This window comes from Lissotriton vulgaris, chromosome 9 (assembly GCF_964263255.1).
Source record: "Lissotriton vulgaris chromosome 9, aLisVul1.2, whole genome shotgun sequence".
Taxonomy (NCBI): Eukaryota; Metazoa; Chordata; class Amphibia; order Caudata; family Salamandridae; genus Lissotriton; species Lissotriton vulgaris.
The window spans coordinates 1,239,918,325-1,240,170,934 of record NC_141697.1 but is presented as its reverse complement, the minus strand read 5'-3'; the positions used below and the strand labels follow the sequence as shown (position 1 = coordinate 1,240,170,934).

General features: G+C 49.0%; 1 protein-coding gene and 1 pseudogene across 1 annotated transcript; both read right to left on the bottom strand.

The window, feature by feature from the left end:
* Nucleotides 1–42,255: 42,255 nt before the first annotated feature.
* On the bottom strand, nt 42,256–191,359 carry SHQ1 (SHQ1, H/ACA ribonucleoprotein assembly factor). The gene is made up of 10 exons (XM_086939579.1): nt 191,157–191,359; nt 173,830–173,894; nt 151,446–151,568; nt 150,848–151,002; nt 143,933–144,045; nt 140,858–140,988; nt 123,500–123,654; nt 107,958–108,011; nt 91,658–91,781; nt 42,256–42,266 (listed from the first exon to the last, which is right to left on the bottom strand). Exons 1-10 carry the CDS (start codon nt 191,297–191,299, stop codon nt 42,256–42,258), a joined length of 1,074 nt encoding a protein of 357 aa, XP_086795705.1. The 5' UTR covers nt 191,300–191,359.
* Nucleotides 191,360–193,566: 2,207 nt separating this feature from the next.
* Nucleotides 193,567–193,772, bottom strand: LOC147693159 (small nucleolar RNA U3; annotated as a pseudogene).
* Nucleotides 193,773–252,610: the final 58,838 nt, after the last annotated feature.

Genomic DNA, 252,610 nt, shown 5'->3' with positions numbered 1-252,610 from the left:
CTCTCCTCTCTCCCTCTCCCTCTCTCCTCTCCCTTTCTCTCTCCTTTCTTTCTCTTTCTCTCTCCCTCTCTCTCTCTCTCGACGCACAGGATCAGGCTGGGAATGTCAGCAGTCACCAGGCCCCTCCTCCTCCCTCCGATGAGCTCTGTGGTGGCATGTCACGGTGACAACTGTAGAGAGGGCAGGGAGCCCTCCCGGGGAGGGATGCTCGCTCCACTGAGATCTCGAGTGCTCAGCAGTGACTGATCGCGGCTGTCACTCAGCAGCCCCTGCATCCATCAGTGCGGCGTCCATCACATCAGCCCCAGTTTATCCAACCTTCACTCCACATTACCCGTCTGTATCACCCTGGAGCCCCCACTGCTCCCACGGATGTCACTCCCGCGGCCCGCCTTGTACACATCACTTGGAGGCAGCAGGCAGGGCGGCCACGGAGGCAGCAGGCAGGACCCTGGAGGAAGCAGGCAGGACCCTGGAGGAAGCAGGCAGGGCCCTGGATGAAGCAGAGAGGGCCGTGGAGGCAGCAGAGAGGGCCGTGGAGGCAGCAGAGAGGGCCGCGGAGGCAGCAGACAGGGCCACGGAGACAGCAGACAGGGCCTTGGAGGAAGCAGGCAGGACCCTGGAGGAAGCAGAGAGGGACGTGGAGGCAGCAGGCAGGGCTGTGGAGGCAGCAGACAGGGTGGCCACGGAGGCAGCAGACAGGGTGGCCACGGAGGCAGCAGACAGGGTGGCCACGGAGGCAGCAGACAGGGCCGTGGAGGCAGCAGACAGGGCCGCGGAGGCAGCAGACAGGGTGGCCACGGAGGCAGCAGACAGGGTGGCCACGGAGGCAGCAGACAGGGTGGCCACGGAGGCAGCAGACAGGGCCGTGGAGGCAGCAGAGAGGGAGGCAGCAGAGAGGGCCAGGGAGGCAGCAGAGAGGGCCGCGGAGGCAGCAGACAGGGCCGCCACGGAGGCAGAAGACAGGGTGGCCACGGAGGCAGCAGAGAGGGCCGCGGAGGCAGCAGACAGGGCCGCGGAGGCAGCAGACAGGGCCGCGGAGGCAGCAGACAGGGTGGCCACGGAGAGAGCAGACAGGGTGGCCACGGAGGCAGCAGACAGGGTGGCCACGGAGGCAGCAGACAGGGTGGCCACGGAGGCAGCAGACAGGGTGGCCACGGAGGCAGCAGACAGGGCCGTGGAGGCAGCAGACAGGGTGGCCACGGAGGCAGCAGACAGGGTAGCCATGGAGGCAGCAGACAGGGTGGCCACGGAGGCAGCAGACAGGGTGGCCACGGAGGCAGCAGACAGGGTGGCCACGGAGGCAGCAGAGAGGGCCGCGGAGGCAGCAGACAGGGTGGCCACGGAGGCAGCAGACAGGGTGGCCACGGAGACAGCAGACAGGGTGGCCACGGAAGCAGAAGACAGGGTGGCTACGGAGGCAGGAGACACAGAGGCAGCAGACAGGGTGGCCACGGAGACAGCAGACAGGGTAACCACGGAGACAGCAGACAGGGTGGCCACGGAGACAGCAGACAGGGTGGCCACAGAGGCAGCAGACAGGGTGGCCACGGAGGCAGCAGACAGGGCCGCGGAGGCAGCAGACAGGGCCACAGAGGCAGCAGACAGGGCCACAGAGGCAGCAGACAGGGCCACAGAGGCAGCAGACAGGGTGGCCACGGAGAGAGCAGACAGGGTGGCCACGGAGAGAGCAGACAGGGTGGCCACGGAGAGAGCAGACAGGGTGGCCACGGAGAGAGCAGACAGGGTGGCCACGGAGGCAGAAGACAGGGTGGCCACGGAGGCAGCAGAGAGGGCCGCGGAGACAGCAGACAGGGCCGCGGAGGCAGCAGACAGGGTGGCCACGGAGGCAGCAGACAGGGTGGCCACGGAGACAGCAGACAGGGTGGCCACGGAGACAGCAGACAGGGTGGCCACGGAGGCAGCAGACAGGGTGGCCACGGAGGCATTAGACAGGGTGGCCACGGAGGCAGCAGACAGGGTGGCCACGGAGGCAGCAGACAGGGTGGCCACGGAGGCAGCAGAGAGGGCCGCGGAGGCAGCAGAGAGGGCCGCGGAGGCAGCAGACAGGGTAGCCATGGAGGCAGCAGACAGGGTGGCCACGGAGGCAGCAGACAGGGTGGCCACGGAGGCAGCAGACAGGGTGGCCACGGAGGCAGCAGACAGGGTGGCCACGGAGGCAGCAGAGAGGGCCGCGGAGGCAGCAGACAGTGTGGCCACGGAGGCAGCAGACAGGGTGGCCACGGAGACAGCAGACAGGGTGGCCACGGAAGCAGAAGACAGGGTGGCTACGGAGGCAGCAGACACGGAGGCAGCAGACAGGGTGGCCACGGAGACAGCAGACAGGGTAACCACGGAGACAGCAGACAGGGTGGCCACGGAGACAGCAGACAGGGTGGCCACAGAGACAGCAGACCGGGTGGCCACGGAGACAGCAGACAGGGTGGCCACGGAGGCAGCAGACAGGGTGGCCACGGAGGCAGCAGACAGGGCCGCGGAGGCAGCAGACAGGGCCGCGGAGGCAGCAGACAGGGCCGCGGAGGCAGCAGACAGGGCCGCGGAGGCAGCAGACAGGGCCGCGGAGGCAGCAGACAGGGCCGCGGAGGCAGCAGACAGGGCGGCGGAGGCAGCAGACAGGGCGGCGGAGGCAGCAGACAGGGCCGCGGAGGCAGCAGACAGGGCCACGGAGGCAGCAGACAGGGCCACGGAGGCAGCAGACAGGGTGGCCACGGAGAGACCAGACAGGGTGGCCACGGAGAGAGCAGACAGGGTGGCCACGGAGGCAGCAGAGAGGGGCCACAGAGGCAGCAGACAGGGCGGCCACGGAGAGAGCAGACAGGGTGGCCACGGAGGCAGCAGACAGGGTGGCCACGGAGGCAGCAGACAGGGTGGCCACGGAGGCAGCAGAGAGGGCCGCGGAGGCAGCAGACAGGGTGGCCACGGAGGCAGCAGACAGGGAGGCCACGGAGACAGCAGACAGGGTGGCCACGGAAGCAGAAGACAGGGTGGCTACGGAGGCAGCAGACAGGGTGGCCACGGAGACAGCAGACAGGGTAACCACGGAGACAGCAGACAGGGTAACCACGGAGACAGCAGACAGGGTGGCCACGGAAGCAGCAGACAGGGTGGCCACGGAGGCAGCAGACAGGGCCGCAGAGGCAGAAGACAGGGCCGTGGAGGCAGCAGACAGGGTGGCCATGGAGAGAGCAGACAGGGTGGCCATGGAGAGAGCAGACAGGGTGGCCACGGAGAGAGCAGACAGGGTGGCCACGGAGGCAGCAGACAGGGCGGCGGAGGCAGCAGAGAGGGGCCACAGAGGCAGCAGACAGGGCGGCCATGGAGGTAGCAGACAGGGTTGCCACGGAGGCAGCAGACAGTTTGGCCACGGAGGCTGCAGACAGTTTGGCCACGGAGGCAGCAGACAGGGTGGCCACGGAGGCAGCAGACAGGGTGGCCACGGAGGCAGCAGACAGGGTGGCCACGGAGGCAGCAGACAGGGTGGCCATGGAGGCAGCAGACTGGACCACAGAGGCAGCAGAGAGGGGCCGCAGAGGCAGCAGACAGGGCGGCCACGGAGGTAGCAGACAGGGTTGCCACGGAGGCAGCAGACAGTTTGGCCACGGAGGCAGCAGACAGGGTGGCCACGGAGGCAGCAGACAGGGTGGCCACGGAGGCAGCAGACAGGGCCACAGAGGCAGCAGACAGGGGCCGCAGAGGCAGCAGACAGGGCGGCCACGGAGGTAGCAGACAGGGTTGCCACGGAGGCAGCAGACAGGGTGGCCACGGAGGCAGCAGACAGGGTGGCCACGGAGGCAGCAGACAGGGTGGCCACGGAGGCAGCAGACAGGGTGGCCACGGAAGCAGCAGACCGGGCCGCGGAGGCAGCAGAGAGGGGCCGCAGAGGCAGCAGACAGGGCAGCCACGGAGGTAGCAGACAGGGCAGCCATGGAGGTAGCAGACAGGGCGGCCATGGAGGTAGCAGACAGGGCGGCCATGGAGGTAGCAGACAGGGCGGCCACGGAGGTAGCAGACAGGGCGGCATTGTAGGCAGCAGACAGGGTGGCCACGGATGTAGCAGACAGTGTGGCCACGGATGTAGCAGACAGGGTTGCCACGGAGGCAGCAGACAGGGCAGCCACGGAGGTAGCAGACACGGTTGCCGCGGAGGCAGCAGACAGGGCCACGGAGGCAGCAGACAGGGCCGCGGAGGCAGCAGACAGGGCCGCGGAGGCAGCAAACAGGGCCGCGGAGGCAGCAGACAGGGCCGCGGAGGCAGCAGAGCGGGCCGCGGAGGCAGCAGAGAGGGCCGCGGAGGCAGCAGAGAGGGCCGCGGAGGAAGCAGAGAGGGCCGTGGAGGCAGCAGACAGGGCAGCGGAGGCAGCAGAGAGGGCCGTGGAGGCAGCAGAGAGGGCCGTGGAGGCAGCAGAGAGGGCCGTGGAGGCAGCAGACAGAGCCGGGGAGGCAGGAGACAGGGCCGCGGAGGCAGCAGACAGGGCCGCGGAGGCAGCAGACAGGGCCGCGGAGGCAGCAGACAGGGCCGCGGAGGCAGCAGACAGGGCCGCGGAGGCAGCAGACAGGGCCGCGGAGGCAGCAGACAGGGCCGCGGAGGCAGCAGACAGGGCCGCGGAGGCAGCAGACAGGACTGCGGAGGCAGCAGACAGGACTGCGGAGGCAGCAGACAGGGCCACGGAGGCAGCAGACAGGGCCATGGAGGCAGCAGACAGGGCCACGGAGGCAGCAGACAGGGCCAAGGAGGCAGCAGACGGCCGCGAAGGCAGCAGAGAGGGCCGCGGACGCAGCAGAGAGGGCCACGAAGGAAGCAGACGGGCAGCCACGGTGGCAGCAGGCAGGGCGGCCACGGAGGCAGCAGGCAGGGCGGCTGCAGGGCAGCAGACAGGGCGGTCGCGGAGGCAGCAGGCAGTGCCACGGAGGCAGCAGACAGGGTGGCCACGGAGAGAGCAGACAGGGTGGCCACGGAGAGAGCAGACAGGGTGGCCACGGAGGCAGCAGAGAGGGGCCACAGAGGCAGCAGAGAGGGGCCACAGAGGCAGCAGACAGGGCGGCCACGGAGAGAGCAGACAGGGTGGCCACGGAGGCAGCAGACAGGGTGGCCACGGAGGCAGCAGACAGGGTGGCCACGGAGGCAGCAGAGAGGGCCGCGGAGGCAGCAGACAGGGTGGCCACGGAGGCAGCAGACAGGGAGGCCACAGAGACAGCAGACAGGGTGGCCACGGAGACAGCAGACAGGGTGGCCACAGAAGCAGAAGACAGGGTGGCTACGGAGGCAGCAGACAGGGTGGCCACGGAGACAGCAGACAAGGTAACCACGGAGACAGCAGACAGGGTGGCCACGGAAGCAGCAGACAGGGTGGCCACGGAGGCAGCAGACAGGGCCGCAGAGGCAGCAGACAGGGCCGTGGAGGCAGCAGACAGGGTGGCCATGGAGAGAGCAGACAGGGTGGCCACGGAGAGAGCAGACAGGGTGGCCACGGAGAGAGCAGACAGGGTGGCCACGGAGGCAGCAGACAGGGCGGCGGAGGCAGCAGAGAGGGGCCACAGAGGCAGCAGGCAGGGCGGCCATGGAGGTAGCAGACAGGGTTGCCACGGAGGCAGCAGACAGTTTGGCCATGGAGGCTGCAGACAGTTTGGCCACGGAGGCAGCAGACAGGGTGGCCACGGAGGCAGCAGACAGGGTGGCCAAGGAGGCAGCAGACAGGGTGGCCATGGAGGCAGCAGACTGGACCACAGAGGCAGCAGAGAGGGGCCGCAGAGGCAGCAGACAGGGCGGCCACGGAGGTAGCAGACAGGGTTGCCACGGAGACAGCAGACAGTTTGGCCACGGAGGCAGCAGACAGGGTGGCCACGGAGGCAGCAGACAGGGTGGCCACGGAGGCAGCAGACAGGGCCACAGAGGCAGCAGACAGGGCCACAGAGGCAGCAGACAGGGGCCGCAGAGGCAGCAGACAGGGCGGCCACGGAGGTAGCAGACAGGGTTGCCACGGAGGCAGCAGACAGGGTTGCCACGGAGGCAGCAGACAGGGTGGCCACGGAGGCAGCAGACAGGGTGGCCACGGAAGCAGCAGACCGGGTGGCCGCGGAGCCAGCAGAGAGGGGCCGCAGAGGCAGCAGACAGGGCAGCCATGGAGGTAGCAGACAGGGCAGCCATGGAGGTAGCAGACAGGGCGGCCATGGAGGTAGCAGACAGGGTGGCCATGGAGGTAGCAGACAGGGCGGCCACAGAGGCAGCAGACACGGCGGCCACGGAGGCAGCAGACAGGGCGGCCACGGAGGCAGCAGACAGGGCGGCCATGGAGGTAGCAGACAGGGCGGCCACAGAGGCAGCAGACAGGGCGGCATTGTAGGCAGCAGACAGGGTGGCCACGGATGTAGCAGACAGGGTGGCCACGGATGTAGCAGACAGGGTTGCCACGGAGGCAGCAGACAGGGCAGCCACGGAGGTAGCAGACACGGTTGCCGCGGAGGCAGCAGACAGGGCCACGGAGGCAGCAGACAGGGCCGCGGAGGCAGCAAACAGGGCCGCGGAGGCAGCAAACAGGGCCGCGGAGGCAGCAGACAGGGCCGCGGAGGCAGCAGAGAGGGTCGCGGAGGCAGCAGAGAGGGCCGCGGAGGCAGCAGAGAGGGCCGCGGAGGCAGCAGAGAGGGCCGCGGAGGAAGCAGAGAGGGCTGTGGAGGCAGCAGACAGGGCAGCGGAGGCAGCAGACAGGGCAGCGGAGCCAGCAGACAGGGCCGCGGAGGCAGCAGAGAGGGCCGTGGAGGCAGCAGAGAGGGCCGCGGAGGAAGCAGAGCGCCGCGGAGTGGGCCGTGGAGGCAGCAGACAGGGCCGGGGAGGCAGGAGACAGGGCCGCGGAGGCAGCAGACAGGGCCGCGGAGGCAGCAGACAGGGCCGCGGAGGCAGCAGACAGGGCCGCGGAGGCAGCAGACAGGGCCGCGGAGGCAGCAGACAGGGCCGCGGAGGCAGCAGACAGGGCCGCGGAGGCAGCAGACAGGGCCGCGGAGGCAGCAGACAGGGCCGCGGAGGCAGCAGACAGGACTGCGGAGGCAGCAGACAGGACTGCGGAGGCAGCAGACAGGGCCACGGAGGCAGCAGACAGGGCCACGGAGGCAGCAGGCAGGGCGGCTGCAGGGCAGCAGACAGGGCGGTCGCGGAGGCAGCAGGCAGCAGGCAGTGCCATGGAGGCAGCAGGCAGGCGGCGGAGGCAGTAGACAGGGCAGCCGAGGAGGCAGCAGGCAGGGCCATGGAGGCAGCAGAAGGCAGGAAGCACGGCAGCTGCGGAGGCAGTAGACAGGGCGGTCGCGGAGGTAGCAGACAGGGCTGTCACAGAGACAGCAGACAGGGCGGCATTGTAGGCAGCAGACAGGGTGGCCGTAGAGGCAGCAGACAGGGTAGTCCCGGCGGCATCAGTCAGGGCGGTCATGGAGGCAACAGGCAGGCGGCGGAGGCGTTAACCTATGCCTTCAATGGCCTGTAATAAGAAAAGACGCCAACACTGGCAGTGGTCATCTTAATACAAGCATGTACAGTCGAGTCCGCAGGCGTTAACTATCCACAAAACAGTGAACGTTACTTCAGTCTATGGACTAAAAAGAATATCAATAGAGAAAGACTCAACCGTCTGTGAACATGAGATCCTTCTTTTGATAAATTTAATATCTGTTTTACACGGGGATAAGACACAAATCAGGAACCAGCCAAGATGAAGAACTGGCTGCAGCCTCGGGTGGAGGTCACACACTGAGGTGATGTGCACACCTTAACAAGAACTACAGCACAGAGTAAAAGCGGTTGATGATAGTTTTAATGGGAAGTACATCCCTGGAGACCTCATCCTCAAGGTCCAAACTCCAACGGCCGCCGCCTTCAAACAACAACATTCCCAACATGAACTACATTCTAGAATACCCGGTAAAACCTTAGCAACACAGGTGGAACAAAGTAAGCATTAGAACACCGCATCACCTCCCACTATGCAACACCAAAAGAATTAAAATACAAAACGAAACATAATGCTACAAAACGTAAGAGAAATACCTATGTGGTATAAACATTACATAAATGCGTTTACAAACACAATCCTGTAAACGAAGGAGAACCCTCTTCACTGTAAAGGACTTTCTCCCAACATCTTGTGTAGCAGGGACCACTTCCTGGGGAGAGAATGTGGCCAAACGGCTAGGCCAGTCGACCGTGGAGCTGGGTAACCGGGTTCGAGTCTCGGTAGGGATGCTCAACCTTCTGTGATTCTGGGAAAATCACATAATCTCCCTGTGCTTAACAAAAATGAATATGTGTCCGTATGTAACGTAACTGGTGCTCATGTAAAGCGCTCTGATACCTCTGGGTCTAGTTAGCGCTATATAAAACTCCCCAAACAAAACAAACTTCCTCACACACTCTGTGCGATTGACATTTAACAATTCTGTTAAGGTTCCAAACCCTATGATGATGGGTGTCGACAGCATTACCAAACGGCTTGATGACCTTCATAGGTTGTCCAAACTTCAACTTGCTCATTAAACTTTTTGGTAATTTTACCCTGACTCAGTCCCCAACCACATCAACCGTTTTCTTCACAGCCTTCCTCACATCGAAGCACTCTGTCCTCTCTTCCATCTTCTTCAAGTCTCTCTTTTGCCACCCCTCCGTTCAGTCCACACCACAACACACCAAGCTTCCTTTCTTCTAGAAGTAACCCACAACGGAGTCCCCTCAGTGTTGGCCGGTCTGCCTTTGAACAACACTGAAGGGAGCAACACCAGCCGAAGAGTGTGGGGTGAACTTGTACTCACGCACTTTTTTCTTCACAGCGTCCTCCCAGTCATTACCTGAGACTACAGCTAACTGCATTGCCTCTTTAAGCACCTTCACAAACCTTTCCACAAAGCCATTGCATTCAGGATGATACAACGCAGCCTGCTTATGTTTAATACCGCTCTCTCTCTCTCTCTCTCTCTCTCTCTCTCTCTCTCTCTCTAAGAACTCTTCATCCACAAGAGAGGTGAATTGAACACCATTGTCTAACAGGATGGAGGCTGGCAACCCTTCCCTCTCAAAAAGGTCCTCCACAAAGTTAATAACTGCACCAGATTCAACTGAGTTGACAATCTTGACCTCAGGCCACCTGGAGAACATGTCAAGACAGACAAGGACATAGTGGTCCTGTGACTTCAATTTCACTTGATCCAAAATATTCACAGCAATGTCGACCCACGCACCACTCACTTGTTTTTCCGACAACCATGGGCTGTGTCCTACACTTGAGTATTTTGTCACGACACGCACACTGAAAGCAATCTCGCACAACTCTCTCAAGGTACATGTCCATGGCAGCCACCAGTAGGCCTCCCCAATCCTTTCCTTTGTCTTGGCGATGATCATCTGGCTCGCATGAGCATTTGCCACAAGCTTGTCTCTGAAACACCCAGGTACCACCAACCTGCTACCTCTCATGAGCAGTCCATTCAACACAGCCAGTTCATCCTTTACAAACCAAAAACCTTCCAGCTGCTCTCCACAATATCGTTTCTACACCCATCCTTCACGTACTTTGACCGTCACCTGTCAAAGTGGAGTCAGCACTGAGACTTTCCCTTCACCCAGCTTCAGTTATAAGAACTTAATTAACAAGACAAACATTCATCTCCTCCTCAACCTCCTCACCAGCAAAATAATCATGACTATCCAGGCAATCCAGGGTGTCGGGACAACCACAGAGCCTGGAAAGGCAATCTGCCAAAATATTTCGACCCCGGTAAATAGGAGACATTAAACTTAAATTCTTGCAAGGCAACCACCCATTTCCTTATTCTATGCGAGACAAAATCTACACCTTTCTTCCCGAAAATTTCTTTTAAAGGTTTGTGACCTGAAATGACATCAAAATGCCTGCCCCACAAAAACGTCTTTCACTTGCAAATTGGCTAGTAAACACCCAGCGCCTCTTTTTCCACCAAAGACAAGTTACATTCTGCTCCTCTCAAAGATCTTGAAATAAATAAAACGGTGTACTACAAATCTTCTTCATTTTGTAGCAACACCGCACCCAACACCTTAAAACTTGTATCAGTCATGTTATACGAGTTCTTGGAGGGCTTAAAACTTGATAAACTAGGAGCCTCATTCAAGTATTGTTGACCAAATCAAACTCATCACAACATGTTTGTCCCCACACAAATTCATGTCCATTCTTCAATAACTCTCTCATACACTCAGTCTTCTGTGCAAACTGGAGAGGAGTTGGCCTAATGGCTGGGGCGGTCAACCTCAAATTTGAGGAACCAGGTTCAAGGCTTGGCAAGAACGCGCAACATCCTGTGATTCTGCGCAAATCACTCCCCGTGCCCAACAAAAATGAAAATGTCCTCATGTAACGCAACTAATGCTCTTGTAAAGCGCTCGGATACCCGAGACCTTTGGGTCAAGTTCACGCTATTTAAAACTCCGGAAAAAGACGGAAAAAAAAAAGAATGTTAGGAACAAATTTATTATAAAACTCTGCCATACCTAAGAACTTCACCAGTTCATCTTTGTTTTTTGGACAGATGAAATTAGAAATGGTGTTCACTAGAGAAGGTTTAGGTTTAATGCCTGACCCAGATACCAAATATGCCAATTACTATATTTCTCCCACATCAAACTTGCATTTGTCTAATCTCTGCGTCAGACCAGAATCTTACAACTTGAATAACACTTCTGCCCATCTTTTATCACGTTCCTCCAAATCCACCCCATGAACAAGCATGTCATCCTGATAGATCTTGATGCCATCAATATCCCTCAGAACATTCTTATCACTCTCAAACACTGAGGCTGCAGAAATGAAACCAAACGGCATCCTGAGAAACTTGAAGATTCCAAATGGTGTAATAAAAGTCGTGAGCTCTTGACAAGATGAATGAAGTTTGACTTGGTCAGCTGAGGAGCGATCCAATGTTGAGAAATGTGTGGCACCACCCAGAGAGGACAAAATCTCAGAAAGGTTATTAAGCGGGTAATGATCCACAACAACAGCATTGTTCAGTTCCCTCAAGTCAATGCACAACCTAACCTCCCCTTTGGCCTTGAGGGCCATTACCACTGGGGATATCCATTCAGTGGCTTCAACTTCTTGTATGACCCTATCCTTTAATAACTTGTCCAGCTCTGCTCTCATGCTGTTTTTAAATAATATTGGTACATTCCTAACCGTAGCAACTTTGGGAGTGGTATCAGTCCTTAACTTTATAAAATGTACATCGTTCTTGAGACAACCTAACCCATTCACAAAATCCTTTGGAAATGTTATGACCTAAGTCTCACCACCACCACTCACAGTTTTAACAACAGGAAAATCTCTTAGACACACAGAGGGAGATTCATTGGGGTCCAAGTATACATATAAGTCACACTGGTGACCTCAACTAATAAGGGAATCGCCTTTCATTGAGACATTAATCTTCCCAGGAACAACCCTACTTTTGAATTCAATGGTGTCTAAAAACTAACTTAACAGGTCAATGACTTCACAAGCCATAACCCCTTGGTATGATATCAGGTTTGATTAGCTCCACCTTTCCAGTCAGCTGCTTCTTATATAACTACTTTGGAATAAGTGTCATTTTAGCACCAGACTCAAACAGTTTATATTTACCGACTTGTCATTAATTAGCACATATTCAAAGGGTGCCTCAACAAACCGATCTCTGATTTGAGAAAGGAACACCCCCTGATCAGATTGATCATAAATGTCAACCTCTCTAACTTTTTTCTGACCTTTGTTAGATATGCAACATTTTGATAAATGCCCCTTCTTCTAGCAAAAAGAGCAGACGACTTTCCACCCCAGTGACCCGAATTCCCACACCTGAAACATTTACCCTGAAAGGTTTTAAAATTTGAGTAAGAGGGGGAGGTTTTCGTTACCCCAGAGGTACTGTCAGAAGCAGCTTTGTGTGACTTATCAGAGAATCCAATCCTCACTTCCTTGACTACCTCACTCTCGCTCCTAGAAACATGGGTGTCCATGCATTGTAGCATCAACAGAAACTTTAGAGTTCTCATGCATTTTCAAGACGGTTATAACTTCTTGCAGTGGGGGATTGCCTTTTTGCCAGAGACTCTCCTTGGCTTTATCAATGGTGCAACCTAGCATCAATTGATCCCTCAACCGTTTCTCTAAATTTGCTCCAGAAGAACAAGTGGATGCTAGTTTACACAACACAGTGATGTACCGTTCAACAGACTACTCATGCCTTTGCATGCTCTTTCCAAAGTGATAACGCTCCAAAACCACGCTCACCTTGGGAAGATAATGCACGTCCATTTTCTTAATCCACATCTCGTACTCATTCAATGTGGAAGAATCTTTGTCAGGAAGATCTGGGAGACATCCATAAACTTCTTGCCCCTCAGAGCCTAAACAATGCAAAAATAAGGAAGACTTCCTCTCGCACTCAAAAAAGGGCCACAAACTCTGGCAAAGTTAGAAAAGACATTCTTCCACTTTGGGCAGGGTATGGTGGGATCCCTGGAGAGGATAAGAAAAACGGAAGAGCAGGACGTTTTGCATCGCAGAATACACAAGGTTCCACACACTTGTGAAGGCAATGATTTCACCAGGAGATACAGAGCACACTGTAAAGAAAATTAAACCAACAGCAAAAGAGAAGAGTAATGAGCAACTATGCTGGTGTCCTAAAGATAGTGTAAAACAAAATGATAACACAAACCAAGCTGTGTGAAACAGCAAGAGAATGAAAAAGAGTGAAAAAATACACCCCAGCCATGGGATCAGCCACACCCAGGGTGATCAGATTCCCATCTCCCGACTCAGCCATGCTCAATTATCAGCTACATGTTGGGGGATCAGGTACATTTGGGGGGACTAGCCACAGACCTCAGGTTAGCCACACCCAGAGGTATTACCTACTTTCGAGGTGACCGTCCGAAATAGAAAATGGCCTAAAGATGGTCACCCCAAGCAAGTGAAACTTACTTGACTTTCTGGATCCAGATACAGTAGTCGGTGATGTAGAGATCGTTGAGGATGTAGGCTGGGTCATTCTCTTGAAAAATACGGTGTATTTGTAAGTAACATTTCAAAACCGCTGCTTTACCTACGGGAAGTTGGGAGAAGATGAGACTATGCTTAAAAGACGTCTTAAAAAAGAAAGTCTATAAACCATATTCTATTAATGACCATTTTTTCAGTTTCTATTTCTGGTAAAATCTGGTGGGGGTTTTTCAGTGTTTTCAAACGATTTCAATACTTTAAAAAAACAGTGGGTATCAGTGGTTACACATTTTCATGCCATTAAAAACAACAGAAACAGTGTTTTTCTGATGTTTATGGAACGTTTTGCTGTTGTCATTGCTTGCTTTCTGCACTGATAGTGTATGGTATATAGACAGTGTACGTACAGTGTATATGAGGTCCAAATACATTTTTACAAATCAAACTTATCGTAGAACACCATACAATACTCCTTCAGTGAATCTTTGGTCATTTGTGCTCGCTCTTTCTTTTCCATGTTAACTTCTGTGAAAAGGCCCTCTCAACATTGCCACTTGAGACGGGCAACGCCAAATACTCATTCCACAATTTGCTAACTCTGCAACTGACATAGCTTTCCCTGCCAATACTGGTGCACCTGAAGATTGCAATTCTCTGCAACAGGTTCTGCAACATATGAATTACAGTCGGTGCATATGCCCTCAGAGTTACTGAAGCGGTCAAATATGAAGCAGTAGCTTTGAAACTCCAGAGAAAATGTCCCTTTACGGAAGGGATCTATAACTTGCGCAGAGTACCACAGTGAGGCTTCATTGACTTCAAATGCCCTGGTTGGTGAAGGGCTATTTCTCATACATTGTACAATTAAAGTTCCTGAATTGCTCCTCAACATCTCTTTGCTCACCAAGTGGCAAGCACTCTAACATGGAACATGTTGCAGTTCCAAAGTCACTAAAAATGTCGCCCAGCCGACTCTCAAGGAGATGCTTCACATCTACACCAATTAGGCTGAATACTTAGTAGACAATGGTATTTTCAAACTCTAGTAGTTTTATTATGTCCACAACAGCAGTTATGTTTTCTTGTAAAAATCTAAGAATGCAGTAGAGTTTACTTTTTTTTCAAATCACTATAAATATGTGACCAATTCAATCCAATTCAATTAAGCTTTATTCGATTTAAAATATAAATCATAAAAGCATACAGATTATTAAGAACAGTCATAATAATTACATCTCACTAAAAATAGTTATTTACACGTTTAAAAGGAAATAACATTTTACAGAGTTTAATATTTAGAGCATGTTAAGTTAACATTAAATCAGTTAGGGGCTTCCCCTGTCTAAATTAATGTAATGTAATCCACGCCAGATTCGGGGCAAGGTCTAAAATTGATTTGAAGTCGGCATTTTATAACCATTTTGTACATATACGTTTCTGGCCAACTGATGGTTGCTCTCTACTATTGGTCTTAACGGGGTGAGGTAAGACGCCCTGGGATAAAAGTCATGTAATTGCCATGTAGATATAGGACCATCTCCCAATTGGGGCTGCCAGGATTGTAGATAGGGGACGACACGTTCATTTCTAAATCTTACCAGGACAAGGTCCCCTTTAGTGTCCTTAGGGAGCGGTCCCAGCCAACCCACCCTTCTGACGCTTACTATCGAGCCGTCAATATTAGGTGGCAGGGGTCTATTTTTCGTTAGCCAAAAAACTACTTTAATTCTTAAGTCGTGCTGTCTTTCAGGTATTCCTTTCTTAAGTGCTGGGACACCCGAAAGAACACATACAAAAGGGGCGGCTATTGGGGGTAAATTTATATGGTCACTTCTGCCAGAGATGATACCTTGGTTATCAGCTATCACATTATGAGGTGTTGGGCCTAGGGTCAACCTTACTTTGGGGCTGGGTCTCTGGGTTGTAGTGGAGTGGCTAACTACGTTTGGATTTTTTCGTGATGTCCTATGTGCAACTATTGGTTTATTCCCACTGTTATTGCTTTGAGTAGCTGATTCGTGCACCACAGTGGCAGCTAGAACAGGTTGCTGGCTGGGTTCTGCCATGTTCTTTATTAGTGACGCGCTGGCGTTAATTGTCATCTCAATTTCACTGAGCTTTTCTCCTAAACTATTTATTCTTGCTGTCAGTGGGGATATAATAGAAGTAACCAGCCGTTCTATAAGGTCCAGTAAAATTGCCTGGGAGGTAGGAGCAGGAAATTCCAGAGTTTTATGTATCTTAGCTGCTGTCGGGGTAGGTGTAGTCGTTGCTAGGGAACTTGGACACAATTTTCGTTGTTTGGCTTCACTCCAGATGCGTGTAGTCCCGTGTCGCTTCCTTTTGGCAGGTAGGATGTTAAGGGGCCCTGTATGATTACTGTTAACTTTTACTAGTGGAGATGGGGAGAGGGCATATGGTGTGTTATCGTCTGTCAGTAATGGCGTAGTGGGCTGGTCATTAGGAGTTGCTAGGGGACTGACCAGAGCATGGAGTTGCTCGGTTACATAATCTACTGCGACATACTGGGTCTTACAAAGGTCATTCAGTTCTTCCAGCAAGGCTGATCCATATGCTACATCGGCTGTCTGTGTGACAGGGTGATTGCAAAGCACGCTATCTCTGGGCAAGCGTTGTTCTAATCTATCTAGTTCATGAGTGATAGGTAAGGTTACCCTTTCTAGATAGCAATCCATGGGCCCCGTGACCTTGCTCCTCTGCGCGCCACAGCTCTTAGAAGCCATCTTACTTGACATGAAGTACTAGATCAACAGTAAAGTCTCGAGATAGGATCCGTAGTGAGGGTCTTAGAGTGAGCAAGTGATAATAAGCATAATGTCGATGTCACCTTTTACCTTACAGACAAAACCAAGAGAACTGGCCCGGTCCGGTCTCCTCTGGCCTCTAAGGACTACAGAGGGACCGCCCTTTGCCCGGGCTTCTCCCGGGGCTCGCGCGCGTCTCGCGGGACTAGGGACCGCGGGAGCCTTTATACGCCTCCTGGCGCTTGCCTCGGACGCCCACTGCTGTTCACGGGGGTGGGAGGGGCCCGTCAGAGCAAAGCCCGGCCCTTAGCTGCTGGTGCAGCGGAGATCAGTGGAGCCTAGCCCGGCCCTCTGCAGCACAGGAAACAACTGCAGCCCAACAGGTGAGACCCCCCTCGGACTCAGCACCGAGGGAGCCTTTATGCGCCTCCTGGCGCTTGCCTCTGACGCCCACTACTGTTCACGGGGGTGGGAGGGGCCCGTCAGAGCAAAGCCCGGCCCTTAGCTGCTGGTGCAGCGGAGATCGTTGGAGCCTAGCCCGGCCCTCTGCAGCACAGGAAACAACTGCAGCCCAACAGGTGAGACCCCCCTCGGACTCAGCACCGAGGGAGCCTTTATGCGCCTCCTGGCGCTTGCCTCTGACGCCCACTACTGTTCACGGGGGTGGGAGGGGCCCGTCAGAGCAAAGCCCGGCCCTTAGCTGCTGGTGCAGCGGAGATCGTTGGAGCCTAGCCCGGCCCTCTGCAGCACAGGAAACAACTGCAGCCCAACAGGTGAGACCCCCAAATAACAAATATGTGACCAAAGATCCTCACATTTCTTGCCTTCGGCATCATCACTCAGAAAATATTCTGTAAACGGTTGCCACATGGGTAATATAGCATTCATGGCCTCTAGGACTGGGAACCACCGGCTAAGGGACTCAGTTGGCATGACTCTTTCTTTGATGCCACACAAAGTACAAAATGAGAAACATTTGGATTTTAGTTCCAGCACATAACAAAACAGTGCATCAGAATGGACTAAAAAGTCAATGGCATTTCTCATTAACGCTGAAGATTGTAAAGATGCTTTAAGCATTCCATCTAACAAGTGGCAAGGATCTCTTACAGCAAGAACTTAGGCTCAGGTATCGATTTTGACAGGTCATCGCACAACTTTTTCATATACGTCGCTGAATCACTGCAAATACAAACAATATCACTCCAGTCTGTTGAACTTGGAAAGAACCTTTTTGCAGCAGCATTCCAAGTGACACTGCATGTCACCAAAAGTCTGTTGTCCTGTTTTCACCCTTATCCAGATGGTTGGTGACAGCACTCTTTTCACACATACCTGTCACTATACCTTGCATTGCATATTTAAAGCCTGGGCTGTTTGGCAATTCACCTATTATCAATACTGACTCACTAGAAAAGGGGGGGGGGTGATGTCTCGAGGGCTTTTACCCTTCTCTGTGGGTAAATGTGATGGCACATATTGGGTAAAATTCTGATGAAACCAGCAATTTTACATATCAGTGAAAGACTCAAACATAGTCAAAAAATAAAATATGATTTTGATTTTTTCTGATTCTCTACAATTTATAAAATAAATAAACAACACCTAAAACATGCTTCTAACCCCTGTGTCTTTAGACCAAAGACCACAAAACTGAAAAAAGCAAACGGAAGAAGAAACAATATTTTATTTATATCCCTAAACAACAAAAATCAAGCAGAATAATGTTAGCCCAGTCTTTTTTACTGCTACCTTATATAACAACGTTACATTGTATTGGCCAATTCAGGAAGAAATAAAAATGTTTCTTTCACTCTTTTCTTTGAATAGTGTTTAGTTTGTGGTTGTTTTGGGTTTATTTCAGTGTTTATAGGTTTACACTGGTGAGGGCTATTTCCCTTCCGGTGGGTTTTATCAGTTATTACAGGTTTACACCTAAAACCGGACAGCCTAATTATATGTTAAATCAAGTTATATGTAATTAGGACAGCCTAATTATATATTAAATCGAGTTAATACAAAAATAAATCGAAAGTTCAGTTACAGGAAGGCAAGGGGGGCTCTTTTCAAATGTTAATATCAGCCTCTAGAGGGGGTGGGGGCTGAAGACTGAGGACAGGGGATGGGGGGCTGGAGATTGAGGACAGGGAATGGGGGGTGGAGATTGAGGACGGGGGTGGGGGCTGGAGATTGAGGACAGGGGGTGGGGGGGTGGAGATTGAGGACAGGGGGTGGGGGCTGGAGATAGAGGACAGGGGGTGAGAGCTGGAGATTGACAGGGGGTGGGGGCTGGAGATTGAGGACAGGGGGTGGAGGGGCTGGGGATTGAGGACAGGGGGTGGGGGCTGGAGATTGACAGGGGGTGGGGACTGGTCGCAGTAGACTGGGCTGGAGTAGGTAAAGCGGCCCGGGCGCGTCTGCCAATCTTGCCACTCCGCTGTGAGTGAAGACACGAAGGAGTGACCATCACACCTTTGATGGTCACTCTCCGCTGGCTGCCCACTAAAGCCAGGAATATATGCACGCCTGCTTACGTCACCCTTAAAGCCCTGCACACGTCACTCCTTGTTACCTGCGGACAAACTCAAGCTTTCAGGAGGTTCAAGACCGTAGCGACACCCCGACACATGACTCGCCTTATATTTTTCTTCCCGCTTCACTTCCCCTCCCACTGTTTTTCGCCCATTGCGGTCTTTTACTCTCGCCCCTTCACTCACTTTATCTCTTTTATTTCTCTTTCTCTCTTTGTACACTTTTCTTTGCCCTCGTGTTTCTCTACCCCGGTCTTTCTTCTCCTTTTATAGCGCACGGATGGCCTTTTTCCCATGGTGCCCTCTGCTAACTATAATTCGTTTTTACTTCAGTTAAATGATCCACAGAATTTTTTTTTTAAATGAACCAATAGAATCCTGCAGATTACTAATAGCTGTACGTCAAAGCTGACACAACTATATTGTTCAGGTAAAAACAGGAATTTTCATTATAATCGAACTGCCCAGCACATGAAGTCAGCCTGAGAGTTTCTATGTTCGTTATTTGCATTTTAATTATCACATTTAAGAGCGGGAGGCTGACACTTTGTACAGAGCTGTTGCATGTCATCAATCATCCATCCATACTCGGAAAATCCCTTCCTCTCCCGGGATCATCCCATGTGACGTCAGGTTCTCGCCCAACAAATCTGATAATTATTTAAAAAAAATACCTAGAAAAGGCCGTTCATGTTTCGCAGGAAGAGCGCGGGCGCAGAACTGGGATTGGCTTTATTTCCAAGTGCGCAAACACTGGAAGGGGGCTTCAAAGGCCGCTGGGCTGGGCCCCCACCAGGGCCCCCGGTCCGGGCACTGTCCGTAGCTCCAGGGTGAACGGCGTGACGCCCCGTCTGTCGCCCTCATGACCGTTGGGGCGGCATCTGCCCTCACATAGTGGACACAGCCCTCCCACACACTGACATCACCCCGGCATGCTGCCACCTAGTGGACACAGCCCTTCCCAGCACCCTGGCAGAGGAGACCCTCCCTAGCTCCGCCTTTTATCACACACTGACATCATCCTGGCATGCTGCCACCTAGTGGACACAGCCCTTCCCAGCACCCTGGCAGAGGAGACCCTCCCTAACTCCGCCTTTTATCACACACTGACATCACCCCGGCATGCTGCCACCTAGTGGACACAGCCCTTCCCAGCACCCTGGCAGAGGAGACACTGACCAGCTCCGCCTTTTATCACACACTGACATCATCCTGGCATGCTGCCACCTAGTGGACACAGCCCTTCCCAGCACCCTGGCAGAGGAGACCCTCCCCAGCTCCGCCTTTTATCACACACTGACATCACCCCGGCATGCTGCCACCTAGTGGACACAGCCCTTCCCAGCACCCTGGCAGAGGGGACACTGACCAGCTCCGCCTTTTATCACACACTGACATCATCCTGGCATGCTGCCACCTAGTGAACACAGCCCTTCCCAGCACCCTGGCAGAGGAGACACTGACCAGCTCCGCCTTTTATCACACACTGACATCACCCCGGCATGCTGCCACCTAGTGGACACAGCCCTTCCCAGCACCCTGGCAGAGGAGACCCTCCCTAGCTCCGCCTTTTATCACACACTGACATCACCCCGGCATGCTGCCACCTAGTGGACACAGCCCTTCCCAGCACCCTGGCAGAGGAGACCCTCCTTAGCTCCGCCTTTTATCACACACTGACATCACCCCGACATGCTGCCACCTAGTGGACACAGCCCTTCCCAGCACCCTGGCAGAGGAGACCCTCCCTAGCTCCGCCTTTTATCACACACTGACATCACCCCGGCATGCTGCCACCTAGTGGACACAGCCCTTCCCAGCACCCTGGCAGAGGAGACCCTCCCTAGCTCCGCCTTTTATCACACACTGACATTCCCTTGGCATGCTGCCACCTAGTGGACACAGCCCTTCCCAGCACCCTGGCAGAGGAGACACTGACCAGCTCCGCCTTTTATCACACACTGACATCATCCTGGCATGCTGCCACCTAGTGGACACAGCCCTTCCCAGCACCCTGGCAGAGGAGACCCTCCCCAGCTCCGCCTTTTATCACACACTGACATCACCCCGGCATGCTGCCACCTAGTGGACACAGCCCTTCCCAGCACCCTGGCAGAGGGGACACTGACCAGCTCCGCCTTTTATCACACACTGACATCATCCTGGCATGCTGCCACCTAGTGAACACAGCCCTTCCCAGCACCCTGGCAGAGGAGACCCTCCCTAGCTCCGCCTTTTATCACACACTGACATCACCCCGGCATGCTGCCACCTAGTGGACACAGCCCTTCCCAGCACCCTGGCAGAGGAGACCCTCCCCAGCTCCGCCTTTTATCACACACTGACATCATCCCGGCATGCTGCCACCTAGTGGACACAGCCCTTCCCAGCACCCTGGCAGAGGAGACACTGACCAGCTCCGCCTTTTATCACACACTGACATCATCCTGGCATGCTGCCACCTAGTGGACACACCCCTTCCCCAGCACCCTGGCAGAGGAGACCCTCCCTAGCTCCGCCTTTTATCACACACTGACATCACCCCGGCATGCTGCCACCTAGTGGACACAGCCCTTCCCAGCACCCTGGCAGAGGGGACCCTCCCCAGCTCCGCCTTTTACCACACACTGACATCACCCGGCATGCGGCCAACCTTGTGGACACAACCCTTCCCAGCACCCTGGCAGAGGAGACACTGAACAGCTCCGCCTTTTATCACACACTGCCATCATCCCGGCATGCTGCCACCTAGTGGATACCGCCCTTCCCAGCACCCTGGCAGAGGGGACCCTCCCCAGCTCCGCCTTTTATCACACACTGCCATCATCCCCGCAAGCTGCCACCTAGTGGACACAGCCCTTCCCAGCACCCTGGCAGAGGAGACACTGACCAGCTCCGCATTTTACCACACACTGACATCATCCTGGCATGCTGCCACCTAGTGGACACAGCCCTTCCCAGCACCCTGGCAGAGGGGACACTGACCAGCTCCGCCTTTTATCACACACTGACATCATCCTGGCATGCTGCCACCTAGTGGACACAGCCCTTCCCCAGCACCCTGGCAGAGGAGACCCTCCCTAGCTCCGCCTTTTATCACACACTGACATCACCCCGGCATGCTGCCACCTAGTGGACACAGCCCTTCCCAGCACCCTGGCAGAGGGGACCCTCCCCAGCTCCGCCTTTTACCACACACTGACATCACCCGGCATGCGGCCAACCTTGTGGACACAACCCTTCCCAGCACCCTGGCAGAGGAGACACTGAACAGCTCCGCCTTTTATCACACACTGCCATCATCCCGGCATGCTGCCACCTAGTGGATACCGCCCTTCCCAGCACCCTGGCAGAGGGGACCCTCCCCAGCTCCGCCTTAGTTTTATCACACACTGCCATCATCCCCGCAAGCTGCCACCTAGTGGACACAGCCCTTCCCAGCACCCTGGCAGAGGAGACACTGACCAGCTCCGCATTTTACCACACACTGCCATCACCCCGGCATGCTGCCACCTAGTAGACACAGCCCTTCCCAGCACCCTGGCAGAGGAGAACCTTCCCAGCTCCGCATTTTACCACACACTGACATCATCCTCCCACAATACGCTTTCAGGCTAAAATGAATTTTCAGTTCATCATTCGAAGCCCGGGGACCGTTCCGCGGTGCCGGTCTGCCCCTGCAGGTCCTTCCACCCACACTGGCACGAGGGTGGGAGAGAGGGCGGGGGTCCATTACCTGCGTGGTGGCATCCACGCCTTATCCCGAGCTTACTGCAGTGCTCACATCCGGTCCATGGCGAAGCCTAGTGGGTGCCAAGGGCTGTCACATAGCGCTGCACCACAGCCTCGTGGTGCTGCGGTGGAGGGCTGTGTGCACCAACCCTGGTGCAATGCACTGCCCTCTCCGTGCCCTTGTTCTCATCACTTGCAGCCCCTCCCCAGCTCTCACCAGGAGGCACATACCAAACATACAATATTTACACGATTAACCGAGAGCAGCGCGCGCTTTCGTCACTAATTATCCAAGTTTTTCTCCGGGGTTGGGGGGTTGTTCCCTATTGCAGCAGGGGCTCGGGGGGCTCTGGGACAGGAAGGGAAACTAGAGTAGACTCGCACCCCGGCTGATGACCCGTCTGACATAGTACTGTGGGTTACACGCCAGCGGCAGAGATCTGCCTGCAGCCTGCAGTCACAGGCTCCTCCAGCCCTGGCAGGGATGCTTCAGCCCTTAATCCTCTGGTGCAGATGGCGGTAGTGGTGGACCAAGCTGTGTGAAATAGTTCTGTAGGGGACTGCCAGGAAGATGTCAGGAATCGCTACAGGAAAGCTCAATTCAAGGCACATTAGTTTGACTACAGTGGCCACACTGGAGACTTCCACCCGTGGCCTTTATGACTGCTCCATCTTTGGCTCTGATGACCACACTTCAGACTCATCAGTCCAGTCCTTCACGATGGCTCTGCCTCTGGCACTGAAGACAACACTGACCTTTGGTCTTAGAAACAGAGCAGTGGGCCCATCTGCCCATTGGTGCCAGGTCCCTGTATGGAGCTGCAGGTTCGAAGAGGACAGACCACTTGTTTGATCACAGTCCTGAGAAGTGAATGCCTGCCTGTCCCACCTGGGGAGAGGGGTATTCAGTACGAGGCCAACCCTTGAGCAGCACACCTCATAACTGTGGGAAATGCTCAATCACGCTTCTCATCGCTCCCGGACCCCAGTCCTTAGTGAGTGGGGAGGGGGTCTGGATAATGTTTCACTGATGAGAGAACACAAAACCCTTCGACTCCCAGAAAGAAGCAGCACTCGTTGTCTATCGTCAGGATGTGAAGCGCCAAGAAGGCTTTGTGCTTGGTATGGTAAGAGCTCAGGCCTATAGACTTGGGGAAGGAGAGCTTGGGGGTTCACTTACCAGAAAGTACTGCACGAGTGGCCAGAGCCAGTGTGGCATTGGTGGATCAGGTCATTCATCCTACCCCTCTAGGGGAGCGTAGATCCTTAGTCACTTGGCAGAACTTTGACCCCACCTCCGAAGATGCTCTCCTCAAATGCATCCTCGAAACAAAGCCCTCCAACCATTCTCTTGACCCCATCCAGAGTGGTACTGTGCATGGGGTTTTTTAGAAAAGTAGGACTACAAGGGCGCACTGCCTTGGTTAAACGTTACAAAGTGTGTAAGGACAAATGTATCTTTGTGTAGTGCGTAAAGAGCAGACGGAAAAACACCCTTAACCGTCTCAACAGGTCAAAAGACAAGACAATGGTACAACATATATGCTCTCGCAACTACAATTATGTATTACAAAACAGGGTTCAATGACCAAAAGTAAAAGGAAACGCAGACGCAGGTTCTTTGGTGTGAAATTTCTTATTACAGCAAGACGTTGGTTTTCCTCCAGACTTTAAGAATGATATCAAACGCCGACACGTGTTTCGTCGTGTACGGGTGAGTCAAACACGACTCTTCAGGGCTGATAATACAAAACATTGTAGGCAAATTTTAGTCTAGGTATACATAAGTTAGGTACTGCATATGGTGACAAAAGTGTAGCCAACATGCAGATAGACGTGCGTTTGTGTCGCACATGATGGGTGAAAACAAGTGACAGTACTTGCATATTCAGTCAAGTGCTCGGTCTATAGTGCTAAAGTGTACGAGTAAGTGAGAGATAAAACATAAGACCTTGGTGTGGTCATGAGTCACTCGTACACAGTGGTCCTAAAATTATGAGGGTGTCCGTTGTGATGGTGGGTAAAAACGTGAGATGCACTGCTTCTATTAGTATTGAGACATTAGTGAGGAGGTGTTGTGTGACCTCATAGCGTGGCAGTGGCAAGGTGCATAAACTGACTAAAAGATCCAGAAAGCACAAGTTCATGCAAATTCTGATGTTCTAAGGATAATATTTATTACCTTATACTCCCAATCCACAGTGTGGTTGGAGTAAGTCTGGGTCTTTCAAAGCTCAGTTATAGGCTATATTGTGAGAAAAAAAGGGCAAAAAGCAAAAAGAAGAATCATGAGGAGGCTTCTAAAGGAAATAAAGGGGTATCCGGTTGAATATTGTTGGGGCCAGCATAAAATACTATTCCTTACCAATAGGATTTTATTGTGTTCATATATCGATGAAACTGGTTGAGTAGATGGTTATTTGCGGTAAGAGACTGGAGTAGTCCACTCCCATTGGTGGTCTTTAACAGATTGTAACAGCGCTATATGCAGAAAAAAGGAAAAATATGGACATCATGTGTCACTATTATATAGCGCTAAAGCATTTATTTAAAAGCAGCTATTTCCGTCTGTGGATATATTGTGCAGAGCCAGCCCAGCCGATCTTGTACAAAACGCAATGTTGCGGATAAAACTGGAAAGGGGAGGGATTTGTTAGGGATCGGTTGTCTTACCTGACATATGTTTTGTCGTCAGGCGGTAAGCCGGGAGGGGATTCTTGAACAATGCCGGTATGAGGAAACGAGTCTGTCTCCTCTGTGGCGGTGCGCTGTCAAATGAAGACAAGGCATCGTAAGGGTAATCGTCCATAAGGACCATGTGTTGGGAGCAAGTATGCTCATCAAGTACTGCGCAAAGACGGGTTTAACGCTAGTGTAGCAGAAAAGTCGCTCTTACCCGCTCCGTGTAATCCCTCCTCTGTTTGTTCCCGGCGGTCGTCTCTCGTGTACGAACACGTGACCCCGGGAGAGGAGGGATTAAATGGTAGAAAAACGACATAGAAAAGGTCTCAGCGGCGAGGCAGAAACCAGCGCCATTGCTGAGTGGTAAAAAGGTAAAAAATGCATGGTGAGAGAAGAGCATCTATGTTTTTGTCCAAAGTTCGATTTAAGGCGATTGGTGTGTAAACACTCGCGTGTGTCAATTAGACCAAGGTCCCGATATTATCAAAAAAGGGGCAGTTAATTGACAAGACACTTAGTATTAACAGCAATTATATATAACCTCTTTTCTTGTATCAGAATAAGTTATTGCAATGATACATGGCGTAGAGCATGCAGAATCACCCCAAATGTGGCCGGATCATTCATACATATGGTGCACGTTTAGGAGAAAGTGTGTATAGGCTCGTGTTCAAGGTGACAAATTGAAGAGGATATATCCTGCCCTTGTACATTTGAATATATACAATTGTGTCTAAACATTGTTTCAACATGTGAAATCTTAAAACATGTATGCCTGATGGTCAGCAAGTCTAAAAACGATGGTCTGCAAGTCAAGGATTTTGTGACAAAAAGACATATAGCCCTATGTATTATTAAACAAAACAAATATAAAACAAGATTGTCTAATGCATTTAAAATACAGTGGTGGGAAACATGTCACTCCTAGAGAGATAGGTCATTTCATTGTTATTCTCAAATGTTATGCTCTCGGAATTCAGAATTATGGAGTGTGAAGAAGATGTTTTCACCAAAACTGTAAGCAGTGTGCACCAAGGATCCCCCCGGTGAGAATCTAGTCTCCCAGGAAATATTGCAGCTCAGAGTCGTAGTTAAGCCCATGTTCTACGCTACGTAAGCGCATGATCCATGTCGCCTCCCTGCGCCTGAGCAGCAGTTCCCGGTTGCCCCCTCTAATATTGAGGGGAATTAGATCAATTCCAAAAACACGTACTATGATGTCGTCCTCATTGGGTTGACACTCTGCGATATGAAGGGCTACTGGGTATCTAGCGTCCCTCCTTTGTATAGCTCTCATATGTTCAGCTATCCTCTCTTTTAGGGCCCTAATAGTGCTCCCTACATACATCTTGCCACATTTACATTCAATGATATACACTACGAACTTACTGAGGCAAGTGATGTTGTGTTTTATCTGGTAGACCATTCCATCATGATTAGTAAAGTTTATTGTGCCGTGTTTACCCCATCTGCACATACTACAGAATCCACATCTGTAGAAGCCAAGGCCACGTGTAGATAGCCAATTCTGTGCCGTGGTGTTGCGGGGAACGGTGGGACTCAGTTTATTCCTCAAGGTGAAACCTTTCCTGTAGGTGATGGAGGGTCTGTCAGATAAAAATTCCTTAAGTGTGGCATCCTCTAATAGAAGTTTCCAGTGTCTGTTGAGACTCTTCCTAGTAAGTTGGTTCAGTTCATTGAATTCAGTTATAAATCTAACTTTTGGGTCAGAGGTTTTCACCTCAGTACGTGTTTTGAGACAATCAGGTCTCGTGATGGCCTTTGTTTTTGTCTCAGCTTTTTTGAGGGTAGTTTTGGAGTAACCCCTGTTAAGAAATCTGTTATTCATGCTAGTGATACAGTTGTCCAGTTCGCAGGCTTCACTACAGTTTCGTTTGGCCCTGAGAAATTCCCCATAGGGGATTGATCGTATTTGGTGCTCGGGATGAAAGCTGGAAGCATGTAGTGTAGAATTACAAGATGTGGGTTTTCTAAAAAGTTTCGAGTGCAGATGATTGTCCTTGACATAAAACTCCAGATCTAAAAACTCGATATTGGTTGAGCTATGATGCATTGTGAAACTTATTTCCCAAGTGTTGGTGTTGAGGTGTTCAAGAAAGGATTGAAGAAGTTCCTCAGTCCCGGACCAAAGGAGAAAACAGTCATCTATGTATCGACCCCAGAAGACTATGGAGTCAGTGTATTGTGTCCCTTTGGCGCCCCAAATAAGATCAGCCTCTAATGCTCCCATAAAGAGATTTGCAAAAGAGGGTGAAAATTTGGAGCCCATAGCAACTCCTTTCTTTTGCCTGTACCATTTTCGATCAAACATGAAGAAGTTGTTCTCCAAGATGATCTTCATCATTTGAATCAACATATTGGTGTGTGCCCATAGTGAAGCCGGTCTGTTAGAAAGAACCTTGGTAATGGCTGCAATTCCTAAGTCTAAGTTGATGCTGGTGTATAACGATACTACGTCCATTGTGACTAGTATAGTGTCCTTCTGCCAATCAATATCTGTCATGATGTTCAATATGTGCTTTGAGTCCTGAATGTATGAAGGAAGGTTTCTCACTAGCGGTCCCAGAAAGAGATCTACGTACTCAGCGATCCTCTCAGTGGGACCCCCCATCCCTGAAACAATTGGTCTGCCAGGTGGGAATGGTTTGTCCTTGTGTATTTTGGGCAAGGTGTAGAGCCATGGATGTGTGGGTTTGAGAACCTTAAGATACAGATATTCATTGTCATCTAAAAGGCCTGATTGTTTCCATTGTAGTAGTTGCTCATTTATCAACTTGGTAAGAGGACCTGTAGGGTTGTAGTTGAGTGACTCATAGCAAAGAGAATCACTCAACTGGCCAAGGATCTCGTTATTGTAATCCACAAGATCCATGACCACCACATTACCCCCCTTGTCAGCCTCCCTAATGATAATACTAGGGTTCTTACTGAGAGTTGAAAGTGCTGATCGTTCACCTCTGGTTAAGTTGTCCTTATACTTGAATTTTGTGTTTAAGTTTCTGGTATTTACTCTGTCTAGGTCGTCCAAGACACGTTTATGAAAGTTATCAATGTTGTTGCCCCCTGATAAAGTGGGTATCCACCTGGATTTACTCTTGAGACCACTCGTTATGCTATAGTCTGTCTCTACATCGAGTTCTTCCAATAGCTGTTCCATTTCCAATGGACTGTCTTCCCTGTCAGTTAGAGAAAGAAGCAGGTGTGTTGCTTGTACATCTTTAATAGTAAGCGGTACATCATCAAATACATTTTGAACAAGGGTAGGTTGTCTTTGTATCTGTTGTGCTCCCACAAAGTGTTTCTTTAATTTCAGATTTCGTGTGAACTTAAAGAGATCAATTTTAGTTTGACATAAGTCACCTGTAGCATATGGATTGAAATTAAGACCTTTGCTTAGTAAGGAAATCATGTCTGGTGTCAGTGAGATTGAGGAGAGATTAATAACTTGGACACCATCAGCAGTTGTAGCTAGTTCCTCTGTGTCCCCGATCTTAGCTTCCTGCGATATTCTTCGCTTGTGGCCGCGTTTGCCCCTATGAGGTTTGGGTCTAACGCGGCCTTTGGAGGTTGGGTTCTGTTGCCCTTCCTCACTCGCTCTACTTCTAAAAAAAAGGTTGAGTTACTCGGTTGTGCATTGGCAAGAATCTCGTTTTCAATGTCACTAAGTCCGGTAGAACTCAGAGAAGTGGTACTGGAGTGGGCGGAATTGGAGGTGTCAGGTCTGACAGGTTGAGAACTATTTTTGGGTCTGGGAATCAGTGAATCGTATTTACGATCAAAGGTATATACCCTCCCATTTTTGTAGTCCGCCTCGTCCCTCTTGATTTGGCGTGCCTTTCTATTTTTTATTTCTGTCTGGTGTTTGAGCAGAATTTCATCCAATAGGGTGTAATTCTTTACAGTGGCCTCGGGTTTATTAAGATCTTTAATCTCTTGTTCTATGTTAGAGATTTCTGTCTGTAGCTTGACGGTTTTTCGGTCAGCACTTTCAATAAGGATGTCCATAAGTGTGGTAGAGTTCTGGTTAAGAGAATCTTCCCACTTGACCATGAGATCCCGATCGAGATCATCATAGGTGGGGAAAATGTGGGACCGTAACCCCCTCGGAACTATCTTTAGTCTCAAATAGTGTTTAAGGGTGGCCCCATCCCACCATCGGGAATTTTCTAGTTTTTTGAGTTTCTCTAGTTTTACGAATTTGTCTCTAAGACCCTCAACTCGTGCAGGACCTGCTGTGGCCGATGCCTGGTGTGTGGGCATGCCTTTGGCTAGGTTTTCAAAGAGGTCTGCTGCTGCCTTCTCTCTGTCCATTCTGTAGTGGACAAACAACAACTATGTGTGAATAGCTAGAAGATTTCCTAGAATGGTAACGTGGAGGCACCCAGTCCTAAAGCCAATCAGAGATACTGTGCATGGGGTTTTTTAGAAAAGTAGGACTACAAGGGCGCACTGCCTTGGTTAAACGTTACAAAGTGTGTAAGGACAAATGTATCTTTGTGTAGTGCGTAAAGAGCAGACGGAAAAACACCCTTAACCGTCTCAACAGGTCAAAAGACAAGACAATGGTACAACATATATGCTCTCGCAACTACAATTATGTATTACAAAACAGGGTTCAATGACCAAAAGTAAAAGGAAACGCAGACGCAGGTTCTTTGGTGTGAAATTTCTTATTACAGCAAGACGTTGGTTTTCCTCCAGACTTTAAGAATGATATCAAACGCCGACACGTGTTTCGTCGTGTACGGGTGAGTCAAACACGACTCTTCAGGGCTGATAATACAAAACATTGTAGGCAAATTTTAGTCTAGGTATACATAAGTTAGGTACTGCATATGGTGACAAAAGTGTAGCCAACATGCAGATAGACGTGCGTTTGTGTCGCACATGATGGGTGAAAACAAGTGACAGTACTTGCATATTCAGTCAAGTGCTCGGTCTATAGTGCTAAAGTGTACGAGTAAGTGAGAGATAAAACATAAGACCTTGGTGTGGTCATGAGTCACTCGTACACAGTGGTCCTAAAATTATGAGGGTGTCCGTTGTGATGGTGGGTAAAAACGTGAGATGCACTGCTTCTATTAGTATTGAGACATTAGTGAGGAGGTGTTGTGTGACCTCATAGCGTGGCAGTGGCAAGGTGCATAAACTGACTAAAAGATCCAGAAAGCACAAGTTCATGCAAATTCTGATGTTCTAAGGATAATATTTATTACCTTATACTCCCAATCCACAGTGTGGTTGGAGTAAGTCTGGGTCTTTCAAAGCTCAGTTATAGGCTATATTGTGAGAAAAAAAGGGCAAAAAGCAAAAAGAAGAATCATGAGGAGGCTTCTAAAGGAAATAAAGGGGTATCCGGTTGAATATTGTTGGGGCCAGCATAAAATACTATTCCTTACCAATAGGATTTTATTGTGTTCATATATCGATGAAACTGGTTGAGTAGATGGTTATTTGCGGTAAGAGAATGGAGTAGTCCACTCCCATTGGTGGTCTTTAACAGATTGTAACAGCGCTATATGCAGAAAAAAGGAAAAATATGGACATCATGTGTCACTATTATATAGCGCTAAAGCATTTATTTAAAAGCAGCTATTTCCGTCTGTGGATATATTGTGCAGAGCCAGCCCAGCCGATCTTGTACAAAACGCAATGTTGCGGATAAAACTGGAAAGGGGAGGGATTTGTTAGGGATCGGTTGTCTTACCTGACATATGTTTTGTCGTCAGGCGGTAAGCCGGGAGGGGATTCTTGAACAATGCCGGTATGAGGAAACGAGTCTGTCTCCTCTGTGGCGGTGCGCTGTCAAATGAAGACAAGGCATCGTAAGGGTAATCGTCCATAAGGACCATGTGTTGGGAGCAAGTATGCTCATCAAGTACTGCGCAAAGACGGGTTTAACGCTAGTGTAGCAGAAAAGTCGCTCTTACCCGCTCCGTGTAATCCCTCCTCTGTTTGTTCCCGGCGGTCGTCTCTCGTGTACGAACACGTGACCCCGGGAGAGGAGGGATTAAATGGTAGAAAAACGACATAGAAAAGGTCTCAGCGGCGAGGCAGAAACCAGCGCCATTGCTGAGTGGTAAAAAGGTAAAAAATGCATGGTGAGAGAAGAGCATCTATGTTTTTGTCCAAAGTTCGATTTAAGGCGATTGGTGTGTAAACACTCGCGTGTGTCAATTAGACCAAGGTCCCGATATTATCAAAAAAGGGGCAGTTAATTGACAAGACACTTAGTATTAACAGCAATTATATATAACCTCTTTTCTTGTATCAGAATAAGTTATTGCAATGATACATGGCGTAGAGCATGCAGAATCACCCCAAATGTGGCCGGATCATTCATACATATGGTGCACGTTTAGGAGAAAGTGTGTATAGGCTCGTGTTCAAGGTGACAAATTGAAGAGGATATATCCTGCCCTTGTACATTTGAATATATACAATTGTGTCTAAACATTGTTTCAACATGTGAAATCTTAAAACATGTATGCCTGATGGTCAGCAAGTCTAAAAACGATGGTCTGCAAGTCAAGGATTTTGTGACAAAAAGACATATAGCCCTATGTATTATTAAACAAAACAAATATAAAACAAGATTGTCTAATGCATTTAAAATACAGTGGTGGGAAACATGTCACTCCTAGAGAGATAGGTCATTTCATTGTTATCCTCAAATGTTATGCTCTCGGAATTCAGAATTATGGAGTGTGAAGAAGATGTTTTCACCAAAACTGTAAGCAGTGTGCACCAAGGATCCCCCCGGTGAGAATCTAGTCTCCCAGGAAATATTGCAGCTCAGAGTCGTAGTTAAGCCCATGTTCTACGCTACGTAAGCGCATGATCCATGTCGCCTCCCTGCGCCTGAGCAGCAGTTCCCGGTTGCCCCCTCTAATATTGAGGGGAATTAGATCAATTCCAAAAACACGTACTATGATGTCGTCCTCATTGGGTTGACACTCTGCGATATGAAGGGCTACTGGGTATCTAGCGTCCCTCCTTTGTATAGCTCTCATATGTTCAGCTATCCTCTCTTTTAGGGCCCTAATAGTGCTCCCTACATACATCTTGCCACATTTACATTCAATGATATACACTACGAACTTACTGAGGCAAGTGATGTTGTGTTTTATCTGGTAGACCATTCCATCATGATTAGTAAAGTTTATTGTGCCGTGTTTACCCCATCTGCACATACTACAGAATCCACATCTGTAGAAGCCAAGGCCACGTGTAGATAGCCAATTCTGTGCCGTGGTGTTGCGGGGAACGGTGGGACTCAGTTTATTCCTCAAGGTGAAACCTTTCCTGTAGGTGATGGAGGGTCTGTCAGATAAAAATTCCTTAAGTGTGGCATCCTCTAATAGAAGTTTCCAGTGTCTGTTGAGACTCTTCCTAGTAAGTTGGTTCAGTTCATTGAATTCAGTTATAAATCTAACTTTTGGGTCAGAGGTTTTCACCTCAGTACGTGTTTTGAGACAATCAGGTCTCGTGATGGCCTTTGTTTTTGTCTCAGCTTTTTTGAGGGTAGTTTTGGAGTAACCCCTGTTAAGAAATCTGTTATTCATGCTAGTGATACAGTTGTCCAGTTCGCAGGCTTCACTACAGTTTCGTTTGGCCCTGAGAAATTCCCCATAGGGGATTGATCGTATTTGGTGCTCGGGATGAAAGCTGGAAGCATGTAGTATAGAATTACAAGATGTGGGTTTTCTAAAAAGTTTCGAGTGCAGATGATTGTCCTTGACATAAAACTCCAGATCTAAAAACTCGATATTGGTTGAGCTATGATGCATTGTGAAACTTATTTCCCAAGTGTTGGTGTTGAGGTGTTCAAGAAAGGATTGAAGAAGTTCCTCAGTCCCGGACCAAAGGAGAAAACAGTCATCTATGTATCGACCCCAGAAGACTATGGAGTCAGTGTATTGTGTCCCTTTGGCGCCCCAAATAAGATCAGCCTCTAATGCTCCCATAAAGAGATTTGCAAAAGAGGGTGAAAATTTGGAGCCCATAGCAACTCCTTTCTTTTGCCTGTACCATTTTCGATCAAACATGAAGAAGTTGTTCTCCAAGATGATCTTCATCATTTGAATCAACATATTGGTGTGTGCCCATAGTGAAGCCGGTCTGTTAGAAAGAACCTTGGTAATGGCTGCAATTCCTAAGTCTAAGTTGATGCTGGTGTATAACGATACTACGTCCATTGTGACTAGTATAGTGTCCTTCTGCCAATCAATATCTGTCATGATGTTCAATATGTGCTTTGAGTCCTGAATGTATGAAGGAAGGTTTCTCACTAGCGGTCCCAGAAAGAGATCTACGTACTCAGCGATCCTCTCAGTGGGACCCCCCATCCCTGAAACAATTGGTCTGCCAGGTGGGAATGGTTTGTCCTTGTGTATTTTGGGCAAGGTGTAGAGCCATGGATGTGTGGGTTTGAGAACCTTAAGATACAGATATTCATTGTCATCTAAAAGGCCTGATTGTTTCCATTGTAGTAGTTGCTCATTTATCAACTTGGTAAGAGGACCTGTAGGGTTGTAGTTGAGTGACTCATAGCAAAGAGAATCACTCAACTGGCCAAGGATCTCGTTATTGTAATCCACAAGATCCATGACCACCACATTACCCCCCTTGTCAGCCTCCCTAATGATAATACTAGGGTTCTTACTGAGAGTTGAAAGTGCTGATCGTTCACCTCTGGTTAAGTTGTCCTTATACTTGAATTTTGTGTTTAAGTTTCTGGTATTTACTCTGTCTAGGTCGTCCAAGACACGTTTATGAAAGTTATCAATGTTGTTGCCCCCTGATAAAGTGGGTATCCACCTGGATTTACTCTTGAGACCACTCGTTATGCTATAGTCTGTCTCTACATCGAGTTCTTCCAATAGCTGTTCCATTTCCAATGGACTGTCTTCCCTGTCAGTTAGAGAAAGAAGCAGGTGTGTTGCTTGTACATCTTTAATAGTAAGCGGTACATCATCAAATACATTTTGAACAAGGGTAGGTTGTCTTTGTATCTGTTGTGCTCCCACAAAGTGTTTCTTTAATTTCAGATTTCGTGTGAACTTAAAGAGATCAATTTTAGTTTGACATAAGTCACCTGTAGCATATGGATTGAAATTAAGACCTTTGCTTAGTAAGGAAATCATGTCTGGTGTCAGTGAGATTGAGGAGAGATTAATAACTTGGACACCATCAGCAGTTGTAGCTAGTTCCTCTGTGTCCCCGATCTTAGCTTCCTGCGATATTCTTCGCTTGTGGCCGCGTTTGCCCCTATGAGGTTTGGGTCTAACGCGGCCTTTGGAGGTTGGGTTCTGTTGCCCTTCCTCACTCGCTCTACTTCTAAAAAAAAGGTTGAGTTACTCGGTTGTGCATTGGCAAGAATCTCGTTTTCAATGTCACTAAGTCCGGTAGAACTCAGAGAAGTGGTACTGGAGTGGGCGGAATTGGAGGTGTCAGGTCTGACAGGCTGACAGGCTGGCTCTGCACAATATATCCACAGACGGAAATAGCTGCTTTTAAATAAATGCTTTAGCGCTATATAATAGTGACACATGATGTCCATATTTTTCCTTTTTTCTGCATATAGCGCTGTTACAATCTGTTAAAGACCACCAATGGGAGTGGACTACTCCATTCTCTTACCGCAAATAACCATCTACTCAACCAGTTTCATCGATATATGAACACAATAAAATCCTATTGGTAAGGAATAGTATTTTATGCTGGCCCCAACAATATTCAACCGGATACCCCTTTATTTCCTTTAGAAGCCTCCTCATGATTCTTCTTTTTGCTTTTTGCCCTTTTTTTCTCACAATATAGCCTATAACTGAGCTTTGAAAGACCCAGACTTACTCCAACCACACTGTGGATTGGGAGTATAAGGTAATAAATATTATCCTTAGAACATCAGAATTTGCATGAACTTGTGCTTTCTGGATCTTTTAGTCAGTTTATGCACCTTGCCACTGCCACGCTATGAGGTCACACAACACCTCCTCACTAATGTCTCAATACTAATAGAAGCAGTGCATCTCACGTTTTTACCCACCATCACAACGGACACCCTCATAATTTTAGGACCACTGTGTACGAGTGACTCATGACCACACCAAGGTCTTATGTTTTATCTCTCACTTACTCGTACACTTTAGCACTATAGACCGAGCACTTGACTGAATATGCAAGTACTGTCACTTGTTTTCACCCATCATGTGCGACACAAACGCACGTCTATCTGCATGTTGGCTACACTTTTGTCACCATATGCAGTACCTAACTTATGTATACCTAGACTAAAATTTGCCTACAATGTTTTGTATTATCAGCCCTGAAGAGTCGTGTTTGACTCACCCGTACACGACGAAACACGTGTCGGCGTTTGATATCATTCTTAAAGTCTGGAGGAAAACCAACGTCTTGCTGTAATAAGAAATTTCACACCAAAGAACCTGCGTCTGCGTTTCCTTTTACTTTTGGTCATTGAACCCTGTTTTGTAATACATAATTGTAGTTGCGAGAGCATATATGTTGTACCATTGTCTTGTCTTTTGACCTGTTGAGACGGTTAAGGGTGTTTTTCCGTCTGCTCTTTACGCACTACACAAAGATACATTTGTCCTTACACACTTTGTAACGTTTAACCAAGGCAGTGCGCCCTTGTAGTCCTACTTTTCTAAAAAACCCCATGCACAGTATCTCTGATTGGCTTTAGGACTGGGTGCCTCCACGTTACCATTCTAGGAAATCTTCTAGCTATTCACACATAGTTGTTGTTTGTCCACTACAGAATGGACAGAGATAAGGCAGCAGCAGACCTCTTTGAAAACCTAGCCAAAGGCATGCCCACACACCAGGCATCGGCCACAGCAGGTCCTGCACGAGTTGAGGGTCTTAGAGACAAATTCGTAAAACTAGAGAAACTCAAAAAACTAGAAAATTCCCGATGGTGGGATGGGGCCACCCTTAAACACTATTTGAGACTAAAGATAGTTCCGAGGGGGTTACGGTCCCACATTTTCCCCACCTATGATGATCTCGATCGGGATCTCATGGTCAAGTGGGAAGATTCTCTTAACCAGAACTCTACCACACTTATGGACATCCTTATTGAAAGTGCTGACCGAAAAACCGTCAAGCTACAGACAGAAATCTCTAACATAGAACAAGAGATTAAAGATCTTAATAAACCCGAGGCCACTGTAAAGAATTACACCCTATTGGATGAAATTCTGCTCAAACACCAGACAGAAATAAAAAATAGAAAGGCACGCCAAATCAAGAGGGACGAGGCGGACTACAAAAATGGGAGGGTATATACCTTTGATCGTAAATACGATTCACTGATTCCCAGACCCAAAAATAGTTCTCAACCTGTCAGACCTGACACCTCCAATTCCGCCCACTCCAGTACCACTTCTCTGAGTTCTACCGGACTTAGTGACATTGAAAACGAGATTCTTGCCAATGCACAACCGAGTAACTCAACCTTTTTTTTAGAAGTAGAGCGAGTGAGGAAGGGCAACAGAACCCAACCTCCAAAGGCCGCGTTAGACCCAAACCTCATAGGGGCAAACGCGGCCACAAGCGAAGAATATCGCAGGAAGCTAAGATCGGGGACACAGAGGAACTAGCTACAACTGCTGATGGTGTCCAAGTTATTAATCTCTCCTCAATCTCACTGACACCAGACATGATTTCCTTACTAAGCAAAGGTCTTAATTTCAATCCATATGCTACAGGTGACTTATGTCAAACTAAAATTGATCTCTTTAAGTTCACACGAAATCTGAAATTAAAGAAACACTTTGTGGGAGCACAACAGATACAAAGACAACCTACCCTTGTTCAAAATGTATTTGATGATGTACCGCTTACTATTAAAGATGTACAAGCAACACACCTGCTTCTTTCTCTAACTGACAGGGAAGACAGTCCATTGGAAATGGAACAGCTATTGGAAGAACTCGATGTAGAGACAGACTATAGCATAACGAGTGGTCTCAAGAGTAAATCCAGGTGGATACCCACTTTATCAGGGGGCAACAACATTGATAACTTTCATAAACGTGTCTTGGACGACCTAGACAGAGTAAATACCAGAAACTTAAACACAAAATTCAAGTATAAGGACAACTTAACCAGAGGTGAACGATCAGCACTTTCAACTCTCAGTAAGAACCCTAGTATTATCATTAGGGAGGCTGACAAGGGGGGTAATGTGGTGGTCATGGATCTTGTGGATTACAATAACGAGATCCTTGGCCAGTTGAGTGATTCTCTTTGCTATGAGTCACTCAACTACAACCCTACAGGTCCTCTTACCAAGTTGATAAATGAGCAACTACTACAATGGAAACAATCAGGCCTTTTAGATGACAATGAATATCTGTATCTTAAGGTTCTCAAACCCACACATCCATGGCTCTACACCTTGCCCAAAATACACAAGGACAAACCATTCCCACCTGGCAGACCAATTGTTTCAGGGATGGGGGGTCCCACTGAGAGGATCGCTGAGTACGTAGATCTCTTTCTGGGACCGCTAGTGAGAAACCTTCCTTCATACATTCAGGACTCAAAGCACATATTGAACATCATGACAGATATTGATTGGCAGAAGGACACTATACTAGTCACAATGGACGTAGTATCGTTATACACCAGCATCAACTTAGACTTAGGAATTGCAGCCATTACCAAGGTTCTTTCTAACAGACCGGCTTCACTATGGGCACACACCAATATGTTGATTCAAATGATGAAGATCATCTTGGAGAACAACTTCTTCATGTTTGATCGAAAATGGTACAGGCAAAAGAAAGGAGTTGCTATGGGCTCCAAATTTTCACCCTCTTTTGCAAATCTCTTTATGGGAGCATTAGAGGCTGATCTTATTTGGGGCGCCAAAGGGACACAATACACTGACTCCATAGTCTTCTGGGGTCGATACATAGATGACTGTTTTCTCCTTTGGTCCGGGACTGAGGAACTTCTTCAATCCTTTCTTGAACACCTCAACACCAACACTTGGGAAATAAGTTTCACAATGCATCATAGCTCAACCAATATCGAGTTTTTAGATCTGGAGTTTTATGTCAAGGACAATCATCTGCACTCGAAACTTTTTAGAAAACCCACATCTTGTAATTCTATACTACATGCTTCCAGCTTTCATCCCGAGCACCAAATACGATCAATCCCCTATGGGGAATTTCTCAGGGCCAAACGAAACTGTAGTGAAGCCTGCGAACTGGACAACTGTATCACTAGCATGAATAACAGATTTCTTAACAGGGGTTACTCCAAAACTACCCTCAAAAAAGCTGAGACAAAAACAAAGGCCATCACGAGACCTGATTGTCTCAAAACACGTACTGAGGTGAAAACCTCTGACCCAAAAGTTAGATTTATAACTGAATTCAATGAACTGAACCAACTTACTAGGAAGAGTCTCAACAGACACTGGAAACTTCTATTAGAGGATGCCACACTTAAGGAATTTTTATCTGACAGACCCTCCATCACCTACAGGAAAGGTTTCACCTTGAGGAATAAACTGAGTCCCACCGTTCCCCGCAACACCACGGCACAGAATTGGCTATCTACACGTGGCCTTGGCTTCTACAGATGTGGATTCTGTAGTATGTGCAGATGGGGTAAACACGGCACAATAAACTTTACTAATCATGATGGAATGGTCTACCAGATAAAACACAACATCACTTGCCTCAGTAAGTTCGTAGTGTATATCATTGAATGTAAATGTGGCAAGATGTATGTAGGGAGCACTATTAGGGCCCTAAAAGAGAGGATAGCTGAACATATGAGAGCTATACAAAGGAGGGACGCTAGATACCCAGTAGCCCTTCATATCGCAGAGTGTCAACCCAATGAGGACGACATCATAGTACGTGTTTTTGGAATTGATCTAATTCCCCTCAATATTAGAGGGGGCAACCGGGAACTGCTGCTCAGGCGCAGGGAGGCGACATGGATCATGCGCTTACGTAGCGTAGAACATGGGCTTAACTACGACTCTGAGCTGCAATATTTCCTGGGAGACTAGATTCTCACCGGGGGGATCCTTGGTGCACACTGCTTACAGTTTTGGTGAAAACATCTTCTTCACACTCCATAATTCTGAATTCCGAGAGCATAACATTTGAGGATAACAATGAAATGACCTATCTCTCTAGGAGTGACATGTTTCCCACCACTGTATTTTAAATGCATTAGACAATCTTGTTTTATATTTGTTTTGTTTAATAATACATAGGGCTATATGTCTTTTTGTCACAAAATCCTTGACTTGCAGACCATCGTTTTTAGACTTGCTGACCATCAGGCATACATGTTTTAAGATTTCACATGTTGAAACAATGTTTAGACACAATTGTATATATTCAAATGTACAAGGGCAGGATATATCCTCTTCAATTTGTCACCTTGAACACGAGCCTATACACACTTTCTCCTAAACGTGCACCATATGTATGAATGATCCGGCCACATTTGGGGTGATTCTGCATGCTCTACGCCATGTATCATTGCAATAACTTATTCTGATACAAGAAAAGAGGTTATATATAATTGCTGTTAATACTAAGTGTCTTGTCAATTAACTGCCCCTTTTTTGATAATATCGGGACCTTGGTCTAATTGACACACGCGAGTGTTTACACACCAATCGCCTTAAATCGAACTTTGGACAAAAACATAGATGCTCTTCTCTCACCATGCATTTTTTACCTTTTTACCACTCAGCAATGGCGCTGGTTTCTGCCTCGCCGCTGAGACCTTTTCTATGTCGTTTTTCTACCATTTAATCCCTCCTCTCCCGGGGTCACGTGTTCGTACACGAGAGACGACCGCCGGGAACAAACAGAGGAGGGATTACACGGAGCGGGTAAGAGCGACTTTTCTGCTACACTAGCGTTAAACCCGTCTTTGCGCAGTACTTGATGAGCATACTTGCTCCCAACACATGGTCCTTATGGACGATTACCCTTACGATGCCTTGTCTTCATTTGACAGCGCACCGCCACAGAGGAGACAGACTCGTTTCCTCATACCGGCATTGTTCAAGAATCCCCTCCCGGCTTACCGCCTGACGACAAAACATATGTCAGGTAAGACAACCGATCCCTAACAAATCCCTCCCCTTTCCAGTTTTATCCGCAACATTGCGTTTTGTACAAGATCGGCTGGGCTGGCTCTGCACAATATATCCACAGACGGAAATAGCTGCTTTTAAATAAATGCTTTAGCGCTATATAATAGTGACACATGATGTCCATATTTTTCCTTTTTTCTGCATATAGCGCTGTTACAATCTGTTAAAGACCACCAATGGGAGTGGACTACTCCATTCTCTTACCGCAAATAACCATCTACTCAACCAGTTTCATCGATATATGAACACAATAAAATCCTATTGGTAAGGAATAGTATTTTATGCTGGCCCCAACAATATTCAACCGGATACCCCTTTATTTCCTTTAGAAGCCTCCTCATGATTCTTCTTTTTGCTTTTTGCCCTTTTTTTCTCACAATATAGCCTATAACTGAGCTTTGAAAGACCCAGACTTACTCCAACCACACTGTGGATTGGGAGTATAAGGTAATAAATATTATCCTTAGAACATCAGAATTTGCATGAACTTGTGCTTTCTGGATCTTTTAGTCAGTTTATGCACCTTGCCACTGCCACGCTATGAGGTCACACAACACCTCCTCACTAATGTCTCAATACTAATAGAAGCAGTGCATCTCACGTTTTTACCCACCATCACAACGGACACCCTCATAATTTTAGGACCACTGTGTACGAGTGACTCATGACCACACCAAGGTCTTATGTTTTATCTCTCACTTACTCGTACACTTTAGCACTATAGACCGAGCACTTGACTGAATATGCAAGTACTGTCACTTGTTTTCACCCATCATGTGCGACACAAACGCACGTCTATCTGCATGTTGGCTACACTTTTGTCACCATATGCAGTACCTAACTTATGTATACCTAGACTAAAATTTGCCTACAATGTTTTGTATTATCAGCCCTGAAGAGTCGTGTTTGACTCACCCGTACACGACGAAACACGTGTCGGCGTTTGATATCATTCTTAAAGTCTGGAGGAAAACCAACGTCTTGCTGTAATAAGAAATTTCACACCAAAGAACCTGCGTCTGCGTTTCCTTTTACTTTTGGTCATTGAACCCTGTTTTGTAATACATAATTGTAGTTGCGAGAGCATATATGTTGTACCATTGTCTTGTCTTTTGACCTGTTGAGACGGTTAAGGGTGTTTTTCCGTCTGCTCTTTACGCACTACACAAAGATACATTTGTCCTTACACACTTTGTAACGTTTAACCAAGGCAGTGCGCCCTTGTAGTCCTACTTTTCTAAAAAACCCCATGCACAGTATCTCTGATTGGCTTTAGGACTGGGTGCCTCCACGTTACCATTCTAGGAAATCTTCTAGCTATTCACACATAGTTGTTGTTTGTCCACTACAGAATGGACAGAGATAAGGCAGCAGCAGACCTCTTTGAAAACCTAGCCAAAGGCATGCCCACACACCAGGCATCGGCCACAGCAGGTCCTGCACGAGTTGAGGGTCTTAGAGACAAATTCGTAAAACTAGAGAAACTCAAAAAACTAGAAAATTCCCGATGGTGGGATGGGGCCACCCTTAAACACTATTTGAGACTAAAGATAGTTCCGAGGGGGTTACGGTCCCACATTTTCCCCACCTATGATGATCTCGATCGGGATCTCATGGTCAAGTGGGAAGATTCTCTTAACCAGAACTCTACCACACTTATGGACATCCTTATTGAAAGTGCTGACCGAAAAACCGTCAAGCTACAGACAGAAATCTCTAACATAGAACAAGAGATTAAAGATCTTAATAAACCCGAGGCCACTGTAAAGAATTACACCCTATTGGATGAAATTCTGCTCAAACACCAGACAGAAATAAAAAATAGAAAGGCACGCCAAATCAAGAGGGACGAGGCGGACTACAAAAATGGGAGGGTATATACCTTTGATCGTAAATACGATTCACTGATTCCCAGACCCAAAAATAGTTCTCAACCTGTCAGACCTGACACCTCCAATTCCGCCCACTCCAGTACCACTTCTCTGAGTTCTACCGGACTTAGTGACATTGAAAACGAGATTCTTGCCAATGCACAACCGAGTAACTCAACCTTTTTTTTAGAAGTAGAGCGAGTGAGGAAGGGCAACAGAACCCAACCTCCAAAGGCCGCGTTAGACCCAAACCTCATAGGGGCAAACGCGGCCACAAGCGAAGAATATCGCAGGAAGCTAAGATCGGGGACACAGAGGAACTAGCTACAACTGCTGATGGTGTCCAAGTTATTAATCTCTCCTCAATCTCACTGACACCAGACATGATTTCCTTACTAAGCAAAGGTCTTAATTTCAATCCATATGCTACAGGTGACTTATGTCAAACTAAAATTGATCTCTTTAAGTTCACACGAAATCTGAAATTAAAGAAACACTTTGTGGGAGCACAACAGATACAAAGACAACCTACCCTTGTTCAAAATGTATTTGATGATGTACCGCTTACTATTAAAGATGTACAAGCAACACACCTGCTTCTTTCTCTAACTGACAGGGAAGACAGTCCATTGGAAATGGAACAGCTATTGGAAGAACTCGATGTAGAGACAGACTATAGCATAACGAGTGGTCTCAAGAGTAAATCCAGGTGGATACCCACTTTATCAGGGGGCAACAACATTGATAACTTTCATAAACGTGTCTTGGACGACCTAGACAGAGTAAATACCAGAAACTTAAACACAAAATTCAAGTATAAGGACAACTTAACCAGAGGTGAACGATCAGCACTTTCAACTCTCAGTAAGAACCCTAGTATTATCATTAGGGAGGCTGACAAGGGGGGTAATGTGGTGGTCATGGATCTTGTGGATTACAATAACGAGATCCTTGGCCAGTTGAGTGATTCTCTTTGCTATGAGTCACTCAACTACAACCCTACAGGTCCTCTTACCAAGTTGATAAATGAGCAACTACTACAATGGAAACAATCAGGCCTTTTAGATGACAATGAATATCTGTATCTTAAGGTTCTCAAACCCACACATCCATGGCTCTACACCTTGCCCAAAATACACAAGGACAAACCATTCCCACCTGGCAGACCAATTGTTTCAGGGATGGGGGGTCCCACTGAGAGGATCGCTGAGTACGTAGATCTCTTTCTGGGACCGCTAGTGAGAAACCTTCCTTCATACATTCAGGACTCAAAGCACATATTGAACATCATGACAGATATTGATTGGCAGAAGGACACTATACTAGTCACAATGGACGTAGTATCGTTATACACCAGCATCAACTTAGACTTAGGAATTGCAGCCATTACCAAGGTTCTTTCTAACAGACCGGCTTCACTATGGGCACACACCAATATGTTGATTCAAATGATGAAGATCATCTTGGAGAACAACTTCTTCATGTTTGATCGAAAATGGTACAGGCAAAAGAAAGGAGTTGCTATGGGCTCCAAATTTTCACCCTCTTTTGCAAATCTCTTTATGGGAGCATTAGAGGCTGATCTTATTTGGGGCGCCAAAGGGACACAATACACTGACTCCATAGTCTTCTGGGGTCGATACATAGATGACTGTTTTCTCCTTTGGTCCGGGACTGAGGAACTTCTTCAATCCTTTCTTGAACACCTCAACACCAACACTTGGGAAATAAGTTTCACAATGCATCATAGCTCAACCAATATCGAGTTTTTAGATCTGGAGTTTTATGTCAAGGACAATCATCTGCACTCGAAACTTTTTAGAAAACCCACATCTTGTAATTCTACACTACATGCTTCCAGCTTTCATCCCGAGCACCAAATACGATCAATCCCCTATGGGGAATTTCTCAGGGCCAAACGAAACTGTAGTGAAGCCTGCGAACTGGACAACTGTATCACTAGCATGAATAACAGATTTCTTAACAGGGGTTACTCCAAAACTACCCTCAAAAAAGCTGAGACAAAAACAAAGGCCATCACGAGACCTGATTGTCTCAAAACACGTACTGAGGTGAAAACCTCTGACCCAAAAGTTAGATTTATAACTGAATTCAATGAACTGAACCAACTTACTAGGAAGAGTCTCAACAGACACTGGAAACTTCTATTAGAGGATGCCACACTTAAGGAATTTTTATCTGACAGACCCTCCATCACCTACAGGAAAGGTTTCACCTTGAGGAATAAACTGAGTCCCACCGTTCCCCGCAACACCACGGCACAGAATTGGCTATCTACACGTGGCCTTGGCTTCTACAGATGTGGATTCTGTAGTATGTGCAGATGGGGTAAACACGGCACAATAAACTTTACTAATCATGATGGAATGGTCTACCAGATAAAACACAACATCACTTGCCTCAGTAAGTTCGTAGTGTATATCATTGAATGTAAATGTGGCAAGATGTATGTAGGGAGCACTATTAGGGCCCTAAAAGAGAGGATAGCTGAACATATGAGAGCTATACAAAGGAGGGACGCTAGATACCCAGTAGCCCTTCATATCGCAGAGTGTCAACCCAATGAGGACGACATCATAGTACGTGTTTTTGGAATTGATCTAATTCCCCTCAATATTAGAGGGGGCAACCGGGAACTGCTGCTCAGGCGCAGGGAGGCGACATGGATCATGCGCTTACGTAGCGTAGAACATGGGCTTAACTACGACTCTGAGCTGCAATATTTCCTGGGAGACTAGATTCTCACCGGGGGGATCCTTGGTGCACACTGCTTACAGTTTTGGTGAAAACATCTTCTTCACACTCCATAATTCTGAATTCCGAGAGCATAACATTTGAGGATAACAATGAAATGACCTATCTCTCTAGGAGTGACATGTTTCCCACCACTGTATTTTAAATGCATTAGACAATCTTGTTTTATATTTGTTTTGTTTAATAATACATAGGGCTATATGTCTTTTTGTCACAAAATCCTTGACTTGCAGACCATCGTTTTTAGACTTGCTGACCATCAGGCATACATGTTTTAAGATTTCACATGTTGAAACAATGTTTAGACACAATTGTATATATTCAAATGTACAAGGGCAGGATATATCCTCTTCAATTTGTCACCTTGAACACGAGCCTATACACACTTTCTCCTAAACGTGCACCATATGTATGAATGATCCGGCCACATTTGGGGTGATTCTGCATGCTCTACGCCATGTATCATTGCAATAACTTATTCTGATACAAGAAAAGAGGTTATATATAATTGCTGTTAATACTAAGTGTCTTGTCAATTAACTGCCCCTTTTTTGATAATATCGGGACCTTGGTCTAATTGACACACGCGAGTGTTTACACACCAATCGCCTTAAATCGAACTTTGGACAAAAACATAGATGCTCTTCTCTCACCATGCATTTTTTACCTTTTTACCACTCAGCAATGGCGCTGGTTTCTGCCTCGCCGCTGAGACCTTTTCTATGTCGTTTTTCTACCATTTAATCCCTCCTCTCCCGGGGTCACGTGTTCGTACACGAGAGACGACCGCCGGGAACAAACAGAGGAGGGATTACACGGAGCGGGTAAGAGCGACTTTTCTGCTACACTAGCGTTAAACCCGTCTTTGCGCAGTACTTGATGAGCATACTTGCTCCCAACACATGGTCCTTATGGACGATTACCCTTACGATGCCTTGTCTTCATTTGACAGCGCACCGCCACAGAGGAGACAGACTCGTTTCCTCATACCGGCATTGTTCAAGAATCCCCTCCCGGCTTACCGCCTGACGACAAAACATATGTCAGGTAAGACAACCGATCCCTAACAAATCCCTCCCCTTTCCAGTTTTATCCGCAACATTGCGTTTTGTACAAGATCGGCTGGGCTGGCTCTGCACAATATATCCACAGACGGAAATAGCTGCTTTTAAATAAATGCTTTAGCGCTATATAATAGTGACACATGATGTCCATATTTTTCCTTTTTTCTGCATATAGCGCTGTTACAATCTGTTAAAGACCACCAATGGGAGTGGACTACTCCATTCTCTTACCGCAAATAACCATCTACTCAACCAGTTTCATCGATATATGAACACAATAAAATCCTATTGGTAAGGAATAGTATTTTATGCTGGCCCCAACAATATTCAACCGGATACCCCTTTATTTCCTTTAGAAGCCTCCTCATGATTCTTCTTTTTGCTTTTTGCCCTTTTTTTCTCACAATATAGCCTATAACTGAGCTTTGAAAGACCCAGACTTACTCCAACCACACTGTGGATTGGGAGTATAAGGTAATAAATATTATCCTTAGAACATCAGAATTTGCATGAACTTGTGCTTTCTGGATCTTTTAGTCAGTTTATGCACCTTGCCACTGCCACGCTATGAGGTCACACAACACCTCCTCACTAATGTCTCAATACTAATAGAAGCAGTGCATCTCACGTTTTTACCCACCATCACAACGGACACCCTCATAATTTTAGGACCACTGTGTACGAGTGACTCATGACCACACCAAGGTCTTATGTTTTATCTCTCACTTACTCGTACACTTTAGCACTATAGACCGAGCACTTGACTGAATATGCAAGTACTGTCACTTGTTTTCACCCATCATGTGCGACACAAACGCACGTCTATCTGCATGTTGGCTACACTTTTGTCACCATATGCAGTACCTAACTTATGTATACCTAGACTAAAATTTGCCTACAATGTTTTGTATTATCAGCCCTGAAGAGTCGTGTTTGACTCACCCGTACACGACGAAACACGTGTCGGCGTTTGATATCATTCTTAAAGTCTGGAGGAAAACCAACGTCTTGCTGTAATAAGAAATTTCACACCAAAGAACCTGCGTCTGCGTTTCCTTTTACTTTTGGTCATTGAACCCTGTTTTGTAATACATAATTGTAGTTGCGAGAGCATATATGTTGTCCCATCCAGAGTGGCATTGCCTTGGATTTCTACACCCATGCGCTCTCCTACTGGACCTGTCTGGTTAACCTCTCCCTTCCTGTTATCTTTAAAACAGGACAAGTTACCGCTCTTCTTAAAAAAAAACACAGCTGATGCGAACGACCACACCAACTTCCGCTCCATCACTAACCTCCCTTTTCTTGCGAAAATCACAGAAAGATGTGTAGTGAAACAACTTTGCCGACATATCAAGCCAATGATCTTCTTGACAATTGTCAGTCCGGCTTCATCCAAAACTGCAGCACTGAAACAGCCCTGCTGCAAGTGGTTGATGACGGCCTGCGGATACTCGATTCAGGGGGGGTCTTGTCTTCTGATTCTTCTTGACCTCTCTGCAGCCTTCGACACTGTCAATCACAACACCCTCCTCAACGCTCTTCAACAGAGAATGGGTTTGGAAGGCACAGTGCTTAAATGGTTTGCCTCTTTCCTCTAGGAGAGATCCCAAACGGCCTTCTCCTCCTGTTCAATCATGGATGGATCAGCTGAATCTACTTACAGTAAACCTATTGTTGCCGACTGCGCAAAATCCCTTGGTGTCATACTCGACAAAAAACTCAATCTAATCTCCCACATCAATTCCATTGCAAAGTCTGCACGATACCAACTGCGCCTTCTTTGGGGCATCCGTCGCTTCTTCCCGGAGCGGGACCTTAAAACCCTGGTTCAATCTCTGGTTCTCTCTAGATTGGACTACTGCAATTCTCTTCTTACTGGCCTCCTCAAATTCCACATTTCCCCTCTTAAATCCGTTCTCCATTCAGTGGCTCGTTTCATTTATGGGGCAAAAAGAAGCGACCACATCACACCGATGCTATCCACCCTCCGCTGGCTTCCCATTGAGGCAAGATCTATCTACAAGACTGCTTGTATCACCCACAAAGCCTTGCACTCCTCCTCTCCTCGCTACCTGGCGAATAAACTGAAACTCTCTGGAGGCTCGAGACTGTCTCCTAATGCAGAAAATTGACTGCTTGAGCCACGACCTTCAAAAGGGGAAGTTTGATGGCTCAATACTTCTCAGAAAAGGTTTAGAGTCCCTGTCTTGAAAGTAGCAGATGAGGATTGCTAAATCGTTATTCATAGACGGGGTCTAGCTTAAGTAGGATAATTCTCTATATCACAATACAAATTAGAAACACACGCAAGGCAGAGTGAACAACTGAACCAAAAAATAAATTAAATTGGAACCACCAGTAAATATACCAAGCAAACGATTTTTGTCATATTAAAAATGATCATGACATTTATTCTTTACCTCCCAACTGGGTTACAATCTAAAACATAATCAAAAACAAGTTTTAAAAAAACAACCAGCAGTGGTAATACAATGGATATCTCATACAGTCAAAGTTAAAACAGTTGACAAAAATCGTTTGGTTCAGTTGTTCACTCTGCCTTGCGTGTGTTTCTAATTTGTATTGTGATATAGAGAATTATCCTACTTAAGCTAGACCCCGTCTATGAATAACGATTTAGCAATCCTCATCTGCTACTTTCAAGACAGGGACTCTAAACCTTTTCTGATGTTACAATCCCCCTCCCTGCTATAAACTACAGGGGAACCTCCTACTTGTTATTATCAATACTTCTCAGGCAATGCGTCAGAATCTGGAACTCGCTTCCTCCGCTGCTCCGTATTACCACCTCGACCTGGACCTTCAAAACTGACCACAAATCTCTTCTCTTCCAAAGACACTTCCAGAACCAATACACCCCTTACAAGTCCCGCAAGGAAGTCCTTACACTCTATGTCTGTGCAAGCGTCATCCCAGTGTGTTTTTGAGTGACTGCCCTCTACTGCTGTATTAAACCTCTTCTTGTATCTCATTTGCTTCTGTAACATGTACATCTGTATAATTCTCCTCATGTAACGTAACGTAACAGGTCCTATTGTGAAGCGCTCTGACGCCTTTGGGTAAAGTCCGCGCTATAGATAAATGCATTAAATAAAGCAAGAAAGCAAGCGCTGGCCGTCAGAGAGGCGCGGGGAGGCCCAGACGCACCCAGGAGATCTCGGTGCCTCCCTTACGAGACCCTCTATACGAACGAGGCACATCTGGGGTTCCTGTTTCCCGCTCAGATGTCACGCACAGCTGGACACTCTCCCCTGGGGAGGGGACCAGACGGACACACAGGCCTGGTCCTCGAGCAGGAAGGATGGACTGCAGAGCGCCTTGAGTACCTACCAGTGGCCAGATCCATTCAAGCGCTACCTGCGCCCATCCCGTGTTCGAGGCCAGTGTCCCTCCTGTTACCAGGGTCTTCACACGGGGCTTGTTGTTTGGTTCCCGCGGACAGCGTCCTCAGCCGAGACCTGGTCTGCCTGGTGCGTCCTGGAGGGGATCTTTGAGAGACGGGCGGGCACCTCCCTCTGCACCCACTGGTGGCAGACACTACTGCACAAGGCATAAGCAGCCGCCATTCATGCGTGGGGAGGCCATGGGCAGAAGTAGTGAAACTCAGAGGAGCATTCATGGCGGCGAGAGCGCACAGGTGCAGGGGAGTCACAGATCAAACGTTGCGTTGCTGAAGTGCTCGCCTGTTCTGGCAGCACCTCCTGTGAGGGGCTGGCGTACAGGCCACAGGTGTGAGGACACGAGCGCCTCTTGTGAGTCCAGGACCTCACTGGGCTTGTAGCCCCAGGAGACAGGGTGGCCTACAGGCCACGGGTGTGAGGACAGGAGCACCTCCTGTGAGCCCAGTACCACACTGGACTTGTAGCCCCAGCAGAAGGGCTGACCAACAGGCCACAGGTGCTGGGACACGAGCGCCTCCTGTGAGTCCAGTACCGCACTGGGCTTGTAGCCCCAGCAGACAGGGAGGCCTACAGGCCACGGGTGTGAGGACACGAGCGCCGCCTGTGAGTCCAGTACCACACTGGGCCGGTAGCCCCAGCAGACGGGGAGGCCTACAGGCCACGGGTGTGAGGACATGTTAGATTTGGGGGTCTCTGGTTGGCACAGGTATGCACTTGTGACAAGCAGGGACCCTCTCCTCTAGTCAGGGCCAAGGGCTACTCCTAGCATTTGTAATAATACACACAGCAACCAATTGACACATCAAAGATGAACACCAGGCTGATTTTCTGTAAAAATATAGTTCCTTATATTCTGGTTTAAACAGGCTTAACTTACAGGTTTCAATAGCTTTCAAACAGTTCCAATAACTTTAAAAACGGCTCCACAATACTCGAGGTTATATTCAGGTCTTTGTTGCAATGTTTATCAAGGTAGCGCTCCTGTACGCTTCGTTCGGTTCAACAAGCAAGGCCTAGCTAAGTCCCACGCGCCTCGTGTTATGACGCGTACGGCACGGCTGGCGTACACCAGGAGTACGAGTCGTAGCACTCCGGTGCGACTCGTACCTCGTTGACACTGCAGTCTGGGGCGCGGCGTACGATGCAGACTTACCAGGTGCTCGTTTAACAAAGAGGCGGTGCGAGTCATTGGCTGTAGCGAGACTCACAATGCGTACATTTCGCAGCGTGTAGTTCACAGTACCTTCTTTGTTGATCTTGAGGGTTCGGTGCGAACGATGCAGGGCACAAGCGTCCTACGTCATGGTGCCTTCCTGATGCGATGCGAGCTACGGCTCGGGGGCTTGACAGCCGCTCAGTTCTGAGGCCAGCGATGCGTTGTAGAGGCATGCTTTAGATTGCAGAGTCTACTCCGATCCTGAAGGGGGAAGCGGCGGACATTGAAGCAGGTGCGGTGCGATACCAAGTACGGGACGGCCACCAGCCGCACTCTGCGCCGCAGCTGCGCAATCACAGCAGCGGGGTGCATTTAGCAGGACGCCACACGGGGAGAGCGAACCTTGGGCAGGAGTCAGTCTTTATGTTGCGAGCTACGGCTCGGGGGCCACAGGGTTGCGGTGCTCGGACCGGATGGGTCCTTTCTTGCTTTGCGAGCTACGGCTCGGAGGGGCACAGTCACGGCGCTCAGGTCAGGCGGGGCTGACCTTTACTTTTTACTTTGCGAACGGTGATGCGACCAAGCAGAAGTCGTGTTGCTCGGCAGGACAGGGCTGTGCACAGGCTCTTCAGAGTGCGCGATGACGGGGCACAGCACACAACTTTCCGGGGGCAGCACTGCAGGGACAGGCAGCACCAGCAGCAGCTTCTCCTTCAGGGGGGTAGCGCCCAATGTTCCTGGGGCGTAGTTTAGGGGGCAGGCTCACACGCAGATCTGTTTCAGAGATTTTCACAAGTTGAAATAAAAGTCTCTCAGTCTTTGTCTTCTCTCCTTCTTGCAGCAAGGCACCCACCACAGGCCAGTCTCTCAGGCTAGAGACAGTAGTCCTCCATGCAGCTTTCCCAGGTCCTTCACTTCGGGCAGAGTTTCTTCTTAGCGCAAACAGGATCTAATTTCTTGGGCGCAGGGCTCCTACTTTTATACACCATTTCTTTTGTTCTTGCAGGCCAGGGGGGGCCTTTGCCTAATCCAGTCCAGGCCCTGAGCACTTTGTTTTGCAGACTCTGGCTTCTCCTTTCAGTGAGCAGGGCAGAGACATCAGACGCTCCCCAGGGGGTGGAGCCAGCATTGTGGTGACAAGTACAGTCCAGGAGCACTCTGTTGACAGTCTTCCCTTCTCTCTTCACAAAGTGCAGGGCAGAGTCATCAGTCGCTCCCCAGGGGGAGGAGCTAGCATTGAGGTGGCAGAGCACAGCCCTATTCAGAGTCAACTGGCCGCCCCCCCCCCCCCCACCCATCCTGGTGTAATCTCTCTATTCACAACCTGTCAGCCCCAGCCCTGTCACTCACAGAAACCAGACAGCAGATACACATACTAGCAGAGGCAGGCTGATATTAGTAGGCAAGCAAATACTAACTTTCTGAAAGTAGTATTTGCAAACACAGGATATTAAAATAAACTTTGCTAAAAGATGTATTTTATTATTCTGGGTTCAGGCATACTCAACTTGACTTTCTCCCATGTTCCCTGAGCCTGCTGGGATTATAGAGTGTAATAATTACAGCAGCCCACTCTGGCCTATGAGAACAGGTGGCCTTACAATAGTGAAAAACGAAAATGGCTGTAATTCACTATTAGAACATGCCACACACATCAGGCCTTGTCCTACCGTATACTTACAATGCACCCTGCCCTTGGGCCTACCATGGGGGTGACTAATATGAAGTTAAGGGAAGGTTCAGGGACTGGCAAGTGGGTGCACTTGCGCAGTCAGGATGACAGTACCAGGCTGCACGCAGGTTCTGCAATGGCAGACCTTAGACACGTTTTACCAGGCCGCTTCTGTGGGTGGCACAACCAGTGCTGCAAGGCCATCAGAAGCATTTGTATTTACAAGCCCTGGCACTCCTGGTGCACTTTACTGGGGTCTGACAGTAAGCCAGATAAGCCAAACATGGAATCCAATCACATAGCAATTTACACATAGGGAGAGCATATGCACTTTAGCACAGGTCAGCAGTGGTAAAGTGCCCAGAGTCATTAAACCAACAAAAACAGGTCAGAGAGAATATGGGAGGAAGGCAAAAAGTTCAGGGATGACCCCGCAGTAAGGGCCAAGTCCAACACAACCCCCTTCCAGCCAAAACGCAGAGTAGACCAAATCACTACAGTGATGGGCTTCCCTGCTTAGGGCGATAGAACATGGACCTGGCCCGCAACAGCAGGCGCATATTCCAGTTCTACGCCAATCTGAACCCATTTCAAATCCTCTGTCCACACTCTCAAGGTCCACCAAGCCAATACATGGGGCACTCTTCTCTTCCTCTGTGGACACCACCTGTGTAGCACCCTTAACTTGCTCACAGGTGTGACCCAACAGACAAACATCAAGTCACAGTGGCCACTGACTGAAGTCAGGGATGAGACCCAGGCCTTATGCCTCTCAGGGCTCTCAAACCTCTGTGGCGTTAGAGAGCGGGGGCAGTAGCCCCAGGTGTTTGGCACCCTATTGTCCACTCTCCCTTCTGTCAGGTCAGGTATGACATCCTGACACTGACTTACCAGCGCCAGGCCTGTACCCGGCAGCCGGACCAAACACTGGGGTGGGCTCTCCCACACCCGGTCCTCCTCCTTGGGGCTCTGTACCCTCCCATCTGGAGTGGTACCCCCTTCCAGAATTGTCAGGGCACCTGTGGCTGGTGATCTGCACAATTCGCCCACCAGTTCAGGGGTGCTATCCTGCAACTGGGGTAACAGGTCAGGTTGGACACCCTGCACCTGGCCCTCTAACCTAGGGTCTAACCCTCAGGCTGCACCAGGGTCACCGGCGAGGACTCCCTCCCTTCCAGAGTACCGCCTACTCCAAACTTGAGTGGTACCCCTAGAAGTGACAGGAGTCAGGACACTGATTACAGTGGTGCCCCCCTCCAGGTCAGACAACACCTGAACCTGGTTTCCCAACTCAGGGACCAAACCCTGCAGTTGAACACTTGCCTGGAACACCAGGACTTCCTTGGGAGCACGCATGCCCCCCTGAGGGTAACACATAACTCCTGTGTTGTGTGACAGTCTGCCTGGCGCAGATCTCCCGTCCCCTCTCCATCTGACAGTGCGCGAAGATCCCCCAGGACAGAAGTGGTGTCACCATGGTCATTCCCTGGGGACGCAGCCCTTCTGGCTGGCCTCTGACCCACTGGGGACTCTTTTCCCCTCTCACCCCTCCATCTGGACTTCCGCACCCTCCCAACTGGAGCGGCACTGCCAGATACCAGAACTACTGGAGCTCTGCTTACAGAGTCTCCACGTTCTCTAGATACTGGGAGATCCTCCTCAAATGGCCTACAAGTACAGCCTAGGCCCCCGACCTGATGTTCCCTTAAGAAATGATCCAGGCCCTGAGACTGGGTTTCGGGTACCTTGGGACAGAACCCACACTCACTCCTCCTCCTCTGAGACAGGACGCGAGCCCCTACAACCCTCCCACTACACTGAGACCTAGCTGGGCTACACTGAACCTCTTCCGTCACACAGGACTGGAAGTTACCTGAGCCACTCTTGTTGGAATCACTCCCCAATGCTCCTTTAAACCCTCTGGAATCCACCAAAGGGTCAGCCTCCAATGTGAGCTCCCTGGGGTCAGAGAACTCACTCTCAAACAGGTGTTGGCATAGCTCTGGAAAACAGGGACTTAAAATATGCTCTCCCAGAATTGGATCACAGAGCCCCCTACAAGGGTCAACCAAACTATCCTTCACCTCACCATCCAGTGCCTCACACACATACTCCACACCACTCTCCTGAGATTGGCAAGACAGTATCTGACTGTCTCTGTCCCACAACCGACACTCTTCTGGGCGGTCTCCATACTCGCATTCCAGGACTTCAACTGTGGGGGAATCCCTCCCACCACTAGGACTGTGAATCCCTGTGCCAGTCACCCTATTCCCTTCAGGGACGCTGCATACTACTGGAACTACCTCATGCCCTTGAACCTCCTGGTGTATGTTAACCCCCTCCAAGTCAGGTGCAACATCTCTGGGTGTGTGTACTACTCTCCCAGCACTAGATACCTGAATGTTGCTGCCACCATCTGAGCTGGACTCCACTTCCAACTCAGCAAAGCTCAATCTCCGAGCTACACACCTTTCTTGTTGCTGGACAGAGACCCTCATGGCCTCAAGCCCTTTGAGCTCCAAATCAAGTTTCCTCATTCTCAAGTCATGCGCAAGCTGCATTTTCTTTTCTTCTAGGTCTAACTTCCTAGCTTCTAGCTCCAGTTGCCCATTTATTTCCAGTTTTGCCATCTCTATTTCGTGATCCCGGGTTGCCTGTCTGTCTGCCAGCTCCTCTGGCGACAGACATCGGGCCGAAACACTGCTACCCAACGAGGAGGTTGCACCCCTTCCTTCTGGACCCAGTGGTTGCTCTAGCTGCTGCTCTGCATCCTCAAATTCAATAGCCTTTCCAGGGGCATTCCTTGCCTTGACCCAGGCCCTCAGCGCCTTTTGGAACTGCTCCCTTCTGGAGAGTCCGGTAATGGAAATGTTAAAATTTTTGAAGAAGCTCCCGAGCTGTTTGTTGGTGTAGTTTTCAAGTTTCTCCCAATCACAGTCAATAGATGAAATGGGTGCTGCCTTTTCCATTCTCACTGAACCAGGCATGACTTTTCACAAAAACATGGAGCTCTCTTGGCAAAGCAAAAAAGTCAAAAAGTATGTGGCTGTGTTATTGGCTTGATCTCACTATGCAATGCTCAACAATCACTGTATATATACACCACAAATGCAAATTTGTGATCCTCACCGCTTCCACCAATGTTAGATTTGGGGGTCTCTTTTTGGCACAGGTATGCACTTGTGACAAGCAGGGACCCTCTCCTCTAGTCAGGGCCAAGGACTACTCCTAGAAATAACCCCTTCTCACCCTCTAGGTGGCGTGGCGCGAGCAGACAAGGCTAATCTCCAGAGCATGTAGGGTTAAGCATTTGTGATAATACACACAGCAACCAATTGAGACATCACAGATGAACACCAGGCTGATTTTCTGTAAAAATATAGTTCTTTATATTCTGGTTTAAGCAGGCTTAACTTACAGTTTCAATAGCTTTCAAACGGTTCCAATAACTTTAAAAACGGCTCCACAATACTCGAGGTAATATTCAGGTCATTGTTGCAATGTTTATCAAGACTGTGCGCTTCGTAGCGCTCCTGTACGCTTCGTTCGGTTCAACAAGCAAGGCCTAGCTAAGTTCCACGCGCCTCGCGTTATGATGCGTACGGCACGGCTGGCTTACACAAGGGGTACGAGTCGTAGCACTCCGGCGCGACTCGTACCTCGTTGACAAAAAGCGTCTTTCCAAGTACTACTTGCCTCGCGGACACTGCAGTCCGGGGCGCAGCGTACGATGCAGACGTACTAGGTGCCTATTTAACAAAGAGGCGGTGCGAGTCATAGGCTGTAGCGAGACTCGCACGGCGTACAGTTCGCAGCGTGTAGTTCACAGTACCTTCTTTGTTGATCTTGAGGGTTCGGTGCGAACGATGCAGGGCACAAGCGTCCTACGTCACGGTGCCTTCCTTGAGGAAATATAAATTTTATGGTCAAGATTGTGTTCCCTAGCGTGTACCCCACCGACTCCATGTACCAGCTTAAAGTGCATGTAACTTCCCTCCTGAGCCAGCTATGAAGACGCAAATACATTTGCGTCCAACGTCAACATGTCCTCTTTCAGACCCACCCTGAATGGGTTGAATAGTCCGTTCCTAAGTATGCTATGCCAACGTCTTTTTGTAGTGTACCTTACACGTTTTTTCAGCTCTGGCAAAGTAGGCCCTGAATTTCTGCCATCGAGCCATTTTTCTGGCCTCTGACTGAAAACCTCAGCCCAGGCTGCCTCTGTACCCGTGAACTCTGACTTACTTCCAGCGTGGCCCACCGTGCTCAGCTCAGCCTGCTGCCTGCCAAGACTGACTATAACCTTCGAGTTATCTGTTCCGCTCCTCGAAAATACATTCCTGCCTACTAGCTTCAGTAAACATCTCCCTCATCTGCAGAGCAAAGGGCCAACCTGTCTCCGTGCAAGTAATTCATAGCCTCTGTTACCATGCCCCACGCTTCTCATGCAGACACTCAGGCGCTTATACACGCACTCACAGTCAGTATAGAATAGCTTTTGCCCTAGAGACCTTTCCCTCCAGATAGTATGGTTCCCAAACATCAGATATCAGATATGATAGAAGTACAAGTTGATCTGACATGCCAGACTTCTGTCTCTTTCCGTCAGTGTAAATGTCAAGTTTCCTGCACCCCTCCAGTTTCACGTCAATCACACGTCATGCAGCTGCGCGCGCATCCAAGCTTCCGATTTCTGCTGACATTGCAACATTTCTGTTAGTGCCACCCCTTCTGTGACACCTACCTGGTGACGTTTCTAGCACACACCTCTAATTCACGCCTAGTTCACGCCTTCTGATTACGTATTGCTAACACGTGAATGCTGTTATCTTGTCTTCTCTCAGCTGTTACGCCTACCACACGTTTTTCTATGACAATGAATTAAGTATATAAGCTATGTACTGTCAATAAAGTGTGGTGCGCACTCTTCTATCCCTTCCTGAACCCTGTGTGGTTGCGGGAACATGATAGCCAAGTCATGACCATTCCTTTTTAAGGAATAAAACCCCTAAGAACTCTAACACCCCGGACTCTGCCTCCTTCTTTCCGATTGAGTTATTATTGATTAAGTACTTACCTGCATAGAAATTATGATAGTAAATTAAATATTTACAACATTTTGGCGCCCGAACAGGGACCCCTCCCCCACCTCACGCGCCGGTTGGTGCGTTGCAAGCTCTGTCCCCTGCCATCAGTTAGATGGAACCTACGCGTACCGGCAGGATTTCCTGTATCTCCCTCTGACCCACGGAGGTGACGAAGACTGCGATCAGTACCGAGACGAGGCGGTGAGGAGTGCGGAGGATCCCGACCAGAGCCTAGCCGAAAGAAGCAAGGTCCGAGGTGTCAAGAGGCCCACCAGTTTTCCGAAGTTTTCCGAAGTTCTCCGAAGTTGAGCCGAGTCCAGTCCAGTCGAGTTTTCCGAGGCCTTCCGATTTCCGTGCTTCCCGGTGAGTACCATTGCTGGGTCGTATCAAGACGTGTTTGGGTACACAAATGCGGTCTGCACTGTTTTAGACAGTGTATCTGTACTGTTTAGCAGTACATCCGTTAATCAGTCATCTCAAGTTTGCACTGTTCTTAGCAGTGTATCTGTACTGTTTAGCAGTACGTCAGTAAAAGGGGGTAGGCATGTATGTTTTAAATGTTTTTTATGTGATTAATGTCGTGGTATGAGTGTGACTGTTTTAATGTGCATTATTGTGTGTTCTTGTATAAATAGCTGTATTCAGTATTAAGTAGGTAAGATCGAGTTTTCAGTACTAAGTCGAAACAAGATGCCGTTTTTCAACAAGTTAAAGCAGATAGGAACTAGGAAAGGGATACTGGAGGAAGAGATTCCTATTCCCCCTAGGGACACTCCAGGAAACTTCATGTACTACAAGCATGGCTTAGATGCCATATTGTATCTAGATTTATGGGCCGATTATACAAAACATCTAGACGAGAGACACAGATGGCCAGTTACCGGAACATGGGATGCTGAGTGCATCATGAAGGTAGAGGAAGCACTATGGAAAAAGAAAGCCAGACAATCTCAGAAAGACGCCATAGAGTTTTGGCGTAAGGAATCACATAAGCGTGCTGAAAAAGCACTACGTAGAGAAGACAGACTTAAAGCATCAGATAAAGCCCAAGAAAACGAATTAGTTACCGAAGGGATCCGAGTAAAAACAGAGCAAGTAGACCGTGCACGAAATAACCTCGTAAACGGTATGTATCTCGCGGCCGAGGGTTCGCCTGAGGCCATTTCAGAAATACCGAAAAATCTGCCGCCGCCATTAGTGCCAACTAAAGTAAATCACAGGACCACTAAAGACATATTCCTGAATTCCTATCTAGAGGATGTAGCACCCGCTTACACCAATCTGCCTGTCCGCGCCCTGCCTAACGACAGGGATGGGGGTGGTAACCCGCCCCAAGACCATATTCCGCCAGTACCACAACAGATTCCTCCACCTCCACCACTTCCCGCAGTTAAAATAGATCTACCGAAACCACGTCTGCCTGACGCTACCAAAGGACAAATTCAAGTTCAGATACAGACTCCTCAGAGAGATAATGCCCAAGCTTCCGCCTCAGGAGGTGCGACTGGGGGTCTTCACACCCCACCATTGACACACAGAGTAAACCTTAGGGATATGCAGAGTCCTTTCACGTTCAAATCACCCCGCATCGACATACTCAAAGAAAACCTTTCAGTTTGCAGATATGATCCAGTACCCGGCAAAAACGACAGAATGATGATGGCCTCACTACGGTTAAGATCTGCTACTGATTTCCTGCTGTTATTTGCAGGGATGAAGGAGCGTCTAGATAGAATATATAAGTTCATTCAGACTGGTAAAGACCCTGACAGTGTTAAGGATGCCATGGAGCATCAGAAAGTTGACATTCAAGCACAGATACTACGTTTTTTCATAAATTGCCTAATAAGAGAACGAGACAGGCCTGGGACAGATCAGAGCGAGTTAGATGCACTAAACAAGTGGGGCCAAAATATATCTGAAGGAAAACATGATAAAGGGGCTTGCATAGCCAGTATGTACAAGAAAATAAGAAAAGCAGTGATAGAAATGCACGAAAAAGAGAAGGAAAGGGCCTCCTCCGAGGAGGAGGAAGAACTCGAAGAATCAGAAAAGACTACAGATACCATAGCGTATGTAGGTAAGGGAACTTACCTTAGGAAAGGTATCCGTCCGGAAAGCAAGAAAGTTTTTCTCTCTGCCTTAACCAACCCGAATTCTTCTGAACACCAGTTCCAGGAGACTGATAAAAGACTCCGAGACCGAGTGGGGTACCACATACTAAATTCAATGGATGAACAGGAATTAGCCCGGTCAGCCATATTATGGGCTGAAAATTCGGATATATATAATGATGACACCGTAGCACAGACATTCCTGAACCTCTCCCCAGACGAGCAGAAATTAGCAGGTGTATACATGATGCAGCACCTCCTCACGAAATACAGAAATAAACATTCCGATCCAGGTCCCTTACACGAAACTCTAGAAGCATTACTCATGGATAGATGGAGAGGTCTAAGTACCAAGTTAATACAAATAATTCTAGAACAACGACATAGATATGACACTTTTGTAAACTCTGAATATGTTCCTGCTCCACCTCCAGAAAGAAAAATGTATCGTATGGAATGCCTGAGTGGCATTGAAAGTCAGAACCCCTTACGAGAAGTACACCCAGTTATGGGTGAGGATCATGTCTTGAAACGCGTGTATGTACACACGCCACTGACTAAGTTAGAACTGTTAGAAATGAAGAAACTAGTACCGAGCCATGATAAAGACCCTGCAGGTTTCCACAGAGAGCTTAAAGACATGTTACTGATGGGGGATTACACATATGAAGATATCATGAAAATGTTAAAGGTACTGCTGCCTACGGGCATATACGAGAAACTCAAGGAAAAGGAATGGGAGGTGGGAGACAAAAAGATTGTATGGGCAGAAATAGAAGACGAAGAGAACAAGCGTGTCCCAGGGGTAGGCCTCGGGGACAAAACTAAAGCATTACCAGGTTTAATAGTACAGGTTTTGCCAAGATTACTAGCAACTAGAAAAGAAGACTGGGATGCGATTTCAGCATGTAAACAGAAACCCGACGAAGATACTAGTGATTTTTATTCAAGATTCGAGAAATGTTTTATTATTAATAGTGGTCTTAAACCAAGTAGCGAATCGTACCCGCATCTTTTTGTATCAAAGCTAGTCGAGAATTCCCTGTTAGCAGTTAAAAACCGTGTATACAAGGTCGAGAGTACATGGCAAGCAAATACGCCATCACAGATGTTACAAATGTTACAATACCATCAGAATAGAATTAGAGAAGAACAAGATCAGGAACAGAAACGTATGAAAGACACGAAAATGAAAATGTTAGTAGCCCAGTCGGTACATACCGACGGAAATAGGAAAGCTACGAATCAGACAAATCATTCCGCAGGTCCTGTTAAAGGGACGTGCAATTATTGCAAGCAGCCAGGTCACTACGTACATGAATGCCCAGTTCTGAAACACAATATAGCAACAGGAAAAACTAAAGAGAGACCGCATCCACCCAGACAAGATCAGGTCCAGCAACAGACTCCACAGAATGTACAGACCTCACAGAACACACAGCCTATGCATGCTTCATCCCATACAGCACAGACAGTAGCGGTATCTCAGCCACAGCCTCTTGCCGCGACTCAGCAAGTTTCCCAACAACTGTACCAGTATGCCCAATCTGCTTACCCCGATTACCATCGATACACATGAAACAGCCTAGAGAGGGAATTTGGCTTGCCTCTTATTGAAATTCCTGTAGATCAAGAAGGTCCTTATGTACACAGTCAAGTATTGGGAAAAGATAGAAAGTTTTTAATTGACACAGGGGCAAGCCGTACCACTATAAGTCATGACGAAGTCCCAGGGGCACCCCTCTCAGGCTCACAGAATGTTTCCCTTGGTTTTTCAGGACAGCCCATTTTAAATGAAGTATCAGAACCAGTTCCCCTGGCTGTGGGTCCATTATCACGTATTACAGACTTGTTACTTACGAAATCTTGTCCAGAAAATCTGTTAGGAATTAAAACATTGAAGGCTCTAGGAGCGATAATATGCTGTTCCCCGGAGGGAGTTAGACTTTTTCTGCGGGATTTCAAGGGTCATTATGTTTTGCGAGAATTCGATGTCAGATTGAAAAATGTACCAGATCACCTGTGGGCAACAGGCCCAACTGATGTAGGTTGTATGCATATCACACCATACCGTGTTACACTCAAGACAGGAGTAGTTCTACCACGAATCAGACAATACAAGTTACCACCCGATGCTGTAGTGGCTTTACTGAAAATCATTGAAGAGCTCATTGCCCAAGGAGTGGTCGTAGAGACCGACTCCAATATCTGTAATTCACCTATCATTCCAATTCTTAAACGTACTGATCCCAATGCACCGCCAGTATATCGGCTGGTGATTGATCTGAGAGAACTGAATAAATGTATTGTACCGCAGTACCCTGTGGTCCCCGATATCTCTTCTCTATTGACTGCTATTGATTCAGAAGCAACGTTCTTTACTGTAATTGATCTCAAGAACGCCTTCTTTAGTGTACCGATTGATCCAGAGAGCCAATATCTCTTCGGATTCAGTTTACATGGACGAAGTTTCAAATTTTCCCGCGCACCTCAAGGATTCACAGAAAGCCCCAGCATCTATAGTCAAGCACTGAAAAGACAACTAGATTGTATTCAAATGCCAGTTAACACTGCTTTACTGCAATACGTCGATGATCTGCTGATCACCGCACGAAGTGAACCCGAATGTGAACAAGCATCACTGACAGTCTTACAATTTCTGGCAGACAAGGGACACAAGGTGTCTCCTTCGAAGCTGCAATTCTGTGTTCAGCAAGTTGTGTACTTGGGTCACTTGCTGTCCAAAGTGGGGAGACAGCTCACTTCCGATCGCATTCAGTTAATTGTAAATATGCCACGACCCCAGACACAAAAGGAAGTGCGGGCCTTCATAGGCCTCACCTCGTACTGCAGACAATGGATTCCTCAATATGCATTTCTAGCTAAACCACTCATCCAGTTAACAACACAGGAGGCAGCGACTTCGATTGTCCTCCCTTGGACTCAGGAACATACACAAGCCTTTGAGGAACTAAAGAAAGCATTATGTCAAGCACCAGTTTTAGCAACACCATGTTACAGCAAGCCGTTTACACTTTTTGTTACAGAACGTGATGGTACAGCATTGTCTGTCCTCACCCAAGATCAAGCAGGTTCATATAAGCCTTGCGCTTATTTTTCAAGTACATTGGATTCAGTAGCCCAGGCACTCCCTGCGTGCTTAAAATCTGTAGCAGCAACAGCATTAGCAATCAGACAGAGTGATTCAATTGTCCTAGGGCATCAGTTAACTGTACAAGTTCCACATTCTGTAGAGGTTCTTTTAAACAGAACCCAGACTCAACACTTGACTATAGCACGACTGACAGGTTACGAATTAACGCTATTTCAGCCTCACATAGAAATCCGACGCTGCAGCATTCTGAACCCCGCAACACTGTTACCTACTATTATGACAGATCCAGCCCCGCATGATTGTATAGAAATCATTAATGCAGTTACAAAGCCTCGACGAGACTTAACAGATGTTCCACTGACAAATTCAGACCTGACACTTTATGTGGATGGTTCATGTATGAGAACAAGTACAGGAGAATTAGTGGCCGCCTATGCAGTGACCACTGAAACCGAAGTAAAAGAAACATATCGTATTGATACACTGTCTGCTCAAGCGGCAGAGCTTATTGCTCTGACCCGAGCCTGTATTCTAGCCAAAAACAGAAATGTCAACATATACACTGATTCCCGTTATGCGTTCGGAGTTGTACACGACTTCGGCATGTTATGGCAAGAACGAGGTTTTCTGACCTCTCATGGTGCCAAGATCCAACATGGTCCCCTCATTCAAGCACTGTTAGAAGCAATACATCTGCCATCAGGTATATCCGTCATGAAGTGTAAAGCACATACTAAAGTTACAGATTCTGTTTCCCAGGGTAACGACCTGGCAGACCAGACAGCAAAACATACAGCATTGACTCACACTCAGACAACTGACATGACAAAGACAATAGGACCGATAAATTGCATGACAGTCAGGGATCCCACACTAGATGTAATCGATATTCAGGCACATGCTACTCCAGATGAAATAAAGAAATGGACTGAACTAGGAGGGATTCAAACAGAACAAGGTTGGATGACGAAGGGAAAATCTACATGGTTTCTCCCTGATTCTATGGTTCAAGTCATGATTAATACAGCACATAGTCCAGCACATCTAGGAGAGAAAGCGATGTTAGACAGTTTACAAAATCTTTGGAGCAATAAACACTTACGAGCAGCAGCAAAACAGAAAGTGCGTACTTGCATGATCTGTTGTCAGTTCAATCCAGGTAAAAGCGTCCCTGTAGAGCAAGGTGGATTTCACCCTCCCGATCACCCTTTTGAAGTCCTCCAGATGGATTATATCCAGATGGACCGTTGTCGAGGATTCAAATATGTCCTCGTAATTGTTTGTGCACTTTCCCGTTGGACCGAAGCATACCCAGTCCCAGATTATACTGCTCCGACCACTGCCAGGCAGCTGGTTCGTGAATTCTTCCCACGGTACGGCTTGCCTCGTGTCGTGTACTCAGATAACGGTCAGCCATTCTCATCTGAATTAATGAAGCAAGTCTCTCTATTGCTAGGATACCAGTGGAGATTCCATTGTGTCCGACATCCCGAAGCCGCAGGCCTTGTCGAAAGGCATAACCAGACATTAAAGACACGCCTTGCCAAAATATGTAAAGAGAAAGGGGTTGACTGGATAGTCGCCCTGCCCGTGGCACTGTTCTACATGAGGATGGTTGCCCACTCGAGATCAGGACTATCCCCGTACGAAGTGGTCTTTGGTAGACCACCGAATATGTGGAGGACGCCCATTCCGAAGAAGATTACCGATGTTGATTGTAATATGTTGACAGATTACCTTGCCTCCTTGATGTCTGCACTCCAATCATGTCGTTCACAGGTTGCCGCAGCTTTCCCCGACAACACTGATGTAAAGCCGCATGATGTCCGTCCTGGGGACACAGTTTTAGTACGGAACTTCGACAGGAAGAGTCCGCTGGAGCCCCGCTGGAAGGAGCCAAAGATCGTCCTTCTTACAACGAGGACCGCAGTGAAGCTGGAAGGCAGAAAGGGGTGGGTCCACACGAGCCATATCAAAAAATACAATGAACTGAAACCAGATCCAGGCTCGTCCACCCCCACCAAAGACTGTACCGAAACTAGTGACTTTAAACCTTCCGAACGAGAGAAAACTCCCCAAGAGGAGTACCGTATGAAACTCCGATCTAGCAAGTCAGACAGTTTAATTGTTTAAGTCCTCCCCTAGGTGAATCGGTTAAATAGTTTCTGACATGTATCCCCTAGATCGAGATAGAGAGAGAGAATTAAAGAAACGTACATATTGTAAATCACTACGTAGTCACTGTATGGTGACATTATTAATTATGTTCTTTCTAAGTGTTCTGATAATTATTGCGAGCATATTGCTCCCCATCTATTACCCTATTTTCAAGCGTGAACAATCTGCTTATAATGTTTCTGCTGAACATTCCTTTAGTAAATTACCTCCACATGAACTTTCTTACAGACTTGCGCTGCGCAACAACACATTCATTAGTATGTTACATCACTCCCATCAGACTAACAATGCTACAAACTGCTGGATATGTGGCCGACTCCCTCCCTACCAGAAATACAAGGGAGCTCTGCCCCTCTTTCCGTACCCGTTTACTCACAATGACTCCTGTGGTGCTTGGTTTAGAATAATAAATTCCGTAGATCCTGATATTGCTGTTTTCAAAGGGAGCTGGGTTTGGGGAAACTTGAACTTAGTTCTGCTTAATGCCTGTTATCCTGACAAGAAGGGACTTCCCATTAGAATAGGAACTGATCTAGAAAATGAAGTTTATGGATTAGGTAATTACACAATTAACCTTATGATCCTTACTGTTGAGTCCGAACCTGCTCCAGTCCTGCCCGCTATGTCAGTACTACCAGTCACTGGTGAATTATGTGTCAGCAAGAAAGGTTCAGTACACGTAGGCCATAGTAAATGTACTATTGTGGTCGAATTCAGTGATCAAGGCAAGTCTTCTTTTAAAGCTACCCGACATTCCTATTTTGTTTGTGGTCATACCGCATACATACGCTTACCTCCAGATTGGGATGGTACTTGTTACATTGCATTCCTTCTGCCACCTGTTTTTCTAGCTCCTCCTGATTATCACAGAAATACAAATCTAGCAAAGAATAGACTCAGAAGAGATATCTCACTTGTCGACTATACAGAAACAGCATGGGAACAATACACTGATTTTAATAAAGGATTCTTTTTCTTTTTAGGTCCCGTTCAGAATAGTAAACTAATACGCAGATTAACTAGAACCCTTGAAGCAGTAGTGAATGAGACTGCCTCCGCCTTAGGTAACTTAACAGAAGAGCAGTCCGCCATGCGGGTTGTTGTTCTTCAGAATCGTCTTGTTATTGACGTCATCTTGGCAGATAGAGGTGGAGCCTGTAAGGTCATCGGGTCAAGTTGCTGTATTTTCATTCCACAAAACGCCCCATCTGTATATCAAGCTATTACACGTCTTCATAAAATTGCAAATCTGATACATCAGAATCCAGGCACCTGGACTTGGTCCGGTTGGTTCTGGACAACGTTAACCGCTTGGGGATGGAAGATCCTATCCTTCCTAGGCATTGGCCTAGTCCTAGTATTCAGTTGCTGCCTGTGCCTACAGTGTGGGCCAGCGATTTGTGGACTGTGTGCCACATCGTGCATTGAACATTCCAGTTTCCTCTCAAAACGTGAAAGAAAGAAAGAACAAATGATGTTACAAGAACAAACTGATCGATTCATGAGGGTCGATATATCATGAAGGGTCCGTAGGGAACAAGGAGGGAATGAGGAAATATAAATTTTATGGTCAAGATTGTGTTCCCTAGCGTGTACCCCACCGACTCCATGTACCAGCTTAAAGTGCATGTAACTTCCCTCCTGAGCCAGCTATGAAGACGCAAATACATTTGCGTCCAACGTCAACATGTCCTCTTTCAGACCCACCCTGAATGGGTTGAATAGTCCGTTCCTAAGTATGCTATGCCAACGTCTTTTTGTAGTGTACCTTACACGTTTTTTCAGCTCTGGCAAAGTAGGCCCTGAATTTCTGCCATCGAGCCATTTTTCTGGCCTCTGACTCTGAAAACCTCAGCCCAGGCTGCCTCTGTACCCGTGAACTCTGACTTACTTCCAGCGCGGCCCACCGTGCTCAGCTCAGCCTGCTGCCTGCCAAGACTGACTATAACCTTCGAGTTATCTGTTCCGCTCCTCGAAAATACATTCCTGCCTACTAGCTTCAGTAAACATCTCCCTCATCTGCAGAGCAAAGGGCCAACCTGTCTCCGTGCAAGTAATTCATAGCCTCTGTTACCATGCCCCACGCTTCTCATGCAGACACTCAGGCGCTTATACACGCACTCACAGTCAGTATAGAATAGCTTTTGCCCTAGAGACCTTTCCCTCCAGATAGTATGGTTCCCAAACATCAGATATCAGATATGATAGAAGTACAAGTTGATCTGACATGCCAGACTTCTGTCTCTTTCCGTCAGTGTAAATGTCAAGTTTCCTGCACCCCTCCAGTTTCACGTCAATCACACGTCATGCAGCTGCGCGCGCATCCAAGCTTCCGATTTCTGCTGACATTGCAACATTTCTGTTAGTGCCACCCCTTCTGTGACACCTACCTGGTGACGTTTCTAGCACACACCTCTAATTCACGCCTAGTTCACGCCTTCTGATTACGTATTGCTAACACGTGAATGCTGTTATCTTGTCTTCTCTCAGCTGTTACGCCTACCACACGTTTTTCTATGACAATGAATTAAGTATATAAGCTATGTACTGTCAATAAAGTGTGGTGCGCACTCTTCTATCCCTTCCTGAACCCTGTGTGGTTGCGGGAACATGATAGCCAAGTCATGACCATTCCTTTTTAAGGAATAAAACCCCTAAGAACTCTAACACCCCGGACTCTGCCTCCTTCTTTCCGATTGAGTTATTATTGATTAAGTACTTACCTGCATAGAAATTATGATAGTAAATTAAATATTTACAACATCCTGATGCGATGCGAGCTACGGCTCAGGGGCTTGATAGTCGCGCAGTTCTGAGGCCAGCAATGCGTTGTAGAGGCATGCTTTAGATTGCAGAGTCTACTCCGATCCTGAAGGGGGAAGCGGCGGACATTGAAGCAGGTGCGGTGCGATACCAAGTACGGGACGGCCACCAGCCGCACTACGTGCCGCAACTGCTCAATCACAGCAGCGGGGTGCATTTAGCAGGACGCCACACGGGGAGAGCGAACCTTGGGCAGGAGTCAGTCTTTATGTTGCGAGCTACGGCTCGGGGGCCACAGGGTTGCGGTGCTCGGACCGGATGGGTCCTTTCTTGCTTTGCGAGCTACGGCTCGGAGGGGCACAGTCACGGCGCTCAGGTCAGGCGGGGCTGACCTTTACTTTTTACTTTGCGAACGGTGTTGCGACCAAGCAGAAGTCGCGTTGCTCGGCAGGACAGGGGTGTGCACAGGCTCTTCAGAGTGCGCGATGATAGGGCACAGCACACTCAACTTTCCGGGGGCAGCACTGCAGGGACAGGCAGCACCAGCAGCAGCTTCTCCTTCAGGGGGGTAGCGCCCAATGTTCCTGGGGCGTAGTTTAGGGGGCAGGCTCACACGCAGATCTGTTTCAGAGATTTTCACAAGTTGAAATAAAAGTCTCTCAGTCTTTGTCTTCTCTCCTTCTTGCAGCAAGGCACCCACCACAGGCGAGTCTCTCAGGCTAGAGACAGTAGTCCTCCATGCAGCTTTCCCAGGTCCTTCACTTCGGGCAGAGTTTCTTCTTAGCGCAAACAGGATCTAATTTCTTGGGCGCAGGGCTCCTACTTTTATACACCATTTCTTTTGTTCTTGCAGGCCAGGGGGGCCTTTGCCTAATCCAGTCCAGGCCCTGAGCACTTTGTTTTGCAGACTCTGGCTTCTCCTTTCAGTGAGCAGGGCAGAGACATCAGACGCTCCCCAGGGGGTGGAGCCAGCATTGTGGTGACAAGTACAGTCCAGGAGCACTCTGTTGACAGTCTTCCCTTCTCTCTTCACAAAGTGCAGGGCAGAGTCATCAGTCGCTCCTCAGGGGGCGGAGCCAGCATTGAGGTGGCAGAGCACAGCCCTATTCAGAGTCAAGGGGCACCCCCCACCCATCCTGGTGTAATCCCCCTATCCACCACCTGTCATCCCTAGCCCTGTCACCCACAGAACCCAGACAGCAGATACACATCCTGGCAGAGGGGGGATAAAATGGTTAGGCAAGCAAATGCTACCTTTCTAAAAGTAGTATTTGCAAACACAGGATATTAAAATAAACATTGCTAAAATATGTATTTTATTATTCTGAGTTCAGGCATACTCAACTTGACTTTCTACCATGTTCCCTGAGCCTACTGGGATTATAGAGTGTAATAATTCCAGCAGCCCATTCTGGCCTATGAGAACAGGTAGCCTTACAATAGTGAAAAACTAAAATGGCTGTAATTCACTCTTAGGACATGCCACACACATCAGGGCTTCTCCTACCTTATGTTTACAATGCACCCTGCCCTTGGGCCTACCATGGGGGTGACTAATATGAAGTTAAGGGAAGGTTCAGGGACTGGCAAGTGGGTGCACTTGCGCAGTGCGCATGACAGTACCAGACTGCATGCAGGTTCTGCAATGGCAGACCTTAGACACGTTTTACCAGGCCGCTTCTGTGGGTGGCACAACCAGTGCTGCAAGGCCATCAGAAGCATTTGTATTTACAAGCCCTGGCACTCCTGGTGCACTTTAATGGGGTCTGACAGTAAACCAAATAAGTCAATCATGGAAGCCAATCACATAGCAATTTACACATAGGGAGAGCATATGCACTTTAGCACTGGTCAGCAGTGGTAAAGTGCCCAGAGTCATTAAACCAATAAAAACAGGTCAGAGAGAATATTGGAGGAAGGCAAAAAGTTCAGGGATGACCCTGCAGAAAGGGCCAAGTATAACAGGACACCAGCACCACCTGTGAGTCCAGGACCGCACTGGGCTCTTAGCCCCAACAGACACGGTGGATTACAGGCCCGAGGTATGAGGACACAAGTACCTCCAGTGAGTCCAGTACCGCACTGGGCTTGTAGCCCAAGCAGACAGGGAGGCCTACAGGCCACGGGTGCGGGGACACAAGTGCCTCCTGTGAGTCCACAGCCGCACTAGGCCGATAGCCCCAGCAGAAGGGCTGGCTTACAGGCCACGGGTGTGAGGACAGGAGCACCTTTGGTGAGTCCAGCACAATACTGGGCCTGTAGCCGCAGCAGACAGAGTGGCATAAAGGCCACAGGTGTGAGGACATGAGCGCCTTCTGTGAGTCCAGTATCGCACTGGGCCGGTAGCCCCAGCAGACGGGGAGGCCTACAGGCCACGGGTTGAGGACACCAACACCTCCTGTGAGTCCAGTACCGCACTGGGCTTGTAGCCCCAGCAGACACAGTGAACTACAGGCCACTGGTATGAGGACACGAGCGCCTCCTGAGAGTCCAGTACCGCACTGGGCTTGTAGCCCCAGCAGACACGGTGAACTACAGGCCACGGGTACGAGGACATGAGCGCCTCCTGTGAGTTCAGTACCGCAGGGGGCCAGTAGCCCCCGCAGAAGGGCTGGCTTACAGGCCACGGGTGTGAGGACACGAGCACCTCTTGTGAGTCCAGTACAATACTGGGCCTGTAGCCGCAGCAGACAGGGTGGCCTAAAGGCCACAGGTGTGAGGACACGAGCGCCTCCTGTGAGTCCAGTACCGCACTGGGCCTGTAGCCGCAGCAGACAGGGTGGGCTACAGGCCATGGATGTGAGGACACTAGCGCCTCCTGTGAGTCTAGTACAGCACTGGGCTGGTAGCCCCAGCAGACGGGGAGGCCTACAGGCCACGGGTGTGAGGACACCAGCACCTCCTGTGAGTCCAGTACCGCACTGGGCTTGGAGCCCCAGCAGACACAGTGGACTACAGGCCACTGGTACGAGGACACGAGCACCTCCTGTGAGTGCAGTACCGCACTGGGCCTGTAGCCGCAGCAGACATAGAGGACTACAGGCCATGGGTACGAAGACACGAGCACCTTCTGTGAGTCCAGTACCGCACTGGGCTTGTAGCTCCAGCAGACACGGTGAACTACAGGCCGCGGGTTTGAGGACACAAGCGAGCGCCTCCTGTGAGTTCAGTACCGCAGTGGGCCGGTAGCCCCCGCAGAAGGGCTGGCTTACAGGCCACGGGTGTGAGGACACGAGCACCTCTTGTGAGTCCAGTACAATACTGGGCCTGTAGCCGCAGCAGACAGGGTGGCCTAAAGGCCACAGGTGTGAGGACACAAGCGCCTCCTGTGAGTCCAGTACCGCACTGGGCTTGGAGCCCCAGCAGACACAGTGGACTACAGGCCACTGGAACGAGGACACGAGCACCTCCTGTGAGTCCAGTACCGCACTGGGCCTGTAGCCACAGCAGACAGGGTGGACTACAGGCCACGGGTACGAGGACACCAGCACCTCCTGTGAGTCCACTACCACACTGGGCTTGTAGCCCCATCAGAAGGATTGGCCTACAGGCCACCGGTGCAGAACACGAGCGCGTCCTGTGAGTCCAGTACCGCACTGGGCCTGTAGACCCAGCAGACAGGGAGGCCTACAAGCCACGGGTGCGAGGACACGAGCGCCTCCGGTGAGTCCAGTACCGCACTGGGCCTGGTGCCGCAGCAGACAGGGTGGACTACAGGCCACAGGTGTGAGGACACGAGCGCCTCCTGTGAGTCCAGTACCGCACTAGGCCGGTAGCCCCAGCAGACGGGGGGCCTACAGACCACGGGTGTGAGGACACCAGCACCTCCTGTGATTCCAGTACCGCACTGGGCTTGTATCCCCAGCAGACACGGTGGACTAAAGGTCACTGGTACGAGGACACGAGCGCCTCCTGTGAGTCCAGTATCGCACTGGGCTTGTAGCCCCAGCAGACACGGGGGACTACAGGCCACGGGTACGAGGACACGAGCACCTCCTGTGAGTCCAGTACCACACTGGGCTTGTAGCCCCAGCAGACACAGTGAACTACAGGCCACAGGTACGAGGACAGGAGCGCCTCCTGTGAGACCAGTACCGCACTGGGCCTGTAGCCCCAGCAGACGGGAAGGCCTACATGCCATGGGTGTGAGGACACCAGCACCTCCTGTGAGTCCAGTACCACACTGGGCCTGTAGCCCCAGCAGACACAGTGGACTCCTGGCCACGGGTACGAGGACACGAGCGCCTCCTGTGAGTCCAGTACCACACTGGGCCTGTAGCCCCAGCAGACACAGTGGACTCCTGGCCACGGGTACGAGGACACGAGCGCCTCCTGTGAGTCCAGTACCGCACTGGGCTTGTAGCCCCAGCAGACACGGTGGACTACAGGCCACTGGTAACAGGACACAAGCACGTCCTGTGAGTCCAGTATCGCACTGTGCCTGTAGCCCCAGTAGACACGGTGGACTACAGGCCACGGGTACAAAGACACCAGCACCTCCTGTGAGTCCAGTATCGCACTGGGCTTGTAGCCCGAGCAGAAGGGCAGGCCTACATGCCATAGGTGCGAGGACACTAGCACCTTCTGTGAGCCCAGTACCGCACTGGGCTTGTAGCCCCAGCAGACACGGTGGACTACAGGCCACGGGTACGAGGACACCAGCACCTCCTGTGAGTCCACTACCGCACTGGGGTTGTAGCCCCATCAGAAGGGTTGGCCTACAGGCCACCGGTGCAGAACACGAGCGCGTCCTGTGAGTCCAGTACTGCACTGGGCTTGTAGCCCCAGCAGACAGGGAGGCCTACAAGCCACGGGTGCGAGGACATACGCGCCTCCTGTGAGTCCAGTACCGCACTGGGCCGGTAGCCGCAGCAGACGGGGAGGCCTACAGGCCACCGGTGTGAGGACACCAACACCTCCTGTGAGTCCAGTACCGCACTGGGCGGGTAGCCCCAGGAGACTGGGAGGCCTAAAGGCCATGAGTGGTAGAACACAGGCGCCTCCTGTGAGTCCACAGCCACACTGGGCCAACAGACCCAGCAGAAGGGCTGCCCTACAGGCGATGGGTGTGAGGACACGAGCGCCTCTTGTGAGTCCGGTACCGCACTGGGCTTGTAGCCCCAGCAGACACGGTGGACTACATGCCACGGGTACGAGGACACGAGCGCTTCCTGTGAGTCCAGTACCGCACTGTGCCTGTAGCCCCAGCAGACACGGTGGACTACAGGCCACGGGAAGGAGGAAACGAGCACCTGCTGTGAGTCCAGTACCGCACTGTGCCTGTAGCCCCAGCAGACACGGTGGACTACAGGCCACGGTTAGGAGGACACGAGCACCTCCTATGAGTCCAGTACCGCACTGGGCTTGTGGCCCCTGCAGAAGGGCTGGCCTACAGGCCACAGGTGCAGGGACACAAGTGCCTTCTGTGAGTCCAGTACCACACTGGTCGGGTAGCCCCAGGAGACAGGAAGGTCTACAGGCCACAAGTGTTAGGACACGAGCACCTCCTGTGAGTCCACAGCCGCACTGGGCCGATAGCCCCAGCAGAAGTGCTGGCCTACAAGCCACTGGTGTGAGGACACCAGCGCCACCTGTGAGTCCAGTACTGCACTGGGCCTGTAGCCCCAGCAGACAGGGAGGCCTACAGGCAACAGGAGTAAGAACACCTGCACCTCCTGTGAGTCCAGTACCGCACTGGGCTTGTAGCCCCAGCAGACAGGGTGGCCTACAGACCATGGGTGCGAGAACACGAGGGCCTCCTGCGAATACAGTACCGCACTGAGCTTGTAGCCCCAGCAGACAGGGTGGCCTACAGGCCACTGGTACGAGGACATGAGCACCTCCTGTGAGTCCAGTACCACACTGTGCCTATAGCCCCAGCAGACACGGTGGACTACAGGCCATGGGTACAAAGACACCAGCACCTCCTGTGAGTCCAGTATCGCACTGGGCTTGTAGCCCGAGCAGGAGGGCAGGCCTACATGTCATAGGTGCGAGGACCTTCTGTGAGCCCAGTACCACACTGGGCTTGTAGCCCCAGCAGACTGGGAGGTCTACAGGCCACAGGTACGAGGACACTAGCACCTCCTGTGAGTCCAGTACCGCACTGGGCATGTAGGCCCAGCAGACACGGTGGACTACAGGCCACGGGTACGAGGACACCAGCACCTCCTGTGAGTCCACTACCGCACTGGGGTTGTAGCCCCATCAGAAGGGTTGGCCTACAGGCCACCGTTGCAGAACACGAGCGCGTCCTGTGAGTCCAGTACTGCACTGGGCTTGTAGCCCCAGCAGACAGGGAGGCCTACAGGCCACAGGTGTGAGGACACGAGCGCCTCCTGTGAGTCCAGTACTGCACTGGGCCGGTAGCCGCAGCAGACGGGGAGGCCTACAGGCCACGGGTGTGAGGACACCAGCACCTCCTGTGATTCCAGTACCACACTGGGCCTGTAGCCCCAGCAGACGGGGAGGCCTACAGGCCACCGGTGTGAGGACACCAACACCTCCTGTGAGTCCAGTACCGCACTGGGCGGGTAGCCCCAGGAGACTGGGAGGCCTACAGGCCATGAGTGTTAGAACACAGGCGCCTGCTGTGAGTCCACAGGCACACTGGGCCAATAGACCCAGTAGAAGGGCTGCCCTACAGGCCATGGGTGTGAGGACACAAGCGCCTCTTGTGAGTCCAGTACCGCACTGGACCGATAGCCCCAGCAGAAGGGCTGGCCTACAGGCGACGGGTGTGAGGACACGAGCGCCTCTTGTGAGTCCAGTACCGCACTGGGCTTGTAGCCCCAGCAGACACGGTGGACTACAGGCCACGGGTACGAGGACACGAGCGCCTCCTGTGAGTCCAGTACCGCACTGGGCTTGTAGCCCCAGCAGACACGGTTGACTACAGGCCACGGGTACGAGGACACTAGCGCCTCCTGTGAGTCCAGTTCCGCACTGTGCCTGTAGCCCCAGCAGACACGGTGGACTACAGGCCACGGGAAGGAGGACACGAGCACCTGCTGTGAGTCCAGTACCGCACTGTGCCTGTAGCCCCAGCAGACACGGTGGACTACAGGCCACGGGTAGGAGGACACGAGCACCTGCTATGAGTCCAGTACCGCACTGGGCTTGTAGCCCCTGCAGAAAGGCTGGCCTACAGGACACAGGTGCAGGGATACAAGTGCCTTCTGTGAGTCCAGTACCACACTGGTCGGGTAGCCCCAGGAGACAGGAAGGCCACAGGCCACGAGTGTTAGGACACGAGCACCTCCTGTGAGTCCAGCACCGCACTGGGCCTGTAGCCCCAGCAGACAGGGAGGCCTACAGGCAAAAGGAGTGAGAACACCAGCACCTCCTGTGAGTCCAGTACCGCACAGGGCTTGTAGCCCCAGCAGACACGGTGGACTACAGGCCACGGGTATGAGGACACAAGCGCCTCCTGTGAGTCCAGTACCGCACTGAGCTTGTAGCCCCAGCAGACAGGCTGGCCTACAGGCCACGGGTGCGAGGACATGAGGGCCTCCTGCGAATCCAGTACCGCACTGAGCTTGTAGCCCCAGCAGACAGGGTGGCCTACAGGCCAGGGGTGCGAGGACACGAGCGCCTCCTGTGAGTCTAGTACCACACTGTGCCTGTAGCCCCAGCAGACACGGTGGACTACAGGCCATGGGTACAAGGACACCAGGACCTCCTGTGAGTCCAGTATCGCACTGGGCTTGTAGCCCGAGCAGGAGGGCAGGCCTACATGCCATAGGTGCGAGGACACTAGCACCTTCTGTGAGCCCAGTACCACACTGGGCTTGTAGCCCCAGCAGACTGGGAGGTCTACAGGCCAGGGGTGCGAGGACACGAGCGCCTCCTGTGAGTCTAGTACCACACTGTGCCTGTAGCCCCAGCAGACACGGTGGACTACAGGCCACTGGTACAAGGACACCAGGACCTCCTGTGAGTCCAGTATCGCACTGGGCTTGTAGCCCGAGCAGGAGGGCAGGCCTACATGCCATAGGTGCGAGGACACTAGCACCTCCTGTGAGTCCACTACCACACTGGGCTTGTAGCCCCATCAGAAGGATTGGCCTACAGGCCACCGGTGCAGAACACGAGCGCGTCCTGTGAGTCCAGTACCGCACTGGGCCTGTAGACCCAGCAGACAGGGAGGCCTACAAGCCACGGGTGCGAGGACACGAGCGCCTCCGGTGAGTCCAGTACCGCACTGGGCCTGGTGCCGCAGCAGACAGGGTGGACTACAGGCCACAGGTGTGAGGACACGAGCGCCTCCTGTGAGTCCAGTACCGCACTAGGCCGGTAGCCCCAGCAGACGGGGGGCCTACAGACCACGGGTGTGAGGACACCAGCACCTCCTGTGATTCCAGTACCGCACTGGGCTTGTATCCCCAGCAGACACGGTGGACTAAAGGTCACTGGTACGAGGACACGAGCGCCTCCTGTGAGTCCAGTATCGCACTGGGCTTGTAGCCCCAGCAGACACGGGGGACTACAGGCCACGGGTACGAGGACACGAGCACCTCCTGTGAGTCCAGTACCACACTGGGCTTGTAGCCCCAGCAGACACAGTGAACTACAGGCCACAGGTACGAGGACAGGAGCGCCTCCTGTGAGACCAGTACCGCACTGGGCCTGTAGCCCCAGCAGACGGGAAGGCCTACATGCCATGGGTGTGAGGACACCAGCACCTCCTGTGAGTCCAGTACCACACTGGGCCTGTAGCCCCAGCAGACACAGTGGACTCCTGGCCACGGGTACGAGGACACGAGCGCCTCCTGTGAGTCCAGTACCACACTGGGCCTGTAGCCCCACAGACACAGTGGACTCCTGGCCACGGGTACGAGGACACGAGCGCCTCCTGTGAGTCCAGTACCGCACTGGGCTTGTAGCCCCAGCAGACACGGTGGACTACAGGCCACTGGTAACAGGACACAAGCACGTCCTGTGAGTCCAGTATCGCACTGTGCCTGTAGCCCCAGTAGACACGGTGGACTACAGGCCACGGGTACAAAGACACCAGCACCTCCTGTGAGTCCAGTATCGCACTGGGCTTGTAGCCCGAGCAGAAGGGCAGGCCTACATGCCATAGGTGCGAGGACACTAGCACCTTCTGTGAGCCCAGTACCGCACTGGGCTTGTAGCCCCAGCAGACACGGTGGACTACAGGCCACGGGTACGAGGACACCAGCACCTCCTGTGAGTCCACTACCGCACTGGGGTTGTAGCCCCATCAGAAGGGTTGGCCTACAGGCCACCGGTGCAGAACACGAGCGCGTCCTGTGAGTCCAGTACTGCACTGGGCTTGTAGCCCCAGCAGACAGGGAGGCCTACAAGCCACGGGTGCGAGGACATACGCGCCTCCTGTGAGTCCAGTACCGCACTGGGCCGGTAGCCGCAGCAGACGGGGAGGCCTACAGGCCACCGGTGTGAGGACACCAACACCTCCTGTGAGTCCAGTACCGCACTGGGCGGGTAGCCCCAGGAGACTGGGAGGCCTAAAGGCCATGAGTGGTAGAACACAGGCGCCTCCTGTGAGTCCACAGCCACACTGGGCCAACAGACCCAGCAGAAGGGCTGCCCTACAGGCGATGGGTGTGAGGACACGAGCGCCTCTTGTGAGTCCAGTACCGCACTGGGCTTGTAGCCCCAGCAGACACGGTGGACTACATGCCACGGGTACGAGGACACGAGCGCTTCCTGTGAGTCCAGTACCGCACTGTGCCTGTAGCCCCAGCAGACACGGTGGACTACAGGCCACGGGAAGGAGGAAACGAGCACCTGCTGTGAGTCCAGTACCGCACTGTGCCTGTAGCCCCAGCAGACACGGTGGACTACAGGCCACGGTTAGGAGGACACGAGCACCTCCTATGAGTCCAGTACCGCACTGGGCTTGTGGCCCCTGCAGAAGGGCTGGCCTACAGGCCACAGGTGCAGGGACACAAGTGCCTTCTGTGAGTCCAGTACCACACTGGTCGGGTAGCCCCAGGAGACAGGAAGGTCTACAGGCCACAAGTGTTAGGACACGAGCACCTCCTGTGAGTCCACAGCCGCACTGGGCCGATAGCCCCAGCAGAAGTGCTGGCCTACAAGCCACTGGTGTGAGGACACCAGCGCCACCTGTGAGTCCAGTACTGCACTGGGCCTGTAGCCCCAGCAGACAGGGAGGCCTACAGGCAACAGGAGTAAGAACACCTGCACCTCCTGTGAGTCCAGTACCGCACTGGGCTTGTAGCCCCAGCAGACAGGGTGGCCTACAGACCATGGGTGCGAGGACACGAGGGCCTCCTGCGAATACAGTACCGCACTGAGCTTGTAGCCCCAGCAGACAGGGTGGCCTACAGGCCACTGGTACGAGGACATGAGCACCTCCTGTGAGTCCAGTACCACACTGTGCCTGTAGCCCCAGCAGACACGGTGGACTACAGGCCATGGGTACAAAGACACCAGCACCTCCTGTGAGTCCAGTATCGCACTGGGCTTGTAGCCCGAGCAGGAGGGCAGGCCTACATGTCATAGGTGCGAGGACCTTCTGTGAGCCCAGTACCACACTGGGCTTGTAGCCCCAGCAGACTGGGAGGTCTACAGGCCACAGGTACGAGGACACTAGCACCTCCTGTGAGTCCAGTACCGCACTGGGCATGTAGGCCCAGCAGACACGGTGGACTACAGGCCACGGGTACGAGGACACCAGCACCTCCTGTGAGTCCACTACCGCACTGGGGTTGTAGCCCCATCAGAAGGGTTGGCCTACAGGCCACCGTTGCAGAACACGAGCGCGTCCTGTGAGTCCAGTACTGCACTGGGCTTGTAGCCCCAGCAGACAGGGAGGCCTACAGGCCACAGGTGTGAGGACACGAGCGCCTCCTGTGAGTCCAGTACTGCACTGGGCCGGTAGCCGCAGCAGACGGGGAGGCCTACAGGCCACGGGTGTGAGGACACCAGCACCTCCTGTGATTCCAGTACCACACTGGGCCTGTAGCCCCAGCAGACGGGGAGGCCTACAGGCAAAAGGAGTGAGAACACCAGCACCTCCTGTGAGTCCAGTACCGCACTGGGCGGGTAGCCCCAGGAGACTGGGAGGCCTACAGGCCATGAGTGTTAGAACACAGGCGCCTGCTGTGAGTCCACAGGCACACTGGGCCAATAGACCCAGTAGAAGGGCTGCCCTACAGGCCATGGGTGTGAGGACACAAGCGCCTCTTGTGAGTCCAGTACCGCACTGGACCGATAGCCCCAGCAGAAGGGCTGGCCTACAGGCGACGGGTGTGAGGACACGAGCGCCTCTTGTGAGTCCAGTACCGCACTGGGCTTGTAGCCCCAGCAGACACGGTGGACTACAGGCCACGGGTACGAGGACACGAGCGCCTCCTGTGAGTCCAGTACCGCACTGGGCTTGTAGCCCCAGCAGACACGGTTGACTACAGGCCACGGGTACGAGGACACTAGCGCCTCCTGTGAGTCCAGTTCCGCACTGTGCCTGTAGCCCCAGCAGACACGGTGGACTACAGGCCACGGGAAGGAGGACACGAGCACCTGCTGTGAGTCCAGTACCGCACTGTGCCTGTAGCCCCAGCAGACACGGTGGACTACAGGCCACGGGTAGGAGGACACGAGCACCTGCTATGAGTCCAGTACCGCACTGGGCTTGTAGCCCCTGCAGAAAGGCTGGCCTACAGGACACAGGTGCAGGGATACAAGTGCCTTCTGTGAGTCCAGTACCACACTGGTCGGGTAGCCCCAGGAGACAGGAAGGCCACAGGCCACGAGTGTTAGGACACGAGCACCTCCTGTGAGTCCAGCACCGCACTGGGCCTGTAGCCCCAGCAGACAGGGAGGCCTACAGGCAAAAGGAGTGAGAACACCAGCACCTCCTGTGAGTCCAGTACCGCACAGGGCTTGTAGCCCCAGCAGACACGGTGGACTACAGGCCACGGGTATGAGGACACAAGCGCCTCCTGTGAGTCCAGTACCGCACTGAGCTTGTAGCCCCAGCAGACAGGCTGGCCTACAGGCCACGGGTGCGAGGACATGAGGGCCTCCTGCGAATCCAGTACCGCACTGAGCTTGTAGCCCCAGCAGACAGGGTGGCCTACAGGCCAGGGGTGCGAGGACACGAGCGCCTCCTGTGAGTCTAGTACCACACTGTGCCTGTAGCCCCAGCAGACACGGTGGACTACAGGCCATGGGTACAAGGACACCAGGACCTCCTGTGAGTCCAGTATCGCACTGGGCTTGTAGCCCGAGCAGGAGGGCAGGCCTACATGCCATAGGTGCGAGGACACTAGCACCTTCTGTGAGCCCAGTACCACACTGGGCTTGTAGCCCCAGCAGACTGGGAGGTCTACAGGCCACAGGTACGAGGACACTAGCACCTCCTGTGAGTCCAGTACCGCACTGGGCATGTAGGCCCAGCAGACACGGTGGACTACAGGCCAGGGGTACGAGGACACCAGCACCTCCTGTGAGTCCACTACCGCACTGGGGTTGTAGCCCCATCAGAAGGGTTGGCCTACAGGCCACCGGTGCAGAACACGAGCGCGTCCTGTGAGTCCAGTACCGCACTGGGCCTGGTGCCATAGCAGACAGGGTGGGCTACAGGCCACAGGTGTGAGGACACGAGCGCCTCCTGTGAGTCCAGTACCGCACTGGGCCGGTAGCCGCAGCAGACGGGGAGGCCTACAGGCCACGGGTGTGAGGACACCAGCACCTCCTGTGATTCCAGTACCACACTGGGCCTGTAGCCCCAGCAGACGGGGAGGCCTACAGGCCACCGGTGTGAGGACACCAACACCTCCTGTGAGTCCAGTACCGCACTGGGCGGGTAGCCCCAGGAGACTGGGAGGCCTACAGGCCATGAGTGTTAGAACACAGGCGCCTGCTGTGAGTCCACAGGCACACTGGGCCAATAGACCCAGCAGAAGGGCTGCCCTACAGGCCATGGGTGTGAGGACACGAGCGCCTCTTGTGAGTCCAGTACCGCACTGGACCGATAGCCCCAGCAGAAGGGCTGGCCTACAGGCGACGGGTGTGAGGACACGAGCGCCTCTTGTGAGTCCAGTACCGCACTGGGCTTGTAGCCCCAGCAGACACGGTGGACTACAGGCCACGGGTACGAGGACACGAGCGCCTCCAGTGAGTCCAGTACCGCACTGGGCCTGTAGGCCCAGCAGACACGGTGCACTACAGGCCACGGGAACGAGGACACCAGCACCTCCTGTGAGTCCAGTACCGCACTGGGCTTGTAGCCCCATCAGGAGGGTTGGCCTACAGGCCACCGGTGCAGAAGACGAGCGCGTCCTGTGAGTCCAGTACCGCCCTGGGCTTGTAGCCCCAGCAGACAGGGAGGCCTACCAGTCACGGGTGTGAGGAGACGAGCGCCTCCTGTGAGTCCAGTACCGCACTGGGCCGGTAGCCGCAGCAGACGGGGAGGCCTACAGGCCACGGGTGTGAGGACACAAGCGTCTCCTGTGAGTCCAGTACCACACTGGACCGATAGCCCCAGCAGAAGGGCTGGCCTACAGGCCACAGGTGCAGGGACACGAGTCCCTTCTGTGAGTCCAGTACCACACTGGTCAGGTAGCCCCAGGAGACAGGAAGGCCTACAGGCCACGAGTGTTAGGACACGAGCGCCTCCTGTGAGTCCAGAGCTGCACTGGGCTTTTAGCCCCAGCAGAAGGGCTGGCCTACAGGCCACGGGTATGAGGACATGAGCGTCTCCTGTGAGTCCAGTCCCACACTGGGCTTCTAGCCCCAGCAGAAGGGCTGGCCTACAGGCCACGGGTATGAGGACATGAGCGTCTCCTGTGAGTCCAGTCCCACACTGGGCTTCTAGCCCCAGCAGAAGGGCTGGCCTACAGGCCACGGGTAGGAGGACACAAGCGCCTCTTGTGAGTCCAGTACCGCACTGCGCTTGTGGACCCTGCAGACAGGGAGGCCTACAGGCCACCAGTGAGAGGACACAAGTGCCTGGCCTACAGACCACAGATATGAGGACACAAGCGCATCCTGTGAGTCCAGAACCGCACTGGACTGATAGCCCCAGCAGAAGGGCTGGCCTACAGGCCACGGGTGTGAGGACACGAACGCCTCTTGTGAGTCCAGTAACGCACTGGGCCTGTAGCCCCTGCAGACAGGGAGGCCTACAGGCCACGAGTGTGAGGACACCAGCACCTCCTGTGAGTCCAGTACCGCACTGGTCTTGTAGCCCCAGCAAACAGGCTGGCCTACAGGCCACAGGTGTGAGGACACCAGCATCTCCTGCTAGTCCAGTACCGCACTGGACCTGTAGCCTCAGCAGACAGGGAGGCCTACAGGCCATGGGTGTGAGGACACGAGAACCTCCTGTGAGTCCAGTACCGCACTGGGCCTGTAGCACCAGCAGACAGGGAGGCCTACAGGCCATGGGTGTGAGGACACGAGAACCTCCTGTGAGTCCAGTACTGCACTGGGCCTGTAGCACCAGCAGACAGGGAGGCCTACAGGCCATGGGTGTGAGGACACGAGAACCTCCTGTGAGTCCAGTACCGCACTGGGCTTGTAGCCCCAGCAGAATGGCTGGCCTACAGTCTACGGGTGTGAGGACACAAGTGTGAGGACACGAGCACCTCCTGTGGCCAGCACACTCACATTGCAAGTGCACACTTGGCACAGGCCGTGCGGCTCCACGGAGCTCAGCCCTGGTGGTCCGCAGACCTCGGTTCACGAAGCCACGAGACGCTTGATTGATGAGGCTTCTGGGCTGCATTAGTGATTATTGGCAGCCCGGAGTGGATAAGTAAGCGAGGGGACAGCGGATCAATAAAGAGAGAATCCTCTCCCTGTTTTACTGAATCCCGCCGGGTCCAGCAGCGCAGGCAGGGCTGGGGATTAGACAAGACTGGCTCTGCATGGGGGCGGCCTAGGCGGCCATCGGACATCAAGGAAGAGCACATTTGGAGGAAGAACACAGCTGCCTCCACATCTGTGTGGGGGCTCTAGAAGGAGGAGGGCACTGAGAAGAGGGAAGGCGAGACACACAGGAGCTCGGACAGAGACGAGAAATGATGGTGGAATCGTATTGATGAGATGAGGGCTCGCCCATGCATGCAGGACCCGGTAATGTCCATGCGTGCAGAACTCGGCAACGCCCATACATGCAGGACCCGGCAACGCCCATGCGTGCAGGATCCGGCAACGCCCATTCATGCAGGACCTAACAACGCCCATGCATGCAGGTCCCGGCAGCGCCCATGCATGCAGGTCCCGGCAGCGCCCATGCGTGCAGGTCCCGGCGTCGCCCATGCGTGCAGGACCCTGCAGCGCCCACGCGTGCAGGACCCTGCAGCGCCCACGCGTGCAGGACCCGGCAACGCCCACGCGTGCAGGACCCGGCAACGCCCACGCGTGCAAGACCCGGCAACGCCCACAGGAACCGGCAACGCCCACAAGTGAAGGACCCGGAAATGTCCATGCGTACAAGACACGGCAACCCCCATGCATGCAATACTCGGTAACACCCATGCATGCAAGACACAGCAGTGTCAAAGCATGCAGGACCCGGCAACGCCCATGCACGCAGGACCCAGCGACGCCCATGCATGCAGGACCCGGCGACGCTCACACATGCAGGACCCGGCGACGCCCACACATGTAGGACCCGGCGACGCGCATGCATGCAGGACCTGGCAACGCCCATGCATGCAGGACCTGATGACAGTCATGCATGCAGGACCCGGCGACGCTAATGAATGCAGGACCCTGCAACACCCATGCAGGCCCTGACAACACCTATGCAGGACTTGACGACTGATGCGGTGCTCTATGACACCAACGCGGTGCTTGACGACACCGATGCGGTGCTGGTCGACACTGATGCGGTGCTTGACAACACCGATGGTGCTCGACAACACCAATACGATGCTTGACAACACCAATGTGGTGCTTGATAACACCAATGTGGTGCTTGATAACACCAATGGGTAAACAGCCTTTACAACAAAACTTTTACAACGCACTACCCATTACAACGCGGTCATTATAACGCAAACCATTACAACGCATAGCGCTGGGGGGCGCTCTAGGATAGGGAATACGTTTAATTTTCTATCCAACACCTTCCCTAGTGTCCACGGGGACTGGAGTTGGAATAGAAAATTAAACTTTTCACTATCCAGCACCTCTAAGCGCTATGCGTTGTAAAGGTATGCGATGTAAAAACCGCGTTGTAAAGGCAGGCGTTGTAATAGCCTGCGTTGTAACGTCATACGTCCCACCAATGTGGTGCTTGATAACACCAATGCAGTGCTTGACAACAACAATGCAGTGCTTTTCAACAACAATGCAGTGCTTGACGACAACAATGCGGTGCTTGACGACACCAATGCGGCGCTTGACGACACCAATGCGGTGCTTGACAACACCAATGCAGTGCCGGGCGACACCAATGCAGCGCTTGATGACACCCATGCGGTGCTTGACGACACCCATGCGGTGCTTGACGACACCCATGCGGTGCTTGACGACACCCATGCAGGGCTTGACGACACCCATGCAGGGCTTGACGACACCCATGCAGGGCTTGACGACACCCATGGAGGGCTTGACGACTGATGCGGTGCTTGACGACACCCATGCGGTGCTTGACGACACCCATGCGGTGCTTGACGACACCCATGCGGTGCTTGACGACACCCATGGAGGGCTTGACGACTGATGCGGTGCTTGACAACACCAATGCGGTGCTAGACTACCCCAATGCAGGGCTTGACAACACCAATGCAGGGCTTGACGACACCAATGCAGGGCTTGACGACACCAATGCAGGGCTTGACACCACCAATGCAGGGCTTGACACCACCCATGCAGGGCTTGACGACACCCATGCAGGGCTTGACGACACCCATGCAGGGCTTGACGACACCCATGCAGGGCTTGACGACACCCATGCAGGGCTTGACGACACCCATGCAGGGCTTGACGACACCCATGCAGGGCTTGACGACACCCATGCAGGGCTTGACGACACGCATGCAGGGCTTGACGACACCCATGCAGGGCTTGACGACACCCATGCAGGGCTTGACGACACCCATGCAGGGCTTGACGACACCAATGCGGTACTTGACGACACCAATGCGGTACTTGACGACACCAATGCGGTACTTGACGACACCAATGCGGTACTTGACGACACCAATGCGGTACTTGACGACACCTATGCGGTACTTGACGACACCAATGCAGTGCTTGACACCAATGCAGTGCTTGATGACACCCATGCAGTGCTTGACGACACCCATGCAGTGCTTGACGACACCCATGCAGTGCTTGACGGCACCCATGCAGTGCTTGACGGCACCCATGCAGTGCTTGACGGCACCCATGCAGTGATTGACAACACCCATGTGGTGATTGACAACACCCATGCAGGGCTTGACAACACCCATGCAGGGCTTAACAACACCCATGCAGGGCTTGACGACACCCATACAAGGCTTGACGACACCCATGCAGGGCTTGATGACATCACTGCTGGCCTCAACAACACTCATGCATGTAAACATTAAGGCTTCAGGTCTCGTCTGCTTCTGCCGTGTTCATGCCAGGGCGACACGAGCCAGTCAGCTGCTGATCCGTGCTGTTTCCCAGCAGACTCGGCTGTCCCAGCTCAGACCTAGCCTTAAGATCTTCGGACCCTGCCTCTTTCGCCAATACCTCTTGGCTTTAGCTCATTGGAGGCAACCAACCCAATGAGCGTTTCTCGCCCTCACCTGACAGACATCCAATCCGCCTTTTTCCGCCACCGGAACTGTAAAGGTTTTTTTCTGTTATCAGCTGGTAGGACCAGTATGAGCGGTGTTTGGCTGTATTCCTTGGGAGGCCAGGGAGCTGACCGACCGATGGATGTCACCATGTTGCAGATGGAGAGCAGTTTGGTGTATAGAGAGGCGCAGGCGAATAGACTTTGTGCTCCGGGTGGTGAGGAGCTGTGACTGTAAATGGTGCAGTGCAGATAGGCAGTCAGGTTACTGGCGTGGTCGGGGGGCACAGGGTTAAGTGCTTGAACTGGGGGGGTTGTTTGGCTAGTCAGCTCTCCTGTTGTGTTGCCGATTTTAGGTCTCGTCTAAGCAGTGCTTGCTCTGTTTCTTAGAGACATGCTGTGTGTAGGATATGGGCTTTAAGCTCCGCGCACGTATTTTACTGGCTCCTTTCAGTGTCTTTTAGAATTGTTTATATTTCATTGGTTTATTTTTTAAAGGTCCCTCCATCTCCCTCTTTAGTCCCTCCTTCTCTTCAGTTGTAACTTCCCATAAGGACAGCCCCTCTTACATGTGACTTTACCAGGAATGTTTTATTTTCACTTTATCAGCCCTCTTTTCTTCATTACTTTTTCACCGTAGCAGGAGTTGTAGGGACAACAGCCACTTCCTGAACCACACTTCAAATACACGCCCAGTCTTCGGGCTGCAACTGTCTTCTCCTCGCTCCTGCTTGTTATTTATTGATGGATAGGGACTTTAAGACATTATTTTATATTTATTTACTCCATTAGCATTCGTGGCACGCCATGCTTTAGCTTCATACATTCAAAGCTAAAGTGCAGCGTGCCGCGATTGCTACAAAAGTAAACAAATAGATAAAAGGAGGGCGGCTGCCACCTAACATCATTGTCAGCTTTCCCTTTCAACATGGCAGCCGCCTTTACTTTCTATTTACTTACTTTTCTAGCATTGACGGCACAACGTGCTTTAGCTTTAAACATATAAAGTTAAAGCGCGGCATACCGCAAAGGCTACAAAATCCTAAAAAAATATATGCTCGCACTTGTTAATGCTCCCTGTAATCTTATTCACTTTGAACATGGCGGCACGCCCGCCAGTCATATTTATTTATTTTCTTTAATAGCATTTGTTGCACAGCACGCTTTAGCTGTAAGCATATTAAGTTAAAGCGTGGCGTGCCGCAAATGTTACGAAATCCCCCTAAAAATGCTCGCTCTCGTTCCTTATGCCACTGCGTAATTCTATGCCCATATAAGGTCTTAAGGAAAGGGTGCAGTACCACAGGCTCTTACTACGTATCCCTGTGGAGTTGTAAAGTACTGCTCCCTTAATGCAAATATAAACAGATAAATCACAGCTGAGCATACGTTTCCATTTGGTTTTATTGGAAGTGACATTTTTGTTAGCTTGCGTTTTAAAAATGCACCCTTGTTGTTTATTTAGCTTCATTTCACAAACAAAAATAAATAAACAACAATGATGCATTTTTAAAACGAACACTAACAAAAATCACACTTACAATAAAACAAATGAAAATGTAAGCTCAGCAGCAATCTTTCTCTTTAGAATCCACTAAGGCAGCAGTACCTTATGTGGCTATTAGAGGTCACTGTACAACTCCACAGGAACCCCTAGCAACAGCCAATGGTACTGCACCTTTTCCTTCATGAGTGGAATTTAATTTACTATTACTTATGCTACCACTGGGATATATGTAAAACAAAACAAATTAGCATTTGCAACGCCAATAGCGCAAAGTTTCACTGATGCGAGACCTAATGCTTTGCAAATGCTGGTTTCACATGTTGGTGGCAGCCCACCCAGAGATCACCGGGCTGTCAAGTATCTGCTGGTGACCAAGCCACATCGCTTGATACGTCCTGTACTTTCTGTAATCCCAGTAATGTCTGGAAGCAATGGGAGTAACCTTTGACACTTGACATTCGATTTACATTCAGGCCCTCGATTGAACCTTCCAAATGATTTCTTCTTGAGCATTTGTCTATGCAGTCCTGACCTTCTGTTAACTTTTTCTCTGCCTCGTTTAGATTTAATTACGGAAACAAGATCACACAAAAATCTGCAAAAAAATAAATAAAAAGCCAAGCCAGCTGGTATGCTGGAGAGATCAACAAACGAGCAACATAAACTGGGCAGGTTAGGGCTCAGACTCGGCTCAAACATTCACTCCCAGACCAACAATGCAAACATTAAAGTTAGACGTCAGAAGGGGAATAGTCCAACCAGCCAGGATCTACCAACACAGAGTGCGTTACTTTAGCTCAAGCCTGCGCATCACCAACTCAAGTCAGGTTTCCTCCTGAGCGCCTTGGATGATTCGGACTTGGTATTGGTATTAGCTGCCATAAAAGATCAGCCACTTGTAGATTTGCAGTCCAGTCCTCAATCTTGCAACCAATTGAGCCCAAGAACCAAAATGGTAGTAGTGATGTCTCAACACCACCAGTCCACCCGGTACTGCAAGCAAAGGGAGCAATCACGACTCTCGCAAAGATGACCGGCACTATAGAAAATCACCCTCCTTCTGAGAGCAAACAGCCTTATTTAAAGATTTTAAAACTGAACTAAGAAACGTACAGTCTCCAGAAAATTCTCTTGAAGAGTCAGAAGGTTCCTGAAAAGATAAAACTTCATCCAACTAATCTTGCCAGACTGGGTGACAATGTCAATTTATTGCAACTTTTACCTGAGAAGTTACATCTAGTGAAGTCTGCCATCCTGAAGGCACAGGCTCACAAAGCCTGGGACAAGATCAGTGCGTTAACTTGATCTCGAACCACAGAAGAAAATATTAGCAGAGATTCCAATGATCACTCACGAAGACAAACTAATGCGTCAAGCAGCCACTTGAACATAAATTCTCATTTAGTAGGACAAACGGATGAACTAGAGATGAAAAGAGACGAGCCGGGGACAAAAGCTCCAACTGATCTTTTATTAGGGAGCCCAAGGAGGAGTTTCAACCGTACATCAGGAAGCGGCATTTAAAAAGATTAATGAGACAAATCTAAAAAAAAAAAAAAAAATAGACTAAAAGAATCTAAGGGCACCCATTTGAATCACAGTTTAATAAAAACCAAATCAAAATATTTAATGAAGATGATGATGAAATGAGATTTGTTGAGTGCACAGATACTCCACGGAGTGTTCCGGCGCTGGTCTCAAGGCGACCTGCAAGCAGACAGTAGTCTTACTCTGTTGAAACAGCCGGGTTTTAAATTTTTTCTTTAAAAACGCTGTCTCAGCTGTTGAACGCAACTCGAAAGGAAGTTTATTCTAGAATACCGGCCCAAGATGGGAGAAAGACCCGCCTCCAATTCTCGCTAGACATATCTTGGGGTTCTGGCCAGCCGACAGGTGGAAGATCGGAGATTTCTCGAAGGAGCATACGCTTTAATCAATTTATTTATTTATTCAGTGTTTTATATAGCACAAACATGACCCATTTGGGTATCAGAGGACTTCACAGTAATAACTTATTCCTGTTAACCTGGTTCGATAATCCTTTCCCGGAGACAGCCTACCCCAGTGGAGAGCAGGCCTTTATGGACACGAACTTATGTTTTAAAAAGAATCCTTTTTTATCTGAACCAATGAAAAGCCTTCAAGTGAGGGGAAGTATGAGATCCTGAGGGGAGGTTCAGGAGAGTTCGGGGTGCCGAATTCTGGACCAGTTGAAGTCTGTTAAGAAGGTAATCTGGGAGACCCAAGTATAAGGCATTTCCATAGTCCAGCCTGGAAGCTATCAACGCCTAAATGACTGTTATTTAACAGAAAAAGAGGGTTAAGGAAGAAACTTTTTGAAAGTACGTAACATCCCAACGCAAGAGCGAACCACCAATAGAATCTGTGGTTGCAAAGAAAGGGCCCCACCAAATTTAATGCTCAGATTTTTAACTATATCCTGTTGAGGGCCAGGGGGTGGGTCATATTTCGGCCAGAAGTTCTGCCATAACTCTGATGAGATAGCACAGAAGAATAGTATTTCTGTCTTGGCGATATTGCATTTCAACTGATTGGTGGTCATCCACTGAAACACAGATGAGAGGCATTTTTTTACCACCTCAACAGCAATCTCCTTTCCCTTACAACAGATAAACAAAAACTGTGTGTCGTCTGCTTATGAAATGGACCAGGGGGCATCCAAACTTCCTGACTTCTCACTTCCAACAAGCATTGGCATAGCCAAGAGGTCTCGCCTTAGGGACCTTATAAGTGTTTAGCGAGAGCTATTGGCTTTGACAATGATTTTAAGGTATGTTGTAGAGCAGTGTGGCTGATGCGCTGCGTAATGCAAACTTGGTGTCTACGTTCTGCTTAGTGCAGTGACATGGAGCAGTGCATGGTGTGGACTCTAGTGGTGTGTTATATTGTGTGTGTTGGCGGGATAAGTTAGAATTTTATCTTACGACCAAAACTTAAGACAACATCCTAACTTTACTACTCCTAAATGACTTTTGTGAATACCGAAAGTCGTAAAGTTAGGATTATGTCTCAGATTACTTTTGTGAATCGGAGCCACCTTCTTTATTATACAGTTCAATAGCATTTCAGGAAAAGATAATAAATGCCCTGAATACAATTTACACAAAATAAATTATATTTTTTCTGAACCTATATTCATCTACTCCTCATCGCAAATTAAGGCTCGAATGATCTTTGACATCGATAACTGCAACTCATTCTGCTGCAATATTAAATTACATGTGATATTGTACTGAGGCTGATGACAGCTCTCTGAGATTGCTGATATATAAGGAATTAATAAATATAAATGCATAGACCACTGAATAGAGCCTTGCAGATGCAAACTAGGTAATTACCAAGAACAATCTGCCACCACCATTCGACCTTACAATATTGCCTCGACCTGAGAGCAAGGGCTTATCAAAATAGATTGTGAGAATTAACAGTAGGCTAGGTGACAGGACAACTTTAGACAAGTATAGGCCTGCACTCGATACACTGGCGAGACATACCTGCTTAAAACAGGAATATTTAGCCTACAATCTACAACCTGGACGTAGACTTGAATATTCAAGATTTCATCCCTTGTTTATTCCAATGTAGTAATTTAAAGCCTCGAGGAATACAAACTACTTACCTTCAAGGACACTTTGTCTCTTGTGATTACAAGGCGGAATCTATTGAACAGGTGATATGTCTATGTCCTGCACTATGGGTCTGGCGGAAAAATAAACCGAAAGTCCGCATTTGTTATTGCTAATTTCAGGACAATTAGGGAAGCTATTATGTGTTGCTTTTTACCAAACAATTGCCAATTAATTAGGAAGCTGACCACATTTTTAGATCTTACTTACCGCTGCCTTTTGATAAAAGTAAACAGGATGTTTATATATTGAATGTTTTATATGTTTAGCATGGTTTTAATCGTTTATGTAACTCAGTTCGGTGCTTTAAATATTGCAATAGATATTTTTAATATTTCTATTCAACTTAAATATATTCATACATCTAAGCCAATCCGGGCACTGAAATTATGAGGCAATGGACGGACAAATTATGTGGTAGTATTCACTAACATATGCAGCAAGAAAAGGCAGATGATGCAGCCTTGTGCTGCAAGTTCTGTGGCTTTATTATTTTGCTATCTTGTCATTTTAACACATATTTCTCCCTCAAGGAACGCAAGTAACATATAATAGCTCCACTTAAGCAGAACAAAAGTTCACAAATAAACATACGTACGCACTTTCAGTAAATGCATCACAACAGGTCACCTAAATAATGAGCCCTGATCAGGATAATGCAAAAAAAAGGTCAAATAACCTTTCACGGTGCCCACGTAACACTTTGCTAGGCCAGCAACAGTAGTCTGTCGTGAAGCTTTTCCTGTCGCAGATCAACCAGACGGTCTTTGCACTAGGCCGCACTGTGCCCAGTCCTCCAGAGCTGAACCATCCAGTCTGGTGACAACAGGGAAGGGAGCCGGACAGTGTCCCAATGTGTTTGCTCACTGCCAGGATAGTCTATGGTGGTGGAGAAGTCTGGCTTGGGGCCCCCAAAACACCTGGAATCATACAAAAAGCTGCCCCACAGCCTCCTTGAAGGCCTCCCCTGCTGCAGAGTTGATGATGGGCTGGAATATTTGGGGTGCATTGGCTCGAGCTGGGGAATGGGACCAGAGCCATACAACTAACCAGGAGTCAGGCCCTTGGGGCGCCGACTAAGCAACCGTGCCCTGCATCGACAGAAGGGGAGGGGTGTTGTGTAGTATCTCATCTGGACCTTGTATACTTGCCTCGAGACCTTTCTTTTGACTTTGCCTTGGAACTACACAAGGTGGCAACTTGGACCAGGACTTGGTTCCGGACGCTTGGAGCGCAACCAGCCTTATGTCTTGTGCTTGGGAACATACAACTTCGTGTCCTGCTCCCTGATGGCTTTCGGATGTATTAGGGAGCATTTATTCGAAAGGCTTCACATTATGTGTGCATCTGAGGCACAAGAGGTAGACACTGAGAGGGTCTGTAAACCAAGAGGGGGGGAGGGTAGGGGGGTACTAAGGCGATGAATCTGGTTAAGAGCATCTATCAGGACGCAAACCTATTTACACACAGCAATCTTTACCCTTCAGTAAAAAGAAGTGTACCTTGCAGAGCTATCATTAACACTATCCGATGTGTAAGAAAGGCAGACGAAGGAACAGACGCAGTAAAGCACTGAAGTCTTCATATTCGATAGACGAGGCTTGAAACGTTTAGTGGAAGGTGAACTCACCCATATGCAAGAGGACGCTTGTGTCTGCCACAGCTTTCAGCACAAGGCTGAAGTGTCTGCAGAGTGGATAGCACAGGACCCTTCTTCCGAAGGACACCAGGACCTCATGGACAGAACTGTAACTCTATGGGTCAGGGAAGGAGAGAATGGAGGGAAAACAAATGAGAAAACATTATTTGAGATACTAAAATAAACAACAATTCACAAAATGAATGTCATAATAAATGATATCAGCACATTATTGGTCCTGCATTCAACAGATCAAGGTTGCATATCAGTGTCTTACTAAAAAAAACTGGGCAAATGTAGACACGTTTTTGGAAAGTCTACGATTCGCAAATTTGCACACACAATAAACAGAGTCGCTATGTGCAAATGTACAGCGCGAGTCAGAAATGTCTAACTTGCACAGTACAGTTGGTGACTCCATGGGAATCAGAAAGGTGGAAGGGAAAGTTTTGCGACTTCAAACAAAGCCACAGACCAAGGATGTAACAACCTGTTAATGCAGGCAGCAGTTAGTCGCAAAGTGACAGACATCTTACACTTTGCAAATGTTGGTTGCGGGCATTAAGCAGAAGAAACAGTGATGAAGGGGGGCAGTGTGAGCTCCCTAAGATGCCACCCCCCTTACAGCATGCAACTTTTATTCTGCACACATTTATTGACTCTGTAAAAGACTGTACCCCCACATTGGGGAAAGTGAGATAGGACTGGGAGTGCGATGTATCCTTGCCAGTCACCCACTCCTACCCTTACTCTTCAGCCACCTCAAGGCCTGGGGCCATGGTGCTTCTGGGGTCCATGGACAGACGGTTCCTTCCTGTACCCGAGGGCCACTTCTGGTAGTGTGGGGGCACCAGACTCATGTAGGCAGAAGTGTGTCCCAAGATATGTGATGTCACAGCTGGCCATTATTGCAGGAAGTGGAGTTTTCATGAGGCCAGGCCTCCTTGAAGCAAACCTTTCTTCCCCACGAATCGCCCCGGAAGCCGCAACATAATATTCATTTGGTAATGGTCCTTTCTGAGGAGAGACCCACACTTTGGTGTGGAGTCCTTCGTCTGCACACCTTCTGGGAGAGTGCTTCCCTTGGCCTGATGTGACCTTCCCTTCCCTCCCTCATGCAGCCTGAGTGGCGCCAGCGCCCCGGGTTCCGACATCATGAGGTGCAATGTTATGGAGGTGAGGATTGCGGCGGGTTTGCATCTGTGGGGTGAACGCTGCATTGATTCCAGGAGTTTGAATCTCACCTGAGCTATTTAAGTCTTTCAGCAAGGTGAGATAAGATCTTATTCAGTGGGCAGCGATGTCTGGGGGAAAAGGGATCAGAAAGGTGTAGGCGGTGCAGCCTGCCTTCGAAGACCGAGCCCAGTGCGCTGGAGGGCATAATGGCCAACCTAAGCAAGTTGGGTGGAGGTGAGTGGGCCCCCAAAAGGCCAGCCTACCCCAAGAAGGGGCGCAAAATCCCACTCACTGCATTGGGCCGTGCCTTTTAAATGGACCAATAAGGAACAGCTGCAGTTGAGCTGGCGCGGGCAAAAGGCAAGGAACAGGGAGAAGGTCTGACTGTTCCTGAAAGCTGGCCCATCCACCCACACCAGAGGAAAAAGGTCTGTGGGTGTTATAGTTAAGAACCTCCCAGGTTAGCACAATGAAGGCAGGAGTAATAATCGGTAACAAGAACACCCAGGGGTCGGCCTGAATGCCCAAGGACGGGAAAGGTTGCCAAAGCGGTGAGTCTTGAGATGCAAAATACGTGGGGCCGGGTAGCACAACTAGAAGGTTTAAAGGAAAATCAGGGAACACCCTAGCTACCCTTCCCGCAGCTTGCACAGTTACTTAAACACATGCTCGTGAGGCTTGGGGAAGGTGAGGATCAGTTTAGACTGGATAGCAACCCTGAGGTTGAGACTGTAGAGTGCCCATGGTTCTCCGAGGGCACAAAAGAACAGTCCCCAAAGCGTAAATTCTTTTTTTTTTAAAATACGAAAAAAGGCACAGCGCACAGGTGTAAACGATAAAGAACAGTAGCCAACCCCATTGGCGGACCAGGGTCAAGTGCTACCGGTGCCAGTCACTAGCAAACACAGTTCACAAGAAGAGGCTGGGTGCAGTACACAGGGTGTTGTCCCCACAGTTTTACACATCGCAAACTCAAATCGAGGGTATCAGAGCGCTTTACATGAGCACCAGTTGCATTACAGACGGACATATTCATTTATTTTTTGCTAGGCACGGGGAGATGAAGTGATTTGCCCAGAATCACAGATGTTGAGCGCCCCTGCCGAGACTCGAACCCGGTTACCCAGCTTCGAGGTTGACCACTCCAGCCACTAGACCACATCCACAGTTAATGCCAGCGGGTGGCCAAGTAGAGCAGGAACGGATTAACCAGGGTCGTACCCCAAGTACTAGCAATGAGGGAGTTAGAACATTAATGGAGAGAGTAACAATGAAGCAGGGGATGTGAAGAGGGGAAGCTGCAAGGGGTTGAGAGTATTTGAGGATAGTGGCAAGGCATTGCCAGGATTCCAGCCACAAGCACAGGTGCCAGGGAAAGAGGGGCCCCACCTGCTGAGCAGGTAAACTAATATTAGCATCACATCCTTAGCAACCCTGGTCACGCGCGAGTAGAGCAGCCAGAGGGACTCAGCCCTAGCTAAAGGCATTCTAGCCAAGAGACCCAAGGGAAGGTACAGCACAAAGTACCAGTACAAGAACGGCAATAATAAACAAGCAATGTGCACAGTGCCCCCCTATCATCCCAGCTCTCCAGGCTATATCCCCCTCTTTGGGAACATCCGACACAGGATAGGGACAGGAGCGAATGAACGCTTCATCCACTGCTGGGCTACTGCAACCTCTGGCTTCCAGTACTGCATCGGGGTGCGAGAAAGACACAAGGCACCCAGACACCAGCAACAACCGGCACAGCTGGTAAGGCTATGGGCACATTCGATGAGCACAAGGCACCAACAGGGGTCAACGACCTTACGGCTACTTATTGAAAAGCCAAAGGCGGAAAATCCAAGATTCTAAGAAGGAAGGAGCTGGTACGAAGGGGCAACGCGAGGCCAATTCTTCCAAGTATTTGAGAGGACAGGAAACAACTTATCAAAGGTAGGAAAGGTAAGTACACATGTCCCACTTGAAACAAAAAAAACAATTTGAAGGGTTAATTTATTGAAATTCTTTCCCTGGTTACAGCCGAGAGGCAAGGCTCAGGCCAACCAAAAAAAGCAACTATGTTGTTTTACGACACCATGGACAGAGGCCTGGCGGGGCCAATGAATACAACAGTTGCATGGAGGACCAGACTGATGAATTTACTCTGCTGAAGAGTAAAATCAAAAGAACAAAACCCTCATCTCCCTGGTTCTCAAAAGATCTTTATGATAAACAAGCACTGGCGTTGCCAATAGGTCTCGCAGTAGGAAAGTTGGAGCTATTGGTTTTGTAAATGACATTTTATATTTATGTTTTGTGATTTACAATGCCAATACTTTTAACTTTAGCAAATGTGACACTTATAGCATTTGTAATGCCACATGGTTTGTATTGACGTGACTTAGATGCATTGATATTACAAATAATAATGGCTTTTAATTTTTTAAAATAATTAATACTTAAATAAAAGTGATTGTAATTTATAATGGCAATGGTCCGAAGTAGATAAAATAGTGGCAAAATAGAACAAGCGGTTAGATGGGGTTTGGGGTATGAGAGAAGAGTCCAAGGGAAAGTTAAAAGGCATGGAGTGAATGGAGGAAGGGCAGGCTTGGTGGATGGATGAGCAAGCCTGCCAAGGCCGGAGAAGGCAGAGGGGACCAGAAGAAACGACAGAGGAGCCTCATGGAGGGATAAGGACAGATGTTGTTTGCAGTTGGTGAATATGGAAAATGTAAAGGGGGCAGGAACTGTTAGGGAAAGTGGGATGAATTATTGTTTTTACTGGCCCATCCTGCTTGTCGTATAACTGAAAGCAAAGTCTGCTTTATGAACACACACGCTTACTATAAAACTTCTAAATACAAATGCAAGTAGAACACCACAACTTGAACTTCTGATTTTGTAGACATAAACGAAATGCATTGGTAAGCTGTGTGATAGCCTCATGTCTAAATACTTAATAAAAAGTCACATTTAATTGGAGTCTGAACATCTGCTCCATTACGGTCCTACTTTGACTATCTGATGCTCATGAATTTCTCTTCTCCAGGGTAAAAAAATTAATTTGCAAATTTCACGGCACAAAAATAAAAAAACGAATACCCAAGTTACAAATGGAAGATTACTGCCGCAGGAGTAAGGTAGTCTGGTTTTTTAGTGTTAAAAGATCACCACAGTGAGGAAGGAAACAACACCCTGCCAATTTTGAATGTGTCTTTAGAAAAATGGTTAAATATCACTGAGAAGGCGAGTGGCAGATAATCCCGGTGGCATTTAATGAACCTCGGATTCCATGCCAGCACATTCAGGCCACTAAAATCCCAACGGAAGCCGTTCAATTAAAGGCCAGGGCTTTGCTCTCAGATGTAGGTCTGACCTCATGTGAGTGTCTACATTTCCATCCATCTAACATTTCCACAGAACTTTCGGCCTCGCAGGGCAAGTAGGGTGTGGAATGGGTATGTAGGGTGACGGTGGATGTGGGTGGAGCTACTACATTTCCAGGTTTGCAAATACAATATACGACCCCCGTCTAAGAAAACATTAGGCTCCTGACACTGGCGAAGAAGGCGAGACCAAGGTAAGAGATAAGAGTAGTGTTAATATGGGTCTCACAATCAATGCTTTCTATCTAGACTGCCTGCAACATATAGAATCTCCACAACGTATATATTAGCTGGCCAGATAATACATTCTACTATTGCTCTGGAAGCTCTATGTCTGAAGTGGCTGCGCATGAGGCTCGTGTAAGTATTCAGATGTGATCGAGTACTACTCTACCTAGCAGATTAATATTGTCAAGTGTATCTTCATAAATACATAAATAAAACAATAAACATTAAATTTAAACAAAGTCACCAGCAGCCAAAAAGAATTAAAATATCCATGTGCGAAAACGGTATAAAGGTTTGTAGCAAGAAGACAAGAATACTGATAATAGGCAGTGTACAAAGCTAAGTGACCTGTGAACTCCAAAAAAAAGCCTGCACTGCCAGAAAAGTCCAGTCACAACGTCAATCACATTGACGATAAACCGGTAGAAGAAAGAAGTAGCGCAGAAGGATTCAGCTGAAGGTCGCTCCTAACATCATATAACCTTGCATTATTTTCCAAACTGTAAACATGTTTAAACCAACAATTCAGCAACACACAATTGCTTAATGAACACATGTGGCGTTCAAGGGTATTTTCTCTTCCTTTTTGTACAATTACAACTTTATGGGCAAGGCGAGACTGTATGTAACTGCGTTGTAGTCATGTAAAATGTCCCTTCCCCATGTTTACACTGAAATGAGTACCAAGCTGAAGGAGAAATGAGCACTGAGGCATGCAAGACACAGTTACACTAGGAGTACATTAAAATGAATCATTTAAAACAACAAGAGCGGCCGGGAAACTGAAAGTACGGCCGGCCACCGGCCAGCCATGAATAATTAGGGGAGGAGAAGCCGCAGACCGCACGCTGGGAAAAGCCCTTTGATGTGGTGGCGGCCGTGAAAAAATGCAATTAGGAGGGAGGGAGGGAGGCTGATGCGCGTGCTTGTTTGGTCACGTGATTCACGTGAACTCAAAGAAAACCGCAGCAAAAAGCCCTTGGTTTGACTAGCTTTTTGAGCACTTGAATTCTCGCCATTTCCCATTCCTTCGGATTGGAAAAGGCGAGACCTAAAAAGGGATAGGAGAACTTGAAAAGAAACTACAGACAATCACCCTCCTCCTCTAATCTGATTTAATCGGCGTTTCGTAGGTACAGCGGCCAGACTTTGGAACGCTTTGCCCCCACAGATCCGTTCATGCCAGACATTACTGCATTTCCACAAGTTGATAAAAACTTGGCTGTTTAACCAATAAGCGGTTGCTCTCCTGTAAGCTGAAGTGTATTATGGTCATCTATCCTTCAGCTAGCTCTTGATCCTGCTCAGTTCATAGCGCCGAGACGCCCAAGGGCATTTGTTGCGCTCTACAAGTTTCAAAAATAAATAAATAAAATAAATAAACTGCCTGAAGAAGCTATAAATCTCACATTTTCAGAGCTAAAACGTCACACATCAAATCACTTCTGACACTGCCAAGAATTACCCAAAATATATTTTCAAAGTGATCAACGGTAAAACAACCCCACTCCCAGCGACACAGTTTATGCTCTAGGACCCAAATGTATAAGAACTTCTTTGATGGGAAAATTAACTCCATTCAGGGTTCACATTCCCCAAAGTCTGTTAATCTCTTGCGGCCACAATTTATTCTGCAATGTGCCATCAACCTGACAACAGAGCTTCATGATACTATTGCCACGGTTAGCCTTCAAACCGCTTCCGCATCGCAGTACTTGGAACCATCAGCAAGGAGCTTGACAAGCGTCTGTTGCATGCCAGGTCACTTTGGTGAACTCCTCACTTAAGCAAGGTACTTCCCCAGACTGTCTGAAAATCTGCCAAGTTTCTCCCTGCTTGAAAAAAAAGGTCAGCAGTGAAACTCCACTATGCTGCAGGGCAGTCGAAATGCGTCCAGTGGTGGCCGGCAAATAAACATATTAGCGCATCTTCACATAGCGTTGTCATCCTTTTTACGAAAGGTTAACGGAGATAAGTAAATGGACCTTTCTTGTGTTGTCCGGCAAGGTGATGCGCCCTTTAGTGTGGAGCAGTGGCGGTGCAACACAAGGAACTTTGGCTGAATATATATATATAGGAGCTAGAACTAATGAAGAACTATTTCACAGGCTCAAATTATTTTGTAAATCAACACTCAAGTTTTTGATCTATGTGCAGTAGGGGTGGGCGGAATTTGCGTAGTCGCTCTAGGCAAAGCTCCGCAAAACGGTAGAAAATCTCAGCCAGCACGCAAACGTTCCGCAAACATGCGGAATTACGTGATCTGCCCGTTCACAATGCTTTTTTCTTGTTCGCGTACGCTGTTTGCGTGGTCAGGGAGAAATATCTTGCGAACACGTATTTTGAAAGCGCAAACAAGAAAAAAATTCTGCAAACCTGCAGATTGCTGAATTTTTGGAAATTTGGCGTTCTCCGTGGAACGTGAAATTACCCAAATTCCGCTAATTTCGCGAGCGGAACAGAATTTACCTCCCAGGCCTAATGTACACACATTTGCCAAACGTTTTGTCAGAAGAAAGTTCACGCTGTGATTTTCTCTTGCAAAACATTTTCAAATTTCCCACTGCAGTAGCAAAAACAACAACTTTGAAGTTGTGTGACAAATTCAGAATTTTCAAAGTGCGCTGAAGGGAAACTGAGACCTTTTTCCAGCCTTAAAAGTATTTTCTCTGCATGGTGAAACACAAGGCTGGTGTGTTACCTTGTAAGTTTGAGGTATTACAATAGTGTGCACTGATAATACCCAGCGGAGCACCATTCCTGGTGACAAACATAGCGTAACCACAGTGTTACATCCTGCTCTTCCTCTCTCTTTGCCCCTCCTTAGTGTTAGTGTCTGCTTGTCTATGTCATGTCTCTGTGATGTCATCCGTGATTCTACCTGTTGCTGTTCGAGGGATTTATCAGTTACCTGGAGGCTGAGCAGGAGGTTATCTCCTCCCGGTGGGGTTTCTTACCAGACTACATGTCTTCTTTATTGCTGTACCTGACCATCTAATCCTAAGAATAAATATACTACTTGATCATTACAACGAGGACCCATCATCTTTATTTTACTGAATGCAACACACAGTCACACCGTGATCATTCATGAAGGAGCCACAGTAACCCGTGGTGTGTAAAAGGACACGCAGAGAGGGGTATCTCACGCGAGTCAGTGCTAAAAGGATCACAATTGCAATCTTTTGCCTACATGCTTCGAAAGAAGTGATTTGGTAATTGTTTGTAGTAATTCACACTGGCGACCACTGTAGGATCTTCGGGTTCAGATGAAAGTAGAGTTTACAGTTCAACGGTTGTAGGTCACTTATTCAAGAAGTTTCAACATCTAACGGGAATCATTGGGCACTGAGGCACAAGTATCTCTTCTGTATAGTGCTCCAGTACATTCTCGGTAGCTTAATACTACGTGTGTGACACCCCCCAACACCGTTCTTCCACCCCACACACACACACAATGTGACATTTCTTTTCATGACAATATTGATTCAGTCTCTGTTTTAAATCCAACCTCGTTTTTATTATTTCACTGCTTTTTGGTTTAACTCCAACCTCTTTCACTGTATTTATTTACCATACCTATAAATTCAGTGTATTAAACTACTGGTCCACAAAAACAGAACGTACTGAACTTAAACTAGCCAATAAAAACAAAAATAAAAGAAAGTCGCACTAAAGTAGCTTGGTAAAAAGGAGTGTTCCCCGTTCATATCATCCAAAATGCAACCCCGCTGCAGCCTAATTTGAAAATTAATTGCCTGATCAGGCACAGGCGTTTGCCGAGATTGGAGTAGATTTGTCAAAGTGCTGTTGACAGGGTCTGCTGGGAGTAAAGCTGCCTCCCTGCTGCCCAGACTCAAGTCAGCTTCTGAAATGTGTATGTGATATATTATCAAGGAGCACTGCCGGATAACTGCACTTCATAGATATTTTTAGGGTAAATCATCAAAGTTTTCCAATCCACCCCAGCGCTGCTCTGACTCCACATATGGGTAGACAGTAGCTATGCATGCTTACTTAAGACACCTCCTTAACACATTACCGTTCTCACACTCCCCACTCAAGACCCCTTACCTCGCTCACACACCCCACTATCTGTTACTATTCCTATATATAATGCGGAGATACTAAAAAACCTTACACTCCACTATACTTTGCTACTACGGCACATCATACCTCAAGTTCCTTTCCCACTTCCTCAACCAGATACACCTAACTCTACATCGCTCCAGCTTACTCAACCCTTCCCCTCACACCACTGCGCCCGCTACAACCAGCCTCCTATCGCCTACCTCAATGGTTTCCATCTGTTCCGACAACCTCCCTCGCTGACAGCCTGTAACGGCGGGTCAGGAATGGTCTGAACACTATGTCTTGGTAAGGAGGGTTTTATTTTAACATACAGTTTCTTTTTACGTAAGGTTAGTCTCTCTCTTGCAAATTCGGCAGGATCCGTGGTGCTGACTGTCGAGGGATATTCCTTTCCTCTCCCACTGCTGGTGTCAGGTTAGGGCTCCCTTCCGAGTGACCTCTCTCAGTAGTTGTTCCCGGAAATAAAGAGAGAAAAGGACCAATTTTACTGTCACGTCTTCTACAATACTGCCAAGGGTACCAAGGGAGTGAGGGACACCTTCAAGTGCTTTTAAGTAAATTTGCGTTTACGTGAGTAATCAGTGAGGGAGGGTATTAACAGGGAAAAGGGTAGTGCTGTGGTCTAGGGTTTCGTAAGGCTCTTTAACGCAGGCACCGGTCCCCGCCTTCCCACCCAGTTCGAGACTCTCTCCCGTACCTGTCGTAGCCACACACCTCCCGTGGGCGTGTGGCACGGCGCTGCGTGGTCTCGTTGGCCTCCTGGCTCGTCTGCTTCAGTCGGGGCCTCGCTCCCGTCCTTGTCGGCTTCTCGTCCCGGCGTGGAGGGTACCTCGTCTGCTTCTCGTCCTGGCGTGGCGTGGACCTCGTCTGCTTCTCGTCCTGGCGTGGCGTGGACCTCGTCTGCTTCTCGTCCTGGCGTGGCGTGTACCTCGTCTGCTTCTCGTCCTGGCGTGGTGTGTACCTCGTCTTCTCCGGCTCCTACTTCCCAGTCGGTGACGTCACACGCCGATCTCCAGGGTTCCGGGGCTTTAACCAATGCCGCGAAGGCCACGTCACGATGGGCAGTTCCGGCTTCCTGATCCGTGGTCCAGTTAAAGGGGCCGCGTTGTATTTCTTGCGACGGGCTGTGCCAGGAAAAGGAATCGTCCTGTGAAGAAGGGTTAACGACATCCTCATCATTTACTTGCCACCATGCCACTTCTTCGCCCTCAGTGTTAGGTACAGTCCCGGTCACCTCGTTACACACCTCCCCCCCTGGATTCTCCCGATCGGGGAGAAGGGGCGATCGAGACAAAAAGTCAGCGTTAGCATTGTCCCTCCCCTTGCGATGTTTGATTACAAAAGAGAAGGGCTGCAAAAACAAGGACCACCTGAGAACCCTAGGATTGAGGGACATATTCCGCTGCATCCATTGTAAAGGCGCATGGTCTGTATAGAGCACAAAGGGACGACCTTCCAGATAATACCTTAATTTATCTACGGCCCACCTAATAGCCAAACATTCTCGTTCAATTGTAGGGTATTTCCGCTCCCTGGGGTGCAGCTTGCGACTTAGGAATAACACCGGGTGTTCCATACCGTCTTCCCCTTCTTGGGACAGAACAGCACCAATCCCCACCTCAGAGGCATCAGTAGCAAGTGAGAACTCTTTGGTGAAGTCAGGTGGTACCAACACGGGATTTGAAGTGATCGCCTCTTTGAGGACCTCAAACGCCTCCCTAGCCTCCTCTGATGGTCGCAACAACTGTGAAGGCTTGGACGCTTTACTAAGGAGGTCTGTCAAGGGACTGGCTTTAGCAGCAAAGTTCTCAATGAAGCGTCTGTAGTAGCCTATAAGGCCTAGGAATCCTCTCAAATCCCTTTTGGAGGACGGAAAGGGGGTCTGCCTGATCGCCTTTATTTTCTCTTCTTGGGGAGCTATAACACCCTCACCGAGTAGAAATCCTAGGTACCTCACCTTGGGGAAGGCTGCTCGGGACTTTTTTGCGTTAACATGCAACCCTGCCTTATCAAGGGCTTGTAGGACGTTATGAACATGTCCCAAATGTTCCTCCCAGGTCTTACTGAATATTACAATGTCGTCTAGATAGACAGAACAATACTGGTTCAGATCAGAAAGGACTCGATTCATTAGCCTTTGAAAGGTGGCAGGTGCACCGTGTAATCCAAAGGGTAGTACATTGAATTCGTAGAGCCCTTCCGCAGTAGAGAAGGCTGTTTTTTTCCTGTCTTCCTCTCTCAGTGGCACCTGCCAATAACCTTTCGTAAGGTCCAGTGTGGTTATAAATTTTGCTTCTCCAATCCTTTCTACTAGCTCGTCCACTCGTGGTATAGGATATGCATCAAAGGCCGATATGGCATTCAAAGCCCTGAAATCCATACAAAAACGAGTGGACCCATCAGGTTTTGGTATCATAACTATGGGAGATGACCAATCGCTATGAGAGGGCCTGATGACTCCCAACTTAAGCATTTCTTTGACTTCTTTTCGTACATCCTCTCTCCTAGCGGCCGGAATTCTATAAGGTCGCTGCTTGACTACCTTTCCCTCCGCTGTCTGAATATGGTGTTCTGTCAGGTGAGTTAGGCCAGGGGTGTCCGAAAATATGGATGAAAAGGGTCTGAGAGTCTGTAACAACCCCTCCGTCTCTAGTTTCGTTAGCTCTGGATTGATGGGCAACTGGTCTAAAGTACTTGGGGACTCGCAAACTGGTAGACCAAAATGGGCTGCTTTAGGAGGAGGACCGATCCATTTTTTCAGCAGGTTTATGTGAAAGGTTTGGGATCTAGAGGGAGACAGTCGGACCCTGTAGGTGGTTCGACCTATCGTCTCAATTACGGGGTAGGGTCCTAACCACTCGCTTTTAAACTTCTGAGTGGAAGAGGGTAGCAACACCAACACCCAATCTCCCTTGTCAAGCGTGCGCCACTTTTTCCCCTTGTCGTAGTAGAATTTTTGTTTTTGTTGTTTCTGTTCTGCATGGGAATAGGCTAAATCCCTGAGTTTCCCCAGTTTAGACTGCAGTTGCTGCGTATATTCTAGGAGAGATCTTTGTTCCTCCAGGCCTTCCTGTTCCCAAGCCTCTTTGGTTATCTCTAACAGAGACCTGGGTTGCCTTCCGTATAACAACTCAAAGGATGAACATCCTAAACTACTCTGCACTTGTGCCCTTAACACATACAGGGCTAGTGGTAGAAGTTTGTCCCAATCCTTGTTTTCTACGGAAAGCATTTTCTTCAAAGTGTTTTTCAAGGAACGGTTATACCTCTCCACGAGGCCATCCGTCTGAGGATGATAAGCTGAGGTTTTTATTTGGTGGACATCCAACAGTTTACACACTTCCCTCATTAGTTTTGAAACAAATGGGGTTCCTTGATCGGTAAGGATTTCTTTAGGGAATCCTACTCTCGCGAACAACTCAATCATTTTGTCCGCTATATTCTTGGTAGTAGGAGCTTTTAGCGCAAACGCTTCAGGAAACCTAGTATGATAATCAACTATGACCAGAGCATATGTATGCCCGCTGGTAGTTCGGGGTAAGGGACCGATAAGGTCCATCCCCACTCTTTCAAACGGTTTTCCCATGAGGGGCATAGGTTGCATTGGGACAGCTTGAGGCCGTGTCAAGTTCTTTTTTTGGCAGATTGCACATTTCTTGCAAAACAGTTCCGCCTCCTTGTAAAGTCCTGGCCAAAAAAAATGTCGTACTATGTTCTGGGTGGTTTTCTCTGCCCCAGAATGCCCTGCTGTAAGATGCGAGTGAGCATAGTAAAGTATTTGTTCCCGAAAGGCAGATGGCACTACTAACTGAAGGTCATCCCCAGCCTTCCCTTCTCTGTACAATAAATCATTTTGGATTATGAATCTGGGATACGTTGGGGAAGGGAGAGTATGAGCAGCGTGTGCTGCTTCCCATGCGTTCAGTAGGGTGGAGTCATTGGCCTGGGCAAAACGGAAATTTCTGTCCATTACCCATGGTTCCTTTACCAGGTACGCGGTAGCGGTTTGGCGCTGGGCAGACAATTTATCTTGGAAGAGAGTCATAAAGTCTGGGTTATCAACGCCTAGGATGATATCTTCAGGCAGGGTGGAAATGACCCCTACTTTGACTTTCACAGGGGGTCTATTCTGGGGTTCTATTACCAACCGCGCTACAGGATAAGGACGTACATCACCGTGCACGCATCTTATGTGCACCTTCTCATTAGGTATAATCTGGGTAGGCTGAACCAATTTTTCTTGTATTACTGATTGCCGGCACCCTGAGTCTAACAACCCCCTTATCATGTTGTTGTTGATCTTAATACGTACATAGAAGGAGGGACCCATTTCTGCTGAGTACATGACAGCTCGGGGAATGTAGCCGACCTCCATGGGCTCCTCTGTCGGTTTTTTCTTTGGACACATCCGGGCGATGTGTCCCCAATCCCCACAGTCAAAACACTGGGGTCCTTTAAATGGGACGTTATCCAGCCTCAACGGTTTTGGTCTGGCAGGAGGGGGTATATCCTGTTTCTTTTTGTCACTTCTTAGGTTTACCGCCAGTTTACTGTTCTTCTCAGAGTCCCAAGCAAAAGTTCTAGGTTGAGCTCTGGCATAATTGGTAGCCATTTCAATCGCTTGGGCCACCGTTAACCCAGAGTGTTGGCGCAGCCACCTTTGCGTTCCGTAAGGCAACGCCTCCATGAATTGTTCTAAGACTATGCTGTCCATAACGTCCTCTTTGCTTCTTTGGCCTGGCCTTAACCATTTCTCGGCCGCCATCTTTAGTCTCAGATACAAGGTTTTGGGATTTTCCCCAGCCACTCCTCTTTCCTTTCTAAAGCGGACCCGATAGGCCTCTGGATCTAATCCCAGGTGATCCAATATAACTCCCTTAATTGTTACATAAGGTGTATTCCCAGCATGATTTGCCACCTGGTAGGCGGCCTGAGCTTCCCCAGTCAACAAAGGAGCTAAAAAAAATGGCCATTTCTCTGGGGGCCATCCACACGCTTGAGCAGCTCTCTCAAAGTTTGAGAGGAAGGCATCAGGGTCCTCCCCAGGAACATATTTTTGTAGCGATACTCCTGAAGGATGGGGACTTCCAGCCCTACGCTCGCCTTCCACAATGGGTGTCTGGGCTACCTTCTGTAAACCTTCTATCTGGGCGGTAAGAGCGGTCTTGAATAGTTCTCTGTCTGCGTCGGCTACAGTTATCTGATTTTTTATGGCCCATTCCAATTTGTCCTGACCTTCAATTAAATGTTTAATGACTTGATCCATCAGGGTCTGCTGGTGGGGGTCAGGCAATCCCACTTCTGACACCACTTGTAACGGCGGGTCAGGAATGGTCTGAACACTATGTCTTGGTAAGGAGGGTTTTATTTTAACATACAGTTTCTTTTTACGTAAGGTTAGTCTCTCTCTTGCAAATTCGGCAGGATCCGTGGTGCTGACTGTCGAGGGATATTCCTTTCCTCTCCCACTGCTGGTGTCAGGTTAGGGCTCCCTTCCGAGTGACCTCTCTCAGTAGTTGTTCCCGGAAATAAAGAGAGAAAAGGACCAATTTTACTGTCACGTCTTCTACAATACTGCCAAGGGTACCAAGGGAGTGAGGGACACCTTCAAGTGCTTTTAAGTAAATTTGCGTTTACGTGAGTAATCAGTGAGGGAGGGTATTAACAGGGAAAAGGGTAGTGCTGTGGTCTAGGGTTTCGTAAGGCTCTTTAACGCAGGCACCGGTCCCCGCCTTCCCACCCAGTTCGAGACTCTCTCCCGTACCTGTCGTAGCCACACACCTCCCGTGGGCGTGTGGCACGGCGCTGCGTGGTCTCGTTGGCCTCCTGGCTCGTCTGCTTCAGTCGGGGCCTCGCTCCCGTCCTTGTCGGCTTCTCGTCCCGGCGTGGAGGGTACCTCGTCTGCTTCTCGTCCTGGCGTGGCGTGGACCTCGTCTGCTTCTCGTCCTGGCGTGGCGTGGACCTCGTCTGCTTCTCGTCCTGGCGTGGCGTGTACCTCGTCTGCTTCTCGTCCTGGCGTGGTGTGTACCTCGTCTTCTCCGGCTCCTACTTCCCAGTCGGTGACGTCACACGCCGATCTCCAGGGTTCCGGGGCTTTAACCAATGCCGCGAAGGCCACGTCACGATGGGCAGTTCCGGCTTCCTGATCCGTGGTCCAGTTAAAGGGGCCGCGTTGTATTTCTTGCGACGGGCTGTGCCAGGAAAAGGAATCGTCCTGTGAAGAAGGGTTAACGACATCCTCATCATTTACTTGCCACCATGCCACTTCTTCGCCCTCAGTGTTAGGTACAGTCCCGGTCACCTCGTTACACAGCCTCACCTAGAACTGTCGTCTAGCTCAAAATTCCTTCATTTTATCCGCCCGCCATCCCCGTAGAAAAGACCCCCTGCCATATCACAATGGCTGGGGGGTCCACAGCGGGAAAGGCAACATGTAAACATACGACATGTCGACTGGCCGCAAAGGCTTCAATATGGTGGCGGTGTCTGACAGCACCGCCAGCCATATTACAATGAGGCCTTGAACATACCTTTGTGTGGCGGCACTGCCGCCACGGAAAGGCATGCGGAGTCTGCTTGGGGTCAGGGACTCCGGGGGGTAGCGGGGGGGGGGGGGGTTTGCACATGGGGGTTACCCCCTGCCTTTCAATGAACATCGTGGCAGGCACAGCGCGGTGCCTATCACACGCATTGAAACGCACAACCTGCCTCTGTGGCATTGCGGCAGGCGGTGTTCTCTGCACCACCCGCCGCAATGTTGCAGATGCCCAATACACCCGTCAGTGTGGAGAGGGCGCATGCAATTCGTGAGTTCGAGACCCCCGCACCCTCAGTGGGCCGTCCCGGTTCCCGAGGGTTTTGCGGGCGGACAAAGTCCACCCACCAGACTAATGGGGCCCAAAGTGTCTAGCACGAACAGTTAGAATGAAACGGTGCCTTTCTCTTGAACTAGAACTTCAAACCGCATCGGCACTCACAGCAAGTTACCGTTCAGATCTACACAGACACGTACTGCAATGTGTGCAGTGCATCTCACACTCACCGCAGACTGCCAACTCTACACTTACTGGTATATTACAGACATCATGGTGCAGTTTATATTGGTTTAAACATTTTTTTTTAAATCTGTAACCTTGAAAAAGCTCCAGGCACAGCTGTCAAGGTTGAAACTTGTTGGCAAAATAAAGCACTGAAGGATTTTGTAATAATTATGTAATCATTTAAATGAATGATTATCAATATAATAACTTCTTAAACAAATGGAAACGAAAACCATATTCCTTCACTGATGCCAAAGCTGGAAGTATCAGGGGCATTAAACTGTAATTACAATGATTTTTGCCAAGCTAAATAAGAATCAAGAGTAAAGACCTGCATTAGTCACACAGGGTGGCATCAAAACCCGCAGAGAAACCACTCACCTGAAGCCAAGACAGGGAGCCACTCAGTTTTCGAATATTCCATGATGACTCGACCTAAAATGGTCAAAGAGAGAAATGGTCATAACAGAATTAGAATAAAAAACAATATTCTCTGCTAAGAATGAGGCATCTTGCCTTTTTCCCTCGCTACCCGTCTCACTAGTGGTCCAGTGTTGCCCATCCTTCCAGCTCTCTCTCATGGCCTGCCTGCCTCTTTGTTCACTTCTTGGACAGTCTGTGTCTGTCTGGTTTTTCTCTCTGGTATTTGATGGTCCGCCTGTCTCTCTGTCCATGTATCCTATGGCCCATCTATCTGTCCCTCCGTCCCTACCCACTTCTTTGGCCATTTATCTCTCCATTTGTCAATCCATCCACCCATCCATCCTCTGTCTGCTTGTATGTCATTTCTCCGATGGCTCACCTATCCCTCTGTCCCATCACGATACAAATGGATATGTTAAGACGGAATTGGAGTTAACTGTGCTTTCATTACTTTATTCCTTATCATTCCTAAACTACATAGTACATGGCTGTGGTTTGCCATTTCTTTTCAGTTTCTGGGCTCCAAAGGTCTGCCTTTAAAAAACTCAATATAGTTTATATTATTTATAATAATTTTATGACTATTGTCTTGTCACTTTTTTAACGATTACAACCTTTTTTTAATCAATAGCATAAACTATGTACCAACCTGTTTTACACAGCGCTTTCAAATGTGGTCTTTTGGAATCAAACTCCACCTCAACACAACCACAGAAACAGATCTGAGAGCCTCAAAGAACCTGGACTCTGTGTCACTCTCAACTCTATCAATGTGTGAGATCTCAACCATGGAGAAGCCTCTTTACATCCTCTTTTTAATAAATTCCACCATAAGCCACTCCTCCTCCACTCACATGCGCCGGTTCTCCTAAACACAACTATTTAAAAACAATGTAACTATAATCTATATTTTAATTTTCTAATGCTTTGTTAAAAAATAAAAAATATAACAAGTATAAATATAGTTAAATAGACAAAAAGAAATGGTAAAAGAAATGAACTGCAACAAAATGTAAAATATTTTCAATGTAATTATACATAAAAAGTAAATAAAAATATGATTTACTAAAAATTTTAAAAATTAGATACATCTATATATATATATAAATATATATCAAATATTAAGTTAAATAAAACACATAATAAATATTTAAATAATATTAAAAAACAAGAATGCTCTAATAATAATAAATGGTAATGGTAATGTAGTTTCTTATATAGCGCACGTATCACCACAAAGGGTATCTCGGCGCTTGCTTTGGGAACCCGTCCTGGTTTTTCCCTGTGGGATAGCCCAACTGGGCACCCCCAAGGTGAAAGACAGGCATCCCGCCACGGGGGCCGTAGTGGAGATTGAGCAAGCTATTGCCCAGAGTGTGAACCCCTGATTCAAGTAGGCACCGAAGCGAGAATTATCAGGTCCGTGGACATTTGGGCTCCAAACCCTGCCGCGTCGGGAATTGAACTTATTTTATTTTATTTATTTATTTTGAAAGTTTTATATAGCGCGAACAGGATCTTTGCAGATATCAGAGCGCTTTACACGGCTGGGAATGCCAGCAAGAGAGTGGGGTTACACATAGGTAGAGCAACACATCAATAATACAAATATAACAGTTAAATGCGTGCATAGATAGTCAGTAGCATCAATAATACAGGTGAGATACATAGTCATAGAGTTCGAACAGCGATTTAAATGTGTGCGTAGATGGTAGTAGCAACAATAATTCAGGTGAAATACATAATCATACATGTTCATACATGCATAGAGTTCGAGCAAAGTAATACAGGTCGGAGTAGGGTCTTCCGAAAACCACGCTAATCGGTCAAGTGTATTTGGCCATAAAAATGGCTTTTACTTCTTTCTTAAAAAGAGTGAAGGAGGAGATGAGCCTGGTTTCAGGGGGGAGTGAGTTCCAGATCCTGGGTGCCATTCCTGAGAAAGAGCGTTTATAGGTTTTTACCTTCCGGAATCTTCGAGGTTTTAGCAGAAGGTTGTCTGTGCCTCTAGTGATTCTAGAGCCGCCAGAGATTGACAGCTTCTGAGTGAGGTATCCGGGAGAGCTCAGATGTAGAGCCTTGTGTGTCATGCAGGCGATTTTCAGATGTATTCTGGCTTCAAAAGGCAGCCAGTCCAGTGTTTTCAGATCAGGGGTGATGTGTGAGTGTTTTTTTGATCCAGTGATGAGTCTGGCTGCAGCGTTTAGAGAGGCTCTTAGGGGTGCAGTGCTGGTTAACGGGAGACCGCAAAGGGCGGTGCTGCCGTATTCAATTTGAGGGATAACTAGAGCTTGTACTGCAGTTTGGAAGTCTTTGGCTGGCAGGAAGGGTTTAAGCTTCCTCAGTGTATTGATTTGGAAGTTCGCTCCCTTAGTAGCCTTGCTGATATGATGTTGCATGTTAAGGTTGGAGTCGAGGGTTATGCCTAAAGATTTCGCTGAGTCCACTATGATGGGTTGGACATTGAGTACAGTTAACTGTTTAAGCCAGGTTTGCATGATGGGGATCTTCGCGGGAGGTGCGATCAGCAGGAATTCTGTTTTCAGAGCATTGAGTTTGAGATGATTATCGGCAAGCCAGGATTGGGTGCTTCTGATCGTAGAGTTCAGTAGTAAAATGTCGTTGGGGGATTGTAATTTGAGATATAGTTGGGTGTCATCTGCGTACATGTGTAAGAGTACATTGGATGCTTGGAGCAAGGTGGTGAGCGGTTCCATGACTAGGTTGAACAGGGTTGGAGATAGGGAAGATCCTTGTGGGACGCCTAACGATACAGGTATTGGAGAGGACATCCGGTTGTTACTCTTGAATTTCTGCGACCTGTTGTGTAAAAAGGAGGTGAACCACTTGAGAACAGTCCCAGAAAGACCCATTCTTGTGCTCAGAAGCTCGAGTAACTTCTCGTGTTTGACAGTGTCGAATGCTGAAGAGAGATCAAGCAGGATGAGGAGGCAGGTATCACCTTGATCTAGAATTTGAAGGGCGTCGTCAATTATGTGCGTCATAGCTGATTCAGTGCTGTGTCCTGCACGGAAACCTGATTGATGCGGGTTGAGGAGATCAAACCGGTCGATATGTTTAGTCAGTTGTAGTTGAGCGCATTTTTCCAGTAATTTGGCGAGAGTGGGAATATTGGTAATGGGACGGTAGTTGTTTAAGTCGGATGGGTCGGCAGTAGGTTTCTTTAGCAAAGGTGTGACTTGTCCAATTTTGAGGGAGTCAGGGAAAGTTCCTTCTTGGAGCGAGCTGTTGATGATTTTAGTCCAGAGGGGAAGGAGCAGTGGGATGAAATCTTTGACAGCGTTGGCAGGGATGGGATCCGAGAGGTGATTGGAAGGTTCAAGGTGCTGAGCAGTTTGCCTATTTCTTCTTCGGAGTAGGTTTCAAAGGTTGACCAAGTTGCATTGTTTTTAGGTTCGGTGGGTGTTATGCAATTGAAAGTGCTGTGGAGTCTGGTCCCGGGCCGACCTCTGCTTCTGGGTTTGCCACCTCTAACCGGTGAGCCACACTTCTCCACTAGTCCCATTACAGGATATGCACCAGTAGGGAAGGCGTTGGACTCCAGAGGGGTAAAATGTACTATTCCCACTTCAATTACTGGTACAGTGCAGACAGAGTACTTTACTTAAACAAAAAACATATTTTAACTATTATATACCCCAAAAAATAAAATTCTATATATAAAAATTAAATGTCTAAATTTTAACAAATGAAAAAGACAATTTTTTATAATTATTAATTTAAACAAATATTAATATAATTAAAATATCACATTATATTCCCACAGACATAACAGCCAACAAATAAAATGTAATGGGAATAAACAAAGTATAACACAATTCATATTTTAAATAATTAAATTAAATCTTTTCAAAATGGATACATATTTTTAAATTTATGATAACTTAAATAACTTCCCACCCTATTCGGCTATAAAGTAAACACACACCTAAAACATAACCTAACCAATATGATAATTTCACAAATAAAATAATAATCAAGTAAAGTCTTGAAGTAATAATTATCAATAAATTTTTTTAAATAACTTCATAAACTGTAACACTAAAAACACAACCCACATTTGAATTCCATATTAAATATTATAACAAATACACAATTTACATAACTATCTATTAAATAAGTAATTAAAAAATAATTAATTATAATTAATTTACTGCCCACTCTGTCACCCTACAACCCCCACAGCCTGCACCAAAAACAATTAATGAAAAAAATGATCACACAATTTACAAAATTATCAATTAAATAATAAAAATGATTTAATTTACTTCCTACCTTGTACCATTATAGACTCACAACCCGCTACATTACATTTCAACTAAAAATGTACAAACTATTTTTTTAAAAATTAACATTATACAATGTATAACATATACATTTAAAACATATACAAAAATACCTAAAGATAAATCATACAAGATAGATTGCTAATGAAGTTGAAAGAATATGGGGATATTGCTGAGGATGCGGCTAAAGCTCAATACCGCGACACTCAACATTGAATATATGAGATTGGTGATAAGGCGGGTACATTGCAGGCATGATTGGACAAACGAGAAAAGGCCACTAGATGGGTGATTAAGATTGAGACAAGAGATGGGACGCGGCTCAAAGACAGGTCCAGCATAGCGGAAGCTTTTGCAGAACACTTTAAAAAGATGTACACGCCAACAGGGTCTTCCGCATACGAGACACAGGAGTTGTTGGCCGCTCTCCAACTTCCTGCCCTTGAAAGATCAGATGTTGAGGCGTTAGACTCAGCCTTGACTAATGAGGAAGTGATCAAGGCAATTGGGGAGCTACAATCCGGGAAAGCGATGGGCCTGGGTGGTCTTCCAATTGAACTCTATAAAACAAATGCATCCACAATGCCCCGTACCTGATTGAAATGTATGAAGAAAGAGTGGCAAATGGTATCCTACCTGAAACTCAGAGACTGGCCAATATTTTGGTGATACACAAAAATGGGAAACCTCCCGAGCACTGTGGCTCTTATCGGCCTATCTCCCTGCTAAATCCAGAGGTGAAAATACTAGCCAAAATCCTAGCCACGCATCTGTCACCCCTGCTCCACAAAAGGATCCACCCATGTGAAAAATAAATACAAACTTCGTGAACATTATCGGCGCCATCTTGCCCCTTTCCAGGCCCATTCGTGCGCGTAAGCGACAGCCATTTTGAGCACCATGGCCTCCCTGCCCCTCACTAATAGCCAGCGCGTCTCTCTCTCTCTTAACCTCGCAAGCATTCCCCCGCACGCTGACAACCCCCGCTCTCTCATGCCTCGGGTCATAAACCCCTCTTCAGCGCAGCTTCACCACGGAATCCCATCCTGTTCCCAGCGCGACACCTCCCCTCATTCCTTTCATGGCCTCAGATCCTTCTGATACAAACCCCTTTTTTCCTGTGCCCCCGTTTGTCTTCCCTGTTCCCAGGCCGCCACCTGGCTCTGCGGATACTGTTTATTACCCCGTACAGTAGGAAGCTTCCCCTCTCCATCAAAAGACCCCCGAACCGATCAAAGCCCCCACCCCATGAGATCCGATCAACCCCATGCATTCCGTGAATCGGCGGAATGCCCTGCTGTGCGACGACCATCACCTGTTGTGACCAGGGTGGGGAATCCAACTGTAAATGTGTGTGGGAACGGGTCTGAAGGGGAGATTCCGAGGATGTTCTTTCAAGTTCTAAAGTATTGCGAGAATGTGTTATGTGCAATAAAGGTCGTAAACCCTAGTATAAGAGGCCAGGCCTCAGAGATGTGGTTAGAGCACCTCGTGACGATACTTGCTGTCTGAATTGATGTGTTCTCCTCCGGAGAGAATAAAATCCTCGTTTCCCGCCTTCCAGTCTCCAGCGCCTGCTTCTTCATTGATTAATATTGGTGGGTCATAGAGGCGATACTGCCGGGCAACATAAAAGGGTCTTTGGTTACCGGTTGTCTTTGGAACCCTTTTTAACAATTGGCGTCCCAAACGTGGGGCCCATCAGCGACTCGTGGATCCAGTGGGAGAGGTCCCGACGACAGAGTGAACGACTGCAACGATCGGAAGGTACCCTGTCCGATAGACCCTCGTCTGACAGCCGATCATCCGAACTTCACTGGTTCCGAACAGACCTCTCTCGAGTGATCTGCGGTCCTGACTGGGAACCATCAGGAGTGCCGCGAGAAGTACGAAGGGAAGAGGACGATCGGGCGCTGGATTCGGAAGACGAGAAACTGTCCATGCGGTCCGGGTAAGGTCGTGTAAACACGACGAAATTGCGATAGTGATAGATAATAGGAAGTGATTGATAATTGTTGAGAAAATACTAGTATTACTTTTTGTTAATTTATTGGAGATTCACTGTCTACAAACGGAGAAACAACAGGCTCTCCCTTTATAAACAGCGAAGGATAGGTACGCACCCGTCGGACCTATCTTTCTCCCCCACTGAACAATTGCCCCTTCCCCCTATTGATTAACTGTTATAGATTGTTTTCTGGAGATTCTCTGTCTGCAAACAGGGAAAGATAGGTCCCCTCTTTGCAGATAGTGAAAGGGTAGGTGACGCGAACTTTTGCGAGCCTACTTATTCTCCCCATTGACCATATTGATTTTTTATTTTTGACCTAACATTGATTGATTGCTCAGAATTGGTTCATGAGGTATTCACTACGTGCAAACAACGTAGAATAGAAATATTCTGTCTAGTCTTTGCGCGCAGTGATAAGATAGGTAGTGCTGACTATTATCCCATTGCGATCCGTCATGCCTGTCTTCTCCCCACTGGTCAATAGCCTGTTTAACCCGGACCGCTTATTAGAGATGAACCATCCGGCTCCGCTGGAAGGCACCCCTAATAAGGACATGTTCATGAAGCATGGATTAATTGCTATAGCCTATAGTGAGCTGTGGCATAAATATACGAAAAGGGATCGAGAAAGACAGTGGCCACTGAGAGGATCCTTTGATCTCGACAAAATAGAAACAGTAGAAATAGCCCTTCGTAGGAATGAAACAACACCTATTATGCTCGATAGTCTCGGTATGTGGCGCAAAGAAGCCACGCAACGAAGGGAAGGCGACGAATTTAGAAAAGGTGAAGGGACACGACGGACAACCCTCCAAACGTCTAGTAGGCAAAGGGAAGGACCAGCGATGGCACAGCCCCGAGGAGTAGACATGAAAAGCGAATGGTGTAAAGGGATGTGCCGACAAGCCAACCCCGGAACACAACGACCCGAAGGTAATCCCCCGACATTACGCACAGGACGGACAGATTTAAAACAAAACCAATGTGCTTTCTGTAAATGTCTTGGACACTGGAAAGCCCAATGCCCGACTCTGCAAAGCATAGGTAAGAATGGAGGGTTGACAGAAAGGACGGACCGACAGAAAGGAAAAAGACGTGAGATAAAAACCAATCAGACTAGTGCAGACAGAACAGACAGGACCACCCCGTTCGATTATGCTCGGTGGCACAGATTTCGTCAGACCAATTTTAACGACATGTTAGAGTTCTGGGACTGATTGCTCTCTGTTGCTCCCCCACTCTGAAAAACAAACACAACTGCAGGTCAGTGTAAACAACCCCCCCCGTTAGAGAAAAGATTCAAGAAAACCAAGCGTCTATTATATAACTTAGGATTTAATTACGGTAAAACACACAACCAACAGTAAATAGAATAACTAGTAGAACTCTCTAAAAAGCAAACTTGACTAATAGGAAAAATACAAAACATGTTATGCTCACTCCGGAAGTCCTCGAAATGTAACAGTTCGATGGTCCCGCCCATCCGAAACACATAGCACGTGTGGGGCGGGGCCTGCCAGCAACCACGAGCCCAAAAAGAGATTGCTGGCGAGAAGGTACTGGAGACCCCACACAGCGGGCAATGAAATGGTCTTCCCATATTGCCCTTCCAGGGATGGCGTCCCCCGGACCGCGAGTAGGGAGGGGGCGGATGAAAATGACCCCCTCCCTCGTATCTCCTGGTCCGGCCATCACGAATTCCTCCATCGAACGGATGCAGGGTGGGCAGGGAGGAAGAGGCGACGCGGACGAGCCTCTTCCACCTCCACAGGTAGGAGGCTTCCCTGCCCTGGCCCGACGCCGATGTCCTCCAGCCGGGCGACGGCCATATACCTACGCTGCACAGGAAAAATAATGTCCGGTTGGTATATTTCCGCAACACAGGACATACAATGCCCGACTCGTATATTTTCTCAGCACAGGACATACAAGACCCGGCTGGTATACTTGCATAGTACAGGACACACAATGTCCGACGGGCATACTTACGGAGCACCGGATGTACAGTGGTCCCCCAAGAGTCGGAATCAGGGGTGTAGGGTGGTCATCATGTGCGCCCCTGATTCCAAGAGACAGCGTAGGATGCACCGGGAGAGGAAGACGGCACGGTGAGCCTCCCTCACCTCCCCAGATGAAGGCTCCACCGCTGCACCCTGGCGCCCCGAACCAAAATGTCCTGCTCCAACCGCATGATGCTCTGTTTTTCGCCATCACAAGAAGTTTTCCTCCACTCCTGATGGATACGGCAAAGGTTGCTGCAGGGCCTCAAAATGGCGTCTGGGCCCTCGAAAGGCGGGTCTAGGCCGCTGGAGTAACTTTGTCCGAAATTGCAACTCGGGCGCTTGCCCACCTGGGCGCAAGCCCCCACCATCGACAAACATCCCCTCGACTTTGAAGATTCTACCAAAGTCCCAAGAGCCCTCGGCCCCTTCAGGCTTCCGGTGAGGAACAGTTGCATTGATCTCAAATGAAATAACCACGGCACAGCAACAAGATGGCGGTGCTCTCGTGTCTGCATCAGCTTCCGTCTGAACCACCCAGGAACATTATGGGCTAACGAACTCGAGCAAGTTCCGGTTGAACATCAACATGACCCGGTAAGAGAGACTTTACCCCCTCCCTCTCTTGATTGACGGTCCACACCACCAGCCCCCTTTGTTAGCACAGTTTTCTTTTGGACTACCGAAAGGGACTCTGGTCCAACCGCCAATTGGCGGGGATATTTTGCCCCTGATGCTACTTCCGGACTAAACCGGCCTCGCCCAAAATGGCGCTGGTATCAATGGAAACTAACGGATGCCTCGTGGTATTCCTTAGCTAATGAAACTGGATGTACTAAGATATATATATATATATATACGAACCATTGCGCACTCGATGTTAAAGGGAGGAGGGTTCACTTGGCGAACATTTAAGAAGGGTTCCGTAAAAATGTTGATTTCAATGAACAATTTATTTTTGATATTTGTTGTAACTGATACATAACGTCGCTCATGATGCACGCCCGCGGTTTTGCATTTAGGAAATGTGATTACGATGAGCTTGACTGTGTTTCCATCTATGAACTGAAATGCCCCTGATTCCTTCGTCACGCAATGAAATGTTTTTGGTTACTTACAAATAATTAATTAGACCTTTTTTACATGTTCTTGTACTACAAAATAACCCCCTACTGTATGTGCTTCCATCGACGACATGTCAGGCCAAAATATGAATTGCGCTCTCACATTTTACGTACTGAATAATTCTACAAATAAAAGTCTTAAAAGCTATGGATAGGCATCGCGTACTTTTGTAAATACGGGTATCGGTGGGAGGGTTTTTCTGTGCGCAACTGTTCTGCTCTCTTTTTAAGGTTATCCGAGAAATGGTTGTTCGGCCCTGGGTTGATGGTCAAATCGAAGGTATGATACGCTGCCTCCAAGATATGCGACTAAGCTCAGGAACTGACGTATGAAGAAGGACCTCGACTTCAGAGAGTGGGTAAAGTAAAATGGTGTGATTGATAAATTATTATAAGGATATGGTGGTCGAAGGTACTAAGGTACAGTTGAACGAAGAACTGGTATGCCTTAAGAACATCACAGCTTTGGGAATGATTTAGGGACCCCGATGACCGGATACATCTACGAAACCGGGTACCTCGCGCTAGGCACCTCCGATTCCTCTTTTTAGCGTTTTTCACTACACACGATCCTTAATGCCATCCTCGAACCTCCCCATGAACCACCTATCACATTGCCTGCCCCCATGACTTTAAGAAACCAGAACCCTAAGGGATTATATCCCGAAGAGACAAGTACGAGTATGTGGTAAGTAAAGGATTTTCGTGCCCTTACATTTGATGTGTTCGAATGTTGTCCCCCTACCTCCCCTATTTCTCCCCCCCTTTTTCCTCTGCAGGTTACATTAGAATCCCGATTAGAGTATCATAAGGGATCTGGAACCACGTCACGCCCGATGCATGAAGACGGACTAGCGCTACAAAATGGCACAACAAGGACGCTCTCACGACCTTTTTACCAAATCTAACGCTTTTCTGTCCCAAAACTGCATGCTTCCTACCTCCTAACACAGACCCGAAACGTCTAACGTTGGGTAACGCACTGAATAGCCCAAACAATACACGGTCATTCTCTATGTCACACGTGTACTGTTCGGCCTATTGTCTCTCTCTCTCTCTTACTCTCTCTCTCTCTCTCTCTCTCTCTCTCACTCACTCTTCCACCCCTCCACACTTTCCCTCTTCCTAGCAACTGGCACCTAATTGGCGAACCTGGTGCACCTCCTGATTGGCCCCAAATACCACAAGTATTTGCGCAAATTTGTCCTAAATAAAATTGTATTGGTACCACGTTACTACCTCTCCTTTTCTACTAAAATATGGATGAAATTTAAATTGGCCGATAGGAAAGGGACAGGTAAGACGACTAAGGTTCCCTAAATTTGACCCACTCTCAGGGAACTATTTGTCAGTGGCTCCTATGATAAAAATGTGTCTGTGGTAATGCGACCATCCCCATTGAAAATTGTCTCCGTACCCCAAGCTGTAAGAAATGATCGAGACACCCCCATCTACCCAAAATGCCCCCAGTTTGGTATCCATAAGATCCCTCCTTCCCCGAGGATAAGTTTAATAATTATTGCAAACCACCCCTCCCGAGTTTTTGTAGTAACCAGGTTGCGAGGATTTATATAGAAAGTTAGAAGGATGTGTGCAAAGTTGAAAATTAGATTGAAAAACGAAAGAACTTGTTGCAGTAAGCATGGTTGAAAATAAGATGCTTTTATGTAATGCAGACTTGTTTAGCCTATGTTCATCCCTCAGAAGGATGCCTATCAGACTATGGTGAATAGCACGTTGCACTTTTTGTAAAATACAAGGCCCTGAAGACCAGCCTAGCCTTTCAAGACTTGTACTAGGGAAATGGGTCTCTGCCAGAAGAACTGACATCTACTATACTAGACATATGACAAATGAACGAAATAATCATCAAAGCGCCAAAGAATTAGCCAGCGAAAGGAAATTGTAAGGAATCCAGCAAACCCATCATCAATTGTTTATACGTTAGCCGCAAGAATCTCCAATGTAGCGAGTGCTTACCCCAGTTGCTTGGTGTTGGGAGAGAAATAGACTTATGTAATTACCTTTTTCTGCAAAATCTCTAAAGACTGTCTTTTCAAAACTCATTTAAGGGTATCACTGTCGGAGGAGAAAGAGACCGGATGTGGGAGCACGCGGCCTGACTGCGGATTGTGGAACATCAGCGACGGAGGCCGAGGCGAGACCACAGCAGTAAGGAGACGCCGGACGAGGCACTGTTTCAAACAAAGCTAAGGAAATGGCTGACCTGAAGCCCCTGCTCTATGATCAACGTGTGCCAAGAGTCCCCGCTCTCTGAACATGGCTACGGACTCGCCTGTCGCAAACTCTCCGCCTCCCCCTGATCTGTCCCCGACTTGGCCTTGCTCCATCCCCTCCTCCTCCGACCTACCATAAGGACTGTTCACACCCGCACCTTTCCATCCGAACTCCCAAGTTCCTCCAAATCCTACTGAGCTACCCAGAGAAGAGTACTCCCTGCGTCAGAAGGGAGGGAGCTCCGACTAAGTAGGCCACGAACTATGTTAAATCCCAGAACGGTGACCTAGAACTCCACCAAGGGTCACCCCCGAAGAAAAGATAAACAAAGTCTGTGGTTCTGCCCGCTACCAAGCACCCTGAAGATGATGGAAGCAACAGGAAGTGCCCACCACAGAGACTCAAGGAACGAACAGATCTCACAGTTCTGGAACAAATTGCATTTTCCATTGCAAAATCTATGCTCTGCATTACGGAAGAAGATGCACCTGCCCCAAAACCGTAACGCATTGCTCCTATGAGGCCTGGCGAAACAAGACAAAATGTACCCCTGCCCGCAGACCTCCAACGACTCAATCCACATGAACATTCCTGTTGACGGACCGAATTGTAATCCAGGTGCTTAACAGTGCCAACAGAAGATGACAAAAGACAACGAGAACTCTGATATTTTTACTGTCTCTCCTTTCTCTCCCAAGCACCATTGGACTGACTATGCACTCGCCGTATACAAAAAGGACTTACTCATATGATAACTTACCAGTTCTTATTCTATGATCTGTACCCAACGCCCTCGCTACGTAATTCTAGTCTGATATTGCATTACGATGACTTTTCCTGCAATCAACTTAACGATGAACCCGCCTACTAACTGATGAGATTTTTCAATATGATGTTTATAATGTGATGTTTACGTACAGTTCTTTCACCTAAGTCCCCTCTCCCTTACTTATGATCACTGCATATAGGGGTAGATAGGAAATAGGCCAGCAAGATGTCTTGGAAATGTTAAAGGGAGGACTGTGAAAAATAAATACAAACTTAGTGAACATTATCGGCGCCATCTTGCCCCTTTCCAGGCCCATTCGTGCGCGTAAGCGACAGCCATTTTGAGCACCATGGCCTCCCTGCCCCTCACTAATAGCCAGCGCGTCTCTCTCTCTCTTAACCTCGCAAGCATTCCCCCGCACGCTGACAACCCCCGCTCTCTCATGCCTCGGGTCATAAACCCCTCTTCAGCGCAGCTTCACCACGGAATCCCATCCTGTTCCCAGCGCGACACCTCCCCTCATTCCTTTCATGGCCTCAGATCCTTCTGATACAAACCCCTTTTTTCCTGTGCCCCCGTTTGTCTTCCCTGTTCCCAGGCCGCCACCTGGCTCTGCGGATACTGTTTATTACCCCGTACAGTAGGAAGCTTCCCCTCTCCATCAAAAGACCCCCGAACCGATCAAAGCCCCCACCCCATGAGATCCGATCAACCCCATGCATTCCGTGAATCGGCGGAATGCCCTGCTGTGCGACGACCATCACCTGTTGTGACCAGGGTGGGGAATCCAACTGTAAATGTGTGTGGGAACGGGTCTGAAGGGGAGATTCCGAGGATGTTCTTTCAAGTTCTAAAGTATTGCGAGAATGTGTTATGTGCAATAAAGGTCGTAAACCCTAGTATAAGAGGCCAGGCCTCAGAGATGTGGTTAGAGCACCTCGTGACGATACTTGCTGTCTGAATTGATGTGTTCTCCTCCGGAGAGAATAAAATCCTCGTTTCCCGCCTTCCAGTCTCCAGCGCCTGCTTCTTCATTGATTAATATTGGTGGGTCATAGAGGCGATACTGCCGGGCAACATAAAAGGGTCTTTGGTTACCGGTTGTCTTTGGAACCCTTTTTAACACCCAGATCAATCCAGCTTTATGCCAGGCAGTAATACCGCACTCAACCTACGGTGTCTTACTGGTGTTATGGGCAAGGCTAGGAATATCAGAGAAGAGGCAGTGATAATGTCCCTCGATGCTAAAATGGCATTCGATCTGATCGAATGGCCCTTCCTGTTCACGGCTCCAAACGATATGGAGGAAAATTCTTGTCATGTGTACGGCTCCTCTACTCTGGGCCCCTTGCACAAGATACAGCGAATGATGGACAGTCAGCGATTTTTAATCTGCAGAAGGGGACGAGACAAAGCTGTCCACTTTCTCCACCGATACTCGCATTGGTCCTCGAACCTCTGGCAATCTGGATTAGAGGAGACCCCTTTGTCAGGGGACTAAATTGGACGGCGGAGTGGGAGGACAGAATCTCCGTCTATGCCGATGATATTTTGCTCTATTTGGCTAAACCATGGTTCTCAATACACAGAATCTTACACATGTTTATCCTCTTCCAAAAGTACTCAGGGTACATCATCAATTGGGATAAATCGCTCATATATATCTTATGCTGGGAATGCTTTAATCTGCCCAGCGGTTGTGGAACTAGACAGTTACCGGAGGCTTTCAGATTTTGGGGGATCTACGTTAGGCAAATCCTACTATATATTACTATAAAAACTTAGCGCCCCCCACTTCGTCGACTACAAGAGGACGTGCAGCATTGGAAGACCCTCCCACTCACGTTGCTGGGCTGAGCTTCTTTATATAAAATGATGGCACTTCCCCTCTTCGTTTATGTCTTAAAACACACCATGACTTGTCCCAGCCAAGTACTTCCAAGCAATAGTCTCAGAAGTGCGCACAGTTCTCTGGAATAATGGCCTCCCACACATAGCATTGACCAAACTCATGAAAAGCTGGTATGATGGAGGAATAGCCCTCCCAGCAATTAAAGTTATTATTGGGTAAAAAAAGTTATTATTGGCCCTCCTAATCTGTTGTCACCAATCACTGTGTACACTGGCCAGGAACAGAACCAGCCTACAGGATGGACAGACATAAAATGACCCCTGGGAATTATCTGAGCGCAATCAACGGGGAAGAGGGGTATAAGAATGGGACAAAGTATACACCAACCTCAACTGCCATCACTTTATGGCAAATGGCAACGACCGCCTTGGGGTGGAAAACGGACCATCTGGGACTGTTAGCAAAATGTCCAGGATTCGACAAATGGGACTTAATTGGTCTTTCGAAGGTGGGTGATGTGTGGGCAGGGGAAGGTTGTCCCCTTCAGTGAACTCTAACGGGACTATGAACTAGGTGCAGGGGAAACTTTTAGATACCTTCAGGTCCGCAATGCACTTTAAAGGGCAGTCCCCAGAGGTACTGATCTCCCGGCCTCTTCGCCCCTGGAGGACAGACTCCTTGATGATTATCTAAAGGAGAAGGCCGTTTCTCTGACTTCCAGGAAGATACTAAACAATACACCTGACACACTGGGGAAAATACGTGCAAAATGGGTAGACGACGTGGGAGATATGAATGATGAAGAGTAGCCGGAGGCACTGGCATCCCCCTGGAAGTGGCGATTCGCTCCCGGTTTAAATTAATTAAACTTAAGATTCTACATAGAGCATATTCACCAGTGTAGCATTGGGTAAAATGGGTACCCTAAGCTCCTCACTATGCCCTAGGGGGTGCGGCTCCTAGGCATGGCGGTGCTCCCGGCCTGGGGGCGCTCCAAGACATGGCGGTGCTCCTAGCCATGGCGGTGCTCCCAGCCTGGGGCCGCTCCCAGCCATGGCGGTGCTCCCAGCCATGGCGGTGCTCCCAGCCTGGCGGTGCTCCCAGCCATGGCGGTGCTCCCAGCCTTGGAGTCCAGCACTGGGGTCCTGTCGATGAATGAGCTCCACAATCTGAAGCAGCACAAAACATCACCCACTTACGTTTCTTTCACCCTCTGTGACCCGGACGTCGTAGCAGTACGCCAGGAGGATATCGACCAATGAAAGGTAGGCCTGATGGCGGGCCTTCTTATCCAGCAGGAAAGACTTGTTTTTGAAGTTCCGCAGCTGCTGTTTCTCTTTGTCAGAAAATACAACTAGAAAAAAGACAAAGCAGTGCTCAGTTTTATACCAGTCACCCCTCCTCCCCCTTTCAAGGCCTGACAATCAGTCTACAACAGAATTCTGTTATCCTGGAAACATCAGTCAGTGACTGAAGTAATGGTAAATGAATTTAACTTTTCTTCCTAAATAAAGTAAGCATCTTGTTAATAAGTTACAATATGCAGTGGAAATGTAAGCATAGGTTAATGTAAACTAAAAATGTGTCCCGAACTGAGAAGATGAGTAATTATTAGGGAGCAGTAGATACAAAGGGGAAAACAGATTATTAGGGAGCAGTAGAGGCAAAGGGGACACTGATTATTAGGGAGCAGTAGAGGCAAAGGGGACACTGATTCTCAGAGAGCAGTAGAGGCAAAGGGGGACACTGTTGTATTGCTTATTATGTTATGTTATATAGCTTTAAGTGGCTCGTGTTAGAATCGTGTTAGAATGTAGGTTTGGTTCTTATGACCGGATTCTATGTGTAGTCAGTTGTGGAGTGGCTGTAAGATGGACGGTATCTTCTCCTCTGGAGCTCACCTGTTTTCATTGTATTTGTTCCTAAATAAATACTAAGGATTTTCTACTACAATTGGGACCCGAACTCGTTACTACAAGATTGGCGACGATTTGGGATATATGATGTTTATTTTTATCAACTTCAGAAAAGCTGAATATTTTTTATTTTTTCAAGGTTCCAGAATTATATGGCCATATACTGATTGGAATGATTACCACAACGTGATTGTACGCAGTGGACGAAAAGGCAAGTGTTTGAATTTAAGTGAATCGGCCCATTTACCTGTTTATCTTGCCGTTACACCAGAGTGAGAGGCATCTTTTGAAACTGCCGTGAAGTTTGGCAGCGCGCTCAGTAGTGACGTCTTCAGGCATGCGCAGGATGTGTTAAAAAGGTCAACGAGGTGACGTAGGTGCGCATTACCACATCTCTTGACCTTACGTGTCGGCCATTTTGAAAACACGGAGAAAGGAAAGGAAAATGCATATCGAGTGACACGCTGAAGTGCTGCATATGTTTATCGAGTGACAAACTTAAGTGCTGCTATGGCATAAAGGAACAGGAACTTTTAGAAGGAACTTTAACAACAGCTGAGGCAGTCGGGAGGGGAATTTATTATTACTATTGGATTGAATTATTACATATATATAAAAAAAATATATATATAATAATAAAGGATAATATAGAGAAAAGAAGAGGAACTAAGGAATATAGGAATTGGAATTTTTATTTGAACTTGAATGGGTGAAGGTGACAGTGTTCAAGAAGTAAATAGAAAAATGGCTCAACAACATTTTTCAATAAGCCCTCCAGAGCCATTTTGGGCAAAATGTGCGCAGCCAAGTATAAAATAGATTGAATGGAAAGAATATTTTGTGAATTATATAGAGGCTATAGATGAAGGAAAGGAAATGAAACCCGAACAGAAGAAGAGGATTTTATTACACTCACTAGGACCGGTGTTTTTAAAAACGTATTCTAGAATGAGCAAGTGTGAAGACACGGATCTGAATGTTTTTGACAACGCAATTAAAGATATGGACAAATATTTTGCACCCAAGGTGTGCATGGGCCTCATCAGATATAAGTTTTTTCAGAGGAAACAAACTAAAGATGAAACAGTGGATGAATGGTTGGACGATCTAAAGAAGTTGGCTCTTGATTGTCGTTTTGGTGGATTACATGATGAACTGATTCTGGATCAAATTGTTATGTTTAATAACCAATCCAATCCAAAAATTCTTTATTTCGCCCATTTAGGCCATAAAAGATACATATAAAACATTACATTACAAGAGATACATATTATATTAAAACATTGTGTTAAAACATACTTTGAAGGGGTAGATGAAAACAAAAATCAATCCCAGTTGGTAATTAAAGATACATTGGCAATACAATTATGTAGAAGTTCCATCCTTTGGAAGTCAGGCTTTTAATAATTTCCTCCTGATGTGCCACATGGCCATTAGAAATTTTGCAACTGTAAAAACTATATGAGGGGAAGTATTTGTTTTCAGTATTCTGTGTGAGATCACAAAGCTCCTTACGCCCAAATTCCTACATAGAGGCACTAGCCAGTGTTTCCTTGGTCTATTGTAGGCTGGGCAAAAGAACAGGACATGAATTTCCTCCTCATCATACTTGCTGCAGCCGGGGCATATTTTGTCTTCCCCCCTAGCCCATTTACATGTAAAAGATCTAATGGGCAGGGTACCAAACCTCCATTGGATGAATAATTTTCTTGCCAATATCGGGAAGATGATATCCATAAAACTTTCAAAGTAGTAAGAATTTTTGGAGTCCAGAAATCGTTCAGTTAAAATCCCATTGTGGGGTGCAAGCACAAGGGAAGCAAGACTTCTCTCCTTATGGATCTCCACCAGTCTTTTTCGAGAGACTTTTTGGCAGCCTATCTCAGGGGCCTCCCAGAGCTCATGAAGACTCAGCCGGTACAGTTCTTTCTTGACAAAAGCCAACCACGGAATTCTGTCACATTGGTTCAGGTTCATTAGGTGAATAAGATCTTGCCTGTAGTATGCAAGCTCAGTGGTGGTCCAGAGCCTGTGCCAGAATCTAAGTGGCTTTGATTCCAGATCCTCCCCTATCTAGTCTTAAGGGAAGCAGGGGCGTGCCACGGGAAAGGGCCAGGAGGCGTCTCAGGAAGTTGTTTTCAACACTCGCCATCGCTGTCCCTGCTTTGTGCCCCCATAGCTCACTACCATATGATGCAGCCGCTTTAGCTTGTGTTTTGTACATTTCAACTGCCGGGGCAATGGGTTTAACCCCTTGGACGCTCATGACGAGCTCAGCTCGTCATGATGCACACCTCCATACACTCATGACGAGCTGAGCTCGTCATGAACAATGGGAATCCAGAAAAGTCAGCATCCAGGAGAATTAGCTATAGCATTCAAGGTGTTAAAAGTAGAAGTGTTTGTAACCTTCAGATTTGCCCCAGACAGTTGAGACAGCCTTATCCGAGATCTTGCTATTTGTGGTTCCCAGGATAGATTCTTGTGCAGGGTTACCCCCAAATACTGGAATGTTTTCACCCTCTCCAGACTTACAGAGCTCAGTAAAGGATTTGGTCTTGTCTTGGGTGAGGGGTTGAATATCATGAATTTGGTCTTCCCTGTATTGATCTCTAGACCATATTGTCTACAGAAAAGACCAAATCCATCCAGGATCCGCTGTATCCCCATCGGGGATTTGGAGAGCAGGAGGGTATCGTCGGCAAACATGATGGCCGGCACCCTCCTGCCTGCCAAAACTGGAGCATCATTATCCCTTACATTACCAAGATGGGATATAACGTTATTAACATAAAGGCAAAACAGGCGCCAAGACGCAACCCTGCCTTACCCCCCTAAGGACTGGGAACCTTTTTGACAATGCTCCAACCCTCCCACACCTGACCTGAGAAAAATTACCATAGTGGAGCCGGATTATGGCCTGTAGAAGGTGTATAGGGACCCCATCTCATTTAAAACCTCCCAAAGTTTCTTTCGGGGGACCAGGTCGAATGCTGACCTCAGGTCCACGAACGCCATATACAACCTCCCCCCCTCGATCCTCACAGTTTTCTAATAGAGGAGTACTTGGCGGAAGATCTGGTCCATGGTGGACATGTTTTTCCTGAAGCCAGCCTGAAGGGGGCTTAGAATATCATTGTCCTCCATCCAGTCCAGGAGATGGTCCAGTATGAGGCAGGAAAAGAGTTTTTGGGGCACATCTATAAGGCTGATCGGCCTGTAGTTGGCTGGGAGAAGAGGACAGCCCTTCTTGAAGATGGGTACTATCTCCGCCCCCAGCCAAGTACAGGGGATCTCCATGCCTCTTGCAATAGAACTGAAAAGAATAAGGAGATACGGGGCCCAGATCTCAGGATGGGACCTAAGGAGGTCGCCAGGCAATCTGTCGAGTCCCGGAGCTTTACCCAGCGCCAGTCTCTCTATTGCGCTGACCACCTCCCCAAGACTGAATTCCAGTCCGTCGTCAGATTGAGATAAGACGGCAGCAGCCACATCATTGGTACCTTTGGAGATATCTTCATAGAGCTTACCAAAGTGGGCTTCCCACACAGAAGCTGCAATGTTGGGCTCCACTGCAGTTTTTGGTTCACCTGAGCCGATGTTTACCAAGGACCAGGATCTCCTAGAGTCCCTCGTTTCTAGGGCGAGAGAGCGATCCTGCTTTCTGTCCCAGTCCCACTCTGACCTTGCCCGTGCCATTATATCCTTATATTCCCTCCGGAGCTCGGCGACCTTGCCCCTATCTGTACCTGCTTTTATTGCTATTATTAACTCAGACTTGGCCTTTTTACAGGCTGAGTTGTACCAGGTAGAGGTTCGGGACTTTTGCTTACACTGCACCACCTCCGGATAAAAGACCTCACCCAAAGCGCCCACTAATTCTTCGTTGATTAGGGCTAATTTTTTATTAAAGTCTTGAAGTCTAGGTTGGTTAATTAGATTATCCAAGTCCTTTAGCTTAGGGAGTGCTAGCTCATACAATTTCCTGGTACTTTCTTGCGAATTTGCCAGTTTCTCCCATTTTACCCTACGCCTATTGGAGGTGAGAACCAGGTTACATGGATCCTCCCTGGTCTCAGCGGGCTGCGGTCCAGCTGCGACTGCAGAATACACCAAGTCTAGTAAAAGTGCATTATGGTCGCTGTCCGTTCGTGCAACCACTTTAAAATCCTTGACCTTGGACCACAGGATAATATCTACCAAAATGTAGTCCAGACGCGATTCCTGGTCCTTCCTATTAAAAGTACATTGTGAGGGGGTGTCTGAAATTGTTCTCCCATTGCAAGCCCTTAGCTCAAAATTAAGTGTCAAAGACATAATTTGCACCGCAAGAGGAGACCAAGATTTGGGGTGGGGAGATTGACACACCGGAACACCCCAAAAATCATTTTCTGCAGTGAGTGCGCCTTCCCTCAACCCTTCCAGTGGTTCAAAGTGACTATTGAAGTCTCCACCCATCACTATCTTACAGTCTTTGGGTAGCTGGCCCAAAAAGGACGAGAGATCATCAAGTGTGGGTGACTCCATGGTTGGACCAACTGGACGAGAGTACACATTTAGAATTGCTAACTTAGGGTCATTGTGCCACTTGAGTAGAACACACTGTATGTCCTGGGAGGACGTAACTACATTCTCCGCAGTACATCCAATGTGGCTGGCTACCCACACCGCCAAGCCGCCCGAGGGTCTCCCCTTGCCACTCCAGCTGGCCTTGATTTCAAAGATTGCATATCCCATTCTGGACAGGGGTTCCCTAGCCCAAGTCTCTTGAAAGAGACAAACATCACTATTAGCTACTAGGACGTCCCAGTCATCAGTATGTATTTTGTTGGCAATGCCCGTAACATTCCAGGACAGAACCTTCAAAATTACGGGTAGAGATTTAGATTTGGAGCCCGATGCCCCAATTTTAGCATGATCAATGACCACTTGCGCAACAGGGGACCCTTGTAATTGTGTTGATTCCTGATTAAGTGAGACAAAAGATGTTGAAGTCGGATCAAGCTGGTCAATGGGTATCAGAGGATTGACATGCGCATTATCAGGTAAAATATTTTCTTGGGCCCGCACACTGTAGAGGGTTGGGTTATCTAGATGGGGTGTTTTGTTTTCCCGAGTGGTACTGACAGCATTACCTCCCACAGTCCCTTGCCCTTTAGATACAATAGTGGTTGACCGAATCGGTTTACAGTGAGTTCGGTTCACTTTGTTGCTGTTACTCCTCGGGGGTAGCGATGAATTAGTGGAGGTACCCAACCGTCATTCGCAATCTTCGAGGCCTGAAAAGGCTTCAAATCTATTATTGACTTCTTGAGGAGTAAAGGGGATCAGATGTTCCATCCCCCTTGTTTCTAACGTGTGATCCACCCTACCGAGATTACTACCATGGCCCCTATAGGGAACGGTGTCCCACCCAAATACATTATTTGGGGTCATAGGATTGAGCATCGAAAACAGAAACTGATTATTAAATTTGGTGCATAGTTACTCAATAGGGCAGGGGGTGGCCAGGGACATGACATGGGAGCCACTAGGGCTCTTGGATAAAAGTATGTAAGGTCACAGGGGACGATTGTTTTACCTACGTTCCCTGGTATCCAATTAAGGATGTACCTGACCGCTTCAGGATCTCTAAAATTTACCACAATATTATCGCCCTTGATGTCTTTTTCTCGGCTCCCCAAACAGCGGAGTCGGCGTACATGCACAATCTCCCCGTTGATGTTACCAGGGAGCGGTCTATTCTGGGTGAGCCAATGCATGGTTTTGTTTTTGAGCTGTAGGGGGCCTTCTCTCTTGTCAGCCTCAAGTGTAGGGACTACCGTGAGCACCACCACGTAGGGAACCGCTTCTGGGGGTAATTCCACCTGGCGGCCCCTACGGTATTCAGCTCTGCTAGGGGACATCTTCCCTCTTACCTCCTGCATGCCTCTTGCAGCCGAACTATTTCTCCCCTTCGGGATAGCGCCAGAAGCATGCGTGGCAGGTCGGGGAGCAGGTTTAGAAGATTTTACCCCTTGTGGGTTTCGGCTCACTGTTTTACTAGGTACATTTAAGTCCTTGTGAGATGTGGGGACGGAAGATGTAGCTGCAACGGCAGGGGTTGGAATTAGTTTAACAAGATCTTTTTGTTGGCCCACTTTGTTGGAAATAGCCATTTCCAAATGCCCCAATCATTGCTCTATCCCCATTAATCTTTCTAGGATTAGAAGTGTGTATGTCCTAAATAGGTGCTCAAATGTATCAAGAGAGGGGACAGGCGACTGAATCCAGCGAACTGACACTTAGAGATTCTGAACCAGTTGTCGGAGCAGCCGTCGTAGGAGGTGAAGGTGTTTGTTGAGGGGCCATTTGGATTTCTTCAGGTGTTAAAGTGTCCTTTGGTTTGGGAGCAGAAGCTAGATTTGCCCCTTTGCCCTTGCCAAAGTCAGAATGGCTAATCCTACCTTTTTGGTGTGCACCCCCCCTCCTCCTTTTATTTGGGGGCGGGCCATGTACTTTGGGCACCTCCAATTTTCTGGGTTTGTTTCTAACAGTCATTTTCGCAGCTAGTGGGGTAGTAGATGAGGCTTCTGGCCCTACATCAGTGCTGCATGGAGTTACTGTGCTGTTGGTATCTGAGCTATTTGAATCAGCTATTATATGGGGTGAAAGGGAGGTGTCTCGTAAAAGTACAGGAATGCCCTGGGTGGCAAGAGGATCCTCACTTACTGGGGCCACACCTATACCAGAGATTAGGGTCTGGTGTGCTGTGGATGAAGAAAGTCTGGTTTTAATACCTTCAATGGAGCGATGTCGCTCTACCCCTCGATCGGCCAGAGCATTTTCCCTATCTATCTCAGAGGTGGGTTTTTTAAAGTAATTATCTAAGGTGCCTTTACTAGTGTTTCACCCCCACAATGCTCAACGTGGGTGAGTCCATAGTGATAGCTATAGGGAGAAACCCTCCGAAAGCCAAAATGTATAGTGCCTAACGGGTGCCCTAAATGACTAAAAATTTCACAAATGCCAGGGACACACAGGAAAGTTATGCACTAATAGCAATAGGAGTCCACAGTTAGCATCAGCACAACATGGCACAGAAAAATGTAAATATTAGCTAGAGCAGATGAAACCCAATCACATATACCACTTTCAAATAACAGTTCAGCGGCGGGGGCGGCAATATTCAGTCAATGAGAAAAACGGGTAAATGCTTTAAGTTTGAATAGGCGGCTGTCTAACCACAGCACAACATGCAGCAGCCTAATGGATGGGAGGGATGTAAGAGAAGGGCCCCAGCCCAGCCTCCTACAGCCACCTAACGGCCACACAACGGCCCGCCCTTTGCCCGGGCTTAGACCCGGGCTGAGTCCCGCGCGCGTCCCGCGATACGCAAAGGCCAGTCAAACTTATACGTAATAGGGGGCGTGGCACTGGGAGGGGGCGCGGCACGGCTGGGAAGAGGAACCAGCTGTGGGTGTTCTGCTGAATGCTGGTCCTCGCAGTCCCGGTCTCCGCTCCTCTCTCCTCCCAAGCCACGCAGCACAGGCTCTCAAATCAGCAACAGTGTCCCAAGGGAACAGGGACCTCCAGCCACTCCACACGAAGAAGGATTTTCACTAGTGTCTGCAAATAAGTCTCGAGCGGCGAATAACAATTCAGCGCTACAGGATCGGCTGTGGGTTAATGGTGACGCACCCTTAGATGATGTGGTTGTCATAATGAGGAAATCGGAGATGTCTGGGAGATGTGCTAATGTGGTTAAGGAAGAGGACAAGGAAGTATCTAAGACTACGGGGACAGTTTTTAAAGTTCAAGGACCAATTGAAGAATTTTTGCACGCTGCAACAGGGAAGATGGATGAACCAACCAATGAGATTTCCGAACAGGGGTGTGGAAGAAAGAAGGTGTTATAGGTGTAACAGCAAGGAACATTTGGCTTTCAGTCAATTTTGTCCAGCTTTGAAGAAGAAATGTGCTAATTGTGGACTCATTGGCCATTTTAGCAAGTTATGTCGTAGACGCAGCAATGTTAAATATGTGTGGGATGGAGATGTGGAAGAAGATGTGGAGGATGAGGATGAGAAGGATTGTGTAAAGAATGTGAGAGGAAATGTGTGATAAATATTTCTGACAACGCTATGGAAGGGAAACCTATTTGTGAAGTTTCGTTTGGTGGTGTGTGTGTAAGTGTTTATGCGGATTCGGGTTCACCTTACACCATCGTTAACCAAGATTAATGGAGACAAAAGTTTGTGGGTAAGTTAGGTGAACATTTGGATAAGTCAGATATCAACCCTGTTAGCTACACAGGAGAAAGAATAGGAATGTTGGGTTTTCGCTGGCTCGCCTTTTTATTTAAGGGGAGATTCACGATGGGGAAATTATATGTGGCTAAATTGGGACCATCTGTTTTGGGATGGTTTGATCAAAAGAATTTAAATATAATTCTGGATCCAAACAGCAAGGAGACGGTCTTGATTCTGGATGAAAGAAGTAAGTTGGAGGATGAGTTGTGTGTTTGTTTCCCAAAAGTGTTTTGTAAAGATTTGGGTTCCTTGAAAGGGTTTGAGCATAAAATTGTTTTAAAAGAGAATGCTCAACCTAAGATACATAAGGTAAGACACATTCCAATGTTGATTAGAGTGGAAGTTAAAAAAGAAATTGAAGGGTTGTTATGCAAAGGTGTAATTGAAGAAATTGAAACATCAGAGTGGATTTCTCCGATCATCGTGGCTAGAAAACCCAATGGAAAAAATTTGTTTATGCATAGACCTGCGCCACTTGAACAATAATATCGTTGTGGATAAGTTTCCACTGCCTAGAATTAATGAGATGGTTTCTTCATTAAGGGGTGCAACATGGTTTTCTACAATTGATCTCTCTGCCGCATACCACCAGGTGGAGTTGGAACCGGAGTCCAGGAGACTGCCAGCGTTTATAACCCCGTTTAGTTGTTATCAGTTCAAAAGAATGCCGTTCGGGCTGGCATCAGCCGCAGCTGTATTTCAGCGTTTGATGCATAAATTGTTTGGGAACATGCACATGGTGTCATTTTTCCAAGAGGACATTCTTGTGGCGGGGTTAGACAAGTGTGATCATGACTCTAAGTTGAAACGAGTGTTGAGTACGTTGCAAAGTGCTGGCTTGACGATTGAGAGGTCCAAGTGTAAGTTTGGTGAAAGAAGTGTGTCGTATTTAGGCCATGTGATTAGTGAAGAAGGTGTGAGATCTAAACCTGCCTTACTGGATAACATCATTACGTTTCCTGCACCGACTTCAAAGGAAGAAGTTAAGGCATTTCTTGGCATGGCTGAATATTGTGCCAAGTTTATTAGAAATTTTGCATCAAAGGTTTGAAGAAGCATGTAAAGTTTGAGTGGACCGGGTTGTGTGAAGAAGAGTTCAAGGTAATTAAGACAGATTTACAAAAAGTTTGTGCACTTGCAAGTTTTGATCCCAATGAGGACTGCATTTTGACTACTGATGCGAGTAATAGTGGCCTGGGTGCCGTGTTATCGCAAAAAGGTACGGATGGTAAGGAAAATATCATTGTGTTTGCGTCAAGAGCTCTTTCTCCTGCTGAAAGTAGGTACCCCATTATTGAGAGAGAAGGATTAGCGTGTGCATGGGCTTTGGAGCATTTTCGAGCGTTTGTTTGGGGTAAACCAGTGATTATTCGCACTGATCATAGGCCATTAGTTAGGATTCTGTCAAGTGACGGTATTTCTGGTGCATCGGCTAGGATGGCAAGATTGTCTATGCGGATGAAAGAGTACATTTACAAAATGGTTTATTTGCCAGGGAAAGAAAATGTAATTGCTGATTGCCTATCGAGGTTACCCCCTCCTCTTGAGGAGTGTGTTGATGACCCGTGGAACAATTTCTGTGTGGCATTTGTACATGATTCTGGCATTCCTGCTATTAGTAAGAATGAGTGGATGGAGGAACAGAGTAAAGATCTTATTTTTAAAGATGTTTTTGATTACATTTGTAAAGGATGGCCAAATAGGTGTGGTATTAAAGATAGTTTAAATGCCTTTTGGCAGGTCCGTATGGAGTTATCATGTGAAAATGATTTATTGTTCAGAGGTGAGAGAGTGATTCCACCGGTGACGTTGAGGAAGAGAATTCTTCAGTTATGTCATGAAGGTCACTTTGGGATTATGCGGACAAAGTCAATTGTGAAAGGAATGTTTTGGTGGCCAGGTGTGGATGGAATGGTGGAGGATTTTGTTAAGAGGTGTACTATTTGTAATTCTGCAAACAAAACACTTAAGACGCTAAAGCCGATGATGAGTGATGGGTTAATTCCTAATTCACCTTGGGATACCATTGCTGTGGACATAATTGGTCCTATTGGAGAACAAAAAGAATTTGGTTTAGTGGTCATTGATCTTTTCTCAAAGTGGCCGGTTGTAAAACTTGTAGAGAAAGTGGATACTCAATCTGTGATTGGATTTTTGGATACGGTTTTCATTATGGAGGGATTACCAGTTTGTGTTTTTATCTGATAATGGTGTGCAGTTCACCTCTAAGATTGCAAAGGAATATTTTGACAGGTGTGGAGTTAAGCATAAGACCACTGCGTTGTACAATCCGAGCGGTAATGGCACCGTTGAGAGATTTAATAGGGTGATAAAGGGCGTTATTCAAGCTTCAATGAATAAGGGTTTAGAATGGAAGGTTGATGTACAAAAGGCTGTGTGGTCTTACAGAATTACTGTTCAAAGTAGTACTGGTTTGTCTCCATTCACTATGATGAGAGGTAGATCAGCTAGAGCTAAGTTCAATCCTGGGTGGTTGTTGGACAGCAAAGTAACTATTTGGTCTCCTATGGAAGTTAAAAAAAAAGTCTGGAGTCTGTTCATGCTAAAAGTAAAGATGTTTATGATAGACATCATAATACTAAGGAAGTACAGATTAAGGTTGTAGATTTAGTAAGGGTTAAAGAACCTTTTAAAGTGGCTAAAGGTGAAAGTTGTTTTGAATCTCCTGTTAAGGTGGCAGAAGTGTTAAAGAAAGCTGTTCGACTTGAGGATGGTAGGGTCTGGAATCTCAAGAGTATAGCTATGAATCCTGACCAAGACGAAAGTGAACTGCCAATTTTAACATCAGATGATTATGGGTGGATTGAAGATCATTTTGAGAATAGTCAATTACAGTCTCAATTAGCTTGTGATAGTTGTGGAAGTAGACAAGTTATACTTTCTCAATCTGATTCCAACATCTTTTCTAATGATAAAGGGGGAAGGCTTGGGTGTAGTGATGATCAACATCACATTCACAATAATGATGCTGATGTTTTGCCTTTGCCTGACAAAAGAACAAAAGGTTTTACCAGGGTGGTTGGAAGGATTTGTAATGTAATTTTTGTTATTATTGTTTTTGTTTCTTTGTGTATATTAGTTTATGTTTAGTTTTGTCACATCTTTTTTTCTAATTGTTCACATATCTCATTTGTTGTTATGGGGGGGGGGGTGTTGTATTGCTTATTATGTTATGTTGTATAGGTTTAAGTGGCTCGTGTTAGAATCGTGTTAGAATGTAGGTTTGGGTCTTATGACCGGATTCTATGTAGTCAGTTGTGGAGTGGCTGTAAGATGGACGATATCTTATTTGTTCCTAAATAAATACTAAGGATTTTCTACTACAATTGGGACCCGACCTTGTTACTACAGACACTGATTATTAGGGAGCAGTAGAGGCAAAGGGGGACACTGATTATTAGGGAGCAGTAGGCAAAGGGGACGCTGATTATTAGGGAGCAGTAGAGGCAAAGGGGACGCTGATTATTAGGGAGCAGTAGAGGCAAAGGGGACGCTGATTATTAGGGTATTCGGTTAGATCAAGGCTTAACTCTTAACCCCTTCCATGCTCAAGACGAGCTCAGCTCGTCATGAACAATGGGATTCAAGGAAGTGCAGCATCCGGGATGAATTGCTGTAGCCTTGAAGGTGTTAAAGAGCAAGTACACCAGACAGCCGGCTCATGCTTCCACGTAATCGGACTGCTCCGAAGAGTTTTTCCGTTACTTCCGAACTCTACCTGAAAAACCTTGGTACAGGCTTTGGTGCTGAGCCGCCTGGACTACTGTAATGGGCTGCTGATTTCAGTCAATGACACCTTACTTAGCAGACTTCAAGTAGTCCAAAACACAGCGGCAAGGCGAGTCCAGAACGCGCCTCCCAGGTCACCATCGCACCCTCTGTTCGAGAAGCTCCATTGGCTGCCTCTCCGCCAAGGGATTAAGTTTAAAACATGTTGTGTTATCCACAAAAGCCCGTCAGAACATGGGCGCTATCCTGCGGAGAAATTCACTCCTTACAACCCCGTACGTGCCCTTCGCTCCATCAGTAAATTTTTTCTTGAAGTTCCGACCATTAGGAGGGCAGGACTGGGAGGGAAGGCCTTATCCTACTTTGGCCCTCGCCTTTGGAACAAACTTCCTGTTTCCCTCAGGCTATGTCCAGAACATCCCAAGTTAAGGAAACTGTTAAAAACCTTCCTGTTCCGCACTTACTAAGTATTCCAGAATCACCAGCTTCTTCAAGGGTCAGTTTTAAGCGCAGAGGTACTCCTTCGGGAGTCGATTCAAGCGCTATATAAACACATAAATAAATAAAATAAATAAATCAATAAATAAATAGAGAGCAGTAGAGGCAAAGGAGACACTGATTATTAGGGAGCAGTAGAGGTAAATGGGACACTGATTATTAGGGAGCAGTAGGCAAAGGGGACACTGATTATTAGGGAGCAGTAGAGGCAAAGGGAGACACTTGATTATTAGGGAGCAGTAGAGGCAAATGGGACACTGATTATTAGGGAGCAGTAGAGGCAAAGGGGACACTGATTATTAGGGAGCAGTAGGCAAAGGGGACACTGATTATTAGGGAGCAGTAGAGGCAAAGGGAGACACTTGATTATTAGGGAGCAGTAGAGGCAAATGGGACACTGATTATTAGGGAGCAGTAGAGGCAAATGGGACACTGATTATTAGGGAGCAGTAGGCAAAGGGGACACTGATTATTAGGGAGCAGTAGAGGCAAAGGGGGACACTGATTATTAGGGAGCAGTAGGCAAAGGGGACACTGATTATTAGGGAGCAGTAGGCAAAGGGGACACTGATTATTAGGGAGCAGTAGAGGCAAAGGGGGACACTGATTATTAGGGAGCAGTAGAGGCAAAGGGGGACACTTGATTATTAGGGAGCAGTAGAGGCAAAGGGGGACACTTGATTATTAGGGAGCAGTAGAGGCAAATGGGACACTGATTATTAGGGAGCAGTAGAGGCAAAGGGGGACACTGATTATTAGGGAGCAGTAGAGGCAAAGGGGGACACTTGATTATTAGGTAGCACGAGAGACAAAGGGGGACACTGATTTATTTATTTATGAGTTTATATAGCGCTAGAATCGACTCCCGAAGGAGTATCTCTGCGCTCAAACAGCAGAAAATACATGGATGGTCCTGAGGTCCTAGGGAGATGCTAAGTTTGAAACAAAAAGGTTTTTAACAGTTTCCTAAATGCGAAATGATCCGTGCACAACCCAAGAGTGGTAGGGAGTTTGTTCCAAAGGCAGGGGCCAAGGTAGGAAAGAGCCTTTCCACCCAGTCTTGCTCTTCTGATGGGGGGAGCTTGAAGAAGGGATTGACTGCTAGTGCGGAGAGCACGTACTGGGATGTAGGGGACAAACTTCTCCGCCAGATACGTGGGGCCCAGGTTATGTATGCCCTTGTGAACGACACAGCAGATTTTGAATTTAATCCTTTGGCGGATAGGCAGCCAATGGAGCTTGTCCAACAGGGGGCGTGACGGGGATCTAGGTGGTGCATTCAGGACTAGCCTCGCAGCGGTGTTTTGGACCACCTGAAGTCTGCTAAGTAAGCTGTCGTTCGCTGAAATCAGCAGTCCATTACAATAATCCAGGCGACTGAGCACCAGAGCCTGGACAAGAGTTTTTCTGGTAGAATCCGGTAGTAATGGAAACACTCTTCGGAGAAGTCCAATTACATGAAAACAGGAGCCAGCTGTTTGGTTGACATGCTCTTTTAGGGATAAACCTTGATCCAAACGGACACCCAGGTTTTTCACCACCTGCTTGGGGATGGGGACGGGACCCAGATCTAAAGGCCACCAGTCCAGCGTCCACAACAGTGTGGCTTCCCCGAAGATTATTAGGGAGCACCAGAGACACAGGGTGACACTGATTATTAGGGAGCACGAGAGAGGAGGGGGCACTGATATTTAAGGAGCAGTAGAGATAAAGGGGGACACTGATTATTAGGGAGCACTAGAGACAAAGGGGGACACTGATTATTAGGGAGCAGTAGAGACAAAGGGGGACACTGATTATTAGGGAGCAGTCGAGACAAAGGGGTACACTGATTATTAGGGAGCAGTAAGGGCATAGGGGACACTAATTATTAAGAAGCAGTAGAGATAAAGGGGGACACTGATTATTAGGGAGCAGTAGAGATAAAGTGATTATTAGGGAGCACGAGAGAAAGGGGGACACTGATTATTAGGGAGCACGAGAGAAAGGGGGACACTGATTATTAGGGAGCACGAGAGAAAGGGGGACACTGATTATTAGGGAGCACTAGAGAGGAGGGGGCACTGATAATTAGGACTAAGAAATAGCACTGAATGCAACGGAACACAAAAAGCAAGCGCGAGCGGTCCCTCGTGCTCATTAAAAGTGCTCTTGAGGTTGGACTTTCCACCAACTTACTACTGACATTTAGAGCTCTTTTCTTAGCACCAAAGCCACTTGTGCGTCCATTTTGGACACGAGGATGCATTTTGCGCTAAATGCGGCAGGGCAAAAAGCAAGAGCTAAATGTGCTCCCGGGATAGAATTTTCTCCCCCAAATTACTGTGAATAACGTAAACAGGAGTAATTGTGCAATTATTGTTAATTCTGCCGCAAAGATTAATGCGGAATTACCGAAATTATTCCGATCACTCTGGCGTAATCGAAATTCTGCCCAGGCCTGGTTCTATCATCACTCCATTGGCTGCCGATTGGAAACAGACCAATTCTTAAATCTACGGCCTGAGCTCATGAATCGACGGCCAGAAGATCTCTTTTTGGCCTCCAGATTTTCTCGTTACAGATAGTGCTGCCGACTAGTACTTTTATCTGCATCCGAATCTAGCCTGGTTTCCGATGGCAGCGAAGCCTGCTCCACTGCAGCCCCTAAGCTGTGGAATCTCTTTGTATTCATGTGCTGAATCTCTCCTACCTTTTTTTCCAAAACTCTGCTTTTTTATCAGTAATTGTGTGAGTGTTGCTCAGAGCAGTTTTAAATCATGATGTGTTGATTTTGCTGCACCAGGAGGTTTATGCATGTGTGCAAATAAATTCTCTTAATAGAACAGACCACACCACCATTTAGAAGGTTTGACAAGGTCTAGCTGGAAATGCTGTCCCTCCACAGCTTAAAATAAATAAAAAATAAAAACCTTTATGTGCCTCAAGCCGATAACAGTTGCCGACCATGTTCCACTTGAGAAACAAGACGCTTGCCATATTTTGGGTCTTGACTATAAGAACAGCCACCTCTTTCACAAGGACCTTTCCGGCTCCTGGCATTAAAGGGGTGTCCAGAGTGGAGATTAAAAGAAGTTCTCCTTAACCCCACCCGCATCTCTTGCAATCACCAGCAATAACCATTCTAGAAGTTTGCTGGATGAGGTCAGTGGGTTTTAAGACATGTTTGTGTGATATCATTCAGGGGATGTTCCCAGATTTATAAAACCATCTAAATAGGCAGAAAAATGTAGTAAGATCTCTGGACGCATGTTGAGTTTTCTGTGGAAAAATCAGTTAACAATGGTGGAAAAACAGATTAAAGTTTATGTAGAACAATGCGAAATTAACGAGAAGGCACAGACTGTTCTCATTGTATTTTTTCCGACATTCCTGAATGTTTAGAAAATGAGTCAACTGAAGCGGGCAGGTTCTCCGTCCGCTTTGCACACATCTCTCCTACACAACGGTTGTGTAAATGAACCCTCCCACCCTTGTATGTGTGGACATTTGTCTCAGGGATATCTGGAAAACCGGGCATCTTCGAGAAAACCACTTCGACCTAAATATCCTCTTTCCTTCCATCCATCTGTGTCCATATGAGCATCACCAGGGTGGCTGGCAAAGGATGCAAATCACAATGTGTGTGTAAAAGAGAAAGTAATACGCCCAAGTCTACAATTCTTAGAGGGTGTCGACAGTCTCTGTGGCCTGGTCCAAGGAAAGGAAAATTACAGAAAAATGGAAATCAAATCCCTAAATCACATCCCTCACAGGAGCTGGAACTGAGTGCGCTATGAATATACTGATCGCATGCGTTAGTGAAAGGTGCGAAGACCCCCAGCGCAGGACCTAAGTGTCGGACATTATCCACAACCCCCACAGGAGTGACCATATACACGCCCCACAGAGTCGGCGTGAATCCTTCCCAGCGCGAGTATTCCGATATTGAAAGGCTGAAGCTTATGGAGGACTAAAGATCTGATCGATCTTGCGTGTAAGGCTCATGCAGAGGTTCAGATGAACTAAGGTCTGGTGTCAGTGTTCCAAAGCGGGCCATTAATGCCCCTCTCGAGGGGAGGCAGTAATACAAAGCAAGGCTGATACCCCCTTTGTGTCTCACCTGTTGGCTCCTGGCTGTCCTGGTCCTCAGAGGTTCTTCTGTCCGGCTCAGCATCCGTCGCTCTGGTAACTGCCCACCAGGGAGTGTACGTCAGCATCGGACGGATGGCGTCATCTTCAAACAGGTCTGCTCTGAAACACAAGGAGATGACGAGGTCAACACAACTGGCTGAGCCATCACAAGAAAGACTAGTTATACGGTGCCTGCCTCCTTCTCAAGAGCTGCCACACGTGTTGGCATCGCTCACATCACTGGGACCTGTGCTACTGAATGTGAAGGAAGGATGGTGCAATGACCCACCATGGGCGAAGGACGTGCTTCAACGAGGTGTCAGAAGGTGGAGTACGCCAGCAGCCCTGGAAGGGGTGTCATCTGAAGGAGTTTACAGAAGGGTTGGATATCTTGCTACCGGATATAGTCCGTTATCAGAGATGGAGCCCTTACGTTTGAATGACAGTGAGTTGTGACCTTGAGCTAACGGGCCCGCCCTAAGGACATTCTGTTCCTGAACTGGTCCGGACGTCTGCGCCCAAAGCTTTAATGAAAGTGGAGGTCATGCCTACTGTCAGTCTTCAGAACATTTGTTGGAGGAGTGAGAGGTCAGGGACCAACAATTAGGTGTGCCCCCACCCATCACCTCTGAATGGAGGGCAAGGAAGCAGCCATCTTCTCCACCATGGAGGGAAAAGTACAGAGTCATTTCTGATGGTGAATTAAGGCATCTTCCAATACACAGAGATGCTGTAGTGCCCACTGACTGGAGTAAATGGGGTATATTCACAAGAGTTGTGCAGCACGCACTAGAGACCTGGCTACCTTGTGTGACCCTTTAGGAGATGTGTTGCAGATACTGGAGCAAGCTAGACCAGATCCACAGTGGGGAGTTTTTCGGAGGGATTCTTGCACTAACGCCTCCTAAAAATGTGTTAATAAATGAGGTGTAGTTGTGCTCTACGCAGTTCTAAGATATATAAATATACATGGACATAGCCCAGGGACCTGGATTGCTTCCAAACTGTGCACATTGTGGGATCAAAGCAGAATAAAAAATGCATCAAATAACTGACTGCGAGTGCTGAACATTTCTGTGGATCAAAATAACAGTTCAACCTACCAAGGAAAGCACTACTTTGCCTGACACCACTAGGACCCTACACTGGAAGCATTTCATGTCTGGGTAGTGCTGGTAGAAGATGCAGGACAGACATGCTGCACCACTGCACCCGCACGCTCCCGTAGATCCGTCAATGCTCCAGCACAGCTATTCTATTAGAGATGCAAAACGCTGAATGTGCACATCTTCTACAAGTCTGACCATGAAGGGTATTTACTTTCGCTACCCCTTAAACTGTTTCTCACATGCCAGGCTAGAAGTGAAGTAAATGTTTTGACACCCCCTCCTCGCCTGAGTATACTTCTGGCTGAAGTGCGCACTCCGTCCCGCTCCATCCTTTCATTGGTCATAAATCTATTGCACATCACAAAACATGCTTGAAGTCTCTAGAGACCGAGACTGAGTCGCGAGAAAAGCTTCCAGGCGCAGGGCCGCAAACATCCTCCACCACAGGGTTTTAGCTCACCTCGGACTCCCCAGGCACAGAGCATCTGAACTGTGTGTCCACGTCAAGAATGGGGGCCCTGCTGGACTGAAGCAGCACTGCAGGAACTTGCTCGTTCTTTTCTTTGACAGATGCTTTCTGCATAGGTTTGCACTTCATAGAACTCTATACACACATACCCAAATATGGACACTATTCCTTATCAGAGGTAGGACAGGCAATTGATACGAACCGGAGTTGCATATGGATGGATGTCATACATAGGAGCATTGGGTGCGGACACTGGAATTATTGTCATGTCTTGCCAGTCAGACCCAAAGGTGGACTGCCACAGCCCCCAAGACAGAGGAGTATTTGCATCTGCAGCATTGCCTGTGACGGCCGAGATCCATCTACCGTCCCAGTACAAGCCGAGTAATGAAATGCACCCACCGTCCCAGTTCTGCAGCAAAAGCCTTGGTTGAGTTGAAGTTTGGCTTGTGTTTTTCATTTTTGGCCACCTCGGATAGCTTCAGCACGAGACTAACTCCAAGAGTGGGCTTTGGGTCAGCTCAGTGCTCGTGATCGGTTACTTTCCGATGGTCTGACCTGCTACCATCTCACTGGAAGGCTTCCCTCCTATCCTCGAGTTTGTCCATATCTGGGAGCTTCGCTACTTTACAGGGTCGTTGATTAAAGTCCTCAGACGCTTGGACATGAGAGAAGCCCGGTGTCCGAGCTCAGTATAGACCTCATTCTAATGATCACTGTGGTCACTACGCCCCCTCGTCCTCACGATCTACACCTTTACCTGCTACTTCCCAAATTAAGGTGCAACAGACCCAACCTAGGGACAGGAAGAACCTGGATTCAATTGCTCATTGATCTGAGCCCTACTATACACACCTCTGACATTTTCATCGAAACTCCCTACATAACGTGTAAAGAAGTATGCTGCCGGAAAGCAAACTTGTGGCTAGAAGGGCCTAAATAAATATTTCAGCTAAGGATTAAACTCACTCCAACTTGCATGTTAAGTGTCTGTATAAGAGTACACTTACACCCCATCTGTCTACTCTTCCGATTACTGTTTCACTAAACAATATATAAACATCCATACACCGAGAGTGAACTGCACTGGACACCCCAGGAAACAAACTGCCTGCAGCAACAAGGATACACATCTGGCAGAGGGAACAGCCATGGGGCCAACACCTGCACCTGGCCTCTTCCTAGGTCCTGTACCCGCCCGCTGGACTGTTGAGCTGGAGCACCATCACCAGAACACACTGTGCAGCTCCTGTAAGGCTGCTAGACTGGCTAAGTGTCAAATACTCCAAGCCCCTCGGCCCACTGCAGCCTGCGCTGCATCCAACGAGAACAGATGAAGCGGGGTCTGCAGCAGCAAGAGCTTCACTGTGATCACTGAAAGACAAGCGGAGCTTCAGGGCTCAAATGCAACCACCAGGCTATCAGAGCAAGAGGGAGCGAAACAGCTGACAAAGCAAAGGCCGCACCCCAGACATCAAACACTCACAGGTAATGATCAGGATCAAATTTGGCATCTTCGGCTGCCAGCTGGGCCGCCTGGCGCTCATCGATGGGGGTCTCATCCGGACACTTGAGATCAATAACGTCACTCAATTCTTCCTGTAACAGAGGAAAGAAAGATGTAGGTACCTTCATGTGTGCACACAGGCAATGATGCAGTACAACAAACAATGCAAGTACAGGTACAGAGGAGCAAATCACCTAGAAATGTAAGCGCAACAAGCGATAGAGGGGATGGGATGAATCTTCCACATGCATAAATCACAAATACAAAGCAAAACACCCAGAGAGATCAATACAACCATAGATGAAAACAAGCATCTTGCACATAGAAACCAGCAGAGTAATCAATCAGCCAAAGCATAAAAACAAATAAAGAGCAAGAAATCAACTGAATTCTAAAGCATTCAATTACCATTGTTTAGAAGGGCAATTACTAAGCAACAGATCATTGACAGGCACACCAGCCGATACAGCACAAAAATCCCCCAAATCACAGACATACGCACAGTAAGAAATGCAGAGTAATAAAAACAACCACACATGCAAGAACTAATATAAAGCAAAGCAACATGCGTAGGTGCAGATGTAAATATACATGAAAGCAAGCCTCTTGCACATAATAATGACATCTATATTCACAGTAACATAGCAATAAAGAGTTCATATGCATATGCACAAGTTCAAAAGAGCACAAAAATCACCTGCATCACAAGCATAAGCACAATACCAAATACATATTAATAAAACACCCATAATGTCTATTTTGTTTGTGGGTCCAAAGCTCACGTCTGGCTCCCGAGGGTATGGTCAGGTAATGTTATCTCTCGTTCCTCCCCCCCATGTATACGTTGCACCTTCTAATTATCATAAAACTCATCAGCTGCAACGTAGAAGTATATTCCAGACCAGAGTAAAAAGGGTTGTTGACACAAAGGATATAGATCAGACAGACACTACTGCACAACAATTTGGAGACTCTGTGAAGGGCCTGCTACCTTTTTGGGGCCCCATGGCCGATAGCCTTCAAATGAATCAGTTAGCAAGAGTTGTTGAGGGGGTAATCAATACAACTGCTGGGATAATGACAAATATCACTGCCGAACTCCAGGCTACAAGATTAGTCACTTTGCAGAACCAGGTGGTGCTAGACGTTATACTTGCAGATAGGGGAGGAGCTTGCAGCGTCACTGGCAGCAGCTGTTGTGTTTATATATCTGATCACGCTCCCAATGTTTATTCAGCTATACAAAAGTTAGACATAATATTGGCTGAAATACACCAAGAAGTTGGACGCAGTCGGTGGTTCTGGAACACGCCAACATCCTGGGGTTGGAAGATCCCAGGATCAAGGCCAACATTCCTCCTCCCTCTCCTACGTTTGTGGACCCTCGGTGTCCCCCCCCTAAGGGTCATCTTGACGCTTTTCCTCCGCTGACTAAGGAATGTCTTATCTCAATAATCCCCTTGGTCAAATCTGGTTCCCCTCTTGATCCCTGTCCCTCTCACATCCTCCGTCACATTTTTTCTTCATGTTCTGATCCCCCTCTTCACTTCCTTAACAGCTCACTCTCCCAGGGTGTGGTGCCTATCCCTCTGAAAACTGCAATCATCGTTCCCATCCTCAAGAAACCTGGTGCGGACCCCTCGGTCCCGGCCAACTACCGCCCCATCTCCCTTTTGCCATTCTCAGCAAAGGTGCTCGAGCGCCACGTTACTCGCACTCTGAGCACTTTTGTGGAGATGCATGGGGCCTTAGCCCCCCGCCAGGCCGGTTTCCGCCCCGCACACTCTACGGAGTCCGTGGTACTCTCGGTCCTTGACAACCTCAGGGAGGGAATGGATACCAATAAGACCCAGGCCTTGGTACTGCTCGATCTCTCAGCCGCCTTTGACACGGTTGACCATACCATCTTACTCTCCCGTGTCAGGGCGGCGGGGATCGGAGGTACTGCACTGGTCTGGTTATCCTCCTTCCTGAGGGACCGCACCCAGGCTGTTCGCCTGGGTGATTTTACCGCGGATTTCCGGAAAGTTCAGTGCGGGGTCCCCCAGGGCTCTTCTCTTTCTCCCCTCTTATTCAATCTCTACATTGCCCCGCTTATCTTTTCTCTTCAGCAGATGGAGGTCGCAGTATATAACTATGCTGACGACCTCCAACTTGTTTTCGATCTGTCCTCCTCTCTGTCTTCTATCTCTAATTTCCAATCCACTATGACCCACATTCGTGACTGGATGAACCACAACCATCTAAAACTTAACCCAGATAAGACCGAACTGGTGTTAACGGGTGGTTCATCCAGCCCCTGGTCTTCTTTGTTCTGGCCCCCTTCTCTCGGTTCCTCACCCGTTCCCTCTTCCTCAGTAAAAACTTTAGGTATTAAGCTCAACTCTCAACTCACTCTTCACTCCCAGGTCAGCTCTGTGGTGTCCTCTTCCTTTCTCTCACTGCGTACTATACGCAAGGTGTCCCGTTTTTTTTCTTTTCAAGCCCTTAAATTGATCACCTTGGCGATGGTAATCTCCCGCCTGGATTACGGCAACGCCCTATATGCCAGTATACCTGCATATAGTCTTAGGCGGTTGCAACAGATTCAAAACCAGGCGACCCGCCTGGTGTTCAAATTACCAAAATTTCACCATGTCACCCCCCTCCTTAAATCTTTACATTGGCTCCCCGTTCGTGAGCGTGTCCAGTTCAAGCTGGCTTCCATCACTTTTCAGGCGAGACTGGGCACGGCACCGGCTTTCATCTCTTCCGAGATTACTCCCTACGTCCCCACCAGAGACCTCCGTTCATCCACCCAGGCCCTTCTTACGGTCCCGCGCTTTCGGAGGAAGAAATGGGGCGGTTCGAAATTTGCGACCCTTGCTCCACTCCTCTGGAATTCCCTGCCCCATGAGCTTAGGACCCTGACTCTCTACTCCCAGTTCAGAAAACAACTCAAGACCCTTTTGTTTTCTAAAGCCTTTAATTAAATTACTCCTCCCACAATCTGAATTATTTACTTTACATGGGTCAGTCCACCCTGTTTCTGTTAGTTGTAGCGCCATGAAGCCGCTGGCGAACGTGCGCTTTATAAGTAATTTTAAATTCAAATTAAATTCAAAATTCAAATCCTCACTTTCTTGGCCGTAGTTGCTGGTATCTTCTTTACATGTTGCCTCTGCATACAATGTCTCCCAATCTGTTGCTTCTATTGTGTCAATATCCTCATTCCCAAACAGAAAATGTCAATTCATGATACTAATGCTCCAATTATGATACAAAAAGATATTGATTATTTGATGGAGATTGATGAAGAGATTTTTGAGACTACATCTTTAGCCTCCATCCCGGATACTGAATAAATGAACTGCTCCTAATACTGAGGTTTCTTTTCTCTCTAAATTTTTATATTTTCTTTGATCATTTTCTATAATAGTTAGCTCATGCTAAAAGGAGGGTCTGTTGGAATGGAAATGTTTCAGTTATTTTGCTTGTGCGTTATCCTATATAAGTTAGCATTTGCTGCACCATTTTATGGTTGGCCGTCATTTTGAACCATGATCTAAACAAATTCTTCCTTACTGGAGAAACGGCTGTTTTGGTAAGTTTCATTTCACCAAGGTTGGGTCTCACGTTGCTAATGAATACACTCTTCTTATTAGCGCATACCTTTCCCACTAGATAGAGGCCTTCTCTCACTAGTCTAGTGGCGGGCACGGACAGAGTGACCATGGGTAGGAGATCGAGTGTGCCTCAGAATCGAATACCATCCTTCTGTACTTCTCCGTTTTGCTGCATCTGCCTGGAAAATTCTATTATGGGTGTGCCTTCATTGGTTCTGAATTGTACATAATGTATCTCTATGTTTGCCGATACCAGTCCATCTGCAGTACTCCTAAGACACTGGGCAGACGGGGCTCTGCTCGAGTGTATCTGAATAAACATATATTGGTTTGTATTCTCTACTGTCTGACCGACTTTTCGTTTGGCTTGGAAGGCTGAGAGGTGGTCGCGAGTGACCCGGGTGACCCTAAGAGAGCCACTTCCTTCACTATGGCCCAGACAGCAGCAGAAGTGAAGGGCTAGGTGGCTGAATAGCCTACTAGACTCAGGTACGCACAACTATTATTGCTTTACTTTTCTTTACACAGGTATAAACATAAAACTTATGATCAAGTTTTCAAGTGTTTCAATTTATTTTTACAAAATTGTATTGAAACAATTTCCTCTTAATTTTGATCAAGTAACAATTTTACACAAACCAAAAAAGCAATTACACTGTGATATTCAACACAAGAAAAGCTATTTTATTAAAGCAATCAATTATAGAGATTTTTTTTCTCATTCTAAGTGAAGCGGAGTGGATGGTGTTCATGGTCTTGCTGGTGTCCTCTTCGTTGGTGCTGGTCCAGGAGAGCAGGCGGCTGGTGCAGGTGGTGGTCGTGGGGCCGTGGTTGACGGGCGGTCATGGCATTGAAGCTGTTGTGGATGTCGGCGATCTTGCGTGGAAGAAAGTGGCCAGCGAGTTGCACAGGTCTTGCGAAGGCTGGATGTCGTTGGTGTTGGAGCTGGGGTTGGAGAGTTCCTTCACGATGTTGAAGAGCTCTTTGCCGTTGTGTGCGTTGTTATCCGGACGGTCTTCGAATGAGGCCCTCTTGGCGGCTCTAATGAGTTGGTGGTGTCTGCGGGTGGCGTTCTTGTGGGCTGCGTAGCTGTCCAGTGTTCGTTCACGGAGCCATTTCTTCTCCAGTTTCCGGCATGTTCGTTTGGAGTCCTGGAGGCCTTCGGTGAACCAGGTGGCTTTCTTGTTGGTGTGGCTGTTAGAGGGTTTCTTGAGCGGGTGGGGCAAGGGTGTGAGCGCAGTTGCCGATCCACTGTCTGAGGTTGCGGGCGGCGGTGTTAGGGGTCGGTGGGGTAGGGTGGTGGGCTCTGGCCGAGGGAATTGGTTAGCTGGTCTTCTGTGACGTTGCTCCAGTGGCATCGCGGCATCTGCTGGGTGCAGTTGTGCTTGGTGGGCTTCCTGAAGGTGAAGTGGTTGCAGTGGTGGTCGGTCCAGTGGGGTTCGGTGGTGTGGCTGAAGGTGATGTGGGAGCTTGCTGTGAAGATGGGGTCAAGCGTGTGGCCGGCGGCGTGGGTGGGTGTGGTCACGAGCTGTCTGAGTCCGAGGTCGGCTAGGTTGGCGATCAGGGTGGTGGAGTTGGTGTTGTTGTTCGAGGTGGAAGTTCAGGTCCTTGAGGAAGATGTAGTCTGTGGAGGCGCGGGCGTGTGTGCTGATGAGGTCGGCGATGGAGTCGCGGAACTGTGGTTGTGGTCCGGGGGGGTCTGTAGATGAGGGTGGTGTTCGGGTCGGTGTGAATCTGGAAGTGCATGTGTTCGGCGGTGCTGAGGGAGTCGTCGGTGTTGGTCGAGACACGAGGGTGTTCCTGTGGACGATGGCGATGGCAATTCCTTTTCCAACACCATTGGCGCGGTGCTGAGGCAGTGTTCAGACAGGTCTCTGTCAGGAATGCGAAGTCTGGGGAGGTAGAGTCGAGGAGGTCCCAGAGTTCGACGGCGTGTTTGCGGGCAGTACGGATGTTGAGGAGGATGCATCTGATGTAGTTGGCTTCTTTTGCTGGCAGTTTGGTGGGCCGGATGCTGGGGAAGCTGCAGGCCCGGCAGGTGAAGGGTCCTTGGGTGCTCTTCGGGGTGGCCTGGTAGCAGGTGTGTTCTCGTCTGTGGTTGAATGCGTGGGGGGTGCTGGCATCGTAGTGGAGTCGGGGGACTTGGCGTGCGCAGGGGCCTGGTGTTCTGGCGCGGACGGGCGCAGGCAGGCTTGCCTTAGGCATGCCTTCGGCGCGCCCGCTGGGCGCGCCCGCCATATATGTTGAGGTGGGAGGGAGGAGCAGCTAGGAGCTAGGGAGGCCAATGGGAACTAAGGAGCGGGGGCCGCGGGGGACGCAGCGGCGGGAACCGGGGATGGGAGGGGATGGAGAGGAAAACAGAAGGCAAAAAGGGGGAGCAGTGGGGGCTAAGGAACACGCTACAGTGGGAAGAAAAATGCAGGACCCAGAACAATTGGGCCAATAGAGTCACACAACCCACAAATACTTTAAGTGAGGGGAGGCCAGAAAGACGGGCAAAGTCAGCAGTGGGCCCTGAACCGGGGGCGCAGCTGCAGAGGCTGGCTGGGATCACTGGCGCAGGCAGGTGGAGCTGCGCGGTGAGTGGTGCGCCCTGCTTGGAGGCAGGGAGGGTCGCTTCTTCCACTACACTGGACCCCACCTGCAGGTCTGACCTGACTAGCCACCTCGCCTTGGGGCACAACGTCATCCATGTCCCCTAAGGGAGAACCTGCAGACCTGCCGGACAATCACATCTGTCACTGGCCAGCCTGCTATACCTCCGCGGGGTGCCAGGTCCTATGGAGCTACATCCCTTAAACGAGCCTGGACTTGCCACTCCAGAGGTGCCTGCGACTTTGGCTGTTGCTAAGAGGTCGCTCATATGGAGATCTCCTTCTCGGACCCCTGGTAGGTGTTGGCGCAGTGAGCGAGAATCGCCCACAGGGATGCTGCATCTGCCTGTTCGGTGAATAAACACGACTGCGTGCTGCTGCTCGGACCCAAGCTCTCCCGGGCCACGATGCTTGCCCTCATGGCGGTTGTTGCCTGAAGACCGCACTGCATCACTCACTCATATTGTCTCACTCCTCGATCTTTTACAACTTCTCTGCGCCACCCTGCACGGCCCTTTTGCACCTCCTGGCTGAGACCTCCCGTAGTCTGCATATCTGACTGGTAGTAGCCGTCACTAGCTGGTGGCATCCATTATGCTGGTGGCATCCACTGCGGGATGCTTTCATGGTAACAACAGATAGTACAAGTCACAGTCATGGCACCTTAACGCTACGGACAACACAATAATAAGTACCTGAAGGCGGCTGAACACTCCAGAGCGCAGGTTCCCAAAACCATAGCTGCACTGTGAGGTAACGGCACAGCAGTTTTCTTCATAAGGGGTCTGCTCAATCTGCCAATCAAAATCCTCGTCTTCCTCCTCCTCCTCTTCAGGCTCGGTGGAGGCATCTACATGACATGGAACAAGAGGGATCTTTGTTTATTCATTCACTCATCCATGCATTATGAATTTGTATATTTTTGTAAGTGGATGTTAACGCAATGAAGTAAATGTAACCTATATTTTGTATTATGAATATACATTATTTAACTTTTTTTGTAAAGGGTGTTTTAAAAACATGATGTGTACCAAAAGGGATCTATTCCAAACAGTGGTGACTGGCATCTGGAGCAAGTAAGAGATTTCCAACCAGTTCCGTGCCTCTGGAAAGCTGTGCACCCTTCAGTGGTGTGACACATCTTAGGATCATTGTACATGCGACTGATCTTTGCGAGGATCAGCCTGGCATTAAAGGCCAGCCTTGCTCTAAGGATGCACTATGTACACACTGGAAACAAATAAGTAAATACATACATTTTGCTGTCAGCCATATCAAATTTATTTCACTTACCCAACTCTTCCACCAAGGGCTTGGCAGAGCGAGACCCCTTCTGTGCCAGGAGGGTGGTGAGCATGCCCAGGCCCTCGAAGTGCTGGCCTGGCGTCTCCTTTGGCAACTTTACAGTGAATGTCCCTGCAGAAGAGCAAGACTGAGTTGATGACACAGAGCGCGAAGAAGAGGTTTACTTGAAACACTGATTCTACTAAATGCACCCTCTTCTGGGGCGCTCTCCCCTAGTCCATGCTCTCATGGTGCACGCTCTCGCCCGGTGTGCTCTCTCCTGGTGCGCCCCGGCCTGTAGTGCTCTCACCTAGTACGTTCCTCCTGTCAGCAAAGGACATATAGCAGATCTACACTTCTTCTTTGCAGAAGCGCTACAGTTTATGCATCATTCAATGTCAATCTGCTTGCAGGCAGGTCGCCCCCACACCGCCACTCGTCACCTGTTGACCGGCTGATTCCTGTGCCCCTGCTGCCGCCTCCTGGTCCCTGAGCTTCCCTCGCCCTGCCTGCCAGTTTCCCCCCCGCCGCTCACATCCCAGCCATCCCGCCGCTGCCTCCCTGCGGCCCGCCCCCCAGCACACCCATTGGCCTTTCCGCTCTTCCTCTCTACCAAGCCTCCTCATATGCAGGCTGAGAAGCGGCCGCACACCGGATGCGCACAGCGGGCGTGCCAAAAGAAAGCCCGTCTGCGCTCATCCGCTCCTGGACCGCGCCCAGCGCCAGAACCCCTGCACCCCGCGAAAGCCACAACACCAGAATCCACTACGACGCCAGCACCATCCACGCACTCAACGCCGGCCGAAACCGCACCTTCTTCCAGGCCGCCCCAAAACGGACCCACGGACCCTTCTCCTGCCGCACCTGCAGCTTCACCTGCGACAGAAACACCAAACCTCCAAGGACTGGACCCAACCACCTCCGCTGCATACTGCTCAACACCCGCTCCACACGCAAACACGTTGTCGAGGTCTGGGATCTGCTGGACACCCCCGCCCCAGACGTGGCCTTCCTGACCGAGACCTGGTGAAACGACTCCTCGGCGCCCGACATCGCCATAGCCATCCCGGACGGCTACAAGATCACCTGCAGGGATCGCGCCAACGGAATCCGAGGAGGAATAGCCATCATCCACAAGTCAACTCTCAAAGTCGCCACCCATGCAGACGACACCCTCAAAACCGCCGAACACTTGCACTTCCGGATCCACACCGACCCCAGCACGACCCTCAGAGGAACACTCATCTACAGACCCCCCGGACCCAGGGCTCAGTTCAGCGACTCCATCGCTGACCTCGCCAGCACCCACGCACTCGCCTCCGCGGACTACATCCTCCTCGGGGACCTGAACTTCTACCTCGAGAACAACAATGACGCCAACTCTGCCACCCTGATCGACAACTTTGCCAACCTCGGCCTCAGACAACTCGTCACCACACCCATCCACACTGCCGGCCACACGCTTGACCCCATCTTCTCCACAGGCTCCCACGTCACCTTCGACCACACCACGGAACTCCACTGGACCGCTCACCGCTGCATCCACTTCACCTTCAAAAAACCAACAACGCCCCATCGCACCCAACAGCTGCCTCGCCTCGCCGCTGATGGAGCAAAGTCACCGAAGACCAGCTGCTCACCTCCCTCGCCAAGAACTCACCCACCGACCCCACCAACTCTGACGCCGCAGCCCACAACCTCAGACAGTGGATCGACGACTGCGCCAACACCCTCGCCCCGCTCAAGAAACCCTCCTACAGCCACACCAACAAGAGAGCCACATGGTTCACCAACGAGCTCCACACCTCCAAACGAGCATGCCGAAAACTGGAGAAGACATGGCTCCACGAACGCACACCGGACAACCACGCATTCCACAAGGACGCCATCCGCAGACACCACCACCTCATCAGACTAGCCAAGAGATCCTCCTTCAAAGACCACTTGGACAACAACGCGCACAACAGCAAAGAGCTCTTCAGCATCGTAAAGGAACTCTCCAACCCCAGCGCCAACGAGATCCCGCACTCACAAGAACTGTGCGACTCACTAGCCATCTTCATCCACCGCAAGATTGCTGACATCCACGACAGCTTCAACACGACAACGGGCCCTACCACGCCAGACTCCACCTCCCCTGTGAACACCACCAGCTCCAACCGCCTGACCTCCTGGTCCAACGTCAATGACGACGAGACACGCAAGGTCAAGAACTCCATCCACTCAGGATCTCCGTCTGACCCGTGCCCACACCACGTATTCAACAGCGACATTCCCGGAAAGCTGGAAGCACGCCGCAATCAACGCCCTCCTCAAGAAGCCCAAGGCGGACCCCAAGGACCTCAAGAACTTCAGGCCCATCTCCCTGCTCCCGTTTCCGGCAAAGGTCATCGGGAAAATCGTCAACATGCAACTGACCCGCCACCTGGAAGACAACATCATTTTTGACCCGTCCCAGTCCGGATTCAGACGAAACCACAGCACCGAGACAGCCCTCATCGCCGCCACAGACGAAATCAGGTGCCAACTAGACAACGGCGAAACATCAGCCCTCATTCTCCTGGACCTGTCGGCCGCCTTCGACACGGTCTGCCATTGCACTCTAAAGACACGCCTGCTAAAAGCCAGTATCCAAGAGAAGGCCCTTGACTGGACCACGTCCTTCGTCTCCGGCAGAAACCAGAGTGTCCGCCTCCCACCCTTCCGATCCAAAGCCACCAACATCATCTGCGTCGTCCCCCAGGGCTCATCCCTCAGCCCGACGCTGTTCAACATCTACATGGCCCCCTCGCACAAGTGGCCCGCCAGCACGACCTCAACATCATCTCCTACGCCGACAACACCTAGCTCATCCTCTCTCTCACCAAGGACCCTCACACCGCCAAAACCAACCTCCACGAGGGTATGAAGGCAGTCGCCGACTGGATGAATTGCAGCTGTCTGAAGCTGAACTCGGACAAGACGGAGGTCCTCATCCTCGGACCCACCGCCTCAGCCTGGGTCGACTCCTGGTGGCCGACCACACTGGGAACAGCACCAACACCCACCGACCATGCACGCAACCTAGGATTCATCCTCGACTCCTCCCTTTCCATGGCTAAGCAGGTCAGCGCCGTCTCCTCCTCCTGCTACAACACCCTCCGCATGCTTCGCAGGATCTACAAGTGGATCTCCACCGAAACAAGAAGAATGGTGACTGTTGGACTTGGCCCTTCTGGCAGGTTCACCCCTGAACTTTTTGCCTAGTGATTTCTGGTCTTTGCGCACTTTGACACTGTGGCGCAGTGTAAAGTGCGTGCTCTCCCTGAGTGCATGTGTGAGATTGGCCTGCTCTCCCGTAGGAATGCATGGGGAATGTCTGTGTCCCTGGTAGTTCCTGATGCGTGAGGCGTGCATGGTCAAGTTTGGTATGTGCGAACTCGTGAGAGTGAATGCTGCGCAATGGTATGTGCGGTGTGTATGTGTCTTGTGCGGAAGCGCCACTTCTAGACATGGCTGAGTATGTGCTGTGAAGGTGCTGGCGTGTGATTGGCTGGAGCTGGCTGGGATGCCAGGCTCCAGGAAGTCTGTGTGGGTCTGCCCCGGTGGTGAAAGGAGAGATTAGCATGCTGATGTGAGGGAGGGGCTGCGCCTGTGTCCTGAATGAGGCCGAGTTTCCCCCACACAATGCTGGCTCCGCCCCCTGTGGTGCGACTGATGACCCTAGCCTGCCTGTTGAATGAAAGGGGTGGTTGAGCCATCAAGGGTACTCCAAAACCAGCTGCGACTGGTTCTCCCTCCACCCAGCACCTAAAGACAAAAGGAAAAGGTGTATAAAAGAGGGGCTGTGGCCCCATGAAAATGTTCTTGTTTGCTGCTTGAATCTGCCAGGGGCATGCTGCTTCTTGGGCCCAGGGGAAGGCTTGCCTCCCCTGGGCTCTGCCCAGCCCCTGGACTCCTGAAGAACTTTTGCTGGACTTGTGTTTCCCCTGAAGCGCCTGGAAGCGCTTTATTTTGTCTGCCAACGCTGAGAGCCCTTACTCTGCCTGAGGGCACCTGGGAGCGCTTCGTTTTTCTTCTAGCGCTTACGAGCGCTTTATTTTGCATTTAGCGCTGAGAGGCGCTTTACTTTTGGACGTTTGCCCCGCTCCGTGACGAGTCTTGAGCCCCCTGGCAGGTGCCCACCCTGCTGGGGACATTGCCGCCTTTCGAGCGCGTGCCCACCGCGCTTTATGGTAATTAAGGCCGGTACCCACCCGGCATTGCCCAGGACTTCACCGCCGCAGCCCGGAGTGTTTGGAAAACATTGCCGGGTCGCTGCCAAGTGCGACCCGGAAGTGCTTGGCCGGCCGGCCAGCCAATCAGAGCGCGGCCGGCCGGAAGTCCCGCCCCCGCAGCCCGCGAAGGAGTGATGGCCGCCCGGGGATCCCGTGAGCTGGGGAGAGCCCCGGGCCAGCCAGGAAGCAGTCGCCGGATGTCGCGGGGCTCCCAGGAGGGAGCCCCGGTGGAGGAGGAGAGCCGCCGCCGAGCACCAGAGACCCGGTGAGTGTGTGCGGAAGGGAGGGGGGCGTCGGGGCACATTGTCAGTGCCCGCCCCTCCCCTCCAGAGCAAGACCCTTGGTGCTCGGAGGCCCGTGGGGCCTCCCCTGAGGCAGAGTCCCCCGAGAGGGACTCCGTTTGTTTGTTCTTGAGCCCGGAGAGGCTCTGACCCGGCCTCATTGTTCTTGGGGCCCCGAGTGGCTCTCCAGTTGTTCTGGGGTCTCCCCGCCCACATCCGTGTTGAGGAGCCCCGAGGCTCCTGGGGGCAATCTGCATATTACGAGCCCAGAGAGGCTCAGGGCATTTCTTTGTTCACGGAGCCCCGTGGTTCCAAGAGGGCACCATGGTTCTAGGTGTGTTGTGAGAGCCCAGAGAGGCTTGTGGGCCCATTTCTTTACTCAGAGCCCAGCGAGGCTCCAAAAAGGGACAAGCATATTTGTTCATGAGCCTAGAGAGGCTCCGACGTTGGCCTCATCATCATCTCCAGCTGCCCAGCACTTTGTGGGCAGCTGCTACGTTTAGGTTTTGGCGCAGTGGCGCAACCTGGACCCTGGACTTTGATGTAAGTTCTGTGCTAATGTGATTCATGCGGTCTTCGTAGTCTGGGTGTTTTTTTTCTTAGGAACACCAGGTGAGGGAGCCTAGCATGTCCGTAAGGAGCGTCCTTCTAGGGAGATCTCCCAGTGTGGAGAGAACGTGGAGCGCCTGTAAGCAGGGCTCTAGTAGTTCTGTTATCTGGCAGTACCGCTCCAGTTGGGAGGGTGCAGAAGTCCAGATAGAGGGGTGCGAGGGGGATAGGTTCCCCAGTGGAGTAACGCCTCACTACACCGATCTTGTGCTGGTCTGACAGTGGTCACTGCTGCTGAGGGAGTAAAGGTCCCGAACTGGTGGGAGAGTTGTGTTCTGGAGGGTGCTTCAGAAGTAGAGGTAGGGTGGTGCTCTTTGCTGCACCTCTGAATGTGTTGTTGATGCCTCATGTGCCTTGTTCCTTACACCGCTGAACGTGTGTTGATGCGTCATGTGTTCCTTACACCGCTGAATGTGTTGTGATACATCATGTGTTTTGTCCCCAGGTCTATACCCCTAAATGTATGGTGATATTTAGTTGGTTGTTCTTGCTAGTACAGGTGGTGCTAGTGAGGCCCTGGTTCCCTGCGTGACCTGTTCCTAAGGTGGTTAGGATTGCGTAGGGGGTACTTACCTGATTACCAGTAGTTACTTATTTTGTCTATTTAGGGACAGATGTTTGGAGTTGGTAATGTTCTGGGAGGAGAGAGGCATAGGGGATGGAGTGATTCCAAAAGGAGTGGCTGAGGTGTCTTCCAGCCCAGTGTGGTGGAAGAGGTGCAGTGTAGCCCAGCTAGGTCTCGGTGTAGGGGCTCACGTCCTGTCTCAAGAGGAGAAGGAGTGGGTGGGACTGCATGTCTCCAGGTGCCCGAAACCCAGTGTCAGGGCCTGGAATGTTTCTGAAGGGAACGTCAGGTCGGGGGCCTAGGCGGTACCAATAGGTCATTTGAGGAAGATCTCCCAGAGTATTTGAAGAACGTAGAACATCAGTGAACAGGGTGGGCCTGAAGCTCATGGGAGTTTCCCCTGCCCCTGTGCCATTGTGTTAATTGTTGGGGAGTGACCCTAAGGAAAGGTTCTGGTCTTCCAGCCCAGTGTGGTGGAAGTGGCTCAGAGGAGCACAAGCCTGGTCTTCGTAGTCTGGGTGTTTTTTCTTCTTAGGAACACCAGGTGAGGGAGCCTAGCATGTCCGTATGGAGCGTCCTTCTAGGGAGACCTCCCAGTGTGGAGAGAACGTGGAGCGCCTGTAAGCAGGGCTCTAGTAGTTCTGTTATCTGGCAGTACCGCTCCAGTTGGGAGGGTGCAGAAGTCCAGATAGAGGGGTGCGAGGGGGATAGGTTCCCCAGTGGAGTAACCAGTGGGTCAGGGGCCAGCCAGAAGGGTTGTGTCGCCAGGGAGTGACCATGGTGCTGCCACTTCTGTCCTGAGTGTCAGGCAGACTTGAACACGACACATTAGTTGTGTCACCCTCAAGGAAGTCCTGGTGCGCCAGGCTTCTGACCAAAGGGGTATGTCCCTCGGTTGGGGAGCCAGTAGCGGGTGTGTCCGGAACTGGACGTAAGGGCAACTGTACGTAGTGTCCTGAAGGAACTCCTGCCTGAAGAGAAGGAACCGGGTAAGCTGTATGGGGGATTGACCTGCAGTGGTTGCCTTGCTGCTAAAGGAGGAGAGAATTTGAATACCAGGTGGTAAACCAGTTTAGGGAGCTGTGAATCTGTCATGACCAGCCTGGTGTCCTGTAGGCACCGCACTGAGCCGCGTCTGCCTTCGGCCGTGCAGCCTATGCCGCTCGCCGTCCCCGTCTCGACGCGGTCCGTGAGCCGCCGCCTGCGCCGCATCTGGCAAATCGCAAAGTGCAACGCCTCACTACACCGATCTTGTGCTGGTCTGACAGTGGTCACTGCTGCTGAGGGAGTAAAGGTCCCGAACTGGTGGGAGAGTTGTGTTCTGGAGGGTGCTTCAGAAGTAGAGGTAGGGTGGGGCATTCTTGCCCGTGACCTCTGGTCAGCCTGAGGGTGCTGACCCTAGGTTGAAGGATCAGTGGTAGTTTGGAACTACACTGAGAAAGGGAGTGGAGAATGGCTATGTAGGCCAGGGGTTACCACCCCCCACTCTGTGGATTGGTAGGGACCAGTGGTATCTGGGTGGCCTTGGGCCTGGTCCTAGCCGTGGACAACTAAGGAGTACCAGTGGGGTAGCCTAGTTGGGCCTGTTTTTTTTTTTTTTATAAGTATGTGCTTGTCTTATGGATCAACGTGGCGTAGAACCGGAGGGTGTCCCTGCAGTGCGGGCCCGCGTCCGTGTTCTATCGCCCCAAGCAGGGAAGTCCATCACGGTGGTGATTGTTCTCCCCTGCGTTTTGGCTGGAAGGGGGTTGTGTTGGACTTGGCCCTTCTGGCAGGTTCACCCCTGAACTTTTTGCCTAGTGATTTCTGGTCTTTGCGCACTTTGACACTGTGGCGCAGTGTAAAGTGCGTGCTCTCCCTGAGTGCATGTGTGAGATTGGCCTGCTCCACCATAGGAATGCATGGGGAATGTCTGTGTCCCTGGTAGTTCCTGATGCGTGCATGGTCAAGTTTGGTATGTGCGAACTCGTGAGAGTGAATGCTGCGCAATGGTATGTGCGGCGTGTATGTGTCTTGTGCGGAAGCGCCACTTCTAGACATGGCTGAGTATGTGCTGTGAAGGTGCTGGCGTGTGATTGGCTGGAGCTGGCTGGGATGCCAGGCTCCAGGAAGTCTGTGTGGGTCTGCCCCGGTGGTGAATGGAGAGATTAGCATGCTGATGTGAGGGAGGGGCTGCGCCTGTGTCCTGAATGAGGCTGAGTTTCCCCCACACAATGCTGACTCCGCCCCCTGTGGTGCGACTGATGACCCTAGCCTGCCTGTTGAATGAAAGGGGTGGTTGAGCCATCAAGGATACTCCAAAACCAGCTGCGACTGGTTCTCCCCCCACCCTGCACCTAAAGACAAAAGGAAAAGGTGTATAAAAGAGGGGCTGTGGCCCCATGAAAATGTTCTTGTTCTTGTTTGCTGCTTGAATCTGCCAGGGGCATGCTGCTGCTTGGGCCCAGGGGAAGGCTTGCCTCCCCTGGGCTCTGCCCAGCCCCTGGACTCCTGAAGAACTTTTGCTGGACTTGTGTTTCCTCTGAAGCGCCTGGAAGCGCTTTATTTTGTCTGCCAGCGCTGGGAGCGCTTACTCTGCCTGAGGGCACCTGGGAGCGCTTCGTTTTTCTTCTAGCGCTTACGAGCGCTTTATTTTGCATTTAGCGCTGAGGGGCGCTTTACTTTTGGACGTTTGCCCCGCTCCGTGACGAGTCTTGAGCCCCCTGGCAGGTGCCCACCCTGCTGGGGACATTGCCACCTTTCGAGCGCGTGCCCACCGCGCTTTATGGTAATTAAGGCCGGTGCCCACCCGGCATTGCCCAGGACTTCACCGCCGCAGCCCGGAGTGTTTGGAAAACGTTGCCGGGCCGCTGCCAAGTGCGACCCGGAAGTGCTTGGCCGGCCGGCCAATCAGAGCGCGGCCGGCCAGAAGTCCCGCCCCCGCAGCCCGCGAAGGAGTGATGGCCGCCCGGGGATCCCGTGAGCTGGGGAGAGCCCCGGGCCAGCCAGGAAGCAGTCGGCGGATGTCGTGGGGCTCCCAGGACCAGGAGGGAGCCCCGGTGGAGGAGGAGAGCCGCCGCCGAGCACCAGAGACCCGGTGAGTGTGTGCGGAAGGGAGGGGGGCGTCGGGCACATTGTCGGTGCCCGCCCCTCCCCTCCAGAGCAAGACCCTTGGTGCTCGGAGGCCCGTGGGGCCTCCCCTGAGGCAGAGTCCCCCGACAGGGACTCAGTTTGTTTGTTCTTGAGCCCGGAGAGGCTCCGACCCGGCCTCATTGTTCTTGGGGCCCCGAGTGGCTCTCCAGTTGTTCTGGGGTCTCCCCGCCCACATCCGTGTTGAGGAGCCCCGAGGCTCCTGGGGGCAATCTGCATATTATGAGCCCAGAGAGGCTCAGGGCATTTCTTTGTTCACGGAGCCCCGTGGTTCCAAGAGGGCACCATGGTTCTAGGTGTGTTGTGAGAGCCCAGAGAGGCTTGTGGGCCCATTTCTTTACTCAGAGCCCAGCGAGGCTCCAAAAAGGGACAAGCATATTTGTTCATGAGCCTAGAGAGGCTCCCACGTTGGCCTCATCATCATCTCCAGCTGCCCAGCACTTTGTGGGCAGCTGCTACGTTTAGGTTTTGGCGCAGTGGCGCAACCTGGACCCTGGACTTTGATGTAAGTTCTGTGCTAATGTGATTCATGCGAAGTGCTCTTTGCTGCACCTCTGAATATGTTGTTGATGCATCATGTGCCTTGTTCCTTACACCGCTGAACGTGTGTTGATGCGTCATGTGTTCCTTACACCGCTGAATGTGTTGTTGATACATCATGTGTTTTGTCCCCAGGTCTAGACCCCTAAATGTATGGTGATATTTAGTTGGTTGTTCTTGCTAGTACAGGTGGTGCTAGTGAGGTCCTGGTTCCCTGCGTGACCTGTTCCTAAGGTGGTTAGGATTGCGTAGGGAGTACTTACCTGATTACCAGTAGTTACTTGTTTTGTGCTACAGTGATTTTCTGTTATGTTCTAAGTGATATTCCAAGGGCTTGATACTGAGCTCGCCCCCTGACCAGAGTCCCAGGACCAGTGGACTCTATTGTGCCTTCCCTGACAAAACGCTGGGACTTGTCTGATCTCCCTTGGGCCCCTGGGGCCTCGCTGAAGTGTGCCTCGCTCACCCCCCTTGGCAGCTCGTGCACGGCAGCCCGTCCAAGCCTCGAGCAGCGCCGCTCTACCCTGAGCCGCGCCGCTTCGCTGGGTCGCCCGCATCCTGTCTTCCCCTCCTCTTCTGAGCCGCACACATTGGTCGCCCCAGAGAAACGCTTGTACCTTGCCGGCCGCCCGCTCAAGCCTCGAGCCGCACCACTCTCCCCTGAGTCGTGCCGCTTCGCTGGGCCGCCCGCTCAAGTTTACTAAGGAGGTCACTCGCATTATCCCGCAACCAGTCCGGAAGGTACTGTCCGTTAGGCTCTATGTTCTAAGTTCTAGGCATACAAGTATTGTATTCTAAGTTCTAAAAGTGCTGATTCCTGACAGTGGTCCAAGTGGCCCTGTCTTGTACATATCACTTGTAAATTCTGCCCGTGCTTGTTGGCACATTGTAAAGTGTGTGTTTTATCTAATGTGTTTTGGTGTAATGCAAAGGCTATTTATATATATAACCTTGTGTGGAGTTTCCTTTGTGGTGGGCCTTGGGTGTTGTTGCTGGGGTGCGTGCGCAAATACTTAACTCATATCGCCTCCAAGTTTAGCCTTGCTGCTCGCGCCACGTTACCTAGAGGGTGAGCAGGGGTTATCTTGGCGTGTAACTCCCTTGCCCTGACTTAGGAGTGGTGGTCTCTGACTGACTTTGGCGCAAGCCCTGGCCAGCCAGGGATCCCATTTCTAACAGTGACGCAGGCCCTTGTCAGCAGCAGGCTAGACTACGGCAACGCACTCTACACAGGAATCCCAGCCAAACACCTACGACAACTACAACGCATCCAAAACGCCTCCGCCCGACTGATCGTCAACATCCCCCGCCGCAGCCACATCACCCCCCACCTGAGAGACCTACACTGGCTCCCCGTAGACAAGAGTGTCACCTTCAAGCTCCTCACCCACGCACACAAAGCACTCCACAACGCCGGACCAGCCTACCTGAACAGCAGACTCAGCTTCTACACCCCCATGCGCCAGCTCCGCTCCGCCAGCCTCGCCCTAGCCACTGTCCCCCGCATCCAACGAACGACCTCCGGCGGCAGATCCTTCTCCTACCTCACCGCCAAGACCCAGAACACCCACCCCATCCACCTATGGCAGACCCAAGACCTACTCGCCTTCAGAAGACTCCTCAAGACCTGGCTTTTAGAGCAGTAGCAGCACACTCCCCCCCCCCCTTCCTTCAGCCCCTTGGGACCCTTACCGGTAAGTAGCGCGCTTTACAAGTAGATTGATTGATTGATTGAATCCACCCCAGCCATCCTGGGCTCCTTGATCTACATGAGCTCTATAATGCAACCATTCGCCCAGACTGGAGACAACTATTTTGGTCCCGACGGTGCCTATATTTTTCAGCCATAACTTCTACAATTCAGGTCGCCGATATCCTTCCTTAAAGACTTTTCTCAGCCATGAAAAAGCATTTTCAATGATTTGTCCCTTTAGTTCATTTACCTTCAAATATTTTAACTCATCTAATGTCCCCGGTTTCACTCTATTCTCGCCACACAACACATTTTTTATTAAGTTAATCTTGATGCCAAAAAAAAGGAAGTGTTGACAACTCTCATAGCCTTAGTAAAGCAGAGGGTCAGGCTCCCTTGGACTCTAAATAGGAAATTAACCGTTCTGATTAAAGCTCATGGGGATCCCACCTGATTAAGTTCAAATAACCTAGGATGCTAAAACACAAGGTTTTCGTGACCTCTCACAAACCAGCATACGATTTGTTCAAGAATGGATCACATAGTTTTACATAAAAGTGTGTATGCGTGTTGAAACCCACACCAAAATATAGGATAGAAGATTTCAGACTGTGTTTTTCTCAATTGTTTGTTGCTTTTTATGGCCAGCTCTGAACAAGCAAGATAACCTCTGAAAGCAGCCTCAGTTATACATGAGAATAATAGAAGCAAAAAATATATACTTACATTTAAACATTGCTGGTTTAAATTTTATAATAGATCTTACGTTTCTGTTTTTGGCAAACTATGGAAAGACTTTGACCTATATTGTAATATATTTATCATAATTTTACTAAAAGGGCAGTGAGGAGCATTGACATCTGTGTCAGTCAAGTGCCCGTCACCTGCAGTCAATACTTGGCATGTGCAGACAAGATCACACCATACACTGCACCTTCCTTGATGACGGGTCATCCTCAGAGGAGCAATCAGCCAATCTTCACGCTCAGAGCAGCAATCAGCTAATCGTCATCCTCAGAGCAGCAATCAGCCAATCGTCATCCTCGGAGGAGCAATCAGCCAATCGTCATCCTCAGAGAAGCAAACAGCCAATCTTCATCCTCGGAGTAGCAATCAGCCAATCTTCATCCTCAGAGTAGCAATCAGCCAATCTTCATCCTCGGAGAAGCAATCAGCCAATCTTCATCCTTGGAGGAGCAATCAGCCAATCGTCAGCCTCAGAGAAGCAATCAGCCAATCGTCATCCTCAGAGAAGCAATCAGCCAATCTTCACCCTGACAGTAGCAACCAGCCAATCGTCATCCTTAGAGAAGCAATCACCCAATCGCCATCCTCAGAGAAGCAATCAGCCAATCTTTATCCTCAGAGGAGCAATCAGCCAATCGTCATCCTCAGAGAAGCAATCAGCCAATCTTCACCCTGACAGTAGCAACCAGCCAATCGTCATCCTTAGAGAAGCAATCACCCAATCGCCATCCTCAGAGAAGCAATCAGCCAATCTTTATCCTCAGAGGAGCAATCAGCCAATCCCCTTTAGGTCCTGATTCTTCAAGCGTGGTTAAGTGAAGCACTCCATGACTTGTACACTGACCCACACTACATTTACCAGGAGCAGGAAGGCAGGAGCGTGTGTCTTAAGAGACCAGTCCCAGGCATGTACGAGGCTTCAAGTGGGCGGTCACCTTCTCCTCAAGGCCTGTATCTCCATTTATGAAGCACCCTAAGCTGAATGTTCACAACCACAAATGAAAGAGTGGCAGGCTTATTATCTAAGGCCTATACCACCCAGGGACAGAGAAATACTTGAAATGATGAAGTTAATTAAGGTTGTCCCTTGTGCCAACCAGGGATCGTATTACAAAAGTGCCCCCGGGGCGTAACAGGTGTTAGCGCCTGCTCTGCGCGCCCCCCGGGCACTTGGTATCACAGAAGGGGCCGCAGGCGCTTGTGCATCCCCTTCTGTAATAGAGATAGCGCCGGCACACACAAAGCGCAGGCACTATCCTCAGAGGGCGTTCCCTCATCTACATGGGGGCGTGGCCCAATGCAAATGAGGGGCTCCCTTTGATTCTGCACCCGCGCCATATTACAGATGCAGAAGTAAAGAAGCAGTCGCAAGGCTCACTGTCAGCGCGCCCCCGATGGCAGCCCTCCGAAGGGGGGAAAGGGGGGCATGTGGACCCCCCCTCCGACCCCAGACATACCCTTGCAGGAGTGTGGAGTCACTCACTGCACCGGCCTTGCAAGGGGATTTTTAATCCCCTTTAAAAGTGCAGGCGGGTTGCAGGCGGCACAGTGAAAGACTGAACCGCTTCAAAGCAGCCGCTCCGTTTTTCATATCAAAGTGCTGCTCCCCGGGCAGCAAGAGATCGCAGCTGCAACAGGAGCCGCGCATTAATCCTAAAACGGTGCATTGCATACGTTTGCACGAGGTGTACCTTTTAAAATGTGCGCCCGCGCAACCAAGGGAAATGCACCGTGTGCATGATACGGCCCCAGGAGGCAGGCTGCTCTCTTCCTCCTCCCTGCCCGATCTCCTTTCGTCCATCCTGATCATGCTGCTGGTTATATTCATTATGTTGTCACAAACTATGTAATAAATTAACCCAGGCTGCCAGCTCACCGCCTCTCTGCCCAGGGCGAATGGTTGCTGACTGGCAGCACTACACCCCCTCATGCTGTTGGGCTTCACCCAAATATAAAATCAGACTTTTTACGTTTACCCAATTATTTTGAAGACAGTTACCACTAGGTGTGCCTGCAGCTGTTACACCTCATTAGTTTCCGCAGCAGAAGACACCCGGGCCGTATTGCACAAAGTGCCGGGGGTGCAACAGGAGTTTAGAAGCGCTTTACTCGCCTCCAGGGCACTTTGATATTACAGACGTATGTGCAGCCCTTTGAGTGATACTTAAAGTGCCAACGCATTCTTGACTGGGTGAGAGCTTTCTGCTTAATTCAGAAACTCTGTCCATCACCACCCCTTGTTGTTAAATATTTTGTCCACCATAAGCGTGGAAGGGTATACTCAGACATGAGTCCCTTGCTCATTGCACCATCAGGATTCAAGCAAGCCGGGCCGAAGACGGCTGTAATGCCAGAAACCGGTCCCCGGTAGCTTGTTTCCTTCCCAGTGAAAGAATTGGCTTGGTAGTTTGGTTTGCCCTGTTCCCATCATGCACTGGGACAGGAACAGACTAATTTGCATATAGCCAGGTTCTGAGCTGGGATGGTGCAGTGAGCTAAAAAACGATGTTGGATCTAGCCCTGATCTCTTTTTTTAATTTTTGAAAACCTTTATTGTGCAATAGCAGAAGAACAAATACGGGCCCACAACCCTCCGGCCGGCCACAATACCATTTGAAGCACTTATGCAAGCAATGCGGCGACTCAGTAGCACATCAGTACAAAATGACAAGCAATTAGAGTTACACTGGATATCACCGTGCCACTGTGAAACAGGAGTAATGAAGGTTAATTTAAAAAAAAATTATTTTTTTGGTATAAGATATTTTTAAGATAGTAAACCAAGAAGAGGAGAGTCCGTACAATCCCCCTACGACATGAGCGGGCAACATCGTCATGTGAAGACTAACAAACAAAGTAGAAACCTTCCAGTCAGCATGGCGGCACAAGGATATATGCAGCAGGATTATCAAGCAACCATAACTCACCATGTCTACCATCACCCACCTCGTACCAAACCAGCCCGCGGACCCAAGATAGAAACAGGAGAAGAAAAGAGTGTAAGAGAGAAAAGAAAAATAAGGCCCATAGAAACTAAGACGGAAAAATAAAATTCCCCACCCCCGACCCCCCACCCTACACGCATGCAGAGGCTACGGCCTACCCCCCCCCCAGCAGTGTGCCTGTCGCCCAATAAAGAACCCGAAATATAGAAACTAAAGAAAGGAAGAAGAGAAAAAGGAAATCATTTAAAACCAGAGGAGGGCCACATCCAAATACTCCCGGTCTCCCCAGTCATACGTTTGTATTCTACCCCATTCGTAAGAGCAAGAACAGAAAGCATTAAACACAGAATTGAACGGGGAGAGTCATCACATTTCACAGCAGTACGTGTTTTGGAAGCGCCCCAGTCTGAGTCCCACCGGCCAATCAAGCACAAGTTGTAAAGAGAAATCTCCTAGCCCTGGCCAGTTCGCAAGCGTCCCCCTAAACATGGCTCCCGAAGAGGACCCGCCCCAGACAGAACAAAGGAACAAAATGGCCACACTTGGCAGAGAAGAGGTGTCCAAAAACAAAATGGACATCGCCAGTCACAAATAGTTCCGTGGACCCAGAGGAGGGGCGTTTCCAGGTGCGCCCGATGGTGTGCATTCCATTGTAGGGATAGAAAAGCTTCCGAGATGTAAGCAACAAAGGGAACCAGTAGCTGCGTTAGCGGCGTCAAAAACAAAAGTAGCGATACCATGGGTGAGGTCACAGGCTTCGGCAGGGAAGGAAACACAGTAGCGCCGCTGAGGTGGGCGGACGACAGTCCGCAAACACCAACACAGCCGAGAGACCGCTCCTCCCTGCACTCGTGTGGCAACAGTGTAGCCCAGCCAGGAATCAGTGGAGGCAAAGCAGTGCAGTGTTGAGAACAGGCTAGTGGCGCACATCCCAATGCGAGTACGGCATCGTCAAGCTTCTTACCCAGCACTCGAGAGCCCTCTCGCCATTCGGATCTCAAATCGGCAAGAGCGGCAAGAACAGTACCATAGGTTAACTCAGGCTGTTGTTCCAACATTTCCGCGTTACGAGATGTGACACACGGTCCAACACACTGCTCGAGTCCATGCAGGGCGACCCAGTCTTGAGTCGAGGTATCACCCACCATCACAACCAAGGAGCCGGCCGCCATTGCCAACCCGCTAGGGGATTCACAAGAATGTATAGGCGAAGCCGGCACTGAGAGGCTGGAGTCCAAGCTGCTGGTTTAGTCCGGACACGCTAGCAATGGGCGACCCACAGTGAGAGTCTCCCCCTTTTCGGCTCAAGGCGGGGGCAAACTCGGGGGTGTGCCACGAGCACTAGGCAAATAGCGGAATGGGGTCAGCGCAGCGCAGCTCACCTTCAGCGGTCCACAAGAAAAAGTAGCAGAGTGAGCTCCCACTTGGCCGATGTATACAGTCCGCATAAGGGTCTGTCTATTTCACTCGCAGCAGGTAGCGTGTTTCAGAATGCCAGCTCCGCCCCGGTTCGACCGTCCGACGTCGCTCCAGCAGCATCCGGCGGTGCACGATAACACAGGTCCCGGTTCCGGGGCTAGAAAGGCCGTCAAACGATTCCATCAATATCTCCGGCTATCAGGCAGGCAGGGACATCGGAGGAACGCGAACAACAACAGCGCACTTTCACAGTCGTCCCGCTGCCGCGCTATCACAGGATGAGGGTCAGGATATCGTTGCGGGAGACAAAGGCTTGCGGAGCCGGGAGCCTACACGTCCGCCTCAGTCGCCATCTTGGCTCCTCCCATAGCCCTGATCTCTTGACTGGGTGAGAGTATTCTGCTTAATTCAAAAACTCTGTCCATCACCACCCCTTGTTGTTAAATATTTTGTCCACCATAAGCGTGGTAGGGTATACTCAGATGTGAGTCCCTTGCTCATTGCACCATCAGGATTCAAGCAAGCCGGGCCGAAGACGGCTGTAATGCCAGAAACCGGTCCCCGGAAGCTTGTTTCCTTCCCAGTGTAAGAATTGGCTTGGTAGTTTGGTTTGCCCTGTTCCCATCATGCACTGGGACAGGAACAGACTAATTTGCATATAGCCAGGTTCTGAGCTGGGATGGTGCAGTGAGCTAAAAAACGGTGTTGGATCTAGCCCTGATCTCTTGACTGGGTGAGAGTATTCTGCTTAATTCAGAAACTCTGTCCATCACCACCCCTTGTTGTTAAATATTTTGCACATACAGCACCAGCGCTTTCTCAAGAGGGCGATCCCTATTTTGCATGGGGGCGTGGCCCCATGCACCGGGGGAAATCCCTTTACCTCTGCACCCATGTCGTATTATAGACATGGCAGCAGAGGCAAACAAGCATTTGCAATGCAATAGGTCTCGCATTAGTAAAAGTTTTAGTTTTTGGCGTAGCAACTAATAATGCAACACTAATAGTTCAAATTTTTTGTAATGGTGGCCTATAGAGTGTAGTGCATTATGTATTACGAAAATAAAAGGTGATGTGTGAATATGGGCCAAATTAGAATGGTAAACAGTACCGAACCCTGAACATGCCCAGCACACAATACCTGTAAGACATCACCACAAACTAAACAAGAAATTCCTAACTATGCAAGAAATACAATATACTGCTGTGCAATGCAAAACAAAGCAGTGTAACCCCGCTACCAGTGCTGCTGCCCTGGGCCCTGGTGAAAGCATGGAAAATGGCCCCCGACTGCTGCTGGGTAGTAAAATACTGGACACCGGTGCTGCTGCACCAATGTTAGCCACGCCCCGCCGGCTACACTGAAATGCAATCCGAAGTGGAATATGATAAAAATACCACTGTAGGAAACAAACAAGACAACGCAATACACTAGAGTGGCAGACCCTGATGCAGAGGTCTAGCCCGGGACCAGGGTTCAATTCCCGCCTCTGCGGGTCTTGGGCTCAAAATAAAAATTCCACGGACCTGATAATTCTCGCCTCGGTGCCTATTCTAATCATGGAGTCCCACTCTGCAACTCTGGGCAATAGCTTGCTTAAACTCCACAACGGCCCCCACAACGCTAAGGATGCCTGGCCTCCACCCTGGGGGTGCCCAGGAGTGGACGCCTCACAGGGAAAGCCAGGATGAGTTCCACAGCGGTATTCGTAGAAGCGCCTTGAGACCCTTGCGTGTGAGTAGTGCGCTATGCAAGTATCAATTTACATTTACATTACATTTATAGCAGAACCAAAAGCAAAAACCACACACAACGGAATGCAACACCATGCAATGCAATTCAATTCAAGACACAACAGTACAATATGAAAGAGGACACTGCAGTACTGTCAACGAGGCACAATAAAGCTGTACAGTGCAACTGAACGCAAAACAAGACAATGCGCTTTGACACTGCAATCCACTAAATGCAATGCGATACAACACACTCAATGGCAAAACAAATAAAACAAAATCATACTATGCAATGCAACAGCCTACGCAAAAACTCCAAGCACCACAACACATTACAATTTGAGACAGTGCTCCACAGCACAATACATTGCAACGTAATCCAAGGCGGGGTATCGCCAAGGGTAGGCCGTGCTTGTGAACTCTTATGTGCCCTGGTGGACATAATGTGTGTGCACACTAAGGCAGTACTTGGCCCTGATGTGTTTGGTTCGTGCGCCGGAAGATGGCAGTGCGTTCCGGCGGGGCCAAGCCCCCATCTTTCTGTGGGTTTGGGGGTGTTTTACTGCCGCATCTGCGCCAGTTTTCAATGCCATCCCACACGTTTTGCACCCGCGGTGAACACCTGTGGACAGTGGATACGACCTGCAAGAGGCACCCAAAAACCATCAGATCAACTTGGAGGGGTGGGCTGGGTGGGGGCTGTGTGCATGGATGCACCATGTGTTTCAGTGTGTGACCAGAGGCCGAATTACCACTCGTATAGATGTAATTTCATGCACAGAATGGCGAGTGGAGCCCAGGATTCGGAGACCCTCTCGGTACTACGTGCTACGAGGAGCCGCAGCGGGCCGCAGCGCTATGAAATATAGCATATGAGGTCAAGCGGGGTAATGTGTTGCCTTCAGGGCCACGGGGTGAAGCAGGGGTAGGTGGGTATCTCGCTGGGGGAAAGGGCAGACGGAAGGCCGGGTCCTCTGTTCAATGAGTGATAGTACAATGCTAGTAAACACGGCATTTGATGTACAGAACGGTCCACGCCACACACGCAGACGCGTCTTACTGAGCGCCAAGGAGCTGCTCAGAAGCTTTCTAAATACTGCGCGATACAATTATCCAGGTGACCCCCACCCCCTCCTTAGTATCAACTTCGAAATGATGAATGGCGGCGCCTGTCCTGCAAGGACTCTTGGCAACCATTCCAGTCTCTGGGGCTCTCGTTTCTGACATGGCTGGGTGTAGCATGTAGGGCTTTTGCACAATCACTCCAATAGGTACCGGTTACATTACAACGATATAGTGCATTCTAATGATGTCTGTTGCCTAACGTCACTATTTATTTTTAACAATTGCCTTTTTTCTGCCTTTTTATGTAGTCCAAAAAATCCTACTCTAAATGGGACCAGTAGCTAGAATTGCCAAATGAAATTGAATAAATACGTGAGCGAAACCAAAACCTGTCGTGGGGCGGGACTTCCGTCTTCTGAAGCCAGAGAGGAGCAGTGGTAACGCGGGCTCCCATGCCCGAGGGAGAGCCCCACGGAGGCTGCATAGTCCGGAGTGGCGCTGATGGGGTGAGTGGAGTTAGTTGTACGGGGGGTGTGTCTCTGTATGTGTGCGTGTGTGGGCTCGTTTGTGTGTGTGGGCGGGGGTGTCTCTCTGTATGTGTGCGTGTGTGCGCTCGTGTGTGTGGTGGGGCGGGGGCAGCGGCGGGGGGGGTGTCTCTGTATGTGTGCGCGTGTGTGCTTGTGTGTGTGTGTGGGGGCGGCGGCAGCGGGGGGAGGTGTGGTGTGTGTCTCTATGTGTGCGCACGTGTGTGTGCGTGCGGGCGTGCATGAAGGTGCGGTCGTGTGTGTGTGTGTCTCTGTGTGGGTGTGCGCGTGCGAAAGCAGGGGGAGGTGTGCCTGTGTGTGTTGGAAGCTTTCAAGGGAGACAGGAGATGGTGAACGCACGTGCGACCTGATCCGATTACGGCAGGCTGCGCATGCACATCTCTGGTCTCCTCTTGCCTCGTTGTAAGCAAAGCGGACAGCTATAGTTCTCGCTGCGACATCGCTTCGCGATGCGTCGCAGGGCGAGACCTAAAAAGCTGTCAGGAGGCGCACTGACCTAAAAGGTGGTACACTGTGATGGCGCCCCTTGATAGCGGCCCTCTGGTGGGAAGAAAGTGAGTTTATGGATGCCTCCAGGCCTCCCCTTGCAGACAGGTGTAGCCACTCACTGCACCCACTTGCAAGGGATCTCTAATCCCCTGCAAAAGAGCAGGCGGATTGTTACCTGCACATTGAAAAATGGAGGGGCTGCTTCAAAGCGGTTGCGTATTTCACGTGAATGCAACACCCCCAACCCGGACAGCACAACTTTGCGGCTTCCCTGGAGGCAGCTCATTCAATATAATAGGGTGCACACTCCTTGTTAGTGACAAGCGCACCTTTTGAAAGATGTGCCTGGCCCTATTCTATAATACAGCCCCGGATGTATAGGGTATTGGAATAGCATGACCTGGTGCGGGCAAGAGAGGTAGAGATGTGTTGTCTTTGCCCGTAGGCGTGCGGGTGGGAGATGATCAGCTGCACCGGCTCAGCAGTGCAGGATGGGATCGTCGCACTGCAGCTTTTGAAATTGGATAACAGAGACTGTGGGTGCACCTTGTGGGACTGGGGCACCCTCTAAACAAAAACAACACTGTGACACAAGCCTGCTGATAGAGCGAAGTGAGACACTCATAAGATATTCACTGCTCCAGAGAGGAGTGCCCCATAATGCCCTGTGAGGGCTTTATTGGTACTGTTTGCTACTTAGTGGTGCGTCCGAGGGCCACCAATGTACTTTGAAGTGTTGTGCAGAACTGCAGGTGGCTCAGCAGCCCCATGAAAATAGACACGTTTATAGCTTGGCCCCAAGTCTCTGGGGCACTAAGTTAGTGAGGGCCAGGTTTTCATGCTGAAAAAGCATTCGCCGAGCTGGAGCTTTCATGCTCGAGTTTGGAAGTGCAGGGACCCCTAGTGGTTGGTTGTACAGCTGCATTATGTGGCCCGTTTGGATTAAAAGAAAGACTAACTCATGCTTGTGATGGATTCATTGACAATAATTGTTGATCAACATTCTGCAATAAGTTGTTTGATCTTTTATTGGCAATTGCTTTTCAGCAAATAACCATCAATTGGAGGTGTTCTTCAGATATATCCTTCATAGCATGGGGGTATGCAGTCTATCGTCAGATTGGATTGAGTCTTTGTGGGCCCCTCAAATCCCCCAGTTAATAGAGGCGCATTTTGGCTCCCAATAACAATTTGAAACAATGTCTGTGAAAAGCTCTTACATGTTTCTTCTCTCAGATCGGAAAGTTTTAAACCCCCTTGAACACATGCCGCCTCTTTCCTCATGCACTGCTGCACACTTGCTTTGTCCTTCACTTACTTACATAACTTTTTTCTTGATTACTGGTATTTCATGTTACTAGTTTCTTTTGCTAATACTATTCCTACCTGGTCTTCTCTATTCAGTTCCCTTCCCTTTCTGTTTTCTTTTTTAAATTATTTTATGTCTCATGCTACACATCCATCCCTATATAAAAGTAAAAATGAGCTTTAATATGTTATTTCTGTCATATAGCTTCACCTATGATGTATTTCTCTATACCCAAATAGTTTATAACTCTTGCTTGCTGTTATAAGATTTACGATGATTCGTGTAATTCTCAGATTGGTTTCAATGGTTAAATAAAGCTTTAACAAAAAAAAAAAACCAACAACAAAAAATACCATTAGGTTCAGATTCAAGGTGGCTTGGGATGATCTTGAGATAATGGCGACCATTAGACTGGAATTCTGGGATTCAAGTTAGGTTAGTTTCAGGGTCAGCATAAAGGGCGACGGTGGTTTTAGGATAAGGATTATGTGTAGGGAGGCGAGGGCTGGGACTTGGCATAATGTTAGTGCCAGACTTAACGCGAGCAATAGGCTTAGATGCGATGGTTAGGCTTTGGTTTACTAAATTCTGCTTTTAAGTACCACAAGACCAGACAGTCTGCTCGACCGGTCCATACTTCCAAGAAGCAGAATCTCTTTCACATGCCGGCGAGAGCTCCTTTACTTTTTTGGCTGCAACTCACTGGAATGTTATTCCCCTCAAATGGGCCTCACTTCGAACGTGCGCTCTATAAATATTGGAAACAAGTAATACATTCATAAAATACATTTTTTAAAATGTTATTCATTTCTGGATAACAATTCTTTGCTTTTTAGCTATAACAAGTGTAATCATATTTTTTTTCTATCTAAATTCTTGTGTTTTGTGTTTGTTACAATGTAGGTCTGATGACTATAACTGTGACAGCAATACGGTCTCCAGCATCTGGGGAAAGGCCATGTTCACCAGTTAAATAGTTTCAAAGAGCCTTTTATTCTGAAGCTTGTAGAAGACAAGAACTTCAGCGAGAGCTACTGCTTTCCATCAAATGTAACTAAATCGGATACCTTCATCAACATTATAGGAGGCGTTTTCTCTTCCATCTTCAACTACCCTTCCAGGCAGATTCAACCTGCAAAGACAAAACACAGTTGAGGGTTTACAATACACGGAAGATACATAGACATTAAGGACGAACAAGGCCTGCGAGGCCCATTTCGTCTACCTGTTTACTTGAATTCTCTAGCATCTACTTAATCTCCAGCTGCTGCGACACCAGAATTACTCCACTGTGCTCACCCATGCCTTTTGAGATGTATAACTAATACTCCTGCAAGAAGAGGGGTTCATTAACTTTCTGTGCATTCAGTAAGTGAGAACTTCCAGGTTGTGCTCCTTTGCCTCCCATACAAGTCCTCCCTCTGACTATAGGGTACTGCTCTGGTGCCACGTACATCTCTAGTGTTTTTAGCACCGCACCTTGGGGGCATAGAACAAACCCAGAGATTGGAATCAGACTAGAAGTTCCCTCAGCCTGGAATCTGGTGGGTGTTGGAAGTATCTGCCTGGGTATGAATATGCAGCTGTGCCCCAAAAACCATCATACCCATTCTGCAGCTGTACATTTTTCCACCTGTCTGACAACAGTGGCAAGTTGGATGAACAATAACTGTCTACGTCTTAATGGGGATAAGACAGAGGTGCTAATAATTGGGAGAACCCCTTCCATTTGGTCATCAGCTTGGTGGCCGGCAGAATTAGGTCAGACCCCTGCCCCGACAGAAACAGCAAAGAACCTAGGAGTCCTGTTGGATTCAGAGCTTTCGTTTGGGAAGCAGATCACATCTGAGATGAGGTTTCGCCTAAAGGTAAAGACCCATCTCTTCCCTCGCATATGAGAGCATGCGCTTAGCCTGTCACAGTCTTCATTGCTCTGTTCAGTGGTGGGCTCTCTGGGGCGGATTGTGTCCACAGCGCTGGGACTCACTGTTCCGAGTATAACCAGGCGCTCTACAAATGGTTGTATTATTATTATTATTGTCACTTCGGGAAATATTATTGCATTGCACTTCGATTGGTGGATTATGTTATACTGGACTCAGCTCGACAGAATCTTCAATGAACAGCAGCCTGGAGACACGTGGGGAGTCAACTGCCGCCAGCAAACTGGAAAAATGTCCCTAAAGCATTGGGGAGGCCTACAAGATCTGTAGATTGATAATGTGACGTGTTCCTACATGGGTGGGGAAATGGAGAGTGGGTGGGGTGGGAATAGTTAAAATGTATAACTGTACTTGTTGCAAAAGGCAAAAAAAAATGATGAAAAAAATTATTCTTTCTTCAATTCTATTAAAAATGGGTACATCAGGCAACTCGTAACTTTTGTGCCCTTTGTGAAATCTGCATTAAACTTTCAAAACGTTGGGGTTTGCCAACTACGAATGATTACGCCAAGTTTAGTGAAAACTGGTCAAATCGCCAAAAATTATTTGTGGGAGGCAGTCGAGTTGTGAAAAACATTTTAATGGAATTTCCCACACACAAATTCAGCAAATCCGAAAAACAAAAAACATGTATTGTTACAGATCACAACATGGCATGAAGCCAGGGGGTTCTTTAGGAAGCAACCTGGTTTGAATGGCATGCATCTATGTAGTATTTTGGGGAAAATCCTTATTAAAACAAGCACTGGCAAAACCAACAGGTTTTTCCATTGTAATGAAAGAGCAATGCTATTGGCTTTGCCAAAGCCCGTTTGTAACACATTGTTTAAAAAAGTTTTTTTTTAAACTCTGGAGGAAATGCAATACATATCTTAATAGATCTAAAAAAAAAATAACAGGGAAATCAAAATGCTCAGTCTTTCTAATCAGCATAGCTTAGTTTTCAAATTTCATGCAGGAAACTGAACAGAATTTAACAGACCTGTTGCCGGAGATCCAGCTTAAAAGTAACACAGAGTACTTAAAAGAACATAACAGCTGTCTGAGTAGGGGTCAGAATTTAAATAAAAATGCTTGTCGTTTTACTTTCCAAATTCTCAGAACTGGAACAAATGCTCAGGCCATTTGGTGCCTTCAGCAACCAAAAGAGGGCTTTATGGACCCCTGAACGTGGAGCTTATCCGGGCACCCTGGGTAAAACCTCTGCCTCTGGTGGAGGTAGAGTGAGCGCAGCAGCCCACACCTCGCCACACACCATAAAAGCTTCATTTTGATGCCAAAGCCTGTTCTTTCAAGCAACACGTTGAAGACAGGAGACAGAAGACCAGCAAAGTAAGCTGAATTCAAACCTGGAAAAATATACATGTTTTGCTTTTACAGATGACCCAGGAGGGATAAGAGCAACAAAGAGAGCAAGGGGGCACGGATGCGAGAAAGGAAGAAGCATATGGGGGAAGAGAGCAAGAAAAACATGGACTCCCTAGGAGGGCTCAAAGAAAAAGAAAAAATATTTCCCTTATGGAAGGAAAGAAGTCATCCATCCAATCAAAAGGATGCTAAATAGGCTAAGACCCAAGGGAGGGACAGAAACAAGAAGAGGAATGAAAGACCGAGAATAAGAAGCGAGCAAATAGGAGTTACAAAAATGCCAACCAATGGTAAGCAACGGGGTGGCCCAACATTATGTGTAGGTATCGGCACTGTTTACAATACGCCTTCAACAAAAGACAGCTAAAACAGGTCTGTAGCTGAGTAGGTGATGGCTAAAACCAACCGAATAAGGTTTGTCTGATGCCACAGTGATCCTGTTCTTAACAACTGGCTGAGAAAGGAATGGTGTAATGTAATGTAATGTAAAATAAATTTGTAAAGCGCATAAATCACCCGAAGGTCCCAGAGCGCTGGCAGAAAAACCTCAGAGCAGATAGGCAGAGTAGGTCTATGGGCTTGCAGCCCAAAAGAGCCAGGTTTTTAAGTGTGGACACAAATATTCAATGCTCGGACACCAGGGTGAGGCCAAACCTGGGCACCAACGCATGTGAATTCTGGTTTTGGCGAGCCTAGCTGAATGGATGTGCATGTCCCTTAAAAGTATTATGAGCCAATCTCAAATCCTCCAGAGCACTGAAGAGTGGAAAGACGGAGGTCTTCTATGTCAAGGTCTGTGGATCTATCGGGACTGGATCCGGCATATACAGACATAAACTTACGCCCTGTTCATTTCTAAAACATGCGTGTGCAATTTCTCAAGACAAGGAATTGCTGTAGCGGTCCCTCGGATCTATAGGACAAATAAACAGAACTGGCACAACTGCATAGGTGGGAGACAATCAGTCATATTTCACTCTGCTTTAATCCATTATACATTTTGCTCAAATGTTCTGGTTCCAGGGAGATTGTAATCTCATCTCCAGCCTGGACTATGGTTTGACAACGCGCCCCATAAAAGCAATCTTCCAAGCAACTACCGGACTGGTGTCCTCCTGAAAGAAATGTGTTTATCTAGTTTCAGTCCTGAGAGAATTCCGTTAGCAACCCATTCACTAAAGAAATAATTTCAAAATCAGATGCCTTGCCGCAAGGCCGTCGATTTGCAGTCTCCTCCCCACCTTGCAGCTCTCACCATCTCTGGAGGAGAGAGAGGACTATGAGTAAAACAATTGTTCTCTGAAGTGCATCATCAAAAGACAATCTGACTTACTCATCTTCAGTGAACTTCTAAAAATCCACAGATTCCACATTCACCTCACTCAACCCCTCAACCACCACTGTCAGACACTTTCACCGCCCCTGCTAGAATGCATTGATCGATTTCTCCTCACAATTATTGTTTTTAGTAGTTATTCTTTACTTTGTATTTGGCGCTGAACCTTCTTTGTTATTTTGTAAAATGCTCCAAGTCAAGAAGTAGTATAAAAAAAGCTGTAAAAAAAATAAAACTGGATGATGGTCGGCAACAGCACTGCACCCTCTTTGCAGTTAGTCTGTGTCCACTCTCTGCCTTTCACAGTGGATCTCCTCTGTTTTGCATATGGCAGGCACACTTTTAACTCCATCCTCAGTTCAGGCGAGGTTCAGAGCGGCCTCGAATCCTCTGGCTTTTCCACGGACTGATAATTTAAGTATTCAATTTCTTGTTCATACCAACTTCCCTTTGAATGATGTCAAGGACTAGAAGGGCTGTAACAGAGTGGCCCACCAAGCATCTAAAATTACTCCTATAATTGTATATATGTAGTAATGCTTAGAATTAGATGATGCGGTCATGATGCAGTGGAATTGCATCAATGTGAATGTTCCACAAATACTGGTTTAAATTGGGTTTGCTGATGGTTGCTGTACTAGCCATGTACTGAATAAAACTCATCTCATTTCAACATTTTGTGTGGATTACTACATATTTTGGCGACGAGGAGTTAGATAAGCTATTGGAGGCTAAAGTTATAGAACCAATTGAATCATCAGAATGGTTGTCTCCAATTGTTGTCGCACCGAAGGAAGGGAACAAAATTTGTTTATGTATTGATTTGAGGGATTTGAATCGCAATATCTGGGTAGATAGACAACCTTTACCGAATATTGGAGAAATGTTGAGTAGAATGGGTGGAGGTTGTGTTTTTAGTGTGCTAGACATGTCTTCCGCTTATCATCAAGTGAATTTACATCCTGACTCACGACCTTTAACATCTTTCGTAACTCCTTTGGGGGCATTTAGGTACTGTAGGATGCCGTTTGGGTTGGCGTCAGCCTCAGCAGTATTTCAACGTATTATGCAGAATATTTTTAAGGGAATGGACAGAGTGTTGTGCTTTCAAGACGACATTATGATTGTTGGAAGGTCATTTGAAGAACATGATCAGTTGATGAATGAGGTGTTACGTAGAGTTTTGGAGCATGGTTTGACAATAAAAAAAGAGAAGTGTCAGTTAAGGCTAAGTCAAGTTAATTATTTAGGTCATCAAATATCAGCAGATGGTATAAGACCAAAAGGTAGTATTGTGAAAGCTGTCAGGGATGTTCCATCTCCCACTAATAAGGAACAGTTAAAATCATTTTTAGGTCTCGCAGAATATTGTGCTAAATTTGTGCCTACATTTGCTGACTTAGTGGAACCAATGAGACTTCTTTTAAAAAAAGGAGTGTTATTTGAGTGGAGTGTTGGATGTCAGGACGCGTTTGTTAAGGTAAAGGAATGTATTTCAAAGGCTCCGTCATTAGGACATTTTGACTTTAAGAAGAAGTCCATATTAGTCACAGATGCGAGTAATGTTGGATTGGGGGCGGTGTTGATACAGGTGTCAGATGGTAATGAAACCATCATTGGGTTTGCTTCACGTAGATTGCAGGGAGCAGAAAGATCGTATTCTACCATAGAGAAGGAAGCACTGGCATGTTGTTGGGGGATAACACATTTTAGGTATTATTTGTGGGGGTTGCCATTTGTGGTAAAGACAGATCATAAACCTTTAGTTCATGTTTTTAAAGGGGGACGAGGTTTGGATGGAAGTGTGACTCCCCGTATATCAAGATGGTTACTATCGGTCTTAGATTACAATTTTGTGGTGGAATATGTGCGAGGGAGTAGGAATGTCGTTGCAGACTGTCTTTCTAGGATGCCAGTAGATGATGATATTTGTGTAGAAATATTAGAAGCCTATGTGGTGAATATTGACAGTGAATTCGCTGTTAGTCAAGAAGAGTGGAGAGAAGCTTTGGAGTTGGATATGGAATACAAGAAGATAAAAGAATTGATAATGAATTCTTGGAATGGATCTAGTGAAGAGATTGTACATAAGCAATTTATTTCTGTTAAGGATGAACTTAGTTTGCAAGGTGACAAGATTTTAAGAAGAAATAGGATAGTTCCACCAATTTTGTTGAGGTCAAAGTTGTTGAGAATTGTACATGAGGGACACCTAGGTAGGAGTCTGACTAAACGTAGATTGAGAGAATTTTATTGGTGGCCAGAAATGGACAAGAATGTGGAGGATCTTGTGCGTGATTGTCATGCTTGTAGCAATAGTGATAAAGTGAAGATTACAAGGGAACCTCCGTTGAGGTGTGTGGAATTGCCCATGAAACCTTGGGAGAAATTAGCCTTGGATGTTTTGGGTCCAATTGACAAATTAGGTTGCAATAATAGGTTTTTGCTTGTGTTAGTGGATTACCATAGCAAGTGGTTTACTTGGAAATCTATGGGGCAAGTTTGCACTTCAAATGTGATTGCATTCTTGAAAGAAGTTTTCTTGGAAGAAGGGGTACCCAAAACTCTCATAACTGACAATGGTGTTCAGTTAGTTTCTTCAGATATGACTAGTTTTCTTCTAAGTTTGGGCATTAGTCATGAGAGAGTGGCTTTGTTCCGTCCGCAAGCAAATGGACTTGTAGAGAGGGTCAATAGAATGATAATGGATTCCATACAGCTTTCTTTGGCTAATGGTTTATCTTGGAAGGAAGAGTTGCGAAGAATGATGTGGGGTCACAGAATTACATCACATTCAGTTACTGGAGTTTCTCCTTTTGTGGCTTTGAAGGGTAGAGAACCAGGTACTAAGGAGTCTCCAATGTGGTTGAAGGAAAAAAATCAAGTTTGGGTTGATAGGGAAAAAATGATATTGAGAGCTATTGATTGTCAGTGGCGCAACAAGATGGAATTTGATAGTAGGAGACATGTTAAGGATTTAATTTTCAAAGAAGGTGATTGGGTTGTTGTAAGGAAGTTTGGTTTTGTAAGAAAAGGGGAAAGTAAGTTTTCTCAGCCACATAAAGTTGTTTCAGTTAAAGGCTCTGTGGTTGAGTTAGATGATGGGAAGAAATGGAGTTTTGGTAGTTTGTGTAGAGTGTCTCATTTGTAAGTATGTTTTGATGCAATGCAAACTGTAAATGTGATTTATTTGTAAAACAGTTCATTGATATGTATTGTACTTTGCAATGTGTTACATTTTCTAATGTTTTCTTATTTTCTTTCTTTTTGATTCCATAGGGGGGAAGATATGTAGTAATGCTTAGAATTAGATGATGCAGTCATGATGCAGTGGAACTGCATCAATGTGAATGTTCCAATTTAAACCAGTATTTGTGGGTTTGCTGATGGTTGCTGTACTAGACTTGTACTGAATAAAACTCATCTCATTTCAACATTTTGTGTGGATTACTACAATACTCCTTCATGCAGACTCTCTCAACTTCAGCTGTAAATAGGTCTGCAGGCACCAAACCTTTTAATGAGTGGATTTTGTCTTTGCCCGATTGATCACACAGAGAAGCTCAATGATACATAAAGAAACTCATTACAGCTATGTGTGAGAAAGTGCCATATTTCTTGCCTTGGTATGCCCCCACTTTTTTCTGAACTGCTGATGTGCTTTGACTGAGTGTGCCCTGGGTTCCTGCCAACCAGGTACCCAGGGCCTGTGTTCCTTCCCTAAAACTAAGTTGAAACTAAAACCTAATTGGCATCTCTGGCCACCTGTCAGCCCCTAGTAAATGGTACCCTAGGTACCCAGGGCATGGTGACCAGAGATGACCCCTGAGGGCTGCAGCACTTATTGTGCCACCTTCAGGGGCCCTGCACCCTGACACCCACACACTGCCTTTGCAGGCTGAGTGTCCAAGTACAGAACCAAACAAAGAGTCGACATGGCACACATCCCTGTGTGCCATGCCCACTGCCCTGGCATGCCTCAGTCACCCCTCTAGCTGGGTGCCCTATGCCAGAGGTGTGGGCACAGGTGCATGAGCCCTGTGCCCCTACAGTACCCAAGGCCATTCCTGGGCACTGTAAGCGCAGTGCTGCCATTAAGAGTATATGGTGCTGGGAGGTTGTCATTACGAACTCCACAGCACCATAATGGCTACACTGAAGACTGACAAGTTTGGTACCAAACATCTCAGCACATTAAACCTGCACTGATACCAGTGTGGGATTTAATGTAAAATGCACCAGTGGGCATCTTAGGGATGCCCCCTGAAAACCTAACCTACAATCCATGTCTGGGCTAAGTGGCTGCAGAGGCTGCCACACAGCAGACATGTTGCTGGACCCCTGGGGGAGAGCCCCCGCTCTCCTGGGCCTGCAACAATGCACATCCTGGGCGGGGTGCTAGGTCTCCTCCCCCAGGATGGACAGGGGAAGCTTCAAAGGCATGACGCCTCTGTGAGCTTCCCCAGATCATTTGCTGTACCCAGCAACTGGCCCCCACCCGTCCCGACCCCCACTCTGGCGGGAAGACTGGCGGAAAAAACTACGTCAGGAAGAGGGGTGCGCCAACCCCACCCCTCAGGTGGGGGAGACGAGGTGAAGCACAACCCCGGGCTTCGACCATCTTGAAGATGGGGAGCCCTGCCCAATCCCAGCTAGGCTCCTGCCCCCCCCCCCTCCCCCCACCGGATAGGAGCAGGCTAGGGGGTGTACTCACCCCAGGACAGGGACCCATTGGTCCCTCTCCTTGCCCTATCTGTAACGCCCCTAAATTCAGTATTTAGGAGCTCCCTGAACCTTCCTTCCTCAGATCCCGATAAGAAAAGAAGAAAGAAGATCAAGAAGAAGAAAACCTGCAGTGCAGCTGCTAACAACAGGACGACAACAGCTGACTTGGCCCCAGCCCTACCGGCCTGTTGACCCTGGAACCTGCTCCTGCCTAATCCCGGCGACTCCTGCGGACAGCAACCTTGGGACACCCAGAGGACCTGCCTGCCTTGACCCTCTTGAAGATTGAGACTCCCATCAGCAGAGGCTCTGCTGCAACAACCCCCCTGGTGCCAGCCAGGAAGCTCCGGACCAGCCCACTCTGCACCCGCCGAGCCCGGACCATGCCCAACAGAACCAAGACCACGAGGACGCCCCCCCCGGCGACTGGGACCAGAGGTCCAGTGCCCAAAAACCCTCCTCGACGAACCAGACTACGCCTGCAGACTCAGAAGTAGGGGCCACCCAACCGCGACCAGCTGAGGGTAAGCTTTTCCGACACCCAAAGACACCCCTGCACCCGGTGCCCTACAGCCCCCTGTGCCTCCCTTTGGGGTACCTACCTGTGCTCCAGGATCCCAACTTACCTCTCGAAGTGCTTTTCGCCCCTTGAGAGTCTCCGTCCCCGAGCCTGCAGCCTTTGTTGCTTTTTGACCTTTCCCATTGGATAACATTGAGCGCCCGACGGCTCAAAAGCACCCTGCACCCAGCCGCCCGAGTGCCGCTGGCTGTGCCTCCTTTGTCCTGTCCTACTTCCCCCCTTGCCCTGAGCAAATGACCAGGAGCCCAGCTCCCACAGCCGCGTGGCCTGCTAGCCAGCAGCCACCAACCAAGGGCCTAACTACGTTTGCACCCGGCCGCCCCTGTGCTGCTGCTGGGGCTGAACCTACTGTACTTACCTGACTCTGGGGGACCCATGAGTCTATGCCCAGAACCTTAACTTCACCAGCCAAGTACTCACATGGAAACCGGTAACTCACTTACCTGCTATTGGATAACATTGACCAACTTTGACTAGAACATTTTCTAAGTGTGGAGTTTTGAAAACTGAAAATATTCTTGTAAAATTAGCCGAATTCCGAATTCCGAAATACTCACCTGTGTTCAGGAAAGAAGCTAGTACTGTACCTTTCAGCCCAGTACTGAACCGCAAAAGTAATCCTCACCAGGTTTACTAGTAATCTGTATTTTCTCCATAGGAACCCATTGTCTGCTTTTCTATGAAATTTCTTCTGTCTACTTTTGAAAACTTGAATATATTCTTTAAAAATCGTACGAAATACTGAAACACAATTACCTACCTGTTTTAAGTTAAGGCCCCAGTGTTGGCCCTAGAATACCAGTGCTGGGTTACAAAAGTAACGCAATCGTACTTTACCTGTAACCTGAATTTTCTCCCATTGAATAACATTGTCAGATTTTCATTGAAAAGTTTCCAAGTGTGAACTTTTAAACCGCTTTATATTCATAAAAATTCACTACAGTAACTAAAACGTTTTTGCTAACCTGGTTTCAGCTTAGACCCCAGGACTGAATCTAGGATCTAGACCTGGAACTACTAAAGTAATCTTCACTGTAATTAACTGTACTTATATGATAACAACCCATCGAGCTCAATGCTATGGTGTGTCCAGACTGGAGTTGCATTCAGCAACCCCTGTATCTATTGTGTTCACAAACTTTATTGCTTCCTTGCAAAGTAATTACATGAGAGTACTCATATCTAGAAAAGTATATTTTTATGCCTGTTGGTTCTAAAAATAAAACAACTATATCTTTGGATATAAAAACAATTGGCCCGGAGTTCAGTCTTTGAGTGTGTGAAATCCTCTGCTGACTGAGTGAGTACAACAAATGCTTTGCACTGCCCTCTACCACTTTAGAGAGTAAGGTCACACCTGGCTTTAACCTCTGTTATACCTTCGGGGTTGGTGGACTCTATACACACTGTACTTTATTCTAGTCCAGTATATATAGAGCCACTTTCTAACACTATAGAGCACTATAAAGCTCTAGAACAGCCATGGAGATGGTCTTAAAATCCAGTAGGAAAGACGTCTTACTCTGAGGAGCTAAAAGACTAATTAAACCGGCCTGATCAAGATGCTAGGCCTCCACTACTACTTCTGATGAAACCTCCCCTAAAGAAATGTTCCATATCAATCCCTGCTCATGCCGATCTTTGTAAGTCCCTGGCTCTATATTTTGAGGATAAGATACTCAACATAAACCAGGAGTTTAATTCTAGCATTGTGAAACTAGGAGAGGTTACACGGCCACCTGTAGCCTCCACATGCTCTAAACCTGTGCTCTCCAAGTCAGCTCCTCCAGAGCTTGAAGCGATTAGCAAACATTCTTGCTCAATACGTCACTCCCCCAATGATCTCCAGCCTCCCCCAATATTTGCTCTGGTGATGGATGTCTTTGCTCTGGTGGTTCAATCTCTACTCAAGGTGCACTTGGTTCAATCCTCTATACAGAGTCTTTGAAAGGATGCCATGGTACTCCACCTCTTGAAGAGGCCTTCTGCGGATCCCAAGGTCTTCGCCAACATCTCTTCTCCCTTTTTTATAAGATCCCAGAAGAGGAGGTTGGCAGCCAACAACATAGTAGAACAGACCCAGGTAGGCTTCTGCCCTGTCCATGGCACAGAGCATGCCCTCTGGCTGCTGAGAAAGAGATCTGTTTGCTGCTAGATAAGGGAAGTAGGGGAGAACCAGCAACCGTGATGCTCGACCTCAGGGATGCGTGTGATACGGTGTCCCATAACATACTTCGACATTGGCTGCACTGAGCAGGCTTTTATGAATCGCCTCTTACATTGTTCTCATCCTTCTTGGATTATCAAACTCAGTCTGTTTTTTTCTAACTCAGCGGTCTTCTCTGAGCCCCTCACTCTTCAATAAATACCTTGTCCCCCAGCTGATTTATCCATTTCTCTTGCTTTTCTGTTATGTCAGACATGGGTGACGCAGATTGTGGCATCATTCACCGATTAATCCCCCACCACAGCTAATAATGTTCATGCTTGCATTTTGGGTATGGCTCTTTGAAAGAAGAGCGACTCATCAGTTAAACTAAGATAAAACTGAGCTGCTCCTATCTGGCGGCACCTGCTTCATGCTTTATATAATTCACCCTTTGGTGCCTTTCGAAGCAGGGAATAGCATCCCTGCCATCTCAGCCAAAAAACTAGTAATCACGCTTGATTTTTTTGCTCTCTTTGGAGAAGCAAATGAATGCACTCATATCTTAATGCTTCTAATGTCTGCACATGCAAAATAATACCATTACTTTGGGTTCCCGCATATGAGTGATTCAAGTCATTATCTTATCACAAATTGACCACTATAATTCCGTCAACCTAGGTCGGTCTACATTTCTCATACAATACGTACAGCTTAATCAGAATTTTATAGACATGTTCCTTTTAAGCCTTATTGTATTTCCAACCAATGGAGAGCTCTCTACTGGTTTACAGTGGAAAGTGTTTGATCTTAATGCTCTGTGGGTCTGTCTCAGAGTCTTACTGGAGAGTCTTTTTTTTAAACTAAAAGTTGGGATTTAAAAAAAAGTTATAATTTACCAATCTGCTTAGAACTTATTGTGCAGAACTCTTGGTTCTTTGCAACCCTAAACATGGACGGATTCTGCCGGGCACTATTGTAATAGTTATGCGTGTGGAGGAATTATGGCAGAATTACTTCTTAGGAAGCACTTTTATATTATGACAGATATAATCACCAGGCCTTATGAATATGAATATATATATATATATTTTTTTTTTGGGCAAGGAATGCGGCACAACACAGTTCCAATCTGGTTTAGTGAGGGTTTATTGCTCCAGCTCAGACCAACGCGTTTCAGCCTAGGAACAGGCTTTGTTCACGGTAAGTGAGCACACAACTATGTTTACTATTTATCCCACCTGGCTACTATGGTGCATTATGGGATATGTAGTACATGTGATAAAAGAGATTATTTAACATGATTATGACATTAGCAATTTAAGCACTTAATTATTGACATTAGGTACTTGACATTGTGTTAATCATAAGTTCACTGTTATAGCAATAGTGACAGGTTTAACTTAATTCTTAAACAGCACAGTGTCCAACTAATAGTTTCATTTGTGGTATAGTACCATAAGTCAACAGTATTCCATCATATGTTTATGACATCTCACTGGGTATAGTACCCGATTGGATAGATCATATTTTTACATATTTAACCATTGCAGTTCATTAGGTCAGTCACTGATGTTATTATAAATGTACGTAAAGTTCCTTGTCAAAGTTCATCCCTCTGGGCATTTTCGTTTTAAGTCTAATGATGAACTTTGATTCAGTTTGTTGTAGTTTACGTTTTCTGTTACCTCCGCGTTCATCCATCTCAATCATATGTATCCCATAGTACGACATGGCCCTCCAGTCACTTTTTTGACAGGTTGCCATGTGTTTGGCAGTAGCATAAGACATGTCTTTGTTTTTAACTGCTCTAATGTGCTCCAGAATTCGTTTTTTTAAGGGCACAGGTCGTACTTCCTATATATTTGGATCCACATTTGCATTGTATGATGTATATTACATGTGTGGATGAACAGTTTATTTTTTCGGTGATTGGGAAACTTTTTCCATCAGTTTCTTCGAAGGTAGTTTTATTGAGGCCAATTTTGCAAGCTTTGCAAGCATTACATCTTTTAAATCCTTTTCTTTGGTCTGTTAGCCAGTCACTTTGTTTTTTAGTCTTTTTCTCTTTGAAGTGGCTATGTACCAGTTTATCCTTGAGTGAGGAAGTTTTTTTGTAGGTTATCGTTGGTTCAGTTCCTACTATCTTTCCAATATCAGGGTCCCCTGATATCAGGTGCCAATATTTTTAATTTTGCTTTTTATGATTCCACTTTCTTTGTTGTAGGTTGTTACGAAGCGTGGTGGTCCTTTAGGATCCTTGGTTTTCAATTTTGGAATGAGTATTGTTGTTCTGTTTTGCTTGGCAGCTTTCTTTTTGCACTTTTCCAAAGTTTGTTGACTGTATCCCCGTGTTCTCAATCTTTCAGCTGTTTCCTCAATTTTGATTTCTGCATCTTCCTTTTTTGAACAGTTTCTTTTCATGCGAATAAATTCGCCGTATGGGATGCTTGCTAGTAATGGTTGAGGGTGAAAGCTAGTCCCATGTAGGATACTATTGGTTGCAGTTTCCTTGCGGAATAGAGTCGTATGTATTTGCTCATCTTCTACATAAACTTTCAAGTCTAGAAAATCAATTTCTTTTCCACTAGTTTTGTATGTGAAATTCAATCCAATATTGTTATTACACAGTTTGGCATAGTAAGAGTCAAATTCAGTTTGAGTACCATTCCAAATTAAAAACAAATCGTCGATGTAGCGAACCCATAAGATCAATTTCTCTAGGTCAGCTTGGTTTGAAGGGTCCCATGCTATGGTTTTTTCCCACCAGCCTATGGTGGTATTGGCATTGTTGGGTGAAAAAGAGATGCCCTTCGAAGTTCCACATTCTTGTTTGAAAAGTTGTTGATTAAATAGGAACACATTGTTGGTAAGACATAATTTGATCATTGCCATTAGCATTTCTGTGTGTTTAAGGTTACTGATATTTCTTTGTTTTAGGAAGAAATGACACGCATTTAAACCTACTTCGTGTTTTATAGAAGTATAAAGGGAGACTGCATCAATTGTCACCATCAAATAGTTCTCATTCCAGGAGATATTCTCTAATATTCGCAAAAAGTCCCCAGTATCTTTAATGTACGAGCTTTGACTTTTCGCAATTGGGGCTAGAAATAGGTCTACATATTGTGAGATATTTTCATATAGACTAGAGCATAATGAGACAATGGGTCTCCCTGGTGGATCAATCAATGTCTTATGTACTTTCGGCAGAAAGTAGATCGTTGGGATTATTGGAAAATCATTTGTAAGAAATTTTTTCTCATCTTCAGACAATAATCCTTCTTTTTGCCAGTTCTCTAGTAATCCATTTAGATGTAACACCATCTCGTTCATAGGACTTTTTTCCAATTTGCTGTAGTTGGTTGGGTTGTTTAATTGTCTATTTGCCTCTTTAACGTAATTTTTAGTTTCCATTAGGACAATATTGCCGCCTTTGTCTGCCGGCTTTATTGTAAGGCATGGGTCATCATTCAATGTTTTTATAGCATTTCTTTCCTTGCTGGTTAGATTCTCCCTGTTATTTTTCTACGAGTGTTTGAAAGTTTGTCTATTTCTTCTATTACCGCTTCAGAAAACATGTCAATTCTGTTGCCAGGTGATAATGTGGGGCAGAATTTTGATTTGTTTTTCAATCCGCTATTGATCCTCCGATCAGTTCTTATGTCTAGTTCTTCCATCAGTTGTGATCCTGATATTTGTGATGTATCTTCTTCATATAACAGCCCAAAAATATTTTGTAGATCTGGGACCTCTTGGATCTGCCACGGTGATTCGTCCTCGGGGATTGTTGAGGCTTCCATATTTTCAGATTGTTTTGGTTGCCGTGCATGTATCTTTGCTAATTTTAATTTACGGACATATTTGTAAAAGTCAATCCTTGTTTCAACAGGGTTGAAATGTTTCTCCGGACAGAAGGAGAGTCCTTTGTTTAATAGAGAGGTTTCTTCTTCAGTGAGTTCATGTTTTGATAGATTTATTATTAGATTCTCAATTCCGATTTCGCAAAGGGTAGGTTTTTCTTTTTTTTGGCTCTTCGGGTTTTCCGGCAGCGGTGTTTGACCCCCTTCCTCTGCCGCGAAAAAAAATATATATATATATATATATATCTATCTATCAGAAGAAGCGGAAGCCCAGACACCCGGTCAACTTTCTGATGGCGGCGAATGCATTTCGGCGTGTGCCTTTGTCAGCGCACAACACCAGCATGACTTATCAGTATAGTTCCTCCCTGCTCCCATTTGCATGGTGAACACGAGTTCGCCCCTCCCCCATGATAATACGACTCAACAGGTGCAGTCCGTTCTCCATTCTCCGGACCACAACTCCCAGGGTGCCTTGTTATACAGGCAGCCCAGGACAGTGAGTAAGATCTAGTGGGGGGTTAAGTTGAAAATGCTGAAGGAACTCGTAAAGCAGGGTGAGATGTCATTTCCAATTGACCCAAGTTCAATCAGGCTCCCCTCGGGTCCCCTCAAACTGCCACAGCCTCCCGAACCAGAAGTCAGTAGTGCAGGGACTGAATTGCGAATGCAGAATGCCCACGAGAGAGGTGCAATACCTCCACTGCTCTTCTCATTCAGTGCGGGTGGCGTGAACCGGACAATTCCATACCTGAAACAACGAAGTGCCGCGAGGCAAAGTTCCAGTTTAAGTCCGGATCCCAAGCGTGGCAGGGACTTCCAAAGTGTGTTACTGGCAACCGCACAAATATGTCCAGAAGTGCCCCAACCAAAAGAAGAAGCGGAAGCCCAGAGGAGAACAGGAAAGAAAGCCTTTATTCACCTGGTCAACTTTCTGATGGCGGCGAATGCATTATATATATAATATATATTTAAAGCAAAATGTCCTTAGCGTGGGAGCGGCTGTCAGCTGGTGCCGGTGGCGAGGTCAGGACCTCCTCGCAATATTTGGCAGCAGCAAACATCTTCATTACAAAGACACCGCACTCCTCTTGGGATTTTAGTTACAATTTATTGACCGGTTTGGCTTCTTCCACCTACGCGTTTCGAACACTAAGGTTCCTGATCACGGTAGTAAACGTAAGTCCATTGTCAGTTTCACTTATTTATACAGAGTCACCATGTTTGACATTAATGATGCATTATGGGCTATGTAGAAAGTTACCATAAATCTAGCTATTTCATAGTTTATCCATATCACACACCATCGATTGGGGCCAGATGTTACTTTACCTCTATTAGGGTCATTGTTATAAGGTCAAAAATGATGCAGATTTTTGGCGCCAACTGCAGAGCTGAGCAATACTAGATGATAACCATATGGTACGATTAACGATCTTCCAGCAAAGTTACACTGTATTTTATGCTGGTTGCTCAGTGGAACGTGTAGGACTGAGTGTCCAACAGTTGTCGGCTTAGTGCCTGAAAAATGACCTAGTCCCTTAGAGGTATTCCTCTTCCAATTCTAACAGTGGTGGGATACATTAGATACCGATTATTACTAGCGATATACTGCATGGGCACCACCTAGGAGTAGGCAATGAAGGCTAAAACAGGCAAACATCTTCCAATAAAAACTGTCGTCTGTGCCAGCGTAGGTAAAACATAGTGCCCAGCATTTCCTCAGAGGTGTGTGTGAGACCCAACTCTTAATAAACCCAGCCCATGTATTGGGATTCATGGAGAGAACAAACCTTGGCAATGCAATTGTAAAGTAATAACCTGACAGCTTGTGTTGTATCTGTTAAAGTCGCAGACCCAGCAGAGAGCGGGTCCTCGGAAGCCAATCTAGTGCATGAGTCTGATGAGGATGGGGTGTGAGACTGTGTCAAACGCTGCAGAGAGGTTCAGGAGAATGAGGGCTGTGTGTCTCCTCTGTGAAGGATCACACCAATGCTGTCTGTGGCGACAATGAGCGCTGTTTCTGTACTGTGGGTTAATCACGAATAAAATACTATTGTGAAATGTGAATATTTATAAAGGTATTCAAGTGCAGTAAAACTAAATGAATTTGTTTATTTATTGAGAAATATATATATGGAATGTATGTGGACTGTCTCTCAATGTTCTCCAAGTTATTAGTGAAGCTTCTACACAAGCACTGAGTATTTTGTCAAATGTAAAACCAGCCAGGTATACGAAACAAACTTTCTCATGTTCCTTTCAGGCCACTTTGTGCCCCAGTTCGAGTAAATTTTAGGGTCAGTTCATAGAAGGGGGGTGCTGTTCTGACCTGCACTCAGAACAGGCTAAAAGGGAGCATGAAAGCTGCCTTACGGGACAGCAAATAGAATTATCACAAGAACCCCTTTACTTAGACAATGCGATACTTACCTCAGAAAGTAAGGTTTGGCGTAAAACTTGAAATCCTCCCCTTCGAAGTAAAGGTCGAGCTCCGAGACTCTTGCATACGGGACTTTAATGACGATGGTCAGGAAGTCTGGGTCTTGGCTCAGGTCAAAAGCTGGAGTGATCATGGTGGCAGAAGACAGAGGGCAGGAGGCGGAGGGCAGGAGGCGGAGGGCAGGCAGTCCAGATGCAGAGTACTGAAAAGCAAACATCCCATTTTAGGTCTGGCTCGAAGGAGTGTTAGCTTTAGGAACAAGGTTAGTGTTAGAAGAAGATTCACAAGAAACAAACTATATCAAAAGATAAAGAAGTACTGAAAGGCAACTTTTCACTTAACAGACCCTAGCACTGCTTCCTGCTGTGTCTGCCCAAACAAAGAACAAGATACAGCTCACTGCCACTCAAGGACTTCTTTATAATGTGTAGAGACGAGGAGGATATGGGCAGGGCTTTAAGTGGAAGCTTTCTTTCAATATTATATACAAGCCATAGTTGCTGCTTATTTACGTTATGCAACTAACAACCATTGACAAGCCAAAAGGCCTGACTTGTTGTAGGTGTGATGTGACTTGTATCAAATATCTGGATATAATGACAAACGGCAAAATACAAATCGGACGGCACACTGTGCTAAACAAAGATTTTTAGCTTTATGTGTTTTAAGCCACACCCTTAATTACATTGACCACGCCCCTTTGAGAGATTCCACCCTCTCCAGTTTTTTCATCCTACTTAAAGCCCTGGATAAGGGCAAAAGAGAATGGAATTTTGAACTCAGAAAATAATAAACATGGTCTTTTATTTTTATTTTCAAGTACACTTTAGTACATGTGCTCGAAAGGAGTCAGGTCCACGGCTATCAACAACCTCTGGCCAACCTCCCAACCATGGTGCAAATGAATGGTCATATGCATTTATCAGGACGAGGGTGTCCACCAAAGGTCCAGGAGAGCCAGAACCCTGCTAGATTTTGAGGATCGCCATTGTGTAAAGGAGTTCCATTTAGATTAATTGCATACGAATATTGAACTTAGCACCTTAATGCCAAAGGCACCCACGCCACGTATTTACAAAGTCAACAAATTTGGATTTTGTACAGTGAAAAATTGTCTCAGGGTTCACAACGTGCACAGAGGAGATGCCACGGTTTGGGCAGTTTCAATGCAACTCCCTAAACACCACAGTATAGGGGACAGTAGTGACTTCCCGGAACCGAGAATTGTAGTGCAAGCTTCCAGCACAAATGAACACAGCACCACGAGCAGCAGTATGCAAAGGTTCCCCAATCAGAAAACACATATAGCTTAGGGACAGCAGGAGTGTAGGCTAGCCTTACACACATCGTGCAGCACAAGCAGCTGGCAAGGTCTCCTCACACACACAGTCCAGTGAAACATCTGCATCACGCAGACTGCAGAACAAAGCATGGACATGAACTCCAGTTGCAATCCCATCTGTCAGAATTGCAGCTCAGAGGAAAAACTGGAAATATATCACATTTCCTGACGAACGTCGATTACTGCTATTGCCAACGATGGGGATAACATTTGCAAACAGACGAGTAAATAACCCGGGCAATCCTGTGATGGCCACTGAATCATTGGAAAACGTCAGGATTTTGAAATTTGTCTTGCAGTCTTTTGACTGGGGGAGAATGTTTTGATTAGTTCTGCATTCCGTCCATCAATTGTTTCTCTTTTGTCTTGCAATGAAGCATGAGGCAAGTCAGAATTTATGATATTTCAAAATATTTCATGACTCACACAACTAAAGAAAGCGGAAGTTGGGGTTAATAACTACTTTCATTCTTCCCACAGATGTCAGGACAGGAAGAAAGACAAGTGAAACTTTTCCAGAAGAACTAACAGGAACGGGAGTGCAGAAACAGTGGATCCAAGTGAGGTTTACACAGCCAGCAATGGTTAAATCCTAAACTCTTTCGGAATTTTTTCCAGACCTTCAAAGCCATAGCAACTTCCAAAAAGATGCAGACGAGGAGAAGCTTTGTGCCGATTCGAGCCTTGCCTCCCAACACACGTGCAAAGTTCTACAAAGCTGTCCCACTTCACGGCCACTTATCACACAAAGAAAGTGAGTCACCACCAGGAATGAGGCAGAGCCAGCCGAGACTATCGGGAGCCGATGGGGGGTTGGGGGGGGGGGACAGAAAGTGAATGCGCGCCATGCGCACAATGTGCTCAGACGCCACAAGCCGCCTGCCATGTGCTCAAACGCTACAAGCCGCACATGTGTACATCGCCTGTCAGGGCACGTGCACATCTCCTGTCTCCCTTCCGAACAGAAAACCGATGACAATACATCTCGCCAAGGCGTGCAACGCATGCGCGACATTGCTAGGCGAGACCTAAAAAGGGTTGGGGACAGATGGATGAGAGCTGTTTTTGCTGGTCTGCGAAGGATTGGGATTAAAGTTCCCGTATTATCAATAGCAAACAACAGCTGCATGAATGCAACACTGTCCACTCGCTTCACGCTCAGAAGAGAACACTATAACTCTTCCTCGTGGTCAGCGAAGAACAGATACTTTCAAACATTTCATCAGTTAAACAGTACCGAAATGATCCCTGAAAGTACAGTTGAACATGTTAACCTCCTGACCTGCAGCGATGGGGCAACCCTAGCAGAGATGGTGCATGGCCTTTTCTCGCACAAGTGAACCATGAATTATGTATGTAATGCAAATGCAAATGACTTTCTTCTGTGGTAGGACCACCACGTAAGACATCGTATATCACCAGCTGCAGTACATCAGCACCAATAAGTATCAGCTGTTGGTAGGTACGGCCCTCCTGTTGGACGGGATCCATTCTAGAATAAACTCAAACGGACTCTACTGTGTGAGGGTATGCAGGGGAGCACCCGTAGCGATGTACCACTGGTCATCAATGCCACACCCACCGCGAAGGACAGCTACAAAGGTGCAAGTGACCCTGTGTGAGACCTTCCACCAGTGCCAATTTATTTTAGCCACCAACACTTTGAATGCCTGATGGCCCACAATGAAACAAGCTGCTGGTCAACACTGCCAGAAGACAAGAAAATACAGAACCATTCGGCCGACCATGCTCAGTGGCAACACTCTCGCCACATACCGTCAGCTTTTAAGACTTTACATCAAATGCAGGTACAATGCGGCCTAAACTCATGCTGATGGATGATATACACACAGCCCCAAGGGGAGAGACTGCAAGGACTTCTAAAGCTTAGCGACCCCAACCCAAGCAGGAACGTCGGTCTACCCCTCCAGAGCATCGTCCATACCATGAAAAACATATCCAAGTGCCTTAATGACCAGAGCCCCGCCAATCAACAGAGCCCCGCCAATCAACAGAGCCCCGTCCAATGACCAGAGCCCCGCCCAATGACCAGAGCCCCGCCCAATGAACAGAGTCCCGCCCAATGAACAGAGTCCTGCCCAATGAACAGAGTCCCGCCAATGAACAGAGCCCCGGCCATGAACAGAGCCCCGGCCAATGAACAGAGCCCCGACCAATGATCAGAGCTCCACCGCTGACCAGAGCCCGGCCAAATGAACAGAGACCGGCCAAATGAACAGAGCCCCGCCCAATGACCAGAGCCCCGCCAATGAACAGAGCCCCTGCCAATGAACAGATCCCCAACTAAAGAACAGAGCCCCAACTAAAGAACAGAGCCCCGCCCAATGACCAGAGCCCCGCCAATCAACAGATCCCCAACTAAAGAACAGAGCCCCAACTAAAGAACAGAGCCCCGCCCAATGACCAGAGCCCCGCCAATCAACAGAGCCCCGTCCAATGACCAGAGCCCCGCCCAATGACCAGAGCCCCGCCCAATGAACAGAGTCCTGCCCAATGAACAGAGTCCCGCCAATGAACAGAGCCCCGGCCATGAACAGAGCCCCGGCCAATGAACAGAGCCCCGACCAATGATCAGAGCTCCACCGCTGACCAGAGACCGGCCAAATGAACAGAGCCCCGCCAATGACATACATTCATCGCCCGGCTCGCTCCATTGCTCTCGGCTTTCAGGAATATTTCGAGGATAGTAATCTTCAGCCCTGCCTCTGGAGCCTTGAGCTACCAATATGATAAGCAGACCATCCCTTCCATTAATCATTCTTCAAGTGAAGGCTTTTACCAGCTCCTGCTCATCACTAAACATCTCACTGAGTTCCTACTGATCCTCTCGTCTTTAGGAAAAAGCGAATGTGGCCGGCCAGCCCGTCATCCTGTGTGAATTGTAGAATCGCACAACAGCACGAAGACAGGATAACAGCACGAAGATAGGACGAAGACAGGACAACAGCACGAAGACAGGACAACAGCGCAAAGACAGGACAACAGCGCAAAGACAGGACAACAGCGCAAAGACAGGACAACAGCGCAAAGACAGGACAACAGCGCAAAGACAGGACAACAGCGCAAAGACAGGACAACAGCGCAAAGACAGGACAACAGCGCAAAGACAGGACAACAGCGCAAAGACAGGACAACAGCGCAAAGACAGGACAACAGCGCAAAGACAGGACAACAGCGCAAAGACAGGACAACAGCGCAAAGACAGGACAACAGCGCAAAGACAGGACAACAGCGCAAAGACAGGACAACAGCGCAAAGACAGGACAACCGCGCAAAGACAGGACAACCGCGCAAAGACAGGAGAACAGCGCAAAGACAGGAGAACAGGGCGAAGACAGGAGAACAGGGCGAAGACAGGACAACAGGGCAAAGACAGGACAACAGGGCAAAGACAGGACAACAGGGCAAAGACAGGACAACAGGGCAAAGACAGGACAACAGGGCAAAGACAGGACAACAGGGCAAAGACAGGACAACAGGGCAAAGACAGGACAACAGGGCAAAGACAGGACAACAGGGCAAAGACAGGACAACAGGGCAAAGACAGGACAACAGGGCAAAGACAGGACAACAGCGCAAAGACAGGACAACAGCGCAAAGACAGGACAACAGCGCAAAGACAGGACAACAGCGCAAAGACAGGACAACAGCGCAAAGACAGGACAACAGCGCAAAGACAGGACAACAGCGCAAAGACAGGACAACAGGGCAAAGACAGGACAACAGGGCAAAGACAGGACAACAGGGCAAAGACAGGACAACAGGGCAAACACAGGACAACAGGGCAAAGACAGGACAACAGGGCAAAGACAGAACAACAGGGCAAAGACAGGACAACAGCACGAAGACAGGACAACACCACACCAGGAAGTACAGCCCCCTACAAAGGTTGTAAACGCAGCATTCACAAGCAGTGCCTGCTTCATTTACAGAGGAACTCACTGCAGATCCCATCAAACCAAACATCCCACCTGTCTGAAAACCTTCTGCTGATGGACATGTACGCATGCATAGTTAAGTACAGAGCAACCGTGCTGAAAAGAGCCCAGAGCGAGGACTCAGGACCGTTTGCCATTAAAGGGTGATGATTTCTGTTGTTAATTGAAGAGTTTCCAGAAGTCACAAGACTTAAATGAGGGAGGGTTGGAGTACTTTTGATATTGGTTAAAAAGTTGTTCCAAACCTGGCCTTGTGAACAACCCAGCTGGCCTTGAATACATTGCAGGCTTGGAGGGGGCAAGCGTGGTTTCTCCGGGGCTGGGGTGTTATGGAAAAGGTAGGTGCTGAGCAGAGAGAGGCCTAGAGTGAAAACACAGATCACTCTGCCCAAGCTCACTCGTATCTGCTAAAGGAACAGTTACACAACTTAGATTAATGCATTTTCAAAGCAAACCTTTAACGTTTTTTGATTAAAATAATGAATTTCTTTAAAAAAAGAACCCTTTAGACTTTGATGACAGGATTCTTCGGGATTCCACTTATCACCCACTTTGTTTCTGATCTTGTTTTACTTCAGCCCTTCAGTGCCTCGATCCGTACACACTCTTAGCAATGGGTTTCCCTTTTATTCAAAGTTGGCCCATCTATTCAACACTCAACACCTCTTTCCTGGCCGGTCACTCATTCGTGCACTTCCGGGGTGATTGTGATGGGTCTTTCCATCGGAGGGAGACCCGGAATGAAGCCGGACTGAACTTCTTTGTACTAGCAACTGAACTGTGGGTGAAAGAGGCTACGCTGGTCAAGCACAAAAATCTCTTGCTCATATACTGGAGCTCTCCAGAATAGACCACTGTAACTCTCTCCTGACTGGTCTCCCCAAAATCCATTGCACCCGAGAGAAATCGATTCTACAGTTGGCAGCACAGATTGTCTACTAAGTCAAAAGGACTGTGGACATTACTGATAACTCTCCGATGGTTGACGTGAGGCAAGGACTATCTTCAAGACTGCAAATGCATTACCCGTAAAGCCTTGCACACTTCCACTCCCTGTTACCCTGCGGACAAACTCAAGCTCTCAGCCAGCTCTAGATCATTGCGAAACACCTGAGCAATGCTCCTTTAACCCCCATTCGTTAACAAGCATTGGCCTATGCAAGAGCTAATGGCTTTGCCAATGTGTTTTACCCATGTTGTACACCTGCGTGGCTGCTGTTCAGCATGGCTAAAAATTAGTGATATAGAAGAGAGTTTCATGGAGTGTCGAGGAGTGGCACAGTGTTGTGTATTGAAGTGGCATAGAATGTAGTCGCGTGGAGTAAAGTAGAGTGGACTGGTGCACAGTGCATTGGCATAGAGTGTTGCAGACTAAAGTGACGTAGAGTGCAGCGGCATAGAATTCAGCGGTGTACACTGCAGCATCATAGAATGCAGAGGTGTAGATCTGAGTGTTGCATAGTACAGTGCATGGTGCAGACTAGAGTGGCGTATAGTGGTGCAGAATAAAGATTTAGAGTGCAGAAATATGCAGTAGAGTGGAGAACTGCAGAGCGAGGTGGGGTACAGTTAAGTGATGCATAGTAGAGTGGCCTAGAGGGCAGAGTAGAGTGGTTCAGTGCAGTGTTGTAGATTATAGTGACAGAGTGCAGTGGCATACATTGAGTGGCGTGAAGAGGAGTACTGCAGAGTGAAACAGCATAGAGTGGAGTGATGCATTGCAGAGTGGTGTGAATCACAGCACCAAGTCTGCCCTCCTCTCAGTGACCGATAACATCAGGATGTCACTGGATGGAGGGGGTTCCATGATTCTGGTGCTGTTAGATTTATCCGCTGCCTTTGACACGGTGTCACATGAGATACTTCTCGGTCGCCTGAGGGAGGTGGGCATAGGAGGTGCGGCTCTGTCCTGGTTGGAGAGCTTTCTCTCGGGCCGCTTACAAGGAGTCAGATTGGGCTCCCATCATTCCATCTCAAGGAAGCTCACCAAGGGAGTGCCACAGGCCTCATTTCTAAGCCCCACACTCTTCAATGTGTATGTGGCCCCCTTGGCAAACATTGTAAGAGCACATGGGTTAACCCCGGTGTCGTATGCTGACGACACTCAGCTTTTATTCCCCTTTCAGACCCTCACGCCCGCAATACACAAATCCTTTGCAGGCGGAATGAGGGCAATATCGGACTGGATGGCCTTAAATTGCCTCCAGTGCAACGTAGGCAAGACGGAGGTCATGCTGTTCGGGGAGGCCACGCTCCTGTGGTCTCCAGAATGGTGGCCCCTGGATTTGGAACCAGCACCAAGTCCCAAACAGACCGTAAAAAATCTCGGTGTGCGGCTCGATAAGGCACTTTTGTTTAAAGAACATACAAATCAAGTCACAGGATCCTGTTTCCGTGTCATCGGACTGCTACGACGTGTCTTTCCATTCCTACCTGATAACTACAGTAAAATACTTGTCCAGACGTTGGTAATCAGTAGGCTGGACTACTGTAATGGCCTGTTCATCGCGGCCAATGAGGAACAACTACAAAGATTACAAGTGGTCCAGAATACTGCAGCGAGACTTGTTCTCAATGCTCAGCCAAGGACTGCTTCACGTCCCCTCCTGGACAAACTCCACTGGTTGCCGGTTAGGCAACGTGTAAAATTCAAAATTTGCTGCACAATACATAAGTGTCTGTTTGGCACTGGACCCAAATATCTGAATGAAAAATTCAACCCTTACAGTCCTGGATGCACTTTGCGTTCCAGTAGTCAGCAACTGCTCCAGGTTCCAAGGATTAGAAAAGCTAGGCAGGGAGGTCGAGCTCTCTCTTACAAAGGCCCCATCTTATGGAACTCACTCCCCCCTACTCTGAAACAAATCACCAACCTTCAGTCTTTTGGGAAGACTCTAAAAACATATTTATTTTCGGCCTTTTAAAATATTAAAATATTGAATCCCTCACAGTCTATGATCGTGGTTAGGCTTTTTGGTAAAAGCGCAAGCGCAGAGATACCCCTCAGGGGGTCGAGTCCTGCGCTATATAAGAATATAAATAAATAAAAAAATAAGTGCAGTGACAAAGAATGCAGTAGTATAAAGTAGAGTGGTGTAGATAGATTGCAGTTTTGCAGAGAAGTGCCGGAGTGCAGTGGCGTAGAGTAGAGTGCACTGGTAAAGGGGGTAACAGTGGAGTGGTGTGAGTTGAGTGCATTGGAGTATAGTGTTGTAGAGCATAGTGCAGCAGCATAGAATTCAGCTGGGAATAACAGTGGAGTGGCATAGAGTGCATTGGCGCAGAGTGTGGCAGAGTAGAGTATAGTGGCATAGAGTGCAGCGGCATCGAATTCAGCCGGGATTAACAGTGGAGTGGCATAGAGTGCATTGGCACAGAGTGTGGCAGAGTAGAGTATAGTGGCATAGAGTGCAGCGGCACAGACTGCAGCGTCGTAGATAAAAGTTGTGCAAAATAGAGTGCAGTGGTGCATAGTAGAGTGGCATAGAGTAGTGGTGTCGAACATAGTGGCGTAGAGTGCAGTGGTGTAGAACATAGTGGCGTACAGTGCAGTGGTGCAGAACATAGTGGCATAGAGTGCAGTGTAGAGTGCAATTGACTGTAGTGGCATAGAGTGGTGTGGAATATAGTGGCAAGATTACAGCATAGAGTGGAGGAAAGAGCATTGGCATAGAGTAGAGTGGTGCAGATTAGAGAGGTGTAGAGCAAAGTTGCATAGAGTGCAGTGGAGTAGAGTGGAGCAGAGTATAATGGAGTAGTGCAGAATAGAGTGCAGTGGCGTGGAGTGGTGCAGAGTAGAGTGGAGTGGAGCTAAAAGGCATAGATTTACAATGCCAATAGATTCAACTTGCGTACGTGCGAGACCTATGGCATTACAAGTAGTTATTTTAGTTTAACACTGAGCATGGTGCCTGCTTCAAGGACACTGTGCTCAGTTTCCTTTTTTTGTTTTTACTTCAACACTGAGCGTGGTGTTCTTGAAGCTGGCGCCTCGCTCAGTGTTCAAGTAAAGAAAAAAAAAGGCAAGCGAGTGCGGTGTCCTTCAAGCGGCGCCCCACTCAGCTGTAAAGGCAGAAAAAATATAAACAAACAGAGCGCAGTATCCTTGAAGCGGGCACTGCGCTCACTATGAAAGTAAAAAAATATATATATTTTAACAGAGCGCCCCAGAAGTGGACGCCATGCTCAAATGAAAGTTTAATAAAAGTATAAGTTAAAATGATCGGGGTGTTCCTATGTCCCTAAAGGAGGCACCGCGCTCAATATGCAAATACCAGAAAAAGCTGCCGCCACTGTTCCCAATAGTCAAAGACGCAACTAGACCCACATTTCGGGAGGAGGGGCTACTAAAGATTTCGGGGGTGGGGGGTGGCTGACTCTTCCAGCAATATGCTGAGTGGAGATGCAGGGCTCTAAGAAGGGGTGAAAAACAACAAAGCCTTGTTAACACGTAAATGGTCCTTATCTGTGAAGCGTGCTGGTGTGTGTTTGCCCGGGAAGCTGTCTCAGCTCGGGCTGAGACACACGACGGGGGCTGAAGCACTTTCAGCCCAATGAGCGTTGGGCACCTGCCATCAGTGCCAATAAGAAAAATAGTACTCACCCAGTAGATAAAGCAGGCCGTGTAACGAGCCAAGAAAAAAGGTCCAGTCGTTATAGGCAGTAACAAATGGAGACAATGTGGTACCAAGGCTGGACTAACAAGCCTATTTACGAATGAGAAGTCACCGTTTAAGAAGGGCAATGACACAGAGCTATTGACAAATATGGGCGGAGAGTGGGTGGGGCTGCTAGTGCATACTCTAACACAGCATGCCTCGCAGTGCATGCGCGCTGCTGCTAGGTTCGACCTAAAAAGGCCCATTTACAGAAAGCAAGTTTGTGGAAGAATACTGTAACAAGGTTTGGGCAACGGAAGAACGAAATGGCGCTGAACAGAATAAAGCAAATAAAGCTGGCACATAAAAAGCCAGAAAAGGTGAGTTACAAACCACAAAGTCAATGGTAAGGAAGGGGCGGAATGCATTCCTAGCTCAGCTTTCTGAATGTCCCCAAGAAGTTGTTAGCAAACTGCGCTGCCTGGAAGGCTTTGACCTAAAAAGGTGCACTCCTTCTCCAGGGTGGTGCAGTCCTTCCCAAGAAGCACAACCAGAATCTGGAATTCACTATCTTCAGATCGGTGCACAACTATCCAGCTGACGACTTTCAAAACAGACCTGAAAGCCCTTCTCTACTAATGGTATTTCAGCTAAAACATTTATTTATTTATTAGAAAGTTTTGTATAGCGCGAACAAGACCCGTGGGTATCAGAGCGCTTAACATATAGGCGTATGCGACAGACAATATATAACACTCAGTTATACGGGCATCGGAACGAATTACATATGAGGCGTGGACGAAAGACATATCAGCTTGTGGCACAGACCTCAACCTTTGCAAGGCTGTATATTATGGCAACCCGTTTACGGACATGCATACCTTTTCTACTCTCTGTATACTACCTCAACCTGTTTGCGGACATGCATACCTTTTGTACTCTGTATACTACCTCAACCTGTTTACGGACATACATACCTTTTGTACTCTCTGTATACTACCTCAACCTGTTTACGGACATACATACCTTTTGAACTCTCTGTATACTACCTCAACCTGTTTACGGACATGCATACCTTTTGCACTCTCTGTATACTACCTCAACCTGTTTACGGACATGCATACCTTTTCTACTCTCTGTATAATACCTCAACCTGTTTACAGACATACATACCTTTTGTACTCTCTGTATACTACCTCAACCTGTTTACGGCCATACATACCTTTTGAACTCTCTGTATGATATCTCTACCTGTTTACAGACATACATACCTTTTGTACTCTCTGTATACAATATCAACCTTCTTAGGACTTTTGCACATTCAGTTTTATGGAACAATCTTTGTTGTACTGCAAACCTTGTAATTTCTTGCAGCTGTACTGTCTATCTGTAAAGCATCCTTGACTTGGATGTAAAGAAGCATTGCTCCTGTAAAGCGCTTGAGCACCTTTGGGTTATGTCTGGTCTGTGTACATGAGAAGAAATGAATAAATGCAGACACATGGTCTCCCTCTGTACTGCAGAGAGGGGGCCCTCCGAGGGCACCCCCAGACTGCTTGTGATCACCATCACCTTGGCAGTCAGGTGTCCGGAAGACACATATACAGGGTCAGGGATGTGTGGGGGCCTGGGAGGGCTTCCAGGCTCCAGGACACAACTTTTTATTTGTTATTGCAGTTTTATATAACGCGACCGAAGGTTTTGGAGCGCTTTACATGAGTTATGTTACACAAGGGCACTTCAACATTGAAAGTTCAAACAGACTCTGGGGGGATGCAAGGGACCCCCTAACCCCTCCTGCACCTCCCTGCTCGCCCCTGCATCCTCCCTGCTCCCCATGCACCCTCCCTGCACCCTCCCTGCTCCCCTTGCACCCCCTTGTACCTCCCTGCTCCCTCTGCACCTCCCTGCTTCCCCTGGCACCCTCCCTGCACCGCATGCACCCTCCCTGCTCCCCCCTGCACCTCTGTGCCCCCTCCCACATCTCCCTGCTCCCCATGCACCCTCCCTGCTCCTCCTGCACCCTTCCTGCTTCTCCTGCACCTCCCTTGTCCCCCCTACACCCTCCCTGCTCCCCATGCACCCTTCCTGCTCCTCCTGCACCTCCCTGCTCCCCCCTGCACCCTTCCTGCTCCCCCTGCACCTCCTTGCTCCCCCCTCCACCCTACTGCACCTCCTTGCTCCCCCCTCCTGCACCCTCCCTTCACCCTCCCTGCTCCCTCTGCACCTCTGTTCACCCTCCTGCACCTCCCTGCTCCCCCTGCACCTCCCTGCTCCCCCCTCCTGCACCCCATGCATCCTCCCTGCACCCTCCCTGCTCCCCATGCACCCTCCCTACTCCCCTTGCTCCCTCCCTGCTCCCCCTGGTCTCGCCCACCCGGGTTGCTCACCTCCTCCTCTGGGTCTCGAACCCGCTCCCTCCACTGAGACTTCAGAGACTCCAAAACTACTTTCAAAACAAGGAGGCGGGGAGAGCCAATGGGAAGCTGCCGCCCCCTGACTGACGGGTCAGGAGGCGGGGTTACAAGCAGAGGCCAGGATCCAATGGGAAGCTGCCGCCCCCTGACTGACGGGTCAGTGGGAGGGGTTACAAGCAGATTCCGGGAGTTTTAGGCAGTGTTTCAGTCCCTCTAAAGCCCCATAGAGCATGCGATTGGTCAAAATTCCCCGCCCCGGAAAACGTCAGACCCAAACCCGGAAGTAGTGGAAAACGCGGAAGTGCGCTTCTAGCAGCACGTGAAACGCACGTGGGTGAGCGGAGACCGGGCCGATCCCAGGGCCCGCGGGCGGGGGCAGGCCCGTGCGGCCAGCCGAGGGGCCGAGGGGGACGGGAGTCTGAGGGGGAGAGGCGTGCCTGCCGAATCCAGCCGACTCCATGAACCCTGCAGACACCAGGGAGCCAAAGGGGCAGCACCGGACCTGCCCACACCAGCTGACGCCATGTACCCTGGAACCAAGGGGCAGGAACCAACCTACCAACTACAGCTACCGCCATGTACCCTGGAGGCACCAGGGAGTCATGGGGCAGCACCGGACCTGCTGACACCAGCTGACCCATGTACAACGGGCAGCACCTGCTGACGCCAGACGACCCCATGAACACCAGCTGACCCATGTACACTGGAGCCAAGGGGCAGAAACCTACCTACCAACGGCAGCTACCGCCATGTACCCTGCAGACAGACTCGAATGGGCGTGGCCGATGTACTTAAGGGCGTGGCTTAAAACTGAACATCTGTGCTTAGCTTAGTGTGTCCCCCCCTCCCCCCACTGGTATTTTGCTGCCTCTATCATTACATCCTTGTATATAATACAGCAAGTAACAATAAACTTACAAGAAGCCAGTACTATTGGCTTTCTCAATGGTTGTTAGTTGCATAACATTATAAGTAACAACCATGGCTTTGTTACAGTAAAGCATATTGAAAATGCATCCGTTTTGAAATGATGAGAATATGAAAGAACTGTAATGCAGTCTTTGAAATGACATCAGAGGCTGTAAACGGTGGCACTGCTGCACAGTTAAGATAAGATTTTGATTTCGTCCTGATGGTGAGGGCAAAAATATAGAGCCTGGTAGGGACTTGTCTTAGCACCTGCCCCTTAGAACTCCGGGTACGGTTCACCAACAGGACACGGCCCACTTAAAGCGCTGACCCTGGAGATATCAGGGAGCCGCACAACAGAAAAATACATGCCAACGGCAGTTAACTCCATGTACCCTGCAAACATCAGGGACCCATGAGGCAGCAGCATACCTGCCAACACCAACCAACCCCTTGTACATTGCAGATATCAGAGAGCCATGGAGCAGCATCATACCTGCCGACGCCAGCTGATCTCATGCACCGTGGAGACAAAAGGGAGACGCAGAGTAGAAACGTACCCGCCAACCCCATGTACCCTGCAAACATTGGGGAGCCATGGGGTACCACGTTACCTTCCAACACCAGCCGACCCCATGTACTCTGCAGACATCAGGAAGCCATGGGGCAGCACCCTATAAATAAATATCTTTTTTCACTGAAATAAACAAAGGTTAAAGTGATGAAATAGTGAGGTGAAAAGTCACTTAAAACTTAACATTTTGAACTCCTGCCCAGGGCTGTTTGGTCTCTAAATCCACAACACCTGTCTGAGTTGTATCCAGTGGGACTTTTGTGAAAGCTGGGGCCCAGCGGTGCCCAGAAAAAAACGTTAAAAGTTTGACCCCCGGGTGCGATGGATCCTACTGGGACTCTCATAAAGCCCAGTGGGCAGTGTTTCCCTACCCTGCAACTTTATACCTAATTTTATTTTTATTTTCTGAACCAAGTCCTGTAATGTTGGCCACAACACTTTTGTTCAGGTTGTGGCCAGCCAATCGGAGCACCATCTCCCGTAGGGCGTGCAGGATGGAGGCAGCCCACAGCAAAAAGCCCTCTTCACCAATTGGATCAATCTATTTTTTTTAAGTTGCGTTCCCACTGGACTCTTGCCAACACAATCATCTAGATATCTATGAAATTTGAACCTGAATTTCTCAAAAACTACTGTTCACATTTTCACCATACCACAAAAAGCATATTTTCTGGGTAGAGATCTAGCTTTTTCAAATTTGGTATAATTCTGTTCAGAATTTTTGGCCATAACCCTGTTAAAAAATCCCTATGAGAATTGCATGGGTAAACAGCGTTTTGGGCCCCCCTTCTTTTCTCTGCCCATACTTGACAGATAAACGCAAAACTTTTGAGGAAAGTGCTGAGGTGGATGAACTTTTATCTTGGAAAGCTTTGTGAATGTTGGTCAAACGGTGCAAAAGTTATTAGCAAAACCAAAAATCCACTTCATATGGCAGCTAGGTCCTAACTATAACTGCACAGTGGCGACTCGCACTGTGTAAAATATAGTTTTTGAGTATTAAAGGAGCTTTAAAAATGTGCCTGCTGGCTGGGAGCACACTTGGGATCTGTTTACCTGCCTGCACTCATGCTGTCAGGGAAACCGATATATATGTTGCTCCTGCCCGGCGGAAGGACCATACATAGATGCTGCCTCTGGACGGGGTCAGTGTCTGTTCCTGCACAGTGCTGGGTGCCGACTGGGGCCACTGGCGCCTGGGGCTCACACGTTGGCCCCCATCTTGTGTATGGTGGGTGTCCTCTCCGTGAAATAATCTGGGCCATGGGATGGGTTCCCCGGTGCCATTATAGGCACGAGGAAGAGGGCCACCCTCCCCTAAAAAGAGATATGGCTGTGGGAGATGGGGTCCTCAAGGTCTGATGCCCGGGGAGGGGGTCATGTGGCTCCCCTCCCCTTCAACATACATACTGCCCAGGGGGATGGGCTTCCCAGGGTCTAATAAAGCTTGGGATATGGGCATGAGCCCCCCCGACAGGGCCTGAGAAGGCTTGGGAAGGGGTGGCCACATGTGCTCCTCCCTTTTAAGATAAAAACGGCCCTGGGGGGTGGTGTCCCCAGGGCCTGCTGAGGCTCAAAAAGGGAGGATCAGCAGTCCCTTCCTTTTAAAAAAAAATTCAGCTTTAATGTAGAGGTAACCAGGCGCCAAAATAGACTTGGGGAGGGTCCTCCCCATTATCTATATCTATTTTTGCCCCCAGAGGAAGGGGTACCTGGACATAATAGGCCTTACGGCAGCAGGGGTCACTTGGCTCCCCTCCCCATCAAAGTAAATTATGGCCCTGGGGGATGGGTTCCCTGGGGCCCAAGGGCCAGTCCTACACTGGCTCAATCCCCTCCTGTGAACGGCTGAAGGCCATGCATGACATGGGATTGGCTGCCCATAGGAGAGGGTTGGCCAACCGCACACAGCTGAAAGCTGTCCACAGCGTGGGGTTGGCTGCTGGCCAGGCCCTGCAGTCAACCCCCTGTGCCTGGCAGTTGTTGGATTTACATACAGCAATAAAATATTATTTTACATTAAAAAAACTAGAAATTCACAATAAAATATAAAGGTTAAAGTAACATAAGTTAGGTGAAATGTTCAGTAACAATGTAACCTTTTAAATTCTAAAAAAACAGAGAAATTCACCATTTATAGTTATCTCGCGTAATTATAACATGTGCCCTGAGGTAATTATGACTTGTGCCCTTGCCAGGCTCTACAAATTAACCTACACATTACTTCACTCATGACTTCATCCACCTGTCAGGGCCAGTGCACGGCAAAAGGAGCAGGACACACTTTTAATTTGCAGAAGAGTCTTTGTCATAAATCCACCACAAAGAAAAAGCTGGCAATCTAGGGATCAGTACACCAGTGATTTATTTTGCCAGCTGGCATGTTTCGAGGCTTGTAGGCACTTTTTCAGGTATAAAACAATTCCCCTATATGATCATTTCAATATGCTCTTGGAGATGTTGAGGTGTTGCCTGTAGAATATTCTCTTCGGGGGAACAGTGGCTTAAACAACTCACCTGGAAGGCCTTGGGAAGTTGTTTTGCCCTGAGTTTTGACTGAATTTTCATGGGGTGGTGAGAGGCTCAACACATCTGGACAGACTCAAACACGAGATGGACACAACACCTAGCTTTTTGGCCATGATATATTGATGACTGGTTTATAATATGGGATGGGCCACGTCTAGGGTGACCAACCGTCCGTAAATTTCACGGACAGTCCGTAATTTTGGTTGTCTGTCCGTTGTCCGTGAAGGATTCTTTAACGGACGCCATTTGTCCGTAATTTTAACCGGGCACAGCTTGCCCCCACCTCCCTTCTTGACTCCGATGCTGTATGAAAGCTCAGACCCCCAGCAGCTTTGCAGAGGCACTGCGGGATGGCAACCCTCACACCTCCAGCCCTTGGTGAGCTGTTAAGAGGTGCTCGAAGGTGACAGAGGGAGGGGCTGCAGGAGCAGGGGGCATCCATTCACATGCAAACAGCCCTGAATGTGTCTTGTATCTGCTATTTAGAGGGGGGCTCACACATTCCATTTCTACCCAGGGCCCCAAACATCCAAGACTCGGCCAGATTACACCCCTGATTACACCGAGGCAGCACGTGGTTCTCTTCACAGAGCGTAATTACTGTCACTAAATTGTAAGCAAACCTCGGTTCTTCAAACATGCAGTCTATAATGTAAGAAAATAAAGAAATGGCACAATCGCACCCACACTAACAAAGTATGGAGGACAATCAGTTCTCTTAGAGTATCTCCTGTAAGTACTGTATATCACAGTGGGGGGTGGCATTTTGGACAGAGAGCCTGTCTTCTCGTTGTCTTGTGCAGGAGGGGGCGAGAAGCCCAAGATGATACTATAATACTGCATGCCCACCCCTGTGCCCACCCTGGTGGATCACGTTCCCTCTCCTGTGATGATTCCTACTCCTGTCCCCCCATGTTGTGGCTCCAGTCCACCCCCACCTGTGATGGCTCCTGTCCCGCTCCTGTACCCTCTCCCCCCCTCCCCCCCCTGCCTGTCTTGGCTCTTGTCCCCCCCTGTGGTGGATCCTGTCTCCGCCCTGGGTGGCTTCTGTCCAAGTCCTGGAACGGCCCCTGCAGCGAGGGTGAAGTTCTTGATGGGCCTCTTCTCAAAAGGGCTCAGCTCACAATTAATATGAAGAGGTGGGCGAGTAAGTAAGTGAAGGGATGGCTGTATGAATTAGTGAAAGGGTGAATGGATGAATGAAAGATTGAATAAATGGATAATGAGAGAGGATAGATGGATTGATGAGTGAGGGGAAGGATGGAGAGAAAATGTAAATAGCTGGATGTATGGGTGGAAGGGTAGCTGGGTGATTGATGAGGGGAAGGATGATGGATGGAGGGGAAGGATGGATGGATGAGGGGAAGGATGGATGGGGGGGAAGGATAAATGGATGGGGGGAAGGATAAATGGATGAGGGGAAGGATGGATGGATGAGGGGCAGGATAAATGGATAGGATGGATGGGTGAGGGGAAGGATGATGGATGAGGAGAAGGATGGATGGATGGAGGGGAAGGATGGATGGATGAAAGAATGGATGGATGGGTGAGGGGAAGGATGGATGAAAGGAAGGATGGATGAGGGGAAGGATGGATGGATGATGAGGGGAAGGACAGATGGATGATGAGGGGAAGGATGGATGGATGATGAGGGAAAAGGATGGATGGATGATGAGGGGAAAGATGGATGGATGATGAGGGAAAAGGATGGATGGATGATGAGGGAAAAGGATGGATGGATGATGAGGGGAAGGATGGATGGATGATGAGGGGATGGATGATGAGGGGAAGGACAGATGGATGGATGGATGGATGATGGGTGGGTGAAAGGATGGATGGATGGAGAGTGGGCGAAAGGATGGATGGATGGATGGATAAGTGGGTGGGTGAAAGGATGGATGGATGGATGATGAGTGGGTGGGTGAAAGGATGGATGGATGGATGATGAGTGGGTGGGTGAAAGGATGGATGGATGAGTGGGTGGGTGGGTGGGTGAAAGGATGGATCAGTGGATTGGATGGTGGGTGGGTGAAAGGATGGATGAGTGGGTGGGTGGATGGTGGGTGGGTGGATGATGGGGGTAGGTGGATGAGTGAAATGATGGATGGATTGATGGATTGACAAGTGCAAGGGTGAATGAATGGACTTATGAGTGAAAGGGTGGGTGTAAGGATGGATGAGTGAGTGAAAGGGAGGGTAGATGGACAAAAGGATGAATAGATGTGTGAGTGAAATGATAGATGGATGAGTGATAGGGGCAATGGATGGATTCATGAGTGGATGAGTAAATGGATGGAAGGGTGGGTGGATGGATGGATGGAAGGAAGGAAGGCTAAGTGAAAGGGTCGATGGAGAGAGAAAGGGAGGATGGATGGATGACTAAAAGAGTGGATGGGTGGAAGGATTAGTAAGTGAAAGGATGGCTGGATTGGTGAAAGGGTAAATGGCTGAATGGATGAGTGAATGGATGCATGGGATGAAGAGTGGATGGATAAGTGTACAGATGGATAGGGTGAAAGGGTTGATGGATGGATAATGGAGGACGAGTGAAAGGAAGGATGAGGGGATGGATGAAGGGATGGATGAATGAAATGATAGATGTAAGGATACATGATGGATAGGTTTGCAAATGGTTGAATATGTTTGGAAATGGCTGGGCTTACTTATATACTATTGCGCGACCTCTGATGTGTCTGTAAAAAGTAACTATTGTCCAAAAGTTTTGTCCTGAATTTTGACCTCCTGTCCTGAACTTGTGTCCTGAATTTTGACCCTTTGTCCTGAATTTTTACACTCTCCGTCCTGAATTTGCACCAATGCCAGTTGGTCACCCTAGCCACGTCATGCACACCGAAGGGGTTAACCAGCTGAACTTAAAATTTACCAGGAAGACTCACTAGAAAGTCATGGGATTTCTAGACATTCTGGTAACAGTAAAGAATGGTAGTAAAGAATGGTACTGTAAATTCAAGGGTTTTTAAAAAGAAACTTCCGGAAATAGTATACTTCACGCCCGTAGTCATCATCCTCCCAGTCTAAAATGGAGCATCCCCTAGGGGGAGATGCTCAGGGCGAAAAGGAATAGCAGTAGCCCAGAGACTTTCCAGAAGGAACTGAGTAAGATGGGCAACAGATTTAGGTCAGTCGGTCAAATATTTAATTGGTATTTTAATAGTATTATTATACCTTTTTCTATATGAGTGGGTGTGTGTATATATTAGGGGTGGGTGGTGTACTCCACTCCCCCAGGGGAGTTTGCAAAGTTTTGCCAACTCCGCACTCCAGTGGGAGCGTGGAGTTCAGCAAAAGCTCCGATTCGGTTACGTGCCGTAGTTTGTCCCCGCCGCCTACGCCTAGTAACTAGGGAGGTGAAATGGGTTTGCAGGCGGTGTACAGGCCCTGGCACATAAGTTGAACAGTACCTAATGGCTTCTCCAACCAACCAGCACTCACCATGTTTTTGATACAACGGATGTGGCGCCAGTGCAGAAACGTCACCATGCCGGCACTCCCCTGGCTGAGGAGGGAGGGGTGAGATAGTTTGCTGATGATGATACCTATTCAGCCCGAAATATACACTGCACCTCAGGCTCCGCAGACTGTTTCGTTTATGCCCCCTGTATCCCCCAAGGTCTGCAAAGACACTGACGAGACCCTGAAGGAGACCGCACCTGCGTGAACCCTGTGAACCATGTAGCAGCCGCCTGGGCGTCCCGGCGCGGCAACAAAGAAGACAAAGCTGCGCACGAAGCACATGATGCCAGCGCTCAGCATCAAAGAGTTGGGCTGCACTTCCCCACCCTGTGGCCCACAGGTGAGGAAGTGGCAGACCCCTGCCCTTGACTCTGACTCAAGGGGGTGCCCGTCATGAGACAGATCGCATAGAGGCTGAACTTTCCCCTCCCCCACCCCTCTGATGCAGAGACTGTGGGCGAAAGTAGCAGCTGAGTAGTAAGTGGCTCTGTGCAAGGACTCGCAGGATGGCCAGTTGGTGCATGCACAGGCTGGAGGACAGGCGGGGGGCGCTGTGATACGCGTGGTGTGCTCGTACCATCAGGAGTAGTCGTAGCAGCTCAATGGTGGGGCCTGCCTGCAGGGCCGGACTGGGAACCAGAACGGGCCCTGTGCAAGTTTTCGGCAGCCCCCCACTCCCCCCTGGGTTTGGGGGTGCCGCAGAGCTGTATGCCAGGGCCGATTTTGTTACAAGGGCCGATATTGCAGCTATACTGCAAAAACGGCCCTGTAACAAGAAGGGGCCCAAAGTCGGCCCCCCCCTGCGGCCCACCGGGAAAACGCCTGTGCCCGCTATGGCCAGTCTGGCCCAGCCTTTCTGTATGCTGGTGCTCAAGACCATGCATTCCTGGGCTCTGGACCTTGGCAGGAGGGTTACCTGGCTCAGCTGGGGAGAGCAGCCAGCGGCTCCATTCATTTTGGCGTTTGTAAGATTTTTTTTTTACGTGTTGTGGGTGAGCTGCAGGGCCCAGATGACAAGGTACAGCTCATGGTAAACCGCTTGATTGTAAAGCGCACATTGCAAACTCTCACAGCTTTCTGGTGCAAAGGCGAAATTTACGTGAATTTTAAGTGTGTGTTTGAGGGGGATGTTGCATTCTTCAGGTGGGTATGTAAAATACCAAGGAAGAGATGACTGTGGGCTCTGTACCCAGCCAATTATTGGCCACTCTGCTGCAACATTACTATTGCTGTTAATAAATTGCCTGTTCACCTGTTCACAGATGTCTCTAAGCCGACCTGACAGATGAAGGTTTATCGCGGCCTACATTAAACAAAACTAGGGCGGAGAGGAATTCCACTGGGTTTTTATGCAAGTCCGCAGAATTCCGCTCATTGCACATCTGCAAACTCTGCCCACTCCTAATATATATATATATGTATAAACACACACACTTCAAAACAATACCCTTTTAGACTTAGACTGATTTATAAATTATACGAAAAAGAATCTGAGAACTCTGGGTAGTTCTCAAGTTTAGGTAAAAAGCAGCTCCTGTATAGAGCACCCTCAATACTGTGCCTCTAGTGGTAAAAGTCTTTTGTCATTTTACATCTGGGCATGGATTGCACTGTGCTAGTCCTATGCTTAAAGACTTTACTATAGAAATGGGAAAATACTTTGTCGCTTTCTAGCTTTGCGTGGATGGCACAGTGCTAATCCTACACTTAAAGACTCTGATAGTCAAGCAGACATTTTATGTGAGCAAATTTAGAGTGTCGCTGGTGTTGAGCGTGCTCTATACAGGTGCTGCATTCTACCTAAACTTGAGAACGACAAAGAGTTCTAGGCTTCTTTTTTGCATGTGATCAATACTAAGCCCAACGCTCTACAATATTTACCTGCAACCCCTCGCGGCGATAGCAAAAAGCTGAGGTCTGACTTCAGTGTCCTATGCTGACGACACCCAATTAGTCATCTCTTTCTCCAAGAAATGCAAAAACAACCTTGTTAAGTTCAAGGAAGACCTGCTGACCATTGCTGATTGGATAACAGCAAACTGCTTGCAGTTAAATGCCAGTAAATCTGAAATACTACCATTTGGGAGAGACAGTAATATGATGTTGGAGAAATGGTGGCCAGATAAACTAATGAGGCAGTGAAAAACCTGGGAATTTGGGTTGACAGAGGGCTATCCTTTGAAACCCATACAAAGGTGGTTGTGGGGATCTGTTTCGGACTTCTGCGAGGTTTAATGCCCATCCTTGGTTTCTTTGACAAACAAACTCGTCAGACTATTGTCCAGGCCACAATCTTATCCAGGCTGGACTATGTTAACCCCCTATACCTAGGCGCAATAAATCTGGTATTCAGTGCCTCCAAAGGGTACAAAACGTGGCAGCACGCACTCTTTTTGCTCTCCCTAAATATTACTCTGTGTCAAAGATCTTACCAAAGCTGCACTGGTTGCCTGTGGATAAAAGAATTGAATGCAAGGCATTGTGCTTTGCTCACAAAATTTTGACCCAGCAGGGCCCTCCTGTGCTAGCGAACATGCTAGCACCATACTCTCCCAGACGTAGCCTATGTTTAGCCGATCAGTTTTTAGCCTGTACCCCCCCCCCACCGAGTCTTACGAGCTAGAGCCAGGGGACGCTCCTTTAAGGCTTTGGCATCTGGACTCTGGAACTCGCTCCCTGTACCCATTATGGTCATCCAGAATCATCTAACCTTCCGAAAGGCTATAAAACCTGGTTATTCCTGGCCTAACCTCTCTCCCTCTGCTCGTCTGCGGCAACTTCTAGCTGGGTAGCACTGGGACGCCCCGTCGCTGGGGCAGCCATCCGCTGTATAAATTCTTTAACATTAATAGTAATGTGTGTGTGTGTATGCACACATGAGTGTGTATCTGTGGTCATTGATAAATGAAAAGAACCTAGCAATTATGATTTTTACTTAATTTACCTGAGTATCTTGGTACAAAAACCACACATTCAGCCCGAAATGGATTAAAATAAAAAAAATAGATTAAGACAACAATACAGGCAAACTGCAGCAGATCCAGTTGTTTTTCTCTTGTTTTGCTGAGCATCAAAAGAGGAATTCAGAGTTGAAGATGACAACGTTTCCAAGTTCCCCTTATCAAACAAGGATCAGAACTGTTAAAATGTACTGGAAGGATGGTGAGTGCCGCTAGCTGTCGATGATGTTAAAGCCATGATCTGGTTGAAGATATAGCACAGCAGGTAAATATGATACCTTAGGCTGAATTGAAAATGTTGTTGCAGATGTTAAAGCATTTTGCAGAGTGACACCGATTGTGCAGAAAATGGTGAGATTGTCTGTGGTCCTGTGCTCATTGACACAGGTGACGGTACAGATGACTGTACAGATGTAAAATTGTGCAGGTAGCTGTATTGCACTGCAGGATTGATGCATTCTGACTGGTCAAATTAATTCCCAGATGTCAATGGATAGCATAACTGCTGCTACCAACAGAATGCCCAGAATGATTATTTAGTTAGTACTCATCCTGCGACGGCCCCCTCAGCCTGGGATGACTCCTGGTGGCCTGCCACACTGGGAACCCCTCTGACCCCTATGACCACGCACGCAACCTCTGCGTCATACTGGACTCCTCACTCACAATGAACTGCCAAATCAACGCCATATTCTCATCCTGCTTCAACAAACTCCGCCTGCTTTGAAAGACATTCAGATGGATCCCCACAGAATGAAGATGATCACCCACGCACTCATTACCAGCAGACTTGACTACATTAATGCACTCTATGCCGGCATCACCCAGAAACAGCTGAGACTACTACAGAACATCCAAACGCTGCAGCCAGTCTGGTCCTCGACATCCCCGCCTCAACCACATAACACAACACCTCCTACAACTCCACTGACTCCCAATCAACAAGAGAATCACCATCAAGAGCTTCCCACAAGCCTACAAAGTTCTCCACAACGCATGGCCAGTATATCTGAACCACCTCCTTGCATTCCACAAACCCCCTCAGATTACTTTGCTCCGCCCAACTTGCCCTGGCCACTGTCGCACAGATCCACAGAACACGATTGCCGCACCGTAGAGTATAGGGAACTACCAGGATGGCCACCGGTGTTGGATGCGCATGCGCAGGGAGAGGTCAGGAGAGCTGAAAGCCCGGCCCCCCTCGTATGACTGCGCTTCGAGTTCCGGATTTGCACTTACCTGATTCCCTTCAGTCCCGCGTCGGTGTTGCGTCCTTTCCTGGTGCTTCGTTTGTTCCTTGGATCCCGCAGCAGCTCGTCTTCTGATCAACCTACAAGGACAAAGAGAAAGACACAGACTTAATTGCTTACTTGAAAAACCGTGGATACGGCAACAGCCTTCTCAAGCAGCCTTTTATGTTATTTACATTTTTCTTGAAAACCGTGGATACGGTAATAGCGCTCTTGCACTTTCCTTTATGTTTGATTGCTATCCATTATTTACTAACCTGATTTGGGGAGGGGGCTTAAGGCCTTGAAAGAATCTTCTCCTTCAGGATTGCAGAGTACCTTCAAGGAAAGAGAAAAGATATTGAAGAAGGTTAAGTTTCGTTGCACTTCCACCCCGCCTTCTCCCAGTGTTGAGTGCTACTAGAACTGCATAGGTGGGCAAGTGGTAAACCCTTTTTGTAGAGAAGTGTGTTCCCCAATAACCCTGTGTTTTCTAAAGCATATTCCTTTTTTCTTTCAGCCTTACAACATATGTTGTGACATTACGCTTATCAACTTCTATACCCAGTAGCAGAAGAAGGGAACGTTTAGGTACAGGAGGTTTAACATAGACATTTACATAACAGGTGTGTTAGTTTGTCTCCTAAATGTGTGTTCCCTTTTTTATACAGCTTTGAGTTTGTCTTTGACGAAATCCTATGGTTGCCGATCTGCAATGAGGGATTTTCTTCCCTTTTTTCCTCGTTTTGTCTCCCTTCTTCTCCGTGTTACCATTGTCTCCTAGACTGGGTCTGGCGCAATAGGTGATAGGGAGAAGTTGTGGACCAATATTCAGTTCCATGACGTTCCTGTGGAAACACAGGTGGGATCCTGACACCTACCTCGTCACCAAGACCTAGTACACCCTGCTCCTCCACCTCAGGCAATCCCTGTTGCTGGCCCAATTGAAAGAGGACCTCAAGACCTGCAAGACCTGGCTCTTTGACTGAACCTTCACACCCAGACGTATCAGTATCCCCTCTTAAGTGCCTTGAGACCCTTTCGGGTGAGTAGCCGCGCTATACAAACTCTTGATTGATGGATTGAGTTACAGCTCATGTACCAAAATCCAGGCCTCACTCAAACAATTTGAAAATTTTAAAGAGACAGAGTCCAGTTCTTTCTTAATTTAGCAAGTAGATGCCCTCCAAACTAAAACACAATTACTTCACAGCTTTAAATTCACTTGCATAGTATGCATCTCTATTCATGTTTTCATTCATGTTGACTTTTGTTTCTTTACTAGAAAAACATTGCACATCCAACTATAAGAAATGTAGTTGATATTCCACTAAACAAATTTGAGAACAAAGATCTGAATAAGGAATAGGCAAATCCAAAAATGGTCTTAAAACCAGTGAACAAGACAGATCGATGGTTTTGAAAACATGATCAATCACAGATGTGTTTGCATCATGAATAATGGATGTATGATGTTACCACGCGATCAAATTGATCGCGGTACAACACAACGCAGCTTTTACAACGCAAGTCGTTACCTTGACTTGCGCTGTAGGGTGCTGGACTTAGGAATAGTATAATGTACTATTCCAACTCCAGCGTACGTACAATAGGGAAGGTGTTGGAATAGTAAATCTACTATTCCTTAGTCTAGAGCGCCCTCCAGTGCAAGTCGTGGTAACGACTTGCGTTTTAAAATCTGCGTTGTGATGGCACTGCGGTGTTTTGACCGCGTTGTAAAGGTTGTTTACCTGAATAATAGCGTGTAAAAGATCAGAAAAAGTTCATCAGGAATTCATTCTGCAAAAGTTGCTGAATCTCAGATGCAGAGACGACTTCTTTGAGGATCGAACGTTTTTGCTGCAGAGGGGAAAGGTACCCTTTTCTGGGTTAAAACTGCAATGCGCTTATTCAGTTTACCAAGACATGTATTTATGAAACACTCTTTTTCAGAAATCTTTGTCGAGGAGGTTAAAATGAAAATACAACAATATTGTACTCATTTTTGAAAAGTTATTACGTATACAAAGTCCGGGTTGATTTATTTATTCAAATTAGATTCAAATTAGATTGGAACAATTTCCTGGAAGTATATGATAAGAGGAAATTAAAGAAGCAGGTGCTGCAAAGAGTCTACAAACAAGGCTGACCTTCAAAGTGTTACAAGTGCTACGAAGGGCGATAGAATCACAAGGAAGTGAGTGCCCTAGTGGATTGATGCATGCAGATGTACTAATGGAGGCAAAATTGTTTTCTGCCCAATGGTTTTTCTTGAAAGTGATTTTCCAAAGTATTGCGCATGCTTTCAGTCCATCCAAGAGATATATTTTTCTGGCAATCATTGTAATTTAAAGCAGTGAATGGTAAGGATATTACTCCATGTAAGAGCCACATGAGGTGCGGATCTTCGGCAATAGAAAAAGGAATATTCTTGATCTGCTCGGTTGAGAAAAGAATGGATGATTCTTCGTTCATTGAGATCGTAAGATTGTAAGGGAGGAATAAGGCTGACTCGTACATGAGCTGCTGCAACCCGTTCTGCATGTTCAGTGTTTCTAGTGCCTAATTTAACTATGTTAATGTGTGCTTTTGAGCTTGCCCCATTGTAGAAGGTTTAAGTGTTCTTTTAAAAGCTTGAAAGTGGAGGAGGTCGTGGTAGCAATGGTATAAATATATTTTGAAATAACTAAAAGCCATTGTCAGTAACCTTTAAAGGGGCTTGTATTACTTATTTATTACTTTCTCAAATTCTCACTACATCTTTCCTTTCAAAATGTCCCTGTATAGATCAGGATAGATGTAAACCTTTTGTTGATTACTGCAGCCGGGGAATAAAATCACTTACATCTTTGACAGGTGTTTCTTTGCAAAATCAAAGGAGATGATGATGGACAGAGTGCCGAACATTGCAAGGACTCACCCCCAGTCAACTGATCTGGGTTTAATCCATCACCATTCTTTAGCTCACTCCCCCACCTCAGTTCAGACATGGCCATATGCAAATCAGTCTGACCCTGTGCCTCATGGGAACAGTCCAGCCCGAAATGCCAAGCCATGTTTTCCCTGGACCGGAAAAAAGCATCCTCGGACCAGTTTCTGGCTAATCAGCCATCATCAGCCAAAGCTCATTGGAGGCGGGGTTTGTTGTCTGTGCATGCAGTTAGTGAGAGGGCAGGTTGGGGTGTCTGTTCATGCGGCTAGATGGGTCAGGGTGGGATGTTAGTACATGCAGCTACTTGGGGGCGGGGAGTCGTCATGGAGATGGTGGAAGGGTAGGTGCAGAGTGGGATGTGTGTGTGCAGCTAGTGAGGGTCAGGGTGAGGTATCTATTCATGTATGTAGTGGGGGCAGGGAGCACAGTGGGGAGTCTGTGGTTAGAACTACTTGGGGGCATGGCGGGATGTCTGTGTATGCAGCTAGGGTCCCAGGATGCTTGTTTCCAGTCCAGGAAGGACCTGGCTTGGTAGTCTTTTTCTTTCTCGCACTAAGTGCGCCCAGGGCCGGTCCTAGGCATGGGCGGTATGGGCAGCTGCCCAGGGCCTCGCGCTCAGGGGGCCCCCTGCCGGCCCCGCAGAGTAGGGAAAAGCACACTCGCGCAGGCAGTAAGGCACTTAGAGGGGCCTCACATCTTCCCTTTCGCCCGGGGCCTCAGAAGGCCTCAGAAGGCCTAGGACCGGCTCTGAGTGCGCCGGGTATGCCCAGACGTGGGTCCTGGGCTCATTGTGCCACTGGATTCAAGCAATCCTAGCTGATGAGGGATGAAACCCTGAAACCGGTCCAGGATGCTTGTTTCCGGTCCAGGGAGGACCTGGCTTAGCACTTTGGGCTGGACTGTTCCCATGAGTCACAGGGTCAGACTGATTAGCATATGGACAGGTCAAAACTGGGGTGGCATGGTGAGCAAAAGAATGATGGACTTAATCCAGATGTCTTAACTGAGGGTGAATGTTTAATTGGTTCCGCATTCCGTCCATCATGTGTATGTCTTTTGCTTTCTCTCCCCAAGTGCTCCGTGGGTCCCGGGCTCACTGTGTCATTGGATTCAAGCTAGCCTGGCTGATGAGGGGTGATGGCCCGAAACCAGTCCCAGGATGTGCATGCATCTAGTATGGCTTGGCAGATGTCTGAGCATGCATATAGTGGGGGATGTAGGGGGTAGAGTGGGGGTATTTGTGCATGTAGCTTTATGGGGCAGGAGTTTGACTTAACAGGCAGTTAAAGGGGAGTGTCTCTGCACTCAAGGCGGACTCATTATAAAGCAGCGCTAGCCTGTCTAAACGCATGCTGTTGCCCACACATCTGCCAGAAGCATCTACCACACATAATATGGACGCACCGTAACGATCAGGGTAAAAGGAAATTTGTTTCCAAAGTGGCGGAGCAACCACAGTGATCAGGAGAGAGGGAGAGTGCATCTGGTTAGCTATGCATGTTTACCAGCCTTTGGCCTGCTATGTTCCATGTCTGCAGTGTAATCTCATGCTGAAACGCTAGGGAAAGCAAAGTTCTGCAAAATAATAGCGCACTGATGTCTTTGTGTCTGTTCCCCACCCCACACGGGGAATGCTGACGGGAGGGGCCCCGGAGGCTCCGTGTAACTGGGGAGAATAACATCGATCCCAAAAGTTTACACCGGGTAGAAAAGGGCCAAAAGGATTTTTTCAAGCCTCGGAAGTTCTGCGGAAGAAAATGGTAGTATCAGCACCCTGGCGGCCTTTGTCTCATCTATAGCTGCGCAGCAAGTAATGCCAGCTGCACCGTTTAGGCCACTAACATCTGTGCAGCAAGTAGTGCCTGCTGCACCATTTAGGCCTTTTACAGCTGCGCAGCAAGTAATGCAAAGCTGCACTGTTTAGGCCTTTTACAGCTGCGCAGCAAGTAGTGCCAGCTGCACCGTTTAGGCCTTTTACAGCTGCGCAGCAAGCAGTGCCAGCTGCACCGTTTAGGCCTTTTACAGCTGCGCAGCAAGCAGTGCCAGCTGCACCGTTTAGGCCTTTTACAGCTGCGCAGCAAGTAGTGCCAGCTGCACCGTTTAGGCCTTTTACAGCTGCGCAGCAAGTAGTGCCAGCTGCACCGTTTAGGCCTTTTCAGCTTCTACAGCTGCGCAGCAAGTAGTGCCAGCTGCACCGTTTAGGCCTTTTACAGCTGCGCAGCAAGCAGTGCCAGCTGCACCGTTTAGGCAACTTTATCCGTGGGGACAGTTCTGATTGAGTTAGGACTCCCGCTGCATTGGCAGCACCATTGACACTATGGATTCAGGGCATTTGAGTCCCCCTCTGAGATGTCCAGTTGGCCAGGGAGACTGTGAGGTTTGTAGGGCGCCAGGCCCTTGTACGTATATGTGGTGCTAGGAAATGTTTTTCATTTAATATGATTTCCGCACACTGTTCGGAGTACCTCTACAGGTGGTCTTAATGTGACGAGGTTGTTGTGCATATTTAGATTTTGCTAGTCGGATATTGCTTCACCCTATGCTCTTTGCCCCTAATGTTAGGGATTCTCAGGAGCTTAGGGTCCAATAGTAGTCTGTTGAGATCATGGGCGTACAGTGCGGTTGGTGCCGAATATGGTTCCTTTAACAGGCTGGTGTTGAGTACAGTGTTCAGTAACTAACATAAACCCATGCACACTCTAATTGATAAATACAAATGTAAGTGTAGACATATTGAGACAATAGGAGACAAAGCGTTTCAATTACACACAAAGAATTGGTTATCTTGGAATCAGTCGTATGAAAGGGTGTCTTTAATGTTCAAGAGAACCAGCGTCTGGGACAATCTTCCCGCGACTCCTCAGGGCTGGCGGGGATACAATGGGAAGTGATGGGGTACATGACAACAACATACAAAAACCCAATGGTATGCAACATTTTTATGACCAATGGACCATCGCCAAAGGAAACCACTGAACACGTGATTAAAACCACGGCGACGTGAGAGGGCGTGACATATTGATACAGAGGTTGCTGAAACATCTTGGTGATAAAAACCATTCGATAACCGTTGCATATGTCATGCGTGAGTATGGGAAAGGGAAAATAGTGGGGGGAAAAGGAAAAACATTTGTGCGATCGCAAATGCAATAAGTGAAACAAGCAGTGCGGGGACGCGTACAAGCGATGAGTGATCTCAACGATGAGAGGAGTGTCAATTTAAAAACATGCATGTGTTTAGAAAAACAATGACGAACTAGTTGAGTAGATCATACCTAAAGAGAAATGTAGTGTCGTTGGGAGAGTCTACAAAAACAAAGTAAAAGTGCAAAATATAAGAACACGACCGTCCTCCCAATGGCTTAATATCATGTCAATACTGTTAGGGAGGAAAAACCCTCCCTAACATATTAAGCCATTGGGAGGACGGTCGTGTTCTTATATTTTTCACTTTCACTTTGGGTTTATGTTAGTTACTGTACGCAGTGTCAGCCCAGACTGACACTACACTGAGGGGTTATAGGGCTCATCCCCTCACCCTTTTTGCACCTCACAGTCTAATAAGAATTACAAATTAGTATTGCGTTAATACCTAGCTGTGCGCCCTTTTCTAGAACCTAACTAAAAACCCTTCCTGGGGGGGGGGCGTGGCCAAGCAGCATGGCCGACAAGAAGTGAGCTCCTTCGGCTTCCTGCCGGCCGCCGCTAAAATCCTGGTTTATAGATCCTGTCAGCCCACCTCAGACACTCCAACGGAGCTGCCGCGGACCTGGACCGTCCTGTGCTCCTCCGGTCCCGCTTTGGGAGCTGTGGGTGCCCGGAACGCCGCTGAGCTTGGCCCTGCTGATCTGCCACCGCCGGCTTTGACATTGAGGCCGGGGATCGCGGCCTGACCTGACGTCCGGCGATTCCAGACACGGGGGGGCCCACTGCCATCGGGGCCCCCCGCAGATATTTGGGCGCTGGTGCAGCGTTGTGACCATGGAGACATGGGGCGCCTTGGTGGGCCGGTCTTAAAAGCCGGCTGTGGTGATAACGGCGGCCGCCGAGAATCGAGGCCGGGGATCGGGCCTGGCCGAGGCGGAGCAGCAGACTCGCCGGAAGACCCCCACTGTCATCCAGGGGGCCCGGCAGAGGCGGAGGTGAGAGCGGAGCCCTGGATTGCCACACCGGGCGGCTCGGGAAGTGGATGAACGGCCCGCCGGTGCTGATGGATGTGGCGGCCTGCATCTGGTCGGGGCGCCTGGTGTGGTGGGCTACTAATCGAGGCCGGGGATCTGACCTAGAAGCGCCAGAGCAGCGGACTGATCGGAGAACTCCCATTGCCATCCGGGGGGCCCGGCAGCAGCAGAGGTGATATGGGGGGCCAAAAGTACTGCAAGGACCGGACCGGGAGGCGGAGTCACGGCCTGCCGGTGCTGGTGGCCCTGGCGGCCGGAGCCTTGTCGTGGTGCTTGGCGCGGGGGGCCCGCCACCCCTGGAGTCCTCAGCAGCGACTGGAGGGTCGCACTGCACGCTGCCAGCGCCTCATTGAGACCCGACCCATAGATCCGCATTGGGCCCTGGCTGGGGGTGAGAGGACAACCTGTCCACATCGGGACGGGGCCGCGTGAGTCTGAGGTCCGGAGATTGGACCGGCCCATTGCGCCTGCAGCAGGAAGAATCCCTCAGACACTTGCCGAAGGGGGTATCCTACCCCCCCTATAGGGGTACAGTATAGGTGGACACTGCGTGGAGGCGGTCCTGGGCCCCGATTGCCCGGAGGCGGTGTTAAAAAGGGTTTCAAAGACAACCAGTAACCAAAGACCCTTTTATGTTGCCCGGCGGTATCGCCTCTATGACCCACCAATGTTAATCAATGAAGAAGCAGGCGCTGGAGACTGGAAGGCAGGAAACGAGGATTTTATTCTCTCCGGAGGAGAACACATCAATTCAGACAGCAAGTATCGTCACGAGGTGCTCTAACCACATCTCTGAGGCCTGGCCTCTTATACTAGGGTTTATGACCTTTATTGCACATAACACATTCTCGCAACACGTTGATAGTTGAAAGAACATCCTCGGAATCTCCCCTTCAGGCCCGTTCCCACATACATTTACAGTTGGATTCCCCACCCCGGTCACAACAGGTGATGGTTGCCGCACAGCAGGGCATTCCGCCGATTCACGGAATGCATGGGGTTGATCGGATCTCATAGGGTGGGGGCTTTGATCGGCTCGAGGGTCTTTTGATGGGGAGGGGAAGCTTCCTACTGTACGGGGTAATAAACAGTATCCGCAGGGCCAGGTGGCGGCCTGGGAACAAGGAAGACAAACGGGGACACAGGAAAAGGGGGTTTGCATCAAAAAGGATCTGAGGCCATGAAAGGAATGAGGGGAGGTGTCGCGCTGGGAACAGGATGGGATTCTGTGGTGAAGCTGCGCTGAAGAGGGGTTTATGACCCAGGGCATGAGAGAGCGGGGGTTGTCAGTGTGTGGGGGGATGCTTGCGAGGTTAAGAGAGAGAGAGACGCGCTGGCTATCAGCGAGGGGCAGGGAGGCCATGGTGCTCAAAATGGCTGCCGCTTACGCGCACGAATGGGCTCGAAAAGGGGCAAGATGGCGCCGATAATGTTGACGTTTGCAGTCTAATCTTTAACAGTCCTCCCTTTTCAACATATCTTAGCCAACTTGCTTACTCAATGTCAATCTTCATCAAATTCCTAACCTCGGCATCATATATTGCTCTCATACGTTCGTTTCCAAAGTCCACAGTCTTAGGGCAAATACAATTTACGCATAATGTACACAGAGGTGGTAGACATTGAATTCCTAAGCATAAACCGCATATTACAACTACAGGAATCAGGATAATGGTGAATAGTCTCCAGCCCCAGTTCTTAACGGTGCTCCAGAACCACCCACCAAGCGACCATTCTTCTTGTTCTTGGTGGACTTCTGAAGAGAGTCTATGAAGATGTTCGATGGCTTTGTACACTGAGGGTGAGTTGTCTGGTATGTACGTACAGCAGCTGGACCCAATAATGCGGCATGCCCCACCACGATCCGCAAGAACCACATCTAGGACAAGGCGGTTCTGGAGGGCCACCAAGCGGACCGCTTGAAGTTCAGCGGTGTTGTTAGCAAGGATACCAGCCGTGATGTTCATTGTTGTCTCAACTGCTTGAGTCAGATGTCGGATGGCACGGCTGTTTGCCATCGGGCCCCAGAGGGGGACAAGTCCTTTCATAGCATCGATGAACTGCGCTCCTGTTGAGTCGGCTTGTTCAATGTCCTTGGCTCGTTTTTGTCTGTGATGATTTGCTGGTGCCACATAAGTCGGAGGAAAGATGAAGGAAATGAAACAAGTGCCCCCCCAGCCTTTGGGGAGCCAGGTGTAAGCCTTCGTGCCGCAGACGAAATACGTGTTTGGAGATGCCACAAAGGAAGGTGGGTCGGCGGAGTCCAGAGTTCTGGAAAACCGGCAAGCACTGTGGCCTACCAGCTGAGTCCCAAGCCCTTCCATGCACATGTGGCCGGTGACGTTGATGACTGACAGGGCCACAGTCAGAGTGGCAGCCGTTCGTTTTCGCAGGTAGGAGAAGGTGGTTCTGGTTGGATTATTGAACACTTGCATTTCAACTTGTTCTTTAGCAGGGATGTCCAAGTGGATTGTGTTGTTGGTGGTCTGCGGGCAGAAGTGTGTCTTTGTTCTGTTCCGCCAGACCCCGTGGTAGAAATGCGTTACGGTTTTGCTGGAGGTGGCATTGTCCTTAAAGCTTTCTTGCAGAAGCATCAGCCAAGCAAGACAGGAGCCGTGAACTGAGAAAGGTGAAGGGATGAATGGTATCGAGTGTCCAGTGGCGTGGGGTAGCAACCCACAGATCCAACAGTTGGTGGCATTGGTGGCAAGGTTGTGCTGGTGAAGTAGTTGTACGAAGGAGTTATTCCAAAATTCCTTTCGCCTCTCTCTGAGTTGGGGAGAGAGCGAAATCAGATAATGTTCCTTCATGGTGGTAGGCTGGGCAGTGGTCAGGAATGTTTCGCGAGCAGGTGCATTTTCTTCCACAATCCAGAGTGTGGTCATGAGGAGAAAGCAGAAAAGGATTGTGATGAAGAGTGCAATTGTCTTTGAGCTGTGGAGTCTGTCTGCCTTTGGGTTTCTGTGGTGGGTATTTCCTGTTGCCTTCATCATCTTCTTATTTGGCGCTTCCATCATCTTCTTATCTGGCGCTTCCATCATCTTCAAGGTGCTCGGTAGCGGGCAGAACCACAGACTTTGTTTTGCTTCTCTCCGGGTAACCCTTTGTAGTGTTTAGGTCACCGTTCTGAGATTTAACTCAGTCCGTGGTCTACTTAGCCGAGGCTCCCTCCTTTCGACGCAGCAAATACCCTTCTTTCGATGGCACTGTGGGATCAGGGAATTTTGAAAGTTCAAGTGCTTCGGTATCAGGATAGCAGGTTAGTGACGGTCGGTCCTTGTTCAGGAGCTCTTCTTGGTTGTCGATGTTTTCGGTCGAGGTCAGGGTCGAGGAGATCTTCTTACAGTGGTGTGCATGCAGCCAGTTGCGTTTTCCCTCCACCCGTAGTGCTGTTCGGGTGGTGATGAGGACTTGCCAGGGGCCCGTCCACCGGGGTTCCAGACTCTTGGCACGCTGGAAATTCCGGATCAGGACGAAATCCCCAGGCTGGATGGTGTGTCCGGGACCCCTGGAAGTGTCAGGGATGGCATGCAGCACCTGTTGATGGATAACAGACAGTGTTTTAGTCAACTGGCATAAGTAATCAGAGATTAGGACGTCCGGGACGTCATGAATGGAAGTTGGTTTCGGTGCAGACCAGACATTCATAGGCCGGCCGAAGACAACCTCGTATGGTGTCAAGTGGTGTTTGGTAGGGGTGGAACGCATTGAGAGCAATGCCAGGGGGAGTGCGTCTGGCCATTTCAGTCCTGTGGTAGCTACTATTTTGGCCAATTTTAGTTTCAGTGTGGCGTTATGTCGTTCAACTAGTCCAGCAGATTGGGGGTGGAAGACTGCGTGGAACTTTTGTTTTACACCCAACCCCTTCAAAATGAGTTGGATAACTTCAGCTACGAAGTGGGGGCCATTGTCGCTCCACAAAATTCGACAAAGGCCGTAACGGGGGAAAAACTCCTTTAACAGTACCTTTGCCGTGGCCATAGCAGTGTTGTCACGGGTTGGGTATGCTTCCACCCATTTGCTAAATGCGCACACCACAACAAGTACATATTTCAGGCCTTGACATCTGTCTAGTTGGATGTAGTCCATCTGCAGGACTTCAAACGGGTGATTTGGGACCCCAAACCCTCCCCGGGGTACTACAGTTCCTTTCCCGGGGTTGTGTTGCAGGCATATCAAGCATTGTTGGACCAGACGCTTGGCGGACTCTGTGATCTTATCATTGTGCCAAACTCTGGAGACAAGTTCAATCATGGGGGCTGATCCTATGTGGGCAGGGGAGTGTGCCATAGTCAGTATGGGAATCAGATACGAGTCAGGTAGCAACCATTTGTTTGTGTCTTTTGTCCGCCAGCAGCCTTCGTCATCTTTTAATCCCACCCGTGTCCATTCAGTCAGTTCGTGTTGGGTGCTAGCTATTTGAATGTCTCTAATAGTGTCCCTAGCGTCAGACCATTTTTCTGCTTGTGACCTGGTCACGTACATGCGTGTTGTCGTCCTATTTTCAGCTGTCGTTCGGGCAGTGGTGTCGGCTAGTGCATTTCCCTGTCCAACAATGTCTGTCACCTTTTTGTGTGCCTGGCATTTGATGACTGCAAGCTTTTTGGGGAGAAGGACGGCTTCGATCAAGGCGGAGACTAGATCCCCGTGCAGAATGGGGGTGCCGTGTGAGGTCAAGAATCCCCTCTCCCTCCAAAGGAGCCCAAAATGGTGGACCACCCCGAAGGCATACTGGCTGTCGGTGTAAATGTTTGCTGTGGTTCCCGCTGCTAGAATACAGGCTCGTGTCAGGGCAATCAGTTCCGCTGCCTGGGCAGATCGTTGCGTTATGCGGGCTGTCTCGACTACAGTTCGAGCCGTGGTGACTGCATAGGCAGCTGAAGTGGTGCCATCGGGGAGTTTGATGCAAGAACCGTCCACCCACAGCTCTCCGTCGGGGTCGGGAAAGGCCGTGTCTCTGAGGTCAACCCTACTTCTGGTCTGTTCGTCTGTGAGGGTCACACAGTCGTGTACAGGGTGCGCATTGGGATCGTTTTCTGGTAAGGGCAGCAGGGTTGCTGGGTTCAGTGTGGTGCATCTCTTCAGAGTGATGTGGGGTGCGAGCAGAGTCAGTTCGTATCCAGTCAGTCGTGCACTCGTCAGGTGTTGCGTTTTGGTTTGGTTCAGGAGGGTGTCAACTGCATGGGGTACCAGTACTGTGAGGGAATTCGAGAGCACGATCCCCTCACTCTGTCGGATAGAGATCGCAGCAGCAGCTACAGCTCGAAGGCAAGCAGGCAGGGCTCTGGCTACAGGATCAAGGGTGGCTGAGAAGTAAGCGCATGGTCGTTGCTTTGAGCTGATGGACTGGGTCAGGACAGATAAAGCGCACCCCTCCCTTTCGTGAGTGTAAAGGGAGAAGGGTTTTGTGTAATCGGGGGTACCCAACACAGGGGCCGAGCAAAGGGCATCTCGTAGTTGCATGAAGCAAGCCTGACACTCAGGGGTCCAAGGGAGGGGGAAAGGGGTATCCTTAGCTAGCAGTGAAAGCAGTGGTTTTACTACGAGACTAAAGTTGGGTAACCACTGTCGGCAGAAGGAGGTGAGGCCTAGTAGGGAGCGGACCTGTTTCTGGGTCCTAGGGATGGGGGTGTCGAGAATGGTTTGGATCCGGTCAGGAGTCAATTTCCTTCCGTCTTTGGACAAAAGGTGGCCTAGGTAAGTGACCTGGGGCTGGCAGAATTGCAACTTCTTCTTAGAGACCTTGTGGCCATTTTCTGCAAGGAAATGCAGGAGTTGAATGGTGGCTGTGACAGCTAGTGGAGTGGTGTCGGCTGCCAAGAGGATGTCATCGACATATTGCACTAACACCACTCCATCGGGTAACTGGACTTGATCCAGTTGTCTCTTGAGGGCCTGGCTGTAGATGCTAGGGCTTTCTGTGTAGCCCTGGGGTGCTCGGCAGAACCTATATGAGCGGGCTTTTAGGGTGAAACCGAAGAGATATCGGCTGTCTGGGTGGATGGGGATGGAAAAGAATGCGTTTTTGAGGTCAATGACAGTGAAGGTGGTGGCAGTGGAGGGAATCAAAGTCAGGATGGTAGTAATGTCCGAGACCACAGGGTACTGGGGTACCACCACTTTGTTGATCTCTCGAAGGTCAATGATGAAGCGGTATGCTTTCTCATCTCCCTCTCCCTGTTTCTTAATGATGGGCAAGATTGGGCTGTTGCAAACGTTGCTAACCACTTCCTCTACCACTCCTGCGTCTATCAGTGATTGGATGATTTCTACTAATGCCTTCTCGCCCTCGGGCGATATCCGATATTGTGGAAGTTTTGGGAGTGTTGCATCTGGTCGAACAGTAATGTGCACTGGGTCGATCATCATGCGTCCTACATCCGAATCCGTTTTGGCCCACAGATGCGGAGGCAGAGTGTCGAGCAGGGAAGTGTCAGCGTCGGTGATGGAAAACATGTGTCTGGGGGGGCAATGTCTAAGCAGAACGGGATTGTCGTAAAGGAAAACTCGGACTCCATCTTGGGAACATCTAATCGTTGCTCGGAAGTGTTTCAATAAGTCGAGTCCCATAATTGCGTCAGGGCTATTGGAGGAAAGCAAAAACGTGGTGTCAGTGGTGTTGTTTTCTAAGTCAAAGAGGATCGGGGCGGACAAAGGGTTAGTGGAGGGCGTTCCATCGAAACCTGTCGATGTAATTAGTGAGCCAGACAAGGGTGCCCTTGGAATCAGTCGTTTAGATAATGCACTACGTGTTGCGCCAGTGTCTACCAGGAATGGTGACTTTGTACCCAAGACCTTAGCAGTGACATAAGGGCCTTGCTGGTCAACATGGAGCTCGACTGGATCCCTCCCTTGCCCTAGGCAGTCCTATGCAAAGTCATGAGCATCATCGTAGTCAGATTGCTGGCATTGGTTCTGTCGGGGTCGGTCAAATGTGTTTGGCCTACCTGATCTATCATTAGTTGTGTCGTTTGGGGGCCCTCGCTGTGGTCCCCTATTTCTTGGTCCGCTTGCTGTATCCCTAGGATCTCGATTTCTGATGAGTTCCAAAAGAACTGGGCACTGAGACTTCCAGTGGCCCGTTCCTTTACAGAAAGCACACTGGTCCTCTCTAATATCTGTACGTCCAATGTGGGGAGTCGAAGTACGGTCCTTGGGAGGTGCAGTTTTAGGGACGTTCAGCTGATGGTTTCCCCGGTATTGGTCTCGTCCCATAGTCACCCCTTGCAGTTGAGCCATCATTACCCTCTCCTTTAAGTCTTTCTTCTTTCTCTCTATTGTTCTATCGTTTTCGTTTTTCTGATGTTCATAATATTGGGCCATCTGGAGGATAGCCGTAGGTTTGGAGGCTGCCCAACTACTTTCGCTGGCCTGCAGTTTCTGCGAGACCTCCGGTGATAAACCCTTAACGTAATTCTGGACAAACAGATGGTGTCCGGTTGCAGTGGTCAGGTCCTGGCCGCTGTAATCGGAGAACACCGTTTCAAACCGGGAGAAGTATTCTGATACATCCTCCTGAGGTTTCTGGCGACAGGCCGTTACTATCGACCAGTCCACTTTCTTTTCTGGAATCAGGGTTTTTAATTTCTGTACGATTTTATCCGGGAGGTCTAAAATGGCTTTCAAAGGCTTTTGTCCGGGTTCTCGTTGTCTGTCTATGCCATCGAGTTGTGACCAGTTATGTCCAAACAGCTCAGAGTGGTCGACTTTCCGGATTTGCTTCCACACATCAGCTGGTAGACATAACCCGAAAAACAAGTCGATGTCAGCCAGAGTCATAATCGTCGATCCTAGGGCTGTACCCAACTCAGTATAGAAGGCAGTGGGGTTTTTGCGTAGGTCAGGCAGAGATTTCCGGAAGGTCAGAATCTCTTGCCGGTCCCATGGTTGGTAGACCCAATTGTACACTACCCTTCCCTTTGCATCTTTGTTATTTGCGTCATCATGAGTCCCTTCACCTCGTGGAGGAACCCAGTAAGGGGCAGCCTCTCGTATCGGCATCATGGCGTTAGATCGTTCAGTTTGTGGTTCGGTTGCTACGGATGTTGTGGATTCGATTTTCGGCGGTTGTTCAGTGAGGTGGCGGAAAACCTCAAGCGTACGCGTAAGGAGGTCCGTCACATCACTCTCACTCTCATCCCCGATATCAACCTTCCGGTACAGAGTCGTTAGGCTCTGGGGACCTTTTTCTTGATATCGGTCCTCGTATGCGTTTAAGACGTGGTAACACAGTTGTACAGTAAAGTGTCGTCTGTGACTCCCTGTATAAGAATTAAACACATCCGTGACGGACTCTTCATCTTCCCTCTTCTCTACCAGTATCTTTGCTATCTTATCGACCCCTGCTCGCTCATTTTTGCTTAGCCTGTATGTTCTGGCAGGATCAACCCTTCGGGCCTCTGGGCCGCCCAACGTTGTCGTTTGCGTAGCATCTAATACAAGGAGTTCAGCCGGCACAGAGGCCATGGGGGCTGAAGCCGTGGTGCTACTCTCGCTTGTACCTGGGGGTAGTGGGTGTTGTGCTAAGGGTTGGGAAGGGGCATATGGAGGGGGCATGTGGATGATCGGAGGACCTAGCAGCAGATCATCGTTGGTTCGCTGTTTCGAGTGTAAATCAGGGTAGAGCGTGGAAGGTGTTCTAACCAGACACTGGCTTGACGTTTCTATTTCTAGTGTCTGTTTGGTATCCTCTCTTTCTTTTATCTCTTTCTCTAGTTTCTGGGCCGCTAGGTGGGCTGCTTTCCGCAGCTCTTTTCCCAACCTACTCTCAGTTCTCTTTTTGCGTTGTTCGGCTTCTTTTCGCCACATGCCGAAGCTGTCAAGCATAGTGGGCGTCGTCTTGTTTTTACCAAGGGCTGTTTCTAGTGCGTTTATTCTATCGTCTTCAAAGGATCCTATCAGTGGCCACTGACTTTCTCGATCCTTTTTCGTATATTTATGCCACAGCTGGCTATAGGCTATAGCGATTAATCCATGCTTCATGAACATGTCCTTATTAGGGGTGCCTTCCAGCGGAGCCGGATGGTTCATCTCTAATAAGCGGTCCGGGCTAAACAGGCTACTAACCAGTGGGGAGAAGACAGGCATGACGGATCACAATGGGATAATAGTCAGCACTACCTATCTTATCACTGCGTGCAAAGACTAGACAGAATATTTCTATTCTACGTTGTTTGTACGTAGTGAATACCTCATGAACCAATTTTGAGCAATCAATGTTAGGTCAAAAATAAAAAATCAATATGGTCAATGGGGAGAATAAGTAAGCTCACAAAGGTTCGCGTCACCTACCCTTTCACTATCTGCAAAGAGGGGACCTATTCTTCCCTGTTTGCAGACAGAGAATCTCCAGAAAACAATCTATAACAGTTAATCAATGGGGGGGGGGGGGGGGGGGGCAATTGTTCAATGGGGGAGAAAGATAGGTCCGACGGGTGCGTACCTATCCTTCGCTGTTTATAAAGGGAGAGCCTGTTGTTTCTCCGTTTGCAGACAGTGAATCTCCAATAAATTAACAAAAAGTAATACTAGTATTTTCTCATCAATTATCAATCACTTTCAATTATCAATCACTTTCGCAATTCGTCGTGTTTACACGACCTTACCCGGACCGCATGGACAGTTTCTTGTCTTCCGAATCCAGCGCCCGATCGTCCTCTTCTCTTCGTACTTCTCGTGGCACTCCTGATGGTTCCCAGTCAGGACCGCAGATCACTCGAGAGAGGTCTGTTCGGAACCAGTGAAGTTCGGATGATCGGCTGTCAGACGAGGGTCTATCGGACAGGGTACCTTCCGATCGTTGCAGTCGTTCACTCTGTCGTCAGGACCTCTCCCACTGGATCCACGAGTCGCTGATGGGCCCCACGTTTGGGACGCCAATTGTTAAAAAGGGTTTCAAAGACAACCAGTAACCAAAGACCCTTTTATGTTGCCCGGTGGTATCGCCTCTATGACCCACCAATGTTAATCAATGAAGAAGCAGGCGCTGGAGACTGGAAGGCAGGAAACGAGGATTTTATTCTCTCCGGAGGAGAACACATCAATTCAGACAGCAAGTATCGTCACGAGGTGCTCTAACCACATCTCTGAGGCCTGGCCTCTTATACTAGGGTTTATGACCTTTATTGCACATAACACATTCTCGCAACACGTTGATAGTTGAAAGAACATCCTCGGAATCTCCCCTTCAGGCCCGTTCCCACATACATTTACAGTTGGATTCCCCACCCCGGTCACAACAGGTGATGGTTGCCGCACAGCAGGGCATTCCGCCGATTCACGGAATGCATGGGGTTGATCGGATCTCATAGGGTGGGGCTTTGATCGGCTCGAGGGTCTTTTGATGGGGAGGGGAAGCTTCCTACTGTACGGGGTAATAAACAGTATCCGCAGGGCCAGGTGGCGGCCTGGGAACAAGGAAGACAAACGGGGCCACAGGAAAAGGGGGTTTGCATCAAAAAGGATCTGAGGCCATGAAAGGAATGAGGGGAGGTGTCGCGCTGGGAACAGGATGGGATTCTGTGGTGAAGCTGCGCTGAAGAGGGGTTTATGACCCAGGGCATGAGAGAGCGGGGGTTGTCAGTGTGCGGGGGGATGCTTGCGAGGTTAAGAGAGAGAGAGACGCGCTGGCTATCAGCGAGGGGCAGGGAGGCCATGGTGCTCAAAATGGCTGCCGCTTACGCGCACGAATGGGCTCGAAAAGGGGCAAGATGGCGCCGATAATGTTGACGTTTGCAGTCTAATCTTTAACAGCGGGGCTAGTGGAGACTGGGCTGGGTGCAGTGTTATGGACTCCTGGAACAATTCTCTCCTGGTGCTAGGGGGACACACGCCCACAAGACATCTCTACCAACGCTGGGGCGCAGGATCTGAAATACAGAGTCTGGAGGTACAGTGGCTCGGAGGGGGTACCCTCAGGGAGCGGCTTTGCAGCAGCTGGTGATGGGAGGATGCTGGGGGGCCCACACGTGACCCCGCTCAAGACTGGAACGGGTGTCTGGACCTAGCCTCCTCTCTCCCTGTAGTACACTGGATCCTGTGACGCACCCCCGCAGGGTCCTCTTGGCTAAATATAAAACAGTGCCATAACTGGGACGTGCCTGGGCGGCGGATCTAGTGGGCCTGGTGCCCTGGTGCCAAGACTGTATAAGGCGTCTGAGGGAATTGCCGACGATCTAGAGATTAGAGGATGCTGGAGTGGCCCTCCCTCGTACTTCATGATGCGCAAGGATAGAACGCCACGGGCGGTCCAGCCCAACACCATCACACAGTATACCACACAGAGGCTCCCTTCGCAGAGACTCACTTGCCAGTCGGGCCAGGAGGAGGGGGGTCCAGCGCCCGAGGAGCCGTCACGGGCAGAGTTACTGAAGGCGATACAGGGTTCCCACTCGGCTTTGGAATGTCAGATCGAGACTGTCAATCGACGTGAACCTGTTGCGGACTGACCTGCGCAAGGTAGCCGATAAAGTCACGACTGCGGAAGGGAACATCACTCAAGAAAACGGTCTCTCAACTCTCGGCCGCAACGAAGGCCCTCGAGTGGAGAGCGGAGGATGCAGAGGGGAGGGCGCGCCGCAGTAACATCCGTGTGCTGGGTATTCCGGAACGGGCAGAGGCGGGCCACCCGGAACGCTTCCTAGAGCAATGGATTCGTACGGTGTTGTGCCCTGAGGGCCTATCGGATGTTTTTGTAATAGAGAGGGCACACAGAGCCTTGGTCCCACCTCCGAAACCCAGAGCCCCTCCTCGGGCCCTCATCGCAAACATTTTTAACATTTTTAACTACCATGACAGGGATCGCATTCTACGAGCAGCGAGGGAAGTTAAGGACCTTACCTTTGAGAATGCGAGGGTGTCCATCTTCCTATACGCAGCTAGTCCAAGAACAGCGCAAGTCCTTTCTGGCAGTCAAACAAAAGCTCAGGGAGATGCATCTCCAGTATATGCTACTATATCTGGCGAAACTCAAGGTTCTCTCCCAGGGAAAGGCTCACTTCTTCGAGGCTCCGGCGGATGTATGGGAGTGGCTTGAGATCCGGGGAGATGATCTCCCTCCTGGTGAGCGAGCTGGTGCTCAGAGCTCGTGGGGGACCGGACCACGGAGGCGGCGCAGCCGGAGACGGCACCGAGGATCCCGGAGGATGAGAGTGTGGAAAGTAACCGAGTCACAGTAAGAGAAGATGGATCCCTACACATGGACGTACCAGCAGAATCGCAGCCTGCTTCTCCTGGGGAGATCCTGGTGCCTGATACATTACTGCCGTCTGCGGAGGAGATTTCTCCGACCAGTGCAACGGTCCCGGAGACGGCTGGAGCGCAGGGGCAGAAGCCAGATGGTTTGTCATGAGGAGCAGCTTGGCTCCTGACCCTTTTCTAAAATTCTGGACAAAAGACTGGACACTGCCTGGACAGTAAGAGGGTTATGATGAAGGGGGGGACACTGCCTAATGTTGAGATCTGGATTTGGGGGACGCAGGTGGGGGGGCGGGGGTCGGGTTCGGGGACGGGGAACAGTGCTAATGAGGATCTCCTTTTTCACTAACACTGAGGTGGAGGTTGTTTTCAGGTCCTGAGGGCGGCCTGGGGGGAGTCGGGTTGGGGGGGAATTTTTGGGAGGGATTCCACTGTATGGGTATTTGGGAATGCTGTGTACATCCTGGCACCAGCAGGGGAAGGGCATATTAGCGTGTTTATCTGTTGCAGTAATATTGCTCGTGGGTGGGGGGCGGTTGGGGTTGAGGGAGGTTCAGTTGTGGGGGAATGTTGCAGGCATCAGGTGTATTACAGTTCGGGCACAGGAATGGTGGGTCACATGATGTAAGGCTGTTTGCCCGTATGGGCACTATCACCACGCATGGCACATAAGTTTTTAAGCTGGAATGTGAGGGGCCTAGGCACATGTACCAAGCGGCATAGGGTTCTATCCTTCCTCCAGAGACACATCTCTATTGTGTGTCTACAGGAGATCCATCTAGATGAGGAGGGTGCCCAAAAGTTGGCAAAAAAGTGGAGGGGTCAGGTGTTTCATTCCTCATTCTCAACGTATGCTAGAGGGGTCCTCATTTGGGTGGCCTCAGGGGTCCTGTGCGCTGTTCAATATGTGGAGGCGGATGTCAATGGCAGGTACCTGCTTTTGCGGGTGAAACTGAACGGGAGGGAACTCTCCATTTTAAATTCATACGCACCTAACGTAGACGACCCTGACTTCTTTTTGCACCTACAGCAGGTCCTTGTATTAGATCTGGTGGGCCCACTGCTATGGTTTGGGGACTTTAATTGTGTGTTGGACCCTGTATTAGATAGGCCCCCCCTCCCCCGCTCAGGGACGTAACCGCGCATGACAGCGCGACTCAGAGAGGTGATGCAGAACCTGGGGGTTCAGTGATGTGTGGCGCCTGGCCAATCGAACTGAAAAATTATTTACGTGTTTCTCCCCCACCCATAATACACAGGGTACTGGCGGCCAATGTGAACGCTTCTCTCTCTCTAACGGTCACCCATCAGGCCGGTTTTTTGTCCGATCACTCTCCAGTAACGTGCGTTGCACAGTGGAAGAATCAGCCCTCCCGCCCTCGCACTTGGAGGATGCCGATAGATCTGTTGCAAGACCAGGTGGGGAAGGACCATGTGGAGACTGCCCTCACAAATTACCTTGACTTGAACTGGGGTGGTGGGGATCTTGCCTTCTCTACCAAGTGGGATGCCCCGAAGGCGGTTGTTCGGGTGAGTGTATGGCCCTCTCCTATGGAGTCCGGAAGCATCTACTTCGGGAATTGCGGGATGCAGAAGATACACTCCTGCATCTGCAAACCTTGCCAGATCCCGACGACCTGGGTCAGGAGTCGGAACGGACGGCTCGCATGTGTGTCCATGATATCCTTACTCACCTAGACAAATACACACTGTGCCAGTATCGGCAGCGCCTCCATCTGGAAGGGGACAAATCGGGCCGACTGTTGGCTTGGATCCTCCGGCGTGAGTTCGCCCCAGAGAGGATTGTGGCCCTGAGAGGCCCCACAGGAGGAATGGTGCACTCAGAGGCAGGTATCCTTTGGTCCTGAGCTCCCATCTGCAGACAGTGTATGCGGCGGATCCCACGATTACGGGGGATTCCTTCCTCCCTTATCTCCAGGGGCTTACCCTACAGATACTCTCACGAGAAGATGCGGAGGAATTGGATGCAGTTTTAACGCTCCGGGAGGTGAAAGTGGCAATGGCTGGCCTGCCGAGGGCTAAATCCCCGGGAGGAGATGGTTACCCCTCCGAATTCTACCAAGCATTTGCGGACGCCCTTGCCCAATTCCTCTTGCAAGTGTACCTGGAGGCATTTGAACGGGAGGCACTCCCACCCAGTATGAATCAGGGGGAGATCTGCATGATCCTGAAACCGGGTGGGGATGGTGGCGACCCTGCGGCATATCGACCCATCACCATGATAAATACTGATGTGAAGGATCTGACTAAACTTTTGTCTGCCAGGTTGGCGCCACACATGGCGCACCTGGCACACCCTGACCAATGTGGGTTTATCCCTGGCCGCAACACCGCCATGAATTTGAGACGACTGAACCACATCATCCACGAGGTGCGAGACAGAGAGGACCAAATGGTCCTGGTGTTGATTGACATTACTAAAGCGTTCGACACCGTGGACTGGGGGTACCTCCTAGAGGTCCTCCGGATGGTGGGGATGGGCCCCGGCTTCAGTCTCTGGATCCGCATCTTGTACAAAGCCCCTCGGGCCAAAGTGCGACTAGGCGCAGCACGTTCGGAAGAATGGCTCTTGGGCCGGGGCTTGCGGCAGGGATGTCCCCTCTCGCCGCTTCTTTTCGCCCTGGCGATCGAGCCTCTGGCAGTCCAGGTCCGGGCGGACATGGCGCGATGGAGCATCACAGTGGGCGACACGTGCAATGTGATCTCTTTATATGCGGATGACGCCCTCTTCTATTTACTGTCCCCGCGGGAGTCAGTGCCGGTCCTCCTACAGCACTTGGATCGATTTGGTGCGGCCTCTGGACTGAGAATCAACTGTGGGAAGTCCCTGATTTTCCCTCTGACTGGCTACGGCGGCGGACCACTGACGGACCCGCCGAATCTCGGGTTGCGATGGAAACAAGAGGCGTTCCGGTATCTCAGCTTCCAGGTAACACCTACGGATGCACAGGGGTTAGCCCGCAATATTGACTGAGTTATTCGGTCCTTGCAGCAATCGGTCACTTTCTGGAACGCCTTGCCATTATCTCTTATGGGGAGATTGGCCGTTGCAAAGATGGTGATGCTCCCCAGGATGCTCTATGTCCTCCAGAATTCCCTGTGTCCACTCCCCTTGCGAGTCTTTCGCACACTTAACATGCTGCTCACGTCATTGCTGTGGGCGGGATGGCGCAGCCGAGTCGCCCTCCACACTGTGGTCCGAACATGGGAGGAGGGGGGGTTGGAGGCACCTAGATTTGACTTATACTACTATGCCGCACAGCTGTTGCCGGCGGCACGGTGGTTCGCAGAGGGGGACAGCTGGGAGTTGAGTCTGCTGGCTGGCAGGGCTAACGAGCAAGTATTGCAGGTGGCGCTGATGCGAGGTCGGGGAGCTGATGCGGACCTGCCATACGTGGTACGCCACGCAGCTGCGGTTTGGCAGCGGTTTGTGGAGAAAATACTGCGGCGAGCCCCCTTTCATAGGGAGTTGCCGGTGTGGATCCTAGCCCCTATAGTGGATATGGCGGAGCACATGTCCTTTAGGGCTTGGAAAATGGGAGGCTGTGAGACTCTGGCGGACCTTTACCCCAATGAGTCGTTCGTGTCCTTTGAGCAAGCCATGGAAACCTTTGGCCTGGGGGAAGGGCAATATTTGCACTATCAGGGCCATCAGGAGGTAGCGAGAGAGACGTGGCCCCAATTTCAGGAGGCGCCCCCGCTGTCCCACACCCTGAACATCCTCCTCTCTTGCGGCAGAGGGCGTAGGTTGATATCTCTGCTATATTCGGCCATGAGACAGGACTCGACCCTGCCAGTTCCGCCTTCCTGGGACGCCTGGGAGGTGGACCTGGGAATCACCTTGACCCCGGGACAGCACAAGCGCATAGGGAGTCTTACCCGCAGAGTGTCCTGCAATGCGAGATTCAAATTGACACACTTCAACTTCATGCACCGCACCTACTTGACCCCGCAGTCCTTAAGGCGTATTTCAGGAGACAGGGAGGACAACTGCCCCAGATGTGGGATGGCGGGAGCGGGTTTCCTATACCTGGCCTGGGACTGCCCCTTGGTTGGTAGCTTCGGGAGGGGGGTGGTGGATCATATACGAGCCGTAACCGGCCTCCGGATTGATCTGAGCCCGCTTCACTGCCTATTAGCCTTGGTCCCTAAACCTAGAAAGAGGAACCTTTCCTATAAACTTTTGCAATTAATGTTGGTGCTGGCGAGGCGTAGGGTGGCGATCACCTGGATGGGGCGGAGAGCTCCTGAATTGTCAGCGTGGCGTAGGGATTTCAGAGAGTGGTCACTGGCTGAGGAGACGCATATGCAGAGGACCCGCAGGGATGTGAAGTTGCAGGATGATCTCCTTGCATGGCGAGTCATGTGTGCCTCGGAGTTGTCTCACAGCGATTCAGATGGCACGAGCGCTGAACTTTTCTCTTCAGGGGACTCGGGATCTGAGAGGGAGGGGGGAGGGAGTGGGGAGGATGGACCCACGCTACTGGAGGTGCATTGCCTGCTCCTCGACAGTATTTCACGTTATTGAGGTGGTTATTATGATGATTACAAATACAACCTGAACTGTACTCACTGTACCATATAGTGCCATAATGAGGTTACCGTGTTGTATACACCTGCTTGATGATCGATGCCAAGTTTGGGGGGGGGGGGGGGGGGTTGTTTCTTCCGTGTTGCAAAATCAAAAATAAAGGTTTTAAAAAAAAAGAAACCCTTCCTCAGACCCTTAAGTACAGTGTTCACCAATGGTCACTGGGTGTTTGTTTATATTCTGTTCTACTTCGACTATATTTGCTTTGTGAAGGTTCTGAAAGTGGTCAAGTTGGTCCTATTGTTAAAAAGGGGTTCCAAAGACAACCGGTAACCAAAAACCCTTTTTATGTTGCCCGGCGGTATCGCCTCTATGACCCACCAATATTAATCAATGAAGAAGCAGGCGCTGGAGACTGGAAGGCAGGAAACGAGGATTTTATTCTCTCCGGAGGAGAACACATCAATTCAGACAGCAAGTATCGTCACGAGGTGCTCTAACCACATCTCTGAGGCCTGGCCTCTTATACTAGGGTTTATGACCTTTATTGCACATAACACATTCTCGCAACACTTTTGTATTAGAAAGAACATCCTCGGAATCTCCCCTTCAGGCCCGTTCCCACGTACATTTACAGTTGGATTCCCCACCCCGGTCACAACAGGTGATGGTTGTCGCACAGCAGGGCATTCCGCCGATTCACGGAATGCATGGGGTTGATCGGATCTCATAGAGTGGGGGCTTTGATCGGCTCGAGGGTCTTTTGATGGGGAGGGGAAGCTTCCTACTGTACGGGGTAATAAACAGTATCCGCAGGGCCAGGTGGCGGCCTGGGAACAAGGAAGACAAACGGGGACACAGGAAAAGGGGTTTGCATCAAAAGGATCTGAGGCCATGAAAGGAATGAGGGGAGGTGTCGCGCTGGGAACAGGATGGGATTCAGTGGTGAAGCTGCGCTGAAGAGGGGTTTATGACCCAAGGCATGAGAGAGCGGGAGTTGTCAGTGTGCGGGGGATGCTTGCGAGGTTAAGGGAGAGAGAGACGCGCTGGCTATCAGCGAGGGGCAGGGAGGCCATGGTGCTCAAAATGGCTGCCGCTTACGCGCACGAAATGGGCTTGGAAAGGGGCAAGATGGCGCCGATAATGTTGACGTTTTGCAGTCTAATCTTTAACAGTCCTCCCTTTTCAACATATCTTAGCCAACTTGCTTACTCAATGTCAATCTTCATCAAATTCCTAACCTCGGCATCATATATTGCTCTCATACGTTCGTTTTCAAAGTCCACAGTCTTAGGGCAAATACAATTTGCACATAATGAACACAGAGGTGGCAGACATTGAATTCCTAAGCATAGACCGCATATCACAACTACAGGAATCAGGATAATGGTGAACAGTCTCCAACCCCAGTTCTTAACGGTGTTCCAGAACCAACCACCAAGCGACCATTCTTCTTGTTCCTGGTGGACTTCTGAAGAGAGTCTGTGAAGATGTTCGATGGCTTTGTACACTGAGGGTGAGTTGTCCGGTATGTATGTACAGCAGCTGGACCCAATGATGCGGCATGCTCCACCACGGTCCGCAAGAACCACATCCAGGACAAGGCGGTTCTGGAGGGCCACCAAACGGACCGCTTGAAGTTCAGCGGTGTTGTTAGCAAGGATACCAGCCGTGATGTTCATTGTTGTCTCAACTGCTTGAGTCAGATGTCGGATGGCACGGCTGTTTGCCATCGGGCCCCAGAGGGGGACTAGTCCTTTCATAGCATCGATGAATTGCGCTCCTGTTGAATCGGCTTGTTCGATGTCCTTGGCTCGTTTTTGTCTGTGATGATTTGCTGGTGCCACATAAGTCGGAGGAAGGATGAAAGAAATGAAACAAGTGCCCCCCCAGCCTTTGGGGAGCCAGGTGTAAGCCTTCGTGCCGCAGACGAAATACATGTTTGGAGATGCCACAAAGGAAGGTGGGTCGGCGGAGTCCAGAGTTCTGGAAAACCGGCAGGCACTGTGGCCTACCAGCTGAGTCCCAAGCCCTTCCATGCACATGTGGCCGGTGACGTTGATGACTGACAGGGCCACAGTCAGAGTGGCAGCCGTTCGTTTTCGCAGGTAGGAGAAGGTGGTTCTGGTTGGATTATTGAACACTTGCATTTCAACTTGTTCTTTAGCAGGGATATCCAAGTGGATTGTGTTGTTGTTGGTCTGCGGGCAGAAGTGTGTCTTTGTTCTGTTCCGCCAGACCCCGTGGTAGAAATGCGTTACGGTTTTGCTGGAGGTGGCATTGTCCTTAAAGCTTTCTTGCAGAAGCATCAGCCAGGCAAGACAGGAGCCGTGAACTGAGAAAGGCGAAGGGATGAATGGTATCGAGTGTCCAGTGGCGTGGGGTAGCAACCCACAGATCCAACAGTTGGTGGCATTGGTGGCAAGGTTGTGCTGGTGAAGTAGTTGTACGAAGGAGTTATTCCAAAATTCCTTTCGCCTCTCTCTGAGTTGGGGAGAGAGCGAAATCAGATAATGTTCCTTCATGGTGGTAGGCTGGACAGTAGTCAAGAAGGTTTCGTGAGCAGGTGCATTTTCTTCCACAATCCAGAGTGTGGTCATGAGGAGAAAGCAGAAGAGGATTGTGATGAGGAGCGCAATAGTCTTGGGGCTATGGAGTTTGTCTGCTTTTGGGTTTCTGCGGTGGGTATTTCCTGTTGCCTTCATCATCTTCTTATTTGGCGCTTCCATCATCTTCTTAGCTGGCGCTTCCATCATCTTCTTAGCTGGCGCTTCCATCATCTTCAAGGGGCTCGGTAGCGGGCAGAACCACAGACTTTGTTTTGCTTCTCTCCGGGTAACCCTTGGTAGTGTTTAGGTCACCGTTCTGAGATTTAACTCAGTCCGTGGTCTACTTAGCCGAGACTCCCTCCTTTCGACGCAGGAAATACCCTTCTTTTGATGGCACTGTGGGATCAGAGAATTTTGAAAGTTCAAGTGTGTCGGTATCAGGATAGCAGGTTAGTGACGGTCGATCCTTGTTCAGGAGCTCTTCTTGGTTGCCAATGTTCTCAGTCGAGGTCAGGGTCGAAGAGATCTTCTTGCAGTGGTGTGCATGCAGCCAGTTGCGTTTTCCCTCCACCCGTAGGGCTGTTCGGGTGGTGATGAGGACTTGCCAGGGGCCCGTCCACCGGGGTTCCAAACTCTTGGCACGCTGGAAATTCCGGATCAGGACAAAATCCCCAGGCTGAATGGTGTGTCCGGGACCCCTGGAAGTGTCAGGGATGGCATGCAGCACCTGTTGATGGATAACAGACAGCGTTTTAGTCAACTGACATAAGTAATCAGACATTAGGACGTCCGGGACGTCATGAATGGAAGTTGGTTTCGGTGCAGACCAGACATTCATAGGCCGGCCGAATACAACTTCGTATGGCGTCAAGTGGTGTTTGGTGGGGGTGGAACGCATTGAAAGCAATGCCAGGGGGAGTGCGTCTGGCCATTTCAGTCCTGTGGTAGCTACTATTTTGGCCAATTTTAGTTTCAGTGTAGCGTTATGTCGTTCAACTAGTCCAGCAGATTGGGGGTGGAAGACTGCGTGGAACTTTTGTTTTACACCCAACCCCTTCAAAATGAGTTGGATAACTTCGGCTACGAAGTGGGGGCCATTGTCGCTCCACAAAATTCGACAAAGGCCGTAACGGGGGAAAAACTCCTTTAACAGTACTTTTGCTGTGGCCATTGCAGTGTTGTCACGGGTTGGATATGCTTCCACCCATTTGCTAAATGCACATACCACCACAAGTACATATTTCAGGCCTTGACATCTGTCTAGTTGGATGTAGTCCATCTGCAGGACTTCAAATGGGTGATTCGGGACCCCAAACCCTCCCCGGGGTACTACAGTTCCTTTCCCGGGATTGTGTTGCAGGCATATCAAACATTGTTGGACCAGGCGTTTGGCGGACTCTGTGATCTTATCATTGTGCCAAACTCTGGAGACAAGTTCAATCATGGGGGCTGATCCTATGTGGGCAGGGGAATGTGCCATAGTCAGTATGGGGATCAGATACGAGTCAGGTAACAACCATTTGTTTGTGTCTTTTGTCCGCCAGCAGCCTTCGTCATCCTTCAATCCCACCCGTGTCCATTCGGTCAGTTCGTGTTGTGTGCTAGCCATTTGAATGTCTCTAATAGTGTCCCTAGCGTCAGACCATTTTTCGGCTTGTGACCTGGTCGCGTACATGCGTGTTGTCGTCCTATTTTCAGCTGTCGTTCGGGCAGTGATGTCGGCTAGTGCATTCCCCTGTCCAATAATGTCTGTCACCCTTTTGTGTGCCTGACATTTGATGACTGCAAGCTTTTTGGGGAGAAGGACGGCTTCGATCAAGGCGGAGACTAGATCCCCGTGCAAAATGGGGGTGCCGTGTGAGGTCAAGAATCCCCTCTCCCTCCAAAGGAGCCCAAAATGGTGAACCACCCCAAAGGCATACTGGCTGTCGGTGTAAATGTTTGCTGTGGTTCCTGCTGCTAGAATACAGGCTCGTGTCAGGGCAATCAGTTCCGCTGCCTGGGCAGATCGTTGCGTTATGCGGGCTGTCTCGACTACAGTTCGAGCCGTGGTGACTGCATAGGCAGCTGAAGTGGTGCCATCGGGGAGTTTGATGCAAGAACCGTCCACCCACAGCTCTCCGTCGGGGTCGGGGAAAGCCGTGTCTCTGAGGTCAACCCTACTTCTGGTCTGTTCGTCGGTGAGGGTCACACAGTCGTGTACAGGGTGCGCATTGGGATCGTTTTCTGGTAAGGGCAGCAGGGTTGCTGGGTTCAGTGTGGTGCATCTCTTCAGAGTGATGTGGGGTGCGAGCAGAGTCAGTTCGTATCCTGTCAATCGTGCACTCGTCAGGTGTTGCGTTTTGGTTTGGTTTAGGAGGGTGTCAACTGCATGGGGTACCAGTACTGTGAGGGAATTCGAGAGCACGATCCCCTCACTCTGTCGGATAGAGATCGCAGCAGCAGCTACGGCTCGTAGGCAAGCAGGCAGGGCTCTGGCTACAGGGTCAAGAGTGGCTGAAAAATAAGCGCATGGTCGTTGCTTTGAGCCGATGGACTGGGTCAGGACAGATAAAGCACACCCCTCCCTTTCGTGCGTGAAAAGGGAGAAGGGCTTCGTGTAATCGGGGGTACCCAGCACAGGGGCCGAGCAGAGGGCATCTCGTAGTTGCATGAAAGAAGTCTGACACTCAGGGGTCCAAGGGAGTGGGAGAGGGATGTCCTTTGCTAGCAATGAAAGCAGTGGTTTTACTACAAGGCTAAAGTTGGGTAACCACTGTCGGCAGAAGGAAGTGAGGCCTAGTAGAGAGCGGACCTGTTTCTGGGTCTTAGGGACGGGGGTGTCGAGAATGGTTTGGATCCGGTCAGGAGTCAGCTTCCTTCCGTCTTTGGACAAAAGGTGGCCTAGGTAAGTGACCTGGGGTTGGCAGAATTGCAACTTCTTCTTAGAGACCTTGTGGCCATTTTCTGCAAGGAAATGCAGGAGTTGAATGGTGGCTGTGACAGCTAGTGGAGTGGTGTCGGCTGCCAAAAGGATGTCATCGACATATTGTACTAACACCACTCCATCGGGTAACTGGACTTGATCCAGTTGTCTCTTGAGGGCCTGGCTATAGATGCTGGGGCTTTCTGTGTAGCCCTGGGGTGCTCGGCAGAACCTATATGAGCGGGCTTTTAGGGTGAAACCGAAGAGATATCGGCTGTCTGGGTGGATAGGGATGGAAAAGAATGCGTTTTTGAGGTCAATGACAGTGAAGGTGGTGGCAGTGGAGGGAATCAAAGTCAGGATGGTGGTAATGTCCGAGACCACAGGGTACTGGGGTACCACCACTTTGTTGATCTCTCGAAGGTCAATGATGAAGCGGTATGCTTTCTCATCTCCTTCTCCCTGTTTCTTAATGATGGGCAAGATTGGGCTGTTGCAAACGTTGCTAACTACTTCCTCTACCACTCCTGCGTCTATCAGTGATTGGATGATTTCTACCAATGCCTTCTCGCCCTCGGGCGATATCCGATATTGTGGAAGTTTTGGGAGTGTTGCATCTGGTCGAACAGTGATGTGCACTGGGTCAATCATCATGCGCCCTACATCCGAATCCGTTTTGGCCCACAGATACGGAGGCAGAGTGTCAAGCAGGGAAGTGTCGGCGTCGGTGATGGAAAACATGTGTCTGGGGGGGCAATGTCTAAGCAGAACAGGATTGTCGTAAAGGAAAACTCGGACTCCATCTTGAGAACATCTAATCGTCGCTCGGAAGTGTTTCAATAAGTCGAGTCCCATAATTGCGTCAGGGCTATTGGAGGAAAGCAAAAACGTAGTGTCAGTGGTGTTGTGTTCTAAGTCAAAGAGAATTGGGGCGGACAAAGGGTTAGTGGAGGGCGTCCCATCGAAACCTGTCGATGTTATTAGTAAGCCAGACAAGGGTGCCCTTGGAATCAGTCGTTTAGATAATGCACTACGTGTTGCGCCAGTGTCTACCAGGAATGGTGACTTTGTACCCAAGACCTTAGCAGTGACATAAGGGCCTTGCTGGTCAACATGGAGCTCGACTGGATCCCTCCCTTGCCCTAGGCAGTCCTATGCAAAGTCATGAACGTCATCGTAGTCAGATTGCTGGCATTGGTTCTGTCGGGGTCGATCAAATGTGTTTGGTCTACTGGATCTATCATTAGTTGCGTTGTTTGGGGGCCCTCGCTGTGGTCCCCTATTTCTTGGTTCGTTTGCTGAATCTCTAGGGTCTCTATTTCTGGTGAGTTCCAAAAGAACCGGGCACTGAGATTTCCAGTGGCCCGATCCTTTACAGAAGGCACACTGGTCCTCTCTAATGTCTGTACGTCCAATGTGGGGAGTTGAAGCACGGTCTTTGGGAGGTGCCGTTTTAGGGACATTCATCTGATGGTTTCCTCGGTATTGGTCTCGTCCCAGAGTCACCCCTTGCAGTTGAGCTATCATCACCCTCTCTTTTAATTCTTTCTTCTTCCTCTCTGTTGTTCTATCGTTTTCGTTTTTCTGATGTTCATAATATTGGGCCATCTGGAGGATAGCCGTAGGTTTGGAGGCTGCCCAACTACTTTCGCTGGCCTGCAGTTTCTGCGAGACCTCCGGTGATAAACCCTTAACGTAATTCTGGACAAACAGATGGTGTCCGGTTGCAGTGGTCAGGTCCTGGCCACTGTAATCGGAGAACACCGTTTCAAACCGGGAGAAGTATTCCGATACATCCTCCTGAGGTTTCTGGCGACAAGCCGTTACTATCGACCAGTCCACTTTCTTTTCTGGGATCAGGGTTTTTAATTTCTGTACGATTTTATCCGGGAGGTCTAAAATGGCTTTCAAAGGCTTTTGTCCGGGTTCTCGTTGTCTGTCTATGCCATCAAGTTGTGACCAGTTATGTCCAAACAGCTCAGAGTGGTCGACTTTTCGGATTTGCTTCCACACATCAGCTGGTAGACATAACCCGAAAAACAAGTCGATGTCAGCTAGAGTCATAATCGTCGATCCTAGGGCCGTACCCAACTCAGTATAGAAGGCAGTGGGGTTTTTACGTAGGTCTGGCAGAGATTTCCGGAAGGTCAGAATCTCTTGCCGGTCCCATGGTTGGTAGACCCAATTGTACACTACCCTTCCCTTTGCATCTTTGTTGTTTGCGTCATCATGAGTCCCTTCACCCCTTGGAGGAACCCAGTAAGGGGCAGCCTCTCGTATCGGCATCATAGTGTTAGGTCGTTCAGTTTGTGGGTCGGTTGCTACAGATGTAGTGGATTCGATTTTTGGTTTTTGTTCAGTGAGGTGGCGGAAAACCTCAAGCGTACGCGTAAGGAGGTCCGTCACATCACTCTCACTCTCATCCCCGATATCAACCTTCCGGTACAGAGTCGTTAGGCTCTGTGGACCTTTTTCTTGATATCGGTCCTCGTATGCGTTTAAGACGTGGTAACACAGTTGTACAGTAAAGTGTCGTCTGTGACTCCCAGTATAAGAATTAAACACATCCGTGATGGACTCTTCATCTTCCCTCTTCTCTACCAGTATTTTTGCTATCTTGTCGACCCCTGCTCGTTCGTGTTTGCTTAGTCTATATGCTCTAGCAGGACCAACCCTTCGGGCTTCTGGGTCGCCCGGCGTTGTCGCTTGCGTAACATCTAATATAAGGAGTTCAGCCGGCACGGAGGCCATGGGGGCTGAAGCCGTGGGGCTACTCTCGCTGGTACCTGGGGATAGTGGGTGTTGGGCTAAGGGTTGGGAAGGGGCATATGGAGGGGGCATGTGGATGATCGGAGGACCTAGCAGCAGATCATCGTTGGTTCGCTGTTTTGAGTGTAATTCAGGGTAGAGCGCGGAGGGAGTTCTAACCAGACACTGGCTTGATGTTTCTATTTCTAGCTTCTGTTTGGTATCCTCTCTTTCTTTTATCTCTTTCTCTAGTTTCTGGGCCGCTAGGTGGGCTGCTTTCCGCAGCTCTTTTCCCAACCTACTCTCAGTTCTCTTTTTGCGTTGTTCGGCTTCTTTTCGCCACATGCCGAAGCTGTCAAGCATAGTGGACGTCGTCTTGTTTTTACCAAGGGCTGTTTCTAGTGCGATTATTCTATCGTTTTCGAAGGATCCTATCAGTGGCCACTGACTTTCTCGATCCTTTTTCGTATATTTATGCCACAGCTGGCTATAGGCTATAGCGACTAATCCATGCTTCGTGAACATGTCCTTATTAGGGGTGCCTTCCAGCGGAGCCGGATGGTTCATCTCTAATAAGCGGTCCGGGCTAAACAGGCTACTAACCAGTGGGGAGAAGACAGGCATGACGGATCACAATGGGATAATAGTCAGCACTACCTATCTTATCGCTGCGTGCAAAGACTAGATAGAATATTTCTATTCTACGTTGTTTGCACGTAGTGAATACCTCATGAACCAATTCTGAGCAATCAATGTTAGGTCAAAAATAAAAAATCAATATGGTCAATGGGAAGAATAAGTAGGCTCGCAAAGGTTCGCGTCACCTACCCTTTCACTATCTGCAAAGAGGGGACCTATTCTTCCCTGTTTGCAGACAGAGAATCTCCAGAAAACAATCTATAACAGTTAATCAATGGGGGGAAGGGGCAATTGTTCAGTGGGGGAGAAAGATAGGTCCGACGGGTGCGTACCTATCCTTCGCTGTTTATAAAGGGAGAGCCTGTTGTTTCTCCGTTTGTAGACAGTGAATCTCCAATAAATTAACAAAAAGTAATACTAGTATTTTCTCAACAATTATCAATCACTTTCAATTATCTATCACTTTCGCAATTCGTCGTGTTTACACGACCTTACCCGGACCGCATGGACAGTTTCTTGTCTTCCGAATCCAGCGCCCGATCGTCCTCTTCTCTTCGTACTTCTCGTGGCACTCCTGATCGTTCCCAGTCAGGACCGCAGATCACTCGAGAGAGGTCTGTTCGGAACCAGTGAAGTTCGGATGATCGGCTGTCAGACGAGGGTCTATCGGACAGGGTACCTTCCGATCGTTGCAGTCGTTCACTCTGTTGTCAGGACCTCTCCCACTGGATCCACGAGTCGCTGATGGGCCCCACGTTTGGGACGCCAATTGTTAAAAAGGGGTTCCAAAGACAACCGGTAACCAAAAACCCTTTTTATGTTGCCCGGCGGTATCGCCTCTATGACCCACCAATATTAATCAATGAAGAAGCAGGCGCTGGAGACTGGAAGGCAGGAAACGAGGATTTTATTCTCTCCGGAGGAGAACACATCAATTCAGACAGCAAGTATCGTCACGAGGTGCTCTAACCACATCTCTGAGGCCTGGCCTCTTATACTAGGGTTTATGACCTTTATTGCACATAACACATTCTCGCAACACTTTAGTATTAGAAAGAACATCCTCGGAATCTCCCCTTCAGGCCCGTTCCCACGTACATTTACAGTTGGATTCCCCACCCCGGTCACAACAGGTGATGGTTGTCGCACAGCAGGGCATTCCGCCGATTCACGGAATGCATGGGGTTGATCGGATCTCATAGAGTGGGGGCTTTGATCGGCTCGAGGGTCTTTTGATGGGGAGGGGAAGCTTCCTACTGTACGGGGTAATAAACAGTATCCGCAGGGCCAGGTGGCGGCCTGGGAACAAGGAAGACAAACGGGGACACAGGAAAAGGGGTTTGCATCAAAAGGATCTGAGGCCATGAAAGGAATGAGGGGAGGTGTCGCGCTGGGAACAGGATGGGATTCAGTGGTGAAGCTGCGCTGAAGAGGGGTTTATGACCCAAGGCATGAGAGAGCGGGAGTTGTCAGTGTGCGGGGGATGCTTGCGAGGTTAAGGGAGAGAGAGACGCGCTGGCTATCAGCGAGGGGCAGGGAGGCCATGGTGCTCAAAATGGCTGCCGCTTACGCGCACGAAATGGGCTTGGAAAGGGGCAAGATGGCGCCGATAATGTTGACGTTTTGCAGTCTAATCTTTAACACTATCATATGTTAACAATTCCCTTGTAAATAATATCTAGTGCCAGGTGGCATCCTGTATTCCTAGGTGAAGGGCCCAACAAATACCCACCTCACTTCCCGGACGGCACATTAATTCTGATATCTTCACCCAATGTCTGGAATATGTGTCCCCTTTATGCCCTTTTACTTCTCTTCACCACCGCTTTCTCAGTAACACCCTTCTCATATCCCCCCCACCCTCCTCCGCCTCACTTTCCCAACATGGCCACCACGCAAGTTAAGGCTGGAATTAATTGCTACAAAATCAATTATCCTCCCAACCAGGCTAAAGCTGCAATAAAACGATTGAAGCATAACACTATTGAACGTTTCCCGGATTCCCTCTTTGTTGATCAATTTTTCAATGGTCGCTTTGGAAGGCTCAAAAGCGATTTAAATTTCTTCGCTCACGACACCCCCTCTTGGTCCACCAGCTTATACAATTCCCTTAACGCCACCTACTCCTCCTCTATCCCTCATGGCAAACAACTAAAAATGTCCCCCTCACTATCTCACTCTATAACCACGGTACTGTCATGATCCAAGGCAAAGACACCTGTCTCTCGCTCTTGACCACCTCTTCCCCTCCCTACTCCCCTCCTCTGCGACAGGGTTTTCCCCTGACTCTCCCTCTAGCTCCATTAATTACTCCCTTTCTCCTCCCCTGACCCCCCTACACTCCAATTGGCTGCACTCTCGAGAAGCACAGGTCGGCCCTCTTCCCTCCCCCTCCCCTGTGACCTCCTCTCCTATTCCTCCCCCCTCACAGTATGCCCCTCCCCGCATCACTTCAGCCTTACCTCTAGCTAATACGCTCCTCGTCCAATCTGCACCATCCCGGTACTCCAATCTCTTCTCCTCCCCCATATTCCTTCCTGTCACCCCCCTTTTTAGTTCACCTCTCCTCCAACCTTCTCCCCAGTTAACTTTCCCTACGCTCCCCTTATTCCTCCCACCCCCCCTCGTCTCTACCCCCTCCTCCCCTCGTTATTCATCCTGATTTCTCAACAAACCCGCTGCATCTCTCTCCTCCCTCGCACTCCTCCAGCAATGCTATGCTACTCCCTTTCCCCCTTGGTAACCCTTTCCATTTCCCTCCCTCGGGCCCAGCAGGACCACTTCCTTTCCTCAACTTCCCTTCCTCCCAACCCCCTCACACTGCCAGATGCTCGTTCCCTCACAGCCACCTCTCCGAGCTGACAGGACCTCTACAACCACCTCCCCTCTTTTCCTCCCAAACCTCCTACATTCCCATGACTCCACACAGTCCTCCCCTCTCCTTCTATCCCACCGCCTTGTTCCGCACCCATTTCCCCCTAAATATGCCCTTAATTCGTCTCCTTCTTGCAACGCCAACAAAGACAACTCTCCCTTCACCTCCGATTCACCAACTCCGGCTCTCAACCTCCACCTTTTCCCACTCTTGAACCCTATACCCCAACTCACCTCCTGTCCCCCCACCTCTCCCAGCCTTCCACCACCAATTCAACCCCCTCCTGTTTCCATCGAGCCACCCAACCTTCCGTGCTCCGCCTTACTTTCTCTGGAAAATAAGCTAGGCTCTCTTATCACCTACATCTCCCAGCTTGTAGCTACCACTTCACTTTTAAGCTCCAAGATTTCCACCTTTCCATGCACCTCTACTCCTTCCCAACTTCCCACGAGATGCACCTCGCCCCCTTATCCCAATACAGCCAAGCTCAACCTGTTGTCTGCAAACTTTGTTAACTAACACAAGCCCTTGAACCACACCCTTCTTCAACCTGCATCCCCTAGTAACCCTACTATCTACACTATTCCGACCATCTCCTCTGTCAGAACCAGGCATCCACCTAAACCCTCCCGAGCACCCCCGCATAAGTACAATATCCCGATCACCCTTCAGAGCCCAAGTGCCCCCTTCACCAAAACAGTCTTGACAGAGCTGCGCTGTCTGCTCCACAACTGCAGATCTGCAATTAAACACAAACTTGAAATCTCCGACACCATCCCCATTCACAATATTGACATGCTCTTCCTCACAGAGACCTGGTTCAAAGATACCTCTCACTCTATGTTTGATCTCCTACTACCCACTGGCTATTCTATTTTTAGGAAAGACCGAATTGACAACGTTGGGGGAGATGTTGCAGTCATCTTTAGAAACTCCCTTCAACTTAAGGCTTCTCCCATCAGCTCCTTCCACACCTTTGAATGCCTTTCTCTTGAGCTTCAATTGCACCTCCGCTCATCCCTCAGATTCCATGTCATTTACCGCCCGCCTGGTAGTGGCCCTTCGTTTATGGAGGAACTCACTGACTTCATCAGCGACCAATACTCGTGAAGTGACAATCAGACCTTCGTGGGTGACTTCAATCTCCACTGGGGCTCACCGCATGACTCTTCTGCGAACTCGCTGGCCACCTTCCTCTCTGCAAACGATCTTATCCAACACTGCACAGAATCAACCCACTCTAAGGGCTCAATCCTGGACCTTGTTATTTCTAAAGCAGGCATGCTTTCCGTCACTACCCCTATTCACGTAGACTGGTCTGACCACCTCCTCATCCCATTCTCTCTTCACCTAGCATACTCTATAACTCTTGGCCAACCTAAGAGGGCTACCTCCTGGTTCTGTGATGCTAAAAATATTGACTTCAGTCCCCTCTGTGAATTAGCTTTGTTATCACTTCCAAGGCTAGACCGGAACCTAGATGTTGACAAACTCACCTCCCAATGCCTCACAGTCCTTGCAGCCGAAATCAATAACGTTGCTCCACTAAAAAGCAAAAAGAAAAGGCCCACTCCCTCCCCACCTTGGTTCAACAAATCCCTCTATGAAGAAAGGAAGCAGCTAAGATTCCTGGAGAAACAATGGAGGCAAGCGCCCTCCACCGATAATTCGGCCACGCTTCGTTCAGCAAGATCCAAGTACCACAAGCACATCTTCCTTGGGAAAGCGACGCACTTAAAAACCCTCCTTGACTCAGCCAATAATAGACCCAAAAAACTATTTGATCTCATCAAGATTCCTAACTGCTCTCCCCAACCTCCAAGTTAGAGGATTCTACAAAGAAAGCAGCGAATTTCGCTATATTCTTCGATGAAAAA

Bases quoted from the DNA above. Each gene is read 5' to 3' on its own strand.
- SHQ1 (XM_086939579.1), bottom strand. From the start codon at position 191,299: ATGATCACTCCAGCTTTTGACCTGAGCCAAGACCCAGACTTCCTGACC. The intron at 151,569-173,829 runs GTATCCGATTTA...GCTCTTCTGCAG, and splicing joins CTCCTATAATGTTGATGAAG to GGACATTCACTGTAAAGTTG. The intron at 140,989-143,932 runs GTGAGTGTTTGA...CTTGTGTTTCAG, and splicing joins TTTGATCCTGATCATTACCT to AGCAGACCTGTTTGAAGATG.